The 220,514-nt window shown below is 34.5% G+C and overlaps 18 protein-coding genes and 3 pseudogenes across 28 annotated transcripts; 13 read left to right on the top strand and 8 right to left on the bottom strand.

Moving 5' to 3' along the window:
- The first annotated feature begins 1,657 nt into the window (after positions 1-1,657).
- On the top strand, positions 1,658-7,253 carry LOC145624334 (RNA-binding KH domain-containing protein RCF3-like). The gene is made up of 7 exons (XM_081677339.1): positions 1,658-2,458; positions 4,703-5,044; positions 5,489-5,740; positions 5,989-6,381; positions 6,470-6,537; positions 6,624-6,726; positions 6,897-7,253. The coding sequence occupies exons 1-7, from the start codon at positions 1,793-1,795 to the stop codon at positions 7,035-7,037; spliced, it is 1,965 nt and encodes a 654-aa protein (XP_081533465.1). The 5' UTR covers positions 1,658-1,792; the 3' UTR covers positions 7,038-7,253.
- An 898-nt stretch (positions 7,254-8,151) lies between these two features.
- LOC145624335 (GATA transcription factor 24-like) lies at positions 8,152-15,572 on the top strand. Its single transcript, XM_081677340.1, has 8 exons — positions 8,152-8,316; positions 8,860-9,407; positions 11,591-11,674; positions 11,752-11,885; positions 12,658-12,789; positions 14,315-14,420; positions 14,650-14,721; positions 14,854-15,572. The coding sequence occupies exons 2-8, from the start codon at positions 9,102-9,104 to the stop codon at positions 14,914-14,916; spliced, it is 897 nt and encodes a 298-aa protein (XP_081533466.1). The 5' UTR covers positions 8,152-8,316; positions 8,860-9,101; the 3' UTR covers positions 14,917-15,572.
- Positions 15,573-16,298: 726 nt separating this feature from the next.
- Positions 16,299-31,012, top strand: LOC145624336 (mannosyl-oligosaccharide 1,2-alpha-mannosidase MNS1-like). Its single transcript, XM_081677341.1, has 14 exons — positions 16,299-16,722; positions 17,831-17,878; positions 18,522-18,686; positions 19,063-19,175; positions 20,660-20,725; positions 20,837-21,008; positions 27,083-27,172; positions 27,285-27,409; positions 27,524-27,589; positions 28,230-28,338; positions 28,415-28,513; positions 29,616-29,696; positions 29,780-29,950; positions 30,279-31,012. Exons 1-14 carry the CDS (start codon positions 16,573-16,575, stop codon positions 30,498-30,500), a joined length of 1,677 nt encoding a protein of 558 aa, XP_081533467.1. The 5' UTR covers positions 16,299-16,572; the 3' UTR covers positions 30,501-31,012.
- An 11,299-nt stretch (positions 31,013-42,311) lies between these two features.
- On the bottom strand, positions 42,312-43,790 carry LOC145625450 (peroxidase 5 pseudogene; annotated as a pseudogene).
- Positions 43,791-44,488: 698 nt separating this feature from the next.
- On the top strand, positions 44,489-51,506 carry LOC145624337 (metal tolerance protein C4-like). The gene is made up of 13 exons (XM_081677342.1): positions 44,489-45,017; positions 45,154-45,208; positions 45,970-46,102; positions 46,240-46,295; positions 46,609-46,723; positions 46,808-46,865; positions 46,950-47,068; positions 47,986-48,105; positions 49,486-49,587; positions 49,700-49,772; positions 50,254-50,321; positions 51,038-51,098; positions 51,229-51,506. Exons 1-13 carry the CDS (start codon positions 44,729-44,731, stop codon positions 51,354-51,356), a joined length of 1,377 nt encoding a protein of 458 aa, XP_081533468.1. The 5' UTR covers positions 44,489-44,728; the 3' UTR covers positions 51,357-51,506.
- A 1,267-nt stretch (positions 51,507-52,773) lies between these two features.
- LOC145624338 (calcium-transporting ATPase 9, plasma membrane-type-like) lies at positions 52,774-65,145 on the top strand. Of its 3 annotated transcripts, none has more exons than XM_081677343.1 (34): positions 52,774-53,023; positions 53,401-53,725; positions 55,684-55,800; positions 55,907-55,946; positions 56,039-56,154; positions 56,230-56,361; positions 56,457-56,546; positions 56,763-56,832; positions 57,377-57,447; positions 57,568-57,651; positions 57,730-57,807; positions 57,887-57,958; positions 58,075-58,158; positions 58,236-58,318; positions 58,398-58,506; positions 58,574-58,629; positions 58,719-58,761; positions 59,306-59,389; positions 59,568-59,705; positions 59,886-59,951; positions 60,051-60,149; positions 60,363-60,473; positions 60,669-60,839; positions 61,504-61,563; positions 61,879-62,043; positions 62,144-62,260; positions 63,093-63,191; positions 63,293-63,430; positions 63,505-63,605; positions 63,737-63,782; positions 63,871-64,005; positions 64,100-64,207; positions 64,326-64,417; positions 64,662-65,145. In XM_081677343.1, the coding sequence occupies exons 2-34, from the start codon at positions 53,519-53,521 to the stop codon at positions 64,765-64,767; spliced, it is 3,288 nt and encodes a 1,095-aa protein (XP_081533469.1). In that variant the 5' UTR covers positions 52,774-53,023; positions 53,401-53,518; the 3' UTR covers positions 64,768-65,145. The 3 variants fall into 3 exon arrangements, with proteins under 3 accessions (XP_081533469.1, XP_081533470.1, XP_081533471.1); XM_081677344.1 differs by having other exon boundaries at positions 53,474-53,725; XM_081677345.1 differs by lacking the exon at positions 52,774-53,023 and having other exon boundaries at positions 53,582-54,790.
- A 29-nt stretch (positions 65,146-65,174) lies between these two features.
- Positions 65,175-69,159, bottom strand: LOC145624340 (protein MANNAN SYNTHESIS-RELATED 1-like). Of its 3 annotated transcripts, none has more exons than XM_081677348.1 (6): positions 68,680-69,159; positions 68,236-68,374; positions 68,047-68,111; positions 66,883-66,968; positions 65,929-66,505; positions 65,175-65,718 (listed from the first exon to the last, which is right to left on the bottom strand). In XM_081677348.1, the coding sequence occupies exons 1-6, from the start codon at positions 68,869-68,871 to the stop codon at positions 65,440-65,442; spliced, it is 1,338 nt and encodes a 445-aa protein (XP_081533474.1). In that variant the 5' UTR covers positions 68,872-69,159; the 3' UTR covers positions 65,175-65,439. The 3 variants fall into 3 exon arrangements, with proteins under 3 accessions (XP_081533474.1, XP_081533473.1, XP_081533472.1); XM_081677347.1 differs by having other exon boundaries at positions 68,047-68,114; XM_081677346.1 differs by having other exon boundaries at positions 68,047-68,117; positions 68,680-69,158.
- A 28,478-nt stretch (positions 69,160-97,637) lies between these two features.
- Positions 97,638-103,875, top strand: LOC145624341 (coatomer subunit beta-1). The gene is made up of 5 exons (XM_081677350.1): positions 97,638-97,854; positions 98,231-100,303; positions 101,037-101,546; positions 103,140-103,225; positions 103,342-103,875. The coding sequence occupies exons 2-5, from the start codon at positions 98,255-98,257 to the stop codon at positions 103,544-103,546; spliced, it is 2,850 nt and encodes a 949-aa protein (XP_081533476.1). The 5' UTR covers positions 97,638-97,854; positions 98,231-98,254; the 3' UTR covers positions 103,547-103,875.
- Positions 103,876-104,891: 1,016 nt separating this feature from the next.
- Positions 104,892-106,956, top strand: LOC145618040 (exocyst complex component EXO70A1-like). The gene has a single exon (XM_081672821.1). It carries the CDS (start codon positions 104,892-104,894, stop codon positions 106,863-106,865), a length of 1,974 nt encoding a protein of 657 aa, XP_081528947.1. The 3' UTR covers positions 106,866-106,956.
- Positions 106,957-108,314: 1,358 nt separating this feature from the next.
- Positions 108,315-111,602, top strand: LOC145624342 (oxaloacetate tautomerase FAHD1, mitochondrial-like). The gene is made up of 7 exons (XM_081677351.1): positions 108,315-108,473; positions 108,655-108,820; positions 109,992-110,044; positions 110,205-110,267; positions 110,390-110,440; positions 110,554-110,671; positions 111,220-111,602. The coding sequence occupies exons 1-7, from the start codon at positions 108,390-108,392 to the stop codon at positions 111,333-111,335; spliced, it is 651 nt and encodes a 216-aa protein (XP_081533477.1). The 5' UTR covers positions 108,315-108,389; the 3' UTR covers positions 111,336-111,602.
- Positions 111,603-119,590: 7,988 nt separating this feature from the next.
- Positions 119,591-123,734, bottom strand: LOC145624343 (disease resistance protein RPS2-like). 3 transcript variants are annotated; one of them, XR_014110422.1, is made up of 3 exons: positions 123,428-123,734; positions 120,525-123,129; positions 119,591-119,868 (listed from the first exon to the last, which is right to left on the bottom strand). XR_014110422.1 is itself a non-coding variant. In XM_081677352.1 (2 exons), the coding sequence occupies exons 1-2, from the start codon at positions 123,437-123,439 to the stop codon at positions 120,646-120,648; spliced, it is 2,496 nt and encodes an 831-aa protein (XP_081533478.1). In that variant the 5' UTR covers positions 123,440-123,733; the 3' UTR covers positions 120,510-120,645. The 3 variants fall into 3 exon arrangements, 1 of the variants encoding a protein (XP_081533478.1); XR_014110421.1 differs by having other exon boundaries at positions 119,591-119,874; positions 123,428-123,733; XM_081677352.1 differs by lacking the exon at positions 119,591-119,868 and having other exon boundaries at positions 120,510-123,129; positions 123,428-123,733.
- A 7,767-nt stretch (positions 123,735-131,501) lies between these two features.
- LOC145618050 (disease resistance protein RPS2-like) lies at positions 131,502-133,107 on the bottom strand. Its single transcript, XM_081672832.1, has 2 exons — positions 132,093-133,107; positions 131,502-131,997 (listed from the first exon to the last, which is right to left on the bottom strand). Exons 1-2 carry the CDS (start codon positions 132,657-132,659, stop codon positions 131,965-131,967), a joined length of 600 nt encoding a protein of 199 aa, XP_081528958.1. The 5' UTR covers positions 132,660-133,107; the 3' UTR covers positions 131,502-131,964.
- A 2,949-nt stretch (positions 133,108-136,056) lies between these two features.
- On the bottom strand, positions 136,057-140,705 carry LOC145625451 (putative disease resistance protein At4g27220; annotated as a pseudogene). Its single transcript, XR_014110500.1, has 3 exons — positions 140,653-140,705; positions 137,848-140,344; positions 136,057-136,311 (listed from the first exon to the last, which is right to left on the bottom strand). The product of XR_014110500.1 is annotated as a putative disease resistance protein At4g27220 (transcript).
- A 44-nt stretch (positions 140,706-140,749) lies between these two features.
- LOC145625452 (uncharacterized) lies at positions 140,750-141,524 on the top strand. Its single transcript, XM_081678489.1, has 2 exons — positions 140,750-141,136; positions 141,207-141,524. The coding sequence occupies exons 1-2, from the start codon at positions 140,750-140,752 to the stop codon at positions 141,522-141,524; spliced, it is 705 nt and encodes a 234-aa protein (XP_081534615.1).
- Positions 141,525-158,923: 17,399 nt separating this feature from the next.
- LOC145618058 (disease resistance protein At4g27190-like) lies at positions 158,924-161,413 on the top strand. The gene is made up of 2 exons (XM_081672840.1): positions 158,924-159,269; positions 159,829-161,413. Exon 2 carries the CDS (start codon positions 159,842-159,844, stop codon positions 161,039-161,041), a length of 1,200 nt encoding a protein of 399 aa, XP_081528966.1. The 5' UTR covers positions 158,924-159,269; positions 159,829-159,841; the 3' UTR covers positions 161,042-161,413.
- Positions 161,414-162,964: 1,551 nt separating this feature from the next.
- On the bottom strand, positions 162,965-170,118 carry LOC145624344 (disease resistance protein SUMM2-like). 2 transcript variants are annotated; one of them, XM_081677354.1, is made up of 3 exons: positions 169,792-170,118; positions 167,054-167,321; positions 162,965-164,780 (listed from the first exon to the last, which is right to left on the bottom strand). In XM_081677354.1, exon 3 carries the CDS (start codon positions 164,668-164,670, stop codon positions 163,192-163,194), a length of 1,479 nt encoding a protein of 492 aa, XP_081533480.1. In that variant the 5' UTR covers positions 164,671-164,780; positions 167,054-167,321; positions 169,792-170,118; the 3' UTR covers positions 162,965-163,191. The 2 variants fall into 2 exon arrangements, with proteins under 2 accessions (XP_081533480.1, XP_081533479.1); XM_081677353.1 differs by lacking the exon at positions 167,054-167,321.
- A 14,401-nt stretch (positions 170,119-184,519) lies between these two features.
- On the top strand, positions 184,520-188,670 carry LOC145625453 (uncharacterized). Its single transcript, XM_081678490.1, has 7 exons — positions 184,520-185,128; positions 185,234-185,612; positions 185,877-186,620; positions 186,693-186,802; positions 186,929-186,982; positions 187,091-187,209; positions 188,481-188,670. The coding sequence occupies exons 1-7, from the start codon at positions 184,520-184,522 to the stop codon at positions 188,668-188,670; spliced, it is 2,205 nt and encodes a 734-aa protein (XP_081534616.1).
- A 5,387-nt stretch (positions 188,671-194,057) lies between these two features.
- Positions 194,058-198,560, top strand: LOC145624345 (putative disease resistance protein At4g10780). Of its 2 annotated transcripts, XM_081677356.1 has the most exons (3): positions 194,058-194,269; positions 195,743-197,933; positions 198,014-198,214. In XM_081677356.1, the coding sequence occupies exons 2-3, from the start codon at positions 195,748-195,750 to the stop codon at positions 198,063-198,065; spliced, it is 2,238 nt and encodes a 745-aa protein (XP_081533482.1). In that variant the 5' UTR covers positions 194,058-194,269; positions 195,743-195,747; the 3' UTR covers positions 198,066-198,214. The 2 variants fall into 2 exon arrangements, with proteins under 2 accessions (XP_081533482.1, XP_081533481.1); XM_081677355.1 differs by having other exon boundaries at positions 195,743-198,560.
- A 1,346-nt stretch (positions 198,561-199,906) lies between these two features.
- LOC145618067 (phosphatidylinositol/phosphatidylcholine transfer protein SFH2-like) lies at positions 199,907-204,218 on the bottom strand (annotated as a pseudogene). Its single transcript, XR_014107844.1, has 6 exons — positions 203,873-204,218; positions 202,242-202,494; positions 202,015-202,114; positions 201,281-201,547; positions 201,048-201,108; positions 199,907-200,912 (listed from the first exon to the last, which is right to left on the bottom strand). The product of XR_014107844.1 is annotated as a phosphatidylinositol/phosphatidylcholine transfer protein SFH2-like (transcript).
- A 5,159-nt stretch (positions 204,219-209,377) lies between these two features.
- On the top strand, positions 209,378-213,822 carry LOC145618075 (putative disease resistance protein At4g27220). The gene is made up of 2 exons (XM_081672861.1): positions 209,378-209,496; positions 212,322-213,822. The coding sequence occupies exon 2, from the start codon at positions 212,334-212,336 to the stop codon at positions 213,447-213,449; it is 1,116 nt and encodes a 371-aa protein (XP_081528987.1). The 5' UTR covers positions 209,378-209,496; positions 212,322-212,333; the 3' UTR covers positions 213,450-213,822.
- Positions 213,823-214,877: 1,055 nt separating this feature from the next.
- LOC145624347 (putative disease resistance protein At5g43730) lies at positions 214,878-217,108 on the bottom strand. The gene is made up of 2 exons (XM_081677357.1): positions 216,958-217,108; positions 214,878-216,163 (listed from the first exon to the last, which is right to left on the bottom strand). The coding sequence occupies exon 2, from the start codon at positions 216,139-216,141 to the stop codon at positions 215,002-215,004; it is 1,140 nt and encodes a 379-aa protein (XP_081533483.1). The 5' UTR covers positions 216,142-216,163; positions 216,958-217,108; the 3' UTR covers positions 214,878-215,001.
- Between the last annotated feature and the right edge of the window lie 3,406 nt (positions 217,109-220,514).

Genomic DNA, 220,514 nt, shown 5'->3' on the forward strand with positions numbered 1-220,514 from the left:
TTTTTTTTACTAGTTTTAACATTTATCTACTGATTTGCATCTTTTTTAAACTCTCAAAAATAATGTGCAGATATTTATACCTAAAAATATTTGTTTACATGTTTCCCTCGCTATTGTGATAACAACTAATTTTGTTGTATTTCCAAATTGAAAGAGTTCTTCTTACATGACTAGCATGCACGCGTTGGCCAGCCTAAAAATGACAAAAACCCGAACGAAACAAGTCAAACAACTTATTAAAACAAGAAATTGAAGGGGAAATTACAATAGACAAGGGATATAAGTCATATAACCAGATAATTTAGCATTCGCCATAGATGGATTGGACTTCATTTTTCAAGATACGAACTATTCCCTCTGTCCCTAAATTTTTGTCCCATATGACTTTCTGCAGTCTCTAAGATGTATTTTATTACGGTTTTATTTCCATTTTGATACTTGTAAAAATTATAAAAACTAGATATTAATAAGATATACAATGAGATAAATTCAACAAAATCCCACAAGACTATATTATTTCTTATAAATTAAAAGTATTTTACGGTAAAAGATTATAAAGTTTGACTGGGGATAGAGGGAGTACATTTCAAGATATAATCCATAAGAAAAATTAACCCAAATAATGACAAGCACAAGTAGCCTTTTTAGTTCATGACTTTTATCTTGATTGGGTTTAGATCGTTAGAAAGTTTCATAATGAGCAGTACGTACTGGGCCCTATAGTCCATAAAATTTGGGCTGCCCGTTTCCTTGTCCACTCTTTTTGGGCCTCTTTAACACCCAACAATATATACCATGCTAAGATTGCTCAGCTCACATAGTCACACCCAGTGACCCAGTCATGGTAAAAGGGTACTCAACTACTCATACAGTCAGACCTCAGTTATCCGGCAGTTTGTCTTAAGCAACCATGCACAAGTGCCTTGACCCATGATCTATCCTCGCCTTCCCAGTCTCTGTATCGGATCAAGCACAATAGAACGACTCGTGCTTGGGCTAGGCCGAACCTAGTCCCCTAGATCATTTCCTTTAGGTTCCTTATAAATATACCTGTACTCAAGTTGGTAATTTTTGATCTAGCTTCTTTTGTTGTCAAATATCTTCATATTTCCTATTAGGCATGGACAAATGTTTCACGTCTTAAGATTTATACATAGTGTGGGGTACGATTTGTTTACCTACTTGTCTCTCCATTGTAGGAGCATTATATCAAATCTTGTCCATTACCTAATTTAACCCTTTTATGTTAACCTTCTACAATTTAATGGAAAATTCGTAAATAGACAAACTCATCTCATCACAACAACACAACTAATTTGGATCAAATTGATAACTTTGTTCTTTTTAATACAAAGTATTTCACACTACATGTGATTGTATACCTTGTAGAATTGACAAATCTCTGATTTGACATGAGCCACATGACATGATAACACGGCCAAAACCAATACTAACACGAAATTATCGAAAAAAGCAAAATTAAGTCAATATAGCACTAAGTAACCAAAATACGACTCGTTTTGATAAATTGGACTAATTATGTAATTTCCTTAAATTTTACTGTGCGATAGATATCGTGAACAACAACACAAAATCAAACACGACACGGCTATTAACCGGCTCTACTTTATTGAGATTTGAGAAGGGAGACAGAAAAGATTTCCAAACCCTGCCGTAAACCCAGAACCTCCGAGGTTTTGACTTAAAAGTCAACCCCCACTCACACACCCCCTTTCACTTTCTTTCTCCTCCATGTTCGTCAACTCTGCTCCACTTCACTCCTTCTTCAACAATGGAACCTCAATTCTCTCTCAAACGCCACCATTCTCTCTCTCACTCTAACCCACCATTATCATCTTCCTCTTCTACTCCACCTTCTCAACAACCCAAACCCTCCGAAAATGGCGGCGATACCCAATTCCGAATCCTCTGTCCCTCCGCAAAAGTCGGCGGTGTCATCGGAAAAGGCGGCGCCGTAATCCGCCAACTCCGGGATGATACCGGTGCTCGAATTCGCATTGTTGATGATCTTCCCCCCTTTTCGCGCTGCGATGAAAGGGTAATTCATATTGTCGCTGATTCGAAAAACCCTAACCCTAATTCGAATTCTGGGGAGGATAGGGAAGAAGGTTCGATTGCGCAGGCGGCGTTGGTGAAGGTGTTTGAGAGGATATTGAAGGTTGATGAAGAGAGGAGTGAGAAGAACGAGAGTGAGAGAATGGAGGAAGAGAGGAGAGAGAATAATGGGAATGGAAATGGTGGGAGTAGTAGTGGGAATGGTGGGCAATCTGGGCATGTAGTTTGTAGATTGTTGGCGCCGAGTAATCAAGTTGGGTGTGTTCTTGGAAGAGGTGGGAAGATTGTGGAGAAGATTAGGCAAGAAAGTGGTGCTCAAGTTAGGGTTTTGCCTAGGGAGCAACTTCCTGCTTGTGCTTCTCCTGGGGAGGAACTTATTCAGGTGAAATTTGTCTAATTTTCGGCCTTTTCGGTTTCTTAATTGCGTTATTCGATAATCTATGATTTGTTTTAGTGTCATTTGGTTTATATAATCTATGAATTGGTTTGATTAGGTGATTTGATCATTCGTTCTCGTGGATTCGACATTAATGTTATTATTCGTATTGGCTAATGTACATTAGATACCTTAATAAACCCCTAATAGTATTCTTGTCGTGGCAACATGTGATTAATTTGATAGATATACCTGCCTGATTTTGACCTTAAGAAAAATGTACAAGAGACAAATGTCTTGGTTTCATTAGGCTCTCATGGATTATAAGCTCAGGTATCCTAAATGGGATGTATATCTTGTCTGCATATATTCACTTGTAGAATATCATATCACAATGGATTGACGTACAGTAATTAGTTTGTTTAGCGCGTGTACATTTACTGGTGACAGTTTTTTTTCCAAAATCTAATTTTAATGATGAGTATCTTGGATCCATCCTTTAGAATTTAGATAGTATTGTTAAGTGGTTATTATTTTGTCATGACATTGATGATCCGATAACTTTATCTTATCTGTTTGGTGATTTTGTGTAATTTTAATGTAAAATAACTAAATTGACTGAACTTACTTTACTTATTTGGGGACTTGCATTCGTCTATGGAGTAGGTTTCCGGTTTTCGTGTGAATGGTGCGGAGTTTTTGAGATATGCTGATAAGGTTATCCAGGGTGTGTTTTAGACTTTTAGGATGAAAGGCATGTCATAATTATCATCATCGTTTTTGAGTGTTGATGGCTGACTGTAACTTTCAGTCTGTTCTATCATATGTGGGAGTTGTGGGAGTATACTAGTTCCAACTTTCACTGTTTCACACATTTGACGGTGTTTCCCACTTTAGTAGATGCATTTCAAGCCCAATTAGAAGTGGGGGATGACTAATGAGGCTTTGCTGAATTTATTTGTTTGCTAAGACATCCATTTTAATTGGGGTTAAGTTAAAGTAAATGTTGAATGTGAGGGTGTAAGTGTTGCTTGAAGTTCAGGAGGTGAGAAGGTGCTAGGAAGAAGGAAGGTATAGGGGGAATGACTGCAGGAATAACTGGTTAATCTTTTTTTGGAAAAATGCTAATTCTGAAAGAGCATGGGATAAGTTTTATCTGGTAAGAATTGAAGGAATCTAAGAGTTACAATTTTTGGTGTAATCTAAAAGACTAAAAATTACTGCTTTAAAAGAAAAAAAAAGGATGAAAAATTACTGAGATTAATCTGCCTTTTGTAGTTACCTTGGACTGAATTTTTTTATTGGAAATTCTCAAAGATGAGAAAAAACTGACCCCCTGTTGAAAGTAGGACTCAAGAAATGAGGTGATTTTTGGATGTATTAAGAAAAGGCACCCTAATGCCTTGTAAGGAAACATGACAGGATTAACTTTGGAGCATGACATTTTTAACAGTATAAGAAAGGATAAAAATGACATGGGAGGTAAGGATAAGCTTTCCTTCGATATGTTTATCTGTGGACGTGATCCTTCTAAGTTTTTGTCACACCATTTTATCTATACCTTATCCCCTTTCCTATTAGAATATTACTACTGCTTCTACCGGTGTTACAAATTAGGAATTTACTCAATTATTGATTTTTGGACTTTAGAGGTTGATGATGATACAGAGTTGTCATGGCCGAGGAACTCTTCTCGCCTTTAATTGACTACTGCCTTTATCGTCTGTTTTATACTGGGATGCTGATTTCTCAATTATGAGATAAGAGGTTCATAATCTCAAAGAGGTTTTCATATTAGCCTGTGGTATTGATTGAACTGACTTTGGAGAAATGCACTTCATTACTAATTATATTGATTGTGTCTCATGTCTTTACTTTTTACTGTCTGATTAGGTAAGTGGATCACTCCATAGGCATAAATCATAAATGTGTTCCCACTAACGTATATATTGTATTCATCAGAGTATAATTTTTTTGGGTCTTGTTGTGAAGAGGAAGCTATGATCTCGTTTGATCAATGTCAATGTAGATGTCTATTTTTTATCGCTTTGAAGGAATATTGTTTAAGATCAAGAAGTGCATTGGTTGACGCATGACATGAATAAGCCTGAAATTTGTCACTTTTGCTGAATGACATCTTGTTCATCATTTTTCATAGTTCTGTTTTGATAGTTAAATTGTTCCATCTATCGCTTCATTATTCCGGGTACTTGCTTCTACATTCATATTTATACTTTTTCTGAAATTTAGATGGCAGGAAATTTTCAAGCTGTAAAAAAAGCTCTCTTGTCTGTTTCAAGTTGCCTTCAGGAGCATCCCAAAGCTGATATGTTTCAAGGACCAAATATTGCTAGTCAGACAGATGCTTTTCCTCAAAGAGGTGCACATGCTGCTGATCATAGCCATAGGATAGCTCCAGAAGAAGATGTTGTTTTCAGATTACTATGCCAAGCAAGTAAAATTGGCAGTTTGATAGGAAAGGGTGGGTCCATTGTACGGGCAATTCAAAATGAAACTGGGGCATCAATCAAGATAGGGGACACTGTTTCTCCTGATTCAGATGAGCGGGTTGTATTCGTATCAGCACGTGAGGCATGTAAAGATGAATTTATTACTGTGCACATTGTACTAGTTGAGTTTTGTTAATATATTGTGTTAAGACATGATTAATGTGAAACATCTTTTCCTTTTTACAACTTGTATATACACCCAAAAAAAAAAAAAAAAAAAAAAAAAACCCTTGATCGTTCATGCCTCAAGTATTTTGTCATTTAATGTAGGTTCTTTCTGTGCTTGAATATCTAGTGTCAAAATAAAAATTTGAATGTTTCAATTTATCAGGAAATAGTGCTTTTGAAACTTGTTGAAGGAGCAGAGCTAGTCAGCTAGGCATTACCATTAGATGAACTAACTTCTTTATCTGTGGTCAGTGGCATTGTCTGCATCAAAAATCAATTTTATAATAAGGTGTATAGAAGGTTAATATCCCAGTGATTACTCATTTGCATTTTCAATTTCCTTTTCAAACTGTTACAGAGTATGGACCTGAAGCACTCTCCTGCTCAGGATGCTGTCATCCGTGTGCACAGCCGAATAGCAGAGGTTGGATTTGAACCAGGTGCTGCAGTTATTGCCCGGCTTCTTGTCCATTCACAACAAATAGGTTGTTTGTTGGGTAAAGGAGGCCTAATTATTGCTGAAATGAGACGACTTACTGGTGCTAGTATTCGAATTTTTGGCAGGGAACAAGGCCTGAATTCTAATATCCAAAATGATGAAGTTGTGCAGGTAAAATTCGATGAACTCAGAAGTGGAACATTCTTATAGTTTTGTAGCTTGGGTGAAATTTTCCTCATTTATATTCATGTGGTAGCACCAAAGGTCTGCTCAGATGAGCTGTTAATGGCTTTGTCTGCCTATGACCTCTTACTTACCTCATGTTTAAGGTTTTCTAGTGCAAACTTGCTGCTGGTCTCTTATTTTGGTAATAATTGAAAAGCTTTACTAAGATACTGGTCATTCTACATACTTAACAGGTTATTGGGAGTTTGCAGTCAGTTCAGGATGCTTTATTTCAGATTACTAGTAGGCTTCGGGATGTTTTGTTTCCACCTAAACAGCACCTTTCTCATGTTAGTAGCTCGCCTTACTTCACTACCTATCAGGAATTGCCATCTCCTTCATTTCGCCCTAGACATGATCAGGCTTCTCCTGGTCATTATCATTCACCAGCTGGATTATCTCATGCCTATGACAATCGTTCTGCTGGCCAAGGGCTAGCTCATTCATCATTTCCTCATGACATGGATAGAGTTGATGGACCTTGTGGTGAACATGACCACCATGGGCACCATCAATATGGTAGTGATAGAGCTTCTTATGGCCTGTCATATGAGAGGCCAGCTTCTCCTAAAGTGTGGCATCCCCAGGTAATAACGGAATAACCTGTTGCTTGTTTGGTGATTGTCAATATGTTTTGCGAATGATCACTGAATATTTTATAATATGCGTGTCCAGGCTGCTGACTTTGGGAATCCTAGCAGATATTCTGACACAGGGGCTATGGTTGCAAAAAATAATGAAAGGTGAGGCTGAAAAAATGTAAGGCTTATGATTTCTTGTATCTCCGCTCTAGACTATCGAGCTTATTTTGTTTTTCTCCATGGTGCAGTGGTCAGTTGCCGATGGTGACATCTGTTGAAGTTGTAGTTCCACAGATATTGCTACCTCATGTTTATGGAGAAAACAAAACTAATATTGGACATATAACACAGGTGGGTTTAGAACAGTAAATGTATGTACAAGAAGTTGTTTGCACTTAGCAGTACTGCTTTAATAAAATTCCTGACATTGAGCCATGTCAAGAGTTTGTCCTTTGCAGTATTATCTAAGGTATAAATTCTGATTTTGGTTTCTGATATAAACTGTGTTTTCTTGATTTTAGTTTTCTGGAGCAGACGTAATTGTTCATGATCCTAATCCTGGTGCTACTGAGGGTCGAGTCGTAATATCAGGAACTCCAAGTCAACTGCACACTGCTCAAAGCCTTGTTCAAGCCTTCATCCTCTGCGGTCAAGCATTTTGATAATCCCCTTGTACAACTCGCAGTCCAGATAATTGCAGTTGAAGGCAAGATGTACATTATTGAGCTAACCTCTTTGTAACTTACTCTCAATTTTGTTTGTTGAATTAATGTTTCAGACCTTTCAGTAAAAAGGAGCTGAAGCTCCATCATATTGAATCATTGATGTATATTTCCATAGATTTATTAACTTGGCCAATTGGTCTTTCATTGTTTAAATCCTATTTCTAGTACTTAAATTAGATATCCAACAAATTTGTGGGTGATGGTGATGTTTACAACTTCCGTTCAACTTATATATTATATATATACACACATTAATACATCTACATATTTGTAAATGTGTGCTTCATGTCGATGTTTATCAGTAATCTATAAAATGCGGGTGAAAATGGCAAAAAAAAATAGATATTTAGAATTTATCAATTTAAAGGTTGTTTTGTTCATATTAAACTTGTTTATTGTTGAATTGTTTTTCATTATCCAATTTTATATTAATATCAATTCATCACTTTTTGACAATGCGATTATCGACTCACAATATACTAATAATTAAAATTCTTATTCCTATTATCTAGTAATTTCAACCAAGTTAAACATATGAACAGTATAAACATGTTTTATATTTAAATTGAGAAAATTATCTTGTAAATTTTATGAACATTCTAGAAAATGAATGTTCTACTCACGTTTAAAATAAAAATTTTCAAGTCCAACTAGTTCAAATAAACTCTCTCTCTTACAAATTTGTTTCTATAAGGTTCAATTGGGATTATTTTTATAAAAAATATTAAATACCAACTGTATTTCGTATAATACAATGAAGGGAGTAATATAACGTAATATGCATAAAATAAATTTATAATTTGCCTCAATATACAATGAAGGGAGTAATATAACGTAATATGCATAAAATAAATTCGTAATTTGTCTCAATATTTTACTCTAATTGATTTGATTCAAATATTCAATGAATTGATATCCTACTTTCTTTATTTTTGTGCAACTAACATTACATTAATCTTTTTATAGAGGAAAATAATATTGGTAAAAAAAAATATTTACTCAAAAATATGAGATGACATTAAGCTATTTATGTAAAAGAATAAATATAAATGAAAAAAAATTCTGGCCGTTGATAATTACATAGATCTGACCACTGTCCTAACATGCGTGTCACATTTACGTAATTCTCCTTTCTCTCTCCTCCATTGAAGAACTCCGAGTTCTCAAATTCAACCGCTTTCTCAACTTTTTCTCCTCCATTGAAGCAGCTTATGTGGTAAGATGATTTTCTGTAAAATATTTTTAAATTCAACAATTATCAATTACATAATCTAGGGTTTATCGCTAATTTAATTGTCAGTATAGTCAATTTAGGGTTGTTGTAAGCTGGATTATTAAATTATTGGTTATAATTACTGAATTTATAGAAGCTTACAATGAGCGAATTTATTGCTAGGTTTTCGTTGATATTCTTAAGCAAGATGAATTTTTTTGTGTGATTTTCGAGCCTAATTTGATAATTGATTCAAAATTTAGCTGCTAATGTGTTGAGGGTGTTTGTTTATAGCCCTAAAATGTTAAGATGAAAGTATAAAGATGAAAATTTTCTCTTTGGGCGTTGGACAGACGCCCTTCTTATCCCGGCTCGGGTTCGGGTTTGGGTTTGGGTTTGGGTTTGAGTCGTAGGCAAATTAATGTAGAAAATGGATTGGCTTTGTATTTTATGTTTGAGTTCATGCAAATTGATAGCATTAGTATTGTAACTGCATTGATTTTTTGGTATAGCTGTTAAAACTGAAATGTGCATATATTTCCACAGAGTTGGGCAAGGTGGTGGAGGCTGAGGAAGAAGGAGAGAGAGAGAGCGCGAGACAGAATGAGAAAGTGACATTTTGGTCCCAATGTGCTGTAACGAGGAAGATGTGTGTGTATGTATAACAAGTACAGTGCTTATATTGTTGTAAACATAAAGTAAGTGGGAGGAGTGATATAAGAAGGCAGGGGACTGTATACTAGATACTATTTATTGGTTGGTGTTGTTAATAAAGGGTTGTTGTCAATATGGATGATTTGCATGGTGACGACGCCCAAATGCATATGACTGAGGCTGAGCAACAAATGCATGTACATTATATGCACGACCAAAGTCATGGAATGCATCATATGAATAATGGGAATGTGATGGAGGATGATCATGATGATGGTGTTACCGGTGTAGGTGAAGGCATTGATGGGGAGCTCCATAATGACCCTGGAAATGTTTCTGATACCCATGGTGGAATGATGGTGGCTAATGGCGATAACAATCAGCTAACTCTTTCATTTCAGGGTCAGGTTTATGTGTTTGATTCAGTCTCACCTGAAAAGGTAAGTCTTTTTTCACTTTCCTGATTATTTGACATGGTGGTTGCTGTTCTATTGACTGCTTTAAGTGCATCTGGTTGATAGTCATCCTTGCTTATTTTTTTTGTGACTTTTGTTCTCATGCCACATGCCTACATGTATATAAGAAATGCACTCTTTAGCACTGTGACGTGGTGATGAATTATACGTGTAATTTACTGACACATTAATAAGCATTCATTGAATTAGAGCTTCATTAGTTGTCAGATATTTCCACATAACTTGATTGGGAATTGACTTATCAGATGGTAGTGGTTAAATAATTACGGTATGATCCAAGTATTTTGTGGGGGAATTTAGCTGAATAAGCTGAAAATTTTGAATTTGAAGCTCCCCTTGCATCCTCCATAAGGAAAGAAAAGATTTTTTTTCCTGTAATTGGTGATGTTTTGCCTCCAAGAGGATCTATTAATGTTGAAATAAAACCAATGGAGATAATAATTTCCTTGGGCCAATGAGATTGTTACTTCTAGAATGCATATCATGGATATTGACATTGATTGATAGAAAAATTAGTGTATTAAAGGTTCTCTATGTGTACCTGGGATGGTTTCTTTTTGCTATCTATTTTGGAGGGAGGGGGGATGAGATAATTTCTTTGGAGAAATGATGGAATTTCAAGAGCATATGGACAGTTTCACTTTATTAATTTTGTGATTTTGGCTCTGGTTATTGTCGGTCTTTTAATCAAAGGCACCATCTAAACCAGTTTGTTTGGTCTCTGTGGGGTAAAAGCACAGTTCAACTTAGAACTTCATGGTTTCCAAATTTTGGAGTTTAGCCTTGGTTTACACTTGTACCACTTAGTTATAGGCTATTCGCTGATCTTTGTCTTTCATTTGATTAATAAGTTCACCCTCTTAGATTTCAAATTGAGAGGGATTTTAGACTAATTTAAAGAGGCTTCACTGACCTATGACCCTATCTGATTTAATCTAAATTTTTATTCATCATAATGCTTTCTCATGTTGAAGTCACACTTTTCCTCAAAAAATAAAATAAAATATTGAAGTCACACTTCTCACAAATAAATTTAGGAACAAATACCAGTATGATTAAACAAATAAGCCATTTAAGAGTTACATTCTAAAGCCTCTTATGTTGGCCTACTATCTATTTCCGATACAACTCAGTTTATTGGAAGGCAGGAAGCATATCTAATAGCTAACAAAAGTAAAGGACAAACTAGATTCTAAGTCCTGTTTGACGTGTCAAACGCTTGTAGTTGCTTGTTGCTTGCTGAATTAATGCGGAACACTTTAATGTGATGCTGACGTTTTTGTTAAATCACAAAAGGCCAAAACTCAACTTTATGCTCAATTATTGGCTGTTTTGTGTTGGAACTTCTACGTATGGAACTTCATTACTGCTGCCGTTTTATAATTCATTAAAGACAAAATAGCTCATTGTACGAATTGTTGGCTACTCATTAATTGGCAAACAACAAAATCAACTCGCATCATTTAATATTGGTATTTTAAACCAATGTACCTATAAATTATGTAGCAGCTCCAATATTCCCTACCAAAAATACAAGTTAATTTAATCTGTTTAAATTAATCATACCACAAAAACTGCGAAGTTCATTACAGTTGTCTAATTGATTATTTTGAATAGTCTATATCCTTCTGCATCAGTGAGAAGAGAGAGAATCTTTATAATTAATGGAACTATCTGATTTCATCCGGTGCTTCTTCTCGCTAGCAACATTTCTTTGCACTTTCTTTGTACAGTTTGTTTAATTGCTCTCTCATTGGGATTTGCTCCTTCTTGCTAGCCTATGTTCTATGTTGCCGTTCTCAACCCATATGAGACATAGTGTAAGATTTTGAACTGCAATGGGCAAAACAGGAATGCGGTTATATTGTTGAAAACTTTTGTGTACTGCAGTAGCTGAAAATTTTGGATGTGCATATGGCTCAAACGATTATCTAATGCTGGATTTTGAGCATTGTTTCCCTGTGGTGCATTGAGCCTTGACTGATTAGGATGATGAAATTGTTCTTTTTTTCTAATCATCCATGGTTCATAGCAGATATTTTCTTGCATATGGTTGCATGTTTGATTTAGTATTCCCGCCCCCACCCCCCCTCCCCCTCCTCTTTTTTTTTTTGAAGAGTATATAATTCATATTTAATCCTATGCAGGTTCAAGCTGTACTTCTTTTGCTAGGGGGTCGTGAAGTTCCTTCAACTGTTCCTGCTCCACCGTTGACCTCCGCAAATAATAGGGTAATGTTGTCATATTAGCATTGGGCTCTACGATTCATTTGTCTCTTTGTATACTCACCATTGGATTATCCAATCAGGGGGTGGCTCCCACACCACAGAGGTTCAATGTCCCTCAAAGATTGGCATCGCTACTCAGGTTTCGTGAAAAAAGAAAAGAACGCAATTTTGACAAGAAAATTCGGTACACAGTTCGTAAGGAGGTGGCTCTTAGGTATGTCATTTCTTTGTGGGCACCTAAGTGCTTTATCATGGTATTATTTTGAGTGATAAATTCTTGAAGTTTGACATGGAAAAATTGTTTTAAAATGTGTGAGATTAGTTGCTTCTCTCTCCCATTAGGATACAAATATGATAATCTTTGGAGAACTTTATATAGAAATTTTTTTTAGACTTTGATGTTGGATGGGAATTTGACATTGGAAAGGTTGATTCTCCTTTTTGATGCACAATGGCTAATGCAGAATTGCAAATTCGTGTGTTTGGAAGGATGATTTGAGTTCTCTCCTAAAAGTTTAAAATTAAAGCCTTGGGGTGTGGCATGTGTGAATAAAACATGGATGAGATGTTATTTACATGAAATTGAGGGCTCACATCTATTGTTGAGTCAATGAAGTATGAAAACAAATAAACCTTGCAGATTAACACTTGGTTTTGTGGATATAAAGAACTCAATGAGAATTTTGGCCTCTGATGTGATGAAACTTAACCCTCTGCATTCTTCTGATTCCTTTCCTTCCACACAGACCCTCTAACAACATTAGTGTGTTACTTCAAGGAAACAGTTTTAATCTATCTTTAATTTCTACTCACTAGCTCTTTTTGGATGCAGAGGTGTCGCGCATTTGATGCTATATTGTATTCTTTGTCATTGTTTATGACACTGATTTGATTCTTTCTCATCAAAAATCAAGGGAACATAGGATCAGGAAAGAGTAGAATGTGTGCTAACTGTCTATCTTACTTCAATGCTTTCTCATTTCCAGGATGCAGAGAAACAAGGGTCAATTTACTTCTTCAAAACCTAATCAAGATGAGTCCTCCTCAGGTGCAACTAGCTGGGAATCTAATCAGAATTGGGGTCCTGATGGACCTTTACCCATACAACAAGAAGTCTGGTGAGTAATGATGTCTATTTCATTCTGTTTTAGTGATGAGGTCTATTTCATTCTGTTTTAGTATACTGTCCTTAAAGTTGTATATGTTAAAGTTGTAAATGTAATCCTTTGATTTTTTTTTTATATTTTTAAATTTACATTTCCCTCTTCCGTTATATCATGGTTGTTTTAATGGCTTCCTTATTCCTGAGATGCAATTGATGTCTTGTTTGGCAATGTTGTTGTGAGTTGTGTGGGGGAAGTGAATGTCAATTATTGATTTGTTTTGTAAGTTTGCAGATTATTTTTCAAACTCAATGCACTCCTGACACTCTATCTGCAATAGACTAACCTAAGGGGGATAATATGGGAATTTTAGTAATATTAGTTTGCTAGGTTAATAGTCCCTAGTATAAATAGAGAGGGGAGAGTAAGAAGAAGGAGGTTATTGGAGAAAGTAAGTAGTGTAGTGTAGTAGTAGTGTAGTAGTAGTAGTGTAGTGTAGTGAAGTAGCTTTCTTCCATTGTAGCCGTTATCTTCGTATTAATCAGAAAATCCTTCAAGCTTTCCTCTATATTTCTGTTATTGTAATTGCAAGTCCATATTCAGATTTCCTAGTCTATAGCAATTGCAATAGACTAACCTAAGGGGGATAATATGGGAATTTTAGTAATATTAGTTTGCTAGGTTAATAGTCCCTAGTATAAATAGAGAGGGGAGAGTAAGAAGAAGGAGGTTATTGGAGAAAGTAAGTAGTGTAGTGTAGTAGTAGTGTAGTAGTAGTAGTGTAGTGTAGTGAAGTAGCTTTCTTCCATTGTAGCCGTTATCTTCGTATTAATCAGAAAATCCTTCAAGCTTTCCTCTATATTTCTGTTATTGTAATTGCAAGTCCATATTCAGATTTCCTAGTCTATAGCAATTGCAATAGACTAACCTAAGGGGGATAATATGGGAATTTTAGTAATATTAGTTTGCTAGGTTAATAGTCCCTAGTATAAATAGAGAGGGGAGAGTAAGAAGAAGGAGGTTATTGGAGAAAGTAAGTAGTGTAGTGTACTAGTAGTGTAGTAGTAGTAGTGTAGTGTAGTGAAGTAGCTTTCTTCCATTGTAGCCGTTATCTTCGTATTAATCAGAAAATCCTTCAAGCTTTCCTCTATATTTCTGTTATTATAATTGCAAGTCCATATTCAGATTTCCTAGTCTATAGCACTATCCTTGGTGTTGTAGAGGTTCAGTCACGGATTTATTTTTTATTTTTTAAGGAAAAATATTCTTGAAAAAGAGATTCACGACTGATGAAAGGGATTAATATGTTTTTGGTCTCCATGATTCTAATTTCCTTTTTTTTTATTACCTCTTTTGTCAACGTTATGGCATATTCATTGCTCTTCATGCATACCTTTTTTGTGCTGCTGCATGTGCATATACTAACACCTTAATGAGGCATGAATGAACATGTATCGTTTTAATATTAAACTGCCATATTTTTGTAGGCTAAACTTATTTTGTTTAATTTTATCGTGCTGTTTACAAACATATACTTTAGCTGCCGACATTGTGGCACTAGTGAGAAATCTACGCCAATGATGCGGCGTGGCCCTGAAGGCCCAAGGACTCTTTGCAACGCTTGTGGACTTATGTGGGCTAACAAGGTATGTAGCATTTTTCAGTTGTTATTATCCATTGTGCAGGCATCATGTTAATGCTTTCGAAGAATTGATTTATGCTGTGGTATGTCTCTTTTCTATTATATGCGGGGACTTAGAGAATAATAGTATCTTTGTTGTGTCATCTATACAGTTCTCCCCTTTTGAACTTGGTTTTTCTGGATGCCAGCTAGCTACTTTAAGATTAACTTTGTTCTTTCTTGGAAATTTATAGGGAACTCTTAGAGACCTTTCGAAATCAGCAGTGCCGGGTGGACAGAATCTTCCTTATACTAGGAATGAGGAGGTAAACTAGTCTTGGGAAAGGATCTCTGAAATTATTTGAGTTTGTTAGAAATTTAGAAGACCCGTCATCTTATGTACAACCTAGATCTTAATCTTTTTCTTTTTTTGTTTGTTAATTTGTTTTTGGTTGCAGAATGGAAATTTTGAGGCTGGGCAAATAATGAGAGTTGCTGGAAATGTTAGTGATTCAGCATGATGACCTATTTCATGTGCAATCAATGCAGTTGTCGAAGTCACATTAAATTCTAGTGGACTGCTGATCTTTAATTCCCTTTTAGAGGGTTATCAGTTTGGGCATGGCGTGAAAGATCATTTGATGGGATTAGCCTTGTAATCTTGTAGTGTTAGATTGAGGTTTATTACTGATAGCAGACGAAATGTGTCCTCTTCTTGTACGCAATTTCGATTGTATGATATTCTGCAATTGCAATACTAATTATTTGCTGGAAAGCTAAAGAGTTAGCCTCTTGCTCTTTTTGGAAAACTATTTATGAAAGAAGATAACTTATTACAGTATAGGAGAAAAAAAGCAAGTGCAATGTTAATTTGTCTATTCATTCATTGCATCGCTTGCTTGTGTTTCTTTGGTGATATATGAAGTACATTGCAGCAGCTCGGACATTAATCTATGGTTGTATCTCTACTCTCAAGATTGGGGGTGTTGTGGCTGGTAGGTTCACATGCAGGAAGGAAGAGGAGGTGTTTATACAAGAGCACAAGTAACTTCATTTCTTAATAGGCACCAATGATGCAACTAGTATGTTAAGTCATTTCGTTATCAAGCAAGTAGGTGGTGAACTTAACTTGTCATGTGGGCATGTGAGTACTTAATAGAATCGTTTATTTTGTGAATATTAACTCTATTATTTATATTTATTACGACTATGTAGTAAGTAATTAAAGATACATACTCCGTAATACTTAGATGTGTTTGTACTGTACCGGTCAAACGTGTGAGCTACACATGAAATAAAATACTAATAATAATAATAAAATCATACAAGTGACATTTTTGTGGTAGGGTATATGCTTTCATTTAATCATCAAAGATATTTTGTTTGACATAGGATTACATTTCTAGAATTCTAGTACTAGTAGTAATTAGTTGACTTGGACAAACATACAACTAATTCCATCAACGTGGTAATCTCCAATTGGAGAATGTACACACATATTCTTGACTTATAATTCACGATACAAACATAACCTCAAATACATTTCCAACAAAACCCATCCACTATTCCACTCTACATTATTTTAACCTTTCTTCACTTTCTCCATCTTATCGCTATAACGTTTATATACTATAAACACATGTGCACGCTACCTACAATCACGAAAAAAAAAACAAAAACATAGTTACGTAGTTCATATGATAGAGAACATAAGTTTGTGTCCATGATCTAATTAACAAACCACTATTACGGGTATAGTTTTTTAGGAGAACGAATCGGTTTTGCTTGAGAATTACTACTAATTACTTAATTAGTACTCGTAATTACATTATGAATATTTTTTTTAATAAAATAAAATACATAGTAATTGAATAATAATTTTCTTTCCTTCAATTTTGGTCTTAATAGATTCCCGTCTTCTGCTTACTTCATTGTCATCATCTTTTTCTTCTTCTCCTAAAAAAATTCCACAATTTTAAATCAAATTGGGGAAAAGAAGAAGATTAACCCTAAAATTTCCGACAAAAATTGAGGAAGGGATTAGAATCAACATTTAGGATTACATCAACTCGAATCAATCAATTATCTTGGTTTAAGCTCTCTCTCATGATTTTATTTTTGGATTTCAGTAAATAAATTATAGTTTTAGGGTTTACGTATATTAAATTACTAGAAAAATGGCGAGAAGTAGATCATCATCTTGGTGGAGATATGTAAATCCGGCGTATTATTTGAAGCGACCTAAGAAATTGGCTATGTTGTTCATAGTATTTGTTATTGGCACTTTGTTTGTTTGGGATCGCCAGACTCTACTCAGAGAACACGAGGTTATTTACTCAATTATTTGATTATTATTGAATTAAATTCTTTGTTAATTTTTCTGGGTAGATCTGTTTTTGCCTTTTCATTAATGGTTTTATTTTGGATAATTCATTTTGATTGATTGATAATTGGCTAAATTGGGTGGAGATCATGCTGAAAGTTGGAATCTTTTGAAGTTTTAGGTGACAATGCTGTTTGATTATTAATGTTGTGTAATGTTGTATTGTTTGTTTGAAATGTGATTGATGAAGTGGATCATGGTGACATGGAAGTTTGGGAAGTGAGAGAAAATGTGTTGTAAATTAGAGATAAGTAAGAATTATAGGATGACTAGAGAATTGAGATTTGAGCTGTTTCGGGGCTAAAAATGGAGTAGTGATGGATAAGGCCAGTTCGCGGTTAGGTAATCACTGGTATCTATGGGTATGTTCTAATTAGAAGTTAGAAATACTTGGGTGAGTTCAGTTGTTTTACTGAAGTTTTTAATTCCTTAAAATCGCTTCTATAGTATTGACAATTTAGATGAATGTGCTAAGTATCTTACTGATGGATAATGTGACATGGCAATAACCTGAAAGCAAAAACAATGAAGTTGCAGAGTACCCGTGCCATTTAGACTCCCGTGATGCCCACACTGGTGCCTTTTTTTTCTTCTAATCATAGTATTGGTTGGGGGGGGGGGGGGGGGAGGGTCTTGATTGGGGATTTTTTCTATTGGGTGTGTTTCCTTGGAGATGCTTGTTGTTTATTGGCAGTTTTGATGAATTACGGCTTAGTGAAGTTTACACATCCTAGGTAGTTGGAGGAGAGATCATGTAAAGATCTGGATGGGTTGGAACTGAATCACGGATGATGGATAGATCTTGTAAGTGATGAAGTTGCAGAGAGCCTTTGTCATCAATACGTCTCATTGGGTCAAACCTTGTGTGTTCATATAATGAATCAAGCTCTGTTCTTGTTGCAGTTGAAAGAGGACTCATAAAGAGAAAGTTTTACCCCCCCCCCCCCCTCCCTATTACTTTTTCTTTTTCTTTTCTTTTTTTTTTTTTATTTTATTTTTATAACTTTGGAATACAATTAGGCATTAATCTGATTAAAAATTGATGATTGCAGGAGGAATTAGAAAAGTTGTATTCAGAGGTCAATCGGCTGCATGATGAGGTAAACTAATTGTTGTTTTTTGTATAGTTTTCCCTATCTTATGTACTTAGTTGCTAGTTTGTATGACTTCATTGTATTGCCATCCTTGAAATAGCATTATTTTTCTATGGCTGATTTCTTCTGTATGTAGAGAAAAACCTTTGTTTATTCTCATTGGTCAACCTATTTTACTGCTGCTATCTTCTTTAGGATTCATATAACTCAAAACTTTCTGCCAGAAATTATTGACATAATCATTGTCTGGCTATTATATGCCTTTTAAAATCTTCTTAAGTAAGCAAATGATATACTTCTCCCCCCCCCCCCCCCCCCCCTTTTTTTTTTTTTTACTTGCAACAATTTGACTTTTACCCTATTCATATGCTCTATTTTAATTAGCTTTGATGATTTATAACTGAGCAAAAATATAGTCATGTGGGATCTTGTTGGATTCGTCTGGATTATACTATTTAATTTCAAATGTTTATAACTTTTACATATTAGTAATTAAGTGATTGAAATAATGCATCGGCAAGCGTGAAAAGAGAAGTGTTGTAAGTTAAAAAAAAGAATAAAAAAATAGAGGAAGTAGTATTCATTAACTTATTTTTACATTTTAAGTATCATTTGATTCTTTGTGGAATTGATTTCTCTTTCTTTACAGCTTGAAGGGGTAAAAAATGTTGCAGGGATAAAGAATAATATTCCGGCAAAAAAGGTTGTATCAGATGATCCTCTTGACGTTGAGCGAAGACAAAAAGTGAAAGAGGCCATGCTACACGCTTGGACTTCTTATGAGAAATATGCTTGGGGGCAAGATGAACTTCAGGTATTCCTTGGTGATGCTTAGAACATGTCACTTTTATATCCTTAGTTATTCATCGAGATGTTTGATTAATTATACATTGTTGGATATGAGAAAACCATAAAAAAATGAGTGCCTCTATTTAAGATTTCCATGTCACTATTTCAGATCCATGATGAAGGGGTACTTGGTTGTATTAATCAATTATTGAATGCCTGTCAAAAGACAAACCATAATCTACAAAAATAGCCTCTACTATCTGTTTGTTTTGAGTGGTTGATCATTGTTGTCTTGAGCTATCTAAAGAATTTATTGGTTTTCCAACTCAATAGTATTGTTACTTTTAATTCACACCTGTCCTATATTGTGCTTGTATCAATAAAGTTCATTATATCTACAGCCCCAGAGCAAGAGTGGTGTCAATAGCTTTGGAGGTCTTGGAGCTACACTGATAGACTCATTGGATACATTGTATATTATGGGCCTGGACGAACAGTTCCAGAGAGCTAGAGAGTGAGTTCTGGTACCCTTTTATATCATGCTTCTCTGACATTTTCTTTCCGAGGGAAGGTTTACCTTCGTTGTCTCGGCTCCCATGCTTTTGAAATTGACATGCGATTGTTAAATTGTTTAAAAATAGATTGATTAAAATTGTTATATGTTCAGTCAGATTTATATGTGATACGAAGTATTAGTTAGTGCTTTTTATTTCTATATGTAATTATGTACATTTTTATACTTATTTTTAGGGAAAATTTGCAAATTGCAGCCATTTAAAAAAAAATTGCAAATTGCAGCTCAAAAGTTCGTATAAATTGCAAATTGCAGCCTGAAAAAACTTTTTCATCGGTTTACAAGTCGAAAAATCTTCGATTAAGGTTTTAGGGGCCATTATAGGCCTTTGGGGTCCGAATTGAGCTCGGAATTAGAAAAAAATAACGCAAGTGCCTCATTTTGTGTAACAAAAATGTATCGATTTGTGGGAAACTATAAATATGAGACACTTACGTTATTTTTTTGCTAATTCCGAGCTCAATTCGGGCCCTTGAGGGCTAAAATGACCCCTATAATTTTAACTGAAGATTTTTCAACTTGTAAACCGATGAAAAAATTGAATCGGGCTGCAATTTACAATTTATACGAACTTTTGGGCTGCAATTTGCAATTTTTTTTTTTAAATGACTGTAATTTGCAAAATACAAACTTTAAATGGCAGCAATTTGCAAATTTTCCTATTTTTAGATATTAATGGGTAGGTGTGGGTCCTTATACCCTTAATAGTTTTATAATAGCCATATGAGCTCCAAATTATTGCAACCAGTCATTGGCACGGGTGCTTTTCTCAATAACATTAAGTTTTTTGTCATGACGGTGATGCTTAAAATTGAGTATGTATATTAACTATATTTTGAATTTGAAGAATTAAACAAAGTCGGGATGAACCGATGAATCTTATTTTTCTCTCTCGAACTATGAGGTTGAGAAACATCTTTGCAATCAAATGTTGCTTATATGTGTAGGTTTTGTTCTATTCAACTTTTTTTTTTTTTAGGTGTTCTAATATGTATTTTTAAGCTCTGATGTGGTCTAGTTTGGTCTAGTCTGATTTTAATTTTTGATTTGACTCATTATCTTTTATTTTATTATTTGATTTGAGCTGAATTTTTCCAGTCTCATCTAGTGTGGGCTGATTTTAATTAGATTGAGTAGTAATAAGAATAAGGTGAAGAAAAAAAAAAATCTTAATGTTTTAAATCCATCACTCTTTACTTTATAGCTCATGTCTTTTTATCTTTTTGAAGCCCACTTTTACTTTTCCCTAATTATTTTGAAAGATCATATGTTCATGAATTTACTAATATTGGCTCTCTTCATTTTTGTGCTTGCCGTTTCTTTTTTTATTTTTTAATTTTTTTATGAATGTATGTTACTTTTGACTGGTGTTTATTTGTGTTTTATGATTGCTCAGCTAGATGATTTACATCTTCTTTTGGCAGGTGGGTTGCCAATACGTTGGATTTCAACAAAGATTATGATGCTAGTGTCTTTGAGACAACCATAAGGTTGCTTTTATAAGGTTTAATGTCATTTATTTTATACAATGTTTTCTGCATTAAAAGTTTTCCAACTTGCTTATTTTTGAGACCTATTCCTTGTATTTCATGTTAATACAGAGTTGTAGGGGGACTTTTAAGTGCTTATGATCTCTCCAATGACAAGATGTTCCTTGAAAAAGCCCAAGACATTGCTGATAGACTGTTACCTGCATGGGACACGTCTTCCGGTATACCATATAACATTATTAACCTGGCACATGGAAGACCTCATAATCCTGGGTGGACAGGGGTAAGTTGTGAGGATATGAATACTGTTACCATTTTGATCCTTTTATGTGTACATGCTTCTTTGCTGTTTTGAATTTTAAAGATTTATTTTTCTGGCTCAAATGACTATAAAATTTGTTTGGCATTTTTGGATAGCATGCTGTGAGCATTTTCCCACAAAAGCCTATGCTTAAGCTACTTGGCATCTTATCATTTGGGTCTTGTTGGCAATGTAGCAGTCTCTATGTAACGGACTCAATGCTCAACAAGGGTCACGATTTGATTACTTATTCAAGAAGGAGAAGGAAGGGTCAGCAAAATAGAATGTCAGAGAATGAACAACAAGGCAGCCCCCAAGCAGAGAGCAGTCACCAAGCAGAGCAGCATCATCCAATCAGAGGAGAGCTTTGACAGCTGCTACAACATTTTTTGTTGTTTTCCTTCTTTTGGCAGATTATAAATATATAAGAAAGGGAGAGTGGGATGTGCTAGTTAGGCAAGATCATAGTAATTTCTAGAGTTAGAGAGTGGTGCCCTAAAGGTGCTAAATCAGAGACTAGTAGCCTCAAGCTACTCTTGTTTTGCTTCTTCCATTTTCATATTAATCAAAAGCTGCCCATTTTCCTCAAAAATCAAGTCTTTATTGCATAACTTAATATTAATACAAGTGAGTAACCACTAGAGTGTTACAAGTGGTATCAGAGCGGCGGTCCTGGATGAGCAAATGGCTGGAGTTGAAGCTCGGTTGGAAGCAATGGAGGCGGCGATGAAAACACAAGAGGAAACACTCAAGAAGACCTTGAGTGAGGCCAGTGAGAAGCTTGATAATCAATTTGAGCTGCTACGGCAGCAACAAGAAGCTCAGACCGCCGTGAACGCCACCATACAAGCCCAGTTTTTCGAAGAGCTGCGGAACTTGGTGAACCAGAGGCATCACGAACAAGGACTAGGCTACAACCATGAAAATCGCAACCACAACGGCGGTGGTGACTATCATTGGAAGCCGAGGAAGCTTGATATGCCCATATTCGAAGGTGCAGACCCGGATGGATGAATCCTTAAAGGGGAGTATTTTCTCCACTACCGTCTCACGGAGGAGCAAAAATTGCAGGCGGCTGTCTCGGCGTTGGAAGGGGACGCACTAAGGTGGTTCCAGTGGGAAAATCGAAGGAGGCCTATTGCGACGTGGGAGAGCATGAAAGCGCGGATTTTGCGTCAATTCGGCCAACTCACGCCGGGAGCCTCCACGATCAGTGGCTGGCCGCAAGCCAGGAGACGACAGTAATGGAGTATCGAAAGAAGTTCATCGAACTTTCAGCGCCGTTGGAGGACATCCCTGAAACAATCATGATGGGCCATTTTATACAAGGGCTCAAAGATGACATACGTCAGGCTCATGAACCCGTTTAACCTAGAGCAGGCCATGGAGATCGCGGGTCGGGTCGAAGAGAGAAATCGGGTCGGCGGGTTAAGAAAACCACCCGGGTATTTCGGTTCGGGTCGACCCACTACCAGTACAACTGGATCATCCGGATCCAAAACACCAGTCGGGTCGGGCCTAATTAACACTTTTGGTACCCCTGCCCAACAAGCCACGACCTTCAAAGGGTGGCCTAAAGCTCCGATTATCACCCCCGAGTCTCAGGCCTCCGTTAACCTTCCCCCGTTAACCTTCCCCGATCTACCACCAGCTCAACGGCGAGGTCCGGGGAGCCGCGGCGGCTGACCGATTCCGAGCACAAAGAACGCAAAGCCAGAGGGCTTTGTTTTAGGTGCGATGAGCGGTGGAGCGTGGGCCACCGCTGCAAGAACCGCGAGCTTAGTGTGCTGCTGCTCGGCGGCGAAGAAGACGTCGGAGCTGGCCGTCCAAACCGCCAGAACTGGACTCCAGCGACGACGAGGTGGTGGCCGGAGCTACCTTCTGCTCCTTGGTGGGAATCTCGAGGCCGAAAACCATGAAATTGGAAGGGAAGGTCGGTCTGAAGTCGGTGGTGATATTGGTTGACCTCGGAGCCACACATAATTTCGTTTCGGAGGTGTTAGTGGCGGAGGTGGGAATTCCGGTGAGCGGTGACCGCGAATTTGGAGTGTCACTTGGGAATGGGGATGTGATCGTGGGAAAAGGGAGATGTACAGGGGTAAGGGTGGTCTTGAATGGAGGTTTCGTGGTGGTTGATAACTTCCTGCCTTTGAAATTGGGGAGTGCTGACATGATTTTGGGAATTGAATGGTTAGAGAAGTTGGGGTCGGTCACGCATAATTGGAAGACACATATCATGAGTTTTATGGTGGGTGATCGGAGGGTGACCTTGGTGGGAAATCCCGCGTTAGAGCACTCTAAGGTGTCGCTCAGGGCAATGTTGAAAGCCTTGAGGCACGAGGGAGGAGGTTTATGGGTAGAGATCAACCATGTGGAGATGTATTCGAGTGCAGAGAGAGCCGAGCCACTGGTGGCAGCACCACCCACGTGGTTGAAGGACGTAATGAAGGAATTTCAAAGTGTCTTTGCCGAACTTAAGGGGTTACCACCCAAGAGGGGACATGAACACTCAATCGTGTTGAAAGAGGGAAGCAACCCGGTGAGTTTAAGACCCTACCGATACCCCCAATTTCAAAAAGATGAGATTGAAAGGATTATTAGGGAGATGTTAATGGCTGGAATCATCAAGCCTTCGGTGAGCCCCTTTTCAAGCCCGGTGTTGTTGGTTAAAAAAAAAGATGGTTCGTGGCGCTTTTGCGTAGACTATCGTGCTTTGAACCGGGAAACAATTCCGGACAAATACCCCATTCCCATCATCGATGAGCTCTTGGATGAGCTTCATGGGGCTGCCATCTTTTCCAAGCTCGACCTCAAGTCGGGCTATCACCAAATTTTAGTAAGGGAGGAGGATACACCCAAGACCGCCTTCCGAACCCATGAGGGCCACTACGAGTTTTTGGTAATGCCTTTTGGGCTTACTAACGCTCCCGCCACCTTTCAAGCCTTGATGAATGAGGTGTTCCGACCTCATTTGAGAAAATTCGTGTTAGTTTTCTTCGATGACATCTTGATTTATAGCCCCAACATAGAGAGTCATCAAGAGCACATGAGGGTAGTGTTGGGGTTGCTCAAGGAACATCGCTTGGTGGTGAATTTCAAGAAATGCGAGTTTGGGCAGCAGCAAGTTGCTTATTTGGGTCACGTGGTGTCCCAAAGTGGAGTGGCGGTGGACATGGAGAAAGTCAAGGCCATGGTGGAGTGGCCTACTCCAAAAAATTTGAAGGAGTTGCGGGGTTTCTTGGGGCTAACCGGCTATTATCGCAAATTCATTAAGGGGTATGCTCAAATAGCTAGACCCTTGACCGAACAACTTAAGAGAGATAATTTCGGGTGGTCAACTGAGGCAACTAAGGCATTGGAGCAGCTCAAGGCTGCCATGGTGGCTGCCCCTGTGCTGGTAATGCCGAATTTCAGCAAGTTATTTGTGGTGGAGGCCGATGCCTCGGGCTACGGTCTAGGAGCGGTGCTAATGCAAGACTCTAGGCCTATAGCATTTTACAGCAAGTTATTGGGCCCTAAATCGCAAGCAAAGGCCACCTATGAGAAGGAACTAATGGCGATTTGCCTAGCCATTGTTAAGTGGCGCCATTACCTACTAGGCCGTCACTTTGTGGTGAGAACGGATCAACAAAGCTTGAAATATTTGATGGAGCAAAGAGAAGTGGGGGGAGATTATCAAAAATGGGTGCGCAAATTATTGGGTTTCGACTTTGAAATCCAATTCAAACCGGGGGCTAGCAATAGAGTGGCGGATGCCCTCTCTAGAAGAGGTGGCTCGGAGTTGGAAATGGCAGCCATGGTTTCTGTCCAGGGAATTAAGTGGGAAGAGTTGGAAAAAGAGGTCGAAGAGGATAGCCTCTTGGGAAAAATAGCAGCAGCAGTGCAGCAAGGGGAAGGGTCGTATGTGGGGTACACCATTGAGAATGGTAGGTTGTTATTTAAGGGGAGGGTGGCGATACCAAAGTCATCCACCTTGATTCCCAAGCTCTTGCGAGAGTATCATGATAGCCCCATTGGAGGACATCAAGGAGAGACTAAAACCTACTTGAGAATTGCTTCGGAGTAGTATTGGATTGGGATGAGAAAGGATGTCGGGGAGCATGTGCAACGCTGCCCCATCTGTCAGCAAGCAAAGCACTCTCAAATGCAGCCTGCGGGACTCTTGCAACCCCTACCCATTCCCGAAGCCATATGGGAGGACATATCAATGGACTTCATTGAAGGCCTTCCCAATTCGATGGGGATGACTTCTATCTTGGTTGTGGTAGATAGACTCTCCAAATATGCCCATTTTTGTTGGGCTAAAACACCCATATAGTGCTGCCACAATAGCTGCCATTTTTGTTAAGGAAGTGGTCAAGCTTCATGGGTTTCCTAGCTCTATAGTTTCGGATCGGGATCGCATATTTATGAGTATTTTTTGGCGAGAGTTGTTTAAGCTACAAGGCACGGAACTTAAGAGAAGCACCGCGTACCACCCCCAAACCGATGGTCAAACGGAAATAGTCAATAAGACCTTGGAAACATACCTAAGATGCTTCGTGAATGGGCAGCCCAAATCTTGGGGAAAATGGTTACATTGGGCTGAATTTGCTTACAATACAGCTCACCATGAGTCAATCGGGTTTACCCCATTTCGAGTGGTTTATGCAAGGGATCCCCCGAAGCTAATTAAGGTGGGGAAAGGCCAAACTCCAGTGGATAGCTTGGAAGTTTGGTTACAAGAAAGGGATTGGGTGCTTGAGGATTTGAAGATGAACTTGCTTCGTGCACAGCAAAGGATGAAAGCAAATGCGGATTTAAGGAGACGAGAGGTCAAATTTCAGGTGGGAGATTATGTCTACCTTAAGCTTCAGCCATATAGACAAAAGTCTCTTGCTAAGAGGCCTAATGAGAAGCTCTCTCCGCGTTTTTATGGACCATTTCTGGTGGAGCAACGCGTGGGAAATGTGGCCTACAAGCTGAGTTTGCCTGATTCTTGCCGCGTACACCCTGTGTTCCATGTATCTCAATTGAAGAAGGCACTTGGCAGCCAAGAAGTGAGCCCTACCATACCAACTCAGTTGACAGCAGAACTGGAGTTGCTGGCAGAACCAGAGCAGGTGCTTGCTGTCAGAAAATCCAGCAGCTCTCCCTCTCACTTGGAGGTGTTGGTTAAGTAGGAAAATTTACCCATGATGGAGGCCACCTGGAAAGAAGCTTCTCTCATCAACGAGCGTTTTCCTTCCTTTCACCTTGAGGACAAGGTGAGTCTTCTAGGGGGAGGGAATGTAACGGACTCAATGCTCAACAAGGGTCACGATTTGATTACTTATTCAAGAAGGAGAAGGAAGGGTCAGCAAAATAGAATGTCAGAGAATGAACAACAAGGCAGCCCCCAAGCAGAGAGCAGTCACCAAGCAGAGCAGCATCATCCAATCAGAGGAGAGCTTTGACAGCTGCTACAACATTTTTTGTTGTTTTCCTTCTTTTGGCAGATTATAAATATATAAGAAAGGGAGAGTGGGATGTGCTAGTTAGGCAAGATCATAGTAATTTCTAGAGTTAGAGAGTGGTGCCCTAAAGGTGCTAAATCAGAGACTAGTAGCCTCAAGCTACTCTTGTTTTGCTTCTTCCATTTTCATATTAATCAAAAGCTGCCCATTTTCCTCAAAAATCAAGTCTTTATTGCATAACTTAATATTAATACAAGTGAGTAACCACTAGAGTGTTACACTCTAATATAAGTGAATTTGAAAATGTTGTTTGCCACAATGTTTATAATTACTATCACCACCTGGTGATAATCCTGAGTATCTTTGGGTCTGGGAACAGTGGGGAGGGGTTAATACAGGAAAGAGTGGAGAGGCCGTTTAGCTATTGCTTATGTAATTGATAAACTATGTGATTTCTTTGGGAAAGAATCAGAATAATATGCTTTCACTTTGTCTAAGTTACTGCTGCTCTTTGGAAAGGCTACATGATGAGGGTCCTGATATACATGTCCTTTTTCATGGGAAAGGCTTTTTTTTATAGTATTACGGGAATTTAATTTTTCATTATCATTTTTTTGGCAGGGCGACAGCATATTAGCAGATTCAGGCACTGAGCAACTTGAATTTATTGCTCTGTCTCAGAGGACAGGAAACCCTAAGTACCAGCAGAAGGTAATTTGTCAAATGTAATTGTGGTTTTTTACATGTTGAAGGGACGTACTCTACAGAGCAAACTTTCCCATTGTTATAAAAAGTCTCGCTTTCATTTTGTTTTGATCTGTAGGTAGAAAATGTAATATCAGTGTTCAATAAAACCTTCCCGGATGATGGTCTGTTGCCTATATACATTAATCCTAATAGTGGAGAGGGATCACGTACAACTATCACTTTTGGTGCTATGGGTGACAGGTAAGGATTGTTTGTTTTTTGTAAGCTCAAACTGTCCTTTTGAAGGCATATTATTTCTGTTCTTCTGGCTTTTTCATGGATAATATTGTTTTTAACCCAAGTATTTGGTTGCAGCTTTTATGAATATCTACTCAAGGTGTGGATACAGGGGAATAAAACTACATCTGTAAACCTCTACAGGTATGTTTCGCTGATATCTACTTGCGCATTACATTAATTTCTTGTCTGGGAATAAAGAAAATAGTGGATCAAGCTAAACAAGTGAATAGTGCTGATTCTCTCTCATACAGGTTATTGACTTTTAGTGATTTATTCCCCGCTCTTTGCTTTAATACAATGTTTTATTGACCCTTGGTTTATAGAATTGACTTTTGATCATGGCGGATTTTCTTCTCTTAAATTTTTATTCTTGATGATTAATAAAGTCGTTTGTCTCTACAGAATCTTTGCTGCAATTAAGTTTAATGCATTAGCACCTTTGATGACTTATTTATTATAATGCCTTGTGAGTTATACTTTTTGTGAGCTATCATGCATAACCACCTTTGATGACTTAATATACTCTGTGACTATGCTACTGAGGAAGAGAATGGTGTTTTGTGAATCTTATATTATTTCTATGCTATTTGTTTAGTCATTTTAGCCTCTCTACATCTCATGGACTCATGGTCACCATCTACCGTATTCACTGAAGTGGAACCTTATATATTTGATATTTTAGCATACTTTATTCTTGTATATGCCTTCAGGTATGATCTTTTTTGTGTTCATATTTTATTTCTATTGCTTCTCTTACATCATGCGATAATCTTGGATACAGAGATATGTGGGAAAGATCTATGAATGGGCTTTTAACTCTGATCCAGAAGACAACACCATCATCATTCACATATATTTGCGAGCGAAATGGGAATTCTCTGCATCATAAGGTAGGGCTTTGGCAATGAAATAACGGCTCTTGCCTTGAAATATTATTAGTATTTCTAATAAAATATATCTGTGCAGATGGATGAGTTAGCATGCTTCGCTCCCGGAATGTTGGCTTTAGGATCTGCGGGTTATGGTCCAGGAGAATCAGAGAAATTTATGTCACTGGCTAAGGAGGTATTTGACATTATGTTTGACACAATGCATGGTTCAACTTTCTTAAACTACTTTTAGGTGTAATATATTGCTAGTTTCATGTAAGCATGCTAAGTGCCGATAAGCTATGGAGTGTTAAATTATTTGCAAAACTACTTCAACTTTGCTGACGCTAGATAATTGCAAAATTGTCCCTTCATTCATTACGTAGTAATAGGACCTTTGAAAGTCATTCAGTAATACACAAAGGATTTTGTATATTTTATGTTTTTTTGCATTAACACTGATATAGAAGATGATGGTGAAAGTGATTTGATATTTTGATGTGGTTTTTTGCGCAACATATCATATCAGCTTTTCCATTCATTGTGATGATGCTTCTTGACAAGCCTGAAAATGGAGAAATTATTTTGTTGGTGGAAATTTCATTGACGCCAAATTAAATCTCAATATATGGAAGTGAGAGTATTTGAGTTTGAAATTCCCATCTTATTATGTGGGCCAGTGCATGGCCAAGTTTATGAACAATCCTCTTGTCGATCCTTTTGTAATCAGGGTAACTCTATTATGAAAGTTATTGAAGTCCTCCATTTGTTTCTAACTAAGTGCATCACTTAGTTAGGCACATAGTTTTAAGAGTTAATTTTATGGATATTATGTTGTGCAAGCTGTAGGTGAATTATTTATTATAAGAAAGTGAATAAATGTTAGTGGGTGAACTTTTCTAATAAAATGACAGTGTAAGTATGTATTGAGATTATGGAAGAGAGAAATATGTAAAATAATGAGAAGTGGGGTTGGTGTGAGAAATAAAACTATGGTGGGGGGTTACCATTTATGGAAGTGATGCGTTTATTCAGAAACAGCTGAATGTGACATTTGATGCACTTATTCTGATTTGTAGGAAGTACTTTTATTTACACTTTTGGTGTACATTAAGGAAATCTGGTAATGTGTTTGATGTGACAGACCTGACTGCTAAAAGGGCCTTGGTTTTATTTTATTTATTTATTTATTTTTATTTTTTTTAATCTCGTGATAAAACCGTGCAAAATGTATCACCCCCTCCCTCTCAAAATTAAAAATAAGAATAGGGTACCTGATTTGTTTTTTGGTTTTGTAGCTGGCATGGACTTGCTATAACTTCTACCAGTCGACACCTACTAAATTAGCAGGGGAGAATTATTTCTTTCACTCTGGGCAGGTGAGTCTTCTTCTTAGTTACTTTTACTTGAAAGCCGAAATTCTTCTCTTGTTTAATGTACTTTGGATGTACATGCAATGTAGGATATGTCTGTGGGCACATCATGGAACATTTTGAGACCAGAAACGGTTGAATCACTTTTCTATTTATGGCGTCTCACTGGAAATAAGACATATCAAGAATGGGGCTGGAACATATTTCAAGCTTTTGAGAAGAACTCTCGTGTAGAGTCAGGTTATGTAGGGCTCAAGGATGTAAGCTTCTAAAACTCTAAACTTCCAGATTCCATATTACAAGTTTATTATCTTGATAAAATCAAGATGGCAAACTTATAAATAACAGCCAAAAATGTGCGCTTCATGGTATAACAGCTGATGCCTGATGGTGCAGATTTTGGTCATTTATTTACAAGTTTGCCATTTGATAAACAACCCATGTTTATCAAAAAGTTCAACTGGGGTGCCCTCTAGTTTGAAGGTGTTTGAAATAGTTTTCTTAATGCTGAGGTATTATATGTTAAATTCGTATTGTATTTATCTTTGAGTGAAAGTTTTGCTGAGTAGTATGCTTAAACGTTTTCAGGTAAATAGTGGTGTTAAAGACAATATGATGCAAAGCTTCTTCCTGGCAGAAACCCTTAAATACTTGTATCTTCTCTTTTCACCCCCAACTGTCATTCCCCTAGATCAATGGGTCTTTAATACTGAGGCTCATCCGTTAAAAATTGTTACCCGGAATGATAATGGGGAGAAACAGAACAGACCTGTTATTCGACAACGTGCTAGGAAGGAAGGTCGAAATTGACCTATGGACAATTTTGAGGTAGTCAAAACTCCGAGAGTAGATGTTGTACCGAGATTAAATACCTGTTTCAACTGTGTTTTGATTTGAGGCTCCGGTCCATTAGATGGCTCAGGGCTCAACGTTCAGGGTTTCTAACTGACTAGGAGGCGTTGTTGCCATAGCCCATAAATGTACTAATGCTCTGGATTGGCTTCATTTTTCATCGTATAGGTGTGTAAAATAGAACAAGTGTACCTTCTTTGCTGTTCATTGTCATGCTTCACGAGGCATTAAGCAATGCTGCCATGGCTGTAATTCAATCTTATCTATCCCCTGTAGTCCTTAGACGTGTTATAGGTTTTTCCATTTCCGACAATAGTTGCATCCCAAAAGGAATACAATTATCTAGTTTCAGTCGTTAAGCATACACCCTATGAATGTAGGAATTTTCAGATTACTTTTTTTTTTTTTCCTGAGATGTACGATGAAATTCAGCTTTTAACTTCTAAGACACTACAATTTTTTCCCGATTATCTTTAGACATTATCAATGTGTCATATCTTATATTATTTTATGCATTACCACCTACTTTGAAGATTGATGTGAAAATCTGCACATTTTGATTTAGGTAAATAAACTAGTATAGTACCCGTGCAATTGCAAGGTTTTAAAAGCTTTAAGGGCCTGTTCATATTTACTGAGCTGAACTGAACTGATTGGAGCTGAACTGAACTGAACTGATTGGAGCTGAACTAAACTGAGCTGAACTGAACTGAACTGAAAAATTAAAATGCATAAAACTGAACTGAACTGATTGGAGCTGAACTGAACTGAAAATAAGTAAATATGAACATACCCTAAGTATAAAATCTCACAAAATCAACAAAGGTTAGCTTAGTGGCATAATAGTGAAATACTTTACATTAATTTGTTATTCATTACAATAAATTGTACCCAATATACCTAAAATAAGTAGGATAAAATCTTTAATATACAATTAATAATATCTTTTACTAAAATGTAATATAATCTTGACTAAAATAAGTAGGATATAAGTTAGTTATATATTTATGGGTAAAATATTAAGTGTAAAAATTTTAATGTGCCTGAGTACTCTAAATATATGATGAAAAGAATAGATCCTAGTTGTAAAAAGATTACATAGTAAATACATAGTAATATTCTTTTATTTAAACGATTACATAATGGCCAAATAAATTTAACAACTTCCTACTTCAATTTATTTTAGTGTATATATATTGTTGTCAAATATGATCGTAATTTATTTAGGTAAATACCATTTTTTGAACCAAAAAATATATTCCTAAGATTTTATAACAAATAAAAAGATGAAAGATTTATATGACATAAAAAGATGTAAGATACCTAGATAAGAATAATAAAGAACATTTTAAGTTTTTTTTGGTTAAGTCGGCCCACGACCCGGCCCGAATATTTATGTTTTTAGCGGGTTGGGTACCCGACCCGAAAAAATGAAAAAAATTCTCAAACTTCCCGACTTAATTATTGCGGGTCATCGGGACATCGGGTCGGGTTTTTTTGAACACTCCTACCTCTAATCTCTAGGACTCCATTCTAAAAGTTGAAAAATGATTGTCTTGGAGTTAAACTAGCTAGTAACGTTATGAGAATGTCTGGCAGTCTATGAAGGACAATGTTCACCAGCTAGTAAATTACCCAATTAATATATAGTAGACTTGAAAGAGTAAAAGACTATGTTTCTCCTTGACTTACTACTACATTACAAGTAGTACTTTAGAACTTAAAAAATATACCTCCCAACTAAGCCCCATTGTCATCTATTATACGGAATATATCCCCTTTTCACCCAACAATAAAATTTGTTTGTGGTGGAAAGAAAAACATTTGTTAGTAATGTAATGATAATCTTATGTTATGATAATGTCCATTGTCCACGTGTCCATGTTAAACGACGTGTATCGCTATGTACCACTAAAGCAACGTACCGCAATGTACCACTATTAATTAAATATATTTTATATTTATTTTATTTTAAAAACATGATTCAACTCTAGATGAGATGGTAAATTGTATTATTGTTTTGATTTGTGGTTTAATGATCAAATCTATATACTCACCATACCGGTCTCCATAATTCGTATTAGGTAGTTGTTTCAATTATTTTTTTGATGAGAGTAGTTTTCAATTAAAAGACTTTGGCTCCTCAAATTAACCAGCCAAAGCAATCTATTGGAGGATAAAACTAAAAAAAAAAAAAAAAAGTATAATCATAATAAATCGAAGGTATGAAAAGCAGCACTAATCAATTTGATTATTTTTTTTTTTTATGATATTTATTCAGTATTGAAATTTTATTTGGGTTTATATTAAATCTGTTACAATGACTACCAAATTATTGTAGCCATTGAATATAAATCAGGGTTTTAAATTAATGAGAAGGAGAGATTGAAATTAACAAAAACAATTAATTTATACTTAGAAATACTGATTAGGGTAACATTTTAGATTGATGAATGGAGAGATTGATATTAAAAAAACCAATAATTCAGAATCTTCAAATCTGTTGAATAATGTTATTCCCAAATTATAATTTGCTTCCATCTTTAATTGTGATGAACGAAAAAAAAAAAAAATAAAAACCGAAGGAGATAGGCAGAATGAGAGATCAGGGTAGGATAGAAACAAGAAAAATACTGAGAAAAAAAAATAGAAGGGGTTAAGTGTTTTTTTGATAAACTTTTTTAAAAAAAAAAAAAAATCCTAATACATACATATCAGTTACAGTACATAGCATTGCACGTCATGTACTGTAGACTCTTCCCTCCAAATAAACGAAACCCCAAAACCTTCCTCCCAAGAACCCTAATTCTGCAACTCAACGCAAACTCAATCAAATTGGGGAAATTCAAAAATCAAACAAATCACCTAAACCCCTCAATCTAATACAACTTCAATTCATCTAGGAAGAGAGAAAAAAATTAAAAAAGGATGTCGTACGATGATGTAGAGATTGAAGACATGGAATGGAACGAAGAACTTCAGTCGTACACTTACCCATGTCCATGCGGCGATCTTTTCCAAATCACAAAGGATGATCTTCGTCTTGGTGAAGAAATTGCTCGTTGCCCAAGTTGTTCTCTTTACATCACTGTTATTTATAATCTCGAAGATTTTGCTGCTAATAAGAATAACTCCAATTTTCAGCCTCCTAAATCGCAGCCAATCAGCGTCGCTTGAGCTAATTTTTACTTATTTTTAATTTTTATTTACACTAATTTTTGATATGTTGTTCGAAAATTTTGTTGTTATTGTTGTTGAATTTGATCATGGAAGATTTTGCACTGTTTTGTCATTGGTGCATATAATACAGTATTATTAATCTATAAATGTTGATTGGAGCTTGATTTACTCATAAATTGGATTGATTTTGCTTAATCTTATATTGATGTTTAAATTTGTTGGTTTTGCTTGATAGTATATTGCAGTATGTGTAAATTTGGGGTTTGTTTTGATTATTACTACCTCCGTTACATATTATTTGTAACGATCGGACATTTTTTCTCTCTAATTTATGTCAAATCGTTGCAAATAATATGAAATGGAGGTAGTATTATGTTTAAGCTAAGATGGGACTCTTTCGATTTTGATTACATTGCTTTTTAGAGGAGAAGAAAGAATTTGGAAAAGGAGAAATGTAGTATTGCTGAATTTGATTCAGCTTTATGTCTATATACAAGTATATAGTCCCTCTTGTGAATGGGGATTAGAGACTATTTCTTGATTTGTGTGGCTGTGTGCTGGAAAAGTTTGGGAGAGTCTTTGGATTAATTGATGATGTTTCTGAGTGCGATTGGAGTCTTTGGACTTGTTGATTATCTTGCTGGTTGTATAAACTGTGGTTGAAATGGCCGAATGGGAATGGACAAGAGTGGATATCTTGAATCGATTAAATTAGTTCAGCTCCTTCTGCAGTATGTTATGAGGCTAGGTTTGCATTAATACTTTAATAGTAGTATTAGCTAATTTGGACTGAATTCGTGAGAAAATTTTTATGGAGGATTTGCCTATAATGACGAATTTGGTATGCCAGAGCATTTGCATTGAAGTTTTATGTCCTGCTGTTGTTAAGCTGCTTATTTTTTTAGGAATGCTATATCAGATTTGGTTCTTCAGGAGATTGCTTCGCTTCCTGAAACCTTTTAGCTCCCAACAGACTCGACACAAGAATTAAAACTACAAACAGACTTATACCTCTTTGCAGAGTTAGTAAAAACAGAAAACATCCAAGAAATATGGGGACTACTAAGTACTAACATGATCATCTAAGGGGGGATACAATGAGATTGACTAATCAAGTATGGTTCCTGAAACTCTTTCTCCAGTATGTTTCCTGAAACTCTTTCTGTTAGGAAATGGTTACTGAATACCAAGTATACTGTCTTGACATTTTTTTTGACAGTCGTCAATTAAATTACCATTATTTCCTAGCGTTACCACTAAGATATGCTATGATAAATTCTCAATATTCAAGTTGGAAATAATTCTTATTCTTTGTTGCTTGGACCACTCCTTTGCAATCTGATAAATTGCTGGCCTTACTGCTAACCCATCTGTATCTGCTAATTCAGTTCCTTGATCAAATTGAGGATAGCCAGTGCGTGACAGTCTGAGGCAAAGTGGCCACAAACTGGGATTCGAATCTGGAATGAGATTCTACCTTACTCTGTTTCATTGATGCATCTTCTGATGCCACAAAGAGTGGATCGACGTCCTTGAACCTGCTCGAAAAAGACTGATTAGAATCTCTCGCCTTCGTTGCAACATAACCATGGCTTACTCATTGACAGAATTCCACTCCTCAGTAGGTCTTGACTCTGTCTCTGACAATTATGTACACCATCTCTTGCCTGAAGAAAATTTCATTTGGAGCCAAGTGACCCACAGACTACAGTATTGGGAGGTTGCCTTGAATTAGTTTCCTTTCCATTTGTCCTCATTCGATTTTGGATAATTTAATTCAGGGTATCAATTAACCATTCCTGCAGAGGAGTGATTGTATTTGCAATTGAATTAATCCCTAGACGATTCGGCCTTCACAAAATACTTGTGAGCCTTGGATGGAGGTTGGGTCATCTTTTACCTGATTTGGATTCTGCCTTTCCTGAGGTTGGATTTCACAACCATAGCATTGTTGATTAGGCTCCAAACAAACATGCTCTCATTTCTACATAACTTTAAGAGCCCAGAAATATTTTCCTTGTCAAGTGCACTTCACTTCAATAAGCCCAACTAATTTTTACAGAATTCTTTTCACTTGTTATCAAGTGCAACTCACATCAATAAGTCCGCACATAAGGTACAGGGAAATCTCTCTATGGCCATGGTGCGCCTTGAGCCTTTTTATATTAGATTTCAGTCATTTCGCATAGTACTCTTGACTGGGAAGTCCAAGTCTAGAGTATGGACAACAGTATTTTATTTAGTAAAACTTCTTGGCAAAGGATCAACAATCGTGTTTGTTTTTACATTTCTTTTTAAAGCAGCTTTCGGCCAAAGTAAAAAACAGTTGCTTCACACACTGTCTTCAGAAATCTGATTGGTCTTGCAAGAATTCTTATACTCTATTGTATTACCCATTACTCTTGTTATCTGAACTCATTAATTTGCTTTCTTTAAACTTGGTTCAATTCTGATCTTCACACAATACTGTCCATTTCCAATCAAGTTTAGGGTCTGGTAATGAACTGTTTAACTACATGAGTGTCTTACTCATCTATTGTATTGCAGCAGATAATGAATTAGGAACTATTCGAATAACGTATTATCGCCCAAGGAGAGAACTCGGCTCAGAGAGTGTTGATCTTGTAGCATATCTTGCAAAATGTTAGGGCCAAGAAATACATTAGTATAAGAAAACTAGTTTTAAGTCCCGTGCAATGCACGATTGTTATTAACTTTTATAAAAGGTTATTGTATATTTTTATAAAATAAATTACACTCATAATATTAATGCAAAAATAAATATAACTTTAACTTTTATACCTAACTATATCAATGTCTTAGATTAGCTAGTGACACTTAGAAAAAAGAGGCTTTATTTATTTATTTATTATTATTTTTTTTAAAATCTAAGGTTATATAGTACCTACACGTTCTGCGTTATTATTAATACAACTTTTAAGAGTAGAAAATAAAGTGTGTATATATGTCTTAACAAAATGATTTTATTTTTAATTGAATTAAACATTATTGCAAAAGTAAAACATTGGATGAAAAAAAATTAATAGTATTATCGAAAACTAAAATAATGTATAGCAATATTGTTTAATAATACTCACCTCATTTTTTTTCATAAAAATAATACATAATATAAAAGATTACGTATATGTAAAAATATATCAGTTAGGTTTATATGGAGAATTATTATTGTTAAGAATTTTAATTGGAAGAAAGATATTTTAAATTATTATAAAATGATTTCCTTCAATATATAATCTGCATAAAAATAAAAAGTAAAATTGGGCGGGAAAATTTTGAATGACATTATGACAAATGTCATTTTAGATTCGCTTTTAGTATAGGTTAACTAGCATAGTTCCCGTGCGATGCACGGTTTACAAATCAACATATTAATTTATAATTTAACTTAATGATTAATAACGAAATCACTAAAATTAACAAATTAAACATTCATCGTTGTATATACACACAAATAAAGACTCGCAATAATGATCAATGGATAAATTAGGAAATGACAATGTAAATACTGTATATACAAACAAACATTCATCATTGTAGTAATACTTTACGATCCCTTAAAAAATAAAATAAAGTTTTAAGTTATTCTTATTTCTAATTTATTTTTAATTTTTCTAAATTGTGCGTTTCAATCCAGTGAAAAAGGCAAACTAATAATAAACATCATGATAAAATATTTTTTTTCCTATGAATAAAGAATTTATGTAGGTTTTACTTACAACAAAAAATTTAAGTTTGAAACTAACTCTATTTTTTTTTTATTAGTTGCAACTATTAAGAAATTTTTTATATCCCATAAATAATGCACCCTTGTTACAACTTGCAAGCAAAAGAAACATGGGTAATATTAAAAACCAAATATGTTGAACATTAGTATGATTCATATAATTTTAGAATATGTTCACTCAAATACCTAGCCAACCCTAGTACATACTACTCATCATGTTTTTTTCAATTAAATTTCTATTTTTAAACCCCGCATAATACCCGTTTTGCATTACCTCGAAAATGACAATGAGCATACACACAAATATAGACTCACATAATGACCAAGGGATTAAGAAATGACAATGCAAATAATATTTTACATTCTCGTCAATTATAAAATAAAATTTTACGTTATTCTTATTTCTAATTTACTTTTAATTTTTCCTAATTGTAGGTTTATAAACACCATAATAAAACATTTTTTCCTATTATAAAGGTTTTATATAGGTTTTACTGTACACAAAAATTTAAGTTTGACTTTTAAAAACTAATACTAACTCCCTTTTTTATTAGTTGCAACTAAAAAATATTTTTATATGTCATATATTATACCTCTTTGTTGCAAGTTGATGACATATATTATTATTCCAAAATTAATTATATATACTATGAAAAAAGATACTTCGTATTATAGTTATAATAAAATTATATATATATATATATATATATATATATATATATATATATATATATATATATATATATATATATATATATATATATATATATAGGTTATATTTGAATCTATCATTTCAAAAAATTGTTAGTAATATATTAGCAAAATTCATTAAATATAAGTTGCCATAAATGAACTTATTTCCAAATAGTTTAGATTCTATCAAATTTTATTAACAAAAATTCTGAATCAAAATGGTTTATATAATAAATTTTAACCAAAATTATTGTTCTAAGGTTTCTTTAAACTTTTTTTTTTATTTTTTATTTTTACCATTATAAGACAAGCAAATCATAGAGTGACATGTGTCAGCCTCACATTGATGTGCTTGTCTTTTAGTATAATATATTGATTGATACATTAATATGATTAGGATTTACATTAGTATAAGAAAATACATTAATTTAATCACTAAACCCCAAAAATTTGAATAAGAAATATCCTTGTATAACAAAATACGGAGTAGTATTAGAAAATTACAATTTGTAGACTATCCTCCTAGAAGTTGTGGAAGATTGTGAAAAGCTAAAGTTGAGGCTTCTTGTCTAGTGCAAGTTTAATTGGGAGATGAGTTTTTAAGGTATTCTGTTTGTCATTGACACGTGACTTTTTTATTTAGGGATATGGACTTTACGGCTTCTATTTGACACGTTTCACTAATTGCTTCCAAGTTTTTCTGCGCTTATCTTATTGACTTTTTGTGGTCTACATTCAAGTTATTCTATTGTTAGTAGAGATGGCAACGGGTCCAGATCCGTTTCTCTACTGTAGATCCAGATCCGCCCCGGATCCGTCGGGTCCAGAAAATGGAGACCCATATCCAGATCCGACGGGTCCACCGGATCCGGGTCCAAAACGGATCTTATATAATAATAGGAAAAAAAAAACAAAATAATAACAATAGGCAATTATTAGTAAAAAATTAGAAGTTTGATTTTGTATAAGGTTCTAGACTACTTCTAGAACATATAATTAAATTGAATAAAAACAAATTAAATTGAAATAACAAAATGTCAGTAACATCGAACAACAACAACAAAAATGACATTGAATTCATCATTTCAATTTTAATTATCAAAAACCCAAATTAGATTTAGAGAAATTGAAGGGATGCATTCGTCAGAGAAGCTCCTCGATGCTTAGTGCTTACTGAACGGAGATTTGCTTGAGTCACCGACTTCAATGGAGGGTATGGGTATTATGGAGAGAGAGAAATTTAGGGTTTCAGACTTTGGGTACTGCTGTACTAGGCAATATGGAGAGAGAGTATTATAATTTGAGTGTTTTAATTTTCTACTGGGCTGAGCTGTTGGGCCATTTAATTAGTAAACTTAGGAATTTTCTTTCAAAGGAATTATAAACGGGTAAACGGATCTGGGTCTGGGTCTAATGATTAGATCCGGACCCAAATCCGTTTTTTTCCAAGGGACCCGGATCCGCCCCGGATCCGTCGGGTCCAAAATTTGAAGACCCATATCCGTGGAAAACGGATCTGGATCCACGGATCCGGGCCGGGTCTAGATCTATTGCCATCCCTAATTGTTAGTCTTGCTTCATATAGGAGTAATAGACAAGACATTGTTTAGTTCACTTTATTTTTACTTAATTCAGAAAAAATATATTCAAATAAAAACAATAATAAAAAAATAAAATAAAATAAAAAGTTCAGATCAAATATTATTTTATGTGCAGTATTTTATTGCTAATTAAGATTTGATTTTACAAAATCATCAATATATATCAAAGAATTTCTTGAAGAGATTATTTCTTCTAATTTAAGACACACCTTAAGATCGAGGAGTATAATGCAGGGTGAATTATGATACTAAACTAAACTAAAATTAAGCTAAAATTCAAAAGAATAGAAATATTGAACATGTTGGAGATTCTATCCATATAGGACACCTACGTATACTCCTAAAATTTTCTATTTGAACTAAAAAAAAAAAAAAAAAAAAAAAAAAAAAAAAAATTCCATTCAAATATACGATATGCATTACAACTTTAGAAGGAAGTATAAATATTTTATACTGTATTAGTTTGGATGAATCAAGGGATAATTTAAAATTAATGGATTGTAAAATTTTCCATTCATAAATCTTAACTTTCTATTCTAGAACTAAAAGTAATTAAGCAGATAAATCAGCTAAAAATATGTTTCCTAAAGTGAGTAATATTGTGATCGAGATTTTCAAATAATTATTCACCTTTTATATAACTGCAAATGTCTATAAAAATTAATCTTATTCTTAATATAATACAAGCACGCTGGAATATCAAATTCTTTGGGAAAATGGCTTCTAAGGTTGTCATGGCGCTCGCCAAAAGCACCCTTTTTGGGCTCATATGCTTTCTACTTGTCTCAAGCCATGGTATTAAATCTTTATTATCTTGTTATTTTATATATTTATGTTAATTTATCTACGTTCTTTGAAATTGGAATTACGTATTAATTATGGAGAATTGCACCATCAACATAACATCCGCATTAGTGTAACACTACCATTCGTGAGTTTTTTTTAGGGCAAAAAAAAAAAAAACATGTAGCAAAGTTTTAGATGTTTGTTTAACTACTAACGTACGAAAATACGTATGAAACTGCCATTATTGATTTTTAATAAAATAAATAAATAGATGCTTTACTTTCATTATTATACGAGGAATATTTAAATATTTTGTTAAAATTTTATGACACTTTACACCTCTATATATATATATATATATATATATATATATATATATATATATATATATATATATATATATATATATATATATATATATATATATATATTGGTGTAAATTTCTATAAAAGTATTACACAAGTGAATTTGAAAGATTACAACACCAAAATTCTTTGGAAAAATGACTTCCAAGAATTTCACGTGGAGCCAAATTAACCCTCTTTGGGCTGATATACTTCTATTTGTCTCAATCAATGGTATGGTATTGCATCTTTTTTAGTTAATATATTCATCACATTCAATTCTTGTGCACTCTTTCATTCTACTATTGATTTTGTGAACCTAAAAAATCAAGTTAATTAAGGGTTCATGTTTGAATTTAGTTTGAGGCCAATAAAAAAAAAACTTCTTCTATTTCAAATTATTATCAATATATTTCAGTATTTTGGGTCTTTATTTAAACTAAGAGTTGATAAATTGCTAATTTCATGAGTAACGTAACCACAAAACTGAGAACTCAATTGGTATGTATACCAATTAAACCAAAAAAATAAGTCGGTAACTAAAACAAGTCCTTAATTATGTTTATTTCACTAGTGTGCCGATATTGTTGACTTAGAGTGTAATTTATTAATCCCTTTACAATTTTTTTTTGATGAAATTCTTGGGAGCACTTTAATTTGATAACAAAACATATCGCTAATTTCATAAGTAACGTAACCACTTGATACGTATGCAGGTGAAGCCAAAGCATTGAAAGATTTTGAAGTGTGTCTTAAAGGGACTAAAGGATGTGTAGATGATGCACCATGTGCCAAGAAATGCGACGAAAGTTTAGCCATTACTGCCCCAGGTCAATGTCAAAATTCGACAACTAGTTGTTGTTGCACCGTGTCATCATTATTTGATCATAATATACCTATTCCTAAGCCTCGTCCATGCATCAATGATGCAACTTGTGATGAGCGTTGTAAGAAAATCTTCTCATCCCCATCAACCGGAAAATGTAATTCCGACGAAGGTGGTGGACTGACTTGTTGGTGTGATGTCCAACACCAACACTAAGCTATCTAAATGTACTGTTGATAAAATGATTTAATAAAATAAGTTCCTCTATGTTTGGAATTAATGCATTATAATTCAAAGAGATGAATATAAATCATAGCTATCACCTTTACAAACAGCCCCTTATGCTAATTACTAATTGAAAAGTCAGGTTATGCAAAAATTATCAATCTATGATTTTGGTATGCAAGTGTTTGTTAGCTTATTAGATGTGCATATTACAAGTATAAAAAAGTATATGATTAGCTGTCAAATACTATGTAAATATACTCTTCTTCTGTTCTGTTTTGCCTTTTACTTCCTACAGTCTACATTTGATCTGCATTATACAACACAAGACAACTGTTATAACATTTGCAACCAGAGCCGTTTATCGAACTAAAATGAGTTAACTGCCCTACAAATTGTTCTGATTTCCCCTGCTGTACCAGTAAGCACTTGAATGGATCCTATTTTCACCATGGCTTTCGCAAACTTTTCGGCCCAAAGATGACCCTGCTTACTGAACTTGTTCACCATTTTAGCAGTTTTATGGCTGCTAAGAAGCATCTCATCTGACTTGAACAATGCCCTTTTGTTTAGGACATTATGGTAGTATTGGTTGTCCAATTTATAGGGCGTTACAAAGTCTTCAAAGACGGTGGTGTTATCAGCACCAGAGGAAGCATTGTTTGATGGTTTTGGGCACCTCGATCTTAGCACCCTTGCAAAGTCCGGATCCATCACTGGCTCATCTGAGTTATCACTGGTGTTTGAGGGAAACAGTCGTGTGGAGGAGGAGGAGCAGTGTGAAACCCCAATCGAGTGAGCTCCAGACAGGACAACCATTTCTTATAAGGACAACCCCTTTCTTTGGAATTTTTCTTTCAGCAACTCTAGATTGGAAAAGGGAGAAGGCAGATTGTCAAGGGGCTCCTTTTCAAGAGAATGCTGGCCATCCCTTCGCCCTGATTGCACTGCATAAGAGACCTTTCCAAGCTGATAAGCACTCTCGCTAGCTGCAATAGCTATGATGTCGGCGCAAGAGACCGTTTGGGGGCATTGAGCTTCAAGTTGAAGCTTGGCTTCATCAATCACTTCAAACCCCCTTACACTAGGCTTGTTGATGAAGTGATCCTTCTCTGTTGGATGCCCTGGAGTCGAGTCCAGTAAAATGGATGAATCACATCCCTTGAACAGAATACAAGCCTACGTTAATGCTGGCTTTAACATAAAATGTGTTTGCTGAAATAAAAAGCACATCCATTGTAAATTAAAGCAAATTAAACACAAGATTATAACATACCCTCACAAAACAATCATGGGAGTGCATTCTGATCAAAGCAGCTCCAAGTCCAGGATCCTTAGAAATCGCTGACTTTACAACCCCTTTGATCGTAGCTTCAGCATAGGGGCAGGTGTTATAGTAGAATCCAACAGTTAAAGGAGAAGTCGGCAACAAGACAGCAACACTGGAGACAGAAAACAAGGCTAGAAAGGAGCATAAGCTCAAGCAAAGGAGTATGTTAGAAGTGAACATGATTTGTTTTGAGAGGTTGGAATAATATGCAAGGATGAAGAGAAATGAAAGAAGCAGGGGAGTTTATTTATAGGCAAGGATGACATCTACGTATACAATTATCTAGTAAATGTAGGAATTTTTAGTTTTTTTCCTGAGATGTACAATGAAATACGACTTTTAACTTGTAAGTAACTACAATTTTCCGAAAATATCTTTAGACATTGTCAATTTGCATTGTCATATGTTATATTCTTATGTGCCTTATTACCTACTTTGAAGATTGATGTGAGCTTCCATGATTCTGAATTATGCACTATAATGCTTAATTCTAGGTGGACCTCCTCACATTTACGCATTTAAGTACTCACATGCTTTATATAGGAGACTGCGAGAATAGATATCCAATGTACATAACGATTTTGCTTTTTAACCCAAGTATAATATTTTATCTATCTTTAAAACTCGACTTGACCAAAATCAACAAACTATTCATCAACAATAGATATGTACAGTTTGCAAAAAAAAAAAAAAAAAAAAAAAAAAAAAAAAAAAAAAAAAAGCAAAGATGTGCATAGACCCAAAATCAACAAAATTGTTCATAACTAATGGTATAACTTTTTATTATTGGATTCGAAATTAGTTTGAATCATCCTCAATCCTTATTATTGGATTCATCAACTCACATTAATTTGAATTGATGTTAAGCACCTCAAATTATAAACTTTTTATTTAAACAACTAAGTTAAACTTTATCGATTGAGGTGTGTTCGACAATAGCTTTTAGTGGTTTAACTAGCTCAAACTTTACTTTAGTAAAATTATTATTGCACTTAGCACATATACTTCATTTTGCCGAATTAGGTTTTTGTTCTAACATATTGTATATATATTTTTTTGAATAGTTCTAACATATTGTATGAACTTATGGAGTATAGTATATTTTCATGGAACAACACATTTTAAGACCATTGATTAACACATGATTATTAAATCAAATTTCGTTCACGTCATTGGCCCATCGCTATTGCCTATCTATACGGATTATGTCGGTCTAAAACTCGAAGCCAAAACACATAACAAAATGCAAAAGTGTTGGTAATGTGACAGAGGTTGGAGCCCTTGGAGGGAAGTAAGAATAATGCTTCATTTCATTCAGAAATGCTTGCTTGATTCTTAGTCTAACCGCCAACTTCTACTTTTCAATCTTCATTCAATCTTCTTCTTCTCCATTTTCTCTCTCCTCCATTTTCCTCAAGATTATGCAGCAACAGTAGCAGTAGCAGTAATCGAGAAAATGCAGCGGCGGCGCTTTTTCTCTCTCCTCCCTCGCCCACCCCTCCGACCACCGCCGCTAACTCCGCCGCATTCTCTCTCTCTAATCTTTTGTTGTTGCGACGATTCCAATTCTTCGTCAACTCCTGCCAAATCGGGTGTTGAACAAGGGTTTCGAAGAATTACTAATACTAATATTTCTACCACATTTTTACAAGGGTTTTTGTTGTCTAATCCCTCCTCCAAAAGGGTTTCCCCCTTTTCCCAAATTCCTATTGATTTTAGTCATCATCACCTTTCTTTTCATCGAAGTAATTGTTTCTTCCCCTTTTCTTTTCTTTTTCAATCTATAATTTTTTGTTTGAAATGTATTTTAATGTTTAATTTTGAATTACTGGGTTGTTTTGTTGTTAATTTTGTTCAATTTGTCTTTTTATTGGGGTGCAGATTTTTTTACTAGAGCTAAAGAAGTTAAAAGGATTGAAGTAACTGATCAACACAGGTAATATAATAAAATTTTATTAATTTTCTTATTTATATGTTTTTTCTTGAATTAATTTGTAATATTGGCTCATGAGCTATTGATTATATTATCTGTTTTTGGTGTTAGTATAGTGGGTTTATTAATCTATTATTTACATATGATTTTAGAAAAAGCTGGAGCCTTTTTTTTATATTCACTAGTAATATTGTAATCATAATGTATCTTCATATTTAATCCATTTGATTGTGGTTATTTTTTTAATTTCTCGCCATCAATTAATTGGAAAACCGTTACGCTATCTATAAGCTGGATTTTTTCATTGATTTACTTTAATAGATTCTATAAAGGTTGATATTTGATGCAAACTAAGAGTGTATAATTGTACCAAACTTAATCATGTATGTGGGTGATTACAGTGATAGGTTCCTTGATCGTGTCTATTGTGTTAGGTTCTTGGAATAAATTGATGCTCTAGTAGGGTTTTTGTGTCATACTAGCTATGTGCAGATATGCCCTTAGCTATGGACGATAAAGTTGATAATGGAATCAGCTCATATGTGCTTACTGCTTAGTGGTGCTGCAAGTAATAGGCTATGGTGAGGCACAAGATATAATTAATGATGTGCTTAACAATTTGTACAATATTAAATGCATTCATTCACTATATTGCTCATGATATCTTGTGACGTGGAGATACTTTGACATCATATGTTATTGAATGTCTTCATTTTGTTGCTTCTTGTCTTCAATAATTGATAACCTTTCTGTTATTTCTTTAGTCAGCGAGCTGTCACAACTGCATTATGGTGCAATTTTCTTGTATTTTCTCTCAAATTTGGGGTCTGGATGACGACTTCTAGCCATGTTATGCTGGCTGAAGTTATACACTCTGTTGCGGATTTTGCAAATCAGGTAATCCTGTTACTCTTTTTTCCCCCCATAATCTCCCGTGAATGATGTTTATTGAAATTATTGGTGCATTGCCATTGAGATTGACTCTATCCATCAATTATTGCATGCAGAGAGACTAATTCATCTTCACATTGTAGGCGCTTCTTGCATATGGGTTGAGTAGTTCAAGGCGTGGTCCAGACGCTCTTCATCCGTAAGATTTTCATAGAAAGTGACTCCATTGATTTTGTGCTTCATTATATTCCATAGACACTCACTGATTTGCAGTTTAATAGACAAGTGCCAGCTACTGGGATGAAAAAAAGTTCAAGCACTGATGTTTTCATTTTAATTTACGTTGGATTTTCTTAGATGACATAATTAAAATAGGCTGTGTTAATATTAATTGTATATATATAAAAAAGTGTTAGAAACTTAGAATAATATGAAAAATAAAAATTGTGTTAGTGGGTGATGGGCACATACCTGATAGGCTGATATGAGTGCCATTGCTTTTGTGTGCATAGCTACGGTTACTCAAAGGAGAGATTTGTCTGGTCCTTGATATCTGCTGTTGGCATATTCTGCCTTGGCTCGGGTGCAACAATAATTCATGGATTTCAACACTTGTGGGATTCACAGGTATTACAAATTATTAATAAATATCACTGCTTTATGATGAATTGTCTACAAATACTCTAAATTCTGTTTTGATAATCTTTCCAGCCCCCAGAACACATTAAATATGCAGCCCTTGTTATAGGTGGCTCCTTTATTATTGAAGGTATAGTCATTTTCAATTAAGATATCTGGTCATTACTTGATTGCTTGTTTGATTTGTTTTTCTAACACATCAGCAGTTGTTCAGGCGCTTCTTTGGTTGTTGCAATACATGCTGTAAGGAAAGGGGCAGCTGCTGAGGGAATGAAGCTTAGAGACTACATTTGGCGTGGACATGATCCAACTTCTGTTGCAGTCATGACAGAGGTAAGTCTTTGTTACTGTTGCATTATAGACAAATATATTTAGATACATGTGCACTAAATGTATTATGGTCAAAATGTAATACGTTTCGGATTTAATGTATATCTATTACTCCATATATCTATGCTTCCTAGGTTTCTAAGTTAGCTAGATGTTAGGTTCTTAATGAATTGTGCATTTAGAATGTGTCTTATTTTGGTTTCTGGCACTTTCCTCAATACTTGGGGATAGTATTATTAAATATTAAGAGTAAAACCTAACAAATAGAATTGGGGAATGATGAAATTTGATTTGCTGAAAAGGCCCGTGGCTTGGGAAACTAAATGAGATATCCCCCCCCCCCCCCCCTCTCTTTCTGCCTTCCCTCTCTCATATAGACTTGAGAATTAATTCTTTCTTTTGTTATGTTCATAGATATGGGACTCTTGTCTTATTTTTCATTGTATGGGGGGTTGCATCTTATCTGACTTTTTTTCCTGTTATTTGATGACAAACTGTATTCTTAATTGAGCATATTGGAATTTGATTTCAAAAGGGTTTTTGCTACCTCTGTAGTCTGCTGAAACTGTACCTGATCTGCTATCATAATATGCTTTCCGTAAATTAATTGGTTGCATTGGCCTATATACCACACTATTAATTGTTCTGCTTAAGCCCTGGAGTTTTATTTTTCTTCATGCTCACGCTCTCATGTGAATCACTTGTAACACACTCTTAACCACTCACTCTCACTCATGGTACATGCTTTATGTCTTCAAGCACTTTATAGGCTTCACTTACTTATTTTCTCGTTTGTATTTGGGACTGCAATTTATTCCTATTGTCTGTCTTTATTGCCTAAAGGAGGGCTTTCTGTGGTGGGCTGTGTTGTCTGATCTACCCCTCATTGTGTCCCTTATTCATTAACTTTGTATTTGCAGGATGGTGCTGCAGTAACTGGCCTAGCTATTGCAGGCGCTTCCCTAATGGCTGTGAATGCCACTGGGAATCCAATTTATGACCCCATTGGTTCAATAGTTGTTGGTAATTTGCTTGGAATGGTGAGTAAAACCTCTCATCAAAATTCTAGATGTGGCTTTGCTTAAAATGCTTAAAGTTATTGATGTTTTGTTTCTTCTGGCGTGGTATGGTATTATTATCATTTTTATGTATGTAGCTGTAGTCCCTAGGAGCAACATTAAACTTCCTATAATGCTCTTTCTGTTTTTCTAATTGTTCCACTTTTGGCTTTCTTGTTTGTCTATGCACAAGATCAACAATCAATATTAATTATCAATAATGAAAAATTATTATAACTTGATCTATTGAAAATTTTCTATAGACCAATCTAAATATACTTTACATAATAACATTTGTTACGGAGTAATACTACCTCCATTCCTTTTTGATGGTTGCTGATATTGTAATTACACATCTTTAGGTAGTTAGGTGAACCACATAAATATTCAAGCTTTTCAAATGCATAAAAATATATTTCAAAAAAAAAAAAAAAAAGCATAAAAAAAAAGCTTAAAACACTAAATTTTTCCTATGTGGCACTGCCATACTCAACAACTGACAGAAAAGTGAAAGAGCCAATTGATTTTAATTTGCAAGTGTGAAAGAGTGGGTCTGTAGACCACATAATTTAAGTAGGAAACAGCACCACGAGCCTGAGCCACAGAGAAGCTATATATTTTATACAACTTCCCGCATAGGAACCGGAGCAGATACTCAATCTTGAAAGGTCTTATCATTCATCTCCAACCAAATTAATTACAATGTTAAATAAGAAAGCAGTAACATTTCTTTCCTATTCAACTCGCAAAACTCAAATTATGAGCTTGAAAACCATTTTATTTATACATAGTAGTTTTTGGCATATTTAGGTTGACATGAGTCAAGGACACTCCAACTCATACTCGTATACAAGTCATACAACTATAAACTATCTCGTATTGGAAAGAAAAACGTGGTAGAAAAAAGTTCATACGGAGCATCTGCAACAGTGTCTTTAAGTCATCACAGTGTATTGAATTCCACAAGAGGCACCAAAAAGATTAGGGAGAAGTCTTTCATTGTTGGAATTGGAAGCTCTTTCTTTCTAATGTTTGCACATTAGACTTTTAGTTAATCGATGGAATGGAGGTAGTCCTTGGAAAACAGCCTCTCTAAATCAATTATTACTAGGGGTTATATTGTGTTCATGAGAACCTCCCAACCTTGCCTGTGGCAGGAGTAATACTCTGCTCTAAATGATGTTTAATGGAATCGAAATCAAAATTTGAGGAAAGGAGAAAACTATAGAACTCGCCTGATAACAAATATTCTTATTAAATTATTGTTTTGAAGTAGTTAATGTAGCAACTTGTGGCTTATGAATACTAGAGTTTTTTCTTTCCTTCATAATTCATGGGTATTTGTTTGTGGAATAATCGCAGGTTGCCATTTTCTTGATCCAAAGAAATCGTCATGCTTTGATTGGAAGGGCGATTGATGACCAGGATATGCAAAAGGTCTTGGAGTTTTTGAAAAATGACCCGGTATGTCTTCTTTGGTGCCACACTTTCATTTGAATCACTGCTTAATTTAATCAGTTACACTATGAATATACGGCATCTCCTTTCTCACTGTTTTCCTTTTAATCTTTGAAAGGTTGTAGATGCAATTTATGACTGCAAAAGTGAGGTGATTGGACCTGGGTTCTTCAGATTTAAGGCAGAAATTGGTAAATCTTTTCACTTTCCTTTCTTTAATTTTTACAGTTATGCTGCATGATATGTGATTGGTAGTGGATACCATGCTGTGGATACTTCATTATTTTTCTTTCCTTCTCTTTTTTTGAGGGATAAAGGCAGTTATTTTTTGTTGTCTTGTCAATTTTGCTACCTATGTGGTTCATCACATGAACGTACTCTAGTCAGGTGTCAGCCAATATAGTTTTTAATGTATTTTGGACAACGAATGGGTTCAGGCAGTTATCATAACCACGAATATTTTGTCCAGCACTTGCTGCAAATATCTCCAATGCATACAAAATGAGGAGCTGTAATGTTCTAATTAAGCATATGATGCTTTATCAATTATGTGCTCAAGGATCTATGTTAAAATTATTGTATTTACATGACTAATCTTGTAAATCCCCCTTGGGGGTGACTAAATTTAGCTGTACCAAAGTGAATTAAGCCTGAAAGGTGTCCATGCAACAGATTTCAATGGTGTCGTGCTGGTGCAAAATTACATTAATCGTGCTGGGCGTGAACCATGGGCTAGACAGGTAATTTTCTATGAGCCTATCATCCATTTTTATACTTTTTTATTTTTATTATTACTATTATTATTAATAGATTATTTCTCCTAGTATGTTCACTTTTTGTACATGACCTGATAAACTCGGTTATAGGTGTTGGATATGAGTACATATCTAACTTGGCAAGACTTGAAATTTTGAGTTATGGGTATGGTTTTGGAATGAGGAAAAGAGATTCTAACTTCTTGAATACAGCCTCTAACAATAATAATCCATATCTAATATCAAAACATAAAACTTAAATCATTAGAATATCAAGGGCCCTAAAATCCAAAGCCCAATAAGTAACTACACTTAGACTCAACTCAAAAACGTTTTAGATCCACGCATTTATGTACCATTTTAATCTAGGACCTCTACGTTGCTCCTCGAATGGCAAATCTGTTCTTGTATGTTGATTGCACTCTCCTAAAGCCTCTCTTCTTGGCCCCTTCGTTTGTCTTACTTGTGGATTTAAGTCACATGATTTGTTCAGTTGTAACATCAATTGTCGGGTATGGATTCCATACCCTTGTCCTTGCTGTATTGTAATGACACAGTTGTGGTACCAAAAATGCCAAGTCAAAGTAACATAGTTTGTGTACAGTGTTTGCTAATTGAAGTGAAACAATTGTATTTACTACCCTTGTTTTTGTGGGGGAAAACTCCTTGATACTTAGTTGAGAGCTTCCTACTGTGTGCAGTTCCGGGATGCTGCAAATGGAGAAGATGACACTGAATTGCTCAAGGTTATGTCGAACTATGGTATGTAATTGTGGACTGTCTTCCTGAAATGAGCATGTGCAGTCATAGAGGATAACATGCATGTCTTAAAGGGTATATTTATTTTTAACTATTGCATCACTTAGAGAAGCTTAATTATTGTAAATGGCAGGTGAGGAAGTCGTGACTGCTCTTGGAAGTGAAGTAGATAGGCTGGAATCTGAGATCCAGAAGCTTGTTCCAGGAATTCGGCATGTTGACATCGAGGCTCATAACCCTATCATCCCACCTTCTTCTTGATATATTCAGTACTTTCATCTAAATGATTATTTAGTTTTGGTCACTCTGTCTGATTTGTAATTACCCAGAATTTTGTGAGAGTCTTAACTTGTGTACATAATGCACTGGAGATATGTGGATTGATTGTTTTAAAAGTAGTTTGTTTGATAATTCACACTGGTTAATACTCGTGAGTCGTGGCTGTGGCTGTGGCCGTGGCCGTGAATGAAGAGCAATAGGAAGAATACAAGCTCAATTTTGTGGTCCTGTGATTCAATGAAAGTCTGAAAGTGTTATGGAAATTACAAGTTTGATTGGAGAATTTTATGCCGAAAGGCGCCATTTTCTGTCATTGTCATCCTTTTGTTCTCCGTAGAACAGTCTGAGCTAAATTCTAAAGTCTTTAATAAATGCTTTTAGGTCTGCTCACATTATGACTTAAGTTAGAATTTTAGATGGTCTACTTTAGCCTTTAATTTTCTTTTTAAACTGCCGCAACTAGGAATCCTGTTTACACACACCCTCTAAGACGGTAAATTGTAGTGAATCTGATGACAAGCATACAGCAGTGGAGTTCAATCATTCTCTATATTCTAACTTGGAAAGTTTGAAGGACAATAATGTAAGTTAGGTGTGAGCAGACTTCAATCTGGTCATGGAATATATGGTCAATAGATAAGAACTTGTGACTTTTGAGTGTTATATGAGTAGGCCAGCCACTCAGTGACTCACTAGTCTAGTACTCAATCTCCTCTCTATAATTCAGTTCACTTCGATTCAATTAAATTCAAGTTACGATCTTAGTCCATGGAAAAAATTAATGAGCATCTTAACGTATCGTGCACTCAAAAAAGTTTTGGTAGTACATTAAAAGCTTTTCATAGAAATTGTGAAAAATGTAAGGTGTATTTGATTCCAATCCAATTATCCAATCATATATGGACTACTTCTTTTCATAATGTTCTTAATATATTTTGTTTTGTCATTTTATAATGCAGCTAACCTCTTAAGATACGAAAAATATTCACTTTATTTTATGTTTTACAAACCTCTTTAACCTTTTTTCACTACCTTAGGGCCTGTTCACATTTACTGAATTAAGCTAAACTGAACTGAACTGATTGGAGTTGAACTGAACTGATTGGAGCTGAACTGAACTGAAGTGAATTGAACTGAATTGAGCTGAAATGAATATTTTATGAGAGAGGAAAATCAAGAGCTGAACTGAACTGATTGGAGCTGAACTGAACTGAACTGATTAGAGCTGAATTGAACTGAAATTAAGTAAATGTAAACAGGCGCTTATTCTCTCTTATCTCATTTTTTCCCTCCATCACGGTAATGAAAAGAACATTAAAAAACGGAGGTATTCATCTTAATTTTTGTAATCGTGCGTACACGGGTTCCAGTACTGTACTGTACTGTACCTTTAAAGGCGCGAAATTAAGAAATTTCTGCGAAACTTCGTACAAAAAAGACTACTTCAACTAATGTATCAATTACCCACTGTCTATACTCTGAAGTGTAGCAAATCATCCATAAATTTTCATCGCATTCAACACCACTAACTCCACAACTAATATCAGTCCAACACTAAATCAAAAAAATCATCAAAGAAATGTTCTTTCAGAAAGAAACACAGAAGAAAAACCAGAGAGATTGGCGGCATAATTTTTGCTATGTTTGCGGTAAGTTTCTTTAACAAAATACCCACTAATAAATTTTAAATTTTGAATACAATGAATCTAAATTCAGCGTTTTTAATTAAGTAAAACTGTTACTATTAATAGAATTAATTACATTTATTATGCAATTTAATACGTGTTTTATTTCTCCTGTATTTTCTCTCCTTCAGCCATTTTACACGTTTCTCTTATCTGGGATTTTTTTTTTTTTTCGAATGATCCGGTTTTATTGTTGGTTAATATTCATCCGATAATTATTTTTGGGATTTTTTTTTTTAATTTTTTTTTGGGGTTTGTATTTTTGTTTGGTTGTTTTTGGGTTGAGTAGGGGGTGGTGGCACTGGCTCTGAACTAATTTGTTTACCCCCAAAAAATTATAGGGCGGGTGCCATCTCTCCTTGAGAAGGCTCCTTAATTTTTTTTTGGGGTTTTTTATGATTTTATTTTGTGTAGTGACAAATAAAGAAATAGTTTGAGGAACAACAAGGGCTATTTATCATGGCGGGTGGCCTCGAGCCAACCGATACCAAGGAGATGTTGCCTCCCGGAAGTGTTGATGTTGAGGCTGGTGTTGCTTATGACAATGAACACGAATACGAGGCGGTTGAGAAGGAGGTGGATGAGGACGAGGAGGAGTATTTTGATGACCCTTTTGATATTGCCAATACTAAGAATGCACCACCTGAATCTCTTAGGCGTTGGAGGGTAATATTTTATTTGATGTTTTTTAGAAAAAAAATAAAATGTTTATAAGTTACCCTTGTTACATGTAACATGATGTTGTTTGTTATTGTGTTTGTTATTGTGTGTTTGAGTTTAATGTAATTTAAATGGATTAAATGTAGAGTTAGATGATTGGATTGGATTGTATTAACTAGGAGAGGATGCCCATGTGATTTGGTTCATTGTGGGGTTTCAATCAATTTTGTGATGATTGTGATGGTTATATGAAATTATGAATTAAGGAAGTTAGTGTTGAAGGGTGTACAAGACTCCAACAAACAAGTTGTATCCAATAAAAAAGACTCCAACAAACAAGACAATGATTGATGACAAGGATGATTTTTTTAGAATTATCGTAGTAGTATTTAGAAAATGTTGTTTCTTTGAAGACGATCATTGTAGCCAAGCAACCATAACCACAAGATTCGCCTATTGTTTTCAAGAGACAACCGTACGAGGCTGGATTGGTGCCTATTTGGTACAGGAGGGCCAGTCCATACCTTTAGGAAGAAGAAGAAGAAAAAAAGAGAGAACAAGGGGAAAAAGAAGGCATGTAGCCATAAAATAGAGGAGACTGAAAAATGTCAAGAAACAAAAAAAAGTGGTATCTTACACATACATCGAAATTAACCGGAAAAAAGATACAAAAAAAAAAGTTGTCATTTTAACAAAGTAGCATAGTATGTATGATGAAATACATACCCGGAAACGAATGGTTCTTCCTCTCAATTACTGTGCACAGAAATTTTCTGGTTGCCTTAAGAGGTTTAAATGTCTTATTTACCCCTAACATATCAAATATGCGGAGAAGTTGCTTTTATGAAAAGGTACCTAGGTTGCCATGAAGATGATACATCTTGAACAAAGATTTAAGAAATTTGGGGTTTTTTCATGTGATGAGAGTTGTACATATTGGCTTTGCATATACTATCAACATATATATGATGCTTTGCAATCGTAGAGGGAGAAATTTCAGGTGTTGCAGTTGATGCATGGATCATGAAAAGATACATCTGGTTATTAGTGGTAGAAACAGACTGATAAAAGGTTCTTACTTGACTCCTGTTTCCTCAGCAATATTATTTTTGGGTTGGAGAAGTGGAATTTGTGCTAGAGGATGGCAGTATATAACACAAACTTCTGCAGACAAGTTACGATTGGATTTAGTAAATCATTGTGTTATCGGACTTGTTTCTAGTAAGAAGTATCAATTTTGTAGATGGAAGTGTAATGTGGTCTACTGGAACATGAGAACTGAAATTGAGTAAACATACTTAACTTGGATGTTGATTTCTCAAAGTGAATTGCTGATTTTTGGGGTCATATAACAAATGCTGTTGCAAATAATCTTTCTACTTTATGGAAAGAAAATTCCCTTGCATCAAGATGACTTTGTTTATTTCTTACAAAAAGTTCATTATGTTTTAAATACCTGAAGAGCTTTTGACTAGTGAGCTGTCAATTTGGTTTAAGCTAAAGAGTGGATTCTTCTTTTAAACATGTATTCTCTAGATTTCAAGATTTTCAGTTTCGCTTTGCATTCATCACTCGGACTTTCTAATGTTCTTCTAGTGATGATTATATTTCCTCGGTATGCTTTCCTCTAAGAGGTGAGACAGGAATTTTATTTTGGCATGACATTAGTAATTTAGTATAGTAATGGTAATGTTTAAAGGTTTGAGAGAAGTTCAAGTTGAAGCAACATATGTAGTGTAATGGAGATTTTCCATCAATATTTTCCAAGAGCTTTGGGGGTAATGTCAACCATGTTGACAATGGCTACTGGATTATATTACTTTGAATGAACATATTTAAGTAACCATGTTGTTATCCTTGACACAAACTTCATTTTGTTGTGTTTCTGCCTTGTGTTATGGTGTCACCGTAGTTTATGAGGGTGCTTGGAACTTCATGTTTCTGATACATTTCCCTAATTGCAGCAAGCAGCACTTGTGCTAAATGCCTCCCGTCGATTTCGCTACACCTTGGATCTAAAGAAGGATGAAGAGAAAGAGCAAAGAAGAAGAATGATAAGAGCCCATGCACAAGTTGTGAGAGTAAGTATTACCAGACTTTTTTCCGAGATTGATGTACTTGTTTTATTTTTGTTGTTTTAATGTGATATATTTTTCATTTTTGTTGTTCCTTCTGGTGGCTCATTAGGCAGCAATGCTTTTCAAATTGGCTGGGCAACGAGATATTGGTAATCCCTAGATCCTGTGCTACACAGCCTACTCTTACATTTTGATTCCTGTGACAGTTGCTTATTATGTTCTTTCCATGATATGTATTTAGTGCTAGACCCTTCATTGTCACCTCCAATATCAACTGGTGATTATGGAATTGGACTTGAACAACTTTCTACAATGGTCAGGGATAATAAACTTTCAGCTCTGGACGATTATGGAGGAGTAAGTAATATTATCTTCTTCTACCCTTCATGAAATTATAATTTTCTACTGACTTTACAACCTTGTGACTTTCAGGTTAAAGGGCTAGAAGATAAGCTTAGTACAAACTTAGAAACAGGAGTCTCAGGGGAGGTGGATGATATTGTAAAGCGAAAGAACTCATTTGGTTCAAATACATACCCTACCAAAAAGGGAAAGGGCTTCTGGGTAATCAGTTTGTCTACTTTTTATGTAAACAGTTCCAAAGCATTTTTCATTTTTTTCCGAAATTATTCTGATTAGTTAAAATCCTTGTTTTGCAGTCTTTTCTGTGGGAATCTTGGCAAGATTTGACCCTTATTATCTTAATCATAGCTGCAGTTGTATCACTAGCATTAGGGATTAAAACTGAGGTGAGCTTGTGTTTCTGGATTTCTGAAAGAGTCTTTGAATACAAATAGCTCTCTTGGATCTGTTTCTTGTACAAAAGTATCCTACTTCTGTTTCTCTTGGGAATTATGTGTTATTGGCTTTCCGACAGTCATTGACTTATTAAGTAATCTATTGCTTTCCTTTTGTACTAATCTCCTCTCCAAGGCTGAAATTTTGACTCTAGTTTCTAAATGCAGGGTCTTAAGGAAGGATGGTATGATGGAGGAAGCATTGTTTTTGCAGTGTTGCTAGTCATATTTGTTACTGGTATGAATTTTGCCACTAAACCTTTTTATTTTTGTTGTAAACTGGTAGATGAGATGTAATGGCACAGAGGGAGTGGAGCTGGGTTTGAGATGTCATGGCTTTGATTTAGTGTTGTTGATGTTGAAGCTTACTCTGCAATCAACTCATTCTTGTTAATAAAAGCACCTAACTGTTGTTGGGTGCAAAATAGTTGACAATGTTCCAAAACGAAGGTTTTAGATTAAAATAACTGGTTAGGTATGAAACTTTAATTTCTGCTCTTAGATCAATCTTGAAATTCTTTTGGTGGGAATGCAAGCCGGGGGTTGGGGGGGGGGGAGGGGAGATGAATATGGATACTGAGTTTCTGACATCTTTTTAGATATGCCTGTGCATATCATTGGTTCCAGGCTTGCTTGTTTAGTTCATTAATGTACATTTTGTTTAGTCATTGCCTGCACAGTTTCAATTTATATATCGTAAACTTGAAATTATTATCTCTCCTGCAAATATATGATATGATTAACTGCTTTTATTCATTCAACTTAATTTGATTTATGAACAGCCATCAGTGATTATCGACAATCTCTTCAGTTTAAAAATTTAAACGCAGAGAAAAGGAATATTCAGCTAGAGGTGTGTGATTCTGTAACAAAACATACAACACACTTTATATGTCTTACTTATTCCTTATACAAATTTTTTGGGTTTACAATATTTTTGCACCTATCTAATCGCACAATGTTGTCAATGCAGGTGATTAGAGGTGGCAGAAGGGAAAAGATCTCTATATTTGACATTGTTGTTGGTGATGTTGTGCCTCTTAAAATTGGAGACCAGGTGCACATAGTTACTTTGTCTGTTCACTTGCTGAATTTAGCATAACTCTAACTTTAACTTCTTATTTTGTGAACCCAGGTCCCTGCTGATGGAGTCTTCATATCTGGTCACTCCTTGGCGATTGATGAATCCAGCATGACTGGAGAAAGCAAGATTGTAAGCCGGTTAGACCACTTAAAAATCATGTTGGTATTGCTAATTTGATATTTTTCAAGATGTATGCCTCTTTTCACAGGTTCATAAGGACAAAAAGTCACCCTTTCTTTTAGCCGGTTGTAAAGTGGCAGATGGCTTTGGATATATGCTGGTATGAGTTATTTTTTGTATTCATTAATTGTTATCGATTGAGTCTTAATATTGGGTAATTTATATTCTATGATGTTTTGCATTGGTTTGAGCGTTAGCTACTTTTACTGGTATTAGATTACTGGTGTTGGAATTAATACCGAGTGGGGATTGCTGATGGCAAGTATCTCGGAAGACACTGGTGAAGAAACCCCTTTGCAGGTTTTTTTTTTCCTTTCCCTTTGCCTCTAGTTTGTTTTCAGAAGTGTTGGGCTTTTAATAACACATATGTTAATTAGGTGCGATTAAATGGGGTGGCAACTTTTATAGGCATAGTCGGGCTTTCTGTTGCTGTAGCTGTCCTGGCCATTCTGGTGCTACGGTAAGTATTATATGCATCAGTTTACTGACTAGTGGAACATCGTCCAGTGGGAGTTGTAACTTTAATGATATTCTTGCAGATATTTTACTGGCCACACCAAGGATCCGGATGGTAAAGTGCAATTTGTTGGGGGTAAAACAAGCTTTAGTGAAGCAGTTGATGGAGTGATTGAGATTTTCACCATTGCGGTAAGATTATTTCTTCTGATGTTCACCTAATATAGTGGTTCATGTTTTTGACCATCGCACATTTCAGGTCACGATTGTGGTTGTTGCAGTGCCTGAAGGACTCCCCTTAGCTGTTACTTTAACGTAAGAGTGTTGTTTTTCTTTTTTCCATCTTGGTTATTCTTGGGTTTTTTTGGTGTCTCATTTTTTATATTTGTTATCTTTCCTGACAGCCTAGCTTATTCGATGCGCAAAATGATGGCAGATAAAGCCCTAGTATGTTTTTTTTTGCTTTCTTTTTTATGCATTCGTAATTTGGGAATGTACTTGTAATGTGCATCCCAGAAATTTGCTTAAACGTGGAAATAGAATCCCACTTTCAGTTCATGTTGTTTAGTTTACTCGTTAAGACACTATATGTGTTGTATGTATCTGCATGATATCGGATTGATATGTATTGATATCTGTATTATGTTAAAACTTGAATCTTAACAATTCACTGCTTTGATATTTGAAAAGGTTTTGTTGATCGTGCTTCTTGACTACCAATTAATAGAGCATAACTGGCAGGATGCACACTTAGTCATTATTTTCTATAAGGATTTTTTAAGCTATAGTTTATAATTTATCTGTTCTAAGCCTCACGGTTATTCTAAATTTCATTGTAAAATATTGATAACCTAATGTATGTGTATAAGTCTTGAGTAGCAATTTTGGTTTATTGTCATGTCAATGAGCTTTACTTGATTTTTCATAGAAGTTTCAGGTTCGTTTGATTGCTGTATAACAATTATATCCTTTTATTTATTTATTTTTACAGGTGCGAAGGCTTTCAGCTTGTGAAACTATGGGTTCTGCAACTACTATTTGCAGTGATAAAACTGGAACACTTACATTAAATCAGGTGTGTATTGGTTCATATATCTGTAGCTTCATACATAATTATTGGTTTTTACTCTTTACTATTGCAATGGGTTGAGAAGAAGATAACTTTAAGTTCTTCATTAATTAGTGAAGAGGGGAACATGTGGAGAAAGCCTTCTGTAATTGTTTAAATAGTGCGCTGATTTATTTTCTTATAGATGACCGTAGTGGAAGCCTATGCTGGTAAAAAGAAGTTGAATCCACCAAGTGATGCTTCCCAGATGAAGAAGGAGCTTTCAACTCTTGTAATAGAAGGTGTTGCAGTTAATACCACTGGTAGTGTTTTTGCTCCTAAGGTATGATCTTTTCTCATACTTTTCTTTCTTGTTTTTGACAAGTACGTATTTAAGTAATGGAATTCTGTTGCTTTAATAAGTGCAACAGAAAGGAATTCACTCATAGGCGTACTTTCTATAGTCTTCCCTCTTTCATTTGATATCTAAAATGATGTTAGCTTCTATTAATCTCTTCCACAGGAGGGTGGCAATGTAGAAGTTTCTGGATCTCCCACAGAAAAGGCTATTTTGTCATGGGGAGTAGAGGTATATCTTTAATAAATTATATGAATTCAGTAGCTTATTTCCAAAATTATTCCCTTATATTATTTATACTTATCCTGTAAATTTGTCATATATTCAAAGATGGGCATGAAGTTTGATGCTGTGAGATCAGAAGCCATAATTCTCCATGTATGCCCGTTCAATTCAGAGAAAAAGCGTGGTGGAGTTGCATTGCAGCTGGTACTTGCCTCCCTGCATTTCTCTGTTTTAAATTTACTCTATTAGATAGATATGCTGTGTGTTACTGACCTTACTGTTTTCTAAGTTAAACGGTACATATTGCTCTATGTATACAATCCCTCATTTAAGACTCCGAACTATTTACTATATTACCTATTATCTAACTACTGTTCTTATGCTGTTTTAAGAATCTAACTTTTAATATTGTTGCAGTCGAACTCTGATGTTCATATTCACTGGAAAGGGGCAGCTGAGATGGTTCTCTCTTCATGCACACATTTTTTTGACCTGGATGGCTGTGTGCAACCTATTAAAAATGAAATGGTATTGATTACTCTTATGTAGCTTATTTAGCTGAAGATAAGTTTTCCTTCAAAAATTGCGTTTACAGTTCTCTTGGATTGAGTTGTGTAAAATTGTGTGATTGAATCTTGATGCAAAGTATATAGTCCTCTTTAAAATCTGCTGTTAATATTACTATGCACCTTTGGGCACTTACAGTGTAAATTTTTTCTGCAGTCATTTTTTAAAGGAATCATTGATGATATGGCAGCAAAAAGTTTGCGATGTGTCGCCTTTGCCTATAGACCTTATGACAGAAATGATGTTCCAAATACCAATGAGGAGGAGCTAGAACAATGGACCCTACCAGAGGATGACCTGATTTTGCTAGCAATTGTTGGCATAAAGGTATAGATGTGAATGAAGTACTTTGCTGCAGACAAAATTATATGCAAAGAAAGAGTTATTTCTAGAATTGATTTCTTCACTCACAATTGTATGCCTTTGAATATAGTAGAAAGCTGCAAATAACCTATATAATTTTACCATCTGTTCTTAGAAGACTGATATAATCTGCGTTTAATATAAATAACACTATCATCTGTTTCACACTATAAGACTCTGATCTGATCTGCCTTTTATAACACTGATTGTCATAAGAAGTATGTCTAATGTAAGATTGAAAGCATTGTGATTGTGTTTAAGTGATGTTAGAATGGTAGCAATAGGCAATAGCTGATCGAAGATTTGGAAAGGGAAACACTTGGGAGAAATTTGAATGTAATGTGTATTTTTTTGTTCATAAATAGCTCAAAGTTCTCATAAAATGTAGAGATGGGGATGTATTCCATTGACTCTTTACTAGTTCATTCAGTGTCTTTATCATTTATGCGATTGTTAAAAATCTGATATGATAGCTAAACTGACTGTAACACTGCTGAAGGACATAAACTCTTAGAGGACAGAGACTCTTTCTTGCATTTTATTATGAATCTCAATTGAAAGAGCCAAGGATTTCAGAAATTTTGAATTCCAAATTTCTTTAATGTTACTGTCTAATTTGCTTGTGTAGGATCCTTGTCGGCCTGGTGTTGATGAAGCTGTGAGACTCTGTGCAGCTGCTGGTGTGAAGGTACAATATTCTTTGAAATTTGGATTTGTAGGATATATTATTGTGAGATTAAATGAATGATAAAAGATAACTATATTGTGAGTGAGAAGTAAAATTAATTCACGTGAAAATGAGATGGGGGAACCTTTTTAATGCTTCGTATAGTTCCGCCAAAGTTGGGGAAACCATCTGTTTTTAATTTTTCTTCAGTAACTCCAACGGGATAGCTAATACAGGCAGCAAGATTGGCACTGATTTTCTCTACTATGAAGAGAACTAAAAGACTCCATAATACTTTCACATTCAGCATTTAATTAAATTGAATTGCAACAACAGGTCCGCATGGTAACTGGGGATAACATTCAAACAGCAAAAGCAATTGCTACAGAGTGTGGGATTCTTTCTCCAGGTGCTGATACTACAGAACCTGTGGTCATTGAAGGGAGAGCGTTCCGTGCTCTTTCAGAAAAAGAACAAGAGGAAGTTGCCAAAAAAATAACAGTATGTCTGAATGTCATGAACATTTTATCTTATTTATGACTAATCTCTTCCTTCTCAATATAGAAATAATATTCTAAGCCTTTTTCTTTCTTGTATACAGGTGATGGGAAGATCATCTCCAAATGACAAACTACTGCTTGTGCGTGCTTTACGCAAAGGAGGTGATGTTGTAGCTGTCACAGGAGATGGCACAAACGATGCCCCTGCTCTTAATGAGGTATTTCCCTGGCCTTCTAGTAAATAGTTCTCTTTGCTTTTATTTCTTACCCTTTACTCTTTTATAAGAGGACTGGGGTTAAATTTATGTAACAAAATATGAGCTTGCTTAAAGGATTCCTTATATCCTATGGGAAAAGATGATGTTTGTTGTTGCTTGCTTCTTTCATTGAAACCCTCCTTGCTGCTTTGATATCGTATTGGATTGAACATCTTATGAATTCACCAAAGTAAATACTCAGATGTGTAGGACGGTTTCACTCTGGGTTTTTTTTTTTTTTTTTATTATTATTTTTTTTTTTTAAATATAAGTATTTCTATAATCATAGTTGTCCTACAGATCTGATATGTAATTTTTATTATGGCAACTTAGATGGAAAGTTGGAATAATAAAGTCTACGTGATCTCCTTAGTTTAAAGAGCGGCATTCCAATTATCTAAGTTACAAGTTAAAGTATGAAAATTATGATTTCATTACTCTTATTATATCAGAACTTATGAGGATAAATTTATAATTCATTGCTGAAAATACATGTCAATTATTATAACACATCAACTATAGAGTACAACTTAATGAAACTGTTCAAAGTAGTTTATTTCAATTGATAGTCATAATTGTTTAATATAGGTGATCCTGCTCACTCATTACTGTGTAAAGTCTTATCAGGAAGGTTGATTTATTTTTTTAGCTTGAAATTGATGTTAGTTCATTTTATATGAGTTGAAGTATCTATTAAGCAAATATTTTTTGTGATTTTACTGTTTTAGTCATTTTTAAGCCATTCAGTCTCAAAAATTCTGCCATGTTTAATTGATGTTACCTCGTACTTTAGGCAGATATTGGTCTTTCCATGGGCATTTCCGGTACAGAAGTCGCTAAAGAAAGCTCTGACATCATTATCTTGGACGATAATTTTTCATCAGTTGTAAAGGTAGTGTAACATGTATCACTTAGCTTTTCATGTAGTCTTTGAAGAAAAGAACTTACTGGAAGTCTGGTAGAGTAAGCAACTGAAGATTTATATGAATGCAGGTTGTACGTTGGGGACGTTCTGTGTATGCAAATATTCAAAAGTTTATACAATTCCAGCTTACCGTAAATGTTGCAGCACTTATTATTAATGTTGTCGCTGCTGTTTCCTCGGGCAGTATACCTCTTAATGCTGTGCAGGTAGCGTTTCCTGCTCTCCTTTCTCTTGTACAAATTCCCACTATCTCTATAAAATGTTTATGCTGTTGATGCAGCTTTTGTGGGTAAATCTCATCATGGATACTTTGGGAGCACTTGCACTAGCCACTGAGCCACCAACTAACCAGCTCATGCGCAGAGCTCCAGTTGGCAGAAGGTTTTATTTTGAATTTAGATTCTCTGATTGATTCTTGAATAATAATCATATTTTTGTTTTTGATATTCTTTAAAATCCTGCACTATCGTAAAGTCGATCTATGGTGATTATGACATCCTTTCTATGTTTAGGGAGCCTCTGGTTACGAACGTCATGTGGAGGAATCTAATTGTACAGGTAAATATCTCTCCATCTTAAGCTCCTAGTAATTTTTTAGAAATGCGCGTGGTACCAAGGTTGTCACAACATTGCTTTGGTCTTGCAGGCGCTATATCAAGTTGCTATCCTCCTTGCTTTCAACTTTGGTAGCAGCAATCTTTCTTTGTTAAAAGAAGGCAACCTTGAGCATCAGAATAAGTTGAAGAATACATTGATTTTCAATGCATTTGTTCTGTGTCAAGTAAGCTGTAAACTTCGGAATTAGTAGATCTGTTCTTAATTCACCAATTTATTGAGATGTAAAATTGGAGCCTAATTTCCTTTTCATGCTGCAGTTGTTTAATGAGTTCAATGCTCGGAAGCCAGATGAATTGAACGTCTTCAAGGGTATAACTAGCAATCACCTGTTCATGGGGATTATCGGAGTTACATTTGTGCTTCAGGTGGGTGGTTCTGCTGCTGTTTTTTGCTTTTTTTTTTTTCAATTTCTGTACCTCCTTGCCATGTCCATCTTAGTTTCTCTAGTCCTGATTCTAATAAGCTGCCTTTCACCTTCAACAGATAGTCATCATTGAATTCCTTGGGAAGTTCACAACAACTGTTAGACTGAACTGGAAACTGTGGCTTCTTTCAGTTGCCATCGGCCTGTTCAGGTTGGTATCTTTTCGCTAAGAACCTAGCTAATTGCTTTAACCGTTTTTTGGCATATAACATAAATCGAAGTGTTCATATTGTTCATACATGACTTAAAGTTTACTCATTTACAAAATTTTAGAACATTTTATCCCATTTAGTTGCGCGACTAGTTGGGGAATAAAAACTTCTTGAAAGGTTGCAGTCATGCAATTAAGCTATGAGTTTCGGAATATCTAATTCTTTTTCTTTACTTTTTTTCAGCTGGCCTCTGGCTGTTATTGGAAAGTTCATACCAGTTCCAAAGACGCCCTTGTCCAAAATGTTAAGGAGGCCATTCCAACGATTCAGAACTGCACGTAATGCGTAAAAAATTATGACTATTTTTGGTAACATACAGAAAGAATCCAGGAGCCAAAGTATGTCAATCTAAGCTTCCACCATCTGCTTTCCTGCAGTGAGCAACGATCTTTCACTACAGAAAGCCAAGCGACATTCTTGCAAGCAATCGTTTTAGGAGGAAGACAAGTTACAAGTATGAGTATAACTCGAACTCCCATTTCCTACAAGTCTAGCAACATTTGTGCTGATATTTTCTGTAAAAACAACACTGACAGCTGAACAAGTGTAAATGCAAATATGGCAGTAAATACTATTTGACTGGTATAGTTTTTTCTTGTTTGAAATTTTGATTTATAATTCCAGAATTGATGTTATTCTTTTCTTACAAAAGTTTAATTTTGATTTAGCAAGGGCACAAAAATCTGGCATGTCATATCATAAAGCCACAAACTGAACCAAACTAACATGTTGAAATCACACTGTTTACAAATCACTACAATACAACTTAAATAAATATATTACAAGCTGTATCTCTAAAGATCACGTAACCTCGAGTTTTCCTGAGGTTACCCTGAATTTAAGTATGAAAAATCACTCAACCATTGACTATCAAAATGGTTAAACTCACCTGTTTTATCAGAATTCTGAACACTATTATGAAAGGTATGGCCAATATTTTGTCTCTGGTTCTGAAAAACTATCAGCAGAAACATGAATAAGCCAAGTGGTTCTGCTTGGTGACATAGTGAGAAAGGTAGTTATCTGGGGAAGCAGAAGAGCCAGGTATATCAGCTGGAACGAGTATTTGTGTTTTGCCAGAAGAGATCCTCTTCCCAGCAACATTGGCATAGAATAGGCCAGAAATGGCTGGTACAAAAACATCGCTTTCAGAACAGATGTAGTAATCGACAACTTCTTCTAGTGTAGGGGCTTCTGGATTAAGGAATTGGTCCTTTTTATCCATAGGCATTATTCCCTCCTGCAATAATTGGCAACGGCAAACGCTAGTTAGATCAAATTTGCATACTAACAATATTGTTCGCATTGTGAAGAATAGTACCATGTTTTTAATATGCATTGATGAGAGGTCTTAATTTAGTGGTTTCGGTTGGAAATGTTGGTTACGCACTACAGGCCGTTGTACTTAATAAGTTAATATTACCAAAATAAGAGAATTCCAAGAAGTTACCTTTGTGTAAGTTCTGGGAAAGAGCTCCTTTAGTGTGTCTAGACTGCTGTCCCATCTTGATTGTGTCAAATAGATTGTGGTATCCTTGCCAAAACCAATTTTTCTTAAAAAAGTAGCAATTTCTCCGGCATTAAAACAACTTTTTGTAGCAGAACCACTTTTGTCTTTGCAACCCTTCTTTTCTAAAACATCAACCCTCAAATCCACAGCTACAAAGCGGCCGTCTGACTTTCGACTCAATGTTCTCAATCGCTCCACCATTGAGTCCACGACACCACGAACTTCTGGTTGCAACTCTAAAGTCCCAAACATTGCCATGCATGCAGCAGCATCAATTTCAGTTTTTGTTTTATCTTTTTTCATATTTACTGATGGAAAATAAGTAGCTAGCCTGATGTTTCCCTTTTCCCTGAACACTGGTTCAATATTTTCGGCAATGTGTTCTTTGGTAACACGATTAGGAACCTTCACAACAGCAAGTTTTTTTGTAGATATTGAAGGAGGTTGCTTCACTACCCTGACCACCCCATTCAAGCTAGTTGTAAATTTCTGAGAATCATAGACGTCATCAAAATCCCTGCAATCGGAATGGTGGAAAAGTCAATGAGTGTACATAAATATAAAAAAAGGCTACACTTTTGCTAGATTTCCATACTTTTCCCGTATTAAATTAATCATGCATGAGGATTAATACACGTCCGGAGCGTGCAATTTGTCACTTCCAAAGCTATTTAGCAAATAATAGTTTCATTTAAAAGTTTTCTCCTCCTTTGTGCAATGATAGAATTCTGCATACCTAAATTACACATTTCAGGTTCCCAAGGTACTGCAGAGTATAATGGAATAGAAAGCAGAACCAAAAATTCAGCACAATGGAAAGGAAGAGCCAACATAACATTGATACTGTCAACAGCATGGAAGGAAGAACATAACTAAAGAAAAATGATTACCGACCTCTTGTCCCCCAACTTGCTTCCCCTAATATCAGGAACTACAAGAGTTGCACCAAGGTTTCTTGCCACTACCACTGCATCAGCAATCTGTGTCAAAGGAAATTTTACTGCATGAGACTATCAATTATTGAGATTAATACAACTACAACATAATAATGTCTGAATTGGTGAATGTATGTTGGCAGACTTTGCCCAACTCTAATTACATTATCAACTCACAAAACCTTAATTGACACAGTAAAACTGAAGAGAAGCATGGAAATATTGCCATGTTTCCAATTAAACCAACTAACAACCTAAATACAGGCTTCTGGCTGCAAACATTTGATTCTCCAGGCATGTCGTGTCAATAAGAGGGATACAACACCCAAAAATCTTAATGCGACACCACTGTGTATAATTCCGATTACAAATCTGGTAACAGAAGCACATCATAGGCTTATAAAAAGTAGAAAGCTACGTTTAAAAAGTAGTAGGATATTCTCGACCTAGATATCCTACTAAACACAATTAGGAGCAGTTCGGATTCTAAGTTTCTAACGAGTGTGCATAACAAAACCTACAAGTTTTGTAACATGGTTCAGAGACACGAACAACAGTAAGGGTAATAATGATTACCCAGCAGAATTCTCCTATAGTTGGTGACTTGGTGGTGTTGGAATTTACAAGTTTTAGAAAGACGATAGAGACCATAGGCCTAAGTGACAAATTGACACTCCAAGGTTTAATTAGCTGATTTCGACTGGAATAAAAAATCTCTTTTTCACCAATGTGTATTGATGGTGATTTTCCCAGAACTTCAGATGGCCGCAAAAGCTACAAACTTAAGATTAATTGAGCTACCCCAACAAGATTCTAGGACGAATTCTTGTACATGACAAAACATATAACTCTAACAAACAAGGAAACTCATCTTCTTTTTATAATTCTATCATATTTCATACTGCAACAAGAAAGTAATGAGATTGATCAAAATTATTGATCAGTCAACATCCAAACTAAAACAAAATTTAGAGATTATAGTATACAATAATTAAATACATAAATCACCCACCAATTTAAGGGCAAAATTAATTGCAATTTCAACAAGAGCTTTATGACATCATTAATTGCAATTTCAAGAACTTTGAAAATAAATAAAAGGAGGTGGAATCTGGTTAGTCACCTGTGAGACATGGTATTCTGGACCATCTGTCAAGGAGAAAGTAACATATCCCTCAGATTGGTCTCCTTCTTCTGTAAGAAAAAAAAATGAAGAAATTAATATTATGACATCATAATTCCATTTTTCTGAGATCCAAATATTAAATCAAATTCATAACTTTTTGAAGTTTCAGAGTTCAGAAATTAATACCCAAACTTGGTTGGGCCCAACAAGGTTTAAGCTCAGGAGCATCTTCCTTCCATAGACCACTGATATCAACTTCAACAACAGATTGTTCTGCATACTTGGATTCTTCAAATTGGGTTTTTGAAGTTGATGACATCCTCACCTTTATAATATAAAATAAATGCAAAACTATAAGATCTCAATAATTTTATTAATCTACCAAAACCAAATTAAATAAGTACATTAGGCCTAAAAATTCTAATCATTTTACGATTCGATGGTTAGATGTCGACTAGCTTAGTTGGTTTAAGTCTCGGGGTGGTATCCAAGACGTGGGATCGAATCATGTCTACATCCTTGTCAATTTTGTAATGTATAGAAAAAAAATCTGACATTTTTACAGGAAGTTAACAAAACCCATCAAGTAAAAACCACAATTAAATGAAAAGATTGAAAAATTAAACCCACCTGAGAATTGGAATGAAAATGGTCTCTTCTAATCATATGAGCAAGCATAACAAACATGGTGACTGTAAGAAACCCAGCAAGAATCTGTCTTGGATCCACCATAATACTTGAGATCCAATTTCCAAACCCAAAAAGACAATTTGATGATTCCTTCTTTTTATCCCTTGGATAATCTCTCTCAGATCTCTGCATTTTCTAAATCTGTAAAAAGAAATTAAACAACAAAAAAAGCCCAACAAACCCCTGAAATAAAGATTGCAACTTTATGCAAAATTTCAGCAAAAAAACATTGGAATTCAATGTGTTAATGAATGGATTAATTGGTTGCTTTGAAATTGAAATGAATGATGAAAATGAGGAGAGAGAAAATGGTAGGGAAGAAGTTGAGTTAAGTAGAGTAGAGCAGGTGAGGTGGGAGCAGAAGAAGAAGGATGAGCAAAAGAGTGAGTGAAGTAAGACTTTGAAGAAAGACCACCACCGACACCTCAACAATATTCACAACAACTTGTTTTGTTTGTTTGTTTATTTATTAAAACTTTGCAAATTTTTAACATACAATACTACTACTGTATGAGTATATCCTGGCGTCTTTGTCGTCAATCCTAACCCGACCTAAATCTCTATTATATACTCGGGTTATTTTTTCTTGTTCTACTTTTATTACATTACGAGTATCTTGCAAGATTTTGTTATACTAATAAGCAATAAACAGAAATAACTTATCTCTTGATGCGTGAACCAAACTGACAATAGCCGCGTCGTGGAGAACCACTGACCTAAAAGACGATTCCGCGCTACCTCCCGGTGCAGTAGACAATTGCGGTCGCCCTCCAGGATAAGCACGGCGCCGGAGTTTATGTGCACTCACAAACCCGACTGGAACTCAGAATACTTGCCCAGAAAACAGAACAGGAAGAACATGTGTTTAAATAATTTTAGAGAAGAGAGAAGACTGATTGTGTGTTATGTTTTGGCTGAGAAAACCACCGAATATTTATAGGGTGAAGAGGAAAAACGGGAAGCATAAAAGGTGGGAAGAACCTGGCCAAGAAGATGACCAGATTAATCTAGTCAGTCAACAAACGAGGCAAGAAACAAGGGAGTGAATTAATCAGCTAAAATCAAGGGATTAATGGCTGATTAATTCCCACAACAGTCAGAAAATCCCAACAGTCAAAAACGGATACTTGGAATATTCTGTTAACAAGGAAAAGGAAATAAAATTTCTCCAAAAAGATAACAAGGACCCACGCCCGCGCATCGCATTCCCCAAGACCCCAAGTCCCGAGGCCCGAGCCCGACCCGACCCGACCCGGCTCGGCTCGGCGCGCGCGCGCGCGTGTGTGTGTGGAGTAACACACACCTCCAACTTACTCAACTAAGTAGTGCTAAAGCACTACATTATAAAAACAAGGAAAAACCTTCCTCCCCAATCAATGTGGGACTTTTCCCCTTCCATTGTTTTTCTCTCTCTCTCTCTTATTTTTTCCTAACACTCTAGCATTATATCAAGAACTTCCAACAATCCCCCACAGGTTCGAAGATATGAAAAGAATGAAAGAAAAAAATGAATTCTGGGCAAAACAAAACAATTGCATAAGTGTCAATGTCTCGCGACTTGAATTAACACATAGTGGACATCAAGCTATGATCCCTCACCTACCAAGTGACCTTCGTCTTGAACTCAATAGGGAGTTAGGGACCCGTCACTTTGAGCCACACAATTGAACATGTATAATATTCTGAAATTCCGCGAATAAAGGTGACGCATTATACTGGCCATACGTCCAGCCTGGATGCTCATAGGTGCTCTAGAGTATAAGCCCACGAAATACTCATAGGAAGCGGCCACACTTCCACACCTAAGTAGGTGAACTCCATCAAGTGTGAGCTACAACACACCTCCAAAAATATGGATATGGGTTCATTAAGAGCCGTATGCTCATCCTCTTTCTCATATGTAGCTAAGCACAAAACAAACATCTAGAGATGGACAAATAAAAAATGTGCTTCCGAATTATTACATAACGTTCCCCTTTGAACTCATAGTGAGTAGGAGTTCATTATTTCACAATTCATACAACGGGCTTTAGCCCCATCTCTTCCGATGTTTCCAAAACTAGTTTTTTACATAGGCCTTTAGTTAACGGATCCGCAATGTTCTTTTCGGACTTTACATAGTCCAGTGATATCACCCCTTCAGACAACAAATTTCTGACGGCTTTATGCCTCAGACGGATGTGTCTCTTCTTCCCATTATAGGCATGGTTGTGTGCAACAGCAATAGCAGCTTGCGAATCACAATGAAGTGCAACTGAAGGAGCTGGCTTCCCCCACAGTGGAATATCTGCAAGCATGTTCCTCAACCATTCTGCCTCATGACCTGCCAATTCAAGAGCAATAAACTCAGATTCCATAGTAGACATAGCAGTACAAGATTGCTTACAAGATTTCCAGGATACGGCTCCACCCCCAAGGGTGAAGACATAGCCACTAGTGGAGTTAACTTCATCATTATCGGATACCCAGTTGGCATCACAAAAGCCCTCCAAAACTCCAGGAAATTTGGAGTAGTGCAAACCCCAATCCATAGTACCCTTAAGGTACCTAAGCAACCTCCTTAGAGCAATCCAATGATCACTGCTTGGATTATGAGTGTACCTGCTCAACCTACTAACAGAATAAGCAATGTCAGGTCTAGTGTAGTTCATAAGAAACATAACACTACCAATAATTCTAGCATATTCAGACTGATTAACTGGATTACCATTATTTTTCTTTAAGTGGAAACTTGGGTCATAGGGAGTCTTAACTGGATCGACATTAAATGAGTCAAACTTTTTAAGAATTTTTTCAACATAGTGTGACTGATTAAGACAGATGCCATTTGGAGTCCTTTTGATTTTTACTCCCAAAATCACATCTGCCTCACCCATGTCTTTCATTTCAAAGTTCGAACTCAAAAACTGTTTTGTCTCATTTACACGATCCAAGTCAGTCCCAAAAATCAACATATCATCCACATAGAGACAAATAATTACACAACCATGACTATCATGCTTAAAATAAACACAAGAGTCACCTTCATTAACATGAAAACCATTACCAGTCATAGTCTTATCGAATTTGTCATGCCATTGCTTTGGAGCTTGTTTAAGCCCATACAATGCCTTGACTAACTTACAAACCTTCTCCTCTTGTCCTGGAACAACGAACCCTTCAGGTTGGACCAAGTAAATCTCCTCATCCAAGTCACCATTCAAAAAAGCAGTTTTGACATCCATTTGATGAACAACAAGACCAAAAATGCAAGCAAGAGCAATTAAAGTCCTAATGGTTGCAATTTTAGTAACAGGGGAGTAAGTATCAAAATAATCAATGCCAAACTTTTGAGTAAAACCCCTTACCACTATCCTTGCCTTATACTTGTCTATGGATCCATCGGCTTTTAATTTTTTCCGAAAGATCCATTTACAAGTAATGGGCTTACAACCTCTAGGAAGTTCAACCAATTCCCAAGTGTTATTATTGAGAATTGATTGTAATTCACTATCAATTGCTTCTTTCCAAAAAACAGCATCAACTGACCTCATTGCCTCATCATAGGTTCTTGGATCATCTTCCAAAACAAAAATATGCACAAAATCATCATCAATTAAGGAAGATTCAGATAAATAAGAAGTAATAAAATCAGGACCAAAACTATTTTCCTTTCTTGCCCTTTTGCTTCTCCTTGGCTCCAAAACAGAATCATCGTTAGTAATAGGAGCATTAGCAATAGGTAAACTAACAGAACTACTAGCATGCAATTCACTATCATTAGAAGGAGACATTTTCAAAGGAAAAATGTTCTCAAAGAACTCAGCATCTCTTGCTTCAATGATATGACCACCTGCATAAGAGTTGTTAGCACCTTTAACAAAGAAACGATAAGCTGCACTTTGATAAGCATAGCCAATAAAAATAGCATCAACAGTTTTGGGACCAATTTTATCCCTCTTGAAACTAGGTATGCCTACTTTTGCTAGGCACCCCCACACTTTCAAGTATTTCAGGTTTGGCGCTCGACCTTTCCATATTTCGTATGGAGTCTTGTCAAGCTTCTTGTGAGGAACCCTGTTCAAAACATGACAAGCAGAAAGAATAGCCTCCCCCCACATGTTATTAGGAAGCCCAGAACTAATAAGCATAGAATTCATCATATTGTTTAAAGTTCTATTTTTCCTTTCAGCTATACCGTTTTGTTCGGGTGAATAGGGAGCCGTCGTCTCATGAACAATGCCAAGTTGCTCACAAAATGCCTTAAGAGTGTCAGGGCTGTACTCACCACCCCTGTCACTCCTAACTCTCTTGATCTTTTTGTCTAACTGGTTTTCTACCTCAGCTTTATATTTGAGGAACATTTCCTCAGCTTCGTCCTTAGACCTGAGAAGATAAACCATGCAAAAGCGTGAACAATCATCAACAAAAGTAATATAATACTTTTTACCCCCTCTGCTTTCGTGATTATTAAAATCACCTAAGTCACTATGAACAAGTTCCAGTACTTCAGTCTGTCTATCTACTGATTTAAATGGCTTTTTAGTAAATTTGGCTTCAACACAAACTTGACATTTCGAAAAATCAGTTTTAGAAAAACTTGGAATCAAATTTAAGTGTTTAAGCCTTTTAACAGAATCAAAATTAACGTGGCCTAATCTAGCATGCCATAAATCAATAGACTCAGCAATATAAGCAGAAGAAGTACTAGCATTCTTATTCATAGTGTCAATTTTAACATCAAGAGTAAAAAGCCCCCCATTACAAAAGCCCTTCCCCACAAATTCCCCATTGCGAGTAAGAACTAATCTATCAGAATCAAAGGAGAGCTTCAGTCCAGCTTTCATGAGCAAACTGCCAGAAATTAAATTCCTGCGCATTTCTGGAACATGCAAAACATTAGTGAGAGTAAGCAATTTTCCAGAAGTGAGAGTGAGAACGATTTTCCCTTTGCCTTGGATAGATGCAGAGGCTGAGTTGCCCATGAAGACATTTTCACCTTCAACCTTGTCATAGGTAGTGAACATGTCCTTGTTGGCGCAGATGTGTCTGGTAGCTCCAGTGTCAACAATCCACTCAGCAGCATTACCTGTAAAGTTAGCTTCTAAAACAACAGCAACAATAACGTCAGAATCTTCAATAAGGTTTGCTTGACTTTGCCCATTCTTCTTCTTGACCCTGCAATCTCTAGCTCTGTGACCAGTCATACCACACTCATAACAGATCCCCTTAAACTTGTACTTCTGAATTTTCCCATTAGGCTTAAGGTTACTGTTTTTGGCTTTGGACTGGTTGTTTGATTTGGGTTCAACAAGGTTGGCTTTGGCAGAAGAAGAGGAAGGGAAAACAGAAGGGGCTTTGTCTTTGATACGGTTTTCCTCCTCAATTTTGAGGTGGGCAGCAAGTTCCTCTAAGGTTAGGTCTTTCTTTTTGTGCATGAGTTGGTTACGAAAATCCTTCCAAGAGGGAGGGAGTTTCTCAATCAGAACAATAGCAAGGGTAGTATCACAAATAGACAGACCTTCAGCAGCCATATTAATACAAACACTCTCATAGGCATGAATCTGATCAATAATAGGCTTATCATCAACAACTTGAAAACTTAACCACTTACTAACACAATAACGTTTAGTACCAGCATCATCAGTTCCATATTTTTTCTCTAAAGCATCCCAAATATCCTTAGCATGATGAAAACCCATATAAATATCCAACAGACTATTCGACATATAATGCAACAACATGCCCTTACAAGTTCTATCATCCTTAAAAAACTTAATCTCATATTCAGACAAATCATCTTTATCAACAGGTTCAACAATATCATCAAGAACATATGCAACATCAATCTGCTCCAAATAAAAACGCATCCTAACAGCCCAACGTTTATAATTCTTTCCATCAAGAGGTTCTAGTTTAGACATATCAGGAACAAGGAATTTGGAAGCCATGATCGTCTTTTAGATTGTTATACTAATAAGCAATAAACAGAAATAACTTATCTCTTGATGCGTGAACCAAACTGACAATAGCCGCGTCGTGGAGAACCACTGACCTAAAAGACGATTCCGCGCTACCTCCCGGTGCAGTAGACAATTGCGGTCGCCCTCCAGGATAAGCACGGCGCCGGAGTTTATGTGCACTCACAAACCCGACTGGAACTCAGAATACTTGCCCAGAAAACAGAACAGGAAGAACATGTGTTTAAATAATTTTAGAGAAGAGAGAAGACTGATTGTGTGTTATGTTTTGGCTGAGAAAACCACCGAATATTTATAGGGTGAAGAGGAAAAACGGGAAGCATAAAAGGTGGGAAGAACCTGGCCAAGAAGATGACCAGATTAATCTAGTCAGTCAACAAACGAGGCAAGAAACAAGGGAGTGAATTAATCAGCTAAAATCAAGGGATTAATGGCTGATTAATTCCCACAACAGTCAGAAAATCCCAACAGTCAAAAACGGATACTTGGAATATTCTGTTAACAAGGAAAAGGAAATAAAATTTCTCCAAAAAGATAACAAGGACCCACGCCCGCGCATCGCATTCCCCAAGACCCCAAGTCCCGAGGCCCGAGCCCGAGCCCGACCCGACCCGGCTCGGCGCGCGCGCGCGCGTGTGTGTGTGGAGTAACACACACCTCCAACTTACTCAACTAAGTAGTGCTAAAGCACTACATTATAAAAACAAGGAAAAACCTTCCTCCCCAATCAATGTGGGACTTTTCCCCTTCCATTGTTTTTCTCTCTCTCTCTCTTATTTTTTCCTAACACTCTAGCATTATATCAAGAACTTCCAACAGATTTAACTTCACGTACAATTCTACAAATAGGGTCCTAGAATTTTTTTGGTGGGGTTTAGTTATAATGGTCGTAATTTGGTTATTCGTAAATGGTTTTGAAATCTTAAATTGTACTCCGTATGTGTCTTTTATGATGTTCGTTAATTTTTAGCTCTTATTAAATATCACCGTTCAAGACTTTCTCGAAAACCTGATTAAGGTATGATTATGCGAATGTGATCCTTGATTAAGATACTACATTAAGTGGGATTAGTGCATTTAGATTGGGTTAAAAAGTCGTAATCATAACAAGAATGTAGATTGCAATAATTTTTTTAACCTTCACTGAATTCCATGGAAACTTGGAAAGCATTGACATCGATTATGTGTCAAGATATCAAGTACACCATTTTCTGTTTTTTACTGCTTTACTTTTGGTAAATAAGGGTAACCTTTTTCCTTTTTAATTTTCTTCCATTTTTTTTACTTGTTTTTTCTTTTGGTTTTTCCTTTTCTTTTTACGGAATATAAATTATCAACGCAAATGTCCTTCACATTGTACTTTATGCAGCATAAGGCGTAACACTTTACCCCATTTTATTCTGCTTCCCTGACATCAGAGACTAGTAAATATACTGCTCAAAATTGTATGCATATGTAAAACGTTATTATAGTATAATAAGATTACAGGTTATGATTAATAACAGCCGTATACATTTATAATGACATTATTCGTAACGGAATATGACTTTTAAGGAATTCTGTTTTATTTGTCTTAAGATCTTAACTAATCTCTATACATTCAAGCCGTATATTACAATAATATGACACTATTCATAACGGAACAGGACTTTACAAAGAATGGCCACTTAAGTACTTGACATTAGGATATGTCATCAATCTCGATTTTGTATGAAAAATACGGTGGAGTAAAAAAAAATGAATTTGTTACTTGGCCTTTTAATTGGAAAAATTAAGGTGTGATAAGCATTATTAGGGGATAAAAACATTGAAGTGAAGGCTGAACAAGATATATAATTAAGGCAAAGAACATTAAAACTTTCACATGAAGATAAGTAGATAAGTAATCCAGTAATCCTTGTTAATTGTTCTTCTCTGCTTGTGACATTGGACCATGTCTCAACCATATATATCTTTATGTTAACTGAAATTTAGGGAAGTTAATAATGATTGCTTAATTATTACTCAATCAAGATAGTAATTGTTTTTCAATCATAGGTCATACCATGCTTTCATAAAAGAGTAAAGTGTCCTTAATTTAATATTTTGAGGGTTCCTTTATAATAACAAACATTTCTTTCATTCAATTCTTTCTTTTTTTCTTTCTGTTTAAAACAAAATATGGAGTAATATAAATAAATTATTGTTCTCCTCACTTATTAATTATAAAACAAAATGATTTTCAAAATTCTCGATCAACTCATAATAAAACATAATTTTTTATTACGAGAAATAAGAGAACATTGAAGAGTATAAAATAAAATTAATTATAATTAAAGCTAGGTGACACATGTAGTAGCTTGCAAATTATTTAATATATTTAGCAAGTATCTTAGCATTGAAGTAAATATTACTTGTAGCTAAATAAGCACAATGCATGTTTATTCAAGTTACACCGCTTGTAAAAATTTCCATTTGCAAATTAATCTAGATTAAATAGAAGTTTGTTAGTATAATTAAGCTACTCCGTATTATATTGTACCTAATCATTGGGGAATGTTGTAATTAATTAAAAGTATTGTAACTTAAATATATTTGATGTGTCAAATTAAGCTACAACTTCTCATTGCTTAATTACTATAGGAACTCCTATTACCACTTTTGGTTTTTTAAAAGAACAAAGCATGAAAGCAATACATTAGGTATATATTAAAACTTGAACCCTATATTATTATTATTTATTAATATTATTATATATAATTATTATTATTATTGAACACTTCTTTTACGATCCAAGATCCTTGATCCTTAAAAAAAAATAATTTATTTTATCAAAAATTAGATCAGAGATTGAGGAAAAAGTTGAATGTACAAGCTTACCTACCTGTATTATTCGCATGCATCCTATTGCAGGAAAACAAAATTAAGAATATGTAGATCCAAGTCAAACTCAGATCATTTCCTTTAATTTTTGAACTCCATTTAAACATAAAATATAAACAAATTAATATAATAAAATAAAAACTAATTCTAATTGAAGTTACAATTACGTAATATAGATTGAGAAATTAAACAGAAATCCTTTAAAACAGCATAGTGTAAGAGAGGGCCCACTCCATGTGAATCTTCTGCAATACTAAAATATAATGGTTCGTTATAAAATTAATTTAAGATGTATTATTAAAAGTTGTATTGAAGGGAAAAGACAATATACTTGTTTAGATTTGGATTAGAAGCGTAAGTGAAGGCGTACATCTTGCTATCGTGGTAGATTGTCAATCCACTTTCTATCATTATTGGACCTACTTTATTTTTTTTTTTTTTTTTTTTTTTTTTTTTTTTTTTTTTTTTTTTTTTAGGAATTTATTGGACCTACTTGTCTATACTTGAACGAGATCTTTCTTTTTCATTCACGACCTTACCAAAATATATAACATTATGTAATACATACTTTGTATGTCATAAATTTCATACACAACTTGTATAAGGAATTGGTGACAATTATCGTATTTGTTTAATCAATTGGATTTTACACGAGTAATAATTTCTCTTTAAGGTTATATTTATCTATGACATGAATGTTGCAAAATCATCACTTTAATAGCATGAGAAAATGTGATAACGGATCCCACCCTTAAAGTATGTTCTAATTAGACCGGATTAAACCACCAACCACAAAGTTTGTTATCCTATAAGTGTACTAGAATGGGTCTGGTCTTGGTAGGAAAGTTTGGATGTCTGATTTTCCACAACATGTTTGTAATTTAATTATTTCTGATTTTCAATTGAGTAATGATAGTTGAGTTCCCTCATGCGATTTTGATTCAAAAAAAAAAAAAAAAAAAATAGTGTACTAGAATGTAGATAGTATTTTAGACAATAATAAATGTATATGTTTTTTATTACTCCGTAAGAAAGAAAGACTAGGCATTGCGTACATAAAAAGGCAACAAAACTCAAACCTTCAAAACCCGATAGGATTAAATACAAGCTTCGAAAAAATGTGTGAAATAAGAAGACCTATGTCACCTATCTAGTTTTTCCATGGCAACACCTCTTGTTGAGTTCAATCAATACCTAAGTATTTAACCCTTGTCCCTTAAATAGGGGCAACTACAAGTCTTCCTACATGAATGATGATTGATGAATATATAAATGTAAGGATTCAAGGTGGTGTATTCCTTTTAGTTGATTAGATTTCAATATGTTAGTTGGATTTATTGTTTTTCCATTCCAGCAATTAGTAAGCCCAACCCAGTTAAAAAGTACATAATCTATTATAAAAGTCTTTAATCTGCAATATAATTTTGCTTATAAATACATTATGATTAACAAAAAGTAAAAAGAAAGTTTTATTTCCCAAAATCCAAAAACTTGCATATCTTCTATAGCATCAACGAACAACTCACTTGCATCTCCGGTAGCTATGTCTTTTGTGTATATTTCCGCAAGAATATCATAGTGAATGAATGGATCCAAACAAACCCTTAGCTTTCTTATGAGTCTGCAATATAAGAGAAGATAATGCAAAATATCAGTTTCATTAAACAAATCTGCTGAAGTGCAGAACAAAGTAGGCGTAACATACAAATTAGGGTCTAAATCCTGCATAAGAACACCACAACCAAGGCAAATTTGCAGCATTTGAGATGCAATTTCATCAAATTACTTTCTCTAATCAATTTCATAGATGTGTTTTGCACAGATATTGATGAATAATTTTTTAAAATCTGCAATGCAAATGAAGAGCATGGCAGAAATTGAAGAGCAGGGTATTGAAAACAGGGGTAAAGAGTTACAGCAGCCTGCTGTTGAGAATTTCTAAACAATAGTTAATTGATACTCCTCACAAGTAGTTTTGTACATTGAACCTTTATTACTAGTATTATACTTAAGAGTCTATTCGGAGACATCTGATAAAATTGGAACGATACGTAAGATGCTAACCTAGCTGAAAAACATGAAACTGAAAGTACTGAACTACTGCTGAAATATTTAAAAGGATAGATAATTGAAGCCATGTCAAATAGCCAAAAAAATCAAAGCACAAACAGTTTAACAGAGTAAATAATGCAGAAGCAAACTGTTTACCACATGCTAAATATAACAATGAAGCAAGCATTTGGCAATAACCTTAATAACATAGAAGCAGGCTGGCAGGCAAGTATATGAAGATTCGATCGATCAAAGTTGGGAGTTTTTTTTGGAGAATTATGGAATGAGAGGATAGTAAAGAGGGTAGAGTGGTGATTTTTTGGGTTAGAAGACACTGAAAACAAAGTGGTTGAATGGGTTACCACCAAGAAACGGTTTTTGTGTTTTTTACTCATCACCCGCCCTTGTGGCTCTCTAAGCAACAAACAAAACATTTTCCCCTAAAATTAAAAGAAAAATGCGTGCTTTCTCTCACAAGAGTATATGACTATACTCTCCACCTCTCTCCTTTTGGAAAATGCATACAATGGAGCACTATTTTCCATGAAACCAAACAATGGAAATGGATTTTCCATTGTAAAAGGTTTTCAATGGAAAACCAATTTCATTTGAAAATGTTACACCCTACGAAACGGAGCCTCTAAGTATAAACATTCAAGTAAATTAGAATTTAACAAAAATGGCAGAAGAGATTAGTAAGATTTGAAAACCAGAGATCGAGTCAAATACTCACCGAGCTTAATTTTTATGCTTAAGACACTCCAATGAGGCAAAGCATGGATAATAAATGTAGGCAGCACCAATTGCAAGATCTATCCCTTTTATCTCAGCAATCTTCTCAACTGTATCATTCATGAGATTGAATGCAAATAAGGATGGTGCCACATAAATAAAAACAACAGGTGCCTCAGGATGGAAGGCTATTGGCGCTATATATTTACTATTGGCCACAAATTGGCGTAAACATTCCTCAGCAACGGGTAATTGGCATAAAGATATGCCCGGTTCTTCGAATACAAGCTGCGGAATCCAACCTTGGACATCTAGTGAACTTCCATTGTGTTTCCAAATCCATAACCCAGGAAGCATAGAGTAGCAGAGGTAGAGACATCCTTGAGATCCATGCAACACTCCACGGCCATCTAAAACACGTTTTGGTATGCGTAGGGAGTAAGCACTACTTACTTGCTCGCCTGAACGAAATTTAACTCCCACAACATAGCTCTTGGTTGTTATGAAAAATAAAGTGTTGTCAAGAAATACAGCACCAAACAAGCTCCAATGTGCTAAACAGACAGCTTTTTTTAGGCAGAACTCGTACTCAGACCATTGGTCCTTGCTAGAAGAAAAAACCTCAGCCACTACCCTTCCTCCTCCTAGCTCCTTGTTGAAGCTGATAACTCTAAAATTACACTGGGAGGAGAGAATATAATCTGAAAGATTGATGATAGTGCAATACCGAGGTTTGGAAAGTCCTCGAACCCTTCGGGCTAAGGAAGGGCACATAGGCAGGACAAATTTTTCTCTGGTGGCAGGGTTGTATACATGAAAAATAAATGTATCACGCGAGCTGATAAGTATTAGTCCCCTGTGTATGGTCCAGAAGATATTATGCATGGTATTTGAGACCAGGTTGCCATAGTCTACGGTTAAGTTTCCCAACGATAACGACGTCAAGCCATTACCATTGGCATCATACCTATCCTTATGGTGGTCATTCATGTCTACGGTAGCACTTTTGGTTTGACCATCCAAGGACCAACTAGTACTCTTGTAATCAGCAAGGGATAAGTAACTGATACTGTACTCTTTCTCGTCAATACTCCAATTAGGGTGACCAAAAGGCAACTGATAACGCACAGTATTGAATAAAAGGCCATAAGGATGGAGCCTTAATCCTTTCTGTGTGTTCAAAATGTAAGAAACGTGAGAGTGCCATGTCTTAGATACACATTTGCATATATGAAGAGGTTTAATAGGTAGTTTCAACATAATATGTATCCAAATTTCATCTGGTAGCTCGGCCAATTGAATATCCTTAAATCTGCCCATCCCTTCTTTATTCAGCCAAAGTGCCAAACCAATTGTTTTTGTTTTTTTTTCAACCAGAAAACATAGTCATTGCCAAATTAATTTTTATAAGCCTTATTAATTATCAAACCACACAATAAAGTTGCTAACTTTATTCAATTTTTATACCCAGAAATCAATCAACAACCTTAGCTTTATTCCTTCAATCACCCCAAAAAGAAAGAATCTTTAAACCCCCAAAAGAATCGTTTATTTTCTAGGCATCACAAGTTAAAAACCCAATTCATAAAACAAAAAAGTGTAAATAACTAAACCCTAACCCCAAAAATGCTTCAGTCTTGGGAGTTGGCGGTGACTCGGTGAGGGAGAAGGATATTCAGGAGCGTTGCGAGCCAATTGAGGTTAAGAGGAGACTGAGGAGCAGCATTGGATTTTTTTTGGTACGGAATATTTTTTTCTCATGATAAAATAAAATATACAAATTGTTTAAAATATCTTGAACAAAATTAAAGTATTTGATAAAATGAAATATAATGGAATATTACGTTAATTTTTTTTAAGGAAAGATACCATGAGCATCTTATTAATTTGAATCTAGTTTGTGGAAATTGACAAATTGTTCAATACAAACATATTCGGGGTAGTTAATCATATCCCACCTAGCCTCTGCCTAGCATGAGAAAAAGCACAATTATTAATTAATTTCTACTCTCTATGAATAGTCCATAAAAAATCTATTTTATGTAATATTAGACTGATTAGGTTAGACCCCGTGTGATTGCACCATTTATATAAAATTTGTTTTTATTATTTGTACATGTAAAAAAATAGATCAATAAAAATAAGAATTATGCACCTTGTATTAAAATATTTGTAATTTTAAAATTTTAGATTTTCATCAAAATTATGATATAATATCTGTTCAATATCTCCTAATACATATTTTAATGTAGGAGTCCATTTATTAATAGTGACACACACACATAACTAAACCAACTAACAACCTAAATACAGGTTTCTGGGTGCAATCATGTGGACATGTCAATATGAGTGATCCAACACTCAAAGATCTTAATGCTACATGACTGGCAAATTCCGATTACAAATCTGGTAACAGAAGCACATCATAGGCTTATAATAAGTAGAAAGCTACATTTAAAGAGTAGTGGGATATATATTCTCAACCTAGATATCCTACTAAACATAATTGGGAGCAATTCCGATTCTAAGTTTGTAATGAGTGTGCATAAATCTACAAGTTGAGAGACATGAACAACAGTAAGGGTAATTACGATTGCTCAACAAAATTCTCCTACAGTACAGTTGGTGACTTGGTGGTGTTGGGAAGTTACAAGTTTTAAACCAAGAATAAATAGAAAGATGATAGAGGCCATAGGCCTAAGTGATAATCAATAATTTTCTCATCTCAGTAGCATAACCTTATAGCACTAGATTACGTGAAGAAAAGTGTTTATACAATAGAGAAGTGTTTTCATTTCTTCAAACAAGCTAGAAATCTAGTCTACAAGTTCGTATCTTAAACATCGATCTATGTAACAATGACCTACGACAAGGTATGAGAAATTCATCCTCAGGATGTATATTATTTGCTTATTCATCATCTATCAAACCCGCCTCTGGGACCTCCGCCTTTGAACAAGGGATCGTTGTTTGTATACAGCCTTGCACAAGTGGTACAGAGATGCCCCAACGGTGCCAATGCTGAATGCTGTGCCCGCGTTCATTATGGTTTCGTTAACCAAACTACACTCTTCCCCTGTACCAAGCCCCAAGTACACGCCCTCACATTCTGGACTTTTACTCCTTTCCCCCATAACCATCGCCATACTAGGGTTTATGTTTCGATTTTTTTATTTCAAGTTTGGTTTAGTTTTTACTTTATCTTAAACTAGGTTAAACCCCGTGCAAATGCATGGTTGTTGAATAATTATGATAATAATATAATTATATAAAAATTAATGAATCGATTCATCAGGTATTAAAGTGCATGAAATATAATAAAACAATTAAAACATGTGAGAGAAAATATTTATAGTCATAATGTGCAAGTTGATATTTTAGGAAGTTTATTTTAGAATTTATATATAAAAAAAAAGTCATAATCTAAATGCAATCTTTATTTTTATATAATAACGATTTTTTTAAAAAGTAATTTTGGCGGGAATTTTTTTAATAATATTTTGCCAAGTGTTCCTTCATATTCGCTTTTAGTAGTATGTAATTGATTTACAAGTTATCTCTTTTCGGGGACAAAACTTGTTTTAAAGAGGGTTGATTGTAATAACCTTATATTTTATGGGGTGATTTCCCAAAATAATGTAATAATATAAACTAATTCCTTGTATACATTGGCTTAAAAACTTTTCCCACAATATATACCGTCCACGTAGGCGCTCGGTTTCAAGGTTCAGTATTTGCAAGTATAAAACTGCTAACATTGTTAGCGGTTTTAACTAATATAGATCAGGAACCTCTATTGGTATTAGCGGTTCTATGCATAATTTGACTTTTTTGCTCGGTCAAAAATTGGGTCATGAACAAAAAAGTAAACCTCTATTTTGTTCTATGCATAGTTTACTTTTATGGGTTTTTAGGTTCGGTCAAAAACGGGTTCCGGGTTTTACTTTTTTGTTCATGATCCAATTTTCCTGAGTCGGTATTGGGTGGGGTTTACTTTTTCCAGGTATATTTGAGGATGATGTGGCGCATGTACATTAGAGGATGATGTAGCACACTTATACGCACAACTCATGTACTTTGAAGAGTGTCACGTGGCACCGTTCCTTTGAAAGAAACGCCTTTTAATATATGTTATAGATTGTACGGAGTAATTTGGTTAATGAGCCGATATGCTCGTGAACATCTCGCAAATAAATTTGGTCAAAACTTAGTCAAAGTTAAAGTTAAAGCTCGTTTATATATAAATAAGAGAGTTTGAGCAAAATTTACAAGCTCGATTAATAAATAAGATTTACCCGAATAAGGTTGTATATATTCGACTCGTTAACGATCGCAAACATCTCGTTCAAATTCGTTAATAAGCTTGGTTGTAATCACTTCGATGTGGGCAAGATTAGAGCTGCAAATCAGCTGAGTCGAGCCGAGCTTTAAGTTGTTGGAGCTAAGCTTGATTGTTTAATGTTCGAGCTAATTAATACAAGCTCGAACACTAATACTTTCAAAATAGTTAAATAATTAATGACAAAGTAGAAAAAATAAATGGCAAATAATTGCAATATCCTTCAATTCATTGGTAGACTTAATTGTAATGTTCAAAACATTCTTTTATTATATTTTTAATTGTGATTTCTTGTTTTAATTTGGCAATTAATTAATGATAGTGTTGATAATTGACAAATTTACCCATGTAAATAAAGAGTAATGATATTTAGTAAGAGTATTGTGGTATTTTCATGTGGACACCGCCACCAGTTCCCTTTCCCTTATATAATAGAGGTTATTCTTGATTTTTACTCCTCAGACACTAAATGCACAATAAAATGTGGAACAGAGGAATATTCAATATAACATCTTTTAGGGTCTCATAGTTAAGCTTGATCACTTCATTATCTTACTTAGGTCAATCCCTTTTTTTCTAATGGAAAGATAAACGATATACAATGGCTAGAACAGTCTTTTCTCAAGACTATAACCTAGCCTATCAAAAAAAATAAGAAAACTTAGCCCGTCCATATATAAAAGGATCAATATCTTGATGATGCGGAGCGTAATGTCCTAAAGAAGCCAAATAATCAACACAACGGTTAGCTTCACGATAGACATGTCTGGAGTCAATGTGGTCAAAAGTATGTAGAAGAGCAACAATATCCTCCAGTAGCAGTTGGATAGGCCAAGGACTGGTGAAAGAACCCTGCAAAATATTAATAACTGTTAGATTATCGCCTTCAATAAAAATGTTGGAAAAACCTTTCTCTTTTGCTAAGAGAAGACCATTGCGAAGAGCAAGAGCTTCTGCAACCAAAGAAGACGTTAACTAAGATAAAAGGAACGAGAGACAAGAACGGAACCATTATGTTCTCGAAGGAGGACCCCGGCAACAGCTAAGCCGTTCTAGACAGACCCATCAAAAATTTAATTTAGAGCCAACAAGGGGAGGAGACCACGAAACAAGGATAGAACGAGAGGGGGGAAAGGGGGAAGAGGTAATAGGGGAAAAAATAGAAAAGGAGGAATGAGAATCAAAAGAGAGACGACAAGACCATTCAGATCAAAGTAGGAGGAAATAGCGTGAATAATAGTAGGAAGGGGTAAAAAAGAATTAAAATAGCAGCATTTATTTTGAGATTACTAAATGCTCCACAGAAGATAAAGAAGTTTAGCCATACTAAATGAGGAATGACAATGAATATGTCTGTCAAGGAGAAAAGGAAAGGATAGGAGAAAGTCAAACTAAGATGTAACTTTTGGGTGAGACCATACAGACAAAATAGATGGGCAATGAAGAAAAATATGATTGGGCCAATGAGCATAAAGGGTAGCGTCGAGGGCCAACGATTTCCGTTGAGGTCGTGGCTAGGCAGTGGGGTGGCTCGTGGTGGCTGGAAAAGTGAAGAAAAGGGGTTGTGTGGTGGTGGTGGTAGTGATTCCCTTTGTTTTTATGAAAACAAACAACATACTACTTGGAAAGGGTTTTAATCCATTCTCTTACATTCCCTTTGTTCATTCCATTCTGATTCCCCCGCGTGAACCAAACGACCCCTTAATGTTACTTGGTTGAAAATAGGTGAAGTACTTTTTTATTTATACAATTAATTCTTGACCCCGTTAATTTTTTTTGTTAAAATAAGGCTTGGTAACCATCTGGATCTGGGGCTTTAAGAGCCCATATCATGCACAACAATATCAATTTCACACTTGGAAAAGGGCATAGTTAGCTTAGCCCAATCATCCGAGGAAAATGCTAATGGACTTTGGAAACCCACGACTAATTAATTAGTATGTTGTAAACGCTTATTTGATAAAATTTTATTACGTGTTGTAAAGGCTTCCCCACCATGAGAATGAGCCATGGAATTCCTAGTCCATCCTCCGATGACCCCATCCCTTCCTCCTTCTCCTCTTCCTCCTCCATTCTTTATCCACCTTCTCCAACAAACTAGCTTCCTCCTCCTTCCTCCTCCATTTTTAATCTACCTTCCCCAACAAGCTAGCTTCCTCCTCCATCTTCTTTAACAAGCTAAGCTTCCTCCTCCATTTTTGATCCGGCCACATTCCTAAACAAGCTTCCTCCTCAATTTTTGTACCAAACAAGTTATCTCTCTCTCTATATATATAATGGCTATCCTACACCATAAAATCATGCAGCAAAACAATGGGTGACATATTGTCAACCGCAAAGAACTTCGTGACCAAATGGTACTATCATGCAGACATAATCTACGACAGAATGATTAAGCCTCACCTCCACCGTATTTTTCCTCGCCCCACTCTCACTCCCACCCCTTCATCCTCACCCTCATCATCCTCCTCATCATCTTCTTCTTCTTCTCTTTCATCATCTACCCCACCTATGAAAAAAAAAGTAGTGTAGCAAATTAGTTCTTTCATTTTCTGTAATACTTACCCGCTCTTATAAAAAAAGTAGCTTACTAAATTAGTTTGGTATGATTTCAATTTTAGGTTTTTTTTTTTAATTTTATAGGAGAATGATAATTTCCAAATTTGTAGTTGTATATCCAAGGGCGAAGGGACGGGGGGGCTGGTGGAGGCCCGGCCTCCCCGGCCCAAATTTGCAGCCCTTGGTTTCAATCTTATTGTAATCCCCCATAATTTTTTAAATATTTTATAAATGAAAATTTATTTTATTTATAATATTTATTTGTTATTTTTCATAATTTAATTTCAAAAGTTTCAAATTATTAATCTGGGTCGAAATTTATTTGAACAAATTGTTTTATGCACCTTTATTCTACAATTTATGTCCAATCACACAAGCCTAACCCATTTGTAATCGACCCATTATTTTTATGAGGCCCAATCTTCTTATTTACCCTACAATTCTCTCCTATAAATACCCCATGAATCCCCAAAAAAATTTCCCACACAAAAAGGTTAGTCTTATTTTCTTTCTCCTTAGTTTTATTAATTTGTGTAATTATAATTATTGATTATGGGTTTTGATTTTATTGTTTGAAATTAATTTAATTAGTATCAAATTGTATTTTGATGATTAAACTTTATAATTTCATATTTTATAAGTGTCATAATTTTCAGATTTTGTAAATTTTATAACCTAGGGTTTTTAATTATTGAAAATCATGATTTTAGGGTTTTTATGAACAATTGATTTAGGGCTTTTATAGTAATGATGTTTTGAAATTTTGGTGATTATAAGTACTAATTAGTTTAACTTAATTCCATATTGTTTTGAACACTTAAATTCGTGTTTTTATTTTAAGATTTCCGTTCATTAATATTAATCCGTTTTAATCCCGATCAGGTTCTGAACTCATCCGATTTTGACAAAAAAAGTAGTGTTTTCCATGTGGAAACAACGTTTTAAGAAAGACTCACCCCCTTTGGTGGTGAGCACTACCCTCTCGTGGCCAAATTCAGCCTCTAAATATGATTTTCGGGTAGTTTTTGATTTTAACGAAGTTTTTTATACTTAAAATATTATCCTTGAGTTTGATTAATAAAATTAATTATGTTTAAAGTTAATTAAGCATAAATATATTTTTTTATTTAAGTTTTAAGTGGTGGAAATAGTTTCTAAGTACTACTTTTGATGTTTTATAAAGAGGGTTTAATCACCCATTAAAAAGGGAGATTATTAGAGGTTTTTAAATAATTTTAAGATTTTTATTAAACTTTAAACTTGCTGTAATTTCATGTATAATGATGTATTTTAAGGTTTTTATGAAGAAAATTTAAAGAACTATATATAGGCCTTTAATTTTAACTAAAGGGAGGGTTTTAAAGTGTGGTTTGATTTGGATTTTGAAGGTTTTAAAGTAAGTTAGTGTTGCTGTAAATTTGATTGATTGGGTATTGACTGAGATGTTATTGTTTGGTATAGGAGAGGAGTTTATTGAAAGTGATTTCTAGTTTTTAAGTGGCAAATCGAATTGTTTACACGAGGTACGTACATGTCTACTTCGTTGTAAGTAGTATCATGTTTAGGTACCAAAGAAAAGAACTTAGTTTCATTATTAGAGAACACTTGGATGGAAATTGTTTGGTTATACATTTAATTAATTCATGTATTTATATTTATGAGGCATGTTTTGGTGAATTAATTATGCTTGTATGGAATTTTGGATGCAAGTATGTTGAATTATATTGGATTAATTGTTTGTATGGAATGTTGATACAAGCATAATTTTATTGGATTGGTTTGTTAACCACATTTGGATTATTAAAGGATTGGAATTGAATGGTTTAATTGGAATGAATTTATTAATTATTCCACAAGGTTGTTATTTATTTTATTACTCAATCATGAATTGTTAGTATGTTGAGTAAAGGTGGATTAAGCCGAATGGCTAGGTGGGTTGACTATGTTCAACAATTTGGATAATTTGGAAGTTTAATGAAATTAAAGGTCAATTTGTGATCTGATCACCATCGTCCTAAATAAGATTAAAAATAAATTGATGTATGATTTTTATGTATGTTCTACTTGATTGAGTCGGCTATTAATTAAATTCGTAATCACGTAAAGTGAAACATGGATGAGCAATAAAACTCTGGAAAGCGTGCATTTCTAGAGTATTGACAATTATGGGTTGGGGTACACGGTGGTAGCCCGTGGCTTTCCGAGGCTTGTTTGATCAACATGTCCTCTTTTCTTTTGGTATTTACATTTTATTTTACAATGAAAGTTAGATGGGATCCTAGACTAACTTTGTGAGAATGGAGTCGCGCCCATTCTTGCATCGCGCTAAACTTTTATTTTAAATGGTCATTTGGGACCAAAATGATTTGGTGGATTGGACAACCTCGTCTATTGCTTACTCCAAATTAAATTAATTAAATTAAATATAAAGAGTCAAGTGTTTGGAATTGATTAGCAAGTATGTTGAGTCGATTGAATTGTTTAAGTGTGGAGTCTTGATTAATGAATTCGTGTTGTATGTTTATTTACTTTAATAAGTTGAGCATGCTAGGTTTGGTACGTTGTAGCTTGTATGTACTCAGCTTTGCTGATTGCGTGCTTTTGTGTGTTTCTTTTGGTCATGGCCTTCGCCTTTCAATGACCCTGTGATGATCCAATTATTACACTTGTATTATTGGGGAGCAGTATTGCACAGGTTAGCTTGATGATGTGAAGTTCGGGGATTTGACATACGCATTGTCAAGGGATTGGTGTGATTGAGAGTATTCGTTCTTTGTGTTGAACTTATTTATGTTTTACTATTTTAATTATGTTTTGGGATTTGAATATTGGTTTGGTTTTAATAAGGGCCTTTATGGTTCCAATTTGTAAGCTTTGACTTATTGATTTTCTAAATTATATTATTTTAATATTTAAGTTGGATTTCCGCTGCAATACTTTGATAAAGCCTTAACGTTTTAACACGTGGCGGTAACATGCCAATGGTTCTCCTCTATTTTTATTTAAAGTAAGTGGTTTGGAAAAGGGAGAATTATTGGGGTGTTACATTTATGGCCCCCCTTAAATCTAATATATATATATATAAAGGGGAGTTTTTAGAGAACCACGTAGGATCTAATTTTCTCAGCGCACCATGTAGAATTATAAATCTTAGTAGTAGCCAATTAAATAAGAGATTATTAATTTCTTTTAGAATTAAATAATTTAAATGTCCAAAATTGGCAAATGAGATTTTTAAGTTTAAATTAATTAAATATTATATATTATCTTTTAATATCAGGAATTTTATCTAAATATATAACAAATTTTAGGCTCATAAATTCAAAAAAAAAAACATTATTTAAAAAAAATCAAACAAACCGTGCATCGCACGAGAAGGGGAGTTTTTTCCCGAGTTTTTAGAGAGCCACGTAGGATCTAATTTTCTCAGCGCGCCACGTAGGATTATAAATCTTAGTAGTAGCCAATTAAATAAGAGATTATTAATTTATTTTAGAATTAAATAATTTAAATTCCATGTAAGCAAAATTGGCGAATAAGATTTTTAAGTTTAAATTAATTAAATATTATATATTATCTTTTAATATTAGGAATTTTATCTAAATATATAACAAATTTTAGGCTCATAAATTAAAAAAAAAACATTATTTAAAAAAAATCAAACAAACCGTGCATCGCACGGACTTCATCTAGGTGTTTACATTGTTTTTTAAAAAAATATTTTTCATATTTTAGGCTCATAAAACTAATATAATAACAAATTTTTATTTTGATATTAGGAATTTTATCTAATATTCTAAAACTAATATAATAACAATAATTTTAATAACATAAATATGAAAAATATTTTTTTTTTTTAAAATACTGACAAACCGTGCATCGCACGGGCTTCATCTAGTTATTATATATATTATTAAAGATAAGAATGTAATGACAAATATAGCTTGTCATGTTGGTTGGGTCTTGATGCATTTTTAGAAGGGAAAACCGTAGTGTTATGTCTTTGATGGATGATTTTGCTACTATGAAAAATCATTTTAAAATTATACATAACGTTTATAAGAAAAAAATTATTTTGTAATAGTATACTTTATACAGAACATATATTGGAAAATTAAACCTAATTATTCTAAATATTTATAAACCCCGGCCTACTATTCACTAAAACATATTTAAAAAGTTGATTATTGAATATTAATTATCCTAAAGTAAAATGAACGCAACTTAATTGTCATATTATGTCGATTAATGTATGTCAACAATTTTAGGACAAATGTATATGAGTTCGTATCAATAAACCCATACTAAAGGCGAAACTAGGAATGACATCCATATTATAACCTAAGATAATAGTTATTTCCATCAATAAACCTATACTAAAGGCGAAACCAAGAATGACACTTGTCATTTCTTAGTTAAAAATTTTCCCACCTTTTTTTCTTTCCTTTTTAGTCTTTTGCCATATTTTAATGACATCCATTTTATAACCTAAGATAATAGTTATTTCCATTTTGACAATATATTTAATTCAATTATACTCAATTAAATTTTTTTACATATATTCTATATACTAGGAAACTTTAAGTTACAAAAATACTAACATAGATTGCATTGGAATATATTATTTTACAAGATTATTATAATATTATCAATATCAATTTTTTTCCCTTCAATTCAACTTTTATCATATGATAATAAAATTTATTTTAATTAAAAAAGAAAAATCATTTTGGTAGCATACTTTGTATTAATCTTAAAATTATACATAACGTTTATAAGAAAAAAATAATTTTGTAATAGTATACTTTATACATAACATATATTGGAAAATTAAACCTAATTATTCTAAATATTTATAAACCCCGGCCTACTACTCACTAAACATATTTAAAAAGTTGATTATTGAATACTAATTATCCTAAAGTAAAATGAACTCAACTTAATTGTCATATTATGTCGATTAATGTATGTCAACAATTTTAAGACAAATGTATATGAGTTCCTATATGGGTACTAATCTAAGTTTATTTTTTAATTTTCTTATATAAAATTTTATAGCTTGTAATTTTCTATTATTATATTTATTTATTTATACAATTCAATTTAATAACATTTACGTATTTAGTATTGGTATAAACTAATTAAAATTCAAGTTATTTGTTTACAAATAATTTTTTTTTGGATAAATTACTGTTGAATTAAACCATTATTTATTATTTATTTGCTGTAAAATTTAATTATGACCGTGCATGGTACGGGACTTAACCTAGTTTACTACTACGTGTCATTGAGAATTCATAAGGCCGTAGTGTTATGTCTTTAATGGATGATTTTGCTACTATGAATAATCATAGAATACGATTTAACTAATTTTTTTGTAACACTGAAATATTAATACATTTTAATTTTTATATATTTCCATCAATATATTGTCTAACAAGTCCGGCCCCCAGAACTGAAAAATCCTGGCTTCGCCCCTGTATATATCAATTCACATACATACATGTACGTGTTAAATATGTATAATTCAATTTTTACGTGGTTACACGTAATTTGTAAATTTTTAAATTTTCACGTAATTTGTTAATACATAAATAATGTTTATAACCAGTATACAAACCCTTTGCATCTCATTTTCAAGTTTATTATGATGTTTAAAGCAAGCAGTCCTAGATTATAGAGTATAAATATAATTTTGTTTGTATATGGTATTTCGGGTTTCTTTTGCAAATTATTTGTCTCTGCTAAAGGCATTTGATTATGTCGCTAATAGTCTGGTGAGAAAAATGATGCCACATAATAATGAGACAGTCATACTTGAATATGACAATCGACGAGATGCATGGAAAGATGAGAGAGATGAGCAGCGGCATTATTGGATGAGCAGAAAAAAAGACAAAGATGAGAGAAATGAACAAATGAAAGCACGAAAACACAAAAAAAGCAATTGGATTATTGAAGGCAGAGTCTAATTATGGATCGTTGACTAAAAATACTCCAAAATTTTGGAGTATTTTTAGTCAACGATTTCTTTTCAAAAATAAACTTTAAAACTAATTATTATTATTTTCAAATTGTAATAATATTATTATTATTTCGTTTTTGCTTTGCATTTATTTTTTATGGAAAATAAGTGTAGCAGTAACACTCTCAGAGTTCAATGGTTAGATTTTGAAAGTTAAAAAGGTTACTCTTATTGTTTTAAAAAGACTCGAATTTTGGGGGTGTTACAGATTTCTACTTCATCATTATACTTAATAATTATTTTGATAAGTAATTAATACGTATGAACTTATTATCTATTCATATTTCAGAGTATTATTAATGTATGATATTCTTCTTGATACTTTACTAAGTAGCTATAGTTGTGTTATAAACGACTATTTAAGAAATCGAGAGATGTTTTTTTTTTGGAAAAATTGCCGGGAATAATCCCACTTTTGGGTCGTCCACTAAAAATAATCCCACTTTTGGATTATTTTTAAATAATCCCACCTTTATACCTCATCTGCTCCCAGTAGTTCCAACCGGTCAACTAACTTACTATACCAAGTTACCTTACACTTGTAAGTTTGTGATTGGTAAAAAAAAAATATATATTTTTTTTAAAAAAAGTTTTAATTTATTTTAAGAAAAAAAAAAGTTAGCTGAATAATTGAGCAAACCACCCATTAGCCCCAGCCACCCTCCCCTGCAGCCTGTTCCCACCGGCCTTGCTGCCGGTATCCCCTGCCCCATAGCGCCGACCACCAGATCAACTCCCCCATCAGCGCCGACGCCCTCCCTCCCCCTCTCCTGAACCACCAACCTCCCTTCCACCGTCACGAAAACCATATGAAAACCAACCATCCCCGCCCAACCCTCGAAAACCCATTCTCCGCCTCGATATCGACTCCCCTCCCCTTTTCCCGTTCCGATTTTGGCTGCTCTCCCCTTCCCCCGTCCTGATTCTGTCATCTCTCTCATTTCCCCAGATCGAGTTTGGCCTCCCACATATTTCCTCGGCGCGATTTTGTCCTCTGTCACTCTCCCTTACCTCTCGATTTTGGCTACACAGACCACCCACAACTTAACGACGGCTTCGATCTGCTGGTTTCACAACTCCATCGATCAACTGTGGCTGGCTGGAGCTGCATTCCTGGTTGCTCCGACTATATTGGGGTGGCCTGGGTCTGGCTGTTTTTTTTTTAAAAAAAAAATTGATTTTTTTTTTTTAATTTAAAATTTTAGACAAAATTGTACGGTGACACGTGTACTTTAACCCCAAAAAAATAAAAACCCAATTTAGCAGTTAACCGGTCACTTGGGACTGTTAAGAGCAGATAGGGGATAAAAGGTGGGATTATTTAAAAATAATCCAAAGGTAGGATTATTTGTAGCGGACAACCTAAAGGTGGAATTATTGCCGGTAATTTTTTCCTTTTTTTTTGCTTCCAACATTATGAGCTAAATAATGATCAATTAGATATATGACTTTGGATATTTTGAGATTATATGCTAAATAAATGTTATTTACTTATTAATCATTTTGCAAAGAAAAAAGTTAATTGTTAGCAAAAATTGTGCCAAAAAATTATGACAAGCGAATCAATGTGGAGTTTAAAGGTGTCAATTTTGAGTGTTTGAGTCGGGTTCGGTGAGGTCGAGTCTGGTCTAATTTTAAACCAAAGTCCTCCTAAAATAATGCGTACATGAGAGTCGAAATCTAAATCGAATATTATTTGGGTTGATTTCGAATCGAGTTGGTCGGGTTAAGTTTTACTCCGTAACACCTTAGTGGAACTAACAAATTTCATTTACTAGCTTATCTTATATTTGTAGTATTATATATTAAAGAAAAATTTATGCCAAAATTTATAACAAGTGGATCAATGAGAGCTAACAAGTGTCATTTTATGACTCGCTTATATCCGTAATATGTTTTGTAAAACACACAGTCTTATATGTGGCTGGCCACACCGTGTGGCAGGGGTTATTTCGTGAGTGTAATAAGGGTTACTTGGTCATTGTTAAAGGGGTTACTTTGTCAGTGCTATAGGGTTACTCGGTTAGTGTTAAAAGGGTTACTCAGTTAGTATTACAGTGGTTACTTGATCAGTTTTATATGAGTTACTTTGTTCTTTTATAAATGGACACACGGTGTTGCTGGCCACACACAAGACGGACTAATTATTACTTTTTCTTAAAAAAAAAAAAAACTGTGTAACTTCTTATAAAAAAATTAAGGGTCTGATCACTTCAGCTTAATTTTAGTTCAGCTCCAATCAATTCAGTTCAGTTCAGCTCCTAATTTCCTTCTCTCATAAAATATTCAGTTCAGTTCAACTCCAATAAGTTCAGTTTAGTGTTTTTTTTTTTTTTTTTTTTTTTTTTTTTTTTTTTTTTTTTTTTACAGCAGCAGAAAAGGGAATTAATCCCTAGAGATATTGAGAATTACAGAAACACAATGAAAATAAGGCAGTAAAGTATTAATTTTCTCTTTTATCATTCTATCCCCTTTGAGGCTGGTGTGATCATCCTGCATCCATGCTATGCTGCTTTTTTCAGTTTAGTTTAGTTTAGTTAAGCTCAATTCATTAAATGTGAATAGGTCCTAAGTAAAAAAAATATAAGGAGTATTTAAACTAGCAAAAAAGTATGCCAAATATTTATACTTGATAACTATTAAATATTCCATATAGTTCTTTATCAAAAATTATTCCATACAGTTCTATAATTAATAATTAAATAATATCTAATGTAATCTGCTATATGAAGATTATTCTCATTTTTATAATCATTGAATTTCATCATATTTTAATTTTATATAATTAATATATATACCTATATGCTATTATTTTTTATTCATTCATATTTATAAGAATACAGGTCATAAAAAAATACATTACCAACATTATTGATTAGCTGATGATGAATTATGTCTTTCGTTCATATAAATCTTACAAGTAATAAATATCTTTTATTTTATTCAAATGTTATTTTACAATATTGATCTACATCTATATATTTGTGTTGTATATTCAGTCAGTTGGTTGTTGTACGACTATTATGTAAAAAATTTTGGCACAATGCTTAGGAAAATATATACATGTAGGTAAGATATAAGGTTCTTATTGTGTCAACAAAGATTAAGTGATTGTGACGGGTAAAATAGATATTAGGTTGTACAACTACCAGGGTCTATTTTGTTCACCTTATTTTCACTTATTCCAGGTGTAATAAGTTCAGTTAAGTTCAGATAAATTCAGTTTAATTTAGTTTTAATAAGTTCTAATAAAGGTTACCCAAGTACAAATTACAACTAAAATAAGTTTTAGTAAGATGTTAAGGTCTAATAATTGAGTTCAAATTAGTGAAAATCAGGTGAAGAACACACCCTAAATCGGTTAATATGACAAGAAGATTTTTAGTTTTAATTCCCACTACAGGAGATAGAAAATAACTTTTCTTGAATAGAACATAATAATTTATTCGCTTTTTTTTTGACAAGTTATTCGTTTTTTAATTAATTAAATAAAAATATAAAAAATAAAAAAAGAAGTAAAATATAAGAAATACAAATGACAAAGTATTATTCATATCACATTCCTTAATTTTTGTATTAGCCATTATTGTCAATGAATACTTAAATAATTAATTTGTTTATGTAAATAAGTCCAATATTACCAATTCATATATTATTTATCAATATCGATCTATACATATATATTTGTGTTGTATATTCACTCAGTTTTTGGTTGTGCAATTGTTATGTGATTTTTTTAGCACAATGCTTACACAAAATATATACAGGTAGATAAGATATAAGGGTACTATGTCTATAGATTTGGTGATTATAATGGGTAAAATAGATATTATATTGTATAACTATTAGACCGATTAATAAGACGAATTTTTTTTAGTTTTAAATCCCTCTATAGACTACGGGTGACTGGAAACGACTTTCCTTAGCTTGTATAGTGCATAATTTATTCATTTTTAATCAATAAAATACGAATATAAAAAATGCAAGGGAATAAAATAAAAGCAATGCAAATGACATAAAATAATTTCATATTACATTCCATAAAAAATGTATTGACCATTATTGTGGTGATTGGTGAATAGAATTTTAATATTTAATTTTTTTAATGTAAATAGGTCTAATTTTACTAATTGAATTAATTTTGTTTTCCTTGTTTTTATGAAATCAAACTTTTAATTATTAAACCGTGTATCGATCGGGAACTATACTACTATGTTATTTTAAGCTATATATAGATAATATTAGTAAATCCATTTTTGAAAACTCGACTTATTTACTATTCATACGGTCAAAATAAACCTCGTCGTAACCATGTGCACCGCGCATGCTTCGGGGTGATAGCAATAACTACACAAATTACTCTTTTTTTTTCCGCACAACAGCTCTCACACTTAAGAGTTAAGAGAGACCACTCTCGGAAAACCATCCTTTAGATCTGTGAATCGAAAAAACTCTGAAATTCACAGAAAATCTTCACCAAAAATTGAATTCACTTTACAATCTCAATTTTGATTCTATAAACTAATTCCTTCATCATTTCATTCTTCGATCGAGTTGTTTGATCTGTTTTCATCGTACATTATCAGGTATTTTTCTCTCTCCTCTTCTCTGATGTCTGATCATTTTGATTTCATTTCTTAGATCGATGATTTTGATTAATTGCGATTGTTTTGTTTTAATTTTTCAATTAGGGTTTGTGATTTGCTGAATTTTATTAGATCTAGTTGAAATGTAGTGTGAATTTGTCGGTAAGAGTTTGTTATCCAGATTAGGGTTCTTGTTTGTTAATTTTTTGATTGTTAGGGATAATCTGTTTGTGGGTTTAATTTTTTTGATATGATATGTTTTGTGGGATTGAATTAGGGGAAATGTAGCGTGTATGATGTGTTGATTGTTGGTGGTATTGAGTGAATTGTTGTGATTGGTGAGATTTGTTATTGAATTTTGATTTTCGTTTATCAGATCTGAGTAAAAGGTATCGAAATCATGGAGAAAACTTGTACGCTATTGGTGCACTTTGATAAGGGCACACCGGCATTAGCCAATGAGATCAGGGAGGCATTGGAAGGCAGTGATGTGCCGGCGAAGGTAGATGCAATGAAGAAGGCTGTCATGCTTTTATTGAACGGTGAGACGATCCCACAATTATTCATCACCATTGTTCGGTACGTCTTACCTTCAGAAGATCACACTATTCAGAAACTTTTGCTGCTTTATTTGGAAATCATTGATAAGACTGATGCTAAAGGGAAGGTGCTCCCTGAGATGATTTTGATTTGTCAAAACCTAAGGAATAATTTGCAACACCCTAACGAGTATCTTCGAGGTGTTACGCTTAGATTTTTGTGTAGATTAAATGAGAGTGAGATCATTGAGCCGTTGATTCCATCCGTGTTGCAAAATCTGGAGCATAGGCATCCATATGTTAGGAGGAATGCTATACTTGCTGTCATGGCTATCTATAAGCTTCCACAGGGGGAGCAGCTCTTGGTAGATGCACCTGAGACCATTGAGAAGGTGCTCTCCACTGAACAAGATCCATCAGCAAAGAGGAATGCATTCCTCATGCTCTTTACATGTGCCCAAGAGAGGGCAATTAGCTACCTATTTACCCACATTGATCGAATCTTGGATTGGGGTGAGCAGCTTCAGATGGTGGTTTTGGAGCTGATCAAAAAGGTTTGCCGGACCAATAAGCATGAGAAGGGGAAGTACATAAAGATCATTATATCTTTGCTCACTGCCCCTTCAACAGCTGTCATATACGAATGTGCTGGTACCCTAGTTTCTCTATCATCAGCACCTACAGCTATTAGGGCCGCTGCTGATACTTACTGTAAGCTACTGCAGTCACAAAGTGACAACAACGTCAAGCTTATTGTGCTTGATCGTTTGAATGAGCTGAAGACTTCTCATAAGGAAATCATGGTTGAAATGATTATGGATATTCTTCGTGCTCTTTCTAGTCCTAATCTTGACATCAGGAGGAAGACTTTAGATATTTCCCTTGAATTGATTACTCCTAGGAATGTTGATGAAGTAGTTCTCATGCTGAAGAAGGAAGTGGTGAAGACTCAAAGTGCTGATCTTGAGAAGAATGGAGAGTATAGGCAAATGCTTGTTCAAGCCATCCATACGTGTGCTATGAAATTCCCAGAGGTGGCTAGCACAGTTGTCCATGTGCTAATGGATTTCCTTGGAGACACAAATGTTGCTTCAGCTATTGATGTTGTGGTCTTTGTGCGGGAGATCATTGAGACCAACCCCAAATTACGGGTCTCCATCATAACAAGGCTTCTGGATACCTTTTATCAGATCCGTGCAGCAAGAGTTTGCTCTTGTGCTCTGTGGATTATTGGGGAGTATTGTCTTTCTCTCTCCGAAATTGAGAGTGGAATTGCTACCATTAAGCAATGTCTTGGAGAACTTCCATTTTACACTGCCACTGAGGAAGGAGAGGGCCAGGATGCTCCTAAGAGGGACCAACTAGCCAGCAGTATCACAGTCTCTTCTAGAAAGCCTGTGGTTCTTGCAGATGGAACATATGCCACTCAAAGTGCTGCACTAGAAACTGCTATGTCCCCCCCTACCTTGGTTCAAGGGTCTTTGGCTACTCAAGGAAATCTGAGATCTCTGTTGCTATCTGGTGATTTTTTCCTTGGCGCTGTTGTTGCCTGCACTTTGACAAAGCTTGTTTTGAGGTTGGAGGAGGTTCAACCATCCAAGGTTGAAGTGAACAAAGCAATAACAGATGCCTTACTATATATGGTGTCCATGATTCAGCTTGGGCAATCACCTGTTCTCCCACACCCTATTGACAATGATGCTTATGATAGGATTGTTCTCTGCATCAGACTTCTGTGCAACACTGGGGATGCAGCTAGAAAAATTTGGCTTCACTCTTGCAAAGAAAGCTTTGTTAATATGCTTGCTGACAAGCAATTCCGTGAAACTGAGGAGAGGAAAGCCAAGGCCCAGATTTCTCACTCTCAACCTGATGATCTCATTGACTTCTATCATTTGAAGAGCAGGAAGGTTAGTGTGAATTTTCTATTTATTTATGAGTGGTGGGTGTATGGTAGAATCATGTTTATCAAATTTATCAGATAGGGTTAGATAAAAACAACAAGATTATTTTTTAATGGTTTATGAATTGTGTGAATACTTTTTTTTGCTTTTCAATCTGCATAGACCAGTAGACTGCATTTATCATACAAAATAGGTAGTTCTTACCATATTTATTCCAAGTTTAAATTAGCTTTTATTTGATACAATAAGCGATAGGGACAGAGTTAGCAGACATAAAAAAGTTTGAGCTGCTGTCTTGTTTAAATTTTCGAGTTCGTTATCTTGAGCTTTCCTTTATGCTAGTGTGGAAGAAGACTAATTTGATAACGGCCTGTATTTTTCCTGTATTTTTTAAAAACTGGTATCTGCATTTATCATATAGAATGGTTGTTTTGAATGTTTTCGCTGCAAGTTTTTTTAGGTCTTTCATTTCTCGTGGAACGTAATTAAAGTAATATATATATATATATATATATATATATATATATATATATATATATACTTTTTTTTTTTTGTTTTTTTGGCATAGTATATCTAGTTTAAGTTTTATATGCAGTTGAACTATGTTCGAAAAGTGCTTAGGATTGACTTATGCAGATACCTTTTTCCAATAACCATAATTATCACAGATTATCTTATCTTCCTAGATTGTTCATGTGGTAAATGTCTTTGCATCCATTAATGTCTCCTACTTCCTCAGGGCATGAGCCAGTTGGAATTGGAAGATGAGGTTCAAGATGATTTGAAACGTGCAACCGGAGAATTTACCAAGGAAAATGATGATGCGAACAAACTTAATCGCATTCTTCAGCTCACAGGGTTCAGTGATCCAGTTTATGCTGAGGCCTATGTTACAGTTCATCATTATGACATTGTCCTTGATGTTACTGTTATTAATAGAACAAAGGAAACCCTGCAAAACTTATGCTTGGAATTGGCAACCATGGGTGACCTTAAACTTGTGGAGCGTCCACAGAACTACACTCTGGCACCAGAGTCAAGCAAACAAATCAGGGCTAACATTAAGGTCTCCTCTACTGAAACAGGAGTTATATTTGGTAATATTGTCTATGAGACTTCAAATGTGCTTGAACGTAATGTCGTTGTCCTCAATGACATCCACATTGACATTATGGATTACATTTCTCCTGCAACTTGTGCTGATGTTGCATTCAGATCTATGTGGGCTGAGTTTGAATGGGAAAACAAGGTATGCGTTATATTCACAGTGCTCAATGTATTTTCAGAATACTTATTATTTCTAGAGAATGCTTTGTTATTTGGATTTCTTAACGTGTTATGAAAAAGAGCTTATACAGTCTGCTCTGTGTTTGGTATGATTATGATGTTTTTAAAGTTATGTTATCTTCCGGATGCTTGATCTGTAGCTATCTTGTGGTGACTCTTTGTTAGACTAACATTTGGTTTTTTTGGACATTATTTGTTGGCTTCTTTCCAACTTGCCATTTTAGGAGAATCTTTGTTGAAAACTGTTGTGGTTGAATTGCATGGTTTGTTATTACTCGTATTGATATATTTTATATGACAATGTATGCTTCTTATATGTAGCAGATCATCACTTGACTGCATTGGGACTAACTTTTCTTCATTGCGTGTCAATTGATAATTAGCTTCTATATTGTGTGTCAATTGATGAATTAATCCCTTTCCCTTACTCCCCAAGTGGGGGAAAGCTTTGATCACATAATTTTTGAACATCCTACTGCTCTCATCCTTGGTCCCCAGGTCAATTCTGAAATTGATTTTCATGAGTTCCTTTATATATATTCTGATTTCTTCCATAACAACACTTGGTGTTGGTGGACTAAACTGAGTCCTTTAATTAGTTGTCGTCGAGTATATGAACTTGACATTAATTGGATGAACTAAGTTAAATTGTAGAAATGTGTGGATTCCTCAATTTTACCATGCTTGTTTATTGGGGTGAGAAAACAGTGGAAAAGTAAAAATGTCGAAATATCCATATTGTTTTATTGAGCTTAGTTTTCTTTTCAAGACCAATGGAATAACCGGAGGGGGGAGGGGAACTAAAAGATGATTATGATTCTACGTACAATTTAATAGTTTTTCTCATCAAACAAAGTTTGAATAAGTCAGTCAATCAATCAATCAAAGCCTTAATCCCATAAGTGGGGTCGGCTACATGAACCAAATTTGATTATTTTGTGTAGTCATCAACCAAAATCTTCCTCCTCCCTCCCTTACGATCCAATGCCTCCTCTCCATAGTTTTGACTTTTTTCCCTTTAGTTTAAGATTCGTGAACACATTGAATGTGCCAGTTTAAGACTGCCTTTTCTTTGCTTATTTTTAAGAGTCGGAAACTAAACTCTGGTTCCTCCCAAGTTTAGTCACACATGTAATTTATTGGACCTTTAGAACAAAGTTATCACATAGTATTTAACTATCTTTGCTGCTATGACTTGTTTTTGTCTGGAATTGCTATTTTTAATTTCTAACTGAGGCGTCTTTGTAAATTGTTTTGCATGGCTTATGTACTATTACTGTTGTATACTTGCAACATAGTCATTAGGTGTTTTCAGGCTCCTACAAATTGTATGATTGATTATGTATCAACATATAATGACTGGATACGGAGTATTACACTGGTGTTTTGTTGGTTTATGCTTTTTAAAAACTGCAGTGTCCCCCTTTTCTGAAGGCTAATTCCTCTTTATATCAACCCTGATTTTAATATTCAGTTGGGATGTGAATGGCATTTACTCGCTTTAGTATCATATTATTTTCCCTAATCAGGCTTATAAATCTGACATTGCCTACAGGTTGCTGTGAACACTGTAATTCAAGATGAGAAGGAATTCCTGGATCACATTATCAAGTCGACTAACATGAAATGCCTTACTGCACCGTAAGTCTTGTGATGCAACTATCAGCTTTATCTAAGAACTCATATTAATGATTTTGCTTCAACTAGTATAAGGTATTTTCTCGCACTTGTTGATCTGTTTTTCTGTTTGGTATCAGATCTGCCTTGGAAGGAGAGTGTGGTTTCCTTGCAGCAAACTTATACGCTAAAAGTGTCTTCGGTGAAGATGCTTTGGTGAACGTTAGTGTTGAGAAACAATCAGATGGCAAGCTCAGCGGTTACATCAGAATTAGGAGTAAAACACAAGGCATTGCCCTCAGTCTTGGGGATAAGATCACCCTAAAACAGAAGGGAGCTGCTTGATCAATACTTCATCGTTACAGTATAGGAGTTTCCCTGTTTCTGCTTCACCATCATTCATTGTGTCATGTTGCTATCGGCATGACTGTTGCATATCCTTATACGCACTTGTTTTTTAAAGGAGGGAGATTTTTGATTTTCCTATTGTTAATTTTTGTATTTTCAGTTTTCCAGTGTCGGAAAGTTAGCCTAAAGCGGATATTCATTTCTTTATGTCTTGAGATGTATGTCTTATGTTTCCCTCATTTTGTGCTTTCAACTGAGGAATACTTTGTACAATGTAGACCTCTCCCTCGAGGTTATATGATTAGCGCTGTTCAATCTTTTCTCCATTGCTTTCAACATTATTTAGCAGTTTAGCACTTACATCTTTCTAACTCTCTGATTGCCTTAAGCAGAACACAATTGCACATATGTAACTTGTTTATTTCCCACATTAAGAAATCCCAGCACGGTACGCATCTTTTGTCAAATTATGTGTCATCTTATGTCCCATTACCTCTAATTCTGCCAGACTTCATTCACCACACTCCAAGGACATGATACACATATTGGTACATGATTACAATCTGAACTTCAATAAATGTGTTGGCTAACAGAAAGTTTCATAATAGATGTTGCACAATTTCGCCATTTTTGTTTATGTTTTGGCCTATAGCAGTCAAGATAAATAAGCTCCTCCTGTATATGTAGGTTGATAAAATATGAACTTTTTGTTGCCGCTTAGTTTATCTTCCAGTGGTTGAACTGCTGCTGTAGTGCATGCTAGTGCCAACAGCATAGAACAAAATCCAATTGCTTGTAAAATCTTCCTATAAAAGCTAAGTCAAAACTTTTCTCTTACTTTAGTTATCTTATAATTAAATGTTACACCGTACTACTTACTCAATTAACTACAATTCTTATGTTCAGGTATATATATATCTATCAAACACGATATTTCATCCAAAATATTCGTCCGACCAAGCCTCAGCAAGATTTCCACATAAGATCATTAGTTATTATTTGCAAGTTTTCTGATGGTATAATTTTTCATTCAGGACATCACTAAAAGTATCTCAAATGAATAGTTAGTTGAGGTTAAGTAAGAATCTTGCCCCAAAAGTAAGGATTGTTTGTTTAGAATCTGCTGGTAAACTCCCCCTTCTCCTGACTTATATTTGGTAAAGTTTGGTGAAGATAGTAGATATGGATTTCTCAACTCCCAGTTTTAAGGACAAGAAACCTGATAACCTGTTGACTTACCTTTACATATTTCTTTGCAATTGTTTCAGAACTCAGAACTCTAAGCTACTCAAAAACATCAGCCTTATGGTTGATTTGCAGATTGGCGGTTGCTGAGAGCAACATGGACAAACTCTTAGCTGCCAGGCAGTGCCTAAAAGACAGCCTTGAGAAATCAAATTCTTTGGCTTCTCAGATAGATGAAACCAAGTCAAGGTTACAGAAGATAAATCATAACTTACCGTTGTTATCAACTGAGCTTCGTTCTACTTACTCTCGAAAATCCACTCTTTATGCTGTGGGAGAGCATGTAGACAGGGCCTTTGGACCTGTAGCTGCAGTTTTGAAGATACATGAATCTGTCTGTGGCCTCGAGAGGTCGATCATTGCAGGCCCTGTAGGCGGTGATATCACGGGGTATCTGTTAGTAGTGAAGCAATTTGAAGAGGCACTGATGTTTCTGTCTGACAACTGTGGGCTAGCAGGGCAGTGGATGGAGGATATAGTGAAGCTCTTGGATGAAAATGTAATGGCTGATGAAATGTACATATTGAATGTGAAGAGGTCATTGAGGGTTCTTTCGGAACTCAAGGACATGGAGGCGCATGCTAGGCTCAACGGAGGACTTTTAAGCAATGCATTTAACACATTAGAGCTCACGTTCAGGAATTTAATGAAGGAGAATTCTAGTAACAACGCCTCATTCACAGAGCTGCAGGTTCACAAACTTCAAATCATTATCGAAAGGTTAAAAGCACATGATAGGCTTGAGAACTGCATGGCTATCTTTGTTGATGTAAGGAGCTCAAATGCAAGGGCAGCTTTACAAGCCCTTAATTTGAGCTACCTTGAAGAAGAAATCTCTGAATCAGATTCTATTCAGAAATTTGAAGATCACACAGTTCAATGGGGTAAGCATTTGGAGTTTGCTGTAAAGCATATACTTCAAGCTGAGTATGATATTTGCAAGACAGTCTTTGAGAAGTTTGGTTCAGAGATTTCTCTAGGATGCTTTGCAAAAATCACAGTTCAATCAGGATTCTTAGAACTACTCAAATTTGGCAGTAGGATTACTGAGGCCAAAAAAGATGCAATCAAGCTTCTGAAGTTGCTTGACATATTTGCAGTCTTGGACAACCTGAGGGCAGATTTCAACATGCTGTTTGGCTCAAAAGCATGCCTAGAGATTCAAAATCTTACGCGAGACCTCATCAAGCAGGTAGTTGAGGGTGCGTGTGAGATATTTAAGGAACTATCCCATCAAGTTGAGGCCCAAAGGTACAACATGATGCCTCCTTCAGATGGCAGTGTCCCTCGGTTGGTAACCTTTGTCACTAACTACTGCGTTATGCTCCTAGAAGACAATCACAAGCCGATTCTCTCAAAAGTCCTCTCCATCCATCAAATTTGGAACAAGAAAAAATCCCACAATGGAATTCTCAGACAAGAGTTCCAAAACATACTAGATTCCTTGGAGGTCAACCTAGAGACATGGTCAAAGACCTTTGAGGACACTGCACTGTCCTACTTTTTCCTTATGAACAATTACATATACCTGTATGACTTCTTGCAGGGAACAGTATTCGGCGATCTCATGGGAGAACAGTTGCTACATGAGCACAAGCGAAAAATGCAAATCTATGCTCAAGCATACTTAAAACATAGCTGGGGAAAGCTTCCTGCTATACTAAGTGAAGATGAACTAATACTATTTTCCCTAGGAACAAATACTCAAGAACTAGTGAAGAAAAGGTTTCGAGATTTTAATGAAGCATTTGAGGACATGTACAGGAAGCAATCCGAGTGGGTGGTAGCAGACAATGCATTACGCGATAAGGCATGTCAACTCATAGTTCATACAATTGTTCCAACTTACAGGTCTTATGTTCATAATTATAGTTACCTAGTAGAAAATGAGTCTAGTCCTAGTAAATATGTTAAGTACTCTGCATCAAGCTTGGAGGCTATGCTTAGCTCTTTGTTCCAGCTTAACATAACCAAATTTGGTCGTAGTAACAGCTCAAAATCGAACCATTTGATTGGGAAACTGCGAAATGCTGTTGCTAATCAGTTTCGTGTTGCTCCGATCAGTACATGATCTGTTGTATATACAGCTTTTCTGTTTTCTGATGTAGTTCAGTCTAGTCTGAAATGCATATTCTGATGTCTTTGTACATATTTTGGTTAAATATAAATTCAGCTTCATTTTACCTTTGAGAAAGTATAATCCCATCTTAGAAAGTGATATAAGGCTAAGTTAGGGTATGCTACATCATTCATTGATTCTTTTCTGAAAGTTTATCTTAAATAAACACAACTATGGTTGGTCAAAACAAAAAGTAGAAATATGTGGAGTATATATAATTGTATAAATAATTAGTATCAATTTTTTCATACCAAAAAAAAATAAAATAAAAAGGGTACTAGGAGGAAATGAAGAGTTCAAACATACTTAGAATATTTTCTCTGTTTCAAACTGAATTGTTCTTACTTTCTAGTATTTCACAAAATGCACATCTTTGGTCACCAATGGTTCTAATTACATATTGATAAAAATTATGAAAATTGAAGTATTTTGAACCTACACACTGAGTGAATATTATGTTATTTCCTGATAAATCAACCAAGGCATTCAAAAAGTACTAAACAAGGGAATATCAATAGGGAGAGTAGATATGATTCAATATATTTAGAAAAAAAAATTCACTCAATGTAACCTTAAACACACGGGACAAACACACGGGACCGAAAAGAATATTAGAATAAATACACTAGTTTTGATTACATTTTTTTTTTAATTTGGTAGATAAGGAGAAGGCATCCTATCGAACCAGAACCTCGCACTAGTCAATCCAACTCAAGTACTTGAGTATAGAGCAAAGCTATTTGGAAGTTTGGAGGTGGGGGGCACCCCCACCACTACTTAGTAAATATATTTGACATTAGATCTCTTAAATGGTCAAATAATTACGGATTACTTTATACTTTGTATAATACAACATTCCGTAACAAGTGGGTTTAAGATTAAAATAAGATAGCTATGCTTTTTTTTTTTTTCCTTTCGACTTCAATCATTATAGTGACTAAACACATGTACACTTGAATAAGATTGATGAAATTTTCAATTAACACCTTTACTAAACAATCCATCGTTGAGCATAGATGTAAAGTAGCAAGTAAGGTGCATAATTTTGGAGCATTGCTATAAGTTTGTCTTCATATTTACTATAACCAAGATCCCATCTCATTTCCTTTCATATGTGGCCAACAATTAAGAAATTATCGTAACACTACCACACTTACACTCAACCAAAACAAAACCAAATAAATAAATGAATAATAATATGCCAAAATACTTCCGATCTAAATCTGCAATAATAGCCAAAAACTAGCAATTTCCTCCAATCTAACCTTACCCCACAAATTAATATTTTTAAATATGAACATGTGATAACTCTTTTTACACCACTAAATTATTGAGTAGTAGCTGGATTTAGCTGTCAATATTCTATTGGTTTGCTATATATATTTATATGACTGTTACATGTTATATAATAGCCCACCAAAATAGAAATTAGTACACTACTAAACTTGATTACATAAACTGGCAGGAAGAAGAATCATGGCTAATCTTATTGAGAAGGGGACTAAGATCATCGGTGTTGGCCGTAACTATATCGACAACAACCCCGCTCCGTTGCCTAAGGTTTGCCTCTTTTCCTCGTTTTTCTTTTTAGTAAGGGTATAATGGTAAAATCAATCATAGTTTATGATTTTACTAAATGTATGTGACAACTGTCTCTGGACATGTTAAGAAAAGTTATGTAACGTGACTATTAATTTGTGACGAGATGATTGACTTGTTTGATGTGTTATTGGGTGAATAGGAACCAGTGTTGTTCTTGAAGCCAACATCATCATACTTGGAAAATGGAGGAACAATTGAAATCCCAGCTTCAATGGAGCAAGTTTGGTATGAAGCTGAGCTTGCTGTTGTTATTGGCAAGAAAGCTCGCGATGTTTCTGAGGCCGAGGCCTTGGATTACGTTGGAGGTTTGTCTCTCTTCTTCTTCTTACTCTTTTACTCTCTTTATATAATAGGCCACATTTGATTGAAGTTCAATCATTCAGAAATATGGTGAAAATCATCACAACTTACTATAACGTTATCTATTTTAGAATAAATTATACTTCATAAATGTAAAGAGTAATATTATGTAATGAAATTGTAATATTCACAACTCATATAGTTGGTAGGATAAATGACGATAATAATTGTTAGTAGTGACCACTTTTTTTTTTTTTTTTTTTTTTTTTTTTTTTTTTTTTTTGAGGAATAGTAGTGACCACTTAGTTGTTAGTGGTTTGACAAAATAACATGCAATTTTTTTATTCTGGCTTAACAATTGTAATTTTAATTTATCTACTTCATTGGGATCTAAATTTAATTTTAATATGTTTCAAAAAAAAAAAAAAATTAAAAAAATAATAATAATAAAAAAATGAATTTTGGTAAGACATGATTGATGATTGGGGTCTTTTTTGGACTGTCCACATTGTCTAGGCCCATCAGGTTGGCAGCCTAAAACCCAATCTAAATTCCTATGACACATGACTAAAGAAAATCACTTGCATTGTTTTGGAGTTTCAAATTATAATGTACAATAATAATACAGGTATAAAATCACTCTTAAAAAGTCTGTTACAAAGCAAATTAGAAATGAGATTTGTTGACAATCTCTATATTGTACTTTATCAAATAGTAATACTGTGAATACTCTGAATTTTTTCTAACTCGAAATAAAACTCCTAGATCACAATTGATTTAGTTCGTTTTTAAGAGTTGAATTGAAATTTCATACTCCATGAGACCGTGACTATCTTTTTTTTTTTTTTTTGACAAAGAGACCGTGACTATCTCTTGTACAGTTGTACTATATAAGTTTTTATGCATAAGTATATAGAAAGAGGTATTGTATTTTTGGGGAAGGGGTACGAGAAACATGTGACATACTTATACTAGTTAAGAATATACGAGTAATTCGTAGGAAGAGTGAAAGTAATGCACTTGACTATTGTGAGGTTCTTTTAGGCTAAAGTTGGTATATACTAAGTACTTACTACATGATAAAAACTAATCTGTTTTGTGTTTACTAACTTTTTTCCACATTCTTTTGAATTAATTTTGGAAAGAAAGCTAATTAGTGTAATCTTGATTTTTCAGGTTATGCTCTAGGACTTGATATGACAGCAAAGGAACTCCAAGCTACTATTAAGGTAATATGCTTACATTTTTAGACATTAACCTGTATTACTATCAAATATAAGTGTCAAAGTTAATTATATTGACATAAGGTTCCTGTCATGAAATTCTGTAGCAAACATTCAAATGCTTCTCTAACTTTATGTTTCACATTTTCTTCTTTGTATCTATTAGGCTACAGGTCTTCCATGGCTACTAGCTAAGGGACTCGACACGTTTACACCCATCAGTGAAATGGTAAGACATAATTTGTATAAATCATGTATTCGAACTCTCTTCTATCGAATTCAATACATTACTAGGAGTCTAGGACAGTATGTGGCTGGATTATTTATCTTTGGTTTGTCAATTTTCTGCAGATTCCCAAAACTGCAGTGCCTGATCCTCATGACTTGGAGTTGTGGCTAAAGGTTGGTCTATCAGACCTTATTTGTTTGTGATTTTTCCAGTTAACTATGAAACGCGTACTATCCTTGTTTGTGATTGCTCGAACAAATTCTAATCCTAGTTTACTTGACAAAAGGTTGATGGAGAATTAAAGCAGAAGGGATCAACACAAGATATGATATTCAAGATCCCGTACCTCATCAGCCACATCAGTTCTTTCATGACACTTTTAGAAGGAGATGTTATCCTAACCGGTATGTATTGCTTAAGCTTTGCTGCTTATTTGTCAAACTGTTGTTTTTCTTGAAGACTAGTCTATCTGCAAATGCTGCTGTGCCTGTGTTGTGCATCTTTGTCATAAATTCGATGTTTGATTGTCATGACTGTCACTTAGTACTGTATGTAATACTTCAGACTTCCAGCCTGCAGTTTATCATACTGTTACATTGTTTTCTACAGAGTTCATCAATGTGCCCTGCCTTCACCTCCCCTGATCACCTACAGGGGAGGCGGTGTGCAGCTTAGGATACTAATCGAGAAAAATGACCACTTACTGGTTTATCCTCTATGTTGCATTGATTCATTTTCCTGATCTATTTTGTAATGTTCATTATGTTATGATGAATATACACATCTGAGTTGTCCTGCATACACGTCTAGTTTGCTACTCCACCTATTGCCAACTGGTTTTTTGAAAGAAATACCGATTAGTCTTCTATGTAGTGAACTATTAAACTCAGAGTCCTGAACTATTAAACCTATAAACTGTCAACTGAAGCTTTCTCTCAATAATGTTGTGCAGGCACCCCAGAAGGTATTGGGCCAGTGAAACCAGGCCAGAAAATTACTGCTGGTATAACAGGTCTGGTAGATGTTAATTTCAGTGCTGAGAGACGGAGCACACCAGTAAGCAATTAATCGCGATGTTTAGGACTGCCATTTCCAGTGGAAGCATCATTTGTTTATTTCAAGTTATATGTTTAAGTTGCTGATGATTTCATACCTTTCTCCAAGCTGGAATGTATCAGTAACATAATAAATTGTTGCAAGATTTGAGCTTATAATGTTATTTATTCTTGTACAATATCAAGTTAAGAATAAGAATTGTGTATGTAACTAGGAAGAACAGTTTCCCAAGAGAATTTAAATTTGCAACTAGAGTAAGGGTCTGGTTCTTGGCTAAAATTTTGAGTTTCTCTTAGTCAAATAAAGAAATCAAATGTGTATTTTTTTAATTACTTCTTCGTTTTACAAAAGCATATATATGACGTTGGTTGTAATAAAACGAAATCAGTAACTATTAGATTCAAACCCTTGTTACAAACTCATATATGACTTTCCATACAAGTTTGTGACGTTTGTCTATACTTTCAAACAAAAATATTTTATGCAAGATTGAGAGATGTCAAATTGGGTATTCAACTTGGGTGTTGAGTTATACGAAAAGCAAGAATTAACCTTGGGTTAGTTGGGTACACCGTGCAACTAGGCGTATATGAAATTTTTCAAGACATCTCACATGATATAATTAATGTTTATAATAGTTAATTTATTACGATCAAAGTTATATAAATTTGACCATAAAATATAAAAGAAATAAGCAGGAACGAAAGAGTATTAATTAAATGATCAATTCATCCATGTATATTATATTGGTTAAATAAAAATGTACTCTGTATCAATACTTTGTATCAATCAATCAATCAATAACAATATACTAAAAGACACACCAGTAATGACACGTGTCATCTCATGGTGTGTCCTTAGTTGTTTTTTTTTTTTAAAATTATATTAAAGAAACAAATTCTATACAAAATAATTCCCTAATGTTATACAATATAATTACTAAAAATAAAAAGATTTGACTTAACACAAATTTTTATATAGTTATTAAAAAAAAAATAAAAAATTACTTAACATAATTTTGATTATTTTCTAGTCATTTTATACCTAACATATCTTTTGTAATTTGGTACTTTGATCAAAATTTGTCAACTATATTCTTAGATTTGTTTTTTTTTTTTTTTTTTTTATAAAACCAATTATAATGATAGTTTAATAATGATTATTGAAAATTACCGTGCATGACACGGGAACTAACCTAGTTAGTTAAAAAGAAGTATGTATGCACATAGTATAGTTTAGCCGTAATTATTTAGGAAAAAATAACAAATAATGATTTATTTTTTCATGTACATTATTACAGTATTATTTTCACAATTGAAAATATTTATTGAATTTAAACTCAAATATTGAGTGGATATATATATTTTTTATTTTTGAGAAAATATATATATTAAATATTACAATTAGATTACATTAGATCGGCTTTAGATTTCTTTCAACAAAAAAAAAAAAAAAAAAAAAAAGGGATAGGCTGAATATCTCAGGAAAATTAACACATTGAGATTATTTTTTTCAAGAAAACGTAATATAAAAAATTAATCTACTTTCTTAGCAGTTTCGTACTAAATGATTTTGTTTTAGGGCATTGTTTTTATTTGTATTAACACAACTATAATTCTTTCTTTTTATTTATTTATTTATTTGAGGAAATTTTATCTTTTTATTTAATATTTTCAAAAAATATCATAAGAGAAAATCCAACTAAGTGAACTAACCCAAGGTTAATTTTTTGCTTTTTATTTGAATTAACTCAACACGACAACACCCATAAGCGGGCCATAAGGCCATAATGCAAAGCAGTGACCTTATGAATAATACGGTCAAATTTATATTTTTTTACTGTATTTTTTTAACCAAATTGTGTTTTTGTTCAGTGGAGATTTTTTTTTTTTTTTTGAAACATTGTTCAGTGGAGATTAAATACTACATTGATCTTTATTTTTTTAACTAAATTTTACTATCTATCAAAAAAATAAAATAAAATAAATTTGACTTTTAAATTCAATTTTAAAAAGTTGACTGTAAAAGTCAAATACTAAAATTGCTTTTCCTCAAAATTTCTAAAATTAGGAGAATAAATACTCTTTACTGGATGTAAAATTTAGATTTTTATTCACTGAGATTTTATATAAAATCTCATATTTTAGCGATGATTAAATATTTCTTACACATTATTATCTTATAATAGGTCTTTTTTTTTTGTTTATTTTATTAATACAACGTAACTATAATTCTATCTTTTTAGCTAGCAATAACCGCTTCAAAATATTATTGTAACAGAAAATCCACCAAAATTTATAACCCTAATCCATATTTAATTTATGGAAAGTACCCTTATCCAAATACAAATTTGCCCTAGCTTGCATATACGTTGTAATAAGTGTATAAATACTGTACGTCCCTACACTTTTCTTTCAACAAAATCAGATCAAATTCTCTTCACTTTTCTTTTAACAAATAAACCTTGTTCAAGTTTCATTCATAAGCTCAAATCAATTAATAATCATGGCTAGTTCGAGCTATGAAATGGTAGATCATTACTGGAATACGATTCCCCCGGGTTTTCGCTTTGACCCAAAAGATGAAGAATTGATTACTCATTACCTAGTTCCCAAGATTAATGGCGAAGCTTTGCCACCAAACAAGATGCATGACGCTGAATTGTACGGTGAGCGCGCTCCTCAAGATCTTATACGTAAGTTTTACGATGATTTTTTTTTCCGGTCTTAGCGTGATCTTATTTGTTTTCCTTTTAATTTATTCGTCTGAAATTAATTAATCGTTTGATGTTTGAACTTAACTAGTTAATTAAATCGATTATACAAAGAATTTTTTTTATGTCGATTGTACGTGCATGCATGTGGATAATCCCTTGAATTGCTAGTCTGTGATCATATACCTTCATATGATTGTATTGTCCAATTATTGCATATCAAGAAATCATGAATTAAAAGAAAATTTTATTTTATTAATGAATATGCATACACCTATATAATTTTTGGCCAAGAAAATCATATGTTCATGTAATTAAAGATTAGGTTAAAAAAATTATGATATATAATCTTGAATTGATGATACATAAACTTGTCACTCATGCATACTCAACGATTTAAGTTTTGTATAAACTATATAGCTAGTACTATTAAACTAATTCAAGATATATTCAACTAATTCAAGAATAGTCTTTAAAAAACAAATATTCTATGTGATGGGTGTTTAGTACTTTGTAATTTAATGGTTTCGTTATATAATAATTAATTAATATCATGATTATTTTTGATGCAGCGTATTATGAACCTGAAAGTGAGAACACTTGGTATTTCTTCACAAGATTAGAAAGATTATACGAAAACGGAAGTCGACCTAGAAGATCCGCCGGCAATGGTTATTGGAAGATGACGGGGAAGGAGATACCAATCACGAATAAACAAGGGAATGTTATTGGTTTTAGGAGGAATTTTGCATTCTTTATTAAAATCGAACCGAGCCTTCCTAAACAAAAAGACGAGGCCAAGGGAATTAAAACACCATGGCTCATGCACGAATTTAGGGTTAATAATGTTCCTTCAACCTCCGAGCCTAAACCGAAAAGACGTAAAACAAATGATCATGATGGTACTTCACAATCCCAAGGCTCCAAACCAAAAAATATGGTAAGCAATAATTAATTACATTTTATAGAGTATAACTTTGAAGCAATTTGTAGAATCTTTTACCAAAATGGCTATTTTGACAAAAGTATTTATCAAAACGGCTAATTTTAAAATTTAATTCCCAAACTAGCTAAATTTATTGATTTGGAAGGATATTATTTATTTTTTATATTCCTTTGAACCCGTTCGATTCACTTTATGTTTTTATAATGTTTCTGTAGGCTTTTAAATGGATTTTAATAAGTTTTTGTTTTTTATTTATTTGCAGTTGGATGGTTGGGTGTTATGCAAAGTTTATAGACTTGCTAGAGATGTCGAGGTTGAAGCTCTAAACCCGGCTCATCAAGAAGAGGAGCAACATCAAGCTATTGAACAACCTGTTGCCCTAAATAATGAAGCTAATAATGATTTACTACAAAGAGATGTCGTCAGCATGGTTGAAGAGCAAGGGGTTGAACAACATGTTGTTGCCCTAAATAATGGAGGTAATGATGACTTAATTATTCCAAAGATCGAGGTCGAGTATAATTTTGAACATTTACATCACAATCAAGAGGATAATTTGCAATATTTACAAAGAGATGTCACGGTTGTTGAAGCTCCAAACTCGGCTCATCAACATCTTCAGTATCATCATCAAGGGGTTGGACAACCTGCTGCCCTAAATGATTTACTTGACTATACTTTTCAACATCAACAACACAATCAAGATATGCCGCAATTCTCACAAGAGGACTCGGAGTTTTTATACAACATTTTTCCACGTTGTGATTGAATATGATCGAAAAATATTTGTATGTTATAAACTTACTGTTATATCCTCTATGTTGCATTATTGATTCATTATCCTGGCTATTTTGTAATCTTCACTATGTTGAGATGAATATACACATCTGAGTTATCCTGCATACACGTCTATATTTCTTACTAAGTATATCTTGTATTAGGTCATTTATTTTATTTTATTTTATGAACACAACTATAATTCTTTTTTTTTTTAAAGCTAGGGACGACTATAATTCTATCTTTTTATTAGCTAACAATAACCAGAAAATCCACCTAAATCTATACAAAAACTTTTGTATACATCCAGTTTACACTAGTATTAATGTACATCGAGCAGTATATGGGTAACTTTTAGCTAATTTAGGGTAACTTTTTGTTTTTTTTTGGGTAACTTTAATCATAATACAATTTTTATATAAATCAACAACAAGAAAAGTTTTATAAAGGTAATTTAATTACATTCAACCACTAATAATTGATTTTTAGTCATTTAAAATGTGATTCTTTACTAATAAAGCGTAGATAATTTTTATTTAAATTGGGTTACTTTAACGCATATTGGGGTAACTTTTATTCATTTCAGGGGTAACTTTTAATCACTTTAGGTTATCTTTATAATGGATGTACAATAATTATTGTACACCCGATTTTTTTAAAAGTTTGTGAAATCTATAACCCTAATCCTATTTTATTTATGGAAAGTATCCTTATCCAAATGCAAATTTGCCCTAACTTGCATAATAAGTTGTAATAAGTATATACTATATATATACTGTACGTCCATACTTGTTTTCTTTCAACAAAATCAGATTAAATTCTCTTCACTTTTCTTTCAACAAATAGACCTTCTTCAAGCATCATAAGCTCAAATTAAACAATAATGGCTAGTTCGAGCAATGAAACGGTAAATTTCTGGAATATGATTCCTCCAGGTTTTCGGTTTGACCCAAAAGATGAAGAATTGATTACTCATTACCTAGTTCCCAAGATTAATGGCAAAGCTTTGCCACCAAACAAGATGCATGAGACAATATTGTATGGTGTGCTTGCTCCTCAAGATCTTACACGCTTACGATGATTTTTTCCAGTCTTGATCTTATTTGTTTTCCTTTTAATTTATTCGTCTAAAACTAATTAATTGTTGATTGTATGCAAGGTGAATGTTATTAATGTTTTAACTTAACTAGTTAAATCGATTATACAAAGATATATTTTATATTGATAGTACGAGCATGCATGTTGATTGTATACCTTCAAATTATATGTTCATGTAATTAAAGATTAGGTAAAAAAAATTATGATATTATTTTATGTATGCTAGTTGATAATCTTGAATTCATGATACATAAACTTGTCTAATAATCTAATATAAAGGCATACTCATGCATATCCAACAATAAGTTTTGTATAAACTATACGTTATCCAGTTATCCTTTTGTTTATATTGCTCAAGATATATTCAAGAAGACAAGAATAGCCTTTTAAAAAAAAATTCTATGTGATGGGTACTTTCTAATTTAATGGTTTAGTATCTCTAGAATTATTTCATTCTTGATTGTGTTTACTATGGTGCGTCAAATTTATTTTGTTTAATAATAATTAATTACATTTTGTATGTATCTCATGGTGATTAATTAAGATTATGTAGGTATTTATTGTATATAATAATAAATTTCTTGATTTTTGATTTAGTGTATTATGAACCGGAAAGTGAGAGGACTTGGTATTTTTTCACAAGATTAGAAAGATTATATGAAAACGGGAGTCGACCTAGAAGATCCGCTGGCAATGGTTATTGGAAGGCTACCGGAGTGGATGCAACAATAAGGAACAAACGAGTAATAATTGGTTATAGGAAGGCTTTAGCATTCTTTATTAAAATCGAACCCCCTCCAATTAATAAAAACGATCCCAAGGGAATTAAAACACCATGGCTTATGCACGAATTTCGTCTTGCCAATAATCCTTCAACCTCCGAGCCTAAACCCAAAAGACGTTAAACAAATGATCATCATGGTACATCACAATCCCAAGGCTCCAAACGGACCAAACCAAAAAATATGGTAAGCAAATAATTACACTATAGAGTATAACTTTGAAGCAATTTATTTATTTGTAAATAATTTTACTAAGGACCTGTTCTCTTACGTTGAAATTCAGTTCAGTTCAGCTCAATTCAGTTCAGTTTAGTTCAGCTCAGCTCCTAATTTCCGTCTCTTATAAAATATTCATTTCATTTCAGATCAGTTCAGCTCGGTTTAGTTCAGTTCAGTTCAGCTCAATTCAGTTCAGTTCAGTTCAGTTCAGCTGAGTTCAGTCAATGAGAACAGGCCCTAAGTTTTGTTTTTAATTTGCAGTTGGGTGTTATGTAAGGTTTATAGACTTGCTAGAGATGTCGAGGTTGGAGCTCTAAACCCGGGTCATCAAGAGGAGCAGCATCTTCATCAACAGGAGGAGCAACATCAAGCTATTGATGAACAACCTGTTGCCCTAATGAACATTGGAGCTAATGGTGATCATGTACTAATTCCAGAGATCGAGGATAGTTTTGAACATCTACAACGCAATCATCTAGAGGAGCAGCATCAAGCTATTGAACAACATGTTGGCCTATATAATGGAGATAATCATCACTTCCTTATTCCAGAGGTCGAGGATAGTTTTGAACATCAACAACGCAATCAAGATATGCCGCAATTTTTACCAGATGAGTTGGAGTTTTTACGCAACATTTATCCATGTTGGGATCGAGAATGAAAAGTATTTGTATGTATATATGTACGATTACTGTGTACAGTTGTGGAGTTGTGGTTAATAAGATTAATAAAAAAAAAAAATCAATACCTTTTCTTCTTATTATTTTTAATTATTTTAACTTCATAAAATTGGGTCTAAGGAAGTGTGTCATCATCAATCATAATTTGATCAATAAATGTGTAAAATAATTATACATGGTCCTTGCTTTCAACTCTCAAGATTTATATATACTAACAAAGTTACTCGTTGATAGAAAAGGTACAAAGAGGTAAAATTCACAACTAATACCAATAGTGGTTTTGATGATCTCATTCATTTATTACTAGTTTTGTCACTTGATAAATATCATTTTTTATCAACTAGATAAACTTATTCTCCAAGGTGTTACTAAGGTAACAGCTCGTCTTGTGTGCGGCCGGTCACACCGTATGACCACTTAAAGTAACCCCTCTAACATTGATCAAGTAACCCCTGTAATATCAATCAAGTAACCCCTATAACACTAACCGAGTAACTCTATAACAATGATAAAGTAACCTCTTTAACACTGATCAAGTAACCCCCATTATACTAGCAAAGTAACCCCTATAGTGGCTGGCCACACGGTGTGACCAGCCACATATAAGACTTTGTGTAGGTCCAATAGTGATGGAACATAGAATTTTATCTTGTGACATTAAAATTCCATGCCTGACCAACTCCGCTACATTATAATGAGTACTAGTTTGTATTGCACTAATTTGGTCTAGATAACAATTCCAGCTTTTTGGGCCCCAAAACATTGAGCCTGTCATTCAGATAGAGACTGGCTTTCTTTTTAGCTACTCGTATGAACCAAAGCCGAGGAAAATACATTTGTCTCCAGAACCATTTAGCAACTTGGACATAAAAAGAAGCAACTTGGACCAAATGAACCAAGTGATTTTTTATTTTTATTTTTATTTTTTTTACTAAGACCCACTTATGAGATTAAGAATTTAATTGATTGATTTATATATAAAAAACTTTAATGAAGGGTGATGGTGTGGGTACTGATTAGGGGTTTAATAGCAAATAAATGGGGAATAAAAATTATGAATTGTCTTTTATATGAAGCTCATTCAATTCAAATTTTTTAGAAAAAAAGCTGATTAAAAAACTTAGAAATTACTAAACTCTTTCATTGATACTTCTTCTAAGTTCTAAATAATAACATAGATATCGAAACACAAACAGCCTAGTATTCCACACAGTTGTTTACTGATGAGCTTACATACATTTCCTCGAAAAAAAGAAAAAAAAAATACATATACTCCAATTCGCACACTGGTGGTCTGGTGGACCTATGAGAGGTTACAACCAAGGAAGCCCTTCTCCTTACCAATAAATAAAAAAAAAAAAAAAAAAATTAGTAGCACACTAGAGGAACTTTGAATCTAATTCAACACTCTTTTAATTAAGTAGTACGAGTAGTAGTTTATGAAAAGCCACAACATTGTTCAACTAATCAAAATATTAAATGACAGACGTTATATTAAATTACATAGTGAATTAGGCTAAATGCCAAAGTCTTAAGCATATAATACATCATGAAAGGTCTTTTTAATCTCTTTTGAAAATAACAGTCTTTTCAACAAACAACTGGAAAACTTTATTATCATAACCTTTGAAGACTGAAGAGTCTAGGATTATATAGTGCGGTAATAAAATCATAAGATTAATCACCCAGTGGTAGTAGGCCAGGGAATACTCCTTAACTGAATAAGGAGTGCTTTTGGAAGTAAAACTCCCCAAAATACGATGATTTTGGCCATCTTTGCCTTATGGGAGGGGGAATAACTTTAGATGGTCTACATAAACTGATTCTACGAAGGGCTCGGCAGTTGGGAAGCCAGCCTGCTCTTTGTGAACAAGGGCTTCAACCTGTTCTCAGTTTCTTATTTATTTGGAAATAAAAGAGGGGGTGGGGGGTGGGGGGCGGGGGAGAGAAAGAGAGAGAGAGAGAGAGAGAAAGAAGCAAACAAACCATTTAACACAGCAAGGAGGCTAAGTCAGTAGTAAACAATCTTGTCATCCAAAGACCTGCATCTAAACAGGGGTTTGAGCAAAGCTTTAGATTCCGGCTGATCCCATACTAACATGTCCCACTATTTCTCCTGGCCTTCAATCCGTTCTACACAAGAGACGAATGACTCTTCTCCTGCATCTATCCTGGAGAACGGAAGACGCTTCAGTTTTGGACAGTCCATAACAGTACAAGACAGAAGCAAAGCACAAACAAGTCGACCCTTATAGATGATTTCCATCTGAGGCAATAGAATGAGAACAAGCTGCCTAAGTTGGGGAAGACAAATGACAGCATGATCTCCTTCAGTTGGACCACAATCCACTACTTCGACTGCTATTAACTCCTTCACTTGTTTACAATCTTCAACTTGTAATAATCGAAGGGATTGGAGACTCTCCATCCAGCTTAGCGTAAACAATGTCTTAATGTCCTGGCATCTACTAATGATGCATACTTCAAGGCTTGAAAAAAGTTTAGCTTGCTGGTTTAAACAACTAAGCTCTTCGTTGCAACTTCCTATAATTGCATCATCATGAGTTCTAGGAGGATATGCAACAGGATACAACACATCAGATAGGCAAGGGAAGTCTCTACAATTGTCGACATACAACTCCTGAATGTTGTTAGGAAGCACGATGTAATCTTCCTCTTGATCAGTCAAAGAACAGCCGTGCAATGATACTTTTCTGCTGTATGGTTGATCAGATCCCACCTCACCTCCAACCTTTAGATGATATCTGTCCAATTGACACCAGTGCTGAGACCTTACATAGTTGCTCAAGTCACACAGGCTCAAAAATCTGGCATCGAGAATTTCTAATGACTTCACATTCTGCAGCTCAGAAATAGCGCCTGCAATCTGGCATGCTAACCTCTTGAGTCTGAATAAGGCAGGCAACACCCCACAAGGAATTTCCTTTGGTTCCAAAATAGAGGACAAGTTGAGCTCTGTGAGTCCTTCTAACTTTTCAAGAAAGCGAGGAACTTGCTCGATTGCTGTCTGGGAAAGGTCTAGAAACTGCAACTTCAGAAGGTTAGATACTTGTGGCACTTGCTTCAGGTTCTGACATAGACTAAGATCTAAGAATTGAAGCTCTTCCAAGGCACCAATAGAACTGGGCAATTTAAGTAAGCGAGTAGCAGACAAATTCAGAACCCGAAGGGCACGCATTTGCAAGAAAAAAGATTCGGGAATCAACTCAAAGGAGCTGTGTTGCAAAAGTAAGGTGGAGAGATAGCTATAGTTTTGAGAACCATCTGGGAGGATCGGCGATATTGAAGAATTAATTAAGGAAACAGCAAGGAGATTCTTCCGGAACTCCAATTTTGAAGTCTTGCCAGCTTCTACCATAAAACTATCTCCAGCAACAGAAAGAGCCATATGCCTCACAAGATCATGGATCTTGATAGTCCTTTTATCCTCTGATGCTTCCAGCAAGCAAGAGTTGAGAAGTTTATTCAATATGGAATGGCCCATGTCATATCGTGCTTGTAACGAAGAAACATTATCTATCAGCTTCTCACCCATCCAAAGGCGAATCAGCTCTTCTCTGCGTATGTCAAAACCTTTGGGGTACAAGGCAGAGTACAAGAAACAACGCTGGAGCGTGATATTGTTCAACTTTTCGTAAGAAAATTTCAGCCGACTAAATGCATCTTCCAAGTAATCTTGTCTGGTAAAAGGAAACTTTGCACTTTCAAGGACTTCCCTCCTACTAGAACGATTACCATCAACCATCTTCCTGAAGCATCTGGCCAACCCAGTGATACCAAGAGGAAGACCTGAACACTTATCACACACAAGCTTCCTAAAATGGGACTCTTGTTTGGAATCCAAATATTCACCACCTATGCTTTGGTGAAACAGCTCCCAACTCTCTTCCTCCGAAAGTGGCTCAACCAGAACAAATTTCCGGCAGTGGAGCATACGACAGACATCCCGTGACCGAGAAATAGCAATCAGCTTGCATTTCCTAGGAATCCCAACATCTTCATAGCGAAACTCATCCCACAAATCATCAAGGATGAGTACACACTTATCATTTCGAGACAAAAACGAATGAATCTTGGCCGCTCTCCTAGTCTCATCCCGATCACCTCCAAGATCAAGCCTAAAAGCACCAGCAATTTTTTGCTGCAACTGATATACATTAAAATCCACCCCCACAGAAACCATACCAACAGCATAAACATCAGTAAAAGGCGTCTCATAACGAAGCCGAAATTCGAGCTGCTTTGCCAGGGTAGTCTTCCCAACCCCGGCCATCCCATAAACACCAATACTAACAATTTTATCATCCTTTAGCCAATCAATGATTCTGTTCACATACTTTGTGTTTAAGCTCAACGATACCTCAACTTTTCTGCGCTTTATTTCGGGCTGTTGTAAATAAACACTACTCCTCGATTCAGATTGAAATTCATCCATAACACTACTCCTCAATTCAGATTGATTTTCAACTCCACTATTGTTTGTACCTCCATCACATGGTATGCCACGATAATGCTTTCCTATCCCAAACATCTTAGAAATCATCGAAATCATTTTCAAGGGATTTTGGATCTACCAACCAAAAAAAAAAAAAAAAAAAAAAAAAACAATTATTATCTTTACTATCAGCGTTGGGATTTTAGCTTATAAACTTAAAAAACAAATAAAATTACATATGATCTATTCAATGAAAACAACAACAAATATTATAATCTAAAAAATGAAAAAATAAAAATAAAAAAATACGGTAATTTTAAAGAACAAATCCTCAATAAGAATTGTACATCTACTAAGATAAACGATTTTTACAGCCTAAAAACATAAATTAAAAACGACAAGGATATTATTTAGAGGAAAGGTAAGTGCAAACCTGCAGATGCATGAAAGATGATGGAAAAAAATGGAAGCAAAAGTTAGTCTGGTCCTATATTTAGCTTGCACTTGTAGCTTCTTCGAACTTAACTTTTTAGGCTTCAACCCTCCAAGTTTTAATAATCGCACAGCTTTGATTAGTAAAAGTGTTTCAAAAGAAAAAAAAAAAAAAAAAAAACTAAGGAAGTTACGGAGTAATGGTTTTAAACTTTTAATTTCTATCACTCCTATTAAACACTAATATAAAATACACTAATATAAAATACTCCCTTCAACTAGGTTTTTTTTTTTACTCTCAATTTATGTCAAAACATTGTCAATATTTTTAAAATAAAATTTTAATATATTGTTAAAGAGTTTTTAATAACGAAAATGAGTAAATACTTCCCCGTTTCGAAATAATCACAATTTTTTTTTTTTATACGTATGTTTCATAATAATTGCAACAATTCTAAATTTGAAAAAGACCCACTATTAGTTTATTATTTTACAATTTCTCTCCGTTAAAAAAAAAAAAATTATAATTTCTCTCTCCCTAATTTTACTTTTACAAATATTTCTCTCCCTTACCAACCCTACTAACGCTACTTTTCTGTTATTTCTCTTTCCTATTAATGATACTTTATACTCCGTACTTCGTATTACTCGTATAAAGAATCCTATTTGGATCTCTACCTTATTGTTTTTCTATAACTTTATGCATACCCTAATACTACCTCTGTCACAGGTTATGTGCAACGATTAGACATTTTTCTTCTCTGCTTTATGTCAAATTATTGCATATAACCTGTAACGAAAGTAGTATTATAATTGTAATAATGGACAGAGTAATAAATTGAGATTGCAAAAGAAAAAACGAAGGTACTAGTTTTTTTTTTAACTCCGTACTAGTTTATTACGCCTATGATTTAAGAAAAAAAATTTGGTAAATGTTGACGTCAAGTCTGTGTTATGAATTACGTACCATCCGTCAACATCACACCTAATTTTTTTTTTAAAAAGTTGTTAATTTTTTTTTTTTTGGGTTTTTCTACATGGTACCCTTGAGTTATTGGGTTTTCTATATTGTACCCTTCTAAATCCAAAGTTCTATAAGGTGCCCTTAAGTTTTTGTGTTTTTCTACATGGTAGCCTTGAGTTGTAAAATAAATTACTCTAACTTAATTTGACTCAAACCGACACTATCTAAATGATCTATTTACCACTTCTATATTTATATTAGACGGAGGACTCACCAATCTTCATTATTCGCTATTTAGTGGAACTTTTGTATGATTGTTTGAGATGGAAGATAATAACTTGTTTTTGCTCCTACTTTAACTAAAAGAGCTTGTTTTAGAGGGGACTCAAGTTGTTAGTCTTTTTTTTTTGCAATAAACATGCTATCTAGGTGTGTCTTTGAGGGTGCTAAATAAGTTGTTTAGATGGTGTTGGTTTGAGTCAAATTAATTTAGAGTCATTTATTTTACTACTCAAGGGTACCATATAGAAAAATCCAAAAACTCAAGGGTATAATGTAAAATAAACTAATAACTCAAGGTCATCTTGTAAAGATTTGAATTTAGGAGGGTACAAGATAGAAAACTCAAAAAGTCAAGGGTACCATGTAGAAAAATCCTTTTTTTTTTTTTTTCGTACGGGACCATTACGATTTATGAACACCTAAATCTCTATCTTCTACAGTACTCCAAAAACAAATAGTACTCCACTCCAAAAATTAAAGTCTCTGTCAATAAAATAAAAGTCATTACTCAGTACCCGTTACTTTAAAGTCCTTGGAAAGATTCCACATACGAAATTTCTTGGAAAACCTCTGCTGCCAATTACGAAGTATGAGAAATGTGGTTGTCACTTGTCCGATCTTTTTTTTTTTTTAAATGGTTGTTCCCATCTTTTCAGGTTATTGTCGTGAACCATTTCCATAAAAATTGTTGAAATGTAAATTAATTTCCTATTTACGTCGGTTTAAAATTTTTTTCCCATAATATTGTCCACGTAGGATTGAAAAAAGGTTTTTTTTTTTTTTTTTTTTTGTAAAGAACCGTTAACGGTGATAGCGGTTCTATACTTGTTATAAAACAGCTAACTATATTAAGTTTTAACTTGTGAAGTTTTCTTATACAAGAACCTAATACAAGAACCGCTAACGACATTAGCGGTTTTATAAGTATAGAACCGCTATCACCGTTAGCGGTTCTTTGCAAAAAAAAAAAAAAAAAAAAAATCTATCAAGCCAACGTGGACAATATTGTGGGAATAAGTTTTTAAACCAGCGCAAATAGGAAATTAATTTACAATTCAACAATTTTTAGGAAAATCTTCCGATTGTCGTTACCCAATTTTTTTATTTTTTTAATTTTATTTTATTTTTTACAAAAAAAAAATACGGAGTAATAATTCAAATAATCTAACATTTGTCCCGTTTAAGGCTCTGTTTGGTGGCAGCGTTTGAGGTAACGATTAGCATTTTGACTAGTGAAAACAGTACTATAAAAAATTTGAGAGTGTTTGGCCCTACTTGGTGGCAGACTGGCAGTGTTTGAGGTAGCAGTTAGCATTTCGACCAGTCAAAACTGTACTAGAATAAATTTGAAAGTGTTTGGCAAGGTAGCGATAGAGGAAGAGTTTAAGTAGTTTTTCTCAAACGTTAAAAATAGTACTCCCCCTGTTTCAATATGATAGTCCCATATGGAATCAATCACATAAAATAAGAAAAGGAAAATATTTGGAATCTAGCATTAAAGTAAAAAAGATTCATAAATAGTTATGTCTTATTTAATTTTTTTGATTTTTTTTAGGAAAACATTATCCATAATTGCATAAATCAAGGGATTAATTTCTTTACTTAGGGTCATGCCATTAATTCACAATCAATTAATCTAGCCAACCATAATTTAATATGTATAAAATAAGAAATTAAAACTAAGTTAAAAGTGGAATACATTCAATATGAGTAGATATTTTTTTAAACACCCAAAATAGTATATGAGACTAACAAATTGAAACGTAGAGAGTATCATTTAGAAGTATCGAGTAGCTTTTGACAAATTTTTATTACTTTTTAAACAATATTTATAATAATAAAAAAAATCGAATATAATCATTGTTATACAATATTTACTATCGTAAATATTTACTTATATTCAAATTACAAACTTGATATACTCACTCGTTTTTTTTAAAATGCATCACTTCCCTTTTATGGGTGTTTTTTTTTTATATATGCATCACTTCCTTATTTTGTAACTTTATATAGATGTTTTTTTTAATATTATATTTTATCATTTCTCTCTTTTACTTTAAAACTCATTCAAATTATTTTATCATTTCTCTCTCCTCTATGGTCCCTACTTATATAATAAAAATATTTCCTCCCCTCACATACTTTCTCTTTCATGGTCTCCATTTTACTTTAACTACTACCTCCGTTACATATTATTTGCAACGATTGGATATTTTTCCTCTCTATTTTATGTCAAATCGTTGCAAATAATGTGTAACGGAGGTAATATAATAAATTATTCACCCACTCACAATATTATATTACTCTACTAAAACTCCACACATCACAAAATGATGCAAATAAAAAAAGAAAAAAAAACGATGGGAGTATGATTTAACAGCAAGTTCTGTGTGTGCTAGTCACACGGTGTGGCCACCTAACACACAAGTAATCCTTGGGCAATTAAACCCTTAAGTAACCCCTCAGACCTAGTAAGCCCTTGCCCCAATTAACCCCTTAAGTAATCCCTCAGACCTAGTAACCACCAATTCGAACGTACGACCACAACAAACGTCGATGAGGTTCTCGAGGATGGAAGAAAAAGTTGACGACCAAAATAACAACAGCTTTATTAATTACCGCGATTTATCAGTACCAATTCCACCGCAATTTATCAATTAGCAAAATAAAAATAAAATAAACAATTGAAAAATACAAACAAAATTTAACAACTCTTTTTTTTTTTTAAGCTCTAATTTAACAACAGCTTCCTCAACAACTTTTAACATTATTTCCTGAAGATAAATCTTTGCTACTTGAAACATTATAGGCAGAAGTAACCTTCATATCACCAAATCAGTTGAAATTTGGGGGAAATTTTAGGGTTTGGAGCTTCGAAATTTAGAGGCGGAGATCTGAGTTGGTTTGATTGACTAAGACGACGGCGACGATGGCGTAAGTCGGTGCTCCAGCCATTAACAGCTAGAAAGAGAGTTAAAAATGGAGAAAATGAGAGGAGAGATCTATGAGAGAGAGAAAATTAAAATAATTGTGGTTGACCACACGGTGTGGCCAGCACATATGAAAGTTTGTGATATTTTAAATCAAAGTATAGTGAAAATCATATATATAACTAATATAAAAAGTTAAACTTTTAACTTGGTCACGAGACAACGACACTTGACATTTCAACTTTTCGCCAAGGGTTGTGCCACGTAGGTGAATATTAATTATAATTATGACATGCAAGATTTATTTGAATATATATTTTAATATAATAGGATAAAAAAAAAAGTTGAATAGATGCAGTAGGATAAAAAATCAAAGTTACTTTAGAGTTTAGTTTTAAAAAAAAAAATTGGATAGATTTAGTAGGATAAAAAAAGTTATTTTAGAGTTTTGTTATCAATAAAACTTTTGGTTTAGAATTTTATTTTCAATAAAATACCAATATATAATTCTATACAAATGACGGATCCAGAGACGTACAAAAAGGGAAAAATAAAAAATAAAAATCAAAGAGACCTGATTAAAGTCTTAACAACATTTCCCTAGATATTATGAGAAAATAAAAAGAGATCACAACTTTAAACGATCGTTCTTTTTGGTTGTACATTTTTAATACCCATAAACGAACAAGTATAATTGTCAAATGATTATTAATCCATGGGTAGAAAATTCAAATAACATATACGAAGTATATTTTAGATAAAATGTTTTATTTTAAAATTAAATAAACAACGCGGGCATCGCACGGAGCAAAAAACTAGTATTTTATATAAGGAATGAGATAGTTTAAATAAAAAATAAAAATAAAATAGAGGGATGTTGGAGGGAAATAAACAACATTAGGAAGTGATATGTATCATTCATGATATTTGTTTTAATATTATTGATGATTGCTTAAAATTTACAAACGCTAGACAAATCCCTTATCTAATCTATATCTATATTTATACTTATATATTAAAATGCGTTCTTATAATCGTTTATGTGTCATGTGACACTCTTCCATGTCATCATTCAAATATAAGCATATTCTAATGAAAATGTCTATCTTTATATTTGAACACACAACTTAAAAATATATGCATTAAAATTAAAGGCTTACCATCTCGTTTATTGATTAATAATGCTTTTATACTCGATTTATATATATATATATATATATATATATATATATATATATATATATGCGCGCGCGCGCGCTGAAGATCTGAATATACATTTTATGACTGCGATTCTTAAAATACCTATTCTATCATTTGCTAATAATGCTCATCGATGAGGTAATGCAAACAAGAAATATTAACTATTGTTGTATACTAATTTTATATATTTAATTATTTTGATAATAATTATGTCTTTATTTTCATATTGATTATAAATGAGAAATACAAGTTAATCTGCCAGATAAACAAATTTTTGTTAATATGATGTCATTTTTGTAAATATATTGAATAAGCAGGGTCATTTATTCAGTACTTTTGGTGAGCTGTCCAATTACTGTTTGTTTTTTGCTTTTACTGTTTGGTGAAGAAATTACACATGTACCCCTTAACTAGTTTATGAAAAAACGCATATACCTCTCTACTAGTACTTAAAAAGACAATTTTGTTTATCTGGGGAATTAACTGGGTATCCTCATTATAAATTATATACAAAAGACATGTTTATAATTAGTATTTTTTCCATAAATAAATTATTTATAGGTTAAATGAAAAACTATTATATAAATAAACAAATAATGAATATATGGAATAATATAGAATGAACCTATCTATTCAATTATAAGTGTTCAAAGTAACAACAAAGGGCATCGCCCGGGTCATACACTAGTTAAAAATTAATTGTTGACGGAATATATTGAAATTAAACAAGATATCTGTATCATAACCCTAGACCTGATCAAACCTAGCCCGACCCGAGAAAGGGGCTTTTTTTTTTTTACAAAGAGAACTAGAAAACTAAAAAAACAGAAAGGGGCGGATTTGGACAACCTTTTCAATGGATTTAAAGGCTTGAACCGAACTGACTATATATATATTAAATGGTTGTATTTTTTATTGTTATGAGCAACCCAAAATTGTTTTCTCAAAAACCGAATTTGAACACGCTTTTAGACCCGAAGTTGGGCCCATACCAAACCCATGGCCCAAAAATTGGCCGATTTATTGGGCAATGTCCGGCCCATGATCTCCTCTAAATTACCTAAGTTGTAATATTGTTCCCTTCCTCCATCCTGCCCTTTCTCATTAGTAGCAACTTAATCTTTTCTCACCTCTCTCAAAGTCTCAAATCTCAACCATCCTAGTCAAGGTCAGTTCTTCCGTCAAATAGTCAAAGTGATGCTTAAGTAGAATTATTGAGTGAAATTACTTCGCAGGCTGAACTCCTACAAGAGGCCAGAAGCGTAGAAACTTTCACGAAAGAGACTTTACAAAAGAATTTTCAACCAAAATAACTACCCAAGTAAATAACTCCCTTTAAAAAAAATGGTAAATGGTATAAACTTATCAAGAGGACAATTAAAAAATAAGATTGGGTGAGAGTGAGGGATAGCACAAGTGGTTAGAGTTCTCCTCCCGATTCCAACAGATCTTGGGATCGATTCTCATTCCCTATCCTTGTGGCTCTCTTAACACAAAAAAAAAATAAAAAAAATAAGATTGGGTTAGTCATTCACAAAATAAAGGGGTAAATAAAAAAGTGTATTGCGCATACAATGTATTCTGGATAGCTTGGGGGAAATGGTGGAGAATTCATCCGGTGACTTCAAAGTCGCAAATTTAAACCTCACCATCTCTACATAGAAAATCCCTTACCTTCCCCCTCTACACTCTGAAGCATTGACCTGCATCCCTCCCCCACCCCCACAAAAAAAAAAGGTGAATGATTGGAGTAATCAATTTGGTAATTCCTTCGCCAGAAACATAAATCCTTCTGCAAGGAATTTAAGATTGTGGACAGATCAATACCATGTTGTTTGTCTCATGTAGCAATGAAGTATTGCATATCACTTGCTACTACAACAAATTGAAAATCAATTATGGCGGCAAAAACTTAAGCAGTAAAGTTTATTGTCAAGAGCATATGAAGGGTAGCAGACTGCATGAAAGCCGATGCAGCCAATGGAAATTAACAGGACAGAAAGATAACAATCTGTTCTCAATTGCGTATTGTTTTGATTGGAATTATGTCCTATCGGTTATCTTAGTCTAAGCTTTTGAGCATTCTACAATTTCTAACACTTGTATCTATACTTACTACAGTTACTAGTGTTACTACTTGTCTACGTATTCATCTTCAGTCAAATTTAGCTCCTGTTTCCAACTTTCCATAGTACATTTAGTATATTGGATTTATTTAAAATATCCTGTTATGTCTTGACTAGTTAGGGATAAAGGTACAATTGGACCACATTGGATGGCTCCTTCATCTGAATTAGCCTTTCCTATTCTAGTAAAGATATGTTATCACTAACACTCCTAAAACATGGCATACGATTTACTCTTACCCGAATAACAGAAATTCAGACCAAGACAGGGGAGAATCGAATTATAAGATGCATATATATGAAATCTGAATTATACCAAAGGTATAGTCGTATAAATTACACCCCTCCCAAAAAGTACAAAGAGAAGATGGCTAATAGCCTAATGAATCAATGTGCACTCCACCCGCCATTCTGATGGAGAGAAAATGTTTTGCATATATTATCTATCATAAGTTATTTATTACTTATGGTGTGTATTTGACATTACCATTAAGCATCAAAGGACATTCTACTATCTGACTGAATGATATTCTCGGGTGAAATTAAACTGTGCATAGAAATTTATTTGAATCTATTGATATCATTGAAACCATTTCTTGGAAGATGACAACTAATCAACTATGGACCCTCATGAGCTACATATCATGTTCTCATCTCAAATGAACCAATGAAAATCTTAGTTCATTTACATATACTACGTTCATTTCTTGTTGATTTGACCTGACAAAATTAGGAAGATTTGTCAAAAAAGATCAAATAAGGAATGAACAACAATGCCTTTTATTTATACGGTCACACTTAACAACCTCAAATGCTAGTCAGGCATCCTAATTCATATAATAAATATCTACATTCATGGAGATCATCTATGCCACACATGAGATTTGCTATGTTTACAATTTTGCGAGGTACCCCACAACATCTATTAGAAATTGAGCAAGGAATGTCATCATTCTCATCAAGATAAGGTACTAACCCTTTCCCAAGATATGCTTTATGCACAAACAACTCGTAAGCTTCTTCCTCTCCAAGGGGCTCAACTTTGATCGGTTGAAATTGATCCAACAACCTACATTTTAAGGTAGAGTTAGTTGTTAATACTAGCTTGCACTTGCTCCCTTCTGCAGGGACAGAGATCCCTATCTGATTCAAAGAAAAACCAACCTCTGGTACACCATCTAAGAAGAGAGCGAAACTGACAAAACTTGCAAGTTTATCTGACAGCTTTCTAGCCCTTATATTCAAGTCATCATCACTGGCGAGATCACAGTTCACAGCTGCAGCAACAGCAGACTGTACATTCTTGATAGTAAACTGATCCGGGAAAGTGATCCAAAAAACATGATCAAACCTGTCAACCCACCTTACTGCACTATTGTGCAGGTGCTTCATCAGAAAGGTCTTACCAACTTCTTCTACCCCATGAATGGCAATCCTTCCAACCTTATCATTTTGCAGTAAATACTCTAGCTTCACCAAAGTATTTGAAGCTACTTGTCCAACCACTGCTTCCACGGGCAATAAATTGCCACGAAATAGGCCTCGTGCATACGACATGACATGCCTAGAGAGCACATCATCACCCTTCTTGTTTAGTACTTCCAAAGCATCAACCAATGTGTCAATACCCCATCTCATCTTCAAACTAGTTACTAAGCTCCACCATCCTCCAACTTGTTGTCCTCCTAACAAGCATTCCGATTTCTTAACTTTCTCTTGCACTTCATCCATCCAGTGGCTCAGGTCATTTGCTGGCTTTTGTTTCTCGCTTGGCTCGACCTGAAAGAAATCCCCAAAGTCCTGCAGCTTGGCTCTTATAAATTCAGTTTTACCCTTCAGAATTAATTTTCCCTTCCCAAATATATGAAGTGAAAAGGCAATAAACAATACAAGAACACAAGGGCTACTCACTATAATGATTAGAGAACAATTAGCTAACTAAAACAAGTGCAGAATTAATTGTAATTGTACTTCTTATCATTTAAACTAAAAAGACAAAGTGATGATAGTGGAAGAATCGAAACCTGGTGTTATACAACTTCGTACTATATTAACAGACCCTTAACAACCAACCAGTGGTATTTTCCAGAGTTTCTCACAGAGAGTAAGCGTGTGTTTTCTGAAAATATTGAAGTATTTGTTTTCCTACAAAAATACCTGCAAATGTGCAATATTATAGGAGATTTTAAAAAATTCTACCACGGTCCACGGCTATATAAGAAAAACGATTGCTTATTGCGTAAATAGGTCGTTGACTCGTTGGCACTCTTGGCCGTCTTCCTGGCAGCTTCCTTCATCCTCCCAAAAGTAGGGTGTTCAGTGTTCACACACAAGTAGGGTGTATGTGGGTTTGACTTTTCCTGGAGTCAAGGTTCACTACTAGAAAACAGCTTAATTCCGACGGAACCGTTCCGACGGACAAGAAAATCCGTCGGAAAGTACGAAATTTCCGATGGAATTAAATTCCGTCGTAAATTTACGACGGATTTTTAATCCGTCGTAATATATGGGCTTTCCGACGGATATTTCCGTAGGAAATTACTTTTTCCGACGGATTTTTAGTCCTCTCTTTTCCGCCTCTTCTCCTCCTTATCTTTCCTCTTCTCTCTCCTCCCCTTCTCTTTCTCTGAATCTCACTCCCCTTCTCTTTCAATTCGTTCTCACTCCTCTCTCTGATTCTCTTTCAATTCGTTCTCTTTCAATTCGTTCTCCTTCTTTCGTTCTCTGAATCTCACTCGTTCTCCTTCTCTATCTCTCCTCTACTCTACTTTCCCCTCAAATATCCCACCATAGCCGCCATCAACAACGAACAACGAATAACACCAACATCAACAACACCATCGCCGACATCAACATCAACAATAATATTCATCTATTTCGCCCTTACTCTCTCTCTTCATGCTTAAAACAAAGGTTTTTGGGTCAAATTCGACCATGAAAACTCTAGATCTAGAGTTTTTATAGTCGAATTTGGCCTCTTAAACCAATTTCGAGGTTATGTGTGGTCTAATTAAGGTATGTATTTCGTTTTTTTCAATTTTGATTTTATTTTGTTGTTTTATTGGAATTTTTTTTACAATTTATGGTGGTGGTGGGTGGTGGCTGTTGGATGGAGACCGTATTTGTGGGTTGCGTTCGGATTTAATTTTTTTTTTTTTTTTTTGTTAATTTCTGGATTGTGATGATTTTTGGTGGTGGCTGTGGTGATTTTAGGTGGGTGGTGGGGTGGTAAATATGGTTAGGTGGCGGTGGTGGTTGTAGGTGGGTAGTGGGGTGGTGGATCTGGTGTAGGTGGCTGGTGGGTAGGGTTCTGGTGTGGGTGGTGATACGGTTGGTGGGGTTGGGTGTGGGTTAGGTGACTTGGTGAGTTGCTGGTTGTGTGAGGTGGGGGTAGGTGGTGAGGGGTGACGGCTTGCGGTGGCGGTGGCTGGTACAGCGTGGTGGTGGCTTTTTTTTTTGTTTTTTTTTAAAGCCTTTTCCGACGGAAATTCCGTCGGGCATTTATGACGGAATTCAATTCCGTCGGAATTTTACGAGGGACTTTGCCGTGCTTGAAAATGTTCTCGTCGGACTGAAATCCGTCGGAAAACCCATTTACGACGGAAATTCCGTCGGAAAAGGGTGTTTTTCCGACAACAACTTTTCCGACAACCGGTTACGACGGAATTCCGTCGCAAATGGGTTTTGCGACGGAAAACAAGGTGTTTCCGACGAAAAATTTCCGTCGCAATCAACCTGTTTTCTAGTAGTGGTTTATTATTATTATTATTATTATTATTATTATTATTATTATTATTATTATTATTATTATTATTATTACTACTACTAGATGTAAGCCCGTGCGATGCACGGTTTTTAAATATATCATTTTGTATATTTTTTTGTAATTTCTTAATATTTTTTGTTTTTATTTTCTATTATATTATTTTAACATTAATTTAAGGTAAAATATTTTGTTAAGTTTTACGTATATAGAATTTGAATTTATAAATTGAAATAAATATTATCTCATTCATCATTAAATCAAAATATATTTTTAATTTCTAATTATTTGTTAAAATAATATAAATCCTAATGTAAAAGATAATATAAAAGATAATTTTTGTTTTTTTTTCATAATTTAAATCTTAAATTACTATTTTTTGTTTTCAATTCTCAAATTTCATTTGTTAATTTTTTCTTAAATGGCCACTGAAAATTAAAATTCTAAATTAATATATAAATCTAATTTTTCATTGGTCGAAATATTACTTTTGCTTATGTGGCGTGTGATGCACAAATTTTTATATACATTTTGTATATAAATATTTTTTTGGTTTCTTGCATTATAAGTTTTAAAATTTTGTATGAAAGTATCATATCATCAGATATTTATATTTTTTAATTAAATATCAAAATATAATTTTTAGTTTTTTAAATAATATAAATCCTAATATCTAAAGATAATTTTTAGTTTTGTTACAAATAAAAATGATAAAATTTAGTGTTCTTAAATAAATAAAATCCTAATAAATTACTATTCGTCGTTTTTACCTACGTGGCAAAAATTTAAAATTTTATTCGTCACTTTTGTTTAGGTGGCGAGTGATTTTTTTAATTCTAAAATAAAATAAAAATCTAATTTTTGATTGGTCAAAAATATACCTTTTCTTATGTGGCGCTCCCAATGCTCTCCAAAAATGCCTACTTTATTTATATATATTAGATTATTATTACTTCGTATTATTGTTGTTGTTGTTGTTACTCTGTATTATATTGTTGTTATTAATTTATTATCGTTATAAGTTTTTTTTTTTTTTTTGACAAGATATTATCGTTATAAGTTGCCATACAAGGAAGGAAAGAAAAAAAAAACAAAAAAAAAAAAAAAACAATCTAAAACATCAATATGAAAAAGTGGAAAGCTTGCAACATGAATCAAACAACAAAACTCACATGATTATATCTTTCCTTTCTTATTATTAATTGGAACTAAGTGTATGAATAGTCTTAAAAATACAAATTTTGCAATTTCAGAATAGTCTTAAAAATACAAATTTTGCAATTTCATACTAATGACTATTATCTAATGAGCCACTAAAATTGTTGGGCAAAATATATATTCTGTATGTATTTACAGCAAGAGAGAAAGTAAAAAAAAAAAAAAAAAAAAAAAAACACTGCAGTATCGCCTTATAATACTCGCATATACATAACATAAAGGCGCAGGAACAAGTTATTTGAAGCTCAAAGCCTTATTAAGTTTCACATCCATGTATAGAGTTACTAATTACAGTACAAAAGATTTACATAAAAGGCCATAATAATGGCTCATTATTTACCGCATCTAAAATTAAACAAGGCCAAATGTGATGTGAGTAGTGACATCATGCACCCTGCTGGCCTGAAAATAAATATACAAGGATTAGTACAAGAAAACAGAATTGCTGATCAAAACATGTAAACGGAGAAAATAATGGGCAAAAATTACTTGAATATTAATATGACAGTGCACATGTAAATATGATCAAGGAATAAACATATAAATTCAATATCGACTTCTACTTGATGTTCATGGTATGACTGCTCTGCTCACTACCTTTGCAAGAATAAACAAACTCAAATACTCAATATAGCATAATCCTCACACTGGTTCTCGTATTTGTTCAGTTCAAAAGCACGGTGTGCAGCATCAGACGAGGTTGGGGGATAGGGGCTAGGGCCTTTGCAAGACAAGAAATCGACCACCTAAGAAATTCTGCTAGGCTTTGTTCAGTTGACAAGCATACGTACGATTATCTACCGCTAAATGGCACATGAACTATCTCAATTAAAATTGCAACACCATAACAAGTTAACAACAATATGTATAGACAATAAACAGAATGAACCAAGGCTATTGTAGATGTATAAAAACTTGCACTCATTATAAAAGGAAAAGCAATAGTACAATCTTCACTTCAAAAAAATACAAAAAAGCATAGTAAATATAGCTTTCCTACAATTACAGAAGTAACATTGTAAAATAATAGAGTATATAAACTGATTTTGGGCTTTAACCCAGCTTAAGCTTTCAGCTAAGTTGTCCTTTAAGATGCTATCAAGAGTTAGCATTACAAAAAAGGTCTAAACACAAGCAATGAGATTATAACTGTACATCTAATAAGGTAGAGGTATTAATTTCATAGTGTAATAGTGTTGGTTATCTCCAAGCCACAAAGAGAGATTGTTATATACATCCGGGTGTACAGTACACCCAAGGGCATTTGTTTGTTCATTTAATGATAAAATGAGCAATAATCATCGAAAAGAGCAAAATATACTCTTGGTATAAAACATTTTCTAAGCCACAAACGTTCTCATTCTCTCCTATTTTCCTTCTCCTTGTTCACCCCATTTGACCTATCAAACGCCTCATTAAGCCTCATTTCTCTGAAATTTCCACTTTAAAATTAGAGGATCCCTGGACTAGTTTACAATTCCACCCACAATGTAACTTCCAAACTTATGCTTCTTAATTATTTTGTCTAAAAATCTAAGAACGGTTTAAAACTCATATATATAACTTTTTTTAAAATCAGTAAATTTGTAGAAAAGAAATGATTAGTTAATTTAATTTATATTTATTTTTTAAAGTCATGACCAAAAAAAAGGGTAAACATATGAACTATTTCAGGTCAATCATTTAAAGTAAACTCATATTTTCAGCCCCTACAAGGGAGAAAAACCCCCAACATCCACCACAGGTGTTGGGTGTGTTCTCAAAAGGATTTGATGCAGTAAAATAGAAAGATCTAAGGTTGAGTGGTTGGTGTGTTAAGATCGTCAACTTCAATATGATATGTATAGGATGTGTTTATGCACTGAGTGGTGGATAACGGGATATCAGGAAACTTTCACATAATTTGGTATTATGCAATAATGGAAGTAAAATTGTTACCGTGACCTGCACTCATGTGCATCTTCAAGGCCAGCACTCAACGACTCTGATCACATCCAGATTCTGAAGACCCCCGTGTAGAGTTTTTTGATCTGAATAGAGTTTGCAGTGATAATTTAGTATCACTTTGGTTTAGTTGTAATGAATCCCACCATTCATCCGGTCCTTCAATTTGTTGAAGCATTGGCAAAAGAACTTTGTGTTGATCATCCAAGAAAAAGGAGGATGGGAGCCGCGTCAATTTGGGACAGTCATCAACCAGAATTGACTGTAAAGAGGTGCAAAGCAATAAGCCCCTGTAGATGCTGGACAGCATCGGCAACTTTGTCAGCTCTAACCTTCTTAAATTAGGCAACTTAAATGTGTGAGGACTACATTCAGATGGGGTTCTGTTAAGACTGTTACAATCTTTGTCTGAAATCAACTCCTTCAACTCAGAACAGTCCCTAATTTCCAATATTTCAAGACTTTCAAGACCCATAATTTGTGTAGGGGTGAATAACTTCTCAATATCATGGCACCTACTAATTGTACATATTTCTAGGTTCGGAAGGAGTCCACCACTTTTTACATCTCCATCCAAGTGATATTTCGAGTTGTGCAGCTTGGAATTTTCCCTGTACGATTTTTTACATTCTGTGTCATAACCTTGAGAATTTCCTGCATGGACATTTTTGTAACTTGAACTATCCCAGTTCAGCATATCACACAGGCTGCCTAGACCTTCACAATTGTTTATGTGCAACTGATTGAGATTTTCCGGTAGGACTAGCTGTTCTCTTTCAGCAGCAAGAGAACATCCATAAAAGGATACTATATTGCTATAGTGCCACACTTCTTTGTAAGTTTTCTTCTCTTGCTCCACAACATCTCCAACTTGCAGATGGAAACTATCCAACAATCGCCAGTGTTCAGACTTAACATAACAATTGTAGTCACTAATGTTATGGAATGTTGCATCAAGAATCTCCAGGGACCTTAGATTATTCAACTGTTGCAAGATCCCCATCACATAGCATGATATACGCTTCAATGCAGGCAGCCTGGAAATCAACCCATAATTCAATTCCTTTAATTTGTGAAAACCAGAGAGATCAAGTTCTCTCAGCATGGTTAGCTTCTCTATACCATAAGGAATTCGTTTAATGGCACTGTAACCTAGGTCCAAGATTCGCAAAGCATTCAAGTTAGCCAATGAAGGCACGTATGTAAGCTTCTGACAACAACGAAGAAGTAAGCTTTTTAGACTCTGCAGATCACTAATTGAGTCAGGTAGACTCTGAATGCTAGTGCTTGACAGATCAAGGACAAAGAGACTAGGCATATTCAAAAAGAACGATGCAGGAACATTTTTCAAAGGGATGTGCTGCAATAGCAAGACTGAAAGCTTGGGATACTTTGGGAAAGTGCCTAAAGGAATATCTGTAATGTCTTTTCTTGCCAGTGAGACAGCATGGAAATCTTCCTGAATGCCAGTGCTTCCGCCAGGTCTTTAAACTGTGCACCACATTTGACCAAAAACTGTGGTCTAATATTTTGCCTGGTAATTCTAATAGCCATATTCCTGATCACATCATGCATCTTCACAAAATGATTCGCTTCAGAGGAATCCAGCAAGCTGCAGTCCACAAGTTTATTTATTATGGTGTGACCCTTGTCATATTGCGCTTGCAAAGACGACACCTCCTCTATCAGACCCACAGAAATCCAAAGTCGTATCAACTCTTCTCTCGGGATCTTGCAGTTTTTAGGATACAAAGTGCAATACAAAAGAGAAAGCTTGATTGTTGCATTGGTCAGCTTTGCATAAGACCAATGCAATTTCAAAAATAAATCTGTGGTCATCAGTAATTCATGCTCTTTGGGAATTCCTCTGAGTCTATGAAGAGTAAGTTTCCACTCAGAAACACTATTCACCCCCCTTAAACTCCTCGCCAAATGAACAATGGAAATTGGGAGGCCTGCACACTCCTGGCAAATAAGCCTTGCAACGTGCCCAATGTCATCAGAAGTCAATGCTTCACAACTCCCATGTCCAAGTACACTGCAAAATAACTCCCATGCTTCACAAGATCCAAGCATGCCAATCTTAATCGTCTTTTTGCAACCTATTCTCCCACAAACGCTCAACATTCGAGTTGTTATGATCACCTTACATGCACCAGAGAATGGGATCCCAACCTTCTCAAAGGAGAAATGGTCCCACAAATTGTCAAGGAACAACACATATTTTACTTTCTTTGCCAAGAAATTATGCAACATAGCCGCTCTTCTGGTTTCGTCTTTCTCCTGATCAAGGTCAAGACCAACTGCACTTGAAATGCACAGTTGCAATTTGTGAACATCGAAACCCATCCCCACAGTCACCCACACAAGAACATATGGAAGCTCACTCTGTAAAAGTCGGTTATAAACGTGAATAGCAAGGGTAGTCTTGCCGCAACCACCCATCCCAAACACACCAATTTTGTCAAAAAATAGCTTGCGGGCATTTATCCTGCTAAAAATATATATTAATGTTGACAACACAACTAATAGAATATAAGATTAATATTCTAGATATTCTGTTATCGTTGGATATATTTTGTATATATTTTGTAATTATCTTTTGAGATTTCCTAACGAGATTAGAACTCATAATTGTAAGTTTGTAACCCTATATATTGAGATCAATGGAATCGACTCCAATCTAAGGGAGTTTCATATTATCTAACAAAGTATCCAGCCTAGATTACGATCCTAGCTTTCGCAAAATATTTTTTTCTTCATTTTTCTATAGCCATCAGATCCCAATTTGTTTCCTACTCTACCAATTTTTCCACAACAATTTCGTAACACCTAATTTCTTCTTTACCCATCCTGCTTTAATTTACTTTGGTGTACCTAACTTCTTGATGTCATCATGGGTAATGACGACACCAATGATAAGAGTGGTAACAGTAGTAATGCTTCTTCCTCCAATTTCCACCCAGCTTTTGGTGTCAACAATATCAAGAACTCAATACCTCTTATTCTTGATCGAGAGAAGGTCCAATATTCAAATTGGGCTGAATTATTTGAGTGTCATGCTCATGCGTTTAATATTCTTGATCACATCGACCCTAAAACACCTAAGCCGTCGGATATATCGGAGGACATGTGGAAAAGACTTGATTCGGTCGTCAAAAACTGGATCTATGGCACTATTTCGACTAATTTGCTAGTAACAGTCATGGCTAGAGAGGATACGACTCAACAAATTTGGGACAAATTAAAGGCGCTATTTAAAGATAACAAGACTACCCGTGCCGTATATCTTGAGAATCATTTAACACCTTGCTTTTGTCCAAGACATCTCTTCGTATTGTCGTGAGTTGAAGATCTTAAAGGATCAACTAGCTAATGTTGATCAACCACTCTCGGAGCAAAACTTAGTAATTCGCTTAACCTCGGGTCTCGTGAATACTGATTTTGATACAGTTGCAGCCATGATTCAACAAACAGAGCCGCTGCCTTTGTTTGAAACTTCCCGATCACGCCTCTTGCTTGAAGAAACACGACGTGCCAATGATAACACCGACTCACCGTCCTCCTTTGTGGCTCAATCGACTAATGGACCATTTTCACCGTCCACCACCGCACCACCCCAGCAGTCTCAGGCACAACAAGTTGGCCGTGGTGGGTTTCTTAGTGGCTGAGGACGCGGCAGAGGGCGTGGCCGCGGCAAAGGCCGGGGCCGTTGTCAAGCATAACAACATCCCAGCAGCAGCAGGCCACGGCACCACAATGGGGCCAACCTCAGTGGGTTGGTCCTCCAGCAGCAAGGGCCGCTGCAATGGGCCTCGGCTCCATACCCTTTCCCACAGCAGGCCCGTCCAGCGGCTCCAGCAAGCCCATTGCCTCAACAAGCCCACTTCTTTGGGCCAAGTCAGAGCACACCTATGTACCAGCAACCCCAACAGCAAGCATACCTCACACATGGGTCGGGGTATGGCCCCGCAATGACACCAACCAAGCTCGGGAATGCTTTCTCAACAATGGGTTTGCAAAATTACGACCCCTCTTGGTATATGGACTCTGGAGCAACTTCCCACATGACGAATAATGCTGGTAAACTCTTATCCCTTTTTAATTTAAGCACAAATAATTATATTCTTGTGGGTAACGGTCAACGCATTCCAATTACGGGGTATGGTCAGTCAAACATTAGAAATAAATCCCTTGCCCTTTGTGATGTTTATTTAGCTCCCCAAATTATCAAAAACTTAATTTCTGTTCGTAAATTTACCATTGATAATTCTGTGTCTATTGAGTTTGATCCTGGTGGTTTTTCTGTGAAGGATCTTCAAACGGGGAAAATTCTAACCACATGCAATAGTGCGGGGGATCTCTATCTAATCACCACAACACCGTCTGCTTGTCTAGCCACTTCTCTCACCGCCTTATCTCCATCCACATGGCACAACCGCTTAGGACATCCCGGAGCACCCACTCTAAGCTTTCTTAGGAATAGAAATTTGATTGATTGTAATAAGGAGCTAGTCTCCAATAGTTATTCCATAGGTTGTCAGTTAGGAAAACATGTTCGTTTGTCGTTTCATAACTCTAATAGTACTACTCATTCTGCTTTTGCCATTATTCATGCTGATTTGTGGACCTCTCTTAATCGTAGTGATAAAGGACATAAATACTATCTAGTTTCATTAGATGACTTTACTCATTATGTGTGGATTATTCCTCTTGTTTACAAATCGCAAGCTTTTCAAACCATTCTCAATTTTCGACAATATGTGTTAACTCAATTTGAACGTCTCATCAAATCCTTTCAAAGCGACCATGGTCGTGAATTTGATAATGACCCCTTTAAACTTTTTTGTGTCAAAAATGGTTTGGTTTTTTACTTCTCTTGTCCACATACGTCCTTACAAAATGGCAAAGCCGAACGCATGATTCGTACGATTAACAATGTTAAACGTACTCTTCTCTTTCATGCTTCTCTTCCATTTTCATTTTGGCATCATGCCCTTGAAACGACAACCTATCTTATCAATATTTTACCCGACTAAAACTCCCAATCATATCACTCCGGCTCAAGCTCTTTTTGGGGTTGTTCCATCTTACACTCACCTTCGAGTCTTTGGGTGTCTATGCTTCACAAACTTGTCTGCTACCGCTCCACATATATTAGCACCCCGCTCTACACCTTGTGTTTTCCTAGGTTACCCCCAGAGCATAGGGGATATAGGTGCTTAGATCTCACAACTCGTAAAATAATTATTTCTAGATATGTTGTGTTTGATGAACACGTCTACCCCTTTAAAAATCTTGCTAATCACCAAATCTCATGATTATGATTTCTTAGTGAAGATCCATCCCCTTTACTGCACCAACTCAATCCCATTCATTTTTCTTCTATATCTGCACCAACTCAAACACAACAGGCCAAGGTATAGCCCAGCCAGCCCACAAGAGAGCCTCAGCCACAGGGCCCAAACTAGCTCACACTAGATTCCCAGCGGGCCAGCCATCTTCTCCGCCGAACACCCCCCTTCCCTTACTGGCCTACCCAGCCGCACACGCAGCTACTAGCCCTCCTACCCAACCTCTTCACGCCACTTCTTCTCAGCATAGCCAACCCACTTACACACCACCACCTCTTCGAGGGCACACACCAATCAAACCCACTCGACCTCCACCATTATCTCCACAAATGCAAACTCGAGCCAAACATGGCATTGTCAAACCAAAACCCAAATACGGCTTATCTGCCACCATTCGTTCCCCACTTCCAAGAAATCACAAACAAGCTCTTTAGGACCCAAATTGGAATGTTGTGTTACGTGATGAATATAGTGCTTTAATTAAAACGGGAATATGGGAGTTGGTCCCTAGATCTACGGGGGTGAACATTGTTAATTGCATGTAGTTGTTTCGTCATAAATTAAATGCTAATGGTGATCTTAAAAGACACAAAGCTCGTGTAATTTGTGATGGCAGGTCTCAAGTCGAAATGGACATTCATTTCGTTCGAGAAAAGGTGGCGTTGGGGCATGTACAGGTCTTACACGTTCCTTTTCGGTAACATTTTCACGAAAGGCCTACCTCGACAACTATTTGAAGTGGATTTCAGGTCCAGTCTTAACGTACGTCCTCCTCCCGCTACGATTGCGGGGGTGTGATAGAATATAGGATTAATATTCTAGATATTCTGTTATCGTTGGATATATATTACATATATTTTGTAATTGTCTTTTGAGATTTCCTAACGAGATAAGGACTCATACTTGTAACCCTATATATTGAGATTAACGGAATCGACTCCAATCTAAGGGAGTTTCATATTATCAAACAACAACTAACCCTGTGCTATGTGGCTCTTGTACCAACTAATCCTACAAACAAAGATAAATCACAAAATGAGAGTGGAGGATAGCTCAAGTGGTTTGAGTTTTTCTCCCGATTCCAGGAGATCCTATGTCGATTCTTAGGGCAGTTTTGAGCTAAACTAAATATTTTATAAGAGAAGAAAATCAAGAACTAAACTTAAAATAATCTGAAGAGAACAGACCCTTACCCCCGCACTTGTAGCTCTTTAAAACAACAAAAAAAAAAAAAAAATCGCAAAATATCCACATAATATTCCTAACAGGCGCAAATTTGGTTGCTTAATATGTAATAATGATGTGGCAAGTGAGGTGACACTGATTTGGGGTCTGCTCTCCTCTCATTAACCCCATATAAATATATATATATGAGAAAGGAAAATAACATATGAGGCCGTAATAAAAAAATAAAAAATTAATTTAATATATATAGGCTTTTTTCAAGGGATTTTTAAACACCATATATAAAAAGGAAATAGTTAATTTCAGCCAAGAAAAAAAATATATTTTAAATTTATAATTCTAAAAATTCAATGGCCACATAAGCAAAAACAACCAATTAAATTATAAGTACTTTTTTTTTTAAATTCAGATGCCACGTAAACTGTTTACAAAAAACAATATATATATATATATATATATATATATATATATATATATATATATATATATTAAAGAGGTTAAATTAAATCACACATTTTCTTATGGCCATTTGCAAAAGAATAATATAGCCCCTATAATAACACTCGAAGTAACCTTTATGGGTCTATTAATTTTTTTTAAAAAAAATTGTCATTAAAGACTTAATAAATACATCTACCAAATGAGAAAAAGAATTCTAATTAATTTTTTCATAAAAAAATTCAAAAAATTACAAGAACTTTATAGTATAATTAATCAATTTATAAATGACTTACAAAATAAAAATTATTTTTCCCAATAGGAATTTTATTGAAAATTTTATGTCTAAAACATCTTAAATATGAGATTACATAAATTTATAATATAAAAATACAAATAAACTGCACATTTGGGGCTTCATCTAGTAAATAACTAAAACAAAGTCCATCCCATCCCAATCTTCCTGTTGGATTGATTTATCTAAACTACACTAATCTACAAGGAAGGATAAAATAAAGTGGGTCTAATTCAATTGCTATTAATGTGTATTTTTCAAATGAATAATTAAATATGAGATGGGGATATAATCAAATTTTTATTAATATGTATATTATTGCTATATAATATTTACAAAAAAAAATTATTATAGAATTAAAAATATTTACTAATAAAATCAATAATCAATAATTATATATACTTCCTCCGTTTTTTTTTTTATTATTGCACCATAGGGGTTGGGTGCAAATATTTTGGTAGTGGAAAAAAGTAAGAGAGAATAAGGTAAAAATACAAAATTGTCCATTTGACATATTGATAAACTAAAAATTAGGTGTGAAAAAACAAGGATATGTTGGGTATTTGTAGTATGAACACAAATAATTTTTTTCCTAAAGAGGAAATGGTGCGATATTTGTAAAACTTTTTTAAAAGGCAAGTGGTGCAATAATAAAAGAAAGGAGGAAGTACTAAAAATATTTTTAAGTCAACTGATTATTGAGGAAAAAAATGCAACATACATAAGATAAGAAAGAATAAATAATAGTGTGCAAAAAAAAAAAAACAAAAAAAAAAAAAAAAAAAAAAAAACATTCACATGCAATATAAATTTGTTGGTGAAATACATATAAAATACATATACACGCATTTAATAATAGACTTTCATAATAAATTCATTTTACAAATTAATAATTAGTTAGATTTTTTTATTAATTAAATATAATATAAATTAAAAAATAATTATTGAAAGTAATTGTATATGACACGAGCCCTAGTTAGTATCACATATATATAAAACAAAGTATAAAAAAGAATTAATTATTTTTTATACTATAAGAGTAATGTAATAAGATAATTAGACAAGTATGAAATTTGTTACTTACCTCCGAGTGTGCCATACACTTGGACTAACCGTGAACCCACGGTTATTTTTTGCTTTTCATTTAAAGATTAAATGAAAAACTAACAAAATACTCAAAAGTGTACGGTACAAATCTCAGACAAGTGACTTGGAATATAGATTTCAGCAAAATAAACTCAGAATTAAAAATAAACACAAAGTTAACATCACTAATTATAACACCACTAAAGCGTAAATTTGTGATATTTTTCCAAATTATCTTGGGAGAAGCGATCGTGTGAAAGCAAAAAATACACGGTTTGCAACTTTACACAATTTAAAGGCGAGAGTTTAAGCTGAAAAAAAGATTCGATTTGTTTTATAGATGTCACATATTACTTTATTAGTACGAGTAATGAATTGAATTTACTTTTAAGAAATAAAGATCAATTCAATTTTATTTTAGATTTGGTCAAAATATTTTCTGGGTTCAAATTTTAAACTACTAAGAGATAATCCAAAGCATAAGAACCAAATAAAAACAAAACATCCTAACTCCCAACCAAAAAAATATAATAATAAAAGTACTGTAACATATTTGCACCAAAAAAAATAAAAAAAAAAATAAAAAAAAAATCGTATATTACTATATTAAAAATAGCAAGGATTAAATCAGTAAACCCAGAAAGCTAGACTGAGCACAGATCAGAAAAATTACCGGCGAATTGGCCTTCTTGAGGAGTTGGGGATGGAAATGAGAGTATGTGATACTCAACGATGAGAGAGAATTATGCTTTTATATTGCGGTAGGTTTGGAATTGGAGAACTTGACTGGCATATCGTCAAGATACTTTTCTCCTATGTTGGTCTTGTTGGACTTTGTGAAAAGGACTTGTTTAGTTCAACAATTTTTTTATTATTTGTTTTTATCTGATGGTGAGGTTTGATTTCATCAGAAGTTCAGTTTATGTATTACTCCGTCCGTGTTTTAATAAGTGTTAAACTTTAATCGATATATAGTTTTAGACAATTAAAATAACTTAAATAAAATAATATAGTAGATAAGTGTGGTATTTACTATTTAGAGTATTAAAGAATTGTAAAAAAAAAAAAGGAGTGAGATTAATAGTTTATTGAAAGATACAGAGTAGTAAATGTGGGAGGAAATATATATATATATAAAAAAAAAAGTAGTAGTGGGTTTGAGTGAGGACTATGAGAGGCGAGAGATATGATATTTAAATACTCGTATAACTTTTTGCCAAACAAAGAAGTGTAATACTTATTAAAAACACGGAGGGAGTACCTTCGTTTCATATTATTTGCAAACATTAGACATTTTTCTCTTTACTTATGTCAAATCGTTGCAAAAGGATTTTGTTACTTTCTTTATTATTTTTTTTTATTTTATTTTTTTTTAATGGCAGGATTTTTTTAATAAGTTAGAGTTGAGTTTTTCCACTATTTATATGTCATTATTGACTTTTTTTTCAATATATGATATATAAATATAATCATATAATATGTTGTTGGATTTGTCATAATGAATACTTTTATAAATTAATTTTTTGTTGATAGTAAAAAATGTGTCTCGGCAAATGTCAAGTTTGATTTAGCTTATAAAAAAATAGAGGGAGTATATTCGTAATAATGTGTATTTTATTAATGTAGTGTATGTTCTCATACGATTATTTCAGTTCAGTTCAGCTCTAAGATCAAAGCCAACGGTTGTCCATTTAAGGTGGGCATCAAAATAGAGAAAGAAAAAAAGTATTAAAAAAAACTCAAAAGATGATACTTTAAGAAAGAAAAATCTAATGACCGGGTCATGGCCATGACCATTGGCAAAGGGTGGGCAAACAATATGTATGTGCCACTTGTCACGGTATGAAGGGGCTATTAGTTTTTTTTTTTTTTTTTTATTAGTGGTGAACTAGCTTTTTAGCCCGTTCAATGCACGAGTTGTTTCTTGGATTAATTATTTTCATATGTAGGTATGCTTTATTTCTATAATTTAAAAGGAAAACAAAAAAAAGAGTGAGGATAGAACAGTGAAAAAAGATGAAGAAATTTAGTTAGATATATATACATAAAGATTGCGGGATATGAAATGACATATTAATTAAGATTATATTTAAAGTCTATGAGATGAAAAGACAATTTTTATTATAATTCATATATTTATGTAATGCATAGTTTTTTTTTTTTTTTTTTTTAATAGATGTAATGTGTAGTTGTGTACTAATTAATTAAACTTTATTTTATTATGGTGGAAATGAAACACTTCACTTTCTTAATTGAATTTGCAAGTTGTAGAATGCACAAAGACATAAATATAAATATTAAGGGAGGTGACATGTGGCATATGGGGTAATGACTGACTTAGGCATCGTTCTTTAGAGTTGTTTTGCTCTACTGAAATCTGTTCTGCTCTGCTCTGCTTCAATCTGCTCTGCTGTACTTTACTTAAAATTAATACTTAATATTGAATTATTATAATAATAATTAATATTTTATAATATTGATAAATAATTAATATTTAATATTTAATAATAATAATTAATATTTAATAAGAATAATAATAATTAATTAATATTTAATAATAATAATAATAGTTAATACTTAATAATAATAATAAAAATAATTAATTATTGATATTTAATAAAAATAAAAATAATAATTAATTATTAATATTTAATAATAATAATAAATTATTAATAATTAATAATCATAATAATAATATTATTAATAATAATAATAGTATTTATACTAATAGTAATAATAATACTTATAAGTAATAATATTAATTATAATAACAATAACTGATTTTTATAATAACAATTAATATTAAGATAATAACTAATATTTAAAGATAATACTAATTATTAATTTTTTATAATAATAATAATTAAATAGTATTTAATAATAATAATAATTAACTTTAAAAATTTAATGATTATAATAATAATGCGATAATATTAGTAGTAGTAGTAGTAGTAGTAATAATAATAATAATAATAATAATAATAATAATAATAATAATAATAATAATAATAATAATAATAACAATAATAATAATAATAACAACAACAACAATAATGAAATCTGCTCTGCTCTGTCCGGCTCGGCTCTGCTCTGCTGAAATATGCTCTCCTCTGCTTTACTTTGCCTAGAAGCTCAAAAGAACAGGGCCTTATGATGCCACGTGTCATTTGAAAAAGTTGTGGTTTGTGTTTTTAAATACTAAATAAAGTATAGAGTATAGATATTATGATTATAGGGCAACCAATGGGTATATATGGGCATAACTGGCCATGATCATTGGGCATGGATGAGATGGAAGAGAGAGATATTAATTTTTTAAAAAAGTTGATGACCATTGATTTGGCCAACCATTAGCTTTACTCTAAGAGAGAGAAATCTAATGACCAGGTCATGGCCATGACCATTGGCAAAGGGTGGGCAAACAATATGTATGTGTCACTTGTCACGGTATGAGTAGGTTGTCAGTTTTTTTTTTTTAATTAGTGATGAATATTATGATTATGGAGCAGCCAATGGGTATATATGGGCATAACTAGACATGATGATTGGGCATGGATGAAATGGAAGAGAGAGATATTAATTAAAAAAAAAAAAGTTGATGGCTACCATTGATTTGGACAACCATTGACTTTGCTCTAATAAGTTCAGTTCAGCTCTTAATTTTCTTCTCTTATAAAATATTTAGTTCATTTCAGTTCAACTCTAATAAGTTCAGTTCAGTTTAACTCATTTCATTTTAGTCAATGAGAACATGCCCGTAATATGTAATATTCATAATTTTTTATTACAAAATTAAACATAACTTTTATTTGTTGGCTTAAAGTCGTGGGGGCATCTAGACAAGGTCTAGATTACAAAGCACTTCGATTTTCCGTGACTAGTACAAACATACAAGGCTTCTAAGGAATTTTCTCCCTGAAATTCTATGCTCTTGCCGAAGACCAAGACTTATTTATTGGATCGAGCATTGCAAACTACACCCTAAGCATAAGCAGCACAAGCATAAGCATATCCATAACCATAACCGTCCAATGCACCCATAAGGCCATAGATATACATCCACTACGTACATAATGCTTTCTTGAATCTTGAATGTATTAGTGTCTAAATTTTCTTAAATATTACTACTTCATTCGTCCTTTTATTATATGTCTAATTTTCATATTGCACGGAAATTAAGAAAGTTAAAGATTCTTTAAAACTAATAATCGAAAGTATAAATATGCATATGGAGTTAGAGAAAGATAGAGAGAAAGAAAAAGTGGTTAGAAATTAGGAGAGAAAGTATTGAGAATTGATGTTAAAGTACAAAAAAAAAAAAAAAAGGATGACAAATCATCAAAAAGAGAAGGATTTTTTGACATTTGCTACCACTAAAAACACCTCTCTTTAGATTCGGTACCATTTTTGTTTAAAAATTTTTCTTTGCTACCAGCCAAAACAAAGTTTGTTAAAAATCACTACCACTTGTCTTCAACCGTTAGTATTTCCGTTACCACCACCCAACCACCGTCCAGCCACCACTCCTTCCCACCCACTGCCACTATTCAACATCAAACCCACCGCAACCACCACCCAACCATCGGCCCTTCCTCACCCACGGACCAACCAGCTACCCAATCCCCTGCTCGCGAATCCGGCCACCTAGCCCCCGTGTCGGCGCCGGCGTCGCGACCCTCCTCTAAAAACGCCTTTCTAGCCCCGATCCCAACCTCGTTTCCAGCCCCCCCCTCCCCTTGAAAACCCGATCCAAGCCCTTTCCCCTCGATACCCGATCCCACGGTCTGGGTTTAGTGGTTTCGGTGGGTAATCATGGTCTGGGTTCATGTGTATAGGGTTCGCGTGGGTATAGGGTTGTCGGTGGTGGTGGTCTGGGTTCGTGGGTATAGGGTTGTCGGTGGTGGTGGTCTGGGTTTGGGGGTTAGGGTGGTGTCGTGGTGGTGGTGAGATCTGGGTTAGTGGGTTTTGGGTATAGGGTTGTCGGTGGTGGTGGTCTGGGTTTGGGGGTTAGGGTGGTGTCGTGGTGGGTCGTGGGTGAGATCGCCGGCGCCGACCGACTCTTTTGGCGCCCGCCGCCGACAGGTAGAAGGGGGAGGGGTGGGTGGCAGTTTAGGGGAGGGGGTGGCAATGGGGTGGCTGGTTTTTTTTTTTTCTTTTTTTTTTTAATAAACTTAACGGAATCCGTTTTGGCTGGTAGCAAAGAAAAATTTTTTAAAAAATTGGTACCAAATCTGAAGAGAGGTGTTTTTAGTGGTAGCAAATGTCAAAAAATCCTTAATATTGTAAAAAAGTACAACTTATAAATACAAACATACACTTAATTTTGATGACCCAAAAAATGAATATAGACATGTAATAAAAGGACGGATGGGAGTAGTATAAAAGAAAGTTAAGTTAATTTTATGTTGTTGGGAATCTATACTTCTATACAAAATATTTAATAACAGGAACTTCTTGTGTTCTATTGCCATTTTATCATATTCTTATTGCCGTTATTGGTGCATAATTTTTTTATAATGAAGGGTGTGATAATATGTCATTTTTATTAATTTTTTGATTCTATAATTTTCATTTACAAACTATTTATTTTTCCTTTTCATTTAATAAATCTCATTTTATCATAATGCACTTTACTTTCACTTATATAACATCAATTTTCTTTGAAACGAGAAAGATATAAAATATTAGTTTAACTTATTAATAATTTGAAATATAATATCTTAATTTTTTTTGTTTTTGAATAAATATTTTAGCAAAAATTATTCAAATTAATATTATTCATATGGTTTGATAAAAAAATTCAACTGGTACATTGAATGGAATAAATACTAGTTTTATTTTAGGGAAATTCTCAATGGTAGCCCTCTACTTTTGCTTTTTCCCAATGGTAGCCAATTTTTTTTTCAATTCTCTTTAGTAGCCCTAAACTTTCACATTTTTACAACTGTAACCTTAATGATGATTTTTTGTTAAATTCCCGTTAAAACTAACTACGGTCTACGGAATACTAAACAAGTTAACTATTCCAATAATTTTTTAAAAAAAAAAGAAAAAGAAAAAAAAAAACAAAATTCTAAAAATACCCCCACACACAAATACCTCCATCCTCCTTATTTCTCCTCTTCCTTCAACCTCCAAACTCCATAGATTTATCTCTCCACCTTCATCACCATTATTATTTGATAAATGTGTAAATGTCCATCAACCTCCAAACTCTCAATTGTTTAATTCTCTGAAATATGAAGTGCTCTTCATTTCTCCATTTTCCCCCTTTTATTTTCAATCAAATTCTAGGGTTCCTCATTTTCGTGGGAGTATTTTTCGTGGATGGGGTTTTCGTGCATACATGGGTGGTGATTTTCATGGGTTGGGTGGTAATATTGTGAGTTGCGGGTTTCTTGGGTGGGGTTTTGTTGGGCGGCGGTTCCATGGGGGTGTTTTCGTGGGTAGGGTGGATGGCTAATTTCGTGGTGGGTTTTGGGGTTGTTGGTGGCCAATTTCTTGGGACTATGGGAGGTTGTTGCGGTTGAGTGGAGGGGGAATGGAGAGGGGGTGGTTGTTGCGGTGGAAAGGAGGGACGGAGATGTAGTGGTTTGCGGGTGGAGGGTTTTGGGGTTGGAGGTGCTGCCAAGGAAGATGAGTGAAGGGAAGGAGAGAGAAAATGGTTAGGAGAGAGAAAATGGTTGACAATAGTTAAAGTTAACGGATATTTAACGGTTTAGACTTAATAAGGTTACGGTTGCAACTTTTTAAAAAGTTGAAGGCTACCATTGAGAATGCGAAAAAAAATTGGCTACCATTGGGAAAAAGCAAAAGTAGAGGGCTACCATTGAGAATTTCCCTTTATTTTAAAAGTTGGTTAGAAGTATTGAATTGAAATTTAGGGTGTCAAAGGTTTTATTAAAAAAAATCCTTAACTTCAAAAAAAAAAAACGTAAAACGAGCCCAATATGTTCTATTGGAAGCATTTGGGCCCAAACCCTTCACTATTCGTTACCCACTATGTTGATGACCCCCAAATTTTAACTAACCCTTCTTCCCCTACATTCCTTTTACCTACAAGTTACTATCTTACTACACAGTTTAAATACACTATCCGTCCAAATTAAACCAATTACTCCCTTCGTATGTTTTTAAAAATATTGTACTTACCAAATGTGCTAGTCAAAGTGTAACACTTAAAAAAACATAGAGGGCGTATGAAGAATTAATTGTTTGAAATTAGTTAGTGAGATTTTATTTTTATCCCCACACATATAAGGCCTTATCCTGTTTTGCATTACTTGAATAACCTCCGATATAGGTGTCAAATCGGATAACCAGATGGAGTTTGGGTCGAGTCTATTTAGGTCGGATCTATTCAGATCAGATATATTCGGGTCAAAATTATTCTTTTTACACAGATCAAGTAGGGTCGGGTAAAATTCGGGTTATGGCCTATCAAGTCCAGGTCGTCTATGGGTCGGGTCAACAAGAGTGCAAAACGGGTTCGACTGGGTTAAGTTCAGGTCGGATGAACTTGGGTCGGGTTGATTTCGGTTCGGTCAAGTTTGGTTTGATTAAGATAAGGTTGATCCAACATTTGGTCAATTCCGATCCAAATCTTTTCCGTGTTTGTCTAGATTTTGGTCGAGTTGACCTAATTTAATATCCAAATAAGGTCTTTTAAAAAATAGAGTAATAATTGAATTTTTACTTATTGGATCGATATCAAGCCATTCATGTGTCATTTCTCATATTATTGCGTGGTTAATCAATCAATTAACCTATACTAAAAGCGAACCTAAAGTGACACTTGTCACGATGTTATAAAAAAATTTCCCGCCTTTTTATCTTTCTGTTTTTTTTTTGGATAAATTTGTTGAATTAACACCATTTTTTATAAATTTTGTTGTAAAGTTTAATTATGACCGTGCATGGCACGGGATTTAAACTATCAATTACATAATACTAAAAGCGAATCTGACATGACACTTGTCATGTTCCGATTAAAAATTAAAAAATCATTATTATTAATTTTCATAAAAATTAGTCAATTAAATTTGTAAAACATTGTGCCAGTCATAGTATGCTATAAAATATTATGCCGGTCAAAACATGTCAACAAAATAGGGACATATGGGTATATAATTACATTAATCATTATTATTAATTTTCATAAAAATTAGTCAATTAAATTTGTAAAACATTGTGCCAGTTATAATATGCTATAAAATATTATGCCGGTCAAAACATGTCAACAAAATAGGGACATATGGGTATATAATTACATTGCACGGGTTATAATTATAAATTTCATTCTCATATAAAACGCTATAATCATTGTTATTAAAATCCCGATTTAAATCTTAGAATCTTACGATTTTACGATTCATGTATATCATACGATTCGATTTACGATTCTACCCGATTTTACATATTTTTCTGAACTAGCGAAATCCTTACAAGTAAAAAACATGTTTATATAGGTTTTTATAAATAAATATTGTCAAGTATTGATTGCTTAATGGTTAAATAACTATTATCTATCAATAATTAGGTTTCAAACTCATAATTTCAATATATTTAATTAAATTTATATTTGACATCTTGATTATGCATGTCGGTAGAATCTTACGATTCTACGATTCGATTTTACGATTCGATTCCGATAGCCCCTTTCGATTCAAAGTAGAATCCCGATTTTAATAACTTTGGCTATAATCATTAAATTTTTGTGTTTTTTTAAATGTTTATAATCAATAACTTTTGATAACAATATAATATTAATTCAGGTTTTTTTGTTTTTGTTTTTGTTTTTTTTTTTTTGAAAAAAAAAAAAATTATTGTTATATTAACATTATAATTCACTGATTCATAATTTGATTAAGTAAAAATCGTGCGTTGCACGGGATTTAAACTATTATATACTAAAGGCGGATAAAAAATGACACGTGGCAAAATCAGGTTTAATAATTTCCCTCCACTTTTTTTTTTTTTTTTCTTTTTTTTGTCAAATTATCTTAGGCAATTTTAATACACTATAATATTTTCTTTCCTACTTAAACGCAATCTTTCCGTCCCAAATTCAATAAAACATTTTTTTAACAACTTATAGAAAATTTAAGCAAAATAATATTATTTAAAAAGATATGCATAATTTTTAATATAATTAGCAAAATATTGAATTTTTTCATACTTATTATAAAAAAATCATAAAAAAGTTGTTGAAATAAAAATATTTATAAATTTTGGTAAATTCATGCATTGCACGGGGCCATAAGCTAGTTATTACGAAAGGCGAAGAATTAGTTTTCTCATTCAATCAATTCTTGTGTTTATATTTATCTTGGAGCCAAATTCAAATTGAATAATTATCAATAACTTATCATATCTACCTGCATTAGTGAAACAAATAGTAATGAACTAGTGATAGACTGGTAGATTGATACATGATAGTTACATATGGTGATATACAAAAAAGAATGTCCTATTCTTAAGGTACTACATACTCTTCAATTGTTTAATCTTTTTATTTATTTATTTATTTATTTATTGAAACAATTGTTTAATCTTATGAGGCTATGAGTACTGTGAGTTTTTTTTTTTTAATTCAATTTGTATTGTTAGAGTTTTAGACTTTCTAAATTATCAATAATTAGTAAATATGTAAATATATAGTAGTATAGGAACATGAAAAAAAAATAGGTTGGGTTTAAAATTATGGTCGAGTTAGAATCGGATCAGGTTAAATTCATATCGGTTTAAACTAAGGTCGAGTTAATATGAGATCAGGTTAAATTCATATCGGTTTAATAATTAGTATTTAATAATTAATAATTAATTAATATTATTATTATTATTGAATAATTAGTTTTTAATAATTAGTATTAAAATGGAGTAATATTAGTAATTTATAGTATATTACTATTGATAATTATCAATTTATAACTTATATACAGTTATTGTTAATTAATAACCAATAATTAATTTGAATTATAACTAATTATTATAAAATTATTGTAAACTTATTGTAAATAATTAATAATTAATTTACAATTATTATTACCAATAATTTATTATTTTAATTAATATTAAATTACTATATTAGTTCATTAGTGTTGGTATTGTTTAACAACAGCTAGCACCCAACAACCAATTTACCAAACACTACAACTCTAGTCAAACAGTCAACTCAAAAGCTAACCTAAACAGCCAGTCAAACCAACCAACTAATACAGCCGACAGCCAACAGCCAATTGCCAAACAGGGCCGAATTCTTTTTACGGAGTATTACGAGATCCCTCTCCGATGAAAAGACTCAAGTGAGTATTTTTAGAAGAGAGAGAGTATTTTTTGTAATGTATATCAATAAGTTGATAACTCCAAAATAAAGTTGTTAAGTTTAGGAATTCAATTTTGAGTCTCATTTGAAAAAAAATGCAGGGCCCTTTGTTAATATTCTAATATATTTTGTAATTTATTTAAGTTTTACCTTTTTTTTTAATCTTATAATATTTGATATTAAAAAAGAAATTGATTTGGTGGGCCATAAATTAAAAGCGATATTTGTATATTTTTAGACAGTCTAACCATTGGGAAATTAGACTTCACATGAGTCGCTAAATTAAAAAGTGGATTAAGTATCACCATCAGAGGTAAAAAAAACAATTCATTTTGTAATTCAATACTAAAACTTGAGTCTCACCAATGAATATGGTCTTATACTTCCTCTAATCCTATTAATATTTCCACTTTAGTTGTGTTATATCAATATATTATTTTGACCATATATAGAATTGCATATATTGTAAGATAATGTAACAATTGAATATAATAAATTAATCAGTAAGACAAATTGAATAAAACCTAACATAATTATATCATGCAACAATTTTTCTGTGTGGCTGACCATACTATGTGGCAAGATTACTTGTAGAGGTTACTTATTCAGAGTTACTTGTATGAATTACTTATTCAGGGGTTACATGTATGGCTTATTTATTCAGAGGTTACATGTAGGGATTATTTACTCAGTCGGTTAGCTCGTTTTCAAGTGTGACAGGGTTACTTGTAGAGGTTACTTATTCAGGGGTTACGTGTATGAGTTACTTATTTAGGATTACTTGTAGGAGTTTACTCGGGGATCACTTATATAGGTTAATTATTCAGGGGTTACTTGTAGGGGTTACTTACTCAGTCGGTTAGCTCGTTTTGAATGTGACAACCCTGACGACAGGGGTAACCTTTGAATAAGTAACCCTTACCCGTTAACAAAAAAAAAGTGACCTTTACAAGTAACGCCTGACTAAATGAGTAAACCCCCCCCCCCTTCCCCCAAATAACCCCCGACTAAATAAGTAACCCTAAAAAAAGTAATCCTTAATCGTTAAAAAAAAAAAAAAAAAAAAAAAAAAAAAAAAAAAAAAAAAAAAACCCTTAAAAGTAAACAATGACCAAACGAGTACCGGCCACATGTAAAAATTTGTATAAGTATATAATGTTTTATATAACTATTATATAATTGTACAATTCCATATAATATATACTCTATATATTAGCATGAGTACATTCTATTCTTTCACTTGTGAATATTGCTAAGATTTTAAATGGGAAGAATAAAAAGAGTAATGGAGTAATAGATTAAAATGTATTTGTGCAAATGCACGAGGTATAGTATTTGATCAGGAGTTATTCAATTAGTTTACCCGCTTAGTATTTTGGTGTGTGGCTGGTCACACGATGTGACACTGTGACCAGCCACTCAAAATACGAATTTAGTGGCTTGTTATTGTGTTATTAATTTATCATTGCATAAAACTACAGTTAATTAACTATTGAGATTTTGGTGGTATTTATCTAAACCTAATTAATTAGTTGTTGGGTTTTGATGTGATAGTCCTAACTCCTATAGATAATGATATCTTTGTGTCGTACTGTCATGTATTGTCAAAATTCATGTCTCATCCATCATGTTGAATCATGTTGCTTATCTCTCCCAATTTAGTCATGAACTATATTAAAACTTTTTTCCAATTATACCAACGCATGTTCGGCAAAATATAGTTATGAAGATGACTGTTAGCTGTGAATGTAGTTGTTATTGAGAGGGTAGCTGTTAGCTGTCAACAAGTTGTTAGCTGTAAAGTAGCGGTTGACTAGTTGCTACATATAAAAAATAATATTTTATTTTTTAAACTATAGATTAATTTTTTAACAGCCAACTCAAAAGCTAGCTCTAACTTCAAAAGCTTATAATTCTAACTTTTCATAAAAGCTAACTCCACCACTAAAAGTTACCCTAACCACTACTTTGTGAAACATTCACATTTTTTGTTAAGTAGTGGTTTGACCAAGTCAAAACACTAAAAGCTACTCAAAAACTAGCGCCAAACACGCCCTAAATGTAAGAAAATATGAAAGTATATGATAGTTGAGAGGTCTGCTAAAGATAGTACAGTAAAATATTGTGAACACTTTTTAAATGACTAAAATTCAAATTTCAAGGCTTAAACTCTTCAGCTTAATTTTAATTTAATTAGTTTAGCTCCAATCAGTTCAGTTCAGTTCAGTTCAATTCAATTCAATTTCTAATTTTCTTCTCTCTCATAAAATATCCAGATCAGTTCAGTAAATCAGAATAGGTTTTTTTTGATTGAAATTAATTGTAAAACTTATTTCATCCTCTATATACATTTAAATTGTATTTTTTTTTTTTTTAAACAAAATTGTATTAGCTTTAAAGTTACTTGAAATTGGAAAAAAAAAGGAAAAAAATAACTCTAATATTATTCAGTATACGCTAATAAATCAATTGTGTACAATATTTTATTTAATTTTTTTTTTTTTTGAAAAGTTTAAAAAATCCTAATTTTCTTCCTAAATGATCCTCATGAATCAGAATATAAGTTATCTTTCTTAAAGGAAGTTGCTTGGAAAGTACTTTGCACCACTTATACGCGCAATTGCTTATATTGTTATACCCTTTTTTTGTGAAAGCATCGGAATATACTCCTGGATTTTACGTTGATTCAACAACTACAGTTTTTTCTTCTTCTTTAAGCTCTGTCAAACCTGAGGTAATTGTTATAATTATTTAATTTCTTCAATTTCAGATTTCTGTTTTATTCCCATTATACTTTTTTTTTTTTTTTTAATTTAAATTATTCGTGATTAAGTGATTATAGTATTTACTTCATTTTATTTGGGTGAAATTATTAATATCGGAACAATTATTAAATCAATCATCCAAATGCAATTGTATTTGATCACTTTATGTCGCTGTTGTTATGATAGCAGTTTTTACTGTTTAAGCTTCATCTAATTCATCCAATTTTATGTTATTTTTTCAATCATTGTTTGCGTTAAGCTTTAATTATTGTTTAATCTCATGTAAAGTGTTGAATTATATATATATAATGATTGAAAAGTAAGGATTATCTAATTCATCCAATTTTATTTTATTTTTTCAATCATTTTTTGCATTAATCTTTAATTATTGTTTAATCTCATGTAAGGTGTTGAATTATATATATAATGATTGAAAAGTAAGGATTGGTTTTGTTGAAATCGGAATTAGAGTTTGATATTATGTAATTTGAGGAAAGATGGAATCTTTACGGGTTGAATTGTATACAGGAAAGTGTTAGCAATGGAGGTCTGTGCTATATTTATGGGAATTTTTGGGGTTTTAAGTTATTTAAGTGGGGTAGCCAGTCTTGATGAGAGGAAAAGAATCCTCTTGAATAAGACTGACTACTTGGTTGCTAGGATGCAGGACATTAAGAGAGAAATTTCTTATATTCAAGGCAAGAAGCGAAAGCGAGATCATGCCATCTGGGATTGGATGGCCGACGGTGAGAAACTCGTGGAGAAAGCGCGATGCGTATTAAGGGAAGTAGGAAAATGGCGGGGCTTCCTTGTGGGTGATGCAAGGATGAGATGGAATGTTAGCAAATTGATTGATGATATGAGAGATCATGACAAAATGGGTGTTGTGCTCCTTGATCAGGCCTTGTCTGATGCTCGAGGTCTATGTCATGGCTTACATTTACCGGTTAAACAAGTAGTTGGCCAAGAAGCTTCTGAGACTTTGGACCAGCTTAAGCTTCTGTTGGAAGGGGACAAGGCTGGAAGGATTGCTATTCATGGCGAAAAAGGAATTGGTAAAACCTTTTTGATGAAGCACCTGCATAACTATGCGTTAGGCAGGTTTGATTATGTTTTTTGGGTCTCTTCCCCTGATAAGTTCACTGTCAAGTGTGTGCAAGATGCTGTTGCCGCAGTTGTTAAATGTGATCTTTCAAGTGATGATTTAAATGTAAGGGCTGCAATGTTGAGACGTAAACTTGCAGGTCTTGGCAGCTTTGCAATTTTCTTAGATGGTGTTGCTGATGTACATGAAGCTTATATTTCTATGGACCTCATAGGAATTATAGTTCCTGCAGCAGGCAGCAAATGCAAGGTGGTATTAAGTACCTCGACCTTGCGATGGAGAATGTTTAAACGCTTTGCGGCAGTCAAAGTTGAGCGCCTTTCAGAAGATGCAGCATGGCAATTGTTCAAGCTCGAAGCTGGAATTGGCAAGGATTTTGTGTCTTCCCTTGTTGACATGCCTAGGTTACTTGTGAAAACATGTTGCGGATTGCCACATAAGATTGTAAACTTAGCTACTCACATGTGTGGCAAAGTTGACCCCCGTGAATGGAGGTATGAACTTTCTCGATTAGGATGTCATGAGTTGGAGAACAAATTTCCAATAATTCCTGAACTTGAGCGAGAGAGTAAAAGGCTAAAGAAGGATATCACTCATTCTCCAATGTCTCTTGGTTGGGAGTCGGCAGGTAACTGAGAAGTTCTTTTGTGTCAGAAAGCAGGAGCATAAAATTAACTGAATCACTGTGATTCTGTAGGTCTTCAGTTGTCTGTTCTTCAAGAGGCATGTTTGATGATACTGTGAACTAGCTGCTCAAGGAGCTCGGCATCAAGAGAACAATTAGATGTATCTGTTGAGTCTTTTTTTTATATAGCCAATGACGCTATCTTGGTAAGCTATACACCTAAACTCACCCTCAGGCTCACATTAGGAAACAAGGAGTAAAACTTCTGACAGGGAAGGCATTCATAGAAGTATACTGATTCCTCTGGCTTTTACCCAACTTCTTTTTGAATAACTATGCTTTTGCCATTTAATTATATAACATGATTATAGTAGAATTTTTAAGCTGTGATTGCAACTGGTCCATCATGTGTCTTATCTCTTCGTGACTATCTTATGTTTTAATCTTTGTTTTGTTTTGTTCCCTCTTTGCATAACTTGTCCTGACAACATCTGGTGACGAATCATCCAAATTACTAGTATATTTTGTGGGCTGCGGCTCCTCACAGCCCATGTCATGCCATCCAAGTTGCTGCTGATGCGAATGTAGATGCATCTTACTAGTTGTCCATCCTATTATGGAATCACCTTCATATCTATGCTGCAGGGATTCAACTGATAGGAGAAGATTTTAGCCTAACAGCTTCTGGCAGGCAGAGAATGGCTTCAGTGACTCACATTTTGATTTTACGAGGATGATTCTGTTTTTTCATCCCTTGCCAGCAGCCAACATTTTCTCCATGTAGTAAGAGAAAGGGAGATCAGATCTCATTATTTTTTATGGCAATGTTCTGTATATCTGCTGATGTATACTTATATTTCGTGAATCAATTTTCCCCTAAACAATGTATTTGTTTCCTGCTTTGGAAGTTGCAATGCAAAATTTGAAATGATGGTCAATACTGATGCAAGGGCAAAGAGTGCAATTGTACAAATATATTCAGAATGGATAAAAATGAGTAAACCCTGTGCTGGGTTTTAAAGTTTGGCCCAACCTTGTGGGTTTGACTGTTTTCATTGTTCTTTTCCATGGCTTTCTCGCGTCTTGCCTGTTATAGTCCTTCAATCTTCAAATCGAATTCTAAGTTAATTGAATTCAATTCTCACTTCTCCAGTTCTCCCTCACAAGTCAATTCAGCCAGGGTTCTTGTGATAGAAACTTTGGGAGTGGGATAAGGGTAATGGAATCCCTTCTCCTAAGTGCCTGCATTCTAGATTGAACCCTCAAACTTGAGTTTGGAAGGTGTTCTCCTTTCTACAAGGTCAGGCTTAGCTTGGTACGAATTATATAAACATAGGTATATACTGCATTTATTTTATTTTATTTTTTATTATTATTTTTTTTTCTTATCACTTACTACGTAATATACAACACAAAATTTTGATAACTCAAATCACAGCCTTAGTTACTGCAGACAGCTCCTATTTTGCACCACTCTCCTGAATCCTGATTTTGTAAGCCAGTGACTTCAAGCAACAACTAAATCTGACAGAGTTAATACATTACACCAGATAACTCAAGCTCCTAATCTAAACATTCGAGCCACAAATATTTGTTTTCTCCAATTTGTATTTTCTGATGTCAGGAGTTCATCAATGAGATGTAGCACCTTCTTAAAGTTCCTAAATTCAAATAATGCCACATCATCTGCTACTAATTCTTGCTACCCATCTCAAGCAGCTGCTATAGCTTCTGCTAGACCCCTTGACACTCCTTTACAACTACCTTACTCTCACTCCCTTCTACAGGACGGGGATTCCTATCTCAATCAGAGAAAATTGGGCTACAGGTACATCATTTAGGAAAATCACAAAACTCCCAGACCTGCAAGCTTAATCAAGTGCGGAGTACGACCATGTTTCACATCTAACAAATTCATGGTACACGGCCGAAAATAAAATAAACTTGGGTCTTGTATTGAAACTGTTGAAGGAAACTCATAATTGTTCAAATCTATATAAACTGTAATAGTAGAAACACAAAATTCGTCTTTGAAAAAAAAAAAAACACACTAAATTGTAATAACTAAACTCATAATTGTTCGACTAGCTAGGGAAAATACCATGCATGAATAACCAAGCTGCTAAACTCCCTGCAAATTGCAATCTCAGCTCTGAACAAGCTAAGAAACAGTATCTGCCATTTTTCTGATCCACTTATTCATAGTCACTGTTTGTTTGTCTGGTGCAACTTGAATTAAGCACATTCTTTCAAGTCGATTCAATATCACATGACCCTGATCATCTACATACATTTCTTCTCTGTCTTTGCCAATTAGCCCGCAATTTTTCCACTTATCAATGATTATGCGTTTGGCAACTTGACAATCATTAGGTAACAATTTTGCTGCTGCCAGAAAGCAGCGCTGGACAGTACTATCTTTTAAGCAATAGTACCCAAATTTGAGCTGCTCCAATATAATGTCCTCTTCCTTGTTGATGCTGGAAATGGTGCCTACCATCTCATTCAATCGGTTGTTCCATTCTCGATGATCTTCAATCCCTGACATAGACCGGGCTATGATGATGATGGCCAGTGGCATTCTTGCACACTCTTTTGCGACTTGGATTGCTACTTTTTTGGTCCTTTCCTGATCTCGTCTTGAGAACAATTGATCATTATCAAGTTTCACTTCATGTAGGAACAGATCCTTTGCTTCTTCTTCCTCCAACAGCTCCAACTTGATGGTGTGGTCACACTTCATCCTGTTGCATACGTCTTTGGACAGTGTACTAAACACTAGGATGCAGTTCACACCAGTACTTTCTGGGGTCATTTGAGACGGTATTCCAAGCAATTCATAAGCTGGAAAGTCCTCCTTCACATTGTCAAGGAAGAAAACTGCACGACCCTGGCCTATCTCCTGGAGTCTCGCCATTATCCTGCCTGCACATCTCACCTCATCGTGTGCATCATTGTTGTCCAAATCAACAAACATCCCATCAGCCACGCAATTCTGCAAGGCCTTGTTGTAGTTCCTTTGATCAGGCTCTATATCTGGTGCCTTGGCCCAAAATACAGCCTCGAATTCCTGTACATCTTCAAAGGCTTTGTTGTACAGGTGCTTCATGAGATTGGTCTTTCCGGCTCCTCTGTGGCCATAGATACCAATGCATTGAGCACGACCTCCTGTCATGGCTTGATAAGCTGAATCCCTTATCCCAGACAACGTCGTGCCAATGTACTGATCCTCCACCATGGGTAACTTCTCTCCACGCTTTCTAATCCCGTTGTTTGTTAAGCCTTGCCCTTGCAACTGGTTACCCTTATCCAAAAGCTCCTGTCCTTCCCTTAGGTGTCGCTCAATGCTCAGCACCCACATCATACGCTTCAGCAACCACGACTCATCCTGGAGACTGTCTAACACTGATTGTGCTGAACCTATGTACCCTTCTGCTTGCCTAAAGTAGGCAACCACAACATTCTTACGCTTCTTTCTAGGGTCTGCCTCCTCATTCTTTACCATTCGCTTCATGTCATCGACAGTGTTCTGTAGGTCCTGCCGCACACCATCCAGGTCATTGCGTATGATGTCCACCTGCACAAGTCGTTTCCCTAACTGACAAATTTTCGGCACTACCTCAAGTATCGCATCCATCATTTCTATACTCACAGCAGCCTGTGTGACCCGGTAAGATCCTATATGTTATTCCCATGGTGATCCATCTGAAGCCTACACGCCAGCCTATCATGCAGCATACACAGTTGCCTCTGAAACAAGAGAAAACTCTGCTCAGATCAAATATTTCCTCCCAACTAGGGGTACTATACATGTACAATAATCAAAAAATTATAAACCAAAGAGATCAAACAGCACAACTCTAGGAAACAATTTCGACCTTTTATGTGATCTAGAGGCTAGCGGAGGAATTGGTTACTTCTATGTTTATCTAAATCTTGTTTAGATTATACTAAGGGTCTGTTCTGATTTGCTGAACTGAATTGTTTATAAGAAAAGAAAATTAGGAACTGAACTGAAGTGAAATTAAACCGAAAAGAATATGTCTTAGCTTTTAGATAGCACAGGATATGTTCTGATCATACGTTGAAATTCAGTTCAGCTCCTAATTTCCTTCTCTTATAAAATATTCATTTCAGTTCAATTCAGTTCAGCTCAATTCAACTCATTTCAGTTCAGTTCAGTTCAGTTCAGCTGAGTTCAGTCAATGAGAACAAACCCTTGTAAATATATAAGTTTTTCTCAATCCTTTTTTTTTTTGGACATCTCTATACTTTGTTTCAAAGCTTTTCACTCACTTTACAAACAAAATAAATAAATAAATAAATCAAATATTATTGTTAGTCTTAAATATCTCAGTGTCTATGCCAATTGTGGAGATAATTCAAGGGCGGTAGGGCCGTAGGGTCATAACTCGATAAATCAAGTAGAGTCTTCTTTTTTTTTGTTTTTTTTTGACGGGTAGATCGAGTAATCATATAATTGTATTGGTGTTGACCAATTGACCATATTTTTATTATTTTATTGTTTGCTCCCCCGTATTTTATTATGATGCAAATGAATACACCCCCATATTTTGTTACTCCGTATTTGCTCCATTTTTATTGTACGGACTTACTTTTTTTTTTTCCTTTTTAAATTTCTTTTTAGGAAATTTTTTAACAACTCCTTCATACTCACTCTTGACCTCTTGTTACTACTCCGTACTATTTAACACTTTTTTTTTATTATTCAACCAACCCCATTGCCATATTATTTTATTATTTTTCACCGCCTCCTAAAATTCTACACATGAACAAATGGAGCAAATAATAAAATATAGAAGAATTATCTATTTTCTATTTTTTTTTGGTCCCAATTATATCCATACATTATTGTTGCTGATATTATCTACATTATTTACTCCCTCCGTCTCAAATTACTTGCATCACTTTCCTTATAAGGCCGTCCCAAATTACTTGCAACATTTCTATAAAAGGCATGGTCCCACTATTTTTTTAATATTTATCTCAAATATCAATGGCCCACTATTATTTCACTTTTGTAAAAAAAATGATAAAAAATTTACACCCCCCTACCCATACCCCCTGATCTAATTTCACTTCACACGCCACTTTCTTTCCTTCATATTTTTTTTTATTTTACTTTTACTTTTGCAATTCACTTTCTCACTCCAAATTATTTTAACCCATTTTCAAGGTTCTTTCTAAAGATGGGCATGGGCCGTGCCGGCACGCGGGCGGCACGGGCCCAGCACGATTCCGGCACGGCACGATCGCCGGCACGGCACGGCACGGCGGCCCACCTGTGGGCCGTGGGCCATGCCGTGAACAAAAATCTGGGAATCGGCACGAGCATGGCACGAGGCACGGTGGCCGGCCCGTGGGTCGGCACGCCGGCATGACACGTGGCACGGTCTGGCACGGCAGTGGTAATTTAATTTTTATTATATGTATTGTTGTTTTTTTCTAAATTAATAAAATTATTTATAAAAACTTAAACATAATTAGATAAATAATTTTTATAACCTTAATTAAAATAAAGTTTGTTCAAAACAAAATATATTAACATTAACATAAACACAAATATAAATTAATAACATTATTTATATAAAATTAAGTTGTACTAAAAAATATTTATATATCGTTTTTTTTTTTGTACGTTCATTTAAAAAAAAAAAAAAAAAAAAAAGTGGCACGGTTTGGCCCGCGGCCCAGCACGGCACGGCCCGCCAGGCACGTGGGCCGTGCCGTGCCGTGGGCTGGGGTGTGCCAAATTTAGGCACGGCACGGCACGGCCCGCCGCGAAGCCGGCACGGCACGCCCACCACCGCGGCACGGTCAGGCACGGCCCGCGGCGGCACGGCACGACCCGTTGCCCATGTTTAGTTCTTTCCATTCATCTTCTTCCCCAAATCATGAAACAAATTACTGTAGATTTGAGAAAAAATCTCATGGATGATACTGAAAAACATCAAATTAATCCTGATTTTGCTAAAAACAAAGATCAAGACTCATTCATCTACCCCAATTCTGATGTAATTGGGGTTTGGGTCGATGATTCTGTAGAACCATTTTCAATAGTTCCTGAAACTCCGCCAGACGTTCTCCACACTCGAGAGCGTGAAGTGACTACTCCACCGGACGTTTTTCTTCCAAGTGCGTTTTTTTCGGTAGAGCACGGAGAGTGGGTTGTTCCCGACACTCCAGAACGTGAAGTGGCTACCACTCCTCTGTTTGTTCTTTACTCTCTATTTGCTGTGTTTTTTTTTTTTTGGTAATCTACAGGTGAAGCTGAAATAAAGAAGAAGCATTTATTATGGTTCAATATATAAAGGCCATAATTTGGAAGCTCCAAATTCAAAAATTATAAAGTGAATTCTGGTGATGGGATCAAATGTTGGCGGTATAATAAAGTGAATTTTGTTGAAATTTTTAGTTTTGAATTTTGGTATTGTGGTGTAATGAAAAAATTGGCGGTGGAATGAAATCCACTATGGTGTTTGCCGGCAAAAATTAAAAAAGGAATCAAATTTTTTGGATTCACATGTTAGATGCACGTGTATCTAACAGCACACCCCACCCCCCCCCCCCCCCCCAAAAAAAAATGCTATGGCCCACTTCCACTAGCTATAATAAAAAAATGCCCACTACCAACTTACATACATTATAATAAACAAGTCAATTACTTTGCATAAAATCCAGCGCCAGTCAAACCGTTGCAACTAAACCGGGAGTAATAATTATATATAACACATTACAATGATTTAAACAACTATTTCTATAGCTATGTTTGATCTTTTGCATAAAACAAAAACAATCATATGTCATTCCAAGGTTATATACCCTTCTCTTATTACAACAACATCCACACTCTTACTATTTCATTTGTTTATTTATTTTGACAGAAAATTTAACTTACATAGTATTTAAAAAATATACTTCCTCTGTTACGAATTACTCGTAACAAAGGGGTACTATTTGTGAGACATAAAATATTCCTTTATTGCGAGTAATGTGTAACGGGGAGAGTATATGGGTGAAGGAGGAATGAGCTAACTCCCGGCACTTCATTCTCAAGCATTCCGTGTCATATGCATAAAAAGACGATAATTTATTGCACATCATCACTCATAAAGCAAGAAAAAAGATAACTAAGATCTAGACATAAAAATGAACAAAAATAAAATAACAAAACTTACAAAAGGAACTTCTTATTCAATGGTCAATTATGAAATTAGGAAGGAAAATTAGGAGTGGAAGAGAAAACTAAAGATGGACGAGAGCAGGGAAAGGTAAGGGATGTAAAAAGTAGGGAGAAAATTATGGCATACATTCCTTTTAAGGCTATGCTTAAATGGGGTTATAAAAGTCAAAATAGGAAAAAAAAAAAAAAAAAAAAAAAAAAAAAAAAACATTAGCAATTAGAGGTATTGTAGGGAGATAAGGTGTTTATAAATGAAATAACATTGTGTGACGTGATGGAAAAAAAAGAGAAATGGAGGAATCATATTCATTACCCTCATAAGTTACATTCTCCACCCCTCCCCCTTGTGTTCCAAAATGAGAGCAATGGTTCCCTTTAATCACCTACACTATTTCATAAAACTTTCATGTTGTTTAGTTTGCTTCGTGCTACCTATTACTCTTGTTCTTAAGTACTTGCTCTGCACTTTTTTTTTCCGGTCGTTTTTAAATACTTGCTTTATTTTCTTATTTAGAAATCTTTTACAATATTTAATTCATTTATCTCACCTAAAGGACCCAACATAAATAATTTTTTATTAATTTCATATTCTCTCCACTACTTTTGCTTCTTCTTTTTTTCCTCTACTCCACTACCTTCATATTTTATTATTTTCTTCAATTTCTCCTAAAACTCCGTGTATGGAGAAATGGAGCAACTATTTAAAAAAGAAAGGAATAGTATATTACTCTCAAATTTCTACCCACATTTAGGAAAATTGTTTTTCATTCCTTTATATGGGAAAATGAAAAGAAAAAAAAAATTGTAGAAAATGTTTTTTGTCGAAACAAATGAAAACAAAAGTGGAAAAGTTAGGAAGTATTTTATAAAATGAAGAAAGTATATTCATCTATATGTAAATAAAAAAAAATATATATTAAGAAATTTTTTGTTAAAAAAAAAAACAAGAAAAATATACATTAAGCACACAATTAAGTAATACTAAAATAGCCTCTTCACAAAAAAAAAAAAAAAAAAAAGTAAATGATGTTCCTATTTATGTAAATTATGTAAGTTTTTTACCCATCTTTGACCGCAAATATTTTTAATCTCACACTAGCAAAAATTATAAAAGCTAGATACTACCTCTGTTAATTTTTATGTGCAACTTTGGAGTATTATTTGTGAGATATAAAATATTTCAAAGTTGCACATAAAAATTAATGGATGTAGTATTAATAATGTATTTATCATGATGATCAAGCTAGATCTCACATGATCATTGTGGAAAGGAGAGAGAGTACGTATAATATAAATTTTGTTTTTATAAGAAAACCTAGTACAGAATATATATCGTGGAATGTATATCTATTTTGTGTTTATATTAGCACAAGGACAAGTCATGAGAATCGATTTCAAAATCACTTGAAATTCGGAGGCAGCTCTAACCTGTTGAGATACCCCTCACTCTTATACTAAAGATTAAATTATAAAATAGGATACACTTTCTTTAAAAATAAATTTAAAAAATTGCATTATGATAGAGATTGTGCATAAGAATAAAAGAAATGTACTCACTATTACCGCCGCCGCCGCCGCCGTCTCAAGTGACAGCATATACGGGTGCTCCTGTATTTCCGGGTTCCGAGATTTACATATTTAGGGCCAAACAGAAAACGGATTTTGCAAGAAAAGCAGTGAACTTGATTGGGTTAAGTACATAATGACCTCCCTATATATATACTTCATATATTATATTCTTCTTCACACACCTAACATGGCGAAACTTACCAGATGAGAGATCTGGAAAATGTTTATGAATCTACCCTGCGCGGTTAAGGAAGGAACACCCAAATTTCATAGATTGCATTAGAGAAGACTTTTACTAAGTCTTTCTTTTGGAGTCTTCGGCGTCAACTCTCAATTATTATCAATTCAACCTTTGATCTGGTCCTACGTTTAAATATCATATTCTTAACTAATTGGTTGTTACTTGTTAGTGCAATTGGTGATTGAGAATATATTTGATAGAGAGGATCACGTGTTCAATCCCTCACAATAAGAATTGTAAGGGGAATGAAATCTATCCACTAAAAGTGTGTTTTATTCACCTGATTTTCACCTATGTGAACTTATTAAACTTATTTTAATTGTAATTTATATTTGTGCACCCTTATCAAAACTTATTTTTTTTCTAAATTAAATTTATTTGAATTAATTTTTCATGAACTGAACTTATTAAACTTAAAATAAGTAAAAATAAAGTGAATAGAACAGACCCTAAGTGTTGAAACCTAAATCCAAATTAGCTCAAAAGGATAAACTGAGTGTGAACAATAAAAAAAAAACATTTTCTTAAAAAACTATGTTTTTTTCAATAAAGACAAAAAATTTTAATCACAAAAACAGAATTACATTGAGGTTACTAAAACCCCTGGGCATTAACCAATCAAGATCATTAGCTTTAACATTACTAGAACTAACATTACATATCTTATGGTAAACATCAAAACAAACTCTATTTACATTTATATTAATAATTAATAAAATCTTTGCATAATTTTTGCTTCCCAAATGACTACACAAAAAGAAAAAGAAAAAAAAAAAAAAAAAATCATGTTCTTAAAACTCATTCTCATTTTATTTGATTTTAATAAAGCTTGGTCTTATATGATCTATGTGATTGCAGTATTACACTAATTTATAGGGGAGAAAAAAATCATCATGGAATTGACTCTTATTAAATAATATATATGATTTTTATAAATTTTTGTACACCCAACTAAATATGTTAAGTAATAAGTTAATCGAATTTAAATCATATCTAGTCTAATCCGAAAATATTTTTGACTTGATTAAAACTAATCTAACTAGAATAACTTTTGTATTTAAATAAGTTGAAGAGCACAAGGACTTTATGATTAAGTAAATCTTTCTCCTCGTGACAAAATGTGAGGTAAACATTTGAAGGAATACACATCACATAAGTTCAATAGAAAAAGTTTAATTTGAAGTATCAAGACCATTTTTTTTTTTTTTTTACCTTCTTAAAAATGTATTACAAGAAGTTCCATTTAATTGAGTTAAGCACAAAATCAGGTACTCAATTCTTCCTTTTTTCACCGTTTAGGTACTCAATTATTTTTACTTTTCTTTTGGGTACTGAGTTAAGAATTCCGTCCAAAAAAAATAAATCAGCCAAAGAATTCAGTACCTTGGGTTAAAGAATTTAGTACCTTTGGTTAAGAGTATGTGGGCCCCACCCGATTAAAAAATTCGCGGGTCACCCTTTTTTTTTTCCCTTTCTTTTTCTTTATTCCCTTTATTCTTTTATTCTTTCCATTTTCTAGAAACATTGCTGCATCACTTTCGAAGAACAACGAGCAACCTTGGGCTCGATTCTGGGGAAAACGACACCAAAAGCAGCCATTTTTTTGAGGTAAGCTCAATTTCTCATCGTTTATGTTGTTATTTTGATATAAATTTTGGATTTTTTGCCCATTTGTTGATGTTTGTTGCGACCTAGGGTTTTCGATATTTTGGGGTTTTTTTTTGAACAAATTGATGATGTCGATTGGTTGTGTTTTTTGTGTTTAATTTGTTGCTTTATTGTTGTTTGTTGTTGGATTAAGCTAGTGTTGTTGTTGAATGTTGATTTCATGTTGTTTACAATGCGCAAGGGTTGGATTAGTTTATATGTTTTTCACACTAAAACAGGGGAGGTTTTTATTTTCTACAAAATCTGGGAAAACCTTGTTGAAGAATTTCTGCCTAAATAAACATGGTCAATGAACCTGCTTTGATGAATTTTGTTGCTGGGTATACTGCTACAGATTCTGTCTTGCTGTTTTTGTTTTTTTTTTTTATTGAAATTGAATCAGGGACAAATGGTTTTGGATGAATTTTGTTAAGCAACAACGGTGATTCTGCCAGGTTCATGCCCCTTTAAATAGAGAAACTAACGGCTAGTTTCTTAGTCAAATTTAATACATTTATTTTTTTAAAAAAAATATTAATTTTTTAATTAGGTATGGTTAGTGATGAGTTAGTGGTGAGTTTATTCACCTGAAAAACACTTTGAGTACCCAAAAGCAAAGTAAAAAAAATTGAGTACCTAAAAGGTGAAATTTTTAAGAATTGAGTACCTAATTGTACTCTTAACTCCATTTAATTTTTATGCTCTAAAAAATAATACAAAAAGATTATTTATAAGCACATTGGATATTTGGGGTAGTTGATTTACAAACTTAATTTTTTTTTTTTTATCATTATTTTATTTTATATACGTTTAATATTAATGAAGTCTATGCCTACTTGCCAAAATTGAAGATATACCTTCTCCATTACTTTGCTACGAATTTAAGAAAATGTGAAAAAGGTGGGTAAATGTAGAGCTGTCAATTCGAGTAAACGGGTCGGGTAAGAGTGGGTCGGGTCAACTCGGGTTGGGTCAATTCGGATTAATTCCATAACCTATGCGGGTTAGGTTTGGGTCGGGTCACGTCGTGCCATACTTCTTATCGGGTTTGGGTCAAGTTAATAATAGGCCGGGTTACATTCGGGTCAGGTGAACAATAGATCGGGTTTAATTCGGATTTTCACGGGTCATTCTCGGGTTTGAGTCGGGTTCGGTTCAAATCAATAATTTGCGAATTATAATCAGGTCGGGTCATTCTCGGGTTCAAGTCGGGTTCGGTTCAAGTCAATAATTTGCGGGTTATAATAAGGTTGGGTCATTTCCAAGTCAGGTCATTCTCGGATTCAAGTCAGGTTATGTTCAAGTCAATAATTTGCAGGTTACAATCAGGTCGGGTTATTTCCAAGTCAGGTCATATTTGGGTTTTAACAAACTATAAATAGATTATTATAATTTTTATCAAGCTAATTATTTCCTTTTACTATAATATATATGACAATATACTAGAAAACTATAGTCTATAATATAGGAAGATAATTATCTCGTTTGACCATACAACAAATATATACTACATTTAACTCTTAAATTTAAGGATGTTGCTCCCTTTCTTTTGCTGGTCTGGACCGACTTGGTCTCCCTAGACAAAATGCATTGATAAACAATAATAAGGTGGTCTAAATTGCATTTAAGGTGATTTGAAATCGGGTCAGGAACAATTTGGGTTGCATTTAGGTCGGGTCAATGACAAGTCGTATTAATTTCGAGACGGGTTAGTAAAAGATCGATTTGAATTTTTGGGTCGGGTAAGTAATAGGTCTGGTAAAATTCAGGTCAGGTCAATAACAAGTTGGGTTGGGTCAATAACAAGTCGGATTGATTTCGGGTCGGCTTTGTAACAGGTTGGGTTAAATTCGGGTTGGGTTAGGAACGGGTCGGGCTGAATTCAGATCAGGTTAGTAACAGGTTGGGTTAAATTCGGGTTTTGACAGGTTAAAAACGGATTATGGTCAATTTCGGTTCAAGTCAGGTTCGGTGCAAGTTAATTAAATTGGTCGTTGTAAACCGGTAAATTGGCCGTTTAACAGCAAATTGGATGGTTCCACACACCCAATTGGACTCCCGTAGTATATTAAGGACCATGGTAAACATTTTGACAATTTTTATTTCTGGCCAAAAATAAAGTCAAAAAATTCAAAAATTGAAGGCTAATATCCACGTTTTTTTGAAAATTTTTGGAGGTTTCGGGTATTAGTGTAGAAAAGTCTTGATATTTTAGGGGATACATCTCGGGGTAATATTATGTCATTTGGAACCATATATGATCATTATATGTTGTCATAAATGTTCGTAGTATGCTTGAATTAATGAAATCCGTGCAAGTTGTAAACCGGTAAATTGGTCGTTTATAGGTAAATTGGATGGTTCCACCAACCCAATTGGACTCCCGGAGTATATGAGGGACCATGGTAAACATTTCGGCAATTTTTATTTAAAGGTGAAAAAAAAGTCAAAAAATTCCAAAATTGAAGACTAATATCCACGCTTTTTGAGAAATTTTAGAGGTTTCGGGGTTCGGTGTCGAAAAGTATTGAAATTCTATGGGATACATCTCAAGGTCATATAATGCCATTTTGAACAATATATGATCATTATTTGTTGTCATAAATGTTCGTGGTAGGCTTGAGTTAATGAAATCGGTGCAAGTTGTAAACCGGTAAATTGGTCGTTTAAAGGCAAATTGGATGGTTCCATCCACCCAATGGGACTCCCAGACGGTATTAGGGATCATGGTAAACATTTCGGCAATTTTTATTTAAAGGTGAAAAAAAAGTCAAAATTACAAAATTGAAGGCTAATATCCACGTTCTTTGAGAAATTTTGGAGCATTCGGGGCCCGTTGTCGAAATGTTTTGAGATTCTAGGGGATACATCTCGGGGTCATATAATGCCGTTTGGAGCCATTCATGATCATTATATGTTGTCATAAATGTTCGTGGTATGCTTGATTTAATGAAATTGGTGCAAGTTGTAAACCGGTAAATTGGTCGTTTAAAGACAAATTGGATAGTTCAACCCATCCAATTGTACTCCCGGAGTGTATTAGGGACCATGGTAAAAATTTCGGCAATTTTTATTTCCGGGCGAAAAAAGTAAAAAAAAATCCAAAATTAAAGGCTTATATACACGTTTTTTGTGAAATCTTGGAAGTTTCGGGGCATAGTGTCGAAAAGCATTGAAATTTTAGGGAATAAATCTCTGTGTCATATAATGACGTTTGGAACCATATATGATCATTATATGTTGTCATAAATGTTCGTGGTAGGCTTTATTTAATGAAATCGGTGCAATTAAGTTATAAACCGGTAAATATGCCATTTAAAGGCAAATTGGGTGGTTCCACCCACCCAATTGGACTCTCGAAGGGTATTAGGGACTATGGTAAACATTTCGGCAATTATTATTTTCGAAGAAAAATGTCTAAAAATTCCCAAAATAAAGACTAATATCCACGTTTTTTGACTTTTGAGTAATGTTGGAAATTTCGTGGCCCGGTATCGAAAAGTCTTGATATTCTAGGGAATACATCTTAGGGTCATATAATGTCGTTTAGAACCTTGTATGATTATTATTTGCTGTCATAAATGTTCGTGGTAGGCTTGAGTAAATGAAATCTGTGCAAGTTGTAAACTGGTAAATTGGTTGTTTAAAGGCGAATTGGATGATTCCACCCACCCAATTGGTTTACTGGAGGGTATTAAGGTCCATTGTAAACATTTCGGCAATTTTTAATTTTAGGGCGAAAAAAAGCCAAAAATTTCCAAAATTAAAGGTTAATTTTGGAAATTTTTGAGGTTTCGAGGCACGTCGTCGAAAAGTCTTGAGATTTTGGGGAATGCATATGGGGGTCATATAATGCCGTTTGGAACCATATATAATCATTATATATGTTGTCATAGATGTTCATAGTAGGCTTGAGTTAATGAAATCGGTGCAAGTTGTAAATCGGTAATTTGGCCGTTTGAAGGCAAATTGGATGGTTCCACCCACCCAATTGGACTCCTGGAGGTTATTATGGACCATGGTAAACATTTGGGCCATTTTTGTTTTTGGGCGAAAAAAGTAAAAAAAATTCCAAAATTGAAAGCTAAAATCCACGTTTTTGAGAAATTTTGGAGGTTTCGAGGCCCGGTGTCGAAAAGTATTGAAATTTTAAGGAATAAATATTAGAGTCGTATAATGCCGTTAAGAGCCATATATGATCATTATATGTTGTCATAAATGTTCGTGGTAGGCTTGATTTAATGAAATCAGCGCAAGTTGTAAACCGATAAATTGGTCGTTTAAAGGCAAATTGAATAGTTCAACCCACCAAATTGGACTCCCGAAGGATATTAAGAACCATGGTAAAAATTTCGGAAAGTTTTATTTGTGGGCGAAAAAAAAGTAAAAAAATTAAAAAAAATTGAAGGCTTATATCCAAGCTTTTAGAGAAATTTTGGAGGTTTCGGGTCACAGTGTTGAAAGGACTTAAGATTTTAGGGAATACATTTCAGGGTCATATAATGACGTTTGTGACCATATATGATCATTATATGTTGTCATAAATGTTCAGGGTAGGCTTGAGTTTACGAAAACAGTGCAAGTTGTAAATCGATAAATTGGTTGTTTAAAGGCATATTGGATGGTTCCACCCACCCAATTGGACTCCCGAAGAATATTAGTGACCATGGTAAACATTTCGCCAATTTTTATTTCCGGGCGAAAATTTCCAAAATTGAAGGCATTTATCCACGCTTTTTGAGAAATTTTGGAGATTTCGAGACTCAGTGTCGAAAAGCCTCGAAAATTTAAGGGATACATCTCGTGGTCATAAATGCCGTTTGGAATCATATATAATCATTATATGTTGTCATAAATGTTCGTTGTAGGCCTGAGTTAGTGAAATCGGTGCAAGTTGTAAACCGGTAAATTGGTCGTTTAAAGGCAAATTGGATGGTTCCACCCACCCTATTGGACTCTCGAAGGATATTAGGGACCATGGTAAACATTTTGTTAATTTTTATTTTCAGGCGGAAATAAGTCAAAAAATTCCAAAATTGAATTCTAATATCCACGTTTTTTGAGAAATTTTGGAGGTTTCGGAGCCCGTTGACGAAAAGACTCGAGATGTTAGGGGATACATCTCGGGGTCATATAATGCCGTCGTCTGGAACAGTATATAATCATTATATGTTGTCATAAATGTTCGTGGTAGGCTTGAATTAATGAAATTGGTGCAGGTTGTAAATCTGTAAATTGGCCGTTTAAAGGTAAATTGGTTAGTTCGTTCCACCTATCTAATTGGACTCCCGGAGGGTATTGGGGAAATGGGGACCATGATAAACATTTCAGAAATTTTTGTTTCCGGGCAAAAAAAAGTCAAAAAAATTTATAAATTGAAAGCTACATCTAGTTTTTTGAGAATTTTTGGAGTTGATAGGTTGTCGTACACCTGTCAAAAATAAATTCATAACAAAACCAACTAACAATGTAGTAGGGTATGTAGGGTCGAATCCACAGAGAGATGGCTATTCAATCTAACTTCTAATGTATGGAGAAACTAAACTATGTCGCGAAATTGAGATAAGAACATAGTCTAAAATAAAGTAGGGATAAAACAATTAATAAAAAGACCTAGGGTTATGGTTCACCATGCTTATAATTCTAAATCTGTCAAATATCAATAACAATTCAATCAATAAATTATCTAGAGCAATTGCTAAGCCTACGGTCGGGTCTTAACGCTCTCAATTCAACATATGCAGTTCGGTCGCTAACATAATCAAAATTGCTAATTGTAGGTAAGCCTCTAAAAGTAAGATATTTCAATTCAAACTCTTATTAACAAGAATTAATCAAACAATTGATCAGGTTGCAAGATTAACAATAAAACACTATCAATTAGAGAAATCAATAATCAAAATATCAATAATATCAAATAAGATTCATTATATAAACATGGATTCCCAAACCCTAGAAATGAACTAGTCTAGCATGAAATAAATAAATAAAACTAGATCTAAGAAATAAAACATAATTAAAAGCAAGAAAATAGAAATAAAATACCTCAATGAATTAAAATAGTAAACCCAAGAATCATCCATGGAAGAATCCATGGAGATGCCATGAGAAACTAGGGTTCAAAAGAGAAAACTAAAAAGAACGTAAAATAATAAAAGATATAAAAGGTATAAGGGAAAAATAATATCCCTTGGAGTATTTATATTATCCTAAAACTAATCTAAAGATAGATAAAGAAAAGAAATAAGAAAATAAAAAAATACATAAGCTGCATTACTATTGGACCAAGACGATGACGTGGCACAAAGATGATCGATGCAAGAGGGACAAGTGAAGACGTGACAGCGACAAATCCTCGTGGCTGCTGTTCATCGCCAAAACCTGCGGGCGCAGGTCAGCCCCGCGGCCTGGCAGTAGCGCTGGGAAGTTCGCATGGGCGCGGGGTTTGGTCGCAAGGTACATAGCACAAATTAAAATGGCCATAACTTCTATTCTAGGAGGATTCTTGGGGCATGTGACCTATCATTGGAAATCTCTTCAAGTCTAGTTTCCAACGCAATTTGAATCGCATCAATACAATCTGTAGAACTCAAGTTATAATTAAAAGAGTGGACAAAGGTCAGTTTTGCCACTTTGTAAAATATCGTTTAACTTCGTTTCTAACTCAAATTCAATTCTGAAAGATGCATAGCGACCCTTGTGAATGCTATATTCATTCCTCATGCATATAAATATCAAAATCAACATTCACGAACATAATATATACGATTAATAAACTCGATTCGTCGGCTTCCATCGAATATCATCCGAATCAACTCCAAACACTTCGAAAGCGTTCAAATGACTATATAGTCACCTGAAACATTAATACAAACACAAACGGAGCGTAATAGAGCACAAAACAAATAACTTATGCATTTGCGTCCTAAAAAGAAACAAAAAGACCTAAAAATCAACAATAAACTTAGCATAAACATGCCTATAAAACCTATATAAATATGATTCATCAGGAGTCTTTGGGCCCGGTGTCGAAAAGTCTTGAAATTCTTGGGAATACATCTCGGGGTTATATAATGTCTTTTGGAACCATATATGATCATTATTTGTTATATAAATGTTCGTGGTAGGCTTAAACTAATGAAATCGGTGCAAGTTGTAAACCGGTAAATTGGTCGTTTAAAGGCAAATTGGATGGTTCCACCCACCCAATTGGATTCCCAGAGGTTATTAGGGACCATGGTAAATATTTCGGCAATTTTTAAATTCGGGCGAAGAAAATTAAAAAAATTCCAAAATTAAAGGCTAATATCCATGCTTTTAAGACATTTCAAATGTTTCGGGGCCCAGTGTCGAAAAGCATTGAGATTTAAGGGGATACATTTCAGGGTCATATAATGTTGTTTGGAACCATATATGATCATTATTTGTTGTGATAAATGTTCGTGGTAGGCTTGAGTTAATGAAATCGGTGCAAGTTGTAAATCGGTAAATTGGTCATTTAAAGGCAAATTGGATGGTTCCGCCTAGCTAATTGGACTCCCGGAAGGTATTTGGGACCATGCTAAACATTTAGGCAAATTTTATTTTCGGGTGAAAAGAAGTCAAAAAATTCCAAAATTGATGGCTAATTATCCACGCTTTTTGAGAAATTTCGAATGTTTCGGGAGCCGGTGTCGAAAAGCATTGAGATTTCTTGGGATACATTTCAGGGTCATATAATGCCGTTTGGAACCATATATGATCGTTATATGTTGTCATAAATGTTCGTGGCAAGATTGAGTTAATGAAATCGATGCAAGTTGTAAATGGTAAATTGGTCGTTTAAAAGCAAATTGGATGGTTCCACCTAGCCAATTGGACTTCCGGAGGGTATTAGGGACCGTGGTAAACATTTCGGTTGTATTTATTTCCGGGTGAAATAAAGTCAAAAAATTCCAAAATTGAAGACTAATATCCATGCTTTTTGAGAAATTTTGGAGGTTTCGGGTAGAGTTGTAAATTCGGATAAACGGGTCGGGTTTGTGTCGATAAGAGTGGGTCGGGTCAACTCAATTCATATTAATTCCATAACCTATGCGGGTCGGGCTTGGGCCGAGTCATGCTTTAGTCGGGTCACGTCGAGTCATACTTTTTATCAGGTTTGGGTCGGGTTAATAACATGTCGGGTTAAATTCGTATCGGGTGAACAATACATCGGGTTTAATTCGAGTTTTCACGACTTAAAACAGGTTAGGGTAATTCTCGGGTTCAAGTCAGGTTTGGTTCAAGTCAATAATTTACGGGTTATAATCAGGTTGGGTCATTCTCGGGTTTCAGTCGGGTTCGATTCAAGTCAATAATTTGCGGGTTATAATCAGGTCGGGTCATTCTGGGGTTCAAGTTAGGTTCGGTTCAAGTCAATAATTTGCGGGTTATAATCAGGTTGAGCCATTTTCAATTCGGGTCATTCTCGGATTCAAGTCAGGTTATGTTCAAGTCAATAATTTGCAGGTTACAATCAGGTTGGGTCATTTCCAAGTGAGGTCATATTCGAGTTCAACTAACTATAAATAGATTATTATCATTTTTATCAAGCTAATTATTTCCTTTGACTATAATATATATGGCAATATATTAGAGAACTATAGTCTATAATTTATAAAAATAATTATCTCCTTTGACCATGCAACAAATATATACGATATTTAACTCTTAAATTGAGGATGATGCATGCTCCTTTATTTTGTTGGCCTGGACCGACTTAGTCTCCCAAGACAAAATGCATTGATAAACAATAATAAGGTGGTTTAAATTGCATTTAAGGTGATTTGAAATCGGGTCAGGAACAATTTGGGTTGAATTTAGGTCGGGTCAATAACAAGTCGTGTTGATTTCGAGTTGTGTTAGTAACAGATCGGGTTGAATTTTTGGGTCGGGTGAATAATAGGATTGGTAAAATTCGGGTTGGGTCAATAACAAGTCGGGTTGATTTCGGGTCGTCAGGTTTGTAACAGGTTGGGTTAGGAACGGGTCGGGTTAAATTCAGGTCAGGTTAGTAACAAGTCGTGTTAAATTCGGGTTTTGACGAGTTTGGGTCAATTTCGGTTCATCTCAGGTTCGGTTAAGGTCATTAATGTACGGGTTACATTCGGGTCGGGTCATCCCTAGGTTAGTTCATGTTCGGGTTTGAGTCTCACATACTTGGGTCAACTAGGGTCTAGGGTTGGTTTCAGGTCGGGTCGGGTTGGTTTTAGGTCACCATTTTTTCGAGTTCAGATGGGTCGGTTAATAACCAAATGCCATTAATGACTAACGGTCGTTAACTCCGTTAGTCATTAAGATTAAATCTTGACACATGTCATAATATGATTGGTTCATTTTAATTACTATTTATTTTAATTAATAATAATAATATATATTTTTTTTCTTCATTTTTGTGGCAAAAATTGCTCGTGTAAAGTTTTGGGGGACATTTTGATCCTTTATGGAAACCAATTAAGCTCGAAATTATTAAAAAAATAACATAAATGCTTCGTTTGGTATGTTGAAAAATATTTCGATTAGCGTATTTGTAGACACCCATTTGTGTCTCCCCAAAACCAAACCCAGTGATGAGTACCTTTCACGTCGAATCATAATCGAATGAAACGAAAGTGTGGAAGGTCTAGTGTTGCGGAAAATTTTTATTTCTTTTCTCTTCTCTCTGTTTTTGAAAACTTATTTTAAGAAAACAGCCAATCCAGTTTGGTTGGTCCATGATATGGGTCCAATAGTAGTGTAGTTGGATGGGGCTTGCAAAGACCTTTCCAACGATATATTATAAGCCCAATTCCGATGAATATTGAGGAAGTTATGGCCAATTTACCAAACTGGGCCCGGTTTGAGCTTTATGTACGGCCCAATGATCTAGGGGAGGGCCTAATATGATTTATCATTCCTAATGCAATTAGGAATGGTTTTAGTCTTCTAGATTCTTCTAGAAGGTTCTTTTCATTCCTAATTCAATTAGCATTGATAAATTGACTTTTGTTGACTTTTTAGAGTTTTAATCAAAATCAAATAGCATTTTTGAGGAAATTATATTATTTTATCCTCCAGTACGGTAAACTTATCGGATTTTCGAAAACGCGTTAGAATCAGGCTTGGCGCCTAACCCCAGGCCTTGGCGCCTGGCGCTAAGGCTGGTGCCTGGCGCCAGCTAGCCAGGGTTGGCGCCAGCTCTGTTTCCTGAGCGTCAGACTCTGTTTTGTTAAATTATCTTTTTTGGCTGATTTTCTTTATAAATATCGTATTAAAAACTCCGTTTTCATTAACCAATTAATTTCATTCATCAATCATCATCTACATTCATTCATCAGTTCTTTCATTCATCTCTCTTAAACATTCAATTCTTTCTTACTTTGCTTTTCATACAAAATTCCGCATTCACAAGATCTAGAAACACCTAGCCATATTCGAAGTTGCCTTCGTCCTAGACGTGAAAGGTTTTAATTTCTGAGGGTTTGGTCCCAAATCTCTCTTTCAATTATTTAATTTAATTGTTTTGTTTATTATTTTCCTTGAAGTTACTAACGTGTGTATTTTGTTATTAGAAAGAGGTACGAGGCATCAAAGTAAGTGCTTTAATTGATTTATTGATTTTTATGATGTAGAAATCATGTTTACATTGTTATTATGATATTCCTAGTATCATGTCTAGGGTAATTTTAATATTAAATATGATTGTTACGATGCTTTCTATTCTCTTCCTAATATTTATTATTGTTAGTATCATGTTAGGGTTAAATATTAGGGTTTGTTATTAATCTTGTTAGTATCATGCCTAGGATCTTGCTACTTTTATTATGCTTTAATATTAACATAAACATGATTATGATTATAATTGTTGTAATTCATGATGATTATGATTGTGAATATTATTATTATTATTTTGATAATGATTATTTTATTTATGATTATTACTCATTATTGATTATTATTATGTTGCTTGATGATATTTATTGTTATTGCTTGATCACACCTTTTTATTGCATGTTTAAAGGGAATTGATACTTGTAATCACGCTTAATAAGATATTTAATAATCTTGTTTAGGGTTAATTGTGATTATAATTTCAAGTGATCGTCAATAATAGTTTATTTGTGCATTAAATTCAACCAACATAGATAAACAGGTTTAGGGTTAATCCTATTGATTGCATGTTAATCAGAAAGCGCACATGAATACGATCAGAATAAAGTAGAGGCCTATTATTAGGGCAGGTTCAATCTCTTTTAGGTTGAATTTGTACCTTCATCCCCGAACCCTTATTTGGTTCATGACCTTATGGAGTTAACGATCTCTTGGATCGTTAGGGGGTGTAACCTTCACCTCGTAAACGGTTTACAAGTTCCTTAAAAACTTGTTGGCGACTCTTTTGCTCTATCTTCTTCCCTTTTGGACGCCACCGTACTTTAGTGTATGATCACAGTGGGGTTCAAGCTGGTGGGATTTTAAAGGCTTGAAATTATTCCCTACAGTATTGTTATTTTCTAATCATCAAAATTGATCGGGTAAGGTTTTGGGGGTCATTTGATCCTTTATGGATACAAATTAAGCTCAGACTAAACAAAAAATAACGTAAATGCTCCGTTTTGTGTGTTGAAAAATATTTCGATTAGTGTGTCGTTATTTTTAACCATCAAAATTGACCGGGTAAGGTATTGGGGGTCATTTTGATTCTTTATGGGAACAAATTAAACTCGGAATTGACTAAAAAATAACTTATATGCCCCGTATTGTATGTTAATATTGTAATTTTTTTCGGAAAAAATGCAAAACAGGGTATTTACGTTTTTTTTTTTGCCAATTTCGAGTTTAATTTGTACCCATAACGGGTCAAAAATGACCCTCAAAACCTTACCCGAACAATATTCGTCACGAAAATCGAAAAAAGTATTATTTATTCATTAAAATAAATACTAAGTAATTATTATGTATTAATTTTAAAAAGTAATGGCATTTGGTGAAATAATTCTCCAAATTAATGGCATTTGGTGAAATAAGAATTGCATTAACGGAAAACTAACGTTCATATGCTATTAGTGGCACGTGATGTCATTGTATTGTTTGTCAGTGGCATTTGGTGAATTTTATAAACTTTGATGGCATTTGGTGAATTTTGTAAGTACTCAATGTCATTTGATGAAATAGCCGTAAAATGATAACATATACAGATATTGACAAATGTAATTAATCTCTTCCTTTTTCATTCTTTCCTCTACATCATAGTTAAGATTATTTATTAATTTATTTTTATTTTATTAATTGAGATAAAGGTTTTTTCTCATCCTTAAAAAAAAAAAAGGTTTTTTCTCATCGATCATCATCGGGATGATTTTCAAAAGTGGTTGGTAGATGATTTCAAGGGAATTTGGGTGGATTTTTGGTGGTGGCCTGGATAAGTGGGTGGGAAGGAGTTAGAGTGTATTGTTAGGGCCTATTATTATGTATAGTGTATAGTTATCGGGCCTATCTCATGAGCCCTAATCTATTTTCTAGGTTGTATATATACGCTTGCTATACTCTAATGAAAACTACGGAAAATTATTTCGTGACATGGTATCGGAGCCAAAATCACTGTAAGTCCTACATCTCTAAATTTTTTTTTCTAATTCCCACTATCAATTACTACATTCTAAATTCTAATTTCTAAACACAGTTTCTATTTCCTGATTCGACATTCTCTAATTAATTCCCACTATCAATTTCTAATTCCGCTATCAACTTTTTAATTACTAATCCCTAAGTTTGTGGGTTCTGCCAATTTGCGATATTCGGTGGTTGCATTTCTTTAATACTTGTTCAACAATGGTGGATGAAGGCATGTTTATCTCTAATCGACGTGATAAGTCAACCTTGTACTGTACCCACTGCCATCGTTTTGGTCACGACCATGCCGCTTGCTTCCTTGTCCACGGGTTACCCGATTGGTGGCTTGACAAGTATGGGCATAAAGGGCGAGTTTCCTCTTCGTTTTCTGCTGCTACTGCTTGTTCTTCGACTGCCCAGCAGGCTACGCCATCCTACCAACCAGAGAACTCCGCGACCCAGCCGCGGGACAACCCTCCCAACTGCAGCCAGGCCGCGGAGTGGACTGCCCAGCAGGTTGGGAGTCTTGCTCTTCCTCGGTTTGCTACTAAGACTGCCTCTACTACTTTGACAATGCTTTCTACTTCCGCCACTACTCCTATTTTGGGTGGTGTGTTCGATTCTCGTACCGATTCTATTAATGATGATTATTTATCTTTGTCGTGGATTATTGACACTGGTGCATCTCATCATGTTACTGGCAATGAGACTTTTCTACTAGATGCTCACTTAATTATTTCTTGTCCTTTTGGTCTTCCGGATGGTGCTAAGGCCATGGCTACTAAGGAGGGTTGTGTTGTCTTGGCAGATGGCATTACTCTTCAACATGTTTTATTTGTTCCGCAATTGAATTGCAATTTGATTTCGGTCTCTAAATTGATTGATGATTCTAATTGCTTTGTCCGATTCACTAATTCTCTTTGTGCTATACAGGATCAATCCTCGGGGAGCTTAATTGGAGGCGGTGAACGGATAGATAGACTATATTATTTTCGGCGTCTCCCAAAAGTATGTGCTCTCACAGGTCCGGACATTTCTACATTTGAGTTGTGGCATCGTCGTTTGGGGCATCCGTCGGAGAAAATTGTCAAATTGCTTCCTTCTATTCGAGGTAGTTCTGCTCCTAAGTGTTTACATAAAGCATGTGAAATTTGTCCTCTAGCAAAACAAACCCGAACCAGTTTTCCTGATAGTGATAGTCGTGCTAGTCTTATTCTTGAAATGATACATTGTGATTTGTGGGGACCGTATAAGACGGCTTCTACTTGTGGTGCTCACTATTTTTTAACTATAGTGGATGATTTCTCAAGAGGTGTTTGGGTTTATTTGCTGAATGATAAAACTGAAGTTTATTCTTCTTTCTGTTCTTTCTTTGCTATGGTTAAAAATCAATTTGATGTTACTGTTAAGTGTGTACGGAGTGATAATGGTACTGAATTTAAACACTTGCTTCCCTATTTTGATGAACATGGCATTCTCTTTCAAACCTCTTGTGTCGGTACCCCTCAACAAAATGGTCGGGTAGAGCGTAAACACCAACATATATTGAATGTTGGTAGAGCATTGATGTTTCAAGGCAATTTGCCAATTGATTTGTGGGGTGAGTGTATTCTTGGGGTGGTTTATGTTATTAATCGCACTCCTTCTGTTTTACTTGATAAGAAAACTCCATATGAAATGCTTTTTGGCAAAGAACCTGATTTTGATGCACTGCGTGTTTTTGGGTGTCTTTGCTTCGCTCATAATCAAAAAGCTAAGGGTGACAAGTTTGCTCCTAGGAGTAGGAAATGTGTGTTTGTGGGTTATCCTCATGGCAAGAAGGGTTGGAAGTTATATGATTTTGAAACTGGGGAAATTTTTGTCTCACGTGATGTCAAGTTCTATGAGAATGAATTCCCCTTTATGTCTGCTAGTGACTCTCTTAATGCTAATGTGGGAACCGAGGGTGTGTCACAAGAAAATGTGGTAGTTGATCATGATTTTTTGGATGATTTGGAAAATGTGTTGGAGGTCGGTGAATCCTCTATTGATCGCGGTTCCCCACAAGCACCGAGCAGCCCTGCCACTGCTTGTGACGCCGCTGCCACTACCTGTGCTACCCCCCATGATACTCACACTAATGCCACTGCTGACCCCTCTGCTACTGCTTCTGCCTCGGAGGCTGCTGATCTGAGCCTCTCATCTACATCATCTCTTGATCTTGGTCGTGGTCAACGACATAGACATCCCCCAGGTTGGCATCGAGATTATGTTGCACATACTATTTCTGTTCCGAGTCCATCTATCCCTGCTAGTTCACCGTCTACTCCATGCTCCTCAGGTACTCCCTATCCTTTAGCACATTTTGTGAATTGTGATAAATTTTCTGTACGACACCGTGTATTTATTGCAGCTATTGATACGGTGGTTGAGCCTCGTAATTTCAAGGAGGCAATGCAAGATGAGGGGTGGAAAGAGGCAATGCAAAAAGAAATTGATGCATTGGAAAACAATGGAACATGGGTGATGGAAAAATTACCTCCGGGCAAGAAAGCTCTAGGGTGCAGATAGGTTTACAAGGTCAAGCTTAATTCTGATGGCACACTCGAGAGATTGAAAGCTCGTCTTGTTATCTTTGGAAATCATCAGGTTGAGGGTATTGATTACAATGAGACTTTTGCTCCCGTTGCTAAAATGGTCACTGTTCGTGCTTTTCTTGCTGTTGCTGCTGCAAAGAATTGGGAATTGCATCAGATGGATGTCCACAATGCATTTCTTCATGGTGATCTTGATGAGGAAGTTTATATGAAGCTTCCCCATGGGTTTCATGGCTCTCAACCTGGTATGGTGTGTCGTCTTTTGAAGTCGTTGTATGGTCTTCGCCAGGAACCTCGTTGTTGGTATTCTAAATTGGTCGCCTCTCTGAAAAGGTACGGATTTGTGCAATCGTACTCTGACTATTCTCTTTTTACTCTGCAATCTGGGTCTATTCAACTTAGTGTTCTGGTGTATGTTGATGATTTGATAATTTCTGGTAATGATTCTTTTGCGATTTCAACATTCAAGTCATACTTGAGTGACTGTTTTCATATGAAAGATTTGGGTGTATTAAAGTATTTTCTTGGTGTTGAGGTTGCTCGTAGTCCGGAAGGTATATTTTTATGTCAACAGAAATATACACTTAACATTATTGCAGAGTCTGGTTTGCTAGGTGCTCGTCCGGCAGGTACTCCTATTGAGCAGAATCATACTCTGGCCAAATCAGAGTCCTCTTTCTTTTCTGATCCAGAGCAGTATCGACGGCTTGTGGGCCGTCTGATTTATTTGTCTTTTACTAGACCGGATTTGGCATACGCGGTGCATATTTGATCTCAATTTATGCAACACCCGCGACAGGACCATTGGAAAGCGGCTCTTCATACAGTGCGGTACTTGAAGGGATGTCCGGGTCAGGGTATCCTTTTGAGTTCAGATTGTGATTTCCATATTACAGGTTGGTGTGATTCAGATTGGGCGGGTTGTCCCTTGTCGCGCCGTTCTATCTCTGGCTGGTTGGTGTTTCTTGGGGCTTCTCCTATATCTTGGAAGACTAAGAAACAGGACACTGTGGCCAAGTCTTCTTCAGAGGCCGAATTCCGCTCAATGTCTAAAACTACTGATGAGTTGAAATGGTTAAAGGCCCTTTTTCTGAGTTTGGGTGTCTCGCATCCCCGTGCTATGAGTTTGTTTTGTGATAATCAATCTGCTTTGTATATTGCGAAGAATCCGGTTTTCCATGAGCGTACCAAGCACATTGAGGTGGATTGTTATTATCTTCGTGATGCGATTCAGGATGGTATCATTAGTCCGTCTTATATGAAGACAACGGATCAATTAGCGGATATATTCACCAAGGCTTTGAGTAAAAGTCTATTCATGTATTTACTTGGCAAGTTGGGCATTTGTGATTTGCATGCTCCAACTTGAGGGGGGGTGTTAGGGCCTATTATTATGTATAGTGTATAGTTATCGGGCCTATCTCATGAGCCCTAATCTATTTTCTAGGTTGTATATATACGCTTGCTATACTCTAATGAAAACTACGGAAAATTATTTCGTGACATGTATATAGCGGTGGTAGGATGTTTGGCCTTGTGGTGGTTTTGGAGCTGATTGACTAGGTGGTTTCTAGGAGGTTAAATGGGTTTTCGGTGATTGTTAGGTGGTTTCAAGGGAGTTTGGGTGGGTTTAGGAGGGGGTTAGGTGGATCAAAGTTGGTGGTCGGGTGGTATCATGGTATTGATGTGATTGAAATAATAGGGGGTTTTAGGTGGTCTCGTGTCTTGCATGTGGTGGTTAAAATGCCTGAAATTAATATTGTTTTAAAAGGTAGTTTTTCACAACAATACTAGTTTAAAATATGGTTTATAACAATTTTTTTTAAAGGAATAACTAAAATAGAGTATAGTATAATAAAAAAAGAATGAAGTGATGCAATCATGTTCTTGTGTGTTTAATACTTTAATTTAGATTACTTCATTCGATTTGACATGCTTATGTACAAAGTGTTGGATTTTAGTGAGGAGTAAGTAAATGGAGATCAATGGTCATAATTCATTTAGAATTGAGGGAATGTACATGCAGGTATATAAACCTGTCAAAAAAAATAATAATAATAATAATAATAATAATAATAATAATAATAATAAATTATATACTTGTATATACTTAGCTTGCGCTTACATTCCCTTAATTCTAAATACATTATGACCTTTAATCTCCATTTATGTCCAATTTCATACCAAAAATTAGTATGAAGTACTTGTATTAAATTAAAAAGTTAACAGTCTCTTCCCTTCCTCTCCTCTTTCTTAGTTCCTTATATCCCCCTTCACTATTGATAATTTTCTGCCAATTTTTCTTCTCCACCAAAGGACACAAAACCAATTGAAAAATACTTCATCCGTTTCTTTTTAGTTGTTACGTTTCTTTAGTCACGTTTGTCAATGTATAATTCAACCATTAATATCTTTAATTTTCAATAAGCAAAAATTATAAAAATTTAATACTACGTATTTAGAAAATATATAAGAAAATATATATCGTGATGATTCTAAGAAGATACCACATCACTATATTTTTCATTACATATAAATCACAAAACATGGTCAAATGGAAGTGTGTGAATAGTGCTAAAGTTGAACGTGTCTGTTGAAGTTTAAAGATTTTGATGATGATGAACTTAAACAAAGCAACCTTCAAACTAATAAAAGTTTTCTAAGTGTTGTGACTAAGACAGGTGAAGTTGGCTTTGAAAGTGGAAGAGTAACCTAGCTTTTGAAGACTCATAAGAGAACTTAAGGAAAGTTAAGGAAGATAAAAGAAGAGTTTCCTCACAGGAACTAGTGAAGTTCCTTAACAAGAACCCTGAAGACAGCAAGTTTTGGAAAAACTTGGTCTGCGAAGTTCCAGTTTGGAGCTGGAAGGAAATTAACAGCAAGAACTTAGTCCTCGACTGCGTGAAGCCCAAGTATCCTACATACTACCTCCGTTACATATTAGTTGGAACTTTTGCCAAAACGGGGTGCTACACATTAGATGCAATTTTTAATTTTTTTTCCTAATATAGTAAGTTTTTTTAAATGAAAGTACAAAAATATCCTTACTAAAGAACTTATAAACAGTTAAATACAATTAACTATCTAAATCAGATTTCATTAAATTCATAATCTAATTATTAACATAATATTTTCACCTAATTTAACTCATCTAACACATAAATTAACTCATCTAACATATAAATCAGATGGGGTTTCGAGTCGTTTGGGTTAAGAGGGGGTAATTTTGGGGTTGTTTGCGCTGCGGGGGTGGTTTTAGGGTTGTGAGTCAAGCTGTGAGATGGGTGGTCTAAAGGTGGTTGCTGTTTGACGTTGGTTTGTGGTGTGGCTGTTGTTGTTGTTGGTGGTCATTTATTTTAATTACCTCCACTTTCTCTCTCCTACCCTTAATTTACTATACTTTAATTCATTAATTAACCATTATGAAATTTTGTCTTAGAATCCGTGTCAAGCTCAAAGTTGCAACTAGGGATGGCAATGGGTCGGATCTGGACCGGGTCCGGATGGACCCGGATCCAGATCCGTTTTTGTATATAGGATCCAGGTCCGACCCGGATCCGTCGGGTCTAGAAAATGAAGACCCGGATCCGGATCCGCGGGTCCAACGGATCCGGGTCCAATTTATTTTGCCTAATTTTTTGCAATAAATGTAATGTTCGGGTCAAAAAATTTATTTCCAACTTACGTTGTGTGTTATTAAGTTCAACCCCAACTTAACCAACTTATACACTCATATTTTGAATTAAAATTATAAACAAAAAAAAAAAAAAAAAAAAAAAAAAAAAAAAAAAAACGATGTTACATATGAGCTAATGAAAAAACAATGATGATGTATATATAATATGAGCATCCAAAATTCATCTGGTTAATCTTTATCATTACTAACATTATCAACATTTTAAATAAAGAAACAAACAATTTTAGTTTTTTTTTTAATAGGAAAAATAAAAAAGGGTCTACGGATCTGGATCCGGGTCTAGGGCCCAGACCCAGATCCAGATTCGTTTTTGTCAGCAGGACCCGGATCCGTCGAGTCCAAAATTCAAAGACTCAGATCCGTGAAAAACGGATCTGGATCCACGGATGCAGGTCGGGTCCAGATCCATTGACATCCCTAGTTGCAACTAATTTGAAACCTGAGGTAGTATTTAGTACGACAAAAGCAATTCAGTTTTAATATAGTCTTTATCTTTTAGAATTTTTATAAATATGTTAAAGAGGTTTACGCTTGAGATTTATTAGAAACGTGACAAAAGCTTGGCAAGCTTTTTAAAATTGGAAAGTTAAAAAGATAATTTTTAAGAAAAGATTTTCTTGACAAGATTTATTTTCTTAAAAACCAAATATCAAAAAGAAATTATTCTTTGAGATAATTTATCTTTGTTAAATTTCCTAAAAGATTTTCTTCCAAAAATATTTACTTAAAAATTGTGTTTTTGGATTTAGGAAAATTAACTTGTTTATCTTTTAAAACCCTACTTTCTATACAAGCAAGTCTTGTATAAATAGTATAAAACCGAAAATTCATTTTCAGTGAGTTTTATGCGTGAAGAAATCTAAGTGTGCTTAATTGTGTAAGTTTGCTAAGCCCTTTACTTTGTCATATTTGTTTCGTATTTCATGCGTAGCTTGCCTCTCATACATCAGTGTCTTTACTCTGTAATTGGTTGGGTTCTTGAGTGTGTGTGTGTGTGTAATCATCCTTGCATACAATAGTGAGAGTAGTACTCAGTGAGTACGAGTGAATCTAAGTCAGGGATTTAGATTGGGTAGGATATGGTCCTCTGTGTAGCAAGTTCATTCTGAAACTTGTGAGCATAGGTCTGATTATAATAGGTTTGTAACTTGTGAAGTTTGCCCTATTATAGTGCATTGGTTTGGTTTTGAAATCCCTTATAAGGGTCGAGGTTTTACTTTCAGTTGGGCCCTGAAAGGTTTCCTCGTAAGATATTGTGTGCATTGCAAGTTCTTTTACATTCTGTTTTACATTTTGCGAAAAGTAGTCAATATGAACTCACATACAATTCACCTCCCCTCTTGTGGTGTTCGTCTCAACTAACAGTAATTAAAGGTAGTATCATTTTAATTGTACTACCTCCGTTACATATTATTTGCAACTTTGGAATATTTTATCTCTCACAAATATTGCCCAAAATTGCAATTAATATGTAACGGAGGTAGTACATATTTTGCAACAATTTTGAATATTTTGTGTGACATTACAAAATTTCAAGTTATTATGGAGAAATTTGAGAGAGAGAAAAAATGAGGGAAATTTTAGATACAGAAAATTGGGAAAATAGAAGTTTTAATTTATTTCCAGTGTGTAAGTAAAGTTTGGTTACTTAAATCAATGATAGGCAAATCATAACCTTTAGATTTAAGTTAACCCCAACGGTATAGATCTATTCTCATATAATTATGTTATTCTTATGATTGAAAAAATGGTACTCCCTTCGTTTCAATATGATAGTCTCATATGGAATCAATCACATAAAATAAGAAAAGGATAATATTTAGAATCTAATATTAAATTAAAAAAACAATTTATAAATAGTTTTGCCTTATTTTATTTTTTTGATTTTTTTAAGAAAGCTTTAGTCATATTTGCATAAATCAATGGAGTAATTTCTTTACTTAGAGTCATGTCATTAATTCACAATCAATTAATCTAACCAATCAGAATTTAATATGAATAAAATAGGAAATAAAAACTAAGTTAAAAGTGGAATACATTCAATATGGGTATATCTTTTTGAAACGCCCAAAATAGTATATGGGACTAACAAATTAAAACTGAGGGAATAATAGCTAAATTGTACTCCCTCCGTGTTTTTTTAAGTGTTACACCTCCTTTTTTGGCAAAAAGCTACATTAAAATATTATATTTTTTTCTTCTCATGGTCCCCACCCAAACACACTACTACTTTTATATTATATTTTTCCTCTCACATTAATTACTTTTTAATAAACTATTAACCCTACTATCTTTCTTTTACAATTTTTTAATACTTCAACTACCCTATTTACCTCTTATTTTCTTTAAGTCTATTAAATTGCCTAAAATTATATGCCGGTCAAATTGTAACACTTAAAAAAAACACGGAGGGAGTAGATTTTTTGTTGTTTGATTCACTTGTGTCCGCCTTGGCTATCACAAGAGTAGAAATTGTTTTGTACATCCGGCCTATTCGGGTGTATTGTACACCTATGACTATTTGCTCTCATTTTGATGTTTGTTTTTCATTCGATCATCAAATAAAGAGCAAAAACTAACATTGAAATTAGTTGGATATATGATACACCCGAGTATATATAACAATCTCTCTTATAAAAGCTCTTCTCATACCCGAGTTGCACCCTTGCCAGTTGCCATCAATAAAAAGGACGCGCACAAAGATTATTAATTGTCAAGCCACTAGAATTGTGACAATGACAAGGCAGCAAATTTAAATAGAGAGAGTTGAATATATAGCCGAATAGGGAAGGCTTGGTGAGTGCGTTTCCACGCTAATCAATAGTAGTAATCGTAACAAACAGGTTTCCACAAAATAGAATTTTAAAACAACTGCAATAATTCTAAAACAAAAAGTGAAAAGCACGTAATTGATACCAGTACTTTTTTTTTAACAAAGGTTTTGATACTATTATTGTTTAGACTTTTCTCCATTCTTGTTAATTGTTCTTGACTTCCCATCCCACATAAGTCAAGCACTACTAAGAAGTTTTCTCTAAAAACATATTTCCACCGTTTCTATTTACTTGACACGTTTGATTTAGGCACATATATTAAAGAGAGAAGAGAGTGAGAGAGAATAAAAAAAGTAAGTAAGGTAGCTTGTAAATGAGGTAAAAAGTTACCTTAAAAGGAAACGTATCAACTAAAAAACTTTCTAAAAAGGAATGCTTGTCAACTACTACCTCCATTACAGGTTATGTGCAACGATTTGACATAAATTAAAGAGAAGAAATGTCTAATCGATGCACATAACCTGAAAAGAAGGTAGTAAAAAGAAACAGAGGTAGTATATCGAGTAGTTTATCCATCTATTTTAAAATGGAGTAGCTTACATCGTTTGACAATACACATTTTTTTTTTTTTTTTTTTTTGAAAACACAATACACACTTGTTAGTAAAATAAAATTGCAATTTCCCAAAAAAAAATTACAAAAAACCTTGTCACAGTCGGCAATTTCGTAAGGTGCTTCCAGCAAATCTGCATACTGTTTTCGCAGTTTCTGGGAAGTACCAACATAAGCCAAGGCAGGTATAAAAGAGAACATAAAATCCTAAAGTCTCCTTAACAACAAAAGAAAAATCTACACATTATTCCTTTTTTTAATTTGAAAAACACATTAAGCTCCTCATTCTCTTATCGTTGCCAAAATATAGGTCAGTATTTCTTTTCATATTTGTGGTTTCTATATTTTTATCAAATCCTTTGTACGAGTACTTGTTATTGCGCTCTTTTCATTTTTCGCGGTTTATTGTCATAATCCAACATCAGCTGAGAACTTTTAGTACTCGTAATACTACCTCCGGTCCAAATTACTCGCAACTTTGGGGTATTATTTGTGAGATATAAAATATTCTAAAGTTGCGAGACTGGAGGTAGTAATTTAAATAAACTAGAATATATCCGTACGAATATATATTTTATGTGACAAAAGTATACTTAGATAATTTGATTTCTGAAAAAGCTAAATATAAAAATAGAAATTTAGTGGAATAGGTTTTTTTTTTTTTTTTTTTTTTTTTTTTTTTTTTTTTTTTTTGTGGGAAATATATAGTTTTTGATGTTTCTATTTTGCAAAAATCTAAAAAAATAGGTTGTGTAAAATTTTAGAATTAATAGCTTCAAGAGTTGTAATTAAACATTGAAAATATAAAACTGCAATTTTAGTATAGATAACTGTTGTCAAAAAAAAGTATATAGAGATAACTGAATCGATCTTTCTGCAAGGTGCTCAAATTCAGCTTAATCGGAATTTTTTTTATATATAATTCTCACATTTAATGAAAAGTAACTTGACTATTTGAGTTCTGGCTTCTTCTATCTAATAATAATATAGACATATAATGTATGTTTCTAATTTATTCATGAAAAATAAGGACTTAAGAATTAAAGAGAGAGTGTAATATCTTAAAAGTTGAGGCATTTCCAATAGGCAACAAAGTTAAAAAGAAAAAGAAAAAAAAAAGTATTTGTAACGTTTAATGAAGCAAAATTTATGTAATTTGAAAAAGAGAATTTGTAACAAAAACAGAGAGATTAGTCAGACATAAGCACAAACCCCAAAAGAGAATTCATAGACTATACTGTGGGATAAAGTATGTTGTCTATGTACTTGATAAAATCTTCACAATTCAATAATTCATCAATTAGTTATCATCTCCAATTAGTAAATACGAAGTGCTATATGTTGTAATAACACGAAGTGATTAGATGAGTGGCATTAATTAATTAATTAGTTGCTTGGTTTTATATTAATTAAAGGTAATGATATATATAGCCCTATCTATAAGCATTAAATACACTCTTAAAATATAATTAAATTGGAAATTTATGATAAAATCACAAGTATAATTAACTAATTATTGGTAATTTATCCTCAAAATTTGTTTTTTAAGCTTCTTATACATGACCCTTAGGTCTATGTCTATCATTTCCTTTTTAAATACTTTCTCTAAGCTAAGTATATTAGTTAAATATTGTGTCAATTCAAATTAATTTGTTATGATTGTGTATTTGTGTCTATGACTGACTGTAAAATATACTTGGTGTACAATGGATATTTGATGGGTGGGGAGCTATATCACAAATTATGCCACAAATCATATCAATGTAATCATTTTTTTTGGCAGATCAAATGGCCGGTAAGATGCATATGAGATTACCTGTAATAGATTCGCTTTTGGCCATGGTGAGGAACTTCCCTGGTATATCATCTAATGGAAAGCGCGGTAGAGCAGTTGAGGCAGTTGATAAGCATTCTGAAATGTGCAGTGTTCATTTTCAACCACAAAATAAACGCAGGAAAGAGCAGACATTCCTGAGCGTTAACTCGAAGTACATTGTGAAGATGATGAATTGGTTAGGAAAAGATGAGATAAACGCCATTGGAATTTATGGCATGGGCGGGATTGGGAAGACCACCCTTGCAAAGCAGCTTCACATTCGAGTAAAAGACCAAGAAATCCATGTTACTGCTTGGATCTCTGTTGGAATGGATTTCACTGTATACCAATTACAGCAAAAAATTGCTGATGCTTTTGGGTTTGATCTTCAAAATGATAAAGATGTGACCAGAAGATCGGGCATGATATATGCATTTTTGTCCTGCAAAGACAAGTGCATACTTTTCCTTGATGATTTGTGGGGTGAATTTCGTCGAGAGGAAGTAGGCATTCCAAGAAAATGCAAGCTCGTTGTCATTTCCAGGATGCTGGATGTTTGTCGTATGCTTCGTTGCCAGAAAATCATCAGGGTCGAACCACTCTCAGAGGAAGAGGGTATGCAGCTCTTTCACTATAGTATGGGAGCGTATGATGTTTCCAATCAAGAGCTCTCTGTTAGGAACCTTGTAGTTAATGAGTGTGCAGGTCTCCCTCTTGCTGTCATAGCGTTGGCCAACATCATGAAAGGGGTGGTTAATTCTCCTAGATGGGGAGAAATCGTTGAGAGTGTAGATCCCTTTTCAATGGGAAGTACTCAGTTGGAAGATATACTTGGTCAATTGAAGTTGTCTTATAATAGATTGAATAGTGCTAAGCTGCAGCATTGTTTCTTATGTACTGCATTATACCCCAAAGGCTATCCCATCAGTAAAGAAGAGTTAATACGTCTTTGGATTGGGGAGGGGCTCATAGATGAGATGTCATCGTGGCAGGAACAGTACGACATGGGACATACCATATTGAACAAGCTTCTCAATTCTTGTCTGCTTGAATCTTGTCAACATACCGGGATTGTTAGGATGCATGATCTTGTTCGGCGTATGGCTCTTTCCATTGATAGTAATGGCTTAATGGTGAATGATGGCCTACCTTCAAAATTGGAGTTCTCTGGAAGTCTCAAACTTGTTTCATTGATAAATTCGTCAATATCACTGATCCCATCAGATGCTTCCCTCAAATGTGCCAATCTCTCAACCTTAATTTTACAACAGCCCTTTGAGGTAATTCCAGAATCATTTTTCTTGAACATGCGTGCCCTTCGTGTTCTAAGCCTATCCGATACTCGTATTATTAGATTACCAAGTTCCATCAGTGCCTTGGATGAGCTTCGAGTCCTTGATCTTAGCAGTTGTCAGAAACTGCAACACGTCTGTCCAATAACACAACTTTATAAATTAAGGTTTCTGGACCTTTCTCAGACTGCAGTTGAGGAGGTTCCTCGCTCCCTTGAAATGTTAAATAAGCTCACTGAGCTTAACCTATCCTCTATCACTGAACCAAAAATCCTAGGGGTCTTGCCTGCCCTTTCGAAATTGAAGAAACTATCATGCCATATTTCAGGCATTATTCACGAGCTGCAAGTTTTGGAATCACTGAAAATTCTTGATGCCAGATTTGATAGCCTTTTGGACTTGAGTAATTATGTCAGGTCTCAGCACTGGAGAACATTAGAGTGCTTCCATCTTCAGGTTGGTTATAGAAAAAGGCTGAAGAAATCATACAGTAGAGCAGTATCTCTCCAAGGCTGTATCTTGAGTGCGCGAGGGAGGGAACAGGTTGCATTTCCAGATGACCTTCTGGAGCTGTATCTTGATAATTGCAGTGGTTTCAGTAGCCTATCTGATATAGTATGCCGCAATAATACTGAAAATTTTAAACAGCAAGCCGATGTTTTTTCAAGCCTAGTTAAATGCACCATCAGAAGGTGTCATGATGTCGAGAAACTTCTTTCACCAAGCTGTATGCAAAATCTCCCGAGCCTTGAATTATTGAAAGTTGAAGAGTGTCACAAATTAAGAGTGCTAATAGTAGAGGAGATCGGTACTCATTGCCATTCTGAAGGAAAAGATGCAGCCATTGACCTCTCACAGCTAAAACAGTTAGTTCTCACCTCGTTGCCCCAGTTGAATAACATCTATAAGGGTCGACTAATTTGTGCTCAAATTTGGTCATTTACAGTTATAGACTGTCCAAATCTGAAGCACCTTCCGTTTTCCAACAATATGGGTGATGTAAAAGAATTGATAACTTCTCTTGAATGGATTGAAGGACAACAGAAATGGTGGGATTCGTTAGAATTGGATGATATGGAATCTAAAGCTTTGCTAACATCGTTCTTCAGATGCAGATCTTCCATGGATGTATGCTGAACAAAAGAGTAAAAGTTGTGTGTTATATTTATATTGAAGTACTACGTACGACTATATAATTAGCCATCTTGCTATAATGCTATTGGGTTGAAGGTGTAAGAAATATGACTTATGTATTCTTAATAATGAAACGGCTTATTTGGAAAATGTCAAGACGTGACAATAGATCATTGTCCTAAAGTCGAATTTGCTCCGCACAGTATATGCGGACTCGTAGCAATCGACCTTCAGGGATACACGACTGCAACTCTTCAATGTATGACAAAGACTTAGCTTGAGAACACTATGAACAATGCCCAAAATAAGAGGCTGTATTTTGTGTAACAATTTTTAAAGTAAGATGAGGAAGAGTAGTATTTTTCTTGTGTCTTGACAAAGAGGATCGGAGGAGGTTGTTTATATAGTTAGTCTTAGGGTCTGTTCTCATTGACTGAATTCAGCTGAACTGAACTAAACTGAGCTGAGCCTGAGCTGAGCTGAACTGAAATGAATATTTTATAAGAGAAGGAAATTAGGAGCTGAAGTGAACTGAACTGAGCTGAACTGAACTGAACTTCAACGTAAGAGAACAGGCCTTTAGTCCAATAAGCCATGAGCCTAAATCAGTCAGAATTGCCTACATGCAATTGTGATGTTGTAAGACTTGTAACAGTTCCACAGTAGCACACGTGTGCGACTTGCATTACCCCTACAAGGTCCTAAGTTTGATTCCTAATTTTTTTTTTTTTTTTTTAAAAATTATTTTTATTTTTTTAATTTTTTTTGAAACAAATCAATTCATTAATAAAAAACCATAAGAAATGAAATCCAAATCAACAAACACATACAATTGAATCAAATAAGAGTTTCCTTTGTCAACGCTACGATTGTTGAATAGGTCTTGTACTATGGTAATCTCTCGCTCATATTGCTGGAATAAACAACCTTTCGGAGAGATGAATATCTACATTACTTATGTAGATTTATTGAAAACTAAATTGCAAATCTAAACGGCAAGAGTTTGGAGAAACTCTAGAAGAAAGGTGGAGAGGATAGGCTTTCTTTTCTTTAATTAGTTTTCCTTTTCCCTGTAAGTCTTTTGACCCTACCATATTTCATTTAATTAGTTTTGTCTATATTTCAATCTTCTTTATTTATTTTTAAATCTTCTTATTTTTAATAACTTTTGCATTTATCAATATATTGTACAAACTTGGCCAATGATACCTTTAGTAAAGGTTAAAAAAAATATGTTATAGCTTATATGAATTATAAAATTGAGTTTAATCACTAACATACAAATTAATTGAGTTTAATCATCACTAACATAAAAGTAAAACTTATACGAAGTAATATTTTTCATAATAAACTACTCCCCCCATCTCTTTTATATAGTTATACTTAAATCTTCAAAGTCTCTAAAATGCACAAATTTAACCACATATATATTCAATGTACTAAAATGATAATTTGAAATTCCATTTCAAGATAAAACCAACATCTCCCTATTCTCACATGATATGATTTTGATGTTTATATAAGTGTGCTTTTATAGCCAAAGGTTTTAAATGTTGACCACCAAACTCAAAATGTGATTTTTTTAATTTTTTTTTTTAAAGGAAGTAGTAGTAAATCAAAGGTTTTAAATGTAGACCACCAAACTCAAAATGTAATTAAAAAAGGAAAAGAAAAAAAAGTAGTAAAATACAATCAAAGGTTATTTGTAATAGCATAAATTTTGCAATAAAAAAGAAATTAATTACATAGTAATACAATACTATTTTAATAACACAAAGTATAAATTTCAGACCCCTACAGTTTAACCTCAAGTTCTATGTCAAACCTTTTTTTTTTTTTTTTTTACTTCTTTAATGAAAAGATAGAGCTTATATACTCATTAAGAGGAAATATCACTCTCGGCCAACGTTACAACACTTCATTTATTAAGACGAACATACTCACATTTCCACTCTAGCTTTATCTAATCTAATATCATCATAGATAACATGGATGGGAGAAAGACCAACATCATTCGAGAAAATAGCTTTTATCACATTGATAGCATCCGATTCCACCCATATGTTAATGTAACTTCTATGCTAGAAGGGGTGCATAACTGCATACCTCACTGCTTGCGCTTCAATACATGAGGGAAGTTGAGACATCAATTTTCTTCGTCACAGGATAATGTTGCCATTAGCATCTCTGAATACCACACCCAACCCTGCCTTCTCAGCCTCAGGAATGTGAGCATCCACATTTGCCTTGATGCACCCATGTGGCGGGCACTTCCAGACCAAGCTACTGCATATTCATGGTAGTCCTGTACCAACTTTGCTGTATACCCTGCTGCCAGCATCCCGACATCAGGGGCTTCATTCTCAAAGATGATCAGGTTTTGAGAACACCATGATGCCCACATCAAAGAAGCCATACGCCAACACCCCTCTCCAACTTGCTGTGCAGCCACCCCCCATTGCACTGCAAGGATTAAACTGGCACTTCAACAAGGTACTCCCCCAGCCCACTATGCCCCCAAATTTCAGTTGCGACATTACATTCATTCAAAAAAATGAATGATCGTCTCCTGCTGCACCCCACAAATCTGGCATGAGGCATCCTCAGTGACAAGAGTCACATGACAGCACTCCACAAGAAGTGTTTAAAACACTAGTAGAAAAGGTGTAATGTGCACCGGTTCAAAACCCCCTATGGACATTGGTTTTGAACTGCAAGTGATCAGTGTTGCTATCAATAAGTGCTTGTAATGTTACAATTTCATCCAAACAAAAAAATAAAAAAAAAAATATTACAATGTGCAAAACAACAGCAGCTCGGAATAAAAAAAAAATCAGGTTATTCACCATCTATCTTTTGTAGGGTCTGAATGAATTCGCTTGCTGCCTTTGTTGAAGTTCTTAAGCCCTGCACATCACAGATACTAAGGATTAATTATCGGTCCTGATTTTAATGCTTTGCTCTTCTGGCTAGTAAACCATAATATCTTTTAGGTTTAACTTAGGTGTTAGAAGAAATAGCATTTCAAGTTTCAACCATAGACTTATGTGACGGTACAGTTCATCTCATGCATACATACCACTCCTTGGACATCCAGAATAGTGGTACTCTGATCAATGTATTTCTTTGCAGCTATTGAACAAGCTGGAAACTTATCAATAAAGGTCCTCTCAAACTCTTAGACATGATATATAAGATATCGGACCATGAAGGTGACTTGCATCAACTAGTTTGGATCAACCTCACCCAATTTTTCAATGTAAACTGGCCAGCCTTCCTTGTCAATTCCATGGTGTCCTTGCAAATAGTATTGCTCGACTTCTTCAACTTTCTTGAACTCAAAATCCTACATAGAAAAAAATGAAAGGTATGGAAGACGGTTAGAAAACATCAATCCCTACATCACAAGAGACTAGATGAGTACTAAACATATCAAAAACTGACATAATCTGAGCCCAACCGAAGAAAACTTGACTAAAACAGATAAAATCTTGAAGATATGTTGATAAAATATTCTTCAAAACCATTAAAAATAGGCATAAGATTGCACTTAACCTGAGAACCCGGCCTGAACAAAATCTGATCAAATTTGATGAAATTCACAGAGGCTAATTAAAAGTTGAAAAAAAAAATAATAAAAATAATAATAATAAAAAATAAAAAATAAAAAATAAAATAAAAAAAAAAAACTAATCAAATTATTAGGTGAGATTAATCTAAGGATTCTAAACCGGACAACCCAATTGATCTGTTTGATTCAAAAACAAATAGCATATTATAAGATCATCATTCCTCAAAGTATACAGTATATACCTCCATGATTGTGTCAGCACCAAAATCCTTTCTCTATTGGATCATGTAAGACCACATTTGCTTTGACTTCTCAATATCAAACTTCCTGGCCTTCAAGAATCTGTAAAATTGTACTTTATTTGTTATTTAACTTTTTAAACCGATAATAATTCAAACAGATTTCAGACAAATTGAAATTAAAGTCTAGGAACAATTTTGATATCAAGTTAAAACAAAGAAAATGTTACCTAAGCAGCATGTGATAATCATCATACTTTGATGGCACAGCAATTCTTCCAAAACAGGGCCTGGCAAAATGCATCTACTGCCTGCATTTCCTCTGCATCATGCTCATCTTTGAAAGCAATAGACATGACCCTGCTGTTCCTTCTACCTTTCTTTGTCAGCGAGTTTCTGAACATGCTTGAGACATTAAAAGCCGCCTTACCAAGCTTCATCTCTTCTCATCATTGCAGTAATCAATGTCAGGTTTCTCAAGTCCTGAGAAAGGTAAACAAAAATAAATCATATAAGTTCAACTTAATACCACTATGAGTCAATCAAAACTCCAAAGGCCTACATTCTCATCAGAAGCATAAATTGTCAGCTTAAAGCACCTTGAGAACGAGAGGAAAACACATTTACCTGGCTTAAGGAACTGCAAAACAGATCTGGATTATTTCGGTCGTGGTTATTGCTTCTAAAATCATAAAACGCGGAAAAAAAAAAAAAAAAACTAACTCATGTCACGTTGTGGTACAAACTTTACAGGTACCGTACAAGATTGATTTTCCAGTTATTTCGTTCCATTTATAAAAGATATTTGTGAAAGATCATGTATGATACTGATACACAAGAGCACGAATCATTTTGAATATTTTCAAGATATATTTGTTCATGACATTTGATTCTGACCTTAATTATACCTTTACAAAATCACAAGGAGATTTCACCATCAAGGTCAACAGCTCTCAGTATAAGTATCATGATTTGTTACCCAAAAATATAACTTATGGTAAGTCTTTATATTTGATCAAACACATCCAATAATAGAGGTCAATTATTTACAATACATAAACATGGAATAAGATAAAAAGGGTTTATCAAACAAATCAACACAATAAGAATTTTCCTTTTTAAGCAAACAACAATATTACCATACTCAATAATAACAAAAAGCTGACCCTAGTAATGTTATTCATTGAACAAGTTTGATCAACTTTAATATTCAATGCTGGTATTAAATCTCATCTACATCACTACTCTACAAGACTCTCTATGACATTCATAATTTCATAAAATCTCATCTCATCAATGCCATATCCACACTACCATACACATATCAAACACAGAAGCCCTTGGGAGATTTTAGCATTGTACAAAAACAGAATCATTATCAGCTCAATATCACCCAAAAAAAAAAAAAAAAAAAAAAAAAAAAAAAAAAAAAAACACTACCAAGGGTCTATTCCGATTTACTGAAAACAACTGAACTGATTGGGGCAGCAAATATAGGGGAAAAACTTGAAACAAGGCAGGATACCCTCCAGCTTACTTTTCTCAAAATATGCAGTATTCATTAAGTCATCTTGATATTTCTCAATAGATATATACAGAAAATTTAGTTGAAAAAAAAAATATATGTATTTCCAATAGCATTCATATAGCATGCATTCAACTAGCAGTATGATTCACTAGTATTCCACCATCCTCATTCAGAAAATTCATCAAACAGTTGGTAGGCAATCTAATCCCAGCATAAAACTCAATAAATCTCTCAATTACAAATTGCATTAGCCCATCAATCCAACAAAGCATAAAATTTCTCCAAACAGCACAAAAATCCCAAAAAAAAAAAAATGGAAAGAAAAAGAATTACCATAGTCAGTTAGCCGCCACCATAAGCTTTGGTATAAGAATAAATTTGGCTTCAATATTGAGCAAATTGAACTGAAACCCTAACACTTGAGCAAATAACAACGAAATTCAAACTCACACAAAAACAGCAAACCCTAAACTCTAAATTCGATTTAACATACGCCGATAATCAAACGAATTACAACCAAAACAGCACACATAACAGCAATTCAAAAGAAATAACAACTAGATTTGAAATCTGAAACCCTAAATCTAACAAAAATCAATAATCAAACAAATTACTACCAAAATCAGCACAGGGATTAGCAATTCAAAGCGAGACTGTAATGTTCATAGATTCAGATCCAGAAATTACCGGCTTAACTATTGTTAACATCAACGGTACCGAGCTACCAAGCAAAATACCGACGACACGATTCCGTGTAGCGAATTGAATTGGGTTTTGATGGTGGAGGGAGGTGTTGTGATGGAAGTGATGGTGGACTGGTGGAGGGAGGTGTTGTGCGTAGTGGTGAGACAAGGGATGTGTTGTGTGTGTGTGTGAGATTGGGTGGTCATTGGTGGTTGATTGTTGGCGTGAGCACTGAGCAAGGAACAGGGGTGGCTAGAAGGTGGCTAGGCAGTAGTTGGGCCCCACTAAGGAAAATTGTAACGGCATAAGACGTTATATAGTTAAGTCGAAGTTTGGGATTTGGGTCGGTAGTAAAGTAAAAAAAAAAAAAAAAGTTAAACTAGAAGCAAATGTAAAATATATTTTTTCTTTTTCTTCTTATTATTACAAGCTGTGAGACACACGCAAATTGCGTGTGCAGCATAAAAAATTAATATGCATGGCTCGATTCTTTTTTTTTTTTCTAAAATATTATCTACCTTATTCTAATAAAAAAAAAATATTTGTGGGTTTATAAATTGATGAAATCATAGAGGTTAAAAGGTAAGATATGAGTACATTTATAATGTTCATGCAAAATATGATTTCCGTCAAAAAATAAATAAATAAATAAATAATAAAAAAAATTAAAGGGTGGTAGTTTTTTTGTTTTTTTTTTTAAAATGGTAGTTATATTTTTTAAATATAGTAGTTTTCTTTTGAAAATTATAAAAGATGAAAGGGGTATTTTGGGAAAGTGAAATTTATCACCCAAAACCCCCTTTCACTTTATATATTACTATAGATACTAGGGGTGTTCAAATCCGGGTACCCGGAGTTTCGGGTACCCGAAAACCCGGGTACCCGAAGTTTCGGGTACTTGTTTATTTGTCCCATGTCCCGGCCCGAATATCTCGGGTATCCGGGTTCCGGGTACCCGAATTATTCGGGTCGGGACATAGGGTACCCGGATTTTTGAATTATTATAATTAATTTGCTCCCAAAAGGTAAAAAAATGAAAAAAAAAATTAAATCTACTACCCAAACGCCACACAATCGAACAACCAAGATACAAAATAACCAATTGCACAAAGCTTTTTTCAATAATAATATATTAGAAATATAATTTATTAGAAAATATAATTAGAAATTGTAATTAATTTGCTTCAAGGTACTGTTGCAAGTCTTGGTTGTAAACAAAGAATTAAACAAAGGCTTCTACGATATACAAAGGTTTGTTGCTCCCAAGGTACTGTTGCAAGTCTTGGTTGTATACAAAGATGTTGACCAACTCTTGAATTAGTGACCACTGACGATGGAGTTGGAGTTAGGGAAAGCAGCAGCGAGCCTCAGACGGAGGTGGGCAAAGCAGCGGTTGAGAAGACGGTTGAGAAGAGGTTTGAGAATAGAGAAGTAGGAAGAACAGAGAGGGACCTCAAGGAAGAAGAAGGAAGAGAGAGATAGAGGCAGGAACAGAGAGGAACTTGGAGAGGAAGAGAGAGGGAGAGAGAGAGCGGCGATTGTGAGGAATTGAAGGAACCCTAATTTTGTTTCAAAAGAGAAGGGGCATGTGGGGATTGTGGGCTGGGCTTAGTATTTTTTTTTTGATATTAATTTATATTCGGGAATTCGGGTACCCGCGAATCATAAAATGCGGCCCATGTCCCGACCCGGATAACAAGCAATTTTCCCGGGTCGGGTACCCGTCCCGAAAAAACAGTTTTTTTCTCCAAATTTCCCATCGGGTATTTGCCGGGTCATCGGGAAATCGGGTCGGGACAATCGGGTCGGGTTTTTTTGAACACCCCTAATAGATACTATAGATAGATTATTATTATTATTATTATTATTATTATTATTATTATTATTATTTTTATTTTTATTTTTTTTAGAGTTCTTGAGAGGATCTTGAAATTTTTTAGAGGATCCTGAAAATACACAGGTATCAAGTGTGAACTTAATATCACAACCAAGGTCTTTACATAACTTGTGCGTGGATATTAAGTTGAACTGAAAACTAGGAACATGTAGAACATTTTTCAACTCAACCCCATTTTGAAATCTAACAATCCCAATATGTTCAACAACTACTTGTTTTCCATCTGCCACTGTGATTGTGTTTGGATAATTAGTGTACTTATGGTAACTAGCAAACAGATCTAGATCTAGAGAAGAACACATGTGATCAGTAGCACCACTATCGGTTATCCACTTAGTATTGAAACAAGTCAAGAGACTGGTACCTGCTACATAAGCTGAACCAGGAGACAGAGAGGGTTGTGCACTTACATTGCTAGTAGTACTTGCACCAGATGTAGTGTCTCCAGATTGAGGATCTTTCTGATTAACCATATGCAAAAATTGATTGTACTGCCCTATTGAAATGTGTGCAGTCTCATAAGAATTGTCATGATCACTCTCCTCCTCTCCATACACAATAGCTGCAATCTTTTTGCCCTTATACTTGTTCCTTCCATGGCTGGATAACCATAGATCTTGAAGCACTTGTCTATTGTATGTCCTGTCATCTTGTAGTGATCACAGAACAAACCAGATTTCCTTCTCATGTTTGGCACAAATCCAGTATTGCTAGAAGAAAAGTTGTGACCAGGTCTCACTTGTCTTGCATATGGGACCGAAAAACCGACCGAGACCGGACCGGAATTGGACCGGACCGGCCCGAACCGATTGATTTTGGACCGGACCGGCCCGAACCGATTGATTTCGGTCCGGTCTTCGGTCCTCACAAATTGGGGATTCCGGGTTTCCGGTCCGGGTAAAAACCGGAATATTTCGAACCGGACCGGGATGTGTATTTTTGTAATTTTTTGGGTGAAAATTTTAAATTTATGTTTAAATTTCTAAAAAATTTAGGTATAAAACTTGTAATTTATAAATTATAGGTGTAAAATAGGAAAACTCGCAAACAAAAACAAGACGTTAAAAATGTATGTATATATTAAGATACTAAAATGAAAAAGAAAAATAAAAAAAATAATGTAACCGGTCCATTCTGGTCCAAAATCGGACCGGACCGGAATAAACAGGTCTGGACCAAAACCCGGACCGGTTGATTACGGTCCGAACCCGGTCCCCAAAAAAATTCGATTCCGGGTTCCGGTCCATTCCGGTCCCGGTCTGACTTTGGACCGGTGCACAGCCCTAGTCTTGCATTCTGAAACCTGAAATTTCCCGGAGGTCTAGGAACTGTGCACCGCTGATTGTACCTTCTTCCATGAGCTGCAAAAGCCATGGTGCTACTGTCCTTCATCATACTTACTTGTCGTTGCTTCTCTTTTTGCATCAGCAGTCTATAAGCAACTGAAATGGTAGGGAGACGCTGCATCATAAGCAAATTTGTCCTCACTCCACCATATTTACCATCAAGTTTCATAAGCAATTGCACTAGTCTCTCTTCTTGCTGTTGCTTCAATATTTTCTGACTCAAATTACAGGTACAACCACTACAATTGCAAACTGGTATAGGATTTACTCCACTAATCTCATCCCAAAGTGCCTTGAGCTTAGCAAAAAACTCATCAACATGAGTGGAACCTTGCATCAACTCACTCAAGGATTGTTGTAAAGTATACAACTAAAGGCCAGAACTTTGAGAGTATCTCTCCTCTAGGTCTTTCCATATCTCTCTAGTTGAAGTGAAATAAAGGACACTCTTAGCTATGGTACTATCCACAAAATGAAGAAGACAACTAGTAATCACTACATTGCAACGATCCCATGCCTGAACCTCAGGACCAAAAATTAGTCTAAGCAACGATCCATCAACAAAGCACAATTTATTTTTAAATGAAAAAGCTATAATCATACTTCTCCTCCATTCATTATAGCCTTCACTAGAAAACTTCTGAGTAACCAAGGAATTGGCAGGATTCTCCGAAGGATGTATGAAATATACACTAGCAGGATAACTAGTAAGAACTAAATTGTGTGTTTTAGGCATTTTTGATTAAAGAATTTGAAGATAATGAGAATGATTGAAACAACAATCAAGAAAATCAAACTATAGATTGAAGCAACACGATCAATTATCTACCAAATAAGCAGCAGAAATCCAGAAAAATATAGACAGAACAACGCTCAACAGTTCGAGTCGAAGAAAATACCGGATTAAAGCCCAAAAAACGAAGAGGTCGAAATCAACAAAGCAAAACTAGTGAAAATTGACCTAAACCCGCTCTGATACCATGATGAGATTCACAAAATAGCAGAATATTGATGAACTCCATTGAAGATAACAGTTGAAGCTAAGCTTCAATTTACAGAGAGAAATGGAAAAAAAAAGGGAAGTAAAAGAGAGAGAAAAACTTGGGAAAGAAGTTTCTGTAATTCGATGTAATGAATAGAATTACAGGTACAAAGAATTTATATCATCACTAAATGCAAGAAACTAAAAACAGAATAAAAGTTTGTTATAACAAACTTAGTTTGATGTGGCAGATGAGCTGGCAGCAATAGTATCTTCAATACTAGGTTTTTGAGATGAGAAGAGAGAGAGAGAGATAGAGAGCAAAGGAAAGGTGGTATGGAGAGAGAATAGAAGAGAGAAAGAAAACAGCAAACCATCAAGTAGGGTTGACAATCCCTGACCCGACCCGAAGTTACTGAGAGAAACCCGAACCCGAGCCAAACCTGAAGAACCCGAATTCGACCCGATTTGACCAAAATGTCATATATCATTATAATATTAAGTTTAAAACTATTTTTGATAGTTTTTAAGCACAACCCGAAATTGACCTGAAATCTGACCTGAACCCGACCCGCTGACCCGAATTGCCACCTCTACTAGCAAGTGGTTGCAAGGGCAAAAATGTAAAACACTATTCATTTTCAATAATAACCAACCGTAACTTCGTTATTGTTCAAAAAAGGGTTTTGGAGGTTGTCAAAAAAAATAGTAAAAGGGTTTTGGATTTGCAACCTTTGGTCGTTAGATATGACCTTTTTGTAACCTAACAGATTATACAAAAGGTGGCCATATCCAACGGTTGCAGATTAAAAAAAAAGTTAGCCACTTTTGTATTCCGTTGGATTGGTTCCTTCAATATGGAAATCTCCGGAAATATTTATGGTATGGTTGTACAATATAAAATACTCATACAAAACAGGGAAACAAACACTAAAGTCCTCACTCTCTCTTAATAATATAGTTATTTTCCTCACTTCTCTCTCTAAAAAACAAACTTCGTTTTTTAGCGCGTTGATTTGAGCTGCGTCTCACAAGTCACAACTTTCAGGTACCTAGATATTTTCTGATTCCTACTTTTTGTTGTTGTTGTTGTTGTTAAATTCTGATGTTCGTAATCTTCTTTGGCATTGCATATATAATCATTTGTGTATAATTTGTACTCCGACGTACGGAGTATCTTGTTTCATTGCTTTGAATTTCAATAGTTGAGTGTATCTTATTTTGATTATATTCTTATCTCATTTACCACAAATTTAATGGCTAATTTATATATTGAAGTTGTTGATCTTCTTGATTCCGTACGAATGTCGCCGGAAATCAATTTTCCGTCGACTTTAGGTGAGTAAGAAGTCTTAGTTACAATCATTTGCTGGTTTGAGAATTGAAATTCCCTCTGTTAGTGATTTAATCGTCGGATCTAGGTCGGTTAGTTTATCGGTAATCACCGAGTTGATCCAGAGTTCTGACACGTGTAGTATCGTTTAGTTGCTTGAGTTAACCCGGAATGTTGATTGAAGAAGTTTAGGTCAGTTATTGGAGTTTCGACTTGTAACCTGGGATTAGAGCTGTTCATGGGCGGGACGGCCCGCTAAGCCCGCCCAACCTGGCCCGCAAAAAAGGCGGGCTTGAACAACATTTTTGAAAAAAAATGTTTTTTTGGGCGGGCTAGGCCCGGCCCGTTAATGTAAATGGACGGGTATGGACAAGAAAATATGTGTCGTGGGCTAGCCCGCCCGGCCCGTTTATAATAATAATAATACTATTTTAATCATTTTTATTTAGTTAGTGTTATATTTAATAATAAAAATAATTCTTTGTGTATTTAAGAAAATAAAATAATCAATATAGAGAGACTATAATGAACTATAAGCTTTTATTGGTTACAATTATTTATTTTAATTTTATATTATGACATATTTTGTGTGTTTTTAATTTCTATTATCATTATTTGTGAATAAAATTTTTTAAGACAACTCTACCAAAATAATTTTAGCACATGTAAATAATAAATAGATTAATTAGTGTTATAAAAAATAAAACAAAAATTTAAAGCCCGTTAGCCCGCGGGCAAGCCCGGCCCGTTTAGCAAGTGGGTATGGACAAAGTATCAAGCCCGCATAAAAGAGTTCGGGTTTGATACATGAAGCCCGTTGGACAAAAAAATAAGCATAAACCCGGCCCGCTACCCGCCTAAGCCCGCAAATGATCACCTCTACCTGGGATGTTAATCGAATAAGTCTAGGATTTTTACAACCTTGTTAACCAGGAATATCACCGGAAAGAATTATCCGACTATTTTAGGCAAGGTTGAACCAGTAATATCCTGTTAGATGAATTGCCTTGCAAGTTTAGGTAAGGATTATCTGCCAGAAAATCAACAAGCTTGTATGTTTTGTAAGCCCATCGATTACGTGTTTTAACTAGGCTACTAGCTTTTGGAATGATCCTGGTTCAAATGAAGCATAGTGTTACGTTCCATTCTGGGAATTTCCCGAGATCAAGTTGCCTATATTTGATTTTTGATTAATTTCTAAGATTCAGATATTGTAGTAGGTAAGCTTAGGAAAACCAAGTTGAGGAAAGCCCTAAAAACTGTGAGGAAGTGGGTTTAAGAGATTGTTGTTTCATGTATTGACTTTGGGTATCCCGTTTGATGCATCAGAATCACCAATTAAAGTTATTAAAGAAAAGGTTAACAAGTTTACCTATCAAATCGTCACCCTTCACTGCTACTTGGGGTAAATCTTGACCTTTGTTAGTCAAATTATTCTCTTGTGGGTTGATTAGAAAATCTGCGGTCAAGTTTAAGCTCTTGAACATACTACTCAAGGGCTAAGGGGAAAAGGGTGCTAGTAGGTTAAGTGGCCGAGCATGGTGGTTTAATGGTAGTTTTTAATAAGTGATAGCTCTGATTGTGTTTATGACTGTGGGATGGAGGTGTTGATGTTGTGAAAGATAGGTGGGGCTAGAGCTGACAGTGGTGGTGGGGGTGGTGGAATGGGGTTTCCTTTCCTTTTTTACTCTAACCAAACAAGATAGGTAACACTAGGCCAAAGGTGTTCTCTTTCTTAATCTTTTTCCTTTCCATTTCAATTGAACTACATATCTCCTAAATTTTGTGATTTTTTTATAATAAATTTGGATGAAGTTTATAATAATTTGTAGGTCTTTCATTTTTTTCAAGAAAAAGACAAAGAAAGAAGGATTTTATCCTTTTTGATCACCCAATTGTTATTAGGTCTGTTTGTTAATAAGTTTCTTTATTACTCTTTATTTTAGTGTTGCAATTATACCTAAGGTATTGTTGGGCAGAAGGCTGGGCCATTTTTTTTTTTTTAAATGACATGAGGTTGATGCATATTCAAATTTAAGGATCTAAAATATTTATCATTTTTTTGGCTTTGGAGTTTGAACTATAACAAAATGTTATGTTCTTTGAACTTCTTTCTTATTGTTGTGAAATAGCAAATACAAAAGTCAGTCAATTGGATACAATTTTGGTGCTGTTGTAGGTATAAGTTTGCACACCTCCTCATTCTCTTCAGAGTGATTAGAGTTGTGTTGAAATGGACTATTGATTATTTGTAATCTTGACTAGACACTAGAGTGTTGTAATTTATCAGGTATAGGGAAGGGTATAATTGGAATTATCATTGAAAAGGGAATTCAGTTATAAGGGGGAATAATTTACTTTTGCTGTGTTTGGGAGAGGCCTCTCACTATTATTTTATTACATAATTACATCTTTGGTAGTTCTCATATCAATAATCATATTGGCGTTCTTCCTTTCGTTTCTGCCCAATATTCTAGTTTATTAAACATCCATAGGAGATCCTATACATATAGTGTCTTAATATGGTGATTTTTGTACAGGAAGTCTTTCCTATGGATGCCAAAGCTGTTGTTGGGGCAATTCTGGCCCTTTTCACCTATTTTACCGGGGTACCCAGTCTTGATGATAGAAAAAGAAATCTAAAGAGTAAACTGGAATATCTGAGAGCCCAAATAGATGACATAGAGAATAGTGAAAGAGCACCCTTTTCTGCTAGGGTTCAGAGAGGCAGGAAAAGAAAGAGAGAAAGAGATCTATGCACCTGGGTGGATGAGGGTCGGGAGCTTTTGAAGGCAGCAGAAACCTTATATACACAGGTCGAAGGATATAGGAACCTCCTTACGAGTACAAAGAAGAGAAAGGTTGTTGACAAAGTGGTTGACGCACTTGCAATCCATGAAAAGAAGGGTGATATTCTATATATGCATGCCTTTCCTGACAAACAAGGTCCAAATCGTGGTAATTACATACCAGTCAAGAAGATCATTGGAAAAACAGCGTTAAATACTTTGGAAAAACTCCAGCATCTATTGGAAGATGCTAAGATTGGACGGGTTGCTATTCATGGGAGAGAGGGAATTGGCAAGACCTTTTTCATGAAACACCTAAATAACTTTGCATTAAAATGTGTTGAGAGGTTTGATTATGTTTTCTGGGTTAGCTCTCCTGAACAGTTCAGCATCAGGCATGTGCAAGATGCTGTTGCTGCTGTTGTAAAGTGTGATCTTCTTAGTGATGATGATTTGAATGTGAGGGCTAGCAAACTGTCAAACACACTTGCAGACCTGGGAAATTTTTTGCTTTTCTTAGATGGTGTGCCTGAAGCAGATTTTTCTTTGGACCAAATTGGAATTCCAGTCCCTGTAGAAGGCAGTGAGTGCAAACTGATATTTACTACTAGCTCTACCTTGGGGTGTAGAATTTTGGATGGTTTTGGAACAGTTGAACTTAATCGTCTTCCAGAAAAAGAAGCATTAGAGTTATTCATTCATGAAGCAGGTATTGACATGAGACGTGTTACTTTGCTCGATAACATTCCTAGGTCGCTTGCAAAGAGGTGTTGTGGGGTACCACGTATGATTGTTAACTCAGCTTCTCGCATGTGGGACACTTATGACATCCGTGAATGGAGACATGTTCAGTTTGAATCAGGAAATTTTGAGAAATGAACTAGGATTGTGACAATGTACAAGAATGAAATGCCAGCATTCTTTTCTTGATTGCTCTCGAGTCTCAAGTGAGGCAGCATCTTACTGCCTTAAGGCTGAAGTCACGAGGAGTAGGCTAGTACATTAGGAGTCGTCAGATCAGATGAGTTTGTTTCGCTGCTTCCTTTAGTTCTCGAGTGGAGTAATGAGATAATTAGGAGTGAAAATGTAATGTAAATAATGTTCTCATAGAGTCATAGGCTGCCAGGGCGAACAAAATGACCTTTGTCAGAAGCTGGGCCTGCTGGCCATTATATGTATTGGAAAGTGTATATTTTGACTTTCTTGCTGCAGTGTAAATCGTTTATAATGGAAGAAGCTAGTGTTAATTTTTTTGTTTCTCATGGTGAAGGATATTCTTCTTCCTTTCTTTCTTTCTTTTTTACCCTTTTTGAGCAAGAAAGCAGAGTAGTGTACTAAAGCCAAATTTTTTTTCAGGTTTCAACGAAATTAGCATGTAACATTGAAAAACGTATCTCTAAGCTGTACGCTATAGCTAACCTTACTAGAATCATTTTTAATGATGTGTCTGATGATCTTGAGCACTTTAAGGTTGACTTTTGGGTCTGGATGCCCCAGGAACAACCTGATATCATGAGTATACAGAACTTTCATTTTATGAAAGATTTCGGCTAATGACACCTTAATGACAGATTCCGGCTAATGACATACAGGAGGACAAGTACCTTCATTTTTACTTTTTTAGCCAGATTCATTTTGTTTTAAGAATGTCACCTTAAGTTTTTGATGTTTGACTTTTATTTACCCTCTATATTTGTGCGCATATTCACGCTCACAAATTTGCCAAACAAGGTATTTCTGACGATTTTATTCACGCTCACAAACAAGGTATTTATGACAAACATGGTATTTCTGACAATTTTGCCAATTTAGTATTTGCGCTCACAATTTTTCTTTATCTTTTTTAGAAGTGATAGCTGCATTATAGCTGACTGCACGGCTGTTGGTGTGTTGTTGGGCCATGAGCCCATGACAAGGATTTGATTACTGCATGTCAGGATTGTTAGCATAAAGGCAAGATAACTTCTGAAAGCAACACCAGGGCAACAAATTTGATATGTTACTGAATGTACACCATTCTAAAGAAGACGGAGTATTCATTTGTATAATAGACTTAAGAGTCAAGCTGTCGAGGTCACTGATTAGTGATCACACAGGTGACTTGGTTGCCGCATTGACATTGTAATCAAAACTAAACACACCACAACCGTAGTAGTACATACTCCAGGCCTCCAGAGTATCACTGGTGATAAATCTTTAGAAGAGAAACTTAGGTGCATAAAAACCGGGTAACTCTTTTCACTTCATACCCTCTCGTGATCAAATGTAAGTATGTAACCAGCAACGACCTGCTATTGCTACTGTAGATTGTTATTGCAATATCAACTATCAATTGAAAGTGATTTAACTATATATAAGCTACAAATATTTACAAGTAACCCTCAACTCAGGTCCTCTTTATTCTAATTTTGTAGAGTACACCAAATATGGTCTAATACGGAAGTTTGTCACCCTTCTCAAGGTTCCTAAGCTCAAAACGTGCATTTCTCCATTCACAAGGGTCATCAATGCCACACATATGAGTAGCTATGTCTACAATCCTGCGTGGGACCCCATGACACATCTTTGCAAGCGAGCTAGAAGTAGAAGTCATGCTGATTCTTGCTTCATTTCTGAACAATTGGGATGCTTCTATATCTGAGAGACTATCAATTTTAACTGTTCTACAACAGTCCAGTATTTTAGAAACACAAGTAGACCTTGTAGTTATAACTAGTTTGCTCTTACTTCCTTTTGCAGGGACTGGAATTCCTATCTGAACCAGGGAAAGTTGTACGTCTGGTATGCCATCTAGGTAAATCACAAAACTTCCAAGACCTGTAAGCGTATCTGACAGTTTTTTAGCCCTTAAATTTAAGTCACCGTCGCAGGGGAGATCACACTTCACTGCAGCAGCGACAGCATCTTGTACATGCCTGATGCTGAACTGACGAGGACAAGTGATCCAGAAATTGTAATAAAATCCCTCAACCCATTTCAATGCAGAATTGTGCAGGTGCTTCATCAAAAAGGTCTTGCCAATTCCTTCTATCCCTTGAATAGCAATCCTTCCAACATTATCATCTAGCAACAGAGCTTGAAGTTGCTGCAGACCATCTGAAGCAACTTGCCCCAATAAATCTCCCACTGGTATAAGATTACCACGATCAGGACCTCGCACATCAAACAAACCACATCCCAAAAGGATATCAGCCTCTTTTTCATGAGCTGACAGTGTCTCATTCAACTTGTGAACGTCTACCAGCTTTGCATAGCGTTGAAAAGAGATTCTACCTTCCCCACTTTTTCTTTTCTTCTCTGAAAGTACTTGATCGCCATCTCCTAATAACTTTCTCGCTTTCTGCTCAAGCGCATGACCCTTAGACATCCAGATCAAGAGGTCATCTTCCCTTTTTCTCTTCTTGACTTGCTGAGTAGAAGCAGAAAGCAATGCTCCTTCAATGTCCTGTATCCTGGCGCTTAAGAACTCAGTTTTTCCCTCAAGAATTCGCATTCCCTCATCCAGTCCTACTGCCCTGACTAAAGTATCCAGAAAGCTGAAAGTTTCATAAAGAACAGCAAAGGGAATCATAGTGATGACTGATGAATACTTCCTGTTTCAGATTAGTGAGTCAGATTTCAATACCCTATGGAAGTGTTACCTCAAAACACAATCATAAGCATGCCAAGTAATAAGGTAAAAGCCAATTTTCCCTACAAACTACTCAAAAAAAAAAAAAAAAAAAAACAATTTTTGTTGATTAAAGACGATCATAACTAATGAATCAGTATCCAAGAAATTAACTTAAGAATCAGATAAATAAACCTTCAATAAAAAAAAAATGTCAGTGTAAATTAATAGAATTTAATCAGCAAAACAAAATAGATAAAACATTAAATCAATTATATGGAGTACATCTCAAATCAAACAAATTTTTAATAGCATACATTGAGCATCAAAATAATACAAATTTGGCTAAAAACTTTTAAGAAGAGCTTATTATTTCCATGTTTGCATATGAAAAATTTATCCCGTTTTGTATATTGTATTTAAATAAACCCAAATCTCCACCAATCTGCTAACTCCCCCCACCCCCCAAAAATAACAAGTATACTTTTCTTAAAAAAAAAAAAAAAATAACAAGTATGCAATTAAAAAAAAAAAAAAAAATCAAACTTCCATTTTCTGCCGTCAGTTAATCAAGATATAATCCGATAAAATGATAACCAAAAACATTAAAGCAGCAAACTTTGAGCATTTATCAATGGAGAAATCAAGCAGTAATCAAGCAGTAGTAGTAGTAGTAATAATAATAATAATAATAATAATAATAATAATAATAATAATAATAATAATAATAATAATAATAATAATTGAATAGGTTAATAATAAAGTAAAAAACAATACCGTTCAAAAATGGTGGGCGCACTGAGTGTGATGAAAGTTAGGAGGAAAGAGAAGCCAATCCGAGAGGGTAATATCAATATCACACCCCTTTTTTTTTTCCTTTTTGTTTTTTTGAAGGAGGGGAGGCTAGTTAGTTTCACAGTTGGTGATGTACTTATAATAGTTGTACTGTTTATGTAAAATGGCTAATATTTGCCTATTTGGTCCTCTGCAATTTTTAATTGGTAAGGACTGTATTGAAAAATGACTATGTACCAATGGTAATTTGTATTAATATAAAGATGTAAGTTCGAGCTTGTCCTAATAGAGTTTCGTTATGCATAGAGAAATGCAGACAAGGGGTAAGAGTGTAATTACACGTATATGCATATTCTAAATTAAGAGTAGGACCATTGGGTGATTAATACTATATTGGATGATCAAATACTACCATTGAACATTCAGTGGTACAAGAGTGTGAGGGATAATTCAAGTGGTTAGAGCTCCCCTCCCGATTCCAAGTGATACTGGGATCGAAACTCATTACCCGCTCTTGTGTCTCTTTAAACACCCAAAAAAAAAAAAACATTCAGTGGTACAATATATGTATGTATTGGTACTATATATGCATTCAGTGGTACTAACTGCGTGTAGGAATAATATCACTAAATAGACAATGGTATTATATAAGCTTTCAGTGCTATACTTAAAAGTGGTCCCACTTAAAAATTGCGAGTTCATGCATGGTCATACAATAACAAATTCGAGTTTTAATATAGGGATTTATAATGCTTGTCCAAGTCCAATAAGGGTAATGTTATATGTACCTAAGGGCTAAACACGTGTAAATCAGTGTTATTAGTGTTTATATTTTGATGATTTCTTAACTTTTTACAATTTTTAAGTATAAATTTAATGCTTATATGTAGCCCTAAGGGCTATGTCTTTAAAATTATTCTAACTGGTAAAATAAAACTATTTTCATACGAGTACTTAATATACTAAATGTATATAAGTTTGTGAATATTCCTTCAAGATAAAAATTTAATTATTTACACTCTTTTGATACTTTTTTTTCATTGAAAAGATTAATTTTTGTAGCTTAACTTTTGACACACGTTAGACAAATTGTTACTTTAATATAAGGTCCCTATTAAGGTTATGCTCGATATTGCTAGCTGATAAGCAAAATTCCCCATCTCATTAAGTCAAAACTGGACCGTAGCTACTATTTATAATTTTATATTCCTGGAGAGTATAATAAGGTAGGTAACTCATCAATTGGTTGTCTATGTACTTTTAATGTTGGTTGGATTCACTTTGTGGTTCCCAAAATTGCTAAGAATCACCATGCGAATGATTTGCTAGAAATTAGCTACAAGCCTACACAACTCTGCTAAAGATGCTGTGGGCTAATCATTTGAAGCCTCTTCATGTTGTTTGTCTGCCATCAGTAGAGTTGGACATAGACCAACTCACACACAAACTGGTTTAACCTAGCCTGAAATTAGCATAAGCTAGCATGACCTCATCTTAAACTAGACACATAACAAGAGGCACGATGATAAATCATAAGCCGTGCATAGATATAATTCTCAAAATTTTGGCACAAGGTCCATGGATAGGTCGATCTCTCCTCTTTAGCCCATTAATTAACTAAGTAGTGAAAAATTGTTAAAGAGATCAATTACTCAATCGTGCATAGGTTCCAATTTACGAAAGGTTGACACGAACTGATATGATACAATTTTTCCTTAAAATCCTTTCTAATACGATTTCCATGAACAAGTTACTCAGATGGCCTGGTATCTTTTACCCTAGCAATTTAGCACAACAGTTAAAAGGCTTTTGCCTAAGTTTATAAGTTGCTATTTTGAGTATTATATAAATAAAATAACAAAAATAGGAAGCAAAAATCAACTTTGTTACTTTATTATATTATAAAAGTATATGTAATTAAAAGTACACCACTAATGCAATGGCCCATTCACTCTAGCATTTCATGCTTTTTTATGGGAAAGTTCGTGGATACTTCATCGTTGAAAGACTAGTAACTTTCAGTATATCCGTCATACGTAGAGGTGTGAATTCGGATAACTGGATGGAGTTTGGGTCGGGTCTATTCAGGTCGGGTCTATTTGGGTCGGGTCTATTCGGATCAAAATTATCCTTTTAACTCGGATTGGGTCAAATTCAGGTCATGGTCTATCGAGTTCGGATCGGATACGGGTCGGGTCAACTTCAGATCGATTCACTTTCGGTTCGGATATATTTGGATCGGGTTTAAAACGGGTTTAGCCGGGTAACTTCGGGTCGGATGAATTTGGGTCGGGTTGATTTCAGTTCGGATGATTTCGGTTCGGTCAAGTTCGGTTCGGTCAATTTCGGTTCAATTCCTTTTTGTGTTTGGCTGAATTTTTTTTTGGAAGTGCAAGGCTTTTGTTTTTTTTGAGGAAGCGGTATCCATAACATATTATTGGAGTCGAAACATTGCAATGATATTATATGCAGCGTATTTTGTATATGAAAATGAAACTACTGAAAAATACCTAAGTTTGAATAATTGGATTATGTATATGTAATATATTTAATTATTATAATGCAAATGTAAGCGCTTGATATATCCTTTAAAACTTTATTTATTTTGCTTTCATAATTGTTTCTTATAGGTTGCATCAGACTAGTTGTAATGTGATTTATATTGATATAATTGGTTGTAGGTGTTAGAGAAAAGAATTATTAGTTCATAAAATATAAAATATAACAGAATGGGAGGAAATTCATTAAAAATGACAATAGGCTTTAGGCAGCATTTAACTAGAGCTTTACAAGCAAATCGATTAACTCCCGCTTAATGTTTAGGTTTATTAGATCTTGTGGCATTTATTAAAGCTTAGAAAGTAAATTAATATAATTGATATGTACATGAAGTAAACTTAAGACTCTGGATTATTTCTTTGCAGTCAAAAAGTTAACTTATTAATAATTAGTAAATATATAGTATAAGAACTTGAATAAAAAAGTAAATAATTAATTATGATCGGGTTAAATTCGGATCGGGTAAAAATCAAATCGAGTTAAAATCGAATCGGGTTAATATCAGTTTGGGTCAAAACAGATCGGATTAAGATCGGTTATTTTTCGGGTCAATTTCGAATCGGTTGAGCTCAGGTCGGGTCAAATCGGTTCGGTTTGAGTTCATGTCGGGTCAAATCGAATTCGGGTTGAGTTAAGGTCGGATCAAATCGGTGCCGGGTTAAGTTCAGACGGGTCAAGTTCGGATTCGGGTTGAGTTCAGTTCGGTTATAGACCGGATTTGGGTCTTTAATTTCTCTAATCAAATCGGATCGTTTACAGTTCGAAACGGATAATTTTTTTTCATTCCGTTTTGACACCCCTACGTCGCTAGGCTGCCATGTTGCTAGTTTGCAAGTTGCAACCATATGCTTTGTTAAAGTTAAGTTCATAGTATAGCCAAGCATTGCGTATTTGCGTGCCAATTGACTAATTAATTAAATTATTAAACTAGAGCGCCTCCAAGCGCAATTAGATATAACGTAAAATTAGTTATTGGTTGG

Source organism: Chenopodium album, chromosome 3 (assembly GCF_948465745.1).
Source record: "Chenopodium album chromosome 3, dcCheAlbu1.1, whole genome shotgun sequence".
Taxonomy (NCBI): domain Eukaryota; kingdom Viridiplantae; phylum Streptophyta; class Magnoliopsida; order Caryophyllales; family Amaranthaceae; genus Chenopodium; species Chenopodium album.

Excerpts from the sequence above, each read along its gene's own strand:
- LOC145624334 (XM_081677339.1), top strand. The coding sequence starts at position 1,793 with ATGGAACCTCAATTCTCTCTCAAACGCCACCATTCTCTCTCTCACTCT. Across the intron at positions 5,741-5,988 it reads AAAATGATGAAGTTGTGCAG|GTTATTGGGAGTTTGCAGTC; the intron begins GTAAAATTCGAT and ends CATACTTAACAG. Across the intron at positions 6,382-6,469 it reads CTAAAGTGTGGCATCCCCAG|GCTGCTGACTTTGGGAATCC; the intron begins GTAATAACGGAA and ends ATGCGTGTCCAG.
- LOC145624335 (XM_081677340.1), top strand. The coding sequence starts at position 9,102 with ATGGATGATTTGCATGGTGACGACGCCCAAATGCATATGACTGAGGCT. Across the intron at positions 14,421-14,649 it reads GACTTATGTGGGCTAACAAG|GGAACTCTTAGAGACCTTTC; the intron begins GTATGTAGCATT and ends GGAAATTTATAG. Across the intron at positions 14,722-14,853 it reads CTTATACTAGGAATGAGGAG|AATGGAAATTTTGAGGCTGG; the intron begins GTAAACTAGTCT and ends TTTTGGTTGCAG.
- LOC145624336 (XM_081677341.1), top strand. The coding sequence starts at position 16,573 with ATGGCGAGAAGTAGATCATCATCTTGGTGGAGATATGTAAATCCGGCG. Across the intron at positions 28,514-29,615 it reads TTATGTCACTGGCTAAGGAG|CTGGCATGGACTTGCTATAA; the intron begins GTATTTGACATT and ends TTGGTTTTGTAG. Across the intron at positions 29,951-30,278 it reads GTTATGTAGGGCTCAAGGAT|GTAAATAGTGGTGTTAAAGA; the intron begins GTAAGCTTCTAA and ends AAACGTTTTCAG.
- LOC145624337 (XM_081677342.1), top strand. The coding sequence starts at position 44,729 with ATGCAGCGGCGGCGCTTTTTCTCTCTCCTCCCTCGCCCACCCCTCCGA. Across the intron at positions 45,018-45,153 it reads TCACCTTTCTTTTCATCGAA|ATTTTTTTACTAGAGCTAAA; the intron begins GTAATTGTTTCT and ends ATTGGGGTGCAG. Across the intron at positions 48,106-49,485 it reads TTGGTAATTTGCTTGGAATG|GTTGCCATTTTCTTGATCCA; the intron begins GTGAGTAAAACC and ends GAATAATCGCAG.
- LOC145624338 (XM_081677343.1), top strand. The coding sequence starts at position 53,519 with ATGGCGGGTGGCCTCGAGCCAACCGATACCAAGGAGATGTTGCCTCCC. Across the intron at positions 57,652-57,729 it reads CTCTTAAAATTGGAGACCAG|GTCCCTGCTGATGGAGTCTT; the intron begins GTGCACATAGTT and ends TTGTGAACCCAG. Across the intron at positions 60,474-60,668 it reads AACCTATTAAAAATGAAATG|TCATTTTTTAAAGGAATCAT; the intron begins GTATTGATTACT and ends TTTTTTCTGCAG.
- LOC145624340 (XM_081677346.1), bottom strand. The coding sequence starts at position 68,871 with ATGCAGAGATCTGAGAGAGATTATCCAAGGGATAAAAAGAAGGAATCA. Across the intron at positions 68,118-68,235 it reads TTGGGCCCAACCAAGTTTGG|AAGAAGGAGACCAATCTGAG; the intron begins GTATTAATTTCT and ends TTTTTCTTACAG. Across the intron at positions 66,969-68,046 it reads CAGAATACCATGTCTCACAG|ATTGCTGATGCAGTGGTAGT; the intron begins GTGACTAACCAG and ends CCTTTGACACAG.
- LOC145624341 (XM_081677350.1), top strand. The coding sequence starts at position 98,255 with ATGGAGAAAACTTGTACGCTATTGGTGCACTTTGATAAGGGCACACCG. Across the intron at positions 100,304-101,036 it reads ATCATTTGAAGAGCAGGAAG|GGCATGAGCCAGTTGGAATT; the intron begins GTTAGTGTGAAT and ends CTACTTCCTCAG. Across the intron at positions 101,547-103,139 it reads AGTTTGAATGGGAAAACAAG|GTTGCTGTGAACACTGTAAT; the intron begins GTATGCGTTATA and ends CATTGCCTACAG.
- LOC145618040 (XM_081672821.1), top strand. The coding sequence starts at position 104,892 with ATGGACAAACTCTTAGCTGCCAGGCAGTGCCTAAAAGACAGCCTTGAG.
- LOC145624342 (XM_081677351.1), top strand. The coding sequence starts at position 108,390 with ATGGCTAATCTTATTGAGAAGGGGACTAAGATCATCGGTGTTGGCCGT. Across the intron at positions 110,268-110,389 it reads TTACACCCATCAGTGAAATG|ATTCCCAAAACTGCAGTGCC; the intron begins GTAAGACATAAT and ends AATTTTCTGCAG. Across the intron at positions 110,441-110,553 it reads ACTTGGAGTTGTGGCTAAAG|GTTGATGGAGAATTAAAGCA; the intron begins GTTGGTCTATCA and ends ACTTGACAAAAG.
- LOC145618050 (XM_081672832.1), bottom strand. The coding sequence starts at position 132,659 with ATGGATGAAGTGCAAGAGAAAGTTAAGAAATCGGAATGCTTGTTAGGA. Across the intron at positions 131,998-132,092 it reads TCTTAGATGGTGTACCAGAG|GTTGTTGGATCAATTTCAAC; the intron begins GTTGGTTTTTCT and ends CTTAAAATGTAG.
- LOC145625452 (XM_081678489.1), top strand. The coding sequence starts at position 140,750 with ATGGGTAATGACGACACCAATGATAAGAGTGGTAACAGTAGTAATGCT. Across the intron at positions 141,137-141,206 it reads ATAACAAGACTACCCGTGCC|ATCTTAAAGGATCAACTAGC; the intron begins GTATATCTTGAG and ends CGTGAGTTGAAG.
- LOC145618058 (XM_081672840.1), top strand. The coding sequence starts at position 159,842 with ATGGAGGTCTGTGCTATATTTATGGGAATTTTTGGGGTTTTAAGTTAT.
- LOC145624344 (XM_081677353.1), bottom strand. The coding sequence starts at position 164,670 with ATGATGGATGCGATACTTGAGGTAGTGCCGAAAATTTGTCAGTTAGGG.
- LOC145625453 (XM_081678490.1), top strand. The coding sequence starts at position 184,520 with ATGGTGGATGAAGGCATGTTTATCTCTAATCGACGTGATAAGTCAACC. Across the intron at positions 186,983-187,090 it reads CCGTTGCTAAAATGGTCACT|CTTCCCCATGGGTTTCATGG; the intron begins GTTCGTGCTTTT and ends GTTTATATGAAG. Across the intron at positions 187,210-188,480 it reads TTGGTCGCCTCTCTGAAAAG|GTGGTTTCAAGGGAGTTTGG; the intron begins GTACGGATTTGT and ends GGTGATTGTTAG.
- LOC145624345 (XM_081677355.1), top strand. The coding sequence starts at position 195,748 with ATGGCCGGTAAGATGCATATGAGATTACCTGTAATAGATTCGCTTTTG.
- LOC145618075 (XM_081672861.1), top strand. The coding sequence starts at position 212,334 with ATGGATGCCAAAGCTGTTGTTGGGGCAATTCTGGCCCTTTTCACCTAT.
- LOC145624347 (XM_081677357.1), bottom strand. The coding sequence starts at position 216,141 with ATGATTCCCTTTGCTGTTCTTTATGAAACTTTCAGCTTTCTGGATACT.